Genomic DNA, 285,312 nt, shown 5'->3' on the forward strand with positions numbered 1-285,312 from the left:
TAAGATAGATCATTGGAATCCTCAGTTAAAACCCTCCAATGAATTCCTGTTTCATGAAAGCCAACCTTATACTGGCTTATAAGTTCTTGCGTCCACTTCCAGCCCTCCATCTCCGAACTTATCTCTTCACTTTCCCACTTGGTGGGAAATCCCTGGGTGCCAATCCCTGGCTTCCCTGCATGTCCTCAAACAAAGCAAAAGCACCTGCCTCAGGGCCTTTGCACTTGCTATGCCCTTTGTTTTGAATCTCTTTCCTCTCCATATTTACCTAGCTCACCCTTTCACTTCCTTCGCTTCTCTTCACAGTCTTCTTTGTCAGAGAGGGCTTCCCTGACCACTCTACAAAAGAGCAACCCTCTTGCCCTGTGCTCCCTATTTTCCTTACACCACTTTACTTTTCTCCTTGGTCCTTGTTACCATTCCATATGCTCTGTATTTACTTGTTTGTTTTGGCTCTCTCCACAAGACTAAATTCAAAAAGGTCAGGGTCTTTGTTTTGTTCCCTGTTGTATCCCCAGTGCATACATTGGTGTCTGGCATAATAAATACTTGATGAATGAATGAGTGGACCAATATTAAAGTGGAGGAGATGAGACCATAAAAAATGACTAGCAGAGGCCGCTCACAGGCCTTGGCCAGTGCTAGCTAGTTTGGTGCTAGATTTGACTTGATTTAGAAAAGAAGAGAAACAGATTTCTTGTACTTTAGGGGCTATGGAACAATTTGTCTTTGTTGCAGGTGTGAGTGGCTGAGCCCCAAGTGAAGCCTGCAGGTACTGTCCCAGTATGCGGTAGTGCTCAATGCACGCACAGTGCCGCATTTCAGGGAAGATAAAGCAATGGAGAAACACCATCTAGACGTTCTCTTATGGTTATTAATAGCAATTTTAGACACCAGAGCAAGAAAGAGTGTCAGAGTTGGAGAGACCCTTAGGTCACACAGCAAATTAGCAGCAGGGTTGGGATTATAACACAGGCCTTCTAATTCCCAGGCCAGTTCTTTCCACCAAAGCTCAAATGAGCCACTTTGCTTCTCTAATTTTATGCCATTCCATTGGGTTAGATCTCTGGATTCCCGAACTACTGTTCTTCTTCACAGCAAATTCCAAAGCAGAACAGCCAGATAACAATCTCTGCAGAATGGACTGTAATCACTAAGTTTTACTCTATATTATTTATGCTTACGTTGATAATTATAATGGGAGACGATGAAGACAGGAACCCAATTATGCTTGCTTGTGTGTTTAATCACACAACTTGTGACATTGTCACCTAAGTTTGGATCATTTCAGCACTGATTATTTGATTTGTTAATTAGAACCTTAGCATTCCAGAGCCGGGGGACCTTAGAGATAACTAGTTCATAGTGCTTTTAAGTCATTTTTTAAAGCTACAGCTGACCTGGAAGCCAAACACTTAAAAAAAAGAAAAAATGAACACCGTGGGCTCTGAATCATTGCTGAGGAATCCCTTTCAGGTCTTCAAAGTATAACTGGAAAATGATTGATGTAGTTCCACTTTCTCATTGTAGAGATGGAAAATCAAGCCAGTCAAGAAGCAGACTTCACATCAGGATTTTACTCTATCTAATTTTTCTGTTTAAGCTCCTCCACCAAAGGGTGAGCAGAAGAACATTCCAACCCCTTTTCTCTCCTACCTGATTAGCAGCAGTTTCAATTCAAAGGTTTAATGCAAAAGGTGCAGGAATGCTTGACTCAAATGAAGGGTTTGGATAACCGTGGCTGAAGACAATCACTAGTTTCCAGACCTTCCCTCCTCACCTTCACGTTCTCTTTCAAAAGTTTTCATATATATTTACTTTATTTTTTTAATTTAATTGTTTTGGCCACGCCAAGCGGCTTGTGAGATCTTAGTTCCCCGACCAGGGACTGAGCCCATGCCCTCGGCAGTGAAAGCATGGAGTCTTCACCACTAGACTGCCAGGGAATTCCCTATATTTGTTTTAAATAAGGCCAGGATATGAAGATCTGGAATTAAAACAAGAAACTTAACCTAATCAACTGTGCTGTTTGGAGGATGGTCTGCACGGCCATTAGTACAGGGGACATCAGAGAAACCAAGTGGGGCCTGAGCCTGAACTCAGGGGCCAGGTCTAGCTGAGTAGGGACGGTGCAACTGGCTCTGAATGTGATGGCGCCAGCCACTCAGACAGCTCAAGTACTTCATGAGCATCAGTTAAACTTCTGATTCTAATTTGGGCTTCCAAATACGTGGGTCATTTAAATTCTCATTGTAAGTAAGTGTGAAGTGGCATTTTGGTTTTGACACCAGCCTCCCAGGAGGTGACACTGGGAGGACATTCCCAAGAGACCACTCCCTTCTATGTGTGTATTTACTGAGGATTGGGAGGTGTTCTTTGAAATAAATTTCAGAGAAGATTTACAATTAGTTCCAACAAGATATGGGCAAGCCCAGAACCCAGAAGTCACTGCCTAAAAGGCTAAGAGTCAAGGCTAAAAGTATTCTGGTCTATGAATCTAGCTAGTTATTACTTCTCGGGGCTTAGGTGCATGTTGGGGACAACTGGATGTTAACAACATAACACAGAGATAGTAATAGGTGTGTTTTATTTACAACAGGGTTTCAAAGTTTGCTGGTAAAGGACATAGCATTTTTATCCTGCTTGCAGTGACATGGACCCAGGTCAGGGGGTTGGTAACCAGCATACTGGTTGGTAACCAGCTTACTCACTCAGATCCAGTGAGTAATCCTTGGATTTGCGCAGAGTTCAAGTCAGGGAGTTCCTAGTAGTGTGTATATACTTGGGGGTGGGGGAAATCAGTCAGTCTTGATGGAGAGTTTCAAACAAACCCGATGACCACAGGGAGAGGATATGGTAGCTGAGAAAGAGGAGATTCACAAGCCATTATTAAAGATGGAGGGCAAAGAAACTACTTTTTTTAGAAGCAGGGGTAGGGAAAAGATGGAAGGAAAGAGCATGCTTTTTTTCCATATGGTAATTTAGGCCTAAGGAGCTGAGCTGGCTTTACACCCCATGAAACCAATGTCTTAGGAAACACTGGTATCTGCCAGAAAGCTACTTTGTAGTTCTTCTTCATGCCTCACCACACACTGGGGTTAGGAGGTATGGATCCTTAAGATCCTGTCTGGCGGACTTCTCTGGTGGCGCAGTGGTTAAGAATCCGCCTGCCAATGCAGGGGACACGGGTTCGAGCCCTGGCCCGGGAAGATCCCACATGCCGTGGAGCAACTAAGCCCGTGAGCCACAACTACTGAGCCCGCGTGCCAAAACTACTGAAGCCCATGCGCCTAGAGCCCGTGCTGCACAACAAGAGAAGCCACCGCAATGAGAAGCCCGTGCACCGCAATGAAGAGTAGCCCCCGCTCGCCACAACTAGAGAAAGTCCGCGCGCAGCAATGAAGACCCAATGCAGCCAAAAAATAGATTAAAAAAAAAAAAATCCTGTTTGGCGTAGCAGAGAGGCACCGTTCTAGAGCCCAACGAAGACAAGGTGAGAGTAAGAGGGGAAATATAGGGCCAAGCTTTAGAAAGGACTCTAGTTTTGTGTGTGTGTGTGTGTGTGTGTGTATTTTGTGTATTTTGCACCCCTTTTAAGCAAGGGTATTTGGGATGGAAGCTACAGTGGAAAGAAAGAGACTTTAGTTCTGTTTTGTGAATGATTTGTTATCAAATAAGTCCCAGCCCGTTTGTTTGGTTGGTTATTAATTATTTTCTCCCCAACATGTTTCAAAGAAACTAAGGCAGTGTAGCTGTGCCTGTGGAGAGCAACCTGGGACAGGCAGGAAAAGTGGGGATAAGGCCTCTCACTACAGAAGACTCTTTCAAGGGCTCGTTCCTCCTTCGGAACCAGCCTGTTCAAACAGCCAGGAGAGTTGGGCTATTCTTCAACATCATACTTTTCCTAAAATACCTTGGGGAGCCAACAAAGTCCTTTCCTTTCTTGCTGTTCTATTTATTTATTTTATTTAAAAAAATTTATTTATTTTTAAATTTATTTTTGGTTGCGTTGGGTCTTTGTTGCGGCGCGTGGGCTTATTGTGGTAGCTTCTCTTTGTTGCGGAGCACGGGCTCTAGAGTGCAGGCTCAGTAGTTGTGGCATGTGGGCTCAGTAGTTGTGGCACATGGGCTCAGCAGTTGTGGCTTGCAGGCTCTAGAGCGCAGGCTCAGTAGTTGTGGTGCATGGGCTTAGTTGCTCTGCAGCATGTGGGATCTTCCCGGACCGGGGATTGAACCCGTGTCCCCTGCACTGGCAGGCGGATTCTTAACCACTGCACCACCAGGGAAATCCTCCTTGCTGTTTTAAAAGAGAGAAGAAGGGGACTTGATTGTGTGCCTGGATGAGAGTTGCTGGAAGGAGTTCTGTCTTCTCAGATATGAGAGCTCAGAACTTAAATGACCTGCCAGGAAGCTGTTTTGACCTGAAACTAAGGCCTACTATTAGTCATGCTAGAGACCCAGTGAATGGAACAGCTAAAACAAACAACAAACAAACTCCCAACCTCTCCAAAAACCTTTGGGAAGGTGGGAACTGGAGAACGCCAGAAGGAAGACAGGGAATAGCTGCTATACGGGAAACTAATTTTCCCGATAGGCGTTTTGTTAAAAACAAAAAAAATAAAACAAAGAAAAGAAAGAAAGGACTGCCAAGCCTGACTCTTTTTCATCCTTCCAAATTCATCCTTTCTTCAAAAGCTTCAGCTTCACAGTTCTCTGACTGCAGATTCTAACCAAGGTGGGCAGAGCAAAGCTTGTACTCCAAGGGAATGAAACTGGCAACCAGGGCTGCGAGTCACCAGAGGCAAGCGTTGGCAGAGAAGCATGTCAGGGTCCAGTGACAGGCTAAGTTCTGGGCTTGCACAGGTAAGCTCTCCATGTAGCCGTGGCAGACCCCTTCTCAACGTTGACAACCACTGACATTACCCAAAAGTGGATACACATTGAGCACAGCACAGTCTCAAGTGGGCATGGGTTTTTATTCTCAGTGCACAACAGTTTGGTTTCTGCTCGTCAGCAACAGCTTTATTGGTTCCAAAAAAATTATCCTTTTTTTCCCCTTCTTTTAAAACTCCCCTTCTATTCTTCCTTTCTCAATGGAACAACATATTTGAATTTCAGATTTGCCAGTTTATAGCATTTTTTTCCTAAGAACCCTATAAATACATGCAAAACATTGTACAGAGAGCTTAAATAATATCAAAATGCAAATACAGATTGGGTGCACGGTTTAGCTGAACTGCAGATTACGGCAACACACACTGGGGTACACGTTGCTTTGATATCACCATTTGTTTGTTTATGTCATGCAGATCACAATAGTCAATCTTTTGTTTTGTTTTTTTTCCTTTTATACAAAAATACCAGTGCCTGTTATACTAGTTACTGAAGAAAAAAAAAAAAAAAAAAGAAGAAACTCAAAATTCCTATCTGCTGATTTGAAAAGAACACCACAGATAGATTTGTTGGCACATATATATGGCATATTCACATATGGCATATATACATATGGGGAGAAACATGAACGAAAGGCCAATTCAGCCATGGGGAGCTCACTTCCCTCCATCTCTCCTAATCAGGAGGAAAGGGGACAGCAGGCCCAACAGCAGGGCTGGGAAGGCAAAGGACAGCACTGAGCTAAATGGAAGGGTGTCTGGTCTTTTCTGAGGAAGAGCCTGAAATGGCTTAAGAAGAGCAGACATTTATAAGTGCCCCACCCCCACCACAGTAGTGGGGTGGTCCTCAGATACGGAGAGTGAGGAAGAGTGAGGAAGTACGCACTTCGTGATGGCATCATGGGCTGCTTCAATCACTAGGCAGGGAAAGGAGGAAAGAAAGGAAGTGACGTGTTCAGAGGTTTCAGGGCACATGTGAGCTTGCCACACCCCTCTGGTTTTTGGCAGTAAGGTCATCACTCAGATTTAAGTGTGCAGACTCCCCCCTCTGAAGCTCAACGGGAAGAAGGAACGCAAACTCTAAGGAACTCACAAGTGCTGGCGGGATTTCTCGGTGGTCTCTCTACAACCTTTAGAGTTGGAGAGTCATTTCAGAGGGCAGAGGGCACCTGTGGGAAGGATCTAGTCAAGACTGTCACCCAGGCTAGAACCAGCCTTTATTTTTCCACTTAGAGCTCTACCTCCCAACTAATACATTACGTGAAACTTTTCTAGGGCAGGGAAGGAAGTCTCTAATCAAATCCTTGCACAAAAAGTCGCTAATGGAAAACTCCAGGGGAAACAGGAGGTGAAAAGAACCATAAAAAATGCAAACCCCAAATCAGAGAGAGTATCCTTGCAGCCCAGTGTCTTGGGTACCACTCTGCCAGCTGTTCTTCAAGAAATATAAATCTATCTGAGGTCCCTGATCCTGATCACGAGTTCCTGGTACCCATTTCCATGGGGGTGCACACTCATTTCCTGCTGGCTGTCCCTTCTTCCTGGATGCCTTCCTTCCCATCCGTAATCCACTGCCCATTCTTCTAGGTTTATCAAGAGAGGAATCTAGGAAAATATTTCCCCCTTTTCCCCATCAGACCCTTTTCAAATCCAAAGCACCGTTTTTGGGGAAAGCTTTATTAACTTATGCCATATTTATTCACTGCCAGTTGGATCACTGAAACTGAACAGGAAAAAAAAATTTATATAAAAAATATATGCACATAAACACTTAAACTTAATTCCACATCAACAAATTCATATTAAAAACATTCTAGAACCCAACAAATTTTTTTCCCCTAAGTATAAAGATGGCTGTTTGGAGAAAGGAAGTTTGGTGCACTGGTTTTAAAACCAATTGCAAATATACTATAAGTCACCTGCCATGTCTAACAGCTGGTTATGTGCTCCCTTCCACAGGGTTACATGACAGCACTTTATTTTAAATCCTTTAAACAAAATACATATGGCTGACTCAAAAAATATCAGTTTCTCATCTAAAGAAAACTATATTTTTTTGCATAATATGTCTGTATTTTCTCTCCTACTATGGAAACTAGAATACACACAAAATCCCCATTGACTTTAAACAAGTAGACACAAGCCCTCACAAGTAACCTGTCAGGCACCATGAGAGTCTTTTTGGAGCAGGAATGATAAAATAGCCTCCAAAGTTTGTTTTAAAAACTGATCTGAGGTAATAAAAAGACTCGACAGAACTAAATCTTCCACTGTACTTAATAAATATATATGTGAACACCTAACGCCTTGGGTGAGCTATTTTTTTCCCCATTAGTATTGAAGACAGAGAAAAGATCACTGAAACATGTAACCTTTACAAAACCAAAATCAGATCGGTAGCTGATGTAGTAATAGGGATGTGCAGGGGATACTGTTTCTTTATTCTTCCTTCCTAGGGCAGCTCAGGTGAAAGGGTGAGGGAGGAGGGATCCAGAAGAAAAGGCCAGAGAGGAGAGGTTCGGGTCACCTGACTCCCAAATGGAAATTTGGCAGTTCCTAACAGCCTCAAGCCCCTTCTCCCTACTCCCATCACTCTAGAAAGAGGGGGTAGGCTTCATTTACCCAGTGGGAGATGGGAATTGGCAGACATGAGCTGACCCCTACACGGAAGAGCTTACAGCAGCATGGTAGGGATAGAAATGGAGATCCTGCAAACGCGGCTCCACCCTGTTGCATTAAGGAACACTTAACAAATCTCCTAGCCAAGTCCCTGGCTCCTGAGAGACCAGTGGGAAGGGGACGCTTTGGGCAGTGTTCAGGGAGAGAAGGCACAGGGCTTAACAGTGCAGCATTGAGCACATTCTGGAGGGGGCTTGAGTGGGGTGTGCAAGAGGGAGGGTGGAAGGAGGCGAGCTTTTCAGGGTGGGTCTTTTGCTCCTTTAAGTCGGCAAAGCGTCACTGAAGCCTCCCACTTTGGATACATGTTTTCAAAATCAGAATATTTGAGAAAGGCTGGGGCCTTTTCAGAGACTGATGTTAGCGGACATGGCAAAGAGTAGAATTAGAAAACTAAAGGGCATGTCAAAGCTGGTCCCCAGCCATCTAAGCTCAAGGTTTCTGGTTTCTGAGAGGAAGGTTTGCTCAGATGCTGCTGGAATGGCACTTTGGTCTCTCCCAAGGCTGCTCAGTACTCACTCTCCCAACAATCAGGTCCTGCCCTGGAAGAGCCTTGGTGGATGGCTTTGAAAGCAGTAGTGGTCATCCTGAGGAGGACTCCACAGAGTTGACTTTGATGGTCTGTTTTCCAAGTCCAGTTAGGAGGCAAGGTCATTTTTAATTCATTCCTTTGCCACCACTTTAGGAACAGGAGAAAGCTCAGGCTTCAGGTAAAAACTACAAACCGCATATATGCAAGCTTCACGTCAATGCTGATCTCCCTGGCACTTAGAAACCACACACACCTGACAAGATGGCAGTTTAGAAGTAGATAACCTGGTAACAACAGGAATATATTTTTACCAGCTCTCAATTGCTTCCAAAGGACCCTGTTAGCAAAGAAACTTATCTGCCTCTAGAACTAAATCAAGGGCTCCACTGGGGCCAGAAGGGAGAATGGTCAAAGTCAACTTAACTCATCCATGTCCTTTCCATTTTCTAATCATCACAACTTAAAAAAAAAAAAATAGTGAAGCTAAGGAAGACAATGGTCACAAAAGACCAAGAGACCATGGGGAGGCTTGACTGGAAGGGCAGAAAGAGGTAAAGGGCTTTAGGTATAAGTTTTCAAAATGGAAAAATTGTTTTAAAACAATCACTCTATAGGCTGATTCTATACCTTCCATTCTTACCTCAACACATTTCATTTGAGGATATTTGTCACTCTGAACTTTTAACTGAGCTTGTAAACAGCACAGACTCATAGGGTAAAAATCCAGAAATGAGGAGATGGATGACACAGGTATGAATACTGGTGAGAATTTGGGTTGGGGTAAATGCCAAAAGGATTCTTGTCATTTCTTTAAAAATGACAACTGATACAGGCAAGGAGTAGATCTACCATTCATTACTTGCCTGGGGTCTAACTAGGTCCTGCTACAAACCCCAACTCAGGTTTCAGCTGAAGTCCTCGTAGGTCTGTGCTCTTGCCTCTTCATGGCCAGGTGGGGGTTCACACATACTTGGGAGCAGCTGACATGACAGTGAAAAGTCCCATCATCCCCTTAGTGACGGGGTAGATGAAAAGGGAAATAAGGAAGGCAGGAATGGGAGTCAGAGAATGAAGTTCAAACTGATGTCTCCAGGCTGTGTAGAGGGCTGTCTGAGTGGCAGGCAACAATTTGCACTTGGCAGCAATCCACTGCATTGTTGTTTTTGTTGGCTTGTGGAGTGACCTCACCATCCAACGGAAGCATCCTAGTCCCAGGCTTAGAGACCTTTTCAAAATTTTCCTCTTCTTGCTCATCCAGGAGTGGTGTTCGTGGCCCCTCCTCATCTATGGCAAATTCAGGGTGGGTCATGAAGTTGTGGATGGAGTTTTGGTTCTTGGGTTTCTGAATGCTTTCGTGGAGGGAACTATGGAATGCTTTGACCACTTTGATCTACACCAGGGGAAGGAAAAGGAGGATGAGAAAATACGGAGGCAAGAATTGGTTAGTAGAACAAGGAACTGGGGGGTTTGAGGACAGAAACAAAACCCAAGCTACAAAACACTATTGCTCAACAACCAAAACCAAACATATGAGAGGAGATCATGAAACACTAGAAACATCACGTGGCTCAAATTTCAAGCATTGAGGTGGGGTGGGGAGAGTGAGTAATGGCAAACAACTGGAATATTTCAAAAGCTGCATAAAAAAAAAGAAGAAAACCCAAAGCAAAGTTAGCATTCCCAAACAATCCACTCTTAAAATGAAACAGGAAACAAAAAGATTCATTAGTTCTTTTGGATGGAGGGCAAGGACGTTGGAACTAGGTGCAAATTAATAGCCGAACTTAAAAGATAATTCAGACATGTGGATTTTTGTGTTGAAGCCAAACATTTTGTGAATGTGGAATGGAAAATTACACACTGAAGTTTAGTTATCTGTTTAAAACCCTCAAAGAGCCAAACACATATCAATTCACACACAATACACTTTGGGTGATAAGTGACCATGAATACCATTCAGCAAGGCAGACAAACCAATCTTCATTTGTGTCAGCAGCATGCAAGAAATGAAAACTCTTATACTCTCCAATTTAATAATTGCTCTTTCAGTCAGGAAACATGCATATATTTATATTACACAGCCTCCACCATGTCCTCTTCCCCCAAAGAAAGTAGAACTCCATTCCTTCAGTCCCTCCCCTGGAAAAGGTGAATGAATACAGGCATCAAAAGATGCCTCCCCGTGACGCTGACAAAAGGCCCGCTCTCTCAGCTCAGATGAGGCTGGACACGCATGGCCATGTCTCTGACACACAGCAGCTGTGTCCAGTCATGCAGCTTTCTCCAGCTGTTTGTAAATTATGAAGAGGAATGTGATCTTATGTGGAGAAGGGAAAGGATGGGACCAGGACAGAAAACACCCCATCCAGGAGGCAGTGCTACAGACAAGAGGCTTTTCTGATGGGGTGGACCAAGAGGATGGGGGAAAGGAAACAATTTGCAGTTTGACTGGGCAAAGGGAAATGCACTGCCCTATAAGTGTCAAAGTCTTTGTTCTACTGCGCAACAAAGGAAGGGATTCAGTTTAGAGAAGAGGAAAAATCGACAATAATTGATCCCTGGGCCTAGCCTTCACCTTATCCACAGGGAGGGAGCAGCTCCTTTGGCAGCTGCTTTTCTGAACTGGGGGCCTCGCTGAGGGATGCTTTGCAACTTGGGTTGGTAGAATTGGAGGAGGGGAGAAGGTTGGATCCTGAGAGTTTGGAGAGAGAGGCCAGTGGAAAAGAAAGTGGTCCTAGGACAGTTTTAGTTGTTGGGAGGTGGCTGATCCTAGTCTTGTCCCAAAGTTCTTTCCTCAGAAAAGAAATGGAAGTAATGCAGGAAAAATTGTTGAGGTGGGGAGGGGGATAAGGAGAAATGATGAGGGTTGGGGTAGGGCACATCTTTTGTTACTCTGCTCTTTAAGCAAAGGATATGTTCCTGGAAAAGAGGCAAGAATATGGAGACATCAGAGCACCCAAAGAGGCAGGCAAATAAACTGGTTGGATTGCTTGTCTCAGTGTTTCCTATCACTATACAGAACCTTCAAAAGTAATGCACAAAGAAGGTTCATTAAAGTTGTGTCTCCGCCGGCTAAGGTTTTCCTTACCTTGCCTCACTCCACAACAGACTGGCAGACTCACCCAGGATGGAGGGTGCTCAGAGCTCAGAAGGCAAAGGACTCTGTCACTCAATGTAATCCACTCAACGCTTCAGCCAAGAAGAATCAAGGAACCTGGGCACACGTTCACCATGCTGCACAGAAAGTTAGGACCTACATTTCCATCTTTAGGTGAGATCAGATGGAATATAGGTTCCATCTGGCTTTCAGGAAATCCCAAGTTTTAATGGATCTATGTCAAACATCTTAGAGCAAGGCAACTTGGATTAAGTGAGCCCAAACCCAGTGCCTTCTCCCCTGGCCCTAGTCAAGAAATGGGCTCAAAGCCATACCACCCCCTGTAGGAGTGATAATATAGCCCATACTTTTCACTCACTCTTCAGATCTCAACATTTCTAACAAGTGCTACAGGAGAACAGGTACCTTTATACCATGAGTTGATCATCTTCACTATCAGTGATTTCCAAACTTCCTGCTTCTATTTTTTTTTTTTTGAAGCAATTGAATACAGGTACCTTTATACCATGAGTTGATCATCTTCAATATCAGTGATTTCCAAACTTCCTGCTTCTATTTTTTTTTTGAAGCAATTGAATACTTTGTTAAAATAATTATATGTGAAGCCCTATCTAGAAAACAGATTTTTAAAAATAGGAGTTGGAATGGGGGTCTGGAGCCCTGTTTGCTGGCTTTTCCTCTCACCTGTTGGGGTGATCAATCACTGTTACAGGTAAACAATAAGGGAGATAAGAGTGAATTGGGGATGGGTAGATGGAAAAGATAGGGACAATTTCTCTTTTGGGGGAGCAAGGAACAGTCATCCAGCTAGATAACAGGACTTCTGGAATCTAAAGGGAAAGCAGCCACCTGTAAGGGAAGCTCAAGGGAAGAGGAGTCAGAGAGCTAGGAAGCACCATCTTGTGGCCTGGCAGGTGGAGAGAAGGGTGGGGCTGCGCCAGAATGCTCCTCAACTCCAACACTGGCCTCAGAGACTATATAGTACGTGCCGATGAACAATCACACAGCTGCATCATCACCAATCCACCCCAAGTGGTGGCATCTTCCTTTCTTGATGCATGGTGCCTCGTGCATGAGCAGTGTATGGGGAATAAGACACAGATAGTGAGGCGGGTGCTGTGAAAGCTTCAGGTCCTCTCCACTCGGTCAATCAACCCTTCCTTCCCCAGTCATCATCTCTCAAAGTCTCTGGGAAATGTCTCTTCTGTGGCCCCTATCCTACAGGTGAAAGTGGATGACTGAAGGACAACCCTTTCTCATGGCTCAGAAGCCCAAACCAGGCTGGACCTTAGGTTAGGTATGAGCACTAAAGACCACTCTCTGGAGCTCAATGAATGGGCAGATGAAGACTCCATTTCCTCATCTGGTATTCTGTAGGTTTCTGCTCCTTTGTCAGAAACCAGGGGAAGAGAAGGGATTAGGACCTTCTTACAGAGAGAAATCTTAGAGATTTATCTACTTGAAGGTTAGATAAATAAATGAATTCATTTGGAACTCTGGAATGGGAAATGGGTTTTAAAATGCATGACTATAACTTCTAGGCCCTCCAATAGGAAGGTACAGCTGGAGAAAGAGCAGGTGCGGCCTGACTCTCCTGAGTTTCTAGTCTTTGAGGGTTTGCACCATATCCTCCACCAGCAACTCTACTACATGAGCCCAGTGGGCTCTGTCTTTTCCTTAGTCTCCTTCTACCTTCAAGTTACCAGGGCAGCTGACACTACCCTTCCTAACAGAGAGGCATGATTTAAGAAAGAACAGTAACTAGTTAGAAGGACATGACAAAACTAGAAGAAAAAAGGAAATGAGAGGAATATGGAAGGACTAGAATGAGAGGCTCTTGCATATTTGTAGGGTAAGACTTACTTAGTTCTTTGACTGCCTTTGAGCCTAAAGAATATGCATCTATAGAAATCTCCTCTCCCCCTGCCCCTCATATCTTACACGAGAACACTTAGAGTTGGCTAGAAAGAAAACAGATAAGCTAAGTCTGATCAGCCTACACACTCACAATCAAGTGAAACACAGATTGTTCTTTCTTTATCCCCCATCCCAGGGTTACGGTGGTGGTGATTGGGAGTGGGGGAGGAAGAAACAGACTAAACACTCAGATATTTGAAGCCCACAATATACTTAACACAGAGAGACTCCTTCCCACCAAATACCTTAATAGCATTATCAGCAAAGAGCCTTCCATTTCCTCTCTGTGTCCCACTTGGGGAAGGTAAAAAGATCAGGAATAGGAAGGCATAAGCATTAGCAAGAATCCAATAATCTACCAATAATCCACCAGATCTTAGGTTGAGCCTTCACAGCTTTCCGGTTGATAGGCTGGCTGAGAAAGGGGTTCCTAAAACTTTACATGCAAAATAAGATGTGAAGTGCTGGCTATAAGTAAAACAAACTAGAGGAAAGGAGAAGGAAAAAAAAAAAAAAGTTTGCTCTTCAGAAATTCCTAAAAGAAAACAAAAGACTTCCTGAGTCTTCATTTGGCTTAACCTTACACCTAACCTTGGGAGATAGAGTTGAGACTTAAAGGAGCAGAAGGAGAGAAGAGGAACAACAACATATTCAAACAAAGCAACAAACAAACAAAGTAAAGTAAAACAAACAAACAAAACTCAAGGAAGGACCAGGCAATGCAGAGGAACAATCAGAAAACAGGATTACTGTCTTTAAAATGGTTACGGTTTAATAGCTTTTCAACATTAAAAAAAAATAATAAAATTAAATAAAATGGCACACAGCCCGGTTCTGGAGTGGAATTTTTGCCCCGCTTTTCTTCCCTTAAGTCAAAGATCAAAGGGAAAAACCAAAAGGAAAAGATAACCACAGCTGGTTAAAGTGAATGCCACGTGCTCTCTTGTGGTCATTTTAGCAAATCATGCATCATAATAGACCATCACTCACTGCCCAGAGTAGGAGATGAAACAGCAGCAGCAACAGAAGTGGTGGGGGGAGATTTGACTGGTGCAACTGTTACATAGGATGAGCTAGGAACATGTTTTACATCAAGGTGTTGACCCATGGTCTGGCGCTTTAGGACTCCCTTAAAAGAGGCTCCCGTCTGGAATGTGTTAATTACGTCGATCTGCAAAGAATCAGAAAGTGAGACAGCTTTGCTCCACAGTCAGAAACAAGCGAAGAAAGAGGAAGGGAGGGTCCAAGAGGGTTAGGGAGGGGGATGGAAAGAGCTGGGAAAAGGGGACAGGAGACGGAGAGCAAGAGAGAGAGTCCCTTACACACAAAACAATGGTGAAGAGAAGGGGGAAAAACATTAATTGCACATCACACTTCATTTAAGGAACAATTTGCCATGGAGTCTAAATACCCAGCCAGAATCCAGTCTTCTCTTCCCTTTTAGCCTATGATGGACATTTTAGGTGTGCTGGTATCCAAAAGTATCTAAAAATTTAAATGGACTTTCCCAGTCATGATTCCTGACAGAGTGACAGCTTATTCATTGCTCTGACCTGTACTGTCTTCTTTTTTTTGACCTGTACTCTTAAAAAAATAAGGCATGCAATTTAAGATAGTAGGCAAAGTGTATATATTACTGAATTTTGAGGCTCAGGAACCTCTAAACCAATTAAATTGACTACCTATTTTTGCAGATTTTCCAGGAAAACAACTCATGTGTTTAAACAGAGGCATGTAGTAGTCCATACACAGGTGCCATGGTGGAAAGGCTCCTGGACCATGAGTTGCTGGGCTCACCCTCTTCTGGGTTCTTCTCTGAGACTCCCTGTCCTTGGGCAGAAGTGGACAAGGCCCCTGAAAGTGGAGCTCAGGAACCCAGTGGCCAGGCTCTGTGGAGAGAATGCCACTAGCAGCATTCGCGCACTGGAGACCCTGAGAGGCTGGCACAAGTGCAGACGAGAACTCAGCAGTTAGACGGGGTGGGGGGAGGAAGAGTTGGTTGGCGGTGGTGGCAGTGGTCAGCAGCTGCAAGTCCAGCCCCATACAAGTTGTCTCTGGTTTTCAGTGTCCTACTCCTCAGAGACAGAGGCAATGAATGCCATTTGTTTTCCGACAGCGGTCTTGATCTAGGGCCTCAGTCAAACCTACCATCCTCATCCCTGACCTCTGCCTGACCAAGGGCCAGTTGACCAGGGATGTAGGAAAGGTGCTGATTTCACTCATCTAACTTTACTTCCCCAGGTGAGAAGGTGGGAAAGCAGGTACCTTGTGAGTCAGATAGTTGTTCTTACTTATAAAGCTTCCTGAGAAGCCATGAAATGTTTAGGGCTAGTTTCTGGACTCAGACCAAGTATGAGCTAAAATACCACTCTTCATCACATGATACAGTTTTCAGTTCCAGGGGACCGAGGAGCCTGATGCTATAAGAGGAAAAGGTCTGCAGGTGGGGAGGGTTCAGCCACACGGAAGAAGGGGCTGGAGAGTCACCTTCTTCAGTGCTTATTAGGGTCACAAGGTCCCAACCTCCACAATGAAACTGGAACCTAGATTTACCTTCCCAAGATTCTAGACCTCAAGTTTCCCAACCTTCTGCTTTCTAGTGCTTTTAGCTCTCCCAAAGCTAAAGGGACCAGGATGGGACAATAGCCTGGCAACACTTCCCACCCATAAGGGTTGCAAGAATGACAACAAGGAACAACAATCGGATGGCAGGGAATTTCGTTAGAACCCTTTTGAGGTGAAGAGTTGATGCCAGGAGAGAGCTTTAGGATCCAGGATGCAGGTTAGCACCGTCATCTGCTTATGGAGTCAGGTGGGATGGCATAGATATGCTCATCATGGCATCTTTAACAGGTTGCCTTTGCTGCCTAAGTTTAGGCTTTAACGTCATTCTGGTCCAACCGCCTTTTGCTCCAACAGAGAAAGGTAGTATACCTAAAGCTATGTAGACAGCGAAACCAGAGAGGTATACAGTCGAGGGAATGGAAATTGGTAGTGGAGGGGAAGGAAGATCCATGAATCTCAGCCCCGGGAGAGAAGATTGGGAAGGAGCCAGGAGACACTGGAACGAGGGCATTCTGGCTAGGAAAAAAATTACATAGTAGAAGAGGAGGCAGATGATCCTGAAGGGAAGAAAAGCAGACAGGTTATTCTGAAAAGAGCAGACCTACAGGGAAGCACCGAGGCCTTAGAGACATGAGCCAAAGATGCCAAGTTCTCTGGGCACGTGAGGCCCTTGCTCGTGATGGACTTGGCAGCCTGGAGGGTGGAGTGTGTGTGGAAACTCTGGACATGCTGAGGTAGTGTTTGCAGGTCCCATGTGATTTCCCTCTCTGGGAGGGGGAACTCAAGAGAGGGGAAAGGAGCCCCAGTGCTTCCCGCCCTAGCCCTGCTTTCCCATTTCCATCTGTTGTCTTGTCTATAGGAGACAAATTCCCAGCTGCTACAGTAGTCCTCCCTTATCCATGGGGGATATGTTCCAAGACCCGCAGTGGATGCTTGAAACTGCAGATAGTGCTGAACCCTGTATATACTTTGTTTTTGTCCTAGAGTAATGGGTGGGTAGTGTATACAGCGAGGATGTGATAGGCAATGGGATGACTTATGTCCAGGGCAGGACAGAGTGGGGGGCGTGAGATTTCATCAGCTACTCAGAACGGCATGCAATTTAAAACTTAAGAGTTATTTATTTCTGGAATTTTTCATTTAATATTTTCAGACTGTGGTTTACCACGGGTAACTAAAACCAAGGAAAGCAAAGCCACGGATAAGCGGGGTACTACTGTATTTAGCTTAGACTATTCATTTCACCTCTTCCCTAGGAAGTGGTGGGCTCCACTAGGGAACTTTTGAAACCACCTGCAAGGCTAATTTTAGAGAGTGAAATTTACTTCTGGGATCTCTAGCCAATCAGCAAAGAGTGATAGGCCTGTTCTCTGGTGAACACCTTTGAGAACTTGGAGATTTACAATTCCTTGAGATGGGAAATCTCAGGACTAACACAATAGAGGTATGTGGGGTAAGAACAGGGAAAGTGATAGGATTATCAATGTCTAGACCAGCCCATTTACCCAGGAGAAGGTAGTTACAGTTGCTGCGCAGGAAGTGGGGAAAAAAAGTTACTGTAGGGCTATAGGAGGGGACTTAATAGCAGCAGGAGCAGCTTCTATCCCATTTTAGAAATTGCAGGAAGGGAAAAGGTTTGAAGAAATTATAGCTTCTTCCTTTCTGGGAAGCAAGTCTGAATCCTGTAAAAGATACTCAGGCACTTAGAGACTATTGTTTATATACACTTAGCCATCAGATTCCCCATCATGGCCTTAAATTTTGAGTGGGGAAGACATAAGAGAGCGAGTTTCTTTTACAAAGATCAATCCAGATAACACCTACATTCCCCTAATAGCAGCTTGAGGATATACAGTAAATGTCTGCTGGGGATGCTGGCATAGAGATATTGTCTAAATCCTTCCCTCTGCAGGGTCAGGAAAGACTCTGAACATTTCCCACCCTGAGGTTAGGCCTAGTGCTTACAAGAGACCTTATGCAGGAAGATGGCCCACCCGACAGAGGGTGGGAAGTGGGCTTCAGACGAACCCAAAGCTAGAGGATGATGCTAGCACTTAGTGTCCCGTGTTTTCGGCCCCCCATGATCACTCTCCTCTCAGAGGAGCCCATACCACTGCCTCTGCCTGTCTGTCCTGAAGCAAGGGAGCTCGGGCCGCCCACCAGTGAGAGGGCCTTAGGAAGGGGAGAGACGTTGGCCAGCAAGAACTGCTGCCCTCCCAACACCTCTCAAGAAAGATGGTGGAGATTCCTTCTCCCAGGGCGAGGATAGGCCACTATCACAGTACCTGAGTCTGGATACGGTTCAGGCCCCGGAACCAGAGGATCTGGCCTCGGCGCAGCTCCATCTCTGCATGGTCAATCTCGTCCAGCCCCTCAGCATCCTTGGTGATCTCCTCTTTGGTGGTGCCATGCCCAGCCTCCTTTAGGAACTTCAGGGATTGGGTAGGTATTGTGGAGATGACCTGAGAACAGGTGCAGCAAAAGGGTAGACACCAGAATCACGGCGAGAAGAGCTGTCACTCAACTTTATGGGTCAGGCCCTTGGGTAGGTCACTCTTTGCCCTATCAACCTTCCCACTGGGAAAGCAGTGGGAACAGTGCCAACCCATTCAGGCAAGCGTTTGCCAAGTGCCTACCAGCTGTCAGGCCCTCAGGAAGATTTTCTGTATTTGTGGATGTACAAAGGAGAACTTATATTCTAGTATTTGACCAGCCATCTGCCTTGTTATATACTTCATTCTCTTCCTCCTGTCTCAGTTCTTTCTTTGCATTTTGCCATCTGTCTCTTAAAGGAAGTAGAACCATAATGCATGATACACAGTAGGAAGAGACAGAGACAAGGACCTAGGAGAAAACAAGTCTGGAGACAGGATGGTCAAAATGTATGTGTATGGGCAAGGGGAAAAGAAGGGTGTTTCAGGGGAATGACCCTCTTCTTAGTTACCACATGCTAAGTAATTCCTCTTTTATAAAACTATAGTGAGAGGATACTAAAAGTTTTCTTGGGCTTGGGGTGAGGAACTGGGTGGGATAGCCCATAGAAGAAGGGACATATGAGTATTATCAGAAGACATGGAGCAGTAGGTTGGGACTTGCAATTCAAAATAAATCACTCTATAAGCTGTCAGTCAGTTCTCCTTTACAAATAAGACAAGGGCTCAGCTGGGAAAGGGGGACTGTGTGAGCAGTCCAACATGGAGTCAAGTGTTTGAAATAGAAAGAATGTCCACGTTCTGCTTTTAGATGTTAGAAGGAGCTGTTGTGATACAGAAGGAAGGCTGTTGTTACCTGGCATCAAGGCCACATGGCCACATGTGAGACTAGACCCAGGTGAGAGTTTCAAACAGTACGTGAAATAATCAAGCTCCACCCAAGTGTAGAAGTGCTCTAGGGACCCACTGGTAAATAAACTTCAGCAAACAGAGCAGGGTGGAAGGACCTGTTAGGAACGGGGATAGGGATTAATCAGGGAGGCATCTAGGAGCTATGAAAGAAACAACTAGCAGGTCTATGGGGGAAAGCCTGCAGCTCTAGGGAGGGATCTTTGGGGCCAGTTAGAGCAAAGCCTCCATTACCCAGGTGGCTAGGCACCAATCAGTAGAGACCTGGGGTCTGCAAGCAGAGGTAAAGGCCAGGCCAGAGCTGAGGATGAGAGGGACTCGCAAAGTGGTATTAGGGAAGGAATGAAACTCTTACCAAACCTGATTATATTATTATAATATTAATAGCTAACATTTATTGAGTACTTACAGGGTACTAGACATTGTTCTAAGTCATTTCTGTATTGAAACTGATTTGCTGATTAACAATGATTCACAATGATCCTGTTATCCGGAGTTGAGGAAACTGAGGCAGAGTTGCTAATAAACTTGCTCACTGTGATGCAGCTTGTAAGAAGAAGAACCGGGATTCAAACCTAGATAGTCGGTTCCAAAGTCCGTGCTTTGAACCATACGCTATACTGCTTCTCTAGAGACCTTGTGAGTCTGGATTTATCTTAGATGACAGTCAGGCACCCATCCTGGATAAGGCGATGGTGAGAAACAGAAGAGGCAAGGGAGCCCTACATTATGACAGCACAGCAGCTCACGGCCAGACTGCGGCTTCATTGAAGACATATGCTTTGCAAACTCTTCTACTTCTAAGACCCTTAATTTTTTTTTAGCAAAATTCCATTGAAAATTTCCACTTCCATCTCAGAGAAGCTAAGGGATTTGTCTGTCTCCAGGCATGATTAGAGAAGAGATCAGAAGCCTCTGAAGTGGTGGGCACTGATCATTCTGCTTTGGGATCCTACAAGATGGAAAGAACTTGCAAACCTGGTGGTAGAGAGAAGAGGGAAGAAGAATATGAAGGCGAGGAGCTGGGCGTCTCCACAGTTGCTCGTTCCATCTCATCTAGGGGAGGGGCGGTCTGCCGGCCATGTGACTGCACGGGGAGGGTGTGCCCGTACTCACCTGGCCCCACAGCAATTCTCCTATACCGATGAAGAGACACCAGAACCACTGGGACAGGGTGAGGTTCGTACAGCTGAAGGGTTTCCCCCCAAATTCCACAATGATAATCTAGAACAGAGAAAGAGGCAGCCCATCATTGGGAGGTAACAGGTAGCCAGCCCTCCAGTCAAGGCCATCAAAGCCACGTCAGCCCCCTCCCCCAGGATCCCTGTGGTGTAAACCCTGATCTGCTTGTTGGGAAAGGAGAGAGAAGATATCCAGGTGGGGAGAAGGGAAGACAGACACAGTCTTTATAGAGCACTCTGATGGGGAGACAGATACAGCTACTATGAACATTATTAATGCAAAGGCTGGGGGATCAAGGGGAGCTGGAGGCTTCTTGTGACTAAAGCCAGTAGGTGACAAAGAGAAGGCACAGTGATAGAGAAGAGGAATTTAGGAGCGGGCAAATAAGAGTGAGGCAGGAGCTCTTTTGTTACAGGGCAGGCTCATAATCTCTTGTATTGGCAGATGTCTTAGTGTACCTCTGACTGGGGCAAGAAGGAAGGGGCTCAATCCTTTCACCACCAGGGCAGCCATGCCCTTGACCCCACTTCCCACAGAAGGAGCCTACGTCAGGCTTATCTGTCAACTACATATGGCAACATTCCATGTCTTCTCCTTTTCTCTGAATTGCGTACCATTATCTACCATGAGCCCTTTCAGAACAAAGGGGCAAGGAGGGACAGGGAGAGATCCCATATAGCACTTGCATGCACATTTCAAGTATGCTGGCAGGAGGCATGGAAAGGGGTTAGAAGACAGTGATCTTCCTCCTGGTCACTATGTGAAATTGCTGTGTTTTAGAAAGATAAGGAAAGGATTCCACAAATTTTATTTTATTCACTACCAACATGCTGCCTTGCACTGGAGCACTTGACACAGCAGGATCCAATTCTAGAGCAATGAGCAAACAGAAGCATTTGGGAACCCCAAAGTGTTCAACCCACAGCCTGAGTCCCCATCACTCCCTCACTCCTTTCCCCAGGCGCTCAGGGAATCCTGGCCCCCAGCTTCTGGCCTTTATCCTCCCAGACCTCCTATCCCAACTCCAGCTAGAATCCCACCTGGCTGACGAATGTGCCCAAGACCACAGAGCAGAAGATGAGGTTGCGGAAGATGCCCGAAAAGACATTCCTCTCTCCATGGATCTTGCGGGAGTTGATTTCATTGAAGAGCTGCATCAGCACGAAGGTGTTGAAAATAATGGTGTAGTGCTGGCTGGGTGGTGAATGCAGAGGTGCTCTCCTCCCACTATCAATGTCAAAGAATTTCTCACCTAGTTGGGAGAAGGGATGCATTGGAGGATAAGTATGCTCTCAAGGAGGGTTCAGGTTGAGTCAGAACACTTGCGTATGACCTCACTGGTTGCTTATGACTGGTGTCCATTCTAACTGGTCAGTATCCGAACCACAACAGTCATCAAATATTTTCAGTGTTAGCCCTGGTCTCAACATTTCTTTTTTTTTTTTAATAAACTTATTTTATTTATTTATTTATTTTTGGCTGCGTTGGGTCTTTGTTGTTGTGCGTGGGCCTTCTCTAGTTGTGTTGAGCTGAGGCTACGCTTCGTTGTGGTCCGTGGGCTTCTCATTATGGTGGCTTCTCTTGCTGCGGAGCACACGCTCTAGGCACGCGGGCTTCAGTAGTTGTGGCGCATGGGCTTAGTTGCTCTGCGGCATGTGGGATCTTCCCAGACCAGGGCTCGAACCCGTGTCCCCTGCATTGGCAGGCGGATTCTTAACCACTGTGCCACCAGGGAAGCACCCCCCCTTTTTTTAAATTTTTTTGGCTGTGCCATGTGGCATGTGGGATCCTAGTTCCCCGACCAGGGATCGAACCTGTGCCCCCTGTATTAGAAGGTGGATTCTTACCCACTGGACCACCAGGGAAGTCCCTCAACATTTCTGACCCTCTCTCACAGTTTGCTTCATCACTATTTGCCTTCTCGTAGTGCTGCATTGCGGTAGCACTATGTGCACGAGAGTCTGGAAGACATAGGTCTGAATCTTCGTGCCACTATTTACTCAATATGTGACTTAAGCTTCAGCTTTATGATCTAAAACAAAGGTAACATAAAGCCACCCTTTGGAGATTCTTAAAAGGAGTAATAAAATGGCACAATGCACCACGTAGCGGGAACAGAGGATGCACTCAGTAAGCGAAGCTGCTATCATTCCTGTCTTGTGCTCAGCTTGCTCCTTGCTACTTTCTTTCCTTGGGCTGCTGTCTGCCCCCATCTCCCTCTAGCACTCCAAACGCCGCCGCCCACCCCCCCCTTGGCTCACCGGCAAAGACAAGGAAAAAGATGACAGTGAGCTGATAGACGGCGTGACCCAAGATGTTCTTCATCATAGTGCGTGAGATCAGAGGCTTATTTCGGCCATAGGGGCGACGCTTCAACAGAGAGTCTGTAGGAGGCTCTGTGGCCAGGGCCAATGAGGCAAAAGTGTCCATGATGAGATTAACCCACAACATCTGCACGGCTTTCAGTGGGGAATCCTGGTGGGAAGAAGAACCACTCCTTTTAGCTTTCCTTGGAGACCACCCCCCACCTCACTCATCAGCCTCATCTTTGCCCTTGAAATGGCCTACCTCCTGCTATCCACCATTTATTAGCTGAGTGACATTGAGAAACTTATTTAACCTCTTTGAGCCTTGGGTTCTTCACCTGTAAAATGGGGATAATACCTACTTTGCAAGGTTGTTTTTGAAGAACAGAGAAACTACATATAAGTGCTCATCACACTGGCTAACATGTAAGTGCTACATTAATGGTAGATAAATTATCATCATCCCACATGAGCAGATGGAGACCTAGTAGAGCTAATTCCTGCCCCAACACCCCTTCGGAAACTCTGGTCCTTACTCCTCAGTCGACATACTGTACCCCGCACCCCCTGTTCCTTAGCCCCAGCCTCATCCCTCCCATCTCAGCTCACCCCACATTCCCTTCACCTGGGTGATACAGGCTCCAGTGAAGGCCACAATCACAGCGACCACGTTGACAGTGAGCTGGAACTGCAGGAACTTGGAGATGCTATCGTAGACGTTTCGTCCCCACATCACTGCCTTCACGATGCTGGTGAAGTTGTCATCTGTTAGGATGATGTCAGAGGCCTCCTTTGCCACATCCGTGCCTGCAATACCCTGAGGTAAGAAGGGAAAGGAAAACAGTGAGGAACTGGACAAAATTCATGTACATTCTGAACTCATATCTTGACCTCCAAGAAGCTTCAGAACTCAGCATAAACACTAGAGGGCACACTAGCCACACAAATCCTACAGACTAAACCACCATATTTTGAGCGGTCTTCTCTCCCAAAGAAAATAAAGGGAAAATGTGTCACTGTCACTCTGTGGGAAAGGGGACTGGGCCATGATGCCACCACCTTACTCCTGAACTCAGACTGGAAATTACAGTTATCTCTGATATTCCTTTCTCCCATCCCTCCTACTTCCCCATCTTAGAAAATAATTAGAAGATAGGGAAAAAGTCCTATCTGTTCTACCTCTAAATTTTAAAATTTCTTTTGCCACTGCCAATATCTAATTTAAATCCTTATCTCCCCCGCACCTTGAAGTTACTCTACATTTTTTCCCAGGAGGAGTAGTCTGGCAGTACAGTTCAGATGTCCTGTCCTTATTCAAAATCCTGTCACTGGGGAACCACTAAAGGTTTCTAAATAGACAGATCAGTGGTTGAAAGCAGTGTTTTAGAAACAATAAACTTTCTAGTCTGGTAGTCAAAGCCCTCAACAAGTGAACTCTGGTTCATTTTCCAACCTGCTATATCTTTCTGCTCAAAACCTACTGCTTTATTCACAATTCCCTGAATCTCTCATTCACTTCTAGAGTCCAGTCTTCTACTTACACCCTTTTCTCCAAGCCTGGAACATCCTCTTTCCCCATCTATTTAAATCCTATCTGTCCTTAAGGTTCCATTAAATTAATTAAGCCCTGCTTGCTTGGCAAAGCTGTCCCTAACATCCCCAGCCTATTCTTCTATTCCATGTCTTACCACCCCTATAACCTACAGAGGGGCTTGTTTGTCAATCTAACCTGCACTAGTAGATTATTTGTACTGTTTACCTGGTAGTATTATTTTCCTATCCAGATTGCAACAAATGAATATCTGTCAGATAGACTATACAATTCAATTTCCCCATCAAAAAGTTCTCTAACACATCCACACAATGCTGTACCATGCACTGTAAAGAGAAAGGACGGAAAGAAAGAAAGAAAAAAAGAAAGAAAGAAAGAGTATCTTTATATATGTACTACTGCAGAATAATCTCTGTTAGGTTGTTAAATGAAAAGAAGCAAGGTGGAAAAAAGAGTATATGGTGTGTATATAGATAAATATAGATAAGTATCACTTATCTAAGAGAGTGGGATATAAATAAACTACACATTTGATTGTATTTTAAAGGAGCAAACAGAAAGATAAACCAAAAATCAAAGAAGTAAGTTATCTGTGGGATTAAGAAGGAGGCAACAGGGTAGAGGTGATAGGGATAGAAGCTAGACTTCTATGAATAGACCTTGTTGTTATATTTTACTTTAGAATTATGTAACTACTTTATACAAGTATAAAACAAAATTAAGTTTAAAAGAAGCAATCTCAAAATTGGAAGAAAAAAAAAAACCCATGATATAAATGAACTGGTATATAACCAGTTGGTAGCACAACCATACCAAGGGAAAAGTTCCAAATGACTTTTTGAAAAACACAGTAACTTGATGTTAGGATACAGTAGGATATACCTACAGGATAAAAAGAACTACAAGAAAAATCTTTAACTGTTTTTAGTAGAGTAATTGTATTATTATTGCTACTTTGAGACTATTACATATATTTTAGGATAAAGCAAATAATAATTATGTTAATGCCGTTAGGAATCAAACTTTTCAGCTTAAGAGATAAATATAAAATCAGGGAAGTAAAATAGGAAGTTAGAGTTCTAGAATTCTAAATTTGAATTGGAAATGCCAATATGAATTCATGAAGTATTTATCTTTAAAACAAAGAAACACAAAAACAAAAAGAGACATAAAAGACATATTTCCTAGCTTTGTCCACTGAAAAGTTCTAGAAACAATAATTTACTCAGAAGTAAGGAACATTCTGACATTCAGATTGTGTTCTCTAAATATCATTTCTCACTGAAATGAAGCAGAACTCCTTTGAGAAGTGGATGATTCTAGATCTAGGACAAGAAATATGCATGATGAATCTGGAACATCTTATCATACAAGAGACCAAGAAAGCTATTAAAGACAGACAGCTGAGGTTGTACCCAAAGTACTTAGCAGTGTTGAAGAGGCTAATGATGGGTCAGTGTAAACATCAAAATAATAATAAGGGCAATGGATCAAAACATATCACATATACTTAAAACCATGAGCTCATAATGATATTTTAAAAAAATAGACAATTAACTTTTAGTAGAGTAGTTTAGTAAATTTAAAAAAGTGAACAATTCATTGGTCACCTTTGGAGGATCCTAAAAAGTCAACTCATTATTTTGAAAACTGGTAAATAAAGGGAAAAAAATCAAGCATTTAACCTGTCTTTCATGTAGGAACTGAACCACACGGTAACCAAATAGTCGACGAGGGCAAATTTCTTTTTACAGAAGTATTCAAGTTAATAAATAAAGAAAATCAGAAAATTGTCATTTTGCAGCCCCTAATGAAAGATGGGATGTAGAATCTGATTGCTCATAGAACTAAGTACTAGTTTATAGGAAATACAAGGGCTAAAAGAACAGGTTAAAGGACACTATAGGGATACAATCAACAAAATCCCTGCCATGGTATATTCTATGTAGAAAAACAACCTTATTCCTTCAAAACTAAGTAGCTAGAGAAAAAGATGGAAAGGGATTGTGCAGAAAAGAGTTAACATAGCAGGCCTGAGACTGCTTTCTTGAGAAAGTCCTGTTTTCAAGGTTGGCCCTCGGCTAGCACCTGGAAACTTGGCCCTCAGTCAACAATTGACTGAAAATTAATTAGTGATTCACTGTGCCTAGACTGTGCCCAAACATATGGTTTCCACTGAAAACCTGCTTCCTTCTGGAAGTCTGGAATCTTAGCACGTGCTAGGCAGAAGGTGCCTATACGGCCAACCCCAATAAAAACCTACGACACCAAGTCTCTGGTGGGTTTCTCTGGGCAGAAACATCACATGTATTGCTGCATTTTCATTGCTGGGGGAAGAAGGAGCTCTCTGTGACCCCTCACGGGAAGAAGAGATCGTAAGGGACCTTGTGTGTGGATTCCAGACTCTACCTGTGACTTTCTGCCTTACTAGATTCTTACTGTACCAATGGACTAAATCTTAACCATGAGGACAACTATATGCTGAGTCCCCTGAGTCCTTCCAGTGAATGCACAAATGTAAATGGTGGTCTTGGGGACCCCTAGCACATAGATCCTATAGGGTCAGTGGCTGCCGAACTTTAGGATGTGTCAGAATCACCCAGAGGGACTGTTCAAACATGGACTGCTGGGCCCCAACTCCAAGCTTTCTGATTCAGTAGATCTGGGGTGAGGCCTGAGAATCTGCATTTCTATAGGTTTCCAGGTAGAGTTGGAAGGAAGAGCACACTTCAGGAAATACTGTTATAGATTAATAGATTCAAGAGATATATCAACCAATTGCAATGTATGGATCTTGTTTGCATTCTGATTTAGACAAATAATCTATAAAAACAACATTTATGAAGCATTTGGGGAAATGTGAACACTGACTAGGTATCTGATGATAGTAAGGAATCAATCTTGTTGTGAGACAATGGTACTATGATTCATTTAGATATATTTTATTGATACATATTTATTTTTCAGAGACACATACTGGATGAAATGACATAATATCTTGGATATGCTTCAGAGTAATTCAGGTGGAGATGGGGAAATGTGTATGTGTGGGCCAAGATTGGCCAAGTGTTGATATTTGACGCTGGGTGACAGATACATGAGGATTCAATAAACTATTCTATTTTTGTATATTCTTGAAATTTCCTAGAGTAAAAACTTTTTAAATTTATCTTTTGGTTAAAGAGAGCACCCTAAAGACAGATTTCTTCTTGAATCTTCTTCCGCTGCTTAAAAATCACCAACAGTTCAATGTGTATGGGAAGCTTACAATCATAAGTTACTTGAGTGTGAGAATGTACTTTGCAATCCGGGGACTTCTAAATGTTCCTGAGCATTAGAATCAATAAGTGTGCCTGTTCAGAAAATCCAAACACTTCCGGGACCCAGCTCAGATGCTACTGAATCAAGATAGCCGACTGTGGAACCTTGGAATATATGATTTTAAATGAACTTTCCAAGTGACTCTGATGCTCCGGGCCTCACAAGTGAAAAGCAGAGTGACGAACAGTGCTAACTATAGAGAGCACATTTTCCATATAGAATGTGAACTTTCTAGTGTGCCTAGGCAGACAATATCATCATGTTCATGGGCAAGTTTCAGTTGGTCTTGCTTTGCTGGGTAATGATACCTCATGATTTCCCTGCCTTTATACTTGATGGGTCCCTCATTATACATATTATTATTGGCCAGGTAGGTAGGCGAGATGGAGTTAGAGAAAGAGCACAAAGGGGGCTGTGAAGGTACAGGAAGCATCAGGTTACCAGAAGCCTGTCCTGGCTTCCCACTGGAGGAGGCAGCTTGCAGCAGAGAGAGACACTACGCTGAGCTGCTTACCATGGCAAAACCAACATCTGCTTTCTTCAGAGCCGGCCCATCATTTGTGCCATCCCCAGTGACAGCCACCACCTGCCGCTGTTCCCCAACAGTGCTGTCGATGATGCCTGGGAAAGACAGACACACTACAGTGAGTTCCACATGTGCCATCTGAGGCCATTTCCCCATGAAAGGCAGTTTTTTGGTCTTCCTCTCCGGTCCCTGCCGCCACCTCCTTTTCTACGCTCTTTCCTTCTTTTTTTCCCTATGCTACAGGTTCTATAGTGTCACCCGATGGCAGTAAATTGTTTCACGGGTAGCACTCTAAGCTAAGAAAGTCTGACCTTGTCGAATATCCTGTCCAGTGCCCCAAGGCAGCTATTATGTGGTGGAAAAAGCACTGGATGATTTGAAGGCAGAGACCCAGGGATTGAATGGTAACACTTCGACTTACCAGTTGGGCAATTTGGATAGGTTACTTGTTGTCTCAGCCTCAAACTTCCTTATTTGCAAAATGGGACTAGCTTAACCTGTATTGCTTAATTCACAGTACTATCAACAAACAAGATAGGATAATGTTTAAAAACAACTTTATTATATTATATACCTTATACTCACCAGGGCCTCAGATGTTTGCTAAACTGTCCCATGAGCGGGGAAGCTCTCCCAGGACCCCCCTACTCAGGACGGGAGAGTTGCTTTGGTTGATGGCTCTTATCTGTGCTCATCCCGGCCTGCCTTCCTCTATCCTAGGCACCTACTCAGGAACCAACCTCACCTTTCACCAGTGTGTGCTTGTCAGTGGGGGAAGATCGCGCCAGCACCCGGAGCTTAGGCCAGATCTTGTCCAGCTTTTCTTGCTCTACCTGCCAACACCAGACCACACCTGGGTCAGTCAAGCTCAGAACAGCCATCTGGGAAAATCTTACTTCTTTACCCATGCTGAGCTTCTGGGAGAGCTGGTACTCCATGGCCCCCGGGGGAGTGTTATCCTGGCCTCCAGTGGAGGTGAAGCAGCCAACTCAGGCTCCAGGGCGGATTCATGGATGGTGACCATTCAGGCCCTGCTTGTCTTCTTTTTCCTACCAATTCCCTACCTGGGAGCCAATTCCGTATTTTTTAGACCCTTGACAGAGGTGGGCCAGGGTTAGCTGTTGGCTCAGGTGGCTAAAGTAGTGCTTCTGAGGTCTTAGGTTCAATTTCTACATTGACTAGGAAGCTTTGGCCTGCTCCACACCCAGACCATGTCCTCTTACCAACCTGTGCCACTGTCAGTCACAAGGCAGTGACATAGGAGGGGTGAGGTAGAAGGAAATCAGTACAAAATCATCCCACAGTTGAAAAAAATGGAAAGACATGAAAAGTTAGTGACACTGTCTCAAAAGATAGCTTGTGAATGAAGATAGAAGAAAAAAATCCAATTTTACTGTCTGAACAGCTTTGGTAAAAGGGACCTCTCACTATGAATAGATTTTAGTTTAAAAACCACCCACTTTCTCCCACCTGTCCCAGATGCCTTACACATGAACCAGCCCTCCGCTAATAAAAGAGGCCCTGATTCCTCCCACCCAAGACCCACCTCGCCCTTCTCGTTTCGGATGAGTCGATTGAATTCTTTGCCTTCTAAGCACAGAAAGTCATCCCCAGGTGTCACAATGCCACATTTGGTGGCGATGGCCCGGGCTGTGTTGATGTTGTCACCTGTCACCATTCTGACAGTAATGCCAGCTCGTTTGCATTTGGCAATAGCTTCCGGTACCTGTGGAGAATGAGGCAAGAGGAATGGAGGAGGTGGGGGTGGTGAGGCCTGGTAAGCTGCTCCTGTTCAGTTGTCCCTTCATTGTGGACAGGGGAGAGGCACCCTGAAAGCAGAACCATGGGGCATGGGCTAAGTCTGGTCATTTTTATATTGCTTGGTGCCACCTCGCTTCTGTCCTATCCATGATACTCACATTTGAATTTGCCTTATTGTACCATGAGTTGAAGGGGAAATTTGCTTCAGGAGCCAGGTGTAAAAGCTTACTCTCCCACTTACAATCTAGATTTCTTAGCAGGGCACGCCTGGCCTTTTGAGATTTTGCTACTGCCTTCCTTTCCAGCAGAAGTTTTAACCACCTTCCACCCCCCTGGCACATACTCCAACAATATCAATTCTTTTAAGTTTCCCAAATGCATGACACACTGTCATGCCTCTGGGTCTTGATGGTTGATAGTCCATTGGTCTGAAGTCCTTAGAAGCGAGACTCTTTCAATGCCCTAGAATTGAGAGTAACGCGCAGCTATTCTAGGGGTGCTCGACAAGAATGTGTTGCTTGAAAGAAGGTGGCTAGAGACAAAGTTGCTGTTCCAGTTAATTCCATCTCCTGACGATTCTTGAGTACCAAACAATAAGCCCAGTAAAACCTATGCTTCTTACCCGTCAGACAGCATGAACCGCAGGAATGCCACTTTCTATTAGTTCAGTACTCTACAGCAGTTCTGTGAAGCAGGAAGCACAGAAACATCTATCCCAGCAAATGAGAAACAGTTAGGTAACTTGCCTAAGTTTCCTAAGTTACAACTAGAAATGGAGCTAGTACCCCAGTTCCTGCGACTCCTGGGTGGCCTCGCATTAGGTCACACTGGGCTGGCGCATGGACCGGGGCCACTGGAAGACTTCCATTCATGTTTCCTAGCCCTTTTTTCAAGTCAAAGCCTCACCTCTGGGCGCACAGGATCCTCAATGCCCACCACTGCGATACAGGTCAGTTCAGTGAGGATTTCGCTCTCGTTGTCCCATGGGGGCTCTCCGTCATTGAAATCCCGGTAAGCTATGCAGATAGTCCGGAGTCCCTCACTGGCCATGGGCTCGATGACGGTGTGGACCATCTCATCTCGGTCCTTATTCTTGAATGGCACTGCTTCCCCTTTCTTGTCCAGGATTCGATTACACCTGGCAGGGCACACAGTCAGAAAGCAGCATCCCCCCCATGTGCTTGCATAGTCATTCACAGACATTCTGGCCACTCTGCATTACTCCTAAAGACACTGTTCTGTGGCCATAAATCTCCACTCATAACCCAAAGCTGAGCCCCTTTTTCCAAGGTGGGGTGGCCAGTAGGTGGGTAATGTCTAGGTGGGCAGAGCATTTGATTCTCCCGTGTTGTCTGCTCCTACTCATACGTGAATACAATATCAAGGCTCATTTGTGGATCGCCTGCTCTTTTGAGCTTCGCAAAGGTGGAGACACTTCCTCAGTCCTCAGTATCTAGAGTGCTCAGTGCAGAGGGTGTTCTCAACAAGAACGTGTCACTCGAAAGGGGGTGGCGAAAGCCAAGCTGGGGCACTGGTTTTTAGCTACTGGCCCTATATCCACGTAGGTGATCCACGTAGGTCACCTTTTAATGACCTATGGATCATCTAGCCACTTTGATTATGCAACTTCCTGTGATCAGAATTGAGAATAAAAAGGAAAAGGGAACACAGAACTAACATTTCTAGTATCAATACTTGCTATGTGCAAGGCATTTTACATACATTGAATCATTTAATCAGAGTAACCCTGTGAGATGGGTGGGTGTTATTATCTCTTTTCAGAATAGGAAATGGAAGTTTGGATTGCCTAGGTCTGAACCGTGGCTGTGCCACTAAGAGCTGTATCACTTCCAGCAAGTTACTGAACTTCCCAGCACCTCTGAATTCTCATCCGTAAAACAGGGATAATGACAGCATCTACCTCGCTGAGCTGTGAAGAGTAAGTACCGTATCCAAAGTACTTAACAGCAAGGCTTGGCCTGAACCAAGCTCAGATGTTAGTCATGATGTCACTGCCTGGAAGGAGGGTTTGCTCATCATCCAGGTGGATTCAGCGTGAGGCCTGGCACCCTGACCTCCCTGAGGGTAGGATCCTGAAGGGAGGAAGAAGCGGGGGAGGGGCGCTCACTTGCGCAAGATGATCTCAGAAGCACCCTTGCTGTACATGCGGTAGCCACTGCGGGGCTTCTCGATGACGGTGCTCATGGACTTGCGCACCGAGTTGAAGGTGTACACCTTGTAGAGCTTCTCCTCGGGCACCTCACTGCGCACGGCGTGGTAATCCTGCTTCAGGTCTGTGACGAAGCCCAGCAGGGCGCACTCGGTCTTGTTGCCCACCTGCCGCGGCAGGCCGCCCTCCTTCTCTGGAGGCTGAGAGGAAAAACACACGTGGGAGTGTTGGATGAGGTGCCGAAGCTGGGGAGAGAACCTAGGAAGGGAAGGACTCCGCTCGAGGCTTTCACACATGTACCCAGGGCCCGTGGGGGTGCTGACCGTGGTCCCTGAGCAACCCAGGGCTTGGGGATTTTTTAGTTGCCCTGGGGGTGGTGCTGGTGTCTCACCCTGTGTGGGTCTTATTCTAACACTCTCTCTTAGTTTCTAGAAACTGAGTCATTTACTCCTGACCAGCATGAGGTCTCTTTTTATTTATTTATTTATTATTTTTTTAAAAGATTTTTTGATGTGGACCATTTTAAAAGTCTTTATTGAATTTGTTACAATATTGATTCTGTTTTTTGTTTTGGTTTTTGGGCCCCGAGGCATGTGGGAGGGATCTTAGCTCCCCAACCAGGGATCGAACACACACCCCCTTCATTGGAAGGCAAAGTCTTGACCAGTGGACCGCCAGAGAAGTCCCAAGATCTTTTTAGAGATACTGCCTTTACCTGGTGATTGGAGGTCATTTCGTAGCTATAGATTCCTACCTGCCTCCCCCTTTCCCTCCCATCTCCCAATCTACTCCCACGGATTATTTCCTAGTTTCACCCCAAACATGTTCACTGGGGAGTGGGAAATGGGATGTGGGATGGCAATTCAGGCAGAATAAAGAAGAATAAATTAATGGTTCCCTCCACCTACCCATTTTAAGTGTCCTGGCAAAGGAAACGCTTACCAGAACCTTGGAGGTGTAGGCACTGTTGATAGAAATACCATTGACAATAAGGTCCAGGACCTTGGGCACGAGGACATCAGGGCTTGGGATTTGATGGTAATGGGTTTCTCCGATATAAGCCTGCACCACAGTCATGCGGTTCATGGTCAACGTGCCTGTCTTATCAGAGCAGATGGCTGTGGCATTGCCCATTGTTTCACAAGCATCCAAGTGCCGTACCAGGTTATTGTCTTTCATCATTTTCTACAAAGGAGAAGAGAAAAGACTTCCCAAATACAGGTCAAAGGCCATTTCCTAGCCAGCATCTCTCCACATTTCATTCTCTGGTCCCACACAAAAATGCAGGATACGATTTTTGTAAATACTCTTAAGATTCTACTGGGTTACTTAAACATTGATGCAACTGATCCAGACGGTCCTTCCAAAGTGCCAGTGGCTTCTGCTCCTGAAGGCATCACCCAGAGTTTATGAAGACAGAGTGGCCCATCCTTTCACCAGAGGCTACACGGTACCCTCCCCTCCGGTCTCTGTTGTGAAAGAAGACACAGTTTCATTCCAGTCTCACCTTCACAGAGTAAGCCAGTGAAATGGTGACTGCCAGTGGCAGCCCCTCTGGCACAGCCACCACCAGCACAGTGATGCCAATGATGAAGAACTTGACAAAGTACTGGACGTAGATGGGAGTACACTCAGCCAGCCATGGTCTGCGCTGTATCACAAAGTTGTCGATCACAAAGTACAGAATCAGGATGAGAACTGTGATTGCAGACATGATCAGACCTGTCCAGGAAACAAGTCAAATGAACCCAGGCTTCAGGGTATTCCTAGGGCCCTAGCCAGAGATGGATTGGCATAAATTGTAGCCTTTGCTATCCATTTTTAAAATGACTATCTAAGTCATACCCAAAGCCCCTATCCATTCTCTGGTGCTTGTACATTACAGTGTAGGGGAAAGAGGTGGCTTTGCATTCTAAAGACATGGGTGCTATTCTCAGCACTGCACCAACTTGACTCGTGGCTTCGGACTGGTCTTGACCCTCTCTGGGCCTATTTCCTCATTCATAAATAAGAGGATTGGTCTAGTTTTCTAAAATAGTATTCTATGATTCTATCTCAGACCTACTCTCTTCCTACAAATCATAATGTAGTGACTACAGGTGCCTATTTCCTAGTAGTTTATCAATTTTAACTTCTTCCCTAGTAGCCTGAGAATGTCAGGCAATTCACAACTTGTTCACAGTGTTGCCCCTATGGTGTTAGCACATCACCTACATAACTATCCCTTAGAGCGGTGCGTCCCAACCTTTCTCCTGACATGGCATAGACAGAAGATGACAATAATAACAACTACTAATATAGTGCTTACTATGAGTCAGGCAAGCACTTCACAGGTATTAACTCATTTAATCCTCACAACAATCCTGTGAGATGTTACTATTATCATCCCCTTTTATGTGTCTCTCTAAGGCACAGAGAGGTTTTGGTATGGCACACTGGAGGGGGACCAACCATCCTGGTTTGCCTGAGACTGAGCAGTTTCCTGGGCTGCGGGACTTTCAGTGCTAAAACTGCGAAAGTCTCAAGCAAACTGGGATAGTTGGTCATCCTACATATCCTACAATGGAAGAATCTGCTCAAGATCAGAAAACAACTGGTCTAGGGGCTCCAACTGCCTTGGGTGCTGCCTGGCTACTCTGAGGGCTGAGGGGATCAGTATTTGGGCATCTGTATCTACCTGTGGCACAATATCTGGGAAAAGTTCCACTTCAAATCATAGTTTGATTTGTGTCTTTGCTTTTCCTGAGGGCCCAGTGATTCAGAGGAATCAGAACAAGGCTAGAGGTGATTGTATCACTGAAAGCATATTCTTTTGTACTTTGCTTCATCAGGGTCAGGCCTAAGAGGTGAGGCAAGTAAGGCACCTAGGCTGCAAAATTTAAGGAGGCATTCACTCTCAGGGTGGTGCAAGGCACCTCACTCGTTTCCCCCTGGTCCTTGGTCTAGATAATATGTGAAATGAATAAACAGAGGAGACCAGTGGCTAGCCCTCAGGTAGCTTGTACTCCCTAAAGAATAAGGTGGGGATTAGGAGCACAACAGTAGGATCTGTTTAATGTTTCAAACCCGTGTGCCAGGCTCAGCAATTTGATTCCACACTTGCAATTTATCTCATCTGTGTATTGTTTTTTCAAAAATTAATTAATTAATTTATTTTTGGCTGTGTTAGGTCTTTTGTTGCTGCACGTGGGCTTTCTCTAGTTGCGGCGAGTGGGGGCTACTCTTTGTTGCGGTGCGCGGGCTTCTCATTGCGGTGGCTTCTCTTGTGGAGCACGGGCTCTAGGCGCGCGGGCTTCAGTAGTTGTGGCACAAGGGCTCTAGAGCGCAGGCTCAGTAGTCGTGGCGCACGGGCTTAGTTGCTCCGCGGCATGTGGGATCTTCCTGGACCAGGGCTTGAACCTGTTTCCCCTGCATTTGCAGGCGGATTCTTAACCACTGAGCCACCAGGGAAGTCCCTCATCTGTGTATTGTTTATATGCAAGAGACTTCATGGTGGTCAAAATTAGCTAGGTACTAGAACTGGATGAATAGGCCAGACTAACGCTCTATAAAACTCTCTGTGGTGCTTAAAATGTTCTCTATTTGCACTGTCCAATATGGCAGCCACTAGCCACATGTGGTTATTGACCAACTGAAATAGGTTAATGTGACTGAGGAGCTGAATGTTTAACTATATCTAATTCTCACTAATTTCATTAATTTTCATTAATTTCAATGGAAACAGCCACACATGGTTAGTGGCTGCAGTAGTGGACAGCATAGGTTCTTGCTATTCAATGTGCGCTTAGCGGCACTGGCGTCACCTGGGGGATTGTTAGAAACGCAGACTCTCAGGCCCCACACAGAAATGTACTGGACTAGACTCTGACTGTAGTAAACAGAGAGGTGAGGTCAGCAAATAAACCGTGGGAAAAGACTGTAGTTTAAGGGATATGTACGCTGAAGGAGCAATCTTCCTTTGTTCCCTCCTCCAAATCCCCCGCCCCACCCCACCACTGAAAGAAGGCAGGAGAGAGGAGAGTGCAGAGGCAAGCTATGGAGAAGCTGCTTCCTCTCACGATGCACAGGAGTGCCTTTACTGACCTCTGCTCTGCAAAGCACCTCTTTAATCACTGTCTTCCTTTTCCCTCCAGTCCTTATTCTGAACTGATTGCTCTATGCCTGGCCATTCCTATGTAAGGCGTTTATAAGCCAATACACAAGCAGGTGAGTAGCTATTAAAGTCTTCCTTCTTGCTAATGTAAATCTCCCATTTGTTTGCGCCTTTAACCCTAACACACAGGAAAACATCTCTCTCTGCAAAAGCTAAACAGTCGCAGAGAGAGACACAGCTACCTGGACTGCACTAGCCACTTGGAATTTTTAGCTTCTTTCTGCCAGACCTGGTTGGTGTAGAAAGAAGGCAATCAAAGTAGCCAGGATCCAGAATAGCACTGATAAACAAACCAAGAAGGCTCCACCCTACTCACCAGCTTTTCCAATCTGAACAGCCAAGCGCGTCAGCTTGCCCTGCAGCACCGACTTCTCCTTTTTGGGCAGCTTGGCTGCCTTTTTCTCCTTTTCCTCATTGTCGATCCCCTCCTGGCTGTTGAGTGGCTGGATTTCCAAGGCCACTCCATCCTGAGTCTTTGCTAGGGTGTACACACAAATAGGACAGGTAAGCAGGCAAGGTAGTAGCACTGAGTAGCAGGCAAGTGGAAACTAACAAATCCTTCTGTCTTATTCCTGGAATATACTTTGGACCCCTGACATCAGATCTGACCACCCTCACCCCATGCCAGACAGGGAACTTGACTTTGACCCTCTATTAGGGCTTTCGGAATGATATCTTAACAACTGGAGGTGAAATCTGGTGCTTTTAGGGTATGGATTTCCACTTCAGTGGCAGCTTCCTGGCACTACCTCAGAGCCCCAAGCCATGTTTATTCCAGCAAGAGGATTAGTCATGCCACTAAGTGCTATTACCAACAACCATCCTTCCTGGAATTCAGTGCTTAATATAGTGAATCTTTACTGCAGAAAGGGGCTGAAGGGGAAGGCTGGTAGATATTCCTAGAGCATAAGGGTCCTAGTCAGCTCTTTGAAAGGTTCATCTCTCTCTCACTATATCTATAGCTATATCTATATATATATAGACCGTCAAGGAAGAAACACAGACCCCAGACACAGGGTATTTTCCAGTTCCCTCTCGTATTAGTTGAACGATAAGGGAAGGAAATCTCTTTTCTCCCCTGTCTGATGAAGGTAGGGAGGTACAGAGTGGGACCTAGGGGAAAAGGGAAGAAGCTGGTGCGAGGGACTCCCTGGAATAAGAGAAAGCCAGGATAAAGACAGACATATAAATCCACTTTGCTTTAAAAAGAAGAGTTAAAGAAATCTAAAATTAAAGAATTATTTTTGTGGAGCCCTGGTTCTCCGACATGATGCCTTTATTTCTAAAAACTACTATGATGTGGGTTACAAAAGGAAAAAAATCTCTAGGAGCCGTCTCAAGAGAGCAGTTCTTGCTGGTTCCTGGCACCCCTCCAGTTTCACCCCTGCAGAGCTCGACCCCTTTGGTTAGATGCCCTTCCTGAGATACTGTCTCTGCTGTCAGACTCACAAACAAGACAGAGACAGGATGTAAACACAGCCACCAAAAAAGCAACACACATCAGATTAGGAGGAAGAAAACAGACTGTGGAGAGAACAAAGAAAGAGGTGGGGAGCGAGGTTATGGAGAAAGGGCTCTCTCCAGCCCCGAGAAGACTAGCTGAGAAGGAATCCAGATCAGAAGAGGACACCGATGAGGAAGCCAACAAGAGGAGGGTGCAGGGACTGCCCATCCCAACTCCTTCCACCATAAGGACCCTGAAGTCTTCCAACCCAGAAACTGATGACCGTTGTTGTTTACATCTGGCCTAGGGCAGTGAAGCAAAGAGTTCAGCACCCTGGGAAGAGCAGATCAATCTCACAGGCTCTCCAAGATTGACATGAGGTTCCTTGAGCCAACAGCAGAGGATGCTGTTGTCCCATCTTAGATTGGGTTTGAGAGCTTGAGACCACCCCCAGATCTCTGCACCTTCCTCAGGATAAGGCATCTGGGCCACAGCAGCAGATAACAAATTTATGGAGAGGAAAAGGGAGGAGGCAGATGGCCTGGGAAGGCCTGGTTTGAGTGTGGGCAGGTAGAGATGGCAAATGAGTGGGTGGAAAGGTTACCTTTGTTGCGATTTTCAGGGGCTCCTTGTTTTTTACCTGTTTGAACAAGAAAGAAAAAAATGGGGTGGAGACCCAAAGTGACTATTAAGAGATCAGATATCCAATGTTTCGGTCCTGCTCAGAGCCCAAAAGGGCAACAGCAAAGGGGATGAGTTGCAGGAAAGGGAATGTAAAGGAAGCTCACATCTGTTTGCCTCCATCTTCATTAGGGGCTCTCATGACTCCTTGGGGTATGGCCCAGGCCGCTCATGCAGGTGAGTGCACACCCACTTCTGAGCTGCTTTCTTCCGGAGCACAGTTGCTGGAGGGAGGGTGCTCCCAGCCTGAGTCACACCACTTGGAGAAATGGGGTGGGGGTTAGGAAGCGAGAGGTTTGACCTGTTTCTGCCTGGTGGCAAAGGCCCTGCAAGGTGCCTCCATGTCAGTTTACCAGCGCCAAGCAAGCGGCCTCCTTATTCACTTGCAGGCAGCTGCAGAAACGGATAGTCTAGTTCCTGAGTGAATGTGTTTTGTCTCCTTCTCATTAACTGCCCTTCCCTAAACAGCCCAAGATGGTCCTCCAGCCAACAGGTAGAAATCCTTCTCTCCTCCAAGGGAAGAAGGAATGCTTAGGGAAAGGTGTAGATATGGTTTGGTATCTTTTTTTGCCTTCTGTTTTTCCTTCTTTCAGAAACAAGTGAATGGCAAAGACAGGGCTAACTTCGGGGTAGACATTCCCTCTCTGTTCCCACTCTCCTGGCTGTGTCTCTCTTCCACTGACAGCCCATAGTTTCAGCAGGAATGCAGTTTCTTCTCCTGGACAGTTTTCCCTTAGCCTTGATGATTCATATAATCCCCCATGTCTGAGGCAAAAAGGGGCAAGGGTTGGAGGACTACACAGAGGGGAGTTGAGCACCTTGCCAGCTCATTTGGGGCAGGCTTTCTACCTCATCCCTTTACAATCCACCAATAGACACAGGAATCAATGCAACCTGACTGGGGAGCCTAGAGTCAGGATCTGGTTTTCCTTAGAGCACCGTGGGGAGCCAGGGATGATACCCTTAGCTCAACAAGGGGTTTGGATATCTGCACTCATCATCCTGCAGATTCTTCCAACCAGGTACTGCATCCAGATCTGCTCCCTTTCCTAGTTTGTCCATGGGGGTGGGAGGGAAAAGACTCTCATCCCGAAAGCCCTTTACCTTTCTTCTTCTTCTCTTCCTCTTCCCCCTCACTGGCCCCCAAGAGGGTAAAGATGATTCCAGTCTGAGAGTTGATACCCACAGCAGTCACTACCATTCGGCCAGAACCTTCCATGACATGGGTCCCTAAATGAGAAAGAAGACAAGAGATGTGTTGTTTTTTTATACCTGGCCATTCTTTGGTGTGAAACATAAACCTGGAAAAAAGCAATCCCTCTTTCTTCCTCTCCCATGGATAGTGATATACTCAGCAGATAGTAGGAAAAGATCAAGAACAAGCAAACTGGGGGGTAAGGAAAACAATGTGTCTAACTGCTTTAGGGTAAGGCTCCTTTCCCACCACCCATCCCCAGCCAGCAGAGCCCTTCCAAGGTCCCTATAGCACCTGCTTCATAGGCAACCTCTTTTAGGTTGCTTGATATCCTTGTATCCAACCCACTAATATGCTACTGCCTCAGTTGAACCTTGGGGCAGGGCCAGAAGGGAGAGCAAGGTCTGGATATGGTCTCTGTGGCTGACTGTCTGGGGGGGAGGTAGAATAGGAACTGGTGTAGCCAGAGGCCATACCTGAGAGCAACATGGGGTCTCTTTCCACGGACTTTTTGACATGGTCCGATTCCCCAGTCAGAGAGCTCTCGTCAATCTTGAGATCATTGCCCTGGATCAGGATTCCGTCTGCAGGCAGCAGGTCACCTAGTACACAGAGGTGAAGGGGCAACAGGGAAAGAGCGTAGGTAAGGACCATCCAACCCCATCTCAGGGCTGCTCCCATGGGCCCTGCCTATAGGGCAAAGGCCCAGGGAGAATCTGGAGAGCCTTTGAAAGACAACTTCAGCTCTGACAACCTGGGATAAGACTCCATTCCGGGTATTATAAATTCAAACAGTTACTGATCCCCAAACACCTTCCCGTGGACTGAATATTATATACTTTTAATCTAAGACACACAGGGTACAGTCTAACAGTCTTTGGGAGTTTCAGTTACTGCTTTCTGTGAATTTCTCTCCCATAACCTCCTTAAACTCTAACCTAGAAGCTAACACAATTTGGGGTCTTATCTTTTTGGGTCCTCAGCAATTCCAAGCAGCCCCCTTATGCCAAAGGACCTAGCCTTCAAATAGGGAGGGTGGCACAGGTACAAGAAACACAGAGTTCTCACCGTATTTGATTTGGGCAATGTCACCCACCACGATCTCAGCCACAGGGAGCTGAATGATGTGACCATTTCGGATAACGGAGAACTTCTGTTCCTTTTCAATGCGGTTCTGCAGCCCCCGGAATTGCTTCTCTTTGCTCCAATCATTGAAGGCAGTCACTAGCACCACGATGATCACTGAGAATAAGATGGCTGCCCCCTCAATCCAGCCGGCTTCTGCCTCCCCTTCATCTTCTGGGCTAGTTACGGCTAGACCACACTCTAGCCCAGGGAAAGTAGAGAAAAGAAGGGTCACCTAGGGGCTTTTGTTGACATTAAAAATGGGGGTTGTGCTTCTGCAACCCCCCAGGATAGAAAATCAGGGAAAGAGAATAACAGCTATTCTCTTGGGTAGAATAGGTCTCCTCTGAGGATACTGGAGGACAGCAGGATTGGGCGTCATCTCACCACCAATATAACTATTTATGTTTACCCAAAAGAAGCAAATGACTAAATAGCATGAAACATGTCAATACAAATTACAGGCAAGTCACATATAAAGAACTTGTGACCGCCAACATGGTAGCTCCCACTACTACTTCCTAAGATGCTCACACAACTGGGGGAACTCTGAGATGCAGGGCTTTGTTGGTTGAGTGAGCATAGAGGATTTAAGACATTCTGAATAAGGATTTGATGGGAAAAGGGGGAAAAGACCCTGGAATCAGGATAGGTTGGAAGAATAGCTTACTAGCTACTTGTTAGTTTCCTTTGGAGAACCCACTCTGGATAATGGGGGGGACATTTTTAAGCTATAATCTGTCAACGTGAATAATAAGTGCTTTTCGGTGGTGCTGGAAAGAACCCAGATCAGAGTCATGCTGGTCTGTTCAAGATACTCACGTTCATTTTCTTCCCCAGGGGGGCGATAGAAGGACAGGACCAGGGAGATGATGGCTGCGATCTCCAGGATGATGAGTGTGACATCTTGAAGGGCTTCCCACACTAATTCTAAAAAGGTCTTGGGCTTTTTGGGGGGAATCAAGTTTTGTCCAAATACTTGTTTACGTTTCTCCAGATCTGCAGGGTTTCCAGATAGGCCTGAAAAAGACATAAGAGTGGAGCAAATGAGTGAGAAAAAAGGGGTAGGAATGAATGGCAGAAGAAGGCAGTTAAAAGATCCCTTTAAAAAAGATCCCTTGCTTCCCGATCTGCCCAAGTATGAGATCCAGTTAGGGTGACTGGTCTCTGTGGCTGACAGACTTTTTGCTCAGACTCAGGGGGTGTGAAACTTTCAGTCTAAAAATGGGGGCAAACCAAGACAAGTTGGTCACAAGTTGGTTACCTCCTCTTGGTCTCCAGGGTAAGCTAACCTAGACCTAAAACTTCATCTCTTCCTCATGGAGTTTGCTCGAGGCTCCAGCTCTAAGAGCACAAACATTAAAATGTTTCCTGAGACTCACACAGAACTTTCCTCTCACATTAACATGTAAATGCTGGTCATGATTTAAAAACAGAGCTGGGACTTCCCTGGTGGCGCAGTGGTTAAGAATCCACCTGCCAATGCAGGGGACATGCGTTTGATCCCTGGTCTGGGAAGATTCCACATGCCGTGGAGCAATTAAGCCCGTGTGCCACAACTACTGAGCCTGTGTTCTAGAGCCTGTGAGCCACAAATACTGAGCCCACGCGCCCTAGAGCCTGCACACCGCAACTACTGAGCCCACGCACCACAACTACTGAAGCCCGCGCGCCTAGAGCCCATGCTCTGCAACAAGAGAAGCCACCGCAATGAGAAGCCCATGCACCGCAACGAAGAGTAGCCCCTGCTTGTCGCAACTAGAGAAAGCCCGTGCACAGCAATGAAGACCCAACACAGTCAAAAATTAAAAAATAAAATAAAATAAAATGTTAAAAAAAATAAAAAAATAAAAACAGAGCTGGCTTCCACCCACTGGCTCATACACAAAAGCCAGAAAGAATAAGCTATCTGCCCAAGGTCATGCTAGGAGGCTAGGAGACAGAGCCCAACCAGTTGTCCTGTCCAAGTTTCAGTGGTTTCAGGAGATCAACAGAGTAGAGGCTTCGAGACTTCAACTTTGGGCATCCCTGTTTTGCACACAGCCATCCTCTTCTGTCACACACAGAGGCATACATGCATAGACACACACACATCGCTAAGAGGTACTACTGTTCTGCTAAGTACTATGTACTTAGAGATGTACTAGGTGCTAAGAGAAGTACTACTTAGACAAAGTACTAGGAGAAGCACTATTATTCAGGTTGAATAAAAAGAGAACAATGAAGGTGAAGCCACTGAGTTAGTACTCAGTCCTTGATTATCAGCATGCTCCCCACTAACACACGTGTGCTTACATACCTGTGTGAGTGTGCACACATAGTCCAGGCATGTTGCCAGAGAGAAGAAGAGTGAGGCAGAATTATTCCCAGTGTCTTCCTTATATTTAGGCCCTTCTCCTGGGCCCCAGGGGTGTTATACTTTAAGGGAAGAGGAGACAGCCTCTAACTTTAATTAATGGCAGGTGACATTTATCAAGTTGTTTACACAACTTGATTAGCAAATTAGCCCTGGTTTTGGCACTGGACATTGTTGGCTATACTGTGGGTTCCCCACAGGCAGGGTGAGGCAACCTTTGTCTTGAAAAAAGATCAGCAGCTGAGGAGGGTTAGAATCAAAGGATGGGGACACTTAACACAGCTTCACACAGAGGTGCAAGAAAAGCAGATGACCAGAAGCTGCAAGGAGAAAATGGGGATACTGATGCCAGAGGACTTCTTCACACTTTGGTCAATGTGAAGGGCTACTCCACTGGTGGGGAATGGGGGCTTAGCAGGAGGGCAGACATCTATTCTCCATCTCCACTGAATAGGATGCAAGAGTGTCACTTTAAATGTCAAGGAGAGAGATTTGGGTTAGAACTAAGGAAGACAGAGCAAGATTTTGAAAATGGGAAAATAGGTACCCAAGGGAGTATTGTTTGCAGGGTCCATTTCTCCACCCTAAAAACAAAAACCATCAGGAGAGTTACTTGAAATCTACCTGGGGACCCTGCCTGGAGGTAAAGTGGGGGTGTGCACTGGCCCCCACGATTGTGGAGTGGGGACTGCAGACCACTTCCTCTTGCCAGCGCTCGGGAGAGGGAAACAGGGGAAGTGGCACCTGATGCTCTTATCCAGGGCCTCCTGCCTCCTTGGACCCAAAAGCACCACCTTGGCTGGAAATCTGAGAGGCACAGCAGAGCTCTGCAGGGGAGCAGGTTTGGCCAAAGCACTAGAAGCAAGCTGGGCTGCTTGCCAGAGAATCCCTGCCTCCACCACTCTGAGGAGTCAGTTCTCAGCAGCAAAGAAAATCCAGGGCCTGGGAAAGGAGTGTTTCTGGGCAGGGCATCTTGATCCCCAGGCAGGCAGAGGCAGAGGTGCCAGGGGACAGGGCCTTGCTGCTTCTCTCTCTCAGGGACCTGAGATAGCAAGTCTGTGCCAACTTGGAACTGCTGTGCTGGACGGCTAGGCTTGCTGGAGGGAAATAGGAGTTCTGCTAATTTGTTAATCTACCTAGGATGTTTCTCAAGAAAGCAGGATTCACAATGTAAAGGAAGGAGATGTTATTCCCTCCTTAACAAAGGTGAATAGATGACTATGAGGGCAAATCAAGACATCAGATATTAGAGGTTATCATCAAGGGACATCCCAATAAGTCTAATGAAGGCCAAAATGACATCAACAACAACAAGAACAGTCTAGCTAAAAGCACCCCATCTGAGGTAGCCCTGCCTCTCCTTGCTCTCATATTAATGCCTTGTAATCACCCTTGACTCCTCTCTCTCTCTCTCATCCACTATATCCATTTAGTCAGGGAATCTGTCAGCTCTACCTTCAAAATATATCCAAGGTCCCCTCACTTCTCATTTTCCACAGCTCCCATCCTGGTCTAAGCCACGGTTATCCCTCGCCTGGACCACTGCGACTGTCTAACTGGCTTTCTGTTCCACCCTTGCCTTTCTGTTCTCAGTCTCTTCCACCCTTGCCTTTCTGTTCTCAGTCTCTTCTCTTTCCAGAATGATCTCTTACAGCCCAACCCATGACACTCATCTACCCAGAATCCTCTGGTGCCTTTTACTTGGAATGAAACTGGGTACAGAAGACCTTACGATGGCCTATAAGCCCCCTTTATGAGCCCCCAGCCCCCCACCCCTTAACTCCTACCATTTTCCCCTTGTTCATTGAGATGCCGTCAAGTTAGCCTTCCTGCCATTCTCTGCATGCACTAGACACGTTTCTATTTCAGGGCCCCTGCACACGTTTCCTTTCTCAGATTCCTCTTCACTAGGTAGGGCTCATCCTTTCACCTTCTTCAGGTCTTTGCACAAATGCCACCTTCCTCATGAGGCCCACCCTGACCACCGTATTTAACACAGACTTTTCTGCCCCTAGCACGTTTGATCCCCTTATCCTGCTTAACTGTTTCCCTCTACAGGTCTTCTCTCAGAACAGATTATATATTTATCCTACATTTGTCTATCCCCCTCCACAAGGGCAGGATTTTTGCCTTTGTTCCTTAGGTCTAGAACAGTGCTTGACACATAGTATGCACACAAATTTATTGACTGAACTGCATGAATGAGTAATAAATAAGATTGTGAACATTTAAGCGATCACAATTGTGCCAGATGCTTCACCAGGCACATTTGTGTCTTCTCACTGAAACACTGCAAAGCCCTATGTAGTAGCTGCTATTAACCCCACCTCACACATAAGCAAACTATGGCCTGGAGAGGTTTTGTAACTACTCAAGTAAGTACGCGGCAGTCTATACCGCTCTACAGGAAGCAGCTGGATGCCAACCTACACACAGTGGGGCTGGGGTGTGGAGGCAGCTGCACTCAGCTGAGGTTTCATTCTGGTGTGACTAACTTGTCCTGGTTTGTCTAGGGCTTTCCAGGTTTTAGCACTGGAGCTCCTGCCTCCTGGGATGGCCCCTCAGCCCCCGGCAAACAGGGATGGTTGGTCACCCACCCTCCTTTATTTACCTCGGGGCAGGCCCACATGCTGCTTTTCTCTACACCTCTAGGCAAATCAGTCCTGTTCCCACTCTTTATTTACAACCGGGGTGAATTAGTCCCATCTTTTCCTGTCCTCAGGGATGGTGACACCAGGTCTGTCAGACTCTAACCTATGAATTTTGTATTCAATAAAAGGTTCATTATTGGCCTTTTTTGGACCCAAGCAAATGAAACAAGACAGGTTATGGAAAACAAAAAAGGTCAGGCCTTGCTCTTACCTAGATGCCCTCAAAGTCACACATTTACTTCCCTTTTGCCATTTTCTCTCATCTCTCTGCTCCACCTTAAGTCACCCTACGCTCTTACAATAGCTACCTTAAGAAGTCAAGTGGCTGCCCAAGTTCCCAGCATGCCGTGTGGCAGGGAGGGGCAGTTTGGGGCTGTCAGCGTAGTAGCCTTGGGAATCCTCTCTGACATGTGGCATGGCACAGGAAAGCCATGTGGGACCGGGAGCTCGGCCAATCCCCAGTTTTGGGCTTTCCATTCCCATTCTTCCTGCCCCCAAGAGGCTCTCAGGCCTTGATCTCAGCAGCTGTGATTTCACATAAATACTTGTCCAGCCCAGGAGGGGGTTTTAGTCCCTTATCTCCACAGTTGCTTCTAAAATATACCGCTTCCTGAAGAGGGGAAGGAAGACTTGGCAGGGAGAAAATGCTGGAAACACTGGAAAAGGGTTTCCCCTAAAAATACATCAAGAAAATGAGAAGAAACCTTGTCCCCAAGAACATAAGAGAGAAAATCCACCCAAATCGGGAGTACATCTGGCCCCAAGAGCCAGACTTAACACATGAGCTAGGAGAGGTGACAAGAATGTCAGTCTGTGAAGTCATCGCCCCCACCCCACGCTGGGGAATTACACAGCCCTGCCCAGGCTGGCGGGAGACGGAATAAGCAGCAGTGGAAAATCTGTGTCTGCTATGAGCCTGTGCGGGGACCCAGGGCTTGGGAAGAGAAGCGGCAGCCCAGCCCTCAGTGGCCTGGCTCCAGCAGGGAAGGACCAGGGCCAGCTTCCCTAGGAGGCCGAGGACTGTCGGCAGAGGCACCCCTTATCAGAGCCAGCTCAGGCCCAGAAAGGGTGGGGCTAGGTTAGACATCATGAGGGACTTCCCAGCTGTCTGAGTTATGTTACCTTGCCAATGGGACAGCAGAATCTTCTCCTACAAAAATAGTATAAGGGAGAGGTTTCTCTGGGTTGATTTGAAGGCAATCCTATTTGGTATATAAGAACAGACATCAGAATACCTTCAAGTCCTACCTTAAAAACCCTGGATTAGGGGGCAAAAGGGAAGAGTAGCCTAAAATCAACATAAGGACTGACAGCTCCTGCTGCTAACCCATTGCCACTCCTCCGAGGATTCAGAGCAGTTTCCCTGCTTCTGCATCTCTAGCTTAACACACCCACAGCTTGGAGATGTGCTCTGTACCTGCTGGCCTTCCAGCCCCCAGAGAGAAGGCAGTCTCCCTAAGGTCACAACGAGAGGATGATGGACTTAGAGAAGAATGCCCCTTTCTCACTCTCAATCCTAAAGCCCTGCCCTAGGTGGACAGCTTCCTCAGGGAATGTCTCCCCTTATCTGGCCCTCTGCTGTATGCCTTTTTTGAACACTCTAACTCCGGCATAGAGAAGAGACAGCTCCCCGGAGTGCCCTCCTCACCCTCTGCTCGGCCGCCCTCTCCCACGCTGCATGCACACACTCCCCTCTGGTGTCACACCCCCCAGTACTTACACCTCAGAGCTAAATAAAAAGAGCGAAAGCTCCACTTCCAAGGGTGGATGCAACATCTGCCTCAGCCAAGGAGGGAATGCTATCTTTCTTCCCTCCCTTAGCTGACGGTTCAGTGCAAGGCAATGACAAGAAGGTTTAAAGCAAAACAAAACTCGCAAGAGTTTCTGCTGAGTTGCCAAAGGAATGTGGCACAAAAGGTTCTAGGCCTGGTGGAAGGGGAGAAAGCAGGGAGGGCTCTCAGGTTCAGGAGATGTAACTATTCTCCCTGCCTCCAGACTTCTCTACCCCCTGCTTGGTAGCATTATGCCAGCTAAGCCAGAAGCCCAACTCTGGGCAAGGAGGAGCTGGATAGAAAAGAATTCACAGAGCCTGGGGTTGGCCTGGGAAAGAGCAGGCCCACAGCTGTCACGCACGGTTGGCTTAATTCAGCCCTAGGCATATAACTCAAACCAGACAGGGAACTCCCAGGATGCAACGTGGAATTCCCTGCAGGGGGAGGAGGGACTGAGGGAGGGCGCTTTTTCTCTCCTGTCTTTCTCAATCATCTACCATCCCACTGTTGATGCTGCTTCCCCCAGGTTTTGTGAAAACCTTTCCCACCCCTCTGCCAAGTACTAAATATTTCACAGCTACTCACATCACAGTGTAGCTGCTCTCTGGCTGTTTGAGCTGGTCTGCCCATCTCTACCCCTTCTCCTCCCTCTAAGATATTCTTTTGGCATGAGTCTCTGTCATACCTTAAACTTAATATGTCTGCCCAAAGTGTGATGGGCAGAGAGGACCACAGATTGTTATTCTCAGCAGTCATGCCCACATGAATTGTTTTTAGAATAATTTATTTGGCATCTTCCAGGTGACGGCTATGGGGCAGAGGGCATGAGGAAAGAGAGGTAGCTTGGCTATGCTTCTAAGTTGAAATTGATGGACTCCTAAAAGTGAATTTTCTAAAACAGACTATAAGCCCTACAGATAGGGAGGAAAATCTCAGAGAAGCCAGTTGCCCATCTTCTTCTCATATCCGTTCCATCCCATATCCACTTGCCCATTTCTTTACATCCCCTGCAACATCAACATTCTCTAAAGCAGTGGTCTCTAAATGGGGGGCGTGCATTCATCTGTTAGAGCGTGGGAAAGGTACTGGAACTTTTTGTATTACTTCATCCATTTCTATTTCTTGTAGATCCCATTATGTAAATAATATTACTGTTAGAAGTACTGTAGGTGAACATTTATTGGGGCTACGTGTGCAATTTTCTTTCAGATTGACAATGCTACTAGAAATTTCAATCTCCCACACTGAGGAAGAGCCCAATCCCAGTATGTCCCAGCTTATGGGAAAATGGATAGTTCTTGGTAGAACATGCCACTGACCTCAAAAGGCATGGCAACAGGAACACAGCTAAACCCCAGAGACCTTAAGATGGCAGGAGATATTAACCTAAATTCTGCAGTTAATGAACCAAAATCAAAGTTTGGGCTGTCTTAAAATAAATTTTTTCCCCCTCCTGCTGTTTACTCCCCAAAGAATCTCAGCTCCCAAAACCTAGTAGGTGCTCAGTAATTAGGCAAGGCACAGATGCTTGCATCTTATGCCAGGAACATTTAGTAAGTGGTAGCAATTACCACAGAGCATGGCCAGGCCAGAGCTTCCCTAGGCAATCACATGATGGAGGAGTCCTATCTCTGACTCCTAGGCCCCCTTTTCCTTCCCTACAATCCCCTCAGCTTAGGTCCCTGTACTATGTGCTCCCATAGTACCATCATAGCACTATGACAATATTTCTGAAATTGCCTTAATTTTTGTGTATCCTCTTATTGCCTGTAAGCTCTATGGAAGGAAGAACTGTCCCTGTCGTGTTCACCATTGTGTCCCCAGCACCTGCTGGACATTAAATATTTGTTTAATGTGGTTGAAAAGAAATTAGAAACCCTCTGTATCCCACTGTCACACCCTCAACTCTGCAGAGGAGAAAAGGAATAGCAGGGTACAGAGGGAACATGAAACAGAAATTCCCACCAACATTCTTGTAGATCCAAATTCAACATAAATAGTCTTTAGCTTTCTGAAACAAGCCCACAGGTAATGATTCATTGTTTAGTCAAGGCTCCCCTTCTCTGCCCTTTCTCATCTGGGCCCAGACCTCCCCCCTAACTGCTGGCCTAGCTCCTCCTCAGAAAACATCATTCTTCCTCCTAAAAAGGGTAGCACAGCTGAGGACCAATGTGGAAAAATTCTATGGGGAAGAAGAATTCATACAACTTTCTATCTAGACCAAAGAATCTCTCAACTAGGATTCTCTCTTCTTCCTACACACAAAGGGAGACTGAGACTAAGGAAAATACCTCTCCTTTCTTCCCCTTAAGCCATGGGTAATTCTCATTCCAGATTCACAAAGGTTTCTCTTGCTCTTGGAAGCCAGGAGATAGCATGCAAAACTGATCAGAAGATAAAAGGCTATCTTCTAGCGGGTATCATCCAAAATGCTCAGCTCTTTGGGGATTGGAGAGATTGGTTGGGGTTGGGATGTAATGGGGAAAGAAGAGGCAATAGAAAGAGGGGGAATAAAGAAATTGGAATGAGGAAAGAAGCAAGCAAACTAAAAAGATTCCACTGGCGCAAAATGCTCAGGTTTTCCCTACTGATAAACCTCAGGCAACACAACAACCACTTATCCGAACTAGAGCCTCACCTCTGCCTCTCTGCTTCTCTTTAACCTGGCCATGAAGGCTGAACTCTTTAGTGGCTTAGATGAAAGCATGTGTCGTCTTTCACGTCTCCCCCACCCTTTTTTGTTTCCCCAACTTTCCTTCCCTTTTTTGCTCACACTCAGCCTTGTGTCTAGTCGTTGCTGAATGCCATGGAGGCTGAGCACCTCCACGTCGTCTCGAATGTAACCAACTCTTGGCCACTGGGGCATCTCCTCTTGTTCCAATTAGCCATTGTACTCAAGGAACACAAGCCAACATTAAATTCACATTAGCATTGGGTCATGGTTAGACATTTTATCAGGCATTGGAATACAAAACAAATTGTAAAATTATCTGTGATTCTGAGATTCTCCGTGTTGCTGCTCTAGCCAAAGGGGCAGCAGAACATTAATGGACTGTGAATCAGAAAACATGAATTATTCCATTGAGTTGTACCCTGTGGTAAGACTTTAGGCAAGTCATTTAAACCTTTTGTCTGTTATGAGCAAGAGAGAGAGAGAGAGACAGAATAAAAAAAACATGTGAGTGTTTGAAATGTTATAAACTCCAAGTTCCATAAGACCCCTTAGTAGCTATGGTTTAAAACAATCTACCAATCTATACTAAAGATACTATCAGTCCAACAGAAAATTAAGGGGAAGAGTCATATTCTAGGAACCAATCCCCCCTATCTTACTTCACCTTGGTTTCCAATCAGCAGAATTCTAACACCGGGAAAATTTCTTTATTCTTATTATTAGCCTGCAGGGGCCTCCCACAGCTATGCTAGGCTGTCAGGCACCTCAGTGGTCTTCTGTGAACAGGCAGTTTTTTTATGGCACCTGGATATTGATGCTCTTTTCTCAGCCTGTCCAACCAAACTGCTCAGCACCATCCCTGTCTGGGGAGAGACTTCTGTGTCATAGCTCTTCTGTGTCTCCTTTGCCTATCCCTTTACCCTTCTCACATATGAGGGGGTCATTGTTGGCACTGGGGGCTAAAAATTACTCGCAGAAAAGTTATTTTCTGACACCCTGCCTCAGCAGCTCCAGGACCAGCCCTATGGGTAAGTCGTAATATTGAAATAAATCAGGATACATATTTGTGATCTAAGGAAGCAGGAGAATGGCAATGGACAACTGTGACAATGGTAGGGGTACTGGGATACAGGCATGGCCAGGGTCTGTAGCAACAGAGGCACCTGACATCAGAAGGGTGACTTTCAACTACAGGTCTGAAACCAGGACTGGGAAAGAATCTAAGCATTTGATATCTGATGTTGAGATTAAAGTACAATATATATGCTGGCCTTTGGGAATGGAAGCTCTCTGGGAATCAGGAAGTTAACAATAACAGCTATGAGAAAGGGTTTGGAAAATCGGGAGGAAAGTCTGGACCCTGTTCTTAGGAGTTTCTTAGGTTCCAGCTTATTTGGACTTCTGAGTTTCACTTTGTGAGAGAAACAACTGACCCAAGGGATAAGAACAGAAGAGGAAGGGGAAAAGAAAGATCCTGCTTAAATTCTGATGAATGTTTCGAAAGTATTGCAGTATCTCAGTTAAACATAATAGAATACCCTCTCTTTAAGGTCAATGCTACTGTGAAAGTGGCAGAATAAAGAAATCTAGCTGACAAGAAGTAGGCATTATCCAAAGGGCAGTCATTAGATACTAAACAGAAGGCCTTTGCTAAGCCACATGAAAGCAACTAAGCACTGCCATCTTAAACAGCTTTTTGACATCAACAGGTGAATGGAGAAAATGGACAGTGGTTGCAAGTAGACTGCAGCAGCCTCTCCAGATGTAATAACACATTGCACTCCACAGGCACTCATATTCTGGCAAATATCTTCAGACACATGGACTCCATTTTAATGTGAGACGACTAATTTATTGAACACCCATTATAAGTGTAAGCATTGTACATAACATTACGTTATTTAATTCCAATAACTCTACAGGCTAGATACTAACATCATTTTCAAAGAAGAAAATGATGTTTACTTAGGCAGGCTGAGCAAACTGCTCAATGCTATTCAGCTAGTAAATGGTAGAGCTAATATTTGAACTTAGAGCCTATGAGATAAGAAACTGAATTCTAGAAGTACAGAGAACGTGTAGGGCAGCTCTCTTTGATTGCAAAAAATAAAATAAAATAAAATAAAATAAGACATGGGCAATGTACAGATATCTAGATAAAAATCTCTTCCTTTTTTTAATCCTAGAGAGTCTGGACTCCAAGTCACTAACTTATAACATTGGCTAGGGGTCAAAACTTCTTAGAATTGGCAAGAAGTATGATGTGGCCTCCAAGGAAGGGTCAGAAATGGTATACCTCAAGAGGCTGAAGGCATCTAAAGGACAAGATCTTTGCTCTATCTCAAGCTACTCAACCGTGGCCTGCCCGACTGATAGGACCAAGCAAGGACCTGTAACAGATGCTGAAACCAGGCAAAGGAGAAAATAAGATTCCTCTGGTACTCTCTCCATTTCAATGAGGCTAAATTACCATGGCTCACTGGGCAACTGGGCTGAGCCAGGTAAGCATGAAGCAGGATTTTTCATTCTCTTTTAAGAATAGATTAAGAACAACTATACTAAAAGTGCATAGGACAGGGTTGAAAAAGTCATCAATAATTCCCTGAAAGAAAACAGAGTGAGTAATCCAAAGATATGGTGGGTACAACTCTCTACGTTATGACTTACCATCCTGTTTGTAACTGTGTACCATAGAGAAGTGCTACGTTAGGTAGATGGACTCACCCACTTTTCTTCATATTACACTGTAAGATCAGTGTGGGGAAGAATTATATCTTCAACCCTTCGCAATCAAAGACTGATACAGAATAAGGGACTTGATCGCTGATAAAAGCATCTCTAACATAAACATTTATAAAATAGAGATCTTCTGCCTTCTGTACATTGATACAGAAAAAGGAGGAAAGAATGATCTTCAGAAAATACCACAGTCACTCAACATCATCTCTGGGAAAGAAATGACATTTCTCTCCATAGCCGCACCTCCTTTCAGCTCTTCAGATACTATACTTTACCCACCAGACACAGATATACCAGCAAGGTCTCCAGAAATGTTCCTTCTCTATAAGTTGGGAAAATAATATATTTTAACACTAGCCACCTTCCTCCAATTCCCCACCCCTGGTATGGCCTTTACCTTCCACAGGGTTGGTTTTCAGTCTACTGCAGAGATTCATTACTCCTCCATAGTGGACATTGATCTGGTTTATTGCATCATTTGAACGCAGCTCCATGAGCTTCCTCAGGTCCATTACTGTGCAGCCAAATTCCCCTTCATGGCTCTCAATTATCGAGTTGGCTGGCAAGGCGTGTTCTGTTGGGTTCGTCATTTTGCCTGCTGTTACCAAGCCCCTCAACCAGAGAAAATGTGAAATTTCCCTTCCACTGATCAGGGTCTCTTGCCTCTCTGCCTCACTTCTTCTTACTTTTTGCTTCACTGGGAGCCCAGATGGGAAATAGATCGACTATATCTTGTGCAATAAGCTTCAGAGTAGCAACCCGTAGCCCAGATCCTTTTCTGAGTATGAAGCTTGGCAGTGGGAGGAGGAAGAGGATGGGGGAACTGAGTGGAACCGGACCACGTGTCACGATGATTGGTGTCCCCAGGTGGTGATGGAAGTGGTTGTCCAGGGTAGGTAGGTTCCTAGCTTAGACCAACTTGCCCAGATGGAGGTGTAAACAGGATGTGCATGTTACCATGGAGGCAACCTTAGCAACAACCAGCGACTGCAGTGGTAGAGAGGCGGCAGGAGGAGGAGGAAGAGGAGGGTTCCCTGGATACCGATGACAACGGGATCTCTGGAATAAAGATTCAAAGATAGACAAAAAGAAACAATTAGAGCAGCATGGAGATCCAGCATCTGCAAGGGCAAGAGGTACTCATTCTAGCACAGGGTTTAGGTGACAGTTGATATCTGAGCTGAACTGATAGCTGAGGCCTGAGCTGAGGCCCCTTCCTCCCTGGGAGGCCCCAGCAGCCTGTAGACTCCAACAATTTCAGATACACCACAGTCTTCATACCTCACCTCTTCCAAACCAAGCAACACAAATCCTACAACTTCAGAAACTTGGAAATAAAAGGTTATGACCTCTAATTGTTCTAATGCACTCCCTGTCTATTTGAGGGACCTGCTACAGAATCTTTTAGTCTGACCTTACTTCTAAGAGGTGAGAAGAGGTCAGAAAAGGAGTCCAGACCAGAGTGATCTGGAGGGTGGCCTGCCAGTCTGCCACCCTCCCCCATACCCTGCACCCTCCCCTACTCCTAATACACACATTTACAAACCAGGAGGACAACCTGGTAGAAGATGACCAATCCTCTGCAGCCCCTCAGAATACTCAGCCTGATGCTGTATAGAAATTCTTCAGGATGCCGCAGTTGTCCATAGATCAGGAGCTAAGCCCCCCACTGCTCCAAAAAGCTTTTGGGGGGAAAGGATGAGTAAAATGCTGTCAGTAGGCGATACAGGGTGGAACTTTTTTACATAAAGGGGACAGAAGGACCTCTGAGGAGGAAAGATAGTGAGTTTGAAGCCTATGAGTGTTAAAGTTCCTCTGGGGTGGCAGGAATACGACAGCTACTGATTCAGATAGAGCCTAGGGCCACAACAGGGTGAGTAGGGGAGCAAAGTTAGTCTGCGTGTGAGTGACACCGGAGGGTCTCAAACCAGCATTTCTCCCCAGGAAGGCATGTGTTACCTCTTACACGTGCTCACTAGGGAGAGAGGGTCAGGAGTATGTACAGGTGAGAACAGGGAGGATGAAGGTGAAAAGGCTTATCCTGAGCTCCGTTCTCAGCGTCAGAAAGGGGCTGCTGTGTGGCATGCAGGAGGACTGCCACACATTGGCTATTTAAATGTGAAGGGGCTCTTCCTGAACACAGCACCCAAACACTGGGGGCCCAGTCCCTCTCTAATAAATGGATGACATCCTTGCTTCTAGAAGGTGAACAAAGGAGCACAAGGACCATCAGATAAGGACTTGACTCTTTTATCAATTAATTTTCCAAAAATCACATGTGGCCAAAGTTCCTGCTAATTATAATCAGTCCTGTTCCTGGCAGGTTCCACTGGGATGGAGGTGGTTAAACCCCTCCCTCTCCCAGTCTGCCCTCTGCCTCCTCCTTCTACTATAAATTTTTAGAGCTACTCTGACTTACAAAGGGTTATGCAAGCAGGGTTTTGTTTTGTTGTTGTTGCTATTGTTTTTTAAACATCATATTCCCTTTCTTTTTAGATGTCATCAGAGAATCCTGGGGAACAAGGAGGTCTGGAGAGAACCTGAGGCAGAGTGTCAAACTCCCTTCAATCATACTGGCATAGGGATAAACAGTACCACAGACTTTTCTCTCCAATTCACCTTCTTCTCCAAGTCTGGAAGCAGTGGGAAGGGCTATAGCAGCAAGAAGCCCAGCTGACCCTTAAGTTGAACTCCTTAGCCTTTCAAGAGGATGTTGAGGACAGTGCTGATTGAGAGCTTAACTGGAAATCAGAAGATTTTACTTTTTTTTAACTCTCTACCCACTGCCATGTTTGTTCTATGAAGGCAGAGATTTTTCATGTGTCTTGTTCACTGCTTTCTCCCCAGTGCCTAGATGACCACCTGCATGGAGCAGGCATTCAGCTAATTTTTTTGGTTGAAAAACCAGTAGTAGATTCAGAACCAGATTCACCATCTTCCCAGGTACCCCTCAGACAAGTCACTTGGCCTTCTTAGTGCTCAGTTTTCTTAGGGCTCAGCTCCTCCCATCTTTATCTGGGGGAAGAATCAGCCCTACCTTTTCACACCATCCTAAGAAAGTGATAAAGGAAAGGGATTATAAATAGAAATAGTGCTTTGAAATCTTAGATGAAAGATGACCAGTGTCCAGTATAGGACACTCAAGTGATGCGAAAAAGCTTGATTTGATCTTAATGAACTTTTTAAATCTAGCCCTTAAAGCAGAAGAGCAATAATTTCCACGTGCCCCTCCATCTTTCCTTGCCAGGGGGAACTCCCACACCCCCAAAAGAATGGAAAATTCCAAGGCAGCTTCATTAGCAGTAACCATTAGCTAGGTTAGAACCATTAGCTATAACCACTAGGCAATGTGGCCTGGGATCTCTAGAGAAGTAGGGGCAGTCTGAAGAGATCAAAGAGGAGAGATTCTTCCACTCACGTAGACAACCAATGAGAAAAGGTCACTTAAGATTAGAACACATGGGACAAGTAGAAAGGAATGAGGTTTGTCTGCTTCAGGTTGCTCTAGAGACACATATGTAGGTCAAGCACTAAGCTGCTGGCACAAAGTCACAGGGACAGTGCCCATTTGGGACCCTTTCTTAAGTTGGGCTCTCCGTGAAAGTTATTCCGGAATTCAGAGGCATAGCTGGTGCCAATACTTCTCTCTGAGCTCTTAGAATAAGAGCTCTCTGCAACTGCTGAGCTTGCCTAGCCCCTAACCTTATTAGGCAACTGGCAAAGAATAGTATGTAAATGCTCACACAGGCTCAGGCTCAGATGCAATGCTCAGATGCCTAGGAGGTACCACCTCTTGTCAGGTCAGGATTAGTCATTCGGCTCAGTGCCTCCTGGGTTAGGTATGTTCTCACTCCCCGTTTCTAGCATTTTGCCAGCTTAATGATGATGGGATGGAAGAGCAAACTCTCATCCCTTCCTGCAGGGGCAAGAAATCATACTAGTTATATGATCATTAAATCACTTTAATTTTTTTCCTCCTAAAGTTCTGTAACATCTTTTCTACAACTTGCAGTGACATGTAAAAGGATTGTCACATCAATTTTAGGTAGGACAGCTGTGACTCCCACATTACAGATGAAGACACTGAGGTCCAAAGACATAAAAAGTGATTTGTTCTTTGGCAAGTCAGTGGCCTTGACTGCCTGGTCCTCTTTTTGTTATACCTTACTCCTTCCCTCAAGTCTGGACCTCCCCATTTTCTGACAAATATAAGTCCTTTAAAAAGTAGGCAGCTTTGGGGTACAGAGAATACACATAACACATAGAGGAAATGCTGACTCTTACACTTGCTCTTTCTCTTTCAGAATCAACTACATCACATCACAGGCAATGAGGGTGAAAGAGACCCCCTCCTGTTCCTACACATACATGAGAAGCAGACCACCCTATATTTCCTGATGACTCAATGTGCAGCTGAGCTCCCTAGCAAGTTCTAAACTGAGGCGCTGCCAGAGACAAAAACCTCATGCCTTAAGTCACCAAACCATAAACAACAGTCAGACACTGTTTCCTCCAATTTTGTTAAGAAATCCCTTACTCTTAACTGTCCTGGGGTGCATCCCCAGGCTATGAGGAAAAAAGGTAACTCCCTATGTAGGGAGTAGGGTATTCTGAGAATCTGAAAGGAACCCACCCCCTGAATCTCCCCTGCCAAAGGCTCCTAATGAATCTGGCATGATGCATGGGAAATGAAGTATGAATGGAAAGAGGAGAAAGGAAACAGGAGGGGCCAGGGGCCTAGGGCTTCAGGCTGGTGCAGCACTGCAGCCAGACCTGCCTGGAATAATAAGTAGCTATGCTCAACTCTGGCTTCTGGGCTGCAGGCAGGGGCTGTTCAGTGGAGCGGACTCTCATGCCCTGCCCCCTTCACTGGGCTGGGAGCCTCTGCTCAGAAGTGAGTTGGTAGCACTTGGAGATGCTGTGGTTGGAGCATCAGTGCCAAGAAGGGAAGACCTTGTGCGGGTGGGGAGGGGGGTGGCACAGGAGTAGGCTGGTCCCACCTTAGAATGCACCAAACTGAAATATGAAACCTGTTTCAAGCCCACACTTCCCCGAGAGAAATCATATATGTAAACACACACACATGCGCACACACGTGTGTACTGTATAGACAGCAGCCTAGCATAGCAGCTGATATGTAGTGGCTGGTCCATAAATAGTAGTTATTTATCATTATTCTACATATTGCTTCACTGAATCTTCACTAACAGCCCTATAAGGAGGGCACCCCATTTTATAGCAGGGAAATAGAGATTCAGAGAACCAGGATTTGTGTCCTAGTCTGAATCCAAAGCTACCCTGCATCAAGTACAAGGACAATCCTGTAAGAAAAATGGAAACAAAGCTACAGATTTACTTTCTAAAGCTTGATCAGAAGGCCCATATAAACCTATCTATCTGTCCCTGACCCACAACCCCTGAAGCCTCTACAACACATCAGGGCAGGCGTAGGGGCAGAGCTACAGCTTGTGAGGGGCTGACACTCCCCACTCCATCCCCACCCCCACACATACGTATCCCCCCAGCCAGGATGCCCTTAGCTCTGGATTGGCATGATTCCAAGTATATCCAGTTCCCACCTAGAGACTGAAGGAGTGGGGCTGAGGGCTCCCTCCACTCCTCATCTCACACCCAGGGCCTGGCAGCCTGTAGGGACTGGGGAGAGGCACAGAGAGCCCCGGCTCTAGATTCTCTCCCTCCTTTCTCCAGCAGGGGCAGTTCCTCAGCCATTACCTACAGTGTCTTAAGCTTCACTCCTTTTCTCGGCACTGTCATACCTCTCAGAGGGGCTTTCAAGAAAGCTGGCAAGCACCTGAACATGGCAGGCTGCCCAGCATGAAACATCCCTGGTTGGCCCTTCTCTCTGAAGGTCTAAATTCTACACGAAGGCTGCTCTGCTCCCTCCTCATTACAGGCCCCTTATTCCCATAACCCAGAGTCTAGCCCACCTGTGCTAGTTCCCACCACTTGGGTGTAGCAGCCATCCTCATCGTGGTCCCAGGTTCTCTTTCCCTCCCCATGCCCGCCCTGCCCTAATTGCTCCCCTAATGCCTGCTGACTTGCAGAGCAGACCTGCGCACATACCCTCCTTCAGTCTACTGAGGCCCTTTGGAGGCATATGGGAAGAAGGTCAGAGGCAGAGGATGTTGGCTAAAGTTCAGGTAGTGGGCGGCACCACCTGTCATCCTCAGCAATAGCCATGCCGGTGCCAGGAAGCCAAGTGAGAGCTGAGGCACCAAAACCATGCCTCTGTACTGACTACAGCATGGCACACTGTAGCCTGTGGTTCTGCTCCTGGTCTTGGAACTCGATGCTAATTCTCAGTCAGCCCCTAGGATTTGGGTTCTGGTGGGTACTCCCTTCCTAAAGAGAAAATATCACTTGCTGGTTAGGAGGTGGTATACATGAGGCTCCCTCCCTTACCCTCCCCCTCCCCAAGTCTGCTACCCTGAGAGTGTCTTCTTCAACTCAGCAGCAGAAATGCAGTGCTAGAATCAAAGCATCTATCTGGAGAAAATGTCTTGTCCTCAACCCCTGGGTCTCAGGGATCCAGAATTTCCCCTCCTCCTTGGAGCCACCTCGTACTTGACCGAACTAAGTCTATGCATACCCTGGATCCAGTCATCAAGTGGGTACATCTCCCAAAGAAATTCTCACACAGGTTCAGAAAGGGGCATGTGTAAGGATGTTCACTGGGACATTATTTGTGGTGACAGAGCATTGAAGGCAACCTGGAATCCCCTCTCCCAGTGATGGACAGGTAAAATATGTGAGCTAGATAAGAGGGGATATTATGCCACAGTTAGAAAGACAGATCAGATATACACACAACAATATTGCTATCTTAAAAACAGTGCTTAGTGGGGGTAAAAAAGGTGCTTTAACAAAAGTTAAAAACACATGCATCTAAAGCAAAACTATACTCTTTAAGGGATGTATTTAAACAAAAAGATACATATTAACACATTAGAATGCTGCTCCTAGGCAAGGAAGGGAAAAGACATGGGATACAGGGAAACAGTGAGCACAGGAAGGGCCTTGCATGGACCAACAATAATACTGGGCCATGAATCCATAGTATGATTGACTCAATAGTCTGTACCTGAGGTCTAAAAAAAATAAAACATACTATGATGCTGAAGCCTGGAGGGGCTGTACTGTCTAAGATATGCTATGACAATGAGGACAAAACTTATCAGTTCTGGCCAGATGCCTTCAGAGGGCAGGGAGAAGGTCAGGCGCATAGATAGCACAGCCTTCTCTAAACAGTGATACCAAGAATTGACCCAAGGCTGATGACAGTCTCTTCCTGATCATCTGGCCTGTTGATCCGGCCCCTCTCAGAGACTCCAGGAACCATCAAGATGAAGACAGGAAGCTTCACAGCATGGGGTGGGAAACGGAAGCTGGCATGTGCCTAGTGGGGCATTGTCACCCCCTTGCATTCATCCTAATAATAGCATCAATAGATCAAGATGAAAACGGGCAGTCCCTTGAGCCTAGAGCCATAGGGAATATACCCTCTTTTCCAAATATTATGAGTCATACTGGCCCGGGTCACCTCCGTGGCTTCCTGTGACTCAGGGGTGTTGAGGGAATGTTCACAGCAAGCCAGAGCTCAAAAAAATGTAGAGGATGGAAGAGCAACCTCCCACTCCTTCAGCTGATTAAGGAGGACAAGAGCTGACTTCAGCTGGGAGCAGCAGCGCCATCCAGAAGATCTGTTGTCTAATGAAGGGAGTGCTGGCCAGACTGTGGGAAATGCTCAGGATATGGGTTAGAAGGGTACCTGCCTCTAACACTAAGGTGCAGCTGCTCGAAACTGGGACGGTTAGAGGCAGACCCTTGGGCAGCAGCATTCAAATATCCAGTACACACACTCTCCTGGGCAACACAGATTGCCTTTCTTGGGGCTACGGCGGTTTTTCCACATTTTCGTCCCAAGGGAAGCAAGGGGCTTTTTAGCAGCTGGATTGGATCCTGTGTTATTTTTAGAAACAAATTTCAGCAGAATCACGCCATGCTCGTGGAGGCGGGGGGGAGGGCCAATCTCCCTTGACTACTGGAGTCAGTCAGGATCTCGCTGCTCCCGGGCCGCAGGCTCTGGGGAGGCCTCGGGGTGAGAGGGAAGTTGCCTGGCCTCAGACTGAGGAGGCCACATGGCATCTACCAAAAGAGACTGCCGGGGCAGCTGTCCCAGGGGCTCAGCAGGAGAGGAAGCAAAATAACATTCCTGTGGGACCCAGACACTAGCCAGAGTACCACCCCCTGGACACCGTGCCTGCCGGCATCCCATCGCCTCCCCTGCTCCATGGCAGTCTTGCCGGTACAGCGTACAGACAGCCAGCCCCCGCCACTGCCTCTTCCAGCCTCTCTCAGCCCAGCTGCTTCCCGGGATTCCCAGGCGAATGGACAAGGGCTCCATGCTGAGAAGATGGAGTTCACCAGGAAAGAGAGCCGGGAGCATTCCCGAATAGCTGTCGCCTCATCCCCCAGCTTCACTCTTCCTTCTTCACACAGGAGGCGCTAAGTCAGCTGTGGTCTTTAGAAAGTGGGCAGACCATACTCTCTTGCACTTCTGTTGTGCCTTGGAGCAGTGATCCTGAAACTTGAGTGAGCCTCAGGACTCCCAGGAGGGTTCCCAGAGTTGCTGGTTCAGGAAGTCTGGGGTGGGGCTTGGGAATGTGCATTTATAACAAGCTCCCTAACAAGGGGATGCTGATGCTGGTCTGGGTACCACACTTGAGAACGATGCAGTTTCCAACGTCGTGAGAATCTCCAGCCAACACCAGGCTAAAGCACTTTGAGAGCCTCGATTGGGGGCCCAGTCCCGACACTGTCCTCAGATCCAGCCTGACAGGGGACGCACAGGAGGCTCTCGTCACATCTCGCCCTCCTTTAGTCCTTCCAGAATGTTGATCTCTGCTTCCATTCATCTTGGGGCAGCCCCCTTTCCCAGAGAGACCCATGATCCTCCCAAGGAAAGCTCCTCTCCTGTGAGTCCTTGAGAAAATTAGACTTGAGAGGACCTCCCTGAACAGGCTGCAACTGAAGCCCAGATTTATACAGAAAGTTAAAACAAGATACCTGGTGAGAGTCAGAGGAAAACCCAGATCCCTTTCGGGTTCTGGTGCAGCTACGCACCCTCTGCACTCCTGTTTCCTACTCGGCAGGAGATGAGAGACGGTGTGGAACCCAGGGGTGGGGAAAAACGGACACAAAAGAGACCCACCACTCACTTCAGGCTCCCCAAATATTACTGCCCCCCAGCACATCTGAACCCCATGCTGATTTTTTTCTTTTTTTTTTGAATTTATTTATTTTTGGCTGGGTTGGGTCTCCGTTGCTGCACGCGGGCTTTCTCTAGTTCTGGTGAGCGGGGGCTACTCTTTGTTGCAGTGCGCAGGCTTCTCATTGTTGTGGCTTCTCTTGTTGCGGAGCACGGGCTCCAGGTGCGCGGGCTTCAGTAGTTGCGGCATGAAGGCTCAGTAGTTGTGGCATGAAGGCTCAGTAGTTGTGGCTTGTGGGCTCTAGAGTGCAGGCTCAGGAGTTGTGGTGCACGGGCCCAGCTGCTCTGTGGCATGTGGGATCTTCCCGGACCAGGGCTCAAACCTGTGTCCCCTGCATTGGCAGGAGGACTCTTAACCACTGTGCCACCAGGGAAGCCCCCCATGCTGCTTTTGCTCTGTCAGTTCCCACGGCCCCCGCAGAAGGGCTGGCCTGTGGCCCCTGCAACACCTCTCGGGGGGTGCCTGCCTGCTGTGCTGAGGCCAAGGCAGCTGCTGTTTTCCAGTTGGGGCGACAGGCTGCTATAAACACTCGCTGAGGTTGCTATGGCAAAGTGAGTCTGCAGCCTGGCTATGGTGCAGCTATTTATGTGCCTGTAATGGCAGAGTGGTCTGTTTTGTATTATTTTACTTTTAAAGTTTTCCTTTCCCAACCCCCTAAAACAGCTTAAAAAAAAAAAAAAAAAAAAGTCAGCACAACTTTCTCAGGAACAAAAAGAGTATGGCCAGACTATAGAGCATGCGGTTTGAGCCAGCAAGGGGAACACCGAAGTGAGTAGAGTAAGTAAGCTCCTTTAAAGAAGGGGATGTATGGCTTCTTGCCCCTACATGCCTCTGCCTCAGCTCATCAAGGAGAAAGGCCCAAACTCAGGGTTTTCTCACCTCTGCACCACTCACACTGAGAAGAGACAAAGGCGCTTTGTCCTCTTCCTTCCTGTCAAAGGCTGGCTCCAGCCAGCAGCATTCCTCGCAGCCCCTTACTCCCCATCAGGCCCCACTGGCTGCCTGTATCATCAGGATGAAGATACGGAGACCTCCACAAGGGGTCGTGGGAAGAGAGCCTCAAAGCAAGCCCCACCCCCTACAACCTGGGTGCAGTGCCACCCAGCATGGAGCCTGGTCACTCCTGGCTGGAGGGCTGCAGGAAATGACCTCTGAGGTACCTCTGAAGGGACACATGTTTCCGCCACTTGTACAGAGAACTTTCATCCAATTCTTACACCTCAGGGAGCTCTGGGGTGAAGGGATACCCCTGCACAACAAGATTCAAGGTTCTAGTCAGGGTGGTGAGGACCTCTCACCAGCACCAAGGAGTCAGATGCTGAAGGATGACCAAAAGCGAGGTTGATTTATCCTTGGACACATATGTCTCCAGGGCACTAGGCACTTGGGAAAAGATTTTGGTAGAAATAGCGAGTACCTCCTACCTCCAGCTACTGGATGGGGCACTATAGCCTCCTACCTTCTCCACTTGCCCAGTCAAACTTAGAGTAACAAATGAGAACAAAGAAATGGGCCATCAGGCATAGGCAGCTCAAGAGGGGCAAGAGAGTGGAAGATTACCATGTGGTAATCTCACACACACACATATACACACCCACACACATACACAACTGAGCTGAAAGTGTGTGCTGACTGATAAATATGCCAGCCACTAAATGATATCTAAGGAATAGAGAGACACCTTCCAGAAACAGCTGCTTGGAATACAAAAGATGCTGCAGAATTTTTACCATTCTTCTTTCTCCACCTTATTCCAGTTCCTTTTGGATTGTTATACACTTAGTAGGAGAAAAAACCCCACTGCTGATGGGCATATTAATCAGATTAAAAAATAAAGTTAGGGCAGTGTTAAGAAGAGCAAATCTCACAGACTGTTCAATTCTGTCTATCTCAGATTATAACTGAATGTCTTGCAGATACCACTATGGCTCAGAAAGGCTATCAATGAGAACAGCCCCCAAGGGGAAGAGAGAGGAAGAAGGGGGAAGCTGCTGCTGATTCCACAAGGGAAGCACCCTCTGCTGCCCCAGGAAAGGTCAAAGTCCTAACTGACAGCCGGGTGAGCTGATATCTTGCTGGGAAAATCAGAACTTGGGACACAAATCAGTCTTGGCAGCACCTTGAGGTCAAAAGAGCAGAGCAGGCATGGTTTCTAGGCTTGTCAAACCAACTGTCATCAGCATCCCGTTGTTCCTGTAGGGTAGGAAGGGAGCAGGGAGGAGGTAAGGAAAGGGCCCAATATGGGGCACCGTCCTGGATTGTCGGGAGTAGGCTGATAGCATCATAGACACCAGTGTTTCTGTTCCTAAGTCTCAGGGTATTTACTCAGGCTGAGTGGCCATTACTTGGGAATACATAAAAGACAAAGAAACAGACATGTCTCCGAACCCCCAAGGTAGAGTAAGCTTCCAAAAATCATGGTTAGAAAGAGCATCTATTCAAAAGGGCTCAGATCCACAGTGATGGACACAGGGCCCACTGTTGAAAGAAACAACGGGCAGGCAGAGAGGTGACTCAGCCCCAGCTGGTGGCTGTTTATGGAAATCTCACGGGAGAGAAAGAGGAAGGTACTGTGTATTCTTCTGAGCGAGCAGAAAGGTTGTATCACCTCTCTCTCCCAGTGTCTGTCCCAGTGTCCAACCTAACATGTGGAGTTCATGAATGAACCACCCTTCTCTGCTCCAGTATGCTTTTGTTTCTAAGGGAAGGAGAAAGATGGAAGGGCCCAGAAGGGGACCCAATCTGCACAGAGAATCAGTTGTCTGTAAGTCCCAAGAAACACCCCCCCAGCACGGGCCCCATCTCCCCCTCTTGCCTCTGGGGCTATATCGTGTTGGTGTATTGGAGGCACATCACCCTTGTTCTCCAAGACACAGTAACGGGGCTTTTCTGGTGCAGACAGAAGGGAAACCAGCCATCACTGTAGGAATCATCCGCTCTCTAGGCAGAAGCAAAGGTAAACTATAAAGAATTCAAGTTCTCCTAACACCCATTTGATTCTAAACTCCCACACAGAGCATTTTGAACATCACTGCCATACCTCCAAGGAAAAACCTGGGAGAACTATGATGATGGTGGTTGGGGGGAGGTCTGTAGGAAGTGGCAAAAAAGGATGTTTTCTGGATTATTTTTGAAGCACTGAGCTACCAGAAATCATGGGAAAAATACCCAGTACCAATCTCTTTCCACCTCCTCATTTTTCTCTCTATACCTCATTTCTAAGCCTCTCACTTTGTTTTTTCACATCTCTGTATATCCCTTTCCCCATCTCTCCCTCTCTTCTTGCCTCCTTCCTTCTCTCTCTCTCTTCCTCTCACCTCCTCTATCTATCTATCTATCTATCTATCTATCTATCTATCTATCTATCTATCTATCTATCTCATTCTCAAAATCTCTCTCATTCTCTCTTTTCCACATCTCCGGGGACAACCTAATTGGACAGAATTCCATTCTCCTTACCTGGGTAATTTCTGAAACCAATCAGCCCTGTCAAGTCCACATTGGCTCAAATAGTGAAAGAGTATGGAAGTGCTGAGAGGCAAGCCGGGCACTCATGGGGCTGCCACAACTAGCGCCAACACAGGGCCGATCTGTGTCATGGGTCATGGATGATGGGCCCAAAGGCACACAGGATGAACTCTATGAACCAATCTGCATTCTCCCAAATCTACCTGGAGCTTGCCTGGATAAGTCAAATATGTAGTATCTAACCATGCTTGAAGCAGAGGCAAACACTGAAGACTCAGAAGTGAGAAGCCCTAACAGAGATGGGGGGAGAGGAAGGATATGAGACTATTCTTATGGATTAAAAAGTAAAGTCAGGATTTAGTATGCTCAGCCAAGTTCCCAATCCAGTATAAATAGGAAGTGGCCTGATGGAGGAAGAGGCTGGGAGATCAGACAGATGTAAAATACAACTTGTGCTACAACTGGACTCTGGCTCCTTTCAGTACTCCCACAGAAGGTGAAAATTCAGAACTGAACATGATAAACTAGTCTTACCCAACCACAAGCTGCAAGGTGGCTCCACTATTCCACCTGAATTCCACTCTGAACCTATAAAACTGAGGCTGGGAATAGACAGATGGAGGCAAACGTTCAGCTCCCTGGTGACATGGCTACCTTCTCCTAGCTCTCCCCACCACCGTGCAAGGATTCAAGGATTTGCAGAGGGGACCAGAGGAGGAGCAGCAGAAGGCATCCTAACCCAGCAGAGCCAGAACTCTGTAGGCATCTCACACTATTTACCTAACATTTGCTTCTGCAAAGGTTTGTGGGAGCTCCAGTCTCACATGCCCTGGCCAGCTGTTCCAAATCAGTTAAGACCTCTATCTCCAGAGAAAATCCTTTTCAGCATGAGAGGAGGGGTCAGTGCCCTCCCTTCAAGGCTTCAGCCACTAAACCCTCCCATGGCAAGCCTCCAAGTCCAAAGAGAAGCCAAGGACAGGCCAGCCCACTCTCTCCCCTCCCACCTCCAGTGGCCAACTCAAGAAAGAGGACTCCTTCGTGGGGGAAGTCCCTCGGCAGTGAGGCTATGGAAACTTTGCCGTCTAAGGCTGTGGAATTCTTCTACCGGGCTCCTGCAGTTAATCATCACAGCTCCCTGGATTCCCTACTTGGGGCTTTAAAAGGTAGCACCAGAGCAAGAAGTACAAACATGTCAAGAAGAAAAAGAAAAAAAAGTTGGTATAAGCTAAAAGATAAGCACCTCCAACAGAGTTTTCTAAGCAACCGAGTAATTGTGAGAAGGGAAAGGAGAAAAGAGCGTAAGAAAAATAAGTGTGGACCAGACGCTCCAGAATACGCTTCAGGATTCCCAGCTAATGCTGCCTATATTCATACTCTGGATCTCACAGGGAACGTTTCTCCCATTCCTAACCAACTTGTAAAAGGATTATATAGGGGTTGGTTTGTTTGAAACTTTCTTCCTTTAGCAGAACTGAAAATTCAGAGGCTCCTGTCCCACTTTGGAAAAACGTGTTAGAGACCTCGCAGCTGTGAGTACAAGGCTTTGGAGCATTAACTTCCAAGGTGGTAGAAGTGGCCTCTTAGGCCAAGTTGCCATGGTTTCCAAGAGAACAAACAGAATATGGCCCTAAAGAGGGGTAGGAGGGTAAACTGCCTTTTTCTTCCAATGGGAGTAGTTTCAAGAGCCAAGACAGGAGGGGGATATCGTAAAATGAAGAGAAGTTTACAGAAGGTTACAGGGGACAGAAAATGGACTTGATAGTCCCCATTCTTCCTGGGGAGGCTAGGGTGAAGGCCCCATTTTTAGGATGATAAGGCACTATGTAGGGGGTGAAATAAACCTAGGAATTACATAGGAAGATGAGCAACTTCTCTTCTATATCAAATGCCCAGCCAACCTAACCTAGGAGGCAAGGAGAACAGAGGCTGAAACTGAGTTGCTTTGGGAGAGGCAAGGACCTCCAAAGCCTCTAAGTTTTGCCTGCAAGAGGACAGGTGAGACAACTGTCCCCAGAAGTGATGCGTAGAGGTGCTGTTCCCCAGAACTGAGGCCCACCCCACTGGCCGCTCCCTACACCAGCATCAGCGTACTGCCTCTCCAGGCCCCCTGGTCAGGACTCTTTACTCTCGTTCCAAAAGGAGCCAGATGGGGCAAAGTGGTGTCAAGTGCCAAAATGCTACCATGTCTTTCCAGCAGGAGCTGGCAGGTGAATGGGGCCACCTGGCCTAGGAATTCCCTTTCATGCTCATGGGCAGCTCTCTGCATTGTACAAGAACCCCCTGGATGCCTCCTCTAGAGCTGCTGCCAGCTTGACTCACACTGGAGAGATGGAAAGGAGACAGACCTGCTCAGCACTCCACTACACCCAGAAGCAGTGATTGCAGCACCTCTGTAGGTTAAGTACCATGTATGCCCCGCTACCTTCTCAAAGCAGAGTGGGGCCAGGGGTTGACTGGCCACAAGCTAGGAGACAGGCCAGACCTAATCACAACTTCATTATTAGTAACTGCACTCAAGAGTAAGTTCCTCGGCTTTTCAGGGAGCAGATCCTCTGCACTTCCTACCAGCTACAGCAAACACCTCACAGAATCCCAGAATCATAGCCTGGCAGGGAACTTTGGGGAAAGCCTAATACAAATCCCCTCATTTTACACTGAAGCCTCTATGAGTCAAACACTGTGCTGGGCACTAGGACAAAAAGACTATACAATCTAGATGGAGGACTTCCCTAGTGGCCCAGTGGTTAAGACTCTGTGCTCCCAATGCAGGGGGCCTGGGTTCAGGGAACTAGATCCTGCATGCTGCAACTAAGAGCCCACATGCCACAACTAAAACATCCCGCATGCTGCAACGAAGATCCCACGTGCTGCAACTAAGACCCTGCCGCAGCCAAATAAGTAAATATTAAAAAAAAAAAAAAAAAAAAATCTAGGGGCTTCCCTGGTGGCGCAGAGGTTAAGAATCCGCCTGCCAATGCCAGGGACACAGGTTTGAGCCCTGGTCGAGGAAGATCCCACGTGCCTCGGAGCAAGAAAGCCCGTGTGCAACAACTACTGAGCCTGTGCTCTAGAGCCCGCGAGCCACAACTACTGAGCCCACGCGCCTAGAGCCCGTGCTCCGCAACAAGAGAAGCCACTGCAATGAGAAGCCCGCGCACTGCAACGAAGAGTAGCCCCCGCTCGCTGCAACTAGAGAAAGCCCGCGCGCAGCAATGAAGACCCAACGCAGCCAAAAATAAAATAAATTTTTAAAATAATTAATTAATTAACTTAAAAAAATCTAGATGGGAAAGCGGGGGGCAGATGATGCAAAGAAATCTGTCTTAGGTGTCAAATGAAGGGCGGAAATACCTCACTTACCCATTCACCTGTGTGTATCCAACACCTCCAGGGTCTGCTCTGCAGGCCAGCTTGCAGCCATCACGTGACTGCCAGGGAGCGCTCACTCACAGCACCCTCACCCCCCAACTCTGGGCTCAGCCCACACCCTGAGCAAAGCAGAGGTTTCTTACAGCTTTCCAGAGCTGCTACATACAGGTGTGCAGAGTGTGCCCTGAATATGATGAGCCATGGTAAGGAGGGGGTTGGGAGATGAGACATGCTAAGTTTTGCCAGGTAGGCTATGCACCCATGTGCTGCGTTCATCTGAAGGGAGCATCTTGCTAACATCTTTATAAAGGTGTCTTACGGGCTGGCAGTTGCGCTTAACCGTCAACCTGGCACATTGCCTTGGGTCAGTAGACCCTAAGAAATATCTAAAGAAGAAAATCAGAAGTGAATCCAGTGTGACCAGAGGATACACCAGAAGCAGCCAGTCCCGTGGGCCCAGGCCCTGATGGAGCTCTGCCTGGGGGCCAGATCTGCCCACTGTTGGCCAGGCTCTTGCCCCTCACAGCTCACAGGCTTTCCCTTAACAGTTCTTCCCAAGTAGCACTAGGCTTGCCTTCCCCTCAGCACACTCTCCTCCAAATCCATTCTGCCTAGGCCTTAATTTCCTCATCTGAAAAAAGGAGATAATGAGAGTAACTGGTCTCATATGAAGTTGAGAGGGTTATTACTTCTTTTGTATCCAAAGGCCCATTGCCTTTGGATGAAGATCAGTTGCATTAAGAAGCTTTTGCAGAATGGAGGCAACCAAGGCTGCCCCTTTGTCAGAGGCTCACAGTGCCTCTGGCCACCTTGTTCCTATACCTCCCAGTACTGGGTCTGGATCCTGGCTCTGTGTGCCAGGAAGACATTGATACTCTCCATTCATGGACTTCTCCATAATCTCCAACTTTTGCAGCTTTATCTTGGGAATCTGTCTGCCTGAGGTTTTCTGTTAAGTGGTGTCAGGAAAACTGAGGAGAAAGGCAGAAAAGTTCATGAGAGTCAAAGAAGATTGTGGTAAGAACTCACATCCGGGTACTGCCTTGTAGTTTCAAAGCACTTTGATGTGTGATCTGAAAGCAGTCTTTTAAGATAAACAGGACTGATGATATTATTCCTTCTACAGACTTTATAACACATGGTCTTAGAGGTGACATGACTCAGTTAAGGCCACGCAACCACAGGAAGAGCCTAGAAGCTAAGACATACTACATGCTACAAGTTCCTATAAAGAAAGTGGAGAGAAACAGGAATAAGAGATAAGAGAGCAGCCTATATAAAACAGTCAGATGATTTTAGGCCCAACCCAGGATGTTGGGAGATTCCTGTCCTGATGAGCTCAGAGGATTAGTATAGGTTCTCCCACTTCCCCTGAGAAGTAACTGTGAGACATGCTGAGGGTATGTGTGATGACAGTGTGTGTCATCATCTTAGCCACGGACACCTTGAGGGTACAGATTGTGGTCCACATAAAGGCTATGCAGCTCTGGTGCATTGAGGGGGTGTGAAAGGGAGAGAAGCAGAGAAGGGAGAACAAAAAAGGGTGGAGGAAGATTCAGAGAAAGGAAGAGAGCCCTTCCCTTAAGGGAACTCCCAGATACAGAAGTCTAAATAAAGAAGACAGGACACGTCTCTATTAATAAACCCTATGATTATAGTATAGTACACACAGAAATACTGACGTGCCAAGCAGGAGACCAGAAATGACAGAGATTGATGAGAAGAAATATAAAAAACAAAAACATACGAACAAAAACTTAAAAATATAAACAGGAAAACCAAAGTTGCTCTAGAGTCTCTAGACCCTTTGCCTACAGCACTGAAAACAGAGCATCCCTGGGGCAGCAGTAGGCTCTGGACCCAAGAATGCAGGCAAAGGCAAGCTTGTAGCCCCAGATAATCCCTTCTCTCCTTTGCCACTAGCACTTCTGGGTTCAGGTGACGTCAGCACATTATGTACCTGTTGGGAAGAGACCTCTGGAAAGGTGAAACCCCAGAAGAGGCTTCAGAGCAGAGTTTACAAACAGCACACTTGGCTGCACCCTCTCCCACCATCTGGGACAGTGACACCCCTCCGTGTTCTGCTGCAAGAGGCTGTTCTCTCCATATTATTGCAAATTATGATATGCCCAAAGAAATTCGATTAAAGAAAAGAGAGCAGGGACTTCCCTGGTGGCGTAGTGGTTAAGAATCCGCCTGCCAATGCAGGGGACACGGGTTCGAGCCCTGCTCCGGGAAGATCCCACATGGCGCGGAGCAACTAAGCCCGCGTGCCACAACTACTGAAGCCCGCATACTTAGAGCCAGTGCTCCGCAACAAGAGAAGCCACCACAATGAGAAGCCTGCGCACTGAAACGAAGAGTAGCCCCTGCTCACCGCAACTAGAGAAAGCCTGCGTGCAGCAACGAAGACCCAACGCAGCCAAAAATAAATATAGGCATAGGCATCTGCTTAGAACAGGTACAGCTAAGGCCTTCCTGACCCATGATGGAAATACAGGGTATCCAGTCTTTCTAAGGACCTCATATACGATCTCATTTGATCCAACAAACTAAGTGGATACTACCACCCTTATTTTACAGAGAAGAAAACTGGTTAAATACCTTGTCTAGGGCCACACAGTAAAGCAGAGCCAGAATCCAAACCCGAGTTTGGCAAAGGCCATACTTTTCCCACATTATTGCCTTGAAGGTGCTTTCCAGACATGAGGGTTCTTTTTCTCAGGGACCAGTCACCTTTTAAGGTATAGTGCAGTGATCAAGAGCACAGGCTCTGTGGGCAGGTGGGCCCAAACCCCAGATCACCATCACTACCTGTTTGACCTTGGGAAAGTTAGTTAATGTCTCTGTTTTTCCATTTTGGCACTGATAAAATGGGGATGATAATAGTAACCCCACTTAAAATATTTCAAAAGATTTTGAGATAACTGAATAATCCATGTAAAGGCACACAGTGCTGCCACACAGTAAGCACTCAAATATAATTATTGTGGTTATTATTTAACACTATCAATCAGCCCATTTCAACTGTTGGGTCTGGAGTCACTAGAGACCTGCTCACCTTCAGAAGGTGAGTGGAGAAGCACTGCAGTATTTCCCTTGCTTCTGCTTAAGGAAGAAATGAACACCTTAAGGTCATCCAGACTAATCTCTTTTCCAGTGTTAGAAACCATTCTCTTCTTACTGCTCCCTAAAGCTCTTACTCTCTCTTATATTAAACTGGGATCTAATTTGTGATCTCCACCATCAAAGTGATTGGCATGCAGTCTCACAATCTTACAACCACCTTTTTTAATAGCTTTTTTTTTTTTATCCCCTTTCAACAGTTGCAGAAGTTGAGGCCCAAAGTCCTATAGTTAACTAAGGTCCTATAGTGGTCAAGCCCGGCCATGAACCCAGGTCTGCCTGAATCCAAAGCTCCTGCTCTCAGCTATTATGTGGATACTTCTGCATCAAAGAAGAGAGGGAAAGTCTACTACATGGAAGAGGGGAAAGTAGGTGTGGTTGAATTCCAAATACCTGGATTGGAATCCAAGCTCTGTGACTTTGCACAAGTTCCCTACCAATAGCATCTATCATTTAGTGAGCACTAAGCATTTAATGAGCATTGTCATGTGTCAATCACTGTTTGACTTATTTTCACAGATAAGAAAATTGAGGGGCATTTATGCTGAAAACCACAAAGCTCCTAAGTAGAAGAGCCGCCGAGTTTCATTCTCATGCTGCCTGATGCTTTTCTTTTTATCGTGTTTCTCAGAGACTCAGTTTGTTCATTTTTAGATAGGGATCAATATTCACTCCCATTTAATTCATTTTTCAATAAATGAGTGCTTACTAAGTTCCAGATCTTGTTTTAAGCACAGACATATAGTAATAATAGAAACTGACATTTTAATGCCTACTTTGTGCCTGGTACTCTTTTGTATATTACCTGAAATTATGAAGATTAATGATTCACAATGACTAACATGACATCTACTCAATAAATGGTAACAGTTATTATTTTCTTCCATAGCATAGCCTTAACCTTTTTAAACTGTAACATTTCCTATTGTCTTCATTCTTTTCTTTCTTTCCATTTTCTTCCCCTCCACTAGTTTGGAAGTTATATTATTCCTAGTTTTTTAGTGTTAGCCTAGAAATCTTAAAATCCTAGAATGTATATTTAACTTAAAAACTTCTGATAATCAATATCTTTAACCTCTTCCCAAACAATACTCGGACCTTAGAACACTTAAACTCTACTTATCTTCCAATTTATATGCTATTGTTACTGGCAATTTTAATTACAGCTTCACTTTATTGCTATAAATTAGACACTGTTACCTTTATTTTCTTTGTGAGTAATATTTAGATTTAGCACCATGTTTATAATTTTCTTTGCTTATCATTCTTCCTTGTACCTTCCTTGTGGGTAATTTTTCTTCTTCTTGAACTATTTCCCTTAGAAGTTGCTTTTGTGGAAGGCCTATTGGTAGAAACCTGGTTTTGTTTGTCTACAAAGGGCCTTATTTTGCCCTCATTCTTGGAAGATTTTCACTGATGACAGAATATTGTGTTAGCAGTTTTTTGCTTCAGAACTTTGAAGATATTATTCCACTATCTTCTCGCTTTTACTGTTGAGGTTGAAAAATCTGTTGTCAGTCTAATTGTCATTCCCTTGAAGATAATTTATCTTTTGGGTTACTTTAAAATTATCTCTGGTGTTTTGTAGTTTCATTATTGTGTGTCTAATGGTGAATTTTATTTATCCCTCTTGGGATTCATTAGGCCTCACAAATATAATGATTATACTTCATCAATTCTTGACCACTGCTGCTTTAAACATTGTCATACTCTTATTTTCTCTATTATCTCATTATGGAGCATTAATTAAGTGTATATTGGGATCTTTTTTACTCTATTCCTGGGGTGGGGAAACTATACAACCTGGGCCAAATCTGGCTTGCTGCCTGTTTTTGTAAATAAAGCTTCATTGGCACACAGCCACATCCATTCATTTATATATTGTCTGTGACTGATTTCATGTTACAACAGCAGAGTTGAGTAGTTATGACAGAGACCATATGGGCCACAAAGCCTAAAATATTTACTATGTGGCCAATCTCTGATCTATTTTCTATGCCTCTATACCTCTTCCACATTTTCCATCTTCATCTCTTCCATCTTCCATTGTCTATAGTTACTCAGAAATATCTTATAACTTGTTAATTTTATCTTTAGCTGCAAAATACTACTTTAAGCTATTCATTGAAATTTTAACTTCTTTTGTTGTATTTTTTTCATTTTTAGAAGTTCTCTCTGGATATCTGCCTGGTCAATTGAGTTTCCTGTCCCTGCATCATTCTTTCAATACCCTCCTATTTCTTTTAACATATTAAATATATTTTAAAATTTTCTATATCCAATAACTCCAATGTCTGCAATTTTTGTGGGTCTGATCTGTGAAGTGTTATTTCTGCTGTTCAACTTCATTGGTAATCAGAGCAATGCCAATCAAGACCACTAAGAGACACTATTTACACCATTCAGTTGGCAAAAATTTGAAAGTCTGACGATACCAGGCACTTGAGAGGACATGGACCAACAGCATCTCTTACACTTTACTGGTAGAGGCAGAACCACTACAAACATATTGGGAACAATCTGTCATTATCTTATAAAGCTGAATATTCACATACTAAGACCTACCAGTTCCCTTCTGAGACTGATACCTAGGAGTGACTTGCAGAGAAAAACATGAACAGGAAAGTTTGTGGTAGCACTTTTCATTATGGTGAAAAAGCATGATAGCTTTGCTAATGGAATATTACATAACAGTGAAAACGAATGAACTGCAGCTACACTCAACAGGGATGAATCTTAGTATTATAATATTGAATGAAAATAAGCAAGCCCCAGAAGACTGTACACAGTATATATTTTTAATAAAGAATATGAAGATTAAATAATATATTTGTTTAGGCATACGTATGTTTATCCAAAGAATGGTAAACACAAAATTCTGGATAGTGGTTGGGATGGGTGATGAGGTAGGGGGATAGCATAGAAAGGGCTTACAGGTGGATGCAAAATATGGGAGTGATCTCATTTTTGGATTGGGTGGTGAGTTCAGGCGTCTTTAACAGGTTATTAAAATACATTAATAACCTATATAAATAAGTAGCAAAAGAGAGACATGCATAAACCAGTGAAGAAAATGTATCATGAACCATCCATTTTTGTGCACCAGAGAAATAAAAGGAAGAAAAAGAGCTAGAGATCAGAGAGAGAAGAAAGAAAAATGTTTCCAGTATTTCCGCCAGCAACATTTTTTAATCTGCGTGATCAAAGTCATGGATCTACCAAAAGTTAAGTTAGCAAGACTCTTTTAGATAAGACTTTCTGTTGTCGATTTCACGGTCTAAAGTTGCCATTTAACAACACAGTCAATATACTGCATTTGACCATGTTAGCTAGTAACATATCAACCAATTTAGAAATTCTGATTTTGGGCGTGGGGGCGGAGGGGGGGGGGCGCGGGCGCGGTGTCGGGTAGAGGTGGGAGTAAAGGGAAGCAGGGCAGAGGGCTGATTTGCATTATTCCTCTAGAGACCAGAGAGCCAGAAGGCGGGAGGGGCACAGAAGGAAGGTGGGAGGGAGAAGTCGGCAGTGACCTGATCCCCCGCTTTGGGCGGGGAGAGGTGGAAGAGAGGCATTTCATTTCACAATGGAGGGAGACAGCAACTGGGGGCAGAGGCCTAAGCGCCAGTCTCCTCTTGGATCCAAAGTAAAATAGCTCGGGGAGAACCCCCACCCCTTCCCGCCGAGACTTCCTGGGTCCTCTTGCTGCCACCAACCCCACCCAGACAGGGAGCTCTATGCAGGCTCTGGGCGCGGGAGGCCAGCGATGAGCTCCCGAGCCTCCGCCAGCACGAAATCCCCGGCCCAGCCTCCACACGCTGCCGCGCCGGCCTCTGTACGGTAGGCGGGCGGAGCCCCAGGGTAGCAGCTGGGCCGCCGCAGCTGCCCGGGCCTCCCCTTCCGCTCGCTGGGCCGGTCTAGCCCTCGCCCTCGCCCTGGCCCGGGGCGGCCGGGTTCCGACGTGTCGCAGCTCGGCTCCCAACGCGCCCGGGCCCGGCCCCGGCAGCAGCTGGGGCAGCAAATGCCTCGGCCCTTTCCAAGTCTGGCTCTGCACCAAAGCCCGGGAGAAGGCGGGCGCCTCCACCCCTCCGCCCGGGATTGCTCAGAGGAGGCAGTGACTCATCGCGCCGTCAGGCCGGGCAGCCCCCGGTCCTCCCCCAGGATTCTTGTCCTCCCCGTGCCACACCCCGGGGAGGAATCGCCACCCTTCAGCCTCGGGAACCCTTCCAGGTCTCACCCCGCCCTTCACCTAGCCTCCCTAAACACTCGAGAGCTCAACCCCGCGGTTTCAATGGCTCAGCCGGCTGCTCAGCAGTTTCCTCCAGAGAGCCCTGTCCCGGCGCTGCTGTGACCGCTGGGCGCAGGGCCGAGCTCCCCACTCTGCCCAGCACGCGCGCTTCACGAATGTTGATTTTCAGCGGCTGCATGATGTCAGAGGGCAGGGACAAATACTGGGGTGATTCTAGATGTTAGCATCCCAGTGGAAGGGAAGGCTGTGTTAAATCTGAGCGCCTGTGACACAGGACACTATGGTGTGTATGCAGAGTGCGTGATCTCCAGTGCTCACTCCTCCGCGCTGGGATGAGGGAGAGGTCAAACTGGAGGGCACCGCACTCATGTGGGGAACCTGGGCCCTAGAGTAGAGTGTGACCTGGTCAGGGTACAAGTGGGGACTGTGTGGATTCCCTGCACTCAATTTTTCTCGTCTGTAAAATTGAGGGAGTTGAGTGATAGCCCCTTCCAGTTCTGATATAATAGGATTCTAGGATTTGTAGTCTTAAACACTGGTTCATCTTGACATCCTCAGGAACACCTCTGAGCTCTAACAGTGTACTTTCACACATATATAGTGCTTTTAACTTTTCAGAACACTTCTATTTAGATTCTACACTCTCCCCCTAGATTATCTATTAACAATTCTCATGGTTAGAAACAAATGACAAATGAAGAAACTGAGGTTCAGAGGTTAAGGGGTTTGCTCAAGGTCACGTTGTTAGCTAGTGGCATGGTCGAGTGGAACTCCATTAAGGGGCTCTTTTTAGTGCCTCTAGAGTTCCAGCTTTTTTACCTACTTTGAGCAAACCATTCACACTTGCTGGGTCTCACCCTCCATCTACAGCACGGAGAGAACCCACCCTACCTAAGAAAGAGGGCTCAAATTTTAGATGAGCTGGAGAAAAGGCCTTCCAAACCTCAGAGGAGTCACGTGAGTGAGGAGGGGCTTCCCCACTCAAGAATCTTCGTTGTACAAAGTACTTTTACATCCATTGTCTCATATGATTCTTGTAATGATCCTGTAAGGTATTCAGAATTATATTATCTGACACTTTAAGGAGAATGAAAAGGCTGAAGCTTAGCAGTTGGGTGACACCTGCAATGATAACACCCAGTCTGTTATTTTCCTGTGTTATGGCAGGAGGTTCTGGAGTAACTAGTATAATAACAAAGATTCCTCTATTTCATAATGGAAACCAAAGCATCTCCCTCCATCTTCCTCATCTATCTCCCTAAGATGGCCTAGGAAGGAGGAAGGTACAGGGATGAAACCTCCCTAGGAAGGAGGAAAGTGCAAAGGTGAAACCTCCCTGTAGGCCAGGGGACAAAATGGTGGAAGGCTTCCCCAGAGTCACGTAGGGAGGTGGCACCAGCTCGTGGATGAACCCAAGACTTCGTGTCCCAGCCCTTGAGCCTGCACTGAACAAGTGCCAACATTCTTCGGATAAGTCTATATCCATCATGGTGGTCACCAAGACTCTTTGTCACTCTCAAATGTATAATTGCTGGTTTGTGCAACCTCTAAGAGGCTGACATCTTAGGCTTTCATTCCAAAGCATCCTAACTGTTGAGGGGTGTTGAGCTGCCTACCAAAAGCACAGGGACTTTCTGTCTCCATCATATGCACTCGACCTTGTCTTTGTCCCCAGCCCTACGTTTGCTAATTTTGGTGGTGGTGACGGCCTCTTGCTCTTCCTAACTCCTTTCTCTCTGCCCCTCCCTGATCTAGTCCTCGATGATTATTTAAAAGACAAAAACAAAAAAACCATTTCTTTTCTTTAAAAATACAGCCCAAGATGGGACTTCCCTGGTGGCACAGTGGTTAATAATCTGCCTGCCAATTCAGGGGACACAGGTTGGATCCCTGGTCCAGGAAGCTCCCACATGCCGTGGAGCAACTAAGCTCTTGCGCCATAACTACTGAGTCTGTGCTCTAGAGCCCTTGAGCCACAACTACTGAGCCCTCGTGCCACAACTACTGAAGCCTGCACACCCTAGAGCCCACGTGCCGCAACTACTGAGCCCGCGTGCCTAGAGCCCGTGCTCCGCAACAAGAGAAGCCACCACAATGAGAAGCCCGCGCACCGCAACTAGAGAAAGCCCGTGCACAGCAATGAAGACCCAACACAGCCAAAAATAAATAAAAATTTTTTAAATAATTGAAAAAATAATAAAAAATATATACAGCCCAAGATAAAGTATACTCAGCCTCTTTCACACATACGCATTTAAGAGAAAGAAGGCAGGAAAGCCATGTGGTTCTTTCCAACCAGGGGCTAGTGTGAGAGCAGGAGGAGCCAGCCTCTCTGCCGTTAATGAGTAATTCCTCTCACAGGTTTATACGGGGCTTGATTTAGGGTGTTCCACATCTTCTTCCAGAGAGCCCGGCCCTTAACGGAGCCTGTGTAAAAGGCACTTTACATTTTTAACTCTCACTTCAAACACAAGTTGGCCTGGACCCTCATGTGGGATCCAGACACACAAAGGGAAAGAATTTTCAAAGGCAATTCAAGAATTCCAAGCTTTCTCCCCTCTCTGATCTCTTCATCCCAGGTTCAGACCCCTGTGCCCCACCCAGGTTGGCTCCAGACTGTCAACTTTCAAGGCAAAGGGTGCAGGCAACAGTATCTTTATTTCCCTTCCCAAATCACATCAACCTTTTGCCTCAGGTTGCCTGCTATTATTTGATTCCATGGACCATATTTTTAACTGACTTGTGGCCAGTTTCTTAGGATGTAGGAAAATGCTCATGACTTAGTATTGGGTAAGAAAAAATTTGAATCAGAAACTTGATATTCAATGTAGTCCCAATTTTGTTTTAAAAATGTTTAGAGTCACCTACATATATAAAAGAATAAAAGAGAATACACGAAAATGTTAACAATTATCTCTGGACTTATGGAAGTCTTACTTATCCCTTAAGAAAAGCATGCAAACCAGAAAGTACGAAAAACAGATTCTGTGAGTGGGTATGCAGGGGATGTTCTGCCTGCTTAGGGTAAGAGAGAGGCAGAGTTGCCTAGGGCTTAGACAGGATAACTAAGGAACTGAGTGAGAAACAGCCCTGACTTACACTGGGGCACAAGTTAGCTTCCAGTTAGACAAGGGACTTTGGGATTGGCCAGCCCTGGGGAGCTCTGAAGTGCAGCTGTTTACAGCAACAGGTGCATGAGATAAGCTGAGTAAGTTAACAGGAGAACGTGCACTTCACCAATCTGAATACAGCTGGAATCCTGGGTTGCCTCATGTTGTATTTATTCCAATGGTCTGATCTGTTTGTGCCCAAAACACTAGTGGAGGTTGGACAACAGAAAGAAGTGAAAAGGGAATTACCACCATTGCCACGGTTCTAAGATGGAGCCCCAGCCCTCCTCCCCACCTTGTAGTGGCCATGTAAAGTTATACAGAGGCAGCCCCAGGGAGCCTCACAATCTCCCAGCAGGGGTCCGAGGAAAAGGAAACAGGTGAAGTGGGGACAGCTTCCTCAGACAGGCTTAACAATTCTTGGAGGCCAACTCCCTAAGCAAAGTCTCCTGGGGCACTGGCTACTGTTTCTTTTCACAACCCAGTCACCAACCTCCCAGGAAGATCCCCCAGTCTCTGCCACCAAGCCCAGCTGAGCTGTTACCCCCTCCTAGGTGCCCTTGCCTCCACCCTTAGAAGTTTTGCTTTCCCCATTCTAGGTTTGCAAATTCAAATGCCTACACAGACCAGGCAGGCACAGAAATGAGTGAAGCAGGCTGAGCGTTAGGCAGTAGGCAGCAGGGAGAGGAGGAGTTCGTGGCAAACTAGAAAGCATACGCGTGTCTGAATGGGGCGGCAGGTACTCAGTTCCTGCTAACTGTTGCCATGGAAAAAAGGTAGGATTTTTGTCAGACTTCCACTTTTGGAGAAGAGGCAAGAAATTTGGATTTCTATGGGAAATCTTATTTTTAAAATTTGCTAACCAGCTCTAAGTAATCTGCAGGGTTGTTTGGGTATGAGGAGAATTGGGAGTTAAAACATCCCTGCAGTATACTTAGGCCAGACTATTCATTTTGCACCTGAACAAACAGCAGCCCCGATCTATCCCCAAAGTGACAGAGCAACTTAAAGGGTTCAAATTCCACATCTCGCAACTTCTAATCTAGAACTCGTTCCTCTAGACCACCCTGCTCGTCATTAGGAGTCCTTCGCAATTATTCAGCATGAGATGATGAAGTGTTGAACAGGGATGGTGACCCTGGGAAATAAAAAGGTAAACTCTGCTGTGATCTTGACTCTAGTTTACAGAAAAATTTCTATTTGTTTATTCAGTCATTCATCCATCCAGCGTTTACTGATGATCATTCCTTGAACCAAGAACTGTGCTAAACACTGGCTAAACAGAGCTAACGAAGGCACCACTCCCCCCTTCAAGCAGCTCACAGGCTGTGCGTGGGCTAGGCTGATGCTGTAGCCAGAGCCGAAAAAGTTGACACGTCCCGGCAACCACACTGCCATAGGCCTGCTCACACGAACTTGGTTAATACTCACATGCTCACTTCTTCTGAAAGCATCTCCTGTCACTGGATGCCATCCCTGAGAGACTGGGAGGGGGCTGGAGAATCTCCTCCACTCCAAGAGAGCCTGGAGCACTTAAGTAATCCACAGGAAGCAGGAGCAAGAACCCAGCCTCTCACTGCCAAGCCCCTTCCAGCTCAGGGAGGGCAAGTTCTGGTTCATGCATTACCTTGGCCAAGCTGCCACTTCATACCAGCTAAAGTTTGTGTGGGTGCGTAGTGGGCAGAGAGGAGGAGATCCCAGACTGGGACTCTCCGGCCTGTTTAATTTTTAAAATTTATTTATTTATTCATTTATCTTTTGCTGCATTGGGTCTTTGTTGCTGTGCGCGGGCTTTCTCTAGTTGCAGTGAGCGGGGGATACTCTTTGTTGCGGTGCGTGGGCTTCTCATGGCGGTGGCTTCTCTTGTTGTGGAGCACGGGATGTAGGCTCACGGGCTTCAGTAGTTGTGGCTCACGGGCTTTAAAGCGCAGGCTCAGTAGCTGTGGCGCACGGGCTTAGTTGCTCTGTGGCATGTGGGATCTTCCCGGACCAGGGCTCGAACCCGTGTCCCCTGCCTTGGCCGGTGGATTCTTAACCACTGCGCCACCAGGGAAGTCTCCTGGCCTGTTTATTAAGTAGGCTGCTTGGCAGCTGGCAGATGATCTGCATGATAGCAATGGCATCCTTGGGCCACAGCTTCTACAACCAAGTAGAGCACTGTCACCCAGTCTGGCTCCCTGCATCAACAATAGATTTCCCGGCATGGCTCTTACAGTATCTACCTCCCGGGGGAGGAATGCAAGGCAGGCGCAAACAAGGTGAGGTGACTGTAGCTCTCCACCTGCCACTCTGCCTTATTTTGCCAGAACTCTTGCTGTGCAAGGATCAAGCACAATCTTGGAACTGGCACTGAGAGGGTAACCTGCCATGTGGAAATGATGGGAGTCCCCAGTCAGCCCCTAAAGTCCTTTGGTGGAGAGTTGCAGGAAGCTGGGGCCTTCTGGGCCTTTCAGTTACCTGGAGACAATGGGCTATGACCCTTTTATAAAGGTAGTCAGCCCAAAAGTTAGCAGGGAGCAGGTGGGCAGGCTTGTGGGATCCATGGAGAAGGGAGAACTGGAGGGATGGAAGAGGAAAAACTGAAATTCAACAAGGACCTACTATGGGCCAAGACCTCAGAACATGTAGCACTATTTATTAATATGTTATCCGCTTTTTTCAGAGAAAGTTGAGTCCAGTCACATGGAAAAACTTGTCCGTGGTCACAAGGATGGCAAGGCAGACTTGAACCCAGTTCCGTTTGACTCTCCCAAATCTGGGATTGGGAAGGTTGTCTGGGTGATTGAAGACAGAGAGCATTGCTATAGAGAAGGGCATGGGAAGAGATTCAGGATTTAGTAAACTCTGGACCCTGGGGCTGAAAACCCAATGGAAATTAGCATTATTTTCTCTAGGGAGAGAGGAGCTTGGCAACCTATTTCCTGTTCCAGTAAGTGAATTTTCCAGTGTTTGGGAAATCTCCTTTCACCTGCTCCCTTCACAGGGCTAAGTGTCTTAGGTCAGATGTACAGGACAGGAGACACAGATGGATATAGGGCCATACTTTCCTTTAGACTCCTCCATGTTGAGGGACTGTTCCTAATGTCTCCCATCAAAGTAGAGTTGAGCAGGGATCAGAGGCACACCCAGAGGGTTACCCCAGTTATTTCAGTGGCCCATCCTCCAACAGTTAGAATATTACCCTTTTCCCTCTGACCATGGGAAGCCCAGGAGTACATAAGATACTAAAACAAAATCCACTCAACGATTTTTTTAATTGAGCACTTACTATATGCCACATACTATTTTAGGTGGGATACATAAGTGAACAAAAAGAATAAGACCTTTGCCCTCATGGAACATACATTACAGCAGGATCAACATAAAATATCTTTTTTTTGGTGAGTCTTGGTTAATAGAAAGGGTCTTAGTGTCAGACAGCCCTGGGTCAAATATCAGCCTAGCCCTAACTTAGCTTGCTGAGTGTTAGCTTTCTTATCTATAAAATGAAACAATGACACATTGTAGGGATGTTGTAAGGATAAAAGATAACGTACATAAAATGCCTGGCATATAGCAGAGTTCAAAAATGGTATTCTTATTTTTCCAGGCCCACCTGAACATGCAGATTCTGGGACAACTCACATGCTCTCTTCTTTAGGGGCTGCATGCAGGGCATCATCTCCACGATGTCCTTAGTGACAGTCCGGTGTGGTAAAGAGCATACTTGGGTTTGCATCTACCTAAGGTCAAGGATTTCCCCTCTAGAAACATCTGCTCCCACCCATAGCCCCTGTTGAAGGGATAGGCCTGGGTGGTCATGATTTGATTAGTCCACACTCTCCTCAAGCAGGCCACGGATAATTAGCAGGGGTGGACATTGGACCTGAGCTGGAAATCAGCATCTCTTGACATTTGGATGGAGAAACTGAGTTAATTTACTTTGGAGAGTTAGGCAGGAAGGTCATATTGGAGAAACTGAGTTAATTTACTTTGGAGAGCTAAGCAGGAAGGTCATATCAATTTGGAGATTGAACCTGTTGCTTGGTGAACCACAATGGGTGCTGCGCATGTGGACCAGGAGGCAGAGAAGAGAGTGCTAGCACTTCCAGAGAAAAGACGCGGTCCACCAGGCGCTGCACTGCCTGATGCTAATCCTGTGATATTTCTCTGTAACCTCCTAAAGCCCCCTTTTACTTGTGCTTCTTTGGGTTGGTTCTGTTCTGCAACCAGATGATGTCTAAGACAAATCCAGTACCTGTCTCAGACGGTGGTTATTGTGACATAATTTGAAATCAGCATATTTAGCCGACATTCAATAAATGCTGTCGAATCTCTCCCTATTCTTGTCAACCACTCAGTCATTCAGCAATGGAAAGAGGAAATTCAGAAATGGGCTACACTTGGGTTGCACCTCAGCCTGTGTTTTATGAACATCTTTACTAATCTGTAAAATGAAGATAATACTAGTATTACTTTACTTTCTGCTAAGAATATTAAATGATGGGACTTCCCTGGTGGCACAGTGGTTAAGAATCCACCTGCCAATGCAGGGGGCACGGGTTCGAGCCCTGGTCCAGGAAGCTCCCACATGCCATGGAGCAACTAAGCGCCTGAGCCACAACTACAGAGCCTGTACTCTAGAGCCCATGAGCCACACTACTGAGCCCACGTGCCACAACTACTGAAGCCCACGTGCTTAGAGCCCATGCTCCGCAACAAAGAGTAGCCACCACAATGAGAAGCCCGCATGCCGCAACTAGAGAAAGCCCGTGCACAGCAACGAAGACCCAATGCAGCCAAAATAAATAAATAAATAAATTAAAAAAAAGAATATTAAATGAGGTAATCCAAATTTAATACCTAGCACATAATTAATGGATGTTAGCTCAGACTATTACTTCTACTGTTGTTATTATTTAAGATGCAACAAGTGTTGTTTTAGATCTTGATCTAGGCAAGGAGAGAAGACACGGTAAGAGCAGAATCTGGAGTGGACAGTGAGAGATCAGAGAAGGATGTGCTGGCAAGTGGCGTCAAACGACTGGGCAGTAGAGGCGACCGAAATGCGAACTGGAAAATGAGAAGGGGGGCACTGGAATAATAAGCCTTACATACATCCAGCACTTCAGCGTTTACCCAATGCTGTCATCTACCGTATCTCATTTGTCCATCACAACACTCTACAGGGTAGATAAGGAAAGGTGATATTATATACACGTTATAGATGGGAAAACTGAGGTTCAATAAAGATGTGTATAACATGTATCAACTGAATCTAAATCCACTCTTTTATCCTTCAATATCACACTGCCAAGTAGGGTGGAAGGGCTGAAATGAGAAGTAAGGATTGGAGGAGAAACTGGAGGGTTTCTCTTGAAGTTCATTTTTTCATTCCGAGGTTCCATTCAGATGGAACTCTGCATATCCCTGCAACAGAATGTCTCTGCCCCATCAGATTCTGAGGACATAAGCAGGGGATTACAAAGTCAGATGACACTGGGATGCCAGCCCAAGGACTGGGTATACCAGGCTGGACCAACACCCAGCTCCAGCACCAGGCCCTGGCCCAGAAGGCAAAGGACAAGGGCAAGTCCTTCATCATCAGGCCACAGTCTCATTGGTAACACAGGGGTGCCTCTCCCAGCTCAATCCTTCATGGAATCTAGGCCTTATCTTCCTGAATTCGGGGGTTAAAGGTATTCTCCAAGAACACAAATGCAAGTTCTCTGGAACACTGCTACAATCAGAGCTTGCTGTGGGCGCCCAGGCTCAGGATGCTTGCCCTTGAGCTGAAAGTAGGTGATTTTTAGTCCTTCCCTGACTTCTGGACGCCACTTCTCTCCAAATACTAACGTAGCACCTGGCACACAGTTTGTGCTTACTTTGTGTTTGTTGAATGAACAAATAAATAAATAAACAAGCAAATGAATGACAGATTGGCTCTGGCAATAAAATCGATCTGTGCTGTCCCATTACAGTGGCTCAACCCTGCTGATTCTTAGCCCCAAAATCAGAGCTCCCAGCCAACCTGGGTTAGTCAGCTCCCAAGGAAGAAGTGAAGGTCAGAGCGCTTCCCCTCCACACTCCTTCCGAGAGGCCACATCCTGAGAAAAGGGCTGGGCTGGGGACACCCAGGCAGAAGGAGGTCCTTTTCCAGGACTTGTGCTTCCCCTCTCCATTATCCTGCCTCTCTCAGCTCAAGGCCCAGCTGCCTGGAAGGGGCTGTGGAAGAAAACCAGGTCCATCAGGAGCTACACAGTGATAAGGGTGGTGCCAAAAGTGCTTCTCCTTTGCATATTCTCTAGTCCTAATGACCTTAATTGTTAATAATAGCAGCAACAATAGCAATCACAGCACAGCACTTTTATGGTTTCTAGCATCTTTCTTCCAAAAAGCTTCTAGCACATGACTTCATTGTGTCACACGTCATCCTAAGAGGGGCTGGAATAATTCTCCCAGTTACACGGGTAGAGAAATTGGGTACCAACACGGTTTGGTATTGATCTGGCTCACGCAGTGATGCACTGAGGGGCTCAGGGGCCCAGTCACAGACTTGGAGTGGGGAGAACTGGGCTTGGCCTCCAACTAGTCTGGTGTCCTTGGGCAAGTCTCTAGTTTTCAGTTTTCTCACTTGGGATAAAGGGAAATTGGACCATCTCTCCAACTCTATCCATCTCAAATGCCTGGCTCAATAAAATGAGCTACCCCCCCCACCCAAAGCCTGGTGACTGACCTCCCCTGTACCAAGGTCAGAAAGTCCCTGGAAGTTTGGATGCCAGCTCTGCCTATCCTAGCATCCTAATAGATGTCCTGTGAGTGCTCCCCACAAAGAAGGTTGTAGTACAGACAGTGGGGAGAAAACATCAAAAAATCATCCTAATGGTCCATGAGCACCAGGCGAGCAGGCAGGCAGCAGGCTGCTGCTGAGGCCAGATGCCATCCTGCTTGAGACCCAGGTGCTGGCTCAGACAGAGGGCTGGAGGCATTTCAGCAGGAGGGAGCAGACAGCCTCCCTCACCTGCCAGAGCATCTGACTCTCCACGATGCTGAGTGTCCTCAGCCAGATGCAGCAGTACCACCCTTCCTCCCAATCTACCCCCACCCCCATCGTCTCCTTCATCAAAGCTATTTTCTCTCCTCATTCAAATCCTGTTTGGCAATCACCTCCCCCAAGAATAATTTTCAGGTGAGCCCTGCCAAATTCTGGTCCCCACATTCCCACTAATACCCCTTCAGCTCCTATATCACTGTGCCAGATGAGGCTTCCAGTGTGTGTCCCCGCTGTTGTCTGCCACTAGAGGGGCAAATATTAGATGGATATTTCCTATTTCTTCCTTTCTTAGTTTCCTCCATTCTCAATCCCCAAGATATGAAGCAGGGCATTCAGGGCACAGGAATAGTGGACTATAGATGGACAGCACTCTCCTCTCTACCCATGGGCAGCTGCCCTGGCCAGTTACCAGAAATGCTAATGCTGAAATCTCAACCAGAGTCTGAACAAGGGGTCGGCCAATGTGTCTACCTCCAGGGCCGAAAGTCTGGATTGAGAGGTAGGATAGGCCGGCCTAGCAACTGGTGGCTTTACCCAAATTTCTCCAAACTCGATCCATTGTTCAGATGAAAATCTCATCTCTCCATCCCACGGCACTGATTGTAGTTCCTGATTTCCAATATCTAATAATATTAATATTATGTTGAATCACATTAAATTGCCTTTTATAGGTTAAAAGCGGTTACAAACTGGCAATTTCATATGGTTGGACCTAATAACTCTTTGGGGGGATCATGTTCCTTAGGAGATAGTAAACTACCTGAAGGCTTGGATTTCTGTATCTCTAGCTAACCTTTCTTTCTCTAGCTTAGGACGTAGCAGAATCATGGCCTTAGAAGGTGTTGAGTAGGTACTCAATTGAACTTACAGACAGGTGGAGATGGGGACTCTAAGAACCTGTTCTAGTCCCAAAACTTGAGGGTGTGGTTGTCCACAGGGCAGATCTTTTTAGGTCTCCTTATGTCTGGTCATCCTGGGAAGAAGGATGGAACTTAGCTACAGGCTGTTACATTGTGCTAGACTATGATAAAGAGCTTGGTTTGGGTGTTGAGAGTTTTGCCTCTTTGTAGAAAAAGAGAATCTTGAATCAGAAATGCCTGTTTGGGACTTCCCTGGTGGTGCGGTGGTTAAGAATCCACCTGCCAATGCAGGAGACACGGGTTTGAGCCCTGGTCCGGGAAGATCCCACATGCCTCGGAGCAACTAAGCCTGTGTGCCACAACTACTGAGCCTGCGCTCTAGAGCCCTCGAGCCACAACTACTGAAGCCCACGTGCCTGGAGCCCGTGCTCCACAACAAGAGAAGCCACGGCGATGAGAAGCCCGCGCACCACAACGAAGAGTAGCCCCTGCTCACCACAACGAGAGAAAGCACGCACGCAGCAACAAAGACCTAACACAGCCAAAAACATAAAAAATAAGAAATAAATTAATTAAAAAAAAAAATGAAATGCCTGTTTGTCCAAGCTTGGTTTCAATTTATAGTGGGGGAGACGAAGGCCCAGAGACATCACCTGCCTCTGTCAAGGTCACACAGTAGTCAAAAGCCCAGATCACCAGTTTTCTTTTTATTTTAAATAAATAAATTTATTTTATTTATTCATTGGCTGCGTTGGGTTTTCATTGCTGCGTGCGGGCTTTCTCTAGTAGCGGGGGCTACTCTTCGTTGCGGTGCAGGGGCTTCTCATTGCGGTGGCTTCTCTTGTTGTGGAGCATGGGCTCTAGGCGTCTGGGCTTCAGTAGTTGTGGCACGTGGGCTCAGTAGTTGTGGCTTGTGGGCTCTAGAGCGCAGGCTCAGTAGTTGTGGCGCGCGGGCTTAGTTGCTCCGTGTCATGTGGGATCTTCCCGGACCAGGGCTCGAACCTATGTTCCCTGCATTGGCAGGCGGATTCTTAACCACCGCGCCACCAGGGAAGTCCCACGATCACCAGTTTTCTGACTCTCAGTCCCATGTTCTTCTGGCAGGCCTGGCAGCGCATGAGAACAAACTCCTCCCTGTCTGCCCCCTTTCAACTTCCTGGCTTCTGCTCTTTCAGCCTCCCTAAGCAAGACAGAAGGTGAATTGACTAAAGGATCAAGAGCCCTCTCCTACATGAAAAAAACCCTGAGTCACACAGGGCCTTAGTCCCAGGGTTTTCAGGGAGAAAAGAGAGGGGGAGTGAGAGATACGCCTCCTGGAAACCTGATATCTCTCCAGAGCTAGGACCAGGCTGAAAAGGCAGTGGTGAACAGCACAGTAATTTGGGTCAGTGACAGTGCAGCCGCTATGCAGGCTCCAGCAAGGGAGGATCTAGGAGCCCTTGCTTAGCCCACACATGAAGGCTCAGGGCAGGCACAGCTGGCTTCTCTCAGAAGCACCTCAGTATAGAATTCAGAAGGGATGTGAAAGGTTGGTCAGAAACAACTTCTGGACTGTTGGTGGATTCCTCCTCTTACAACTGGGGACTCTCCTCAAAAGGCAGGTGGGTGATTCTGGAAGCCCTCAGTCCGAAGACTTCCTCAGCTGGCCCATGGCATTGTGGGGAAGTGCCTGCTTCCCTCAAAAGGCAGGTGGGTGATTCTGGAAGCCCTCAGTCCGAAGACTTCCTCAGCTGGCCCATGGCATTGTGGGGAAGTGCCTGCTTCCCTCAAAAGGCAGGTGGGTGATTCTGGAAGCCCTCAGTCCGAAGACTTCCTCAGCTGGCCCATGGCATTGTGGGGAAGTGCCTGCTTCCACCCGTTGCTCCTGGCCCGCCCAGCTGCCCAGCCCATTGTGCCCCAGCTGCTCCCACCCAGAAAGAAAAGCCTGATGTTGACAGCAGTGAGAGTGAAAACAAAGACTCCCTGGGGAGGGTGGCGAGTGGGGGCTAGAGAGCTGAGAAAAGATGCCCCGTTTGGTCCGTTGGTCCAGAGTCAGGGCGATGAGTGACGGCAGTCTAGGAATCTGGGAGTCCTTCCTAGCATGTACTTCTCTCCATACCTTGGTATTAGGAAACATTTCAAATTTGAAACGTTGAAAAAAATAGTACAATAAACAACTCCAGACCCTTCACTTAGATTCACCAGTTGTTAGCATCTTGTATGCCCTGTCTTGAGGTATATATATACATTTTTTGCTGAACCATTTGAAAACCACTTGCAGACACTGTGCCCTTGAATACTTTTTCATAAAGATATTCTCCTATAAAACCATTGTCATGACCACTAGCACACCTTTAAAGATTAACAAAAATTATATGTCATCTAATATCTACATTAAAAATTCCCCAGTTGTCCCAGAATGTCTTTTATGGTCTTTTTTTTTTTGACCCAAGATCCAATTAAGGTTTCTGCATTGCATTTGGCTATAATATCTCTTTAGTTTCTTTAAATCTAGACTGGTTTCCGCCTCCCCACCCTTCTCCCCAAACACATAATTTTAATGTTTTTTTTTAACGAATTCACTTTTTTGAGGTCTCAGTTGTCATGTAGGATGGCTCTCATTCTACCCCAGCAGATGCTTTTTTTGCTTTTTTTTTGTTTTTTGATAACATCCAGAGATGCCTGTTTTATTTCTTACTAGGTGATTGCGTTTCAGGCTGATGACATCAAATAAGTCTAATTACCAACTAATTTTGTACCTCTGAACACCTATGAGATTAGCTAAAACACTACCCAAAAAAAAAAAAAAAAAAAAGTGACCATACTAAGTGCTTGTAAGGATGTAGAGCAAATGGAATTCTCATACAGTGTTGGTTCAAAATGGTACAGCCACTTTAGAAAAGTTTGGCAGTTTCTTATAAATTATAACCCTAAAGAAGTGAATGATGTTTCCACAAAAACCTGAAGTCAAAGTTTATAGCGAATTTATTCACAATCTCCAAAAATTTGGACACAACCCAAATGTCCTTCAACTAGTGAATGGATAAACAAACTGAAACAATGGACCACTACTCAGTAATAAAAAGGAACATACTCCTGAGACACACAAGAACATGGGAAGATCTGAACTGTGTCATGCTGAGTGCAAGTCAGACACAAAAGACCACATCCTGTGCAATTCCATCGATAGGACGTTGAGGAAAGGCAAACACCGTGGTTCAGTATCTCATGGCGGTGGTGATTATATGATGATCACTTTTGTCCAAACTCATAGAACTGGACACCAAAACGTGTGACTTTTACCACACAGGAATGGTTAAAAAGTGAATAAATTTGTTAGAAGGGTATTTAAAGAAAAATATTGTAAGACTATTACAAATATGTCTTAAAGAATGTGCACACATCTTTTTGTATTTGTGAATGTGCATTTTCTGGATAAATTTCTAGAAATAGGATTGCTGGGTAAATGCATATGTTGTTTTGTTAGATGTTGCTAACTTGCTCTCCATAGGGGCCGTACTAATTTGTACTCCTGACATGGATTTTGCAACCTAGGTGGAAGATCATAGCAAGATGCTAGGAAGTGTTCTGAGCTGAGAGTTACCCTGAACTTACCTGAGAGTCCTTAACCTCCCCACCAATAAACACACTACCCCAAGCTCCCTCTGCCCTAGCGATCCGGCAAGAAGGTAAAAGCAAAGGAATCTCACTGATTTCATTGCAGTCTATCTCCCTAAGTTATCCCAAAGATTTCTCTACTTAACTTGGGAAAACAGAGCAGAGAGAAATGATGAGGCTGAAGGCTGTAGCCAGAGAAGAACTAGAGTGAGGAGAGTCCAAACAGAGGGAGGGACCCTCGCCCCTTGACACCTATGTTCTCACCTCCCTTTTCTCTCCTTTGGCCTCTCTGCTACCCCCTCTCCCAACACAAATTGCCTCCAAAAGCTCCTCCCCTGACTGGGAGTCCTTGCCTCTGGTTCTAACTAGGTCCTGCCTGGTTTCCCTCCTCAGCCCGCCTTTATGTGGGCTGAACACAGAGGACTGGCTTAAGGTGGAGGCAGAAGTCCCCGTCATTTCTGTTTTAACACGTGCAGAGGAAATAAGTCAGTGGAACAAGAATGGCTCATACAAGGGAAAGAGGAAAGAGGAGACAAAGAGAGATGCTGGGAGAGGAAGCAGAGTACAAAACATTCCACACAAGCCCTTTGGACTCCAGCCCCAGGGCCAGCTTTATTCCTCTGACCCATTCTACAGAAGGGGGAAATGAGTGGGGAAAGGATGTCATCCCAGTTGACTCTGCCCAGGTGTTCTCCTTCCTTGTGACCCAGAGACCTTGCCTTTCTCATCCCTCCCTCCTTCTCACCTCTACCCACCAAATACCAATCAGAGATGACAGAAGTCAATGCATGCATGTCTGAGGAGCAAGGAACTGGCTGGGAAGAGAGCCCTGTCTCAGGGTAGGCTGGGGGGAAGAGGTCAGAGGGTGGGAAGAATTACTCCGGGAAGGCAGCGAGGCCTAGGGTAGGGCATTCCTCTTCAAAGTCAAACCAAATACCTGGGTCAACCTAAGCCAAACATGATTCTTAAGGTCCTGGGACCAAGAATGAACAACCTCCTTTCCTCCCTCCAAGGCTTTGGTGGATTTGGAATGCCCTAGATGGGCAGGCCTTATCCCTCTCTCTGGGTGCTGGGTCCAAGGCCAGGAGAATAGAAAAAAAGAGAAAAGGGGCCATGGGGGTTGCTGAGAGAAGCTAAATTCTTGAATAAGAGGCAGTTTCCTGTGTAATATTTGAATTGCTGGGTCAGTGCTGGGCTGAGTGGTCCAGGATCCCTCTTCTTTTCAAGAGGCTGCAGTCAGAGTGGGAAAGAGTAAGGCTCCCCCTTACCCTTGCTCAGGGACCTCTGCCCCTCCCCCACACCACCTGACTTCTGGCGCTCACACCTCAGGCAAACTGCGCCAGTTCTGCGCCTAACTGCGCCCTCCCATTTTGACTTTCTTTTGACACCAAAAGCCGTAGAAATCCCACAAATCTGACTCAGCACTCCCTCCCACCATTACTGCGGGAGCAGGCTTTCCACCGTGCAGGGGGTAAACCGAAGACGACAGGGCAAGCTAGGAGTCAGCCCGGATGAGGTTGATCCTCAGATCTGCTGATTCCCAGACTCCCCCAAAATGCCACCTCCTTCTTCCGACATTGACCAAGCGCCTAGGTGCTAGGAATCCCAGAGGTAAAAACGAGCTGTGTTCCTTCGAGTTGACCTTGAACCTAGCCAGGGACACGGAGATGGTAACTGGGAGTGGAAGGAACCCAGGCTCAGCGCGGCCCCAGAGGCTGGAAACCTCCGCTCCAGCTCCGAGCGCCCGGTGCAAGGAGTACTCAGATTCCCGCAGAGCCCGAGGGTGGAGCGGCGCTGCAGGAGTGGCTGCGACCGGGCGTGGCCGCAGAGCCGCCGAGGGGAGAGGGCCGAGAGTGTGAAGCAGCACCGACCCCGCCCCGCGGCCCCGGCGGGAAGGGAGGGGGCTGTGGGGAGTTCCCCCCCGCCGCCCCACCCACCCACGACTCAAGGCCACGGGACAGGCGCCTCGGTGCGCGCGCTGCTTCTCAAGGAGAAGTCCTCCCGAGCCTACCAGAATCTACCCCTAGTCAGAGCACTGAAAACGGGAAGGTCGGCTGCAGGAACGGTGGGATTATGGGCCCCCAGAATGGGAGGGCGCAAGCAGGGGGGTGGCGGGCGGTGTGATTTCGGGGTTGTACCTCTGCAAGATGGTGGCAGGGACGACGGGGCTCCCGGGCAGAAGCAAAGAAATGGGTTCTCCTCCCTGGCTTTCTACAGAACCGAGGCATGGGTCCTGCCACGGGTCCCCTGCCCACTGGGTAAGGCCTCATTCCTTTCTCCAGCAGAATCTAGGGAGAGAGGAGCTGTCTGTCCTTGGGTGCAGGCGGACCGGTCATCCAAAACCTCAGGATGAAAACTGGTTCCTGTTGCTTCCCGGCCCCCATTTCTGCTATCCTCCAATTCTTTTGCTTCCTTCTTTCCAGTTTCTAACCTCTTGCCTTTACCACTCTTCCAGCCAAACTAGCTGGGGCAGGGGGCAGGTGCTTCTTTTCCACGCACACCCCCTCTCCCCAGCTTCGGTACAGGACCCACCTCATAGAGCACCCTTTACCCGCTCCCAGAATCAGCTTCCCAGGCCACCACCCCTAGCCAATCAGCGAGGGAACCCAGCTCCACAACCCTTCCTGGCCTCCTCCTTCTCTTAAACCTTCCCCCACCCAGCTCCTCCTAACCCCTTAGGTCCCTCTCCGTGGCCTGTCGCAGCCTAGGGTGACCCAGGTCTCTTCCCTTCCCTTCCTTCCTCGTAAAGAGGGCCTGGAGCTGAGGGAGAAGAAGTGGCGGGGGGTAGGGTGGGGGGTTCCAAATAGGAAGGACCAGAAGGGGCAGCTCTGGGGAGAGGCTCAAGGAGGGAGAAGAGGATCTTGAGACTGCCTGCCAGACACCCCACCCAGAGGAGGAGGTAGCCTGGTAGAGTGGGATTTTACTTCCCCTCCCCCAGCGGTGCCAGTTGAGTGCCCGCCTATTTCTTCAGCTGAGCTTCCTCCCTAGCAGGCTGGCTGGCACCGACTGCAAGTTATTGTAAGTCCGGCAGGAATGCCCACGAGGGTACTGTCTCTGGCCAGCAGAGTGCCCACTCTCTCCCAGGATGTGGTTAGCCACTCTCGCATCCCCCACACCCAGCAAGAGAAGAGTGGTGGATCCTTCAGTGAGATAGAAGCGTGTGCGAGGCTGGACTCGTCTGGAAAGGATGCCAGCCTGCCTCTTCCACACCAAGAGCAAGCCAAGTGTTTCAGTGAGTATGTTTGTGGATGAAAGCAGGAGGGACAATCCCAGCCTTAATTTATAGCTCTTCAGCAAGACAGCGCAGTGGCCCAGGATGCTCAGGGACCCTCCCAAGGATGCCTGTGACCAACCCCCAACCACTCACCAGCCCCACAGTCACCAGCCTTGAAATTGCAAACTTTCAACTTCACCTCTTCTCCCCTTTGGGAACAGCTATATATGGGGCGGTGCCCTCAGAGACACTCATACAGTTGGTTCTTGACTCTCCGCACACACTCAAACAACAACCAAACAACAACGGTACGAGGGAACTCCCAGCTTTTTCCACGACTAATTATAGACGTGAAAGTCTGAGGATGTTTTGCAAGCGGTAGAGAGAAATTGCGAGGTTTCTCTACAAAGCCAAGGAAATTTAATTTGTACATTCCCCTTCCCTACCCCCAACTTCTCCTAGCTCCTACCTCCAGCCATTCCCCCAGTGAGCCCCTCTCTCAGTCCCCACTGGTGTCCCTCCTTCCTGTTGAAGATTTCATACTCATTTTTTTTTTTTTCCGTTTATCTTTGGTGCTTTCAAGAAAGGGAACAGACCCGGAAAATATTTTTGCAACAGTTTTCCATTCTGCGTCTCATTCCCAAGCCAGGGGGGAGGGGGAGGGCAGGAACGAATGGGGGAAAACAAATGCTTTTTCCAAAAGCTCAATTTGGGTATGAAGAATACAGTCCCTCCACTTCCCTACCCCCACAGCCCAGGAATGACAAAAACCAGGGGGGAAAAAAGGAGAAATCACTTGTTTGATTATATGGTTTCTAAGAGCTGAATCTAGGAAGGAAATACAGTATTTGACAAATCTGTGCACACACACACACACACACACACACACACACACACACATACATATACACACCCTAAACCCAGTCGCAAGAAATATGCTAGTCAGAGGAAATTCAGGGAGTTTTAGAAGCCATTCAGGGAGTTTTAGAGCCATTGAGAGGAAAGAAAGAAACTAAGTTTACAAATCAAGATTCAATTCATTTTCTGCAAGCCTACCTCTCTTTCTAGCAAAGATCCAGGCTTCTCCACGCGGGAATCTCCCTCTGGCTTTCCATGCACAGGGGTAGGGTGGGGGTGACCACCCACCGGTCCAATGTGGCAACCACGCCGGAGATGCTGGCTGGTCTCTTCGGCCTTTCCAGCCACGACCAGGGAGTGGGCTGGGTCTCCTCCCCCGGCCCTCCCAAAGGGAAGGACCTCTCAGGTTTCTGGAAGGAAAGGGTGCAGGGGAGCTGGGCGGGTGTCTCTGGTCTTACTCTCCTCGGAGGGATGGCTCCCCAGGAAGTTCGTGCCCCCTTTCAACCCCCAGCTTTAGACGGTTTCAACAGCAGAGCTTTCTTGAGAAAATGCTTGTCATGGCAACAGCTCCAGCCAACTCCGGCAGACTCTGGCTCACCAGCCCGGCCGGAGCGGGAGGAGAAAGGGGCGGAGCGAGAAACGGAACGGGGGTGGGACTTGGCGAGAAGCCAGACCATTACTCCACTGTTAAGGTGGCTCGATTGCGAGCTGCGGCTGCTTCCTGGTTTGTTTTAAGGCGGAATGGGGAAAGAAGGGGAGGAATCCTCTTTCCTGTGGAGTTTCCTCCCCGCCCTTTCTCTCCCTTGTTGAAAGCAAAGTAGGGTGTGGGTGGAGCGGGAGTGGATGTGGGTGGCGGTATTCAACTGTTGCTGGGTGGAGGGAAAAAAGGAAGCTTCTGCAGGCGGTTGGCTTCCTGCAGCTCCTCTCAACCTCTTACTCACTTAGACCCAGGACCCAGAAACCCAAGGTGTCTGCGAAAACTTGGACCGTCCCCTGCCACCCTCCTGCCCCTGTCTGAGTAGGGGGCCCACTGGAGAAGGCGAAGGCATTGCTTTGGATGCACACACCTGTACACTGCTTTGCTTATACACACACATTAGTACACAGTCCTCACCCAGATTTCATACACACACTCCCAGGTCACATTTTGCTCCCTCTTGCCTCTGTACCCACATCCGTGCATGATAATAGCTGCCTACTTTTTTTTTTTAATTTAATATTTATTTATTTGGCTGCTTCAGGTCTTAGTTAAGGCACGTGGGATCTTCGTTGGGGCAGGTGGGCTTCTCTAGTTGTGGCGCGCAGGCCCCAGAGCGCGTGGGCTCAGGAGTTGTGGTGCACGGGCTTAGTTGCTCTGCGGCATGTGGAATCTTAGTTCCCCACAGTTCCCCTGACCAGGGATCAAACCCGCATACCCTTCATTGGAAGGCGGATTCTTAACCACTGGACCACCAGGGAAGTCCCAATAGCTGCCTACTTTTGAGTTCAACTATGTGTGGGCTATGGCGCCAAAAGCTTTGTATATATGGTTTCTAATGATCATGGCAATCTTGAAGGGTCTTATTATCTTCATTTCAGAGTTGAGGAGATTGAGGATCAGTGACTCGCCCAAGATTACACACCTGGTAAATAACAGAGCAAGGATGCAAGGCCAAGTCAGACTGTCTCCAAAGCCTGTGTACTCTCCTGCACTTGTATCATGTTCCAGCACACATTTCCATTTTAGTTTGCACACACTCAGACATCCATGCACACTTATACATAGACTATAAACTGTTAATCACACCCAGCAGCCTCACACCCACCAGCATTGTGCAACAGTGCCACTCCTAGATTTTGCCTGAAAAATTCTGGCTTTCAGGTGCAAACATGCACCATCAACTGGTTCTCGCTGCATGTCTTCATTGACTGATATATCCCCACACCTACCTCAGCAGGCGCATACACACACACACACACACACACACACACCCCTTCATATGCTAATGGAAGGCAGGTTAACACACACCTCAGAGTGTTGTAAACTATGAGTTTACAAACTAGAGTTGTAAACTATGCTGAGAGGTGACTGGCCACAACTTCAGGGTTTGGGAAGAGACCTCTTTGATCCTCCCATGCTAACTCAACACCTCACACCACACCTGTCCTCCTTTGCCATCCGATCTCCCTACCCTGGGATGAAGAACCATGTGCACATGGAGAAACAGAGTTGTGAATTAGACACAACTGGTTTCCCTCTGCCTATTAACACCCTTCCCCGTGTCCTAACATTGGGGTCCTTTCTTTCCTCTCTTTATTTTTCTATTCTAATATTTCTCAATCACTCATCTATGTCCTATTTCTGAGCCAGGGAAAGTTAAAGAGACAAAAGTAAAGAAACTTTTTAGAGTGGTTGGGCTGGGCTCGGAACTCAGAGTTTCCTAATGTGGTGCTAGAGATTGCCTACTGCCATCTATTTTGGGAGCTGAATCCAAAATAAGCCCCTGCCTATCCTTGTGCCTCTCCTTTCCAGCCCAGCCCAGCAGATGGAAGGTTCCAGGGGTGTGGAGGGGAGTTTAGGGTCACCCTCTTTGAAAGCCATCATGGATTGTTTTCCAAGCAGTCCTTTCTTCCTAGCGATTGAAAGTCTCCTCCTCTTTGGCATTTAGAGGACACCAAAGGTGAGGTGTGCTCTCATTCACTCCCCGCCTCTCTCCCAACTCCTCTGGTCCATCCCACTCCACTCCCCAGGGCATTTCAGTGGAAGAACTGATGGCAGGGATAGAGATGGTACCTTGTTAGAGTTTGGAAGCATGTCAGTTTCAGGAGCCCAGATCAATTGTTGGGGAAGACAGGGGAATGAAAGGAGAGGACTCAGCAGAACAGAGCTTCAGATTTAATGGCTTGTCAGGCTCCCTGCCGGATTGCAACAACTTGACATTTTAGTCCTCAGTGAGTGTCAGTTGCATCTTTATCATGAGAAAGGCAGTCTCTGAAATGGTGCTTTAAATGTATTAAAGTGTATTTTAAGCTTGTCTGCAGTGGCTGTGCCTGGAGGCCTTGCCTAACTGTTCCGTAAACTTGTCTTGGAGGAGTAACAGTTTAGGCCAGATATGTGGGCCCATTAAAGGAAGAGTCTGCTTTGGCCGCCTGGCATGTGGGGGCCGGGATATGATGCCTGGTTAGTATTTGAAAGGCTAGATCCTCTCCTCAAACTCCTTGGGTTCCAGGGAGGCAGGCTGTGCAGGGCAGGTGCTGCCAAAAGGGGCTCTGAAGTCTGTCCTACCTCTGGCTGGCTGGGGTCCCTGGACCAGTGTCAGGTAGATCTGCCCAGTGTCTCCTTCACCGGTGGGGGGTTGCGGGATGAGGGAAGAACCCCCCCACCCCATCCCGACTCCAGCCCCCTTGTAGACAGGAGGGAGAATGTGGGAATGGGGTGGCTGCCACCTACCTGATCTCCAGCCCCTGAAGCCTGTGTTTTCTGGAAACCCAGAAGCCTTGGTGCCTTGTTTCTTTTAGCAGTGGGCTTGAAATCTAGAATGGATAAAGATCAATAAAGATAAATCTACACATAAAAGTAACCGCCAAGTGTGGGAGAGTAGATTTGTGCCCCTTCCCCCACCATGGCAAGAGGGGGGTTACTGTCTCTAGCATCGAAAGTTCCTGGTTGGGCTGCTGTGTATGGCTGGCTGACTAGCCTCTGACTAGACCCTTTTCCTTCTTATCCCTGCCATGCCCTTGACTTTGCATGTTCTCTACTTCTTGAGCTCTAGCCCCGCTCTCCTCATCCAGGTGTCATGGCCTCCCCAGAGCAGGTCAGTCTAGTGGGCTTCCATCACTGTGGACCCTGTCCTCAAGCTGACTCTTACTTGAAGAAAATGCAGTCAGCCTTGTCTCTCCCTTAGCTGTTTAACAGAGTGTGTTCCTCTGGCCTCTTGAGAGTCCCACTTTGAGTTCCCCAAATCACCTGTGTCATTTCTCGCCAGCTTTCTTGAATGCAGACTATACCTCTCCTTACTGTGAATATCTACTGTTTTATCTGTCTAGACCAGCAAATATCCTCCCCACACCCAGACCCAGGTCTTCTTTAAGGTGGCCTTTCTCCTCATTGTTAATATGGGAACTGTCATTTTATTAGAGGCCCCATCTCTACCTGACCCAAACTGAGCCAATTATATTCTTTCCTGAGATTTTTGAGTTTAAGGCCAAAAAGAAAATGAGGCTTGATTCTCTCCAGCAGTGGACACTCTGAGGAGTGAAGCTCTGGAAGTATGAGGGACTATATTCCCTGCCACATGAAAGAAGCCTGCCATTGGAAAGAATAAAGCTTACCTGCAGAGAGAGACAGAGAAGAAAGCTAAAGAGGAAGTTCTGGAAGCATTTGAATCAACTCTACCTCATATCCTACTGTACCCTTGCTGTTCCTACCAATGAGTTAGTTACATGACTCATTGTGAATGTATAATCTAGACGAAACTGGGTTTTTTGGTCACTTGTACTAAGTATTATAGAAATGTAATATAGAAACCTTTTAAGCTGGTACCTACTACTTAGATACACTCATTTCAGTGAATTTTATTCATTCATTTTATTCATTACTGAATATCTACTATTCAATTCAGTACACATATATTGAATGTCTACTGTTTTAACATCTATTGGGCCCAGATGAGGCATACAGAGATAATAAAGCTTATAGTTTAGTGGAGGAAAAAGAGATATTCATAGCATAAATAACCACAATAGAAGGTGTTTAGTTATTTTAAACATATTTATTGGGTGCTTACCATGTGCTAGACAGTATATGTTGAAATATGAAGTATGAAAATACTTCTCTGGAAATTCCAGGGAGTGATTACTTCTGACAAAAACATTAGAAGGCTCTAGAAAAGAGATGGTATTTGGAGGTACCTGGAAAATCTTGAAGAGTAAGCTTTAGCCTGTTTTTTGGCGTTGGTGGGGGGGGGTCGGGTTGGGGTGGAGCTGTGAGCGAAGGTCCAGAGGCAGAAAGTGTAGAGAGTGGAGGCTGGGAGATGGGCTGGGAATGGACTGCCCAGAGCCCTGAGTGGCTACTTCAGGTCTATGTTTAGCAAGCTGGCTGTGGCAGCATCGTGTCTGGTAGCTTGGAAACCTAGGTGGCAGGCAGGGATAATCCCCGCCCAGTGCAATGTTGGGCAATTTTGTATAATGTAGTTATATTTAACATAGTCCATATTTTCTAGAAGTTTCTGATCAGTTGTGGAGACACATAAAACAGATCACAAAACAAAGTGTGTGATTAAGTCAAACTTGGATCCAGGTGAAAAATCCAGTGAAGGTCTAGTGAAGGGAAAGCTAAAGATGGGCTGGAGCCTTTGGGGAAGGCTTTTTAGAGTTGGTGGGACTCCAGCTGGACTTTGAAATTCTTCCTAGTGTCTCTCCTCCCACTACCCTGCAGAACAATTCTGGTGATGGCTGAAGGCAGGATAGACAGAGGCATTTATCCAAGCAACATCTGCCTCCATGCCCTTTGTTTGTCCTTATACATAACCCAGGACAAGACTACTGATGGGGGAGGAAACTGGAAGACAGAACTTAGGAAATTAATTTGGCCGCAGGCTGGTCTCAACGGTTGGGGGAGAAGAGTACCTGCTAGCAACTGGGGGTCAGAGTGCTAGGCAGAGAGATCAAGACAGAATTCCACAGAATTAGCCTGGGCCAAGATGACAGGAGATAAAAGAAGGTTGCAACTAGATGAGAACACAGATAGCCAAGACAAGCTCATCTGCACTCAGACAGCTAACTCTCAAGTCTGTGGTGAGGTTTGTTCCAGGAACCAGATAGGGAGGACTCTATCCTGGAAGGCAGTAGTGATTTCAATTGGGAGGGCCCAAGGACGATAAAAGGATGGATAGCTCTGGCTGTTAGTATGAAAGAGAAGCAAATCACAGCAGCTGTCTCAGCAGCAGTAGCAGCAGCAAGCCAGGGCTATTTTTCCACTGCAGGAACCTTGCTGGGCCCTCCACAGGAGGCCTGGCTTCCAGCTCACCCCCTTGCTGAGTGTGGGTGGTCGTCTACCCTAGACAAGCAACAATTTCATTTTTTTCCACTTTCTGGGATTCCTTTGGAGAGGACTGGATGGGACAATCTTTACTGAGATCGTTAGAAAGCATGTCTGAGCTGCAAGGGCATGATGCAGAATTAAATCAAAGGATGCTTTCTCTGCTGGCTGGGAAGGGCTGGTCTCAGGATCATCTCACCACAGAGGCCTTTGGGGCTCAACTTTTATTTGTTGGGTTTTTGGTGTTTTGTTTTATGGCTGGTTTCATGCTCTCATTCTGGCAATAATGAGGCTTTGTGGAGGTGCCGAGAGTTCCATCTTGCTCTGTGATCTCAGGCAGAAGAGGGTTTAGAGTGGGGAGGCAGTTGAGAGGGCAGTGGGAGCATGTTTGAATAGGAAAAACCTGTGTGTTGGGCCATAGGCTCCTGGAGGGAAGGGATTGTCTCTTCCTTATCTTTGCCTCCTTGGTGACTTAGCACATCTGGGACATCTGGGGCATCCTGTTAAATGAAGGAGTGCAGAATCTGACGTGGGAAAGCGTGGACCAGCAGAGGTGAGGGCCAGAAGCGCTTTTTGGATCCAGGGCCTTTGATGATATGTAGAATCAGTTTGATTTACTTGGGAGCATATTTTGCTGTTCCAATTTCATTCTGGTTCAGTTGTTTTGGAAGCTGCAGTGGCTTGGTTTTAATTTCATTTTGAACTCATTAACTAGGTTTTTTTGTTTTTTTTAAACTCAAGTTTGGTTCATAATCTGTTTTTCTAACAAAATATTTGTCTTTCATTTGTTTCAGTCTACATCAAATTAGTGACAGTTAAAAATAGTTTTTGGTTAATGGTTGTGCTCAATAGAGCTGAGGAAGTGAGCGTGGAAAGAAGGGAACAAGTGATGACTTTTAAATTTAATTTTTTAAAATAAATTTGTTTATTTATTTATTTATTTATGGCTGCGCTGGGTCTTTGTTGCTGCGCGCAGGCTTTCTCTAGTTGCGGTGAGTGGGGGCTACTCTTCGTTGCGGTGCGCGGGCTTCTCATTGCGGTGGCTTCTCTTGTTGCGGAGCACGGGCTCTAGGCACATGGGCTTCAGTAGTTGTGACACGCGGGCTCAGTAGTTGTGACGCATGGGCTTAGTTGCTCCGAGGCATGTGGGATCTTCCCCAACCAGGGCTCGAACCCGTGTCCCCTTCATTGGCAGGTGGATTCTTAACCACTGTGCCACCAGGGAAGTCCCTAATTTTTAAACTTAGAGTGTCAGCAATGCCTTAAGTGCTCATTAAGTTTCAAATGAAGAGCAAAGAAAAACCAATTGGGAGGATTCTTTCTGGTCCCCCTGCCAGACAGGAAGAATTTACAATCTGTCCCATCTCACATGTCCTCTGTTCCAGAGCCTTTAATAGCTCTTCCGTGTTTGCACAGTACTTGCAGTTTACAAAGCCCTTTTTCTGCATAGAATAATTGGATCTTTGCAGTAGTCCTATATGGTAGGGAGAATAGGGTGTGAGCTCTTATTCTCATTTTCCAGTTGGGGAACCGAGGCTCAGACAGGATTGCATGAGATCACACAATTCATGTGGCAGGACCGTAATGAGGTCCTCTGCCTGCTGACCTAGGCTCTTGTCCCCTACCTTGAGTTGACAGGCTTTCTCACCCTGCACACCTCGGGCCAGTTCTTCAGGCTTCAGGCTTTCTAGGCTTGGGTGGTACCAGGGAGACCTGGGGAGAGCAGCCCTGGCTGGGAAAGGCTGCAGCAAAGGGGAGGCAGCAGTAGTTCTGCCTCCATCCCAGGAAATGAATTCTAGCCCCACTGGTTTGTTCTCAAGCTGACACTGGATCCTGGATTCCAGAAATCCTCCTTCCTTCATGTTTTCACCTGGGATAGACCACAGGAGGTGGACCCTCACAGAAACCCAGGGTGGAATTTGCTCTGCAGAGGAGGCTCAGGCTTTTTACTCCGGGATCTAGGGCCCTTCAGTCTCTCCCCTTATTTAGGCAGCTCCTTAGGCCCTATCTTCATGACCCCTTCCAAACACAGAGTGAACTGAAGTGTTCCCACTGGGGCCTGGGCAAATGCTTAGGTTGGACACTTACCTTTCAGTCATTCATCCAACTAATATTTATGTGCCAGACAATGGGCAAGCCACCTCACTTGCCTTATCTCCTTTCACTCTGGTGGTCCTAAGACGTAGGTGGCATTATGCTCATTTCATGGGAAGTGAAGCTCAGAGAGAGCTGCTAACCAGTAAGTCACAGAGGTGGGACCAGCTCTAGACATTCTGACCAAGCCTGCTGTGCCCTCACCCTTCTGTGCTACTTAAAAGAAACAATGGACATATGAGTACAGTGTCCAGACCAACCCAGAGTGGCCAGGGCAGGGAGGAAAGAGAGGTTTTAAATGTCTGGCTAGTCTGCTTGTCCATCTCTGTTTGTTTTTTTTTTTAATATTTATTTATTTATTTTCTTTATTTTATTTTTTTTGGCTGCGTCGGGTCTTCGTTGCAGTGCGCGGGCTTCTCTCTAGTTGTGGCGTGCGGGTTTTCTCTCTCGTTGAGGTGTGCGAGCTCAAGTAGCTGTGGCTCGCAGGCTCAGTTGCCCCGCGGCATGTGGGATCTTAGTTCCCCGACCAGGGATCCAACCCGCGTCCCCTGCATGGGAAGGCGGACTCTTAACCACTGGACCACCAGGGAAGTCCCTCCATCTCAGTTTAACAGCCTCCAGAAAGCAGGGACTGAGGATGGTGAACATTTCTGTGAAAAGGACACCTACTCCCTGTATTTGACCTGGGCGTGGGGAGGGTTGGGGAGAGGGAGAGTAGGCAGATGGAGGGCAGCCCCAGGTGAAGGGAGGGTCCTGAGGGCTGGGGTGGTGTCCCTCCCCAAAGACTGTCTGCCCCGCTCTGCCCCGGAGCCCTTGGGGTCTCAGCCTGACCTCTGGAGGAGCCACGCCCTGTGCTCCTGGGAAGTCGCTTAGTCCACACCCCTGCCTCCAAACAGACCCTTGTAAGGCTCACCAGGTAGAGCGCCCTCTTCCTCAAAATCCCCCTGAGAAGGAAACTCTGCTGCCTCCTTGGGTTATTACACATTCCTCTTTTATCTATTAGAAATAAGTAAATTCTTCGGAAGGTCTAATCTGAATCCTTCTTATTCAGATTCTGACAGGCACACACCAGAAACAGAAAGAGGATGATAACTGAGATAGGGGGCATTTTAAGACTTGCGAGTCTCCCCAGCACTCCATGCCACGCTGACATTTGGGGTCTGCAGTTCTGCCTTAGAGGCACCCTCATCTGCTGGAGCTGAAAGTGAGGGTGCCGGAGAGAGTGCGTCCACCAGAGCCAAGGACAGGCGCATAGGGGCTGCTTCAGCTGGTGGCTCTAGGCTGGCTTCATTTATCTGCTTAGTTTCTTCTGGGATTTGGTGGTTGGGGGTGGAGAGAAAGTGTGTAGGCAGGAAAAGCTATTTTTCTTTGCATTGTGTGGAGGGGTGTGGCTTACCTGACCGATTGGAGTGGCCACAGACAATGTTCTATTTTTGGTTCCCTGAGTGGCCTTTTGCAAAGTGCTCAACTTCTGCAGGCCTCTGTGGGCTCCCCACACCTGCGGCATGGAAGCATGGGAGTGGGATGCATGGATGCCTTGCCTATGGTGGTGTGAAACCTGGCTAATTAGTCTGAGGGAAAGACCAATGGCAGCACTCTGAGGCAAGATCCTTGGGATAAGTTAGAAATAAAGAGCCAAATTCTGAAACTTCTTATCAGAGGAGCCTCCAGAGGTCATCTGGTTCTTCCCTTCCACATTCCAGGCCGGATGGTCCTTATCACCATCCCATCTAGCTGATTCTTCGTGAAGAGAAAATGATTCCACACCCTTCCCCAGTGGGCCACCACGCCCAATCTCTGTGAGGACCAGGCCTCCATTCCTGCACCTTCCATTGAACATGGAGGCTGCAGCAAGCCCTGTGGTGCTTTCCAACGGGACCACCTGCTTCTAGGACCTTAGGGCATCATTCACCATAAGAGTCCATGGTGCCCAAGTTGTCATCACCCTGGAATCACAGGCATTGGGCTGTAACTTCTGCTTGGTAATTACCCCAGTGCCTTCAGCGTGATATCATCTCCATGAGATAATCAGCCTGACAGTAACCAATTGTTAGGCTTCTTGTGTGATAAAGGCTGAGAAATAGTTCTCAAAGTAACTGTTGCTCAGATCTGCTTGCTCAGCAGTCTCTTAAGACTCAGCTCAAGTGTCACCTCCTCTGAGATGCCTTCCCTGAGTTCTCTCTCCCAAACCCAGGTTAGGTGCCCCTCGGGGCTTCCAAAGTGTGCAGAGGTGACCTCTGTTGAGGCACTTACTGTGTACTATGATGATGGTCTATTGCTGTGTCTCCTTCCCACTAGACTCCAGGCTCCCTGAGGGCAAAGCATCTTATTCATTTTGTATTTCCAGCAGCTGGCATGGTGCCTGGCACAACAGGTGCCCAGTAGTTTATTACAGCAAAAAATGAATCAACACTGAATGAATACTTGAATGAATATAAACTTTGGTTGGTGCTGGAGGGTTTGGAGTTAGTCACAAGAGCATCCTAACTAACAGATTCCAGAGGCAGGCAGGCCGAGAAGTCTGCCACCTGGAGGTCTTTAAGAAGGAGCAACATGCCATCTGCCTGGTCTGGGCTAATTTTGGTTTTGCCAGGCCTAGGAACAGGGATATAGGTCTCTGACGTCCTTGCAAGCCACAGATATTAAGTGAGGAGGTGAAGAGTAGGGTCAATGGTTCTCCCTTTGAGAACTCACCCTCTTCTCCCTCATCTGTTTCTGAGGCTGCCTGTGGCAGAACAATGTTGAAATGCTCAAAAACCTTTGAAATGGGAGGTCTTGGGTGGGGTCTATACCCACCATTGATCAGACACTTCTGAATTTCCAAGGTGATAAAGGTTTTAGTTAGGCTACTGTATTTGAGTTTATGAAAACTCATTATCCTCATTTTATTGAAGGGGAAAGTGAAGGTCAGAGAGGTTCAGTAACTTATCCAAGGTCACACAGTTGGTATGTAGCAGTACTAGTTTTCAAACCTAGTTTCCTTACTCCAAAGCCCATATTTTCTCTTCCAAAGCCTGGGGCCCATGGCTCCTGGACTTCTGATTTTCCTCCATCCCTATCCCTCTGCCTTTACTTGCCCTCTCTTAACATTTAGTCAGAAGTTTAGAGTTCACAAAATAGTTTATTACTGGGTCTGGCATCTTGGTGTATAAACTCAACCCCAATGAGGTAACTGATGCAGTCTCTGCCCTCTAGGACGGGTTGGCAGGGGCTCCCTTACACACCAGCTATCACAGCCGCATTTCCAGTTCCCTTTCCTGGATTCCCATTCCTTCCATCCCAGTCCACGGCCAGGGATATTTCTCTTACCTTCTCCTGTCACACAGGAAGCAAAACCTCCTCTGTCTGGGCTCTGAATTATCTCGGCTTTCATCACAGCTCTCTCAATCTGAAGTCATTGCATCCCCTGAATTACGAAAACCAGAATTTTACAAGTGGTTTCTGCCTCTACTGGACACCCAGGAGAGATGAAATTTTTGCTAAACATTCTTCATTTTTCTTGAACTCACAGTTTTTTAAAAATACCTTGGAGGTATTCAAGTCAGATGCACTGACCTCTGTTTTAAGACTGAAGAAACAAAGGTCGATAAGACTGACTCTGGCTCTTGAGGGGCCAGGAGTTTGTCAGAAGTTCCTCATAGCATCCATTTGTTTAAATGCTTCGCCTAACCCTGAAACATACTTTAGTAGTTAAATTGGATGTCTTCATATTAAGGAAACTTGACCCACTGATTAAAGATAGGGTCAGTAGTGGTCATTTGTATGTTTGTCTGCTTCTGGTAACAGCACTTTGATTTTTCTTTGAAAAATCACTGCTTCCTCATGCTAAAATCTTGCAGTTTGGGAACAGTTGACCCCACTCCTGACTCCATACCTGGCAATGAGACTCAATTCTGGGACTTTGGTCGAAATTCCTTCAGGTAGAATCGAAGCTAGTAGGATTAACACCTGGAGTTGTGGGGCCATCTTGTCAATGCTTCCAGGAGAGTGGAGCCAATGTAGAAAGTCCAGCTGCAAATGGGAAAGAAACCAGTCCTGACCATGTCATGAGATCTCTGTACGCAGGCAGGCCTGATATACTCATGGATTTTGCTCAGGCCAGGTATAGTTGGGTTCTTTTCATTGCAATGGAAAAAATCCGGACTAATATTGGACCTGAGGCCCATATTCATTAAAAAAAAAAAAAAAAAAAAGTTGCCTTTTCCCACTAGCCTCAGGGAACAGGAGTGAATTCTTCTTCCTCCTACATCTCCTGCTATACACTGACCTTTTCTTACTTCCTTTCCCCTTCCAGGCTGTCCCTGGAGTTTGGTTTAACCTGACTTCATCAGGATAAGCATGTTAGAGTGTACAGATAACGGAGGAAGGGGCAAGCCTCCAGACATTACTGTCCTGATGGGGCAGGTGAGGCCATGGAGGGACTCAGAAGCAAAGTCCTCAGTTTGGGGTGGCCCCAGCTGCACTGACTTCCAGGAACAGCCCTAAGGATGGTAGGTCACTAAGACTGGGTGAGGGAGTAGCAGTCTGTCAATGGGCAATTGTACAGCCTCTTGAGATGTTGTCCACCCTGCACCTTCTGACCCCTGATACTGAAATAACTGTATTGTTTGCCTCAAAACTCCACAAAACCTGGAGGTCTTGCTTCTATCCTTTTCTATCCAAGACCCCACCATTCAGGGAATCATCTGGGGGTGGTTTTACCCACAAGAGCAAAGGGACCTGAAATTTTGCAGGTATGCATTATCACATCTAAAGGTCACATTTTGGACAGGTCACCCTATTAGGGGATTTCTCTACATACGAGATATTGTTTTAATGCATTAGACTAACAGGACTCTTTGGTGTATTGAAGACAGATTTGTCAGTCACTCCTTTTGTTTGTTCCTTCCCTCTGTTTTCCCTGGTTCCTGTACCTATCTTGGCTTCTGGCCATATCCAGTTTTTGAATTACCGTTGAGAGAAGCAGGACTTGTATTCATTATCTCCACAATATTCTTCCCCTCTGGCCTGTGCTGAGATGAAAGGAAGAATATCCTAGCTAGAAATGCCTGAGGGAGGGAAGCTGAAGAATGTTCCAACCTAGGACTAATGAGTCAGCCACACCCACCAGGCTCCTGTGTCCCCGCTGGGAGCCCTTTCCAATCAGACAGGGAACCAGTGCCTTTCTGTCTTCAGCTTGACTGTGGCCCAGTCCACAGGTGCCTCCCCAAGCCTGGATGCTACCTTGGCTGGGGTCCTTCTGTATTTCAACTGCTCTCCCAGTGGCCACCACCCTCGTGGACTCCAAATAATTGGCTGCCCCCTGCATTACCTGCTGCTGTGCCCTATCAGGCTGATTAGATACCCAGCACCATCTACTTTCACATTAGCACAGAGACACTTGTTCTTTTGGACTCTAGTCCTAGCCTGCCTGAGTTTTTCTCCAGCCCTAGTCTGTGTAGCAGCATCTGCATTGCTGTCTCAATCTGGTTCCATCTGGTCGTTTCCTCTCCTACAAGGTCCCAGTCACTTTGAACTAGATCAGTATCACAGAAAGCAGTAAGGTGAAGGAGCAAAAGGCTCTGCGCCCCCTCTGCAGGGCAGGTGCCTTTGTTCTGGCTGTGGTGGTGGGAGGTGGTGGAAGGTTCATTCATGCTCACTTGTCCCATCCTTGACTGACCAGCAGCACAGAACAGCCTGGGTGGCCTGGACTCTGAGAACCATCTATAGCCTGGACCCTAAGCCCTGATCTCGTTAGCCTAATGCTCTAACTAAGCTCAGCTCCTTCGCTCATTCAAAATAGCTTTAGCATCAAGTATGTGACTAGTTTTGTTGTAGCTGCAGGAAGAGTTATGAAAAGGCTATGGTGTATCTGGCTGTAAAAACTTACACCCATGAAAATTACCCAACAGCATAATAAAATGAGATGTGAATGACACAAGAATGTCCCAGAATGGTCTGTGATTTGTTGTTGCTTGAATCAGAAGGGAAGTGCTGTGGGTGTTCCGAGGATGGCAAGATGCCTGGCACTGGGATTGTCAGGGAAAGTCTGTCTGGATTGATGCAGGTCTTGAAGTTTTGAAGGATCTGGACCAAGTGGGTCTGACCTTCCAGGGAGTGGCTGGAACTCAGGGAGGCCCAAACTTCGGGGAGGCATCCCTCTGAAGAATATCAGAGTTGAGGTCCGTCTAATTGAAGCCAAGTATTCTTGTCAGGGGCAGTGGAAGACGAGGAGAGAATGTGACCCTTCTTTCTCTAACTTTGGGGAAAATTAAGAACTCAGCTGTCAAAATAAGTAACATTTATTGCTAAAGGCTTTTGCACAGATTAATTCATTTAATCCCTAAAACAATGCTGTGCAATTGGCATTTAGGTTATCCCGGGTTTTTGAAGATAAGGAAGCTGAGACGCAGAGAATTTAAGGCCCCAAAGCTCTGTCAATATCTGAACCTGTGTGTCCTCAAAATACTTGCTTTTCTTACCATGTCATGCTGCCTACCCCACCCCACCCCTGGCCCTCCTTCCTGTGGGTCCTGGTGACTCATACTCCTTCTTGGCAGACGTGGTTTTTGATAACTCAGTAAATGAAGTCATCTTGATGTTGCTGCGCCCACTGGCCCCATGTCCGCGGGCTCCTCAGTGCTCTTGGCTGCTGGAGCAGGAACTCTGCAGCTAATATTGCCTGTTTTTTTTTTGTTTTGTTCATTTGTTTTGGTTTTTGGTTTTAGTTTCTTCTTTGAAAGAACATGGACCAGGTTCCCCAAGGGCTGAGCCAAGGCCATTTAAGTGATGTGCTCAGTTACCTAAAAAAGCCTTTCTTCTACATCAAGCACAGGAGTTCTCATCTCAGGTGAGTTTCTTGCCTTTCCGGAGCTCCCCATGCTCACAGTACTTGGAACAGACTTTATCTTCCCTTTTCGTTTGAAGCCTTAAGCCTGATGTGCCAGAAGCCTGCTCATTATCCCAAAGCCCTTTACCTTCTTCTCAGTGCCCCTCTCCTGGCCCTTGTAAACATGGTGTATTGGTTGTGTCCCAGAATTCCCAGGGTGCGGGTGCAGTTAGGTGCACTCTGCGTCTCGTGGAGGGGTGTGGAGGGAAGTAATAGCGAGGAAAGCAGAAGGGGGCTAATGCATACAGAGTGACTTCTATGGGCTAGGCACAGTACCTTATATATATTTTAAAGTTGAATCACAGTAGTAGAATATCAGTACTATTGGCCTCATTTGGCAGTTGAGAAAACTGACACTCAGAGAGTTTGCAGTAACCTTCCCGTCAAGGGCAGAGCCAGGATTCTCTTGGTTCTGAAGTTGTTTTTCCCTCGATGTCAGACCTCATCCGGCTTGAACTTTATCCTTTAGGCAATGGGGATCATGGTGCCAAGCAGGAAACCAAGAGGCTACAGGAGTATTTTAGGAAGATTAATTTGACAGCAGTGAGTGGGATGGATGGGAGAAAAGCGAGGCCAAATCTGTGAGGACCAGTTAGGAGGTTACTGCCACAATGTCACCTTGAGACACCTCCAGGAGGACAGCAGAAGTGGAAAGGACATTGAGAAGGAGAGGTCAGTAGCTCTCCACAGCAGAGAGGACCCAGATATGATGAGGAAACCCTTGCTTCTTTCTGACCATTTAGGGTCTCACTGGCTTTGGTGGCCTGTGCCAGGGGAGAGACCCAGTTGTCATTTCTGCTCAGGTCAGTTCATCCAGGAGCAGAGGCACATGTGTGGTGAGAAGGCACCTTGCTGTGCTCCTTGGCAGGGCTGGGCCAGTTTGGCTGCTGTTCCTGGGCAAGGCCTAGACCTTTGAAAGATCTGTTTATCCAGCCCAGGAGACTGCATCTGTGTGCTCAATAAACTGTAATTGACAGTGGTGAGCTCAGAAGTGTCTCTGAAATAGACTGAGTAACACTGTTTATGAGCAACTCACCTCCTCAGCTAGGGACGCAAATGGGTCTAATGACTCCTCCTTTCCTGTTGGGGAAACCGAGGCTCAGAGGTTATGCCACTTTCCCAGGGTCGCCAGGAGAGCCAGAGGGCAGAGTTCCAATTCAGATGTATTGACCTGGAGTTCTGCTGCTTTCCCAGCTCCTCTCTCTGTGGTGTCCGACAAACAGGGGAAATTAATGATAAGCGTTCACACGAGTACGGCAGTTTACAGTTTACAAACCTGCTTCCCATTCATTATCTCATTTGATCCTCACAGCAACTGCGTATTATTATACTCATTTTTACAGAGGAAGAAACTGAGGCTCAAAGAATTGAAGGCTATGGTCATTCCACTGTGAGTGACAGAGCTGGAATTCAAAATGAGGTTTTCTGACTTGAAGTCCACAGCTCTGTCCCAGAGCCATGAGAATGAGGAAACAAATGAAAACCAGGGCAGCAAAGAGGAGAAATGGAAGAGTCAGGGAGGCAGTGAACACAGCTTAGATGGTGCTGGAGGCCTTCAGGTTCAACATAATAAAAGCTTCTGGGCAGCAAAGATTATTCACTATAGGTGTGAGCTACCTGGGGAAATCAGTCTATCTGCTGAAGAAATGACCTCTAAAAAGTCTCCCGCTTCCTACACGCAGATCTCGTGAAGAGAAAGAAGCCAGAGAAAGAGGAAAAATGGACGTCAGCTTTTGTCTGTTAGGTGTCCAGTAAATTAGGTTAAGTGGATGAATGGATGGATGAGACTTAGGGAAACTGCACATCCTCTCAGGCAATGCACCGCATGGTCCTTCTTACAAGTCCTGAACAACTCTCCCGGCTCCCCAGTCCTTTAACCCATCCACAAGATCTCACGTTATAAACGACAACGACGTTCCCAGCCAAGGAGGAAGAAATAGGTGTGGCACTGAGAGAGAAGCTGGGAAGTAACTTGCTCTGTCGCAGAAAGGTGGAGGAATAGATGAAATGGAATCCCCCCCGCCCCACGCCTCTTCTCATTTGCTGAAGCCCTGCTCTGAACTGAGTCAGGATTTCTTCCCACCCGGCCTCCCGTGGGGTGGTCAGTATGGCATTTGTGGTTGGGCTTAGAAAGGTAAAGGCCCAAGGAGCCAAGAATTCTGCTGGCTCAGGCTTTCTTTCCTCTTGTTCTTTGCCCACCTGTCAGAGAAACTCTGCAGTGGGGCCCCTCTCAAGCCAGGGAGGGGAAAGGCCAAAGGGCTGGAGATGTTCCATATAGGGCTGTGCCTTTGCTTACTGCTCAGGTTCAACCACCACTTACCAGTTGAACCAATAACTCTGTCCTGAAGGCTGCATTGTGGTTTCATCATAGAAAACTCATGGGCCTGTGTATCCCGACCCTGGGTTCCAGTTCTAGCTGTCACTGAGTATGCCCAGTATATAACACGATATCTGTAGGTAGTAGGTGCTCACTAAATATCTGATGGAGTGAGTGAATGCATGAAATAATTAGCTGTGACCTTGGGCAGATTACTTCTCCCTCTGGATCTTGATTTCCACATCTGTAAAAGGGGCATTATAATGCTGGCCCTACCTCTCACTCAAAGCCATCCCCCAAACCTCAGGAGGAAATGAATGGATGGATGTTTATGCACAGTAAGGTCTGGGCACACACCAGTAGTTGACATTTGAGCCACTTCCCCTCAGGTCACATTACTGCTTGCTCTGTGGTTAGGATGGGCCCTATCCTTAGGCTCCTGAAAGTCCTAACCCATGGCAGAGTCTTAAATTTTTTTTTAAATTACTTAATTTATTTATTTTTGGCTGCACTGGGTCTTCGTTGCTGCACGCGGGCTTTCTCTAGTTGCGGAGGGCGGGGGCTACTCTTCGTTGCGGTGCATGGGCTTCTCATTGCGGTGGCTTCTCTTGTTGCGGAGCACGGGCTCTAGGCGTCTGGGCTTCAGTAGTTGTGGCACGCAGGCTCAGTAGTTGTGGCTCGTGGGCTCTAGAGCGCAGGCTCAGTAGTTGTGGCGCACGGGCTTAGTTGCTCTGGGGCATGTGGGATCTTCCCGGACCAGGGCTCGAACCTGTGTCTCCTGCATTGGCAGGCGGACTGGCAGAGTCCTAATTTGCCTGGTCACCTGGGCACCTGGTCGCTGCTCTCCAAATTAACCTGCAGTTTCTTTCTCTCCTGAAGAGCTTACCCACCTCTGGGGAGAACGCTTCAACGTACTTGGAGGCCTCCTCCCTGCCCTCACTCAGCCCAGGACTTGGTGCTGGTAAGGAAAGGAAACAGCTCACTTATAAACTCATTCCAGCTGAGCCTCTTATGGAAACACTGACAGACCCTTCAAGACTAGACGCCAGCTCCTGAGGCGCCTTTGTAAAACCCCCACCTCTGAGCTAAATATAGTCACAGGAGGCAAGGTGGTGCTGGTTTGGGAGGTGGGGAGGGACTAAGGAGAGGGGGGAATGAAGCCTGGAGGAGAATGGGAGGAGGGAAGAAAGGAGGGAGAAAGAAGAGGCAGCAGGGGTCAGAGGGAGAGAGAGAGAGAAGGGGAGAGGCAGAAAAGAAATGGAAGAAATGGGGAGAAAGTACGAAGAGATGCAGAAAAGAGTTGCAGGGAAAGAGATGAGAAAGAGAGCTGGAGAGATAGAGATCAGTCAGTTGCTGGGAATGACAGTAAGTCTCAGCAGTCCCGACTGTGGTGAAGCGTGCTAGCTTGGTGGAGGGAGCGCAGGGGGAACAACAGAGGTCGCCTGGGATAGGGATAGGTTGGGATGGCCCGGGTCTGGGGTCTGGCCACCTGCTGAAAGCCCTTGCTAATTGATTATCTGCTGCACTGATGACTAGCACAGAGACAGTGTGCTTCTCCAGACCCCTGCCTGCCTCCCCACATCTTCATTAGGAGCCAGACCTGACATTACCTTAACCCCAAGGCAGTACTTAACGGGCCTAGGGTCCCAGCCAGTCTGCCTTTGGCCTTGGGTGGGGGTAGGGTGGTAATGATGGTGGTGGTGTGCCCTTCAGGATGGCCTGTCCCGAATGAGGGTAGGATTAAGATATAGTATAGTGAAAGAGTGCAGCCTCAGAAATCTTCCATGGCTTCAAACCCCTCCCTGTGGAGGCCATGGACGTAACAGGCAGGTGGAAGCAATGACCTGGCAGCACTGATGTGGAAATGAGTCGGGGCAGACCAGCTGAGCTGAAGCCAACTGTGAGCTGGCTGAACTGGTGGGTTGTGGAGAGCCCAATGTGGGGGAGTTCTGTGGGGAGAGAAAGGGGTGCTGAGGCACATGGGAGAAGAAGGAACTGGAAGACTGTCAGAGGGGTTTGGAGAATCCACTGCATTCTGGTCTAAAACCTAAAACCACGTGAACATCATACGCAACTAGGTTTGCTTTCACAGCAAGTGCTCTGGCCCCTTGGGGTGTGCGGTAGGCTCTGACCATGGCCGCTGGCTCTGTGGGGTGGAAGGTGAGTGTGGGGATCTGGAGGGAGGGTGGGTGTGTCGGCTGCTCTGAGGCTGCTCTGGAATCAGTTTGGGGCGGTGGTGAAGGGTGGGCATATCCAAAGCCTCAGGGACGCAGGACACTGGCGCTTTTCTCTTCCTCATCCCATTCCCTTTTCTCACAGATTCTGGGAGGGAGAACCGGGCAGGGAAAGAGGGGAAAGTGGCTTGTTCTCTCACTGGTGTGTGAGCACAGGAGGAGATAGATAAATTAGCCTTGTCACCCTTTCCCCAGGCTCCACAAGAGCAGAACGGTTCCTGTCCCCCGAGGGAAGATCAGCCATTATTTATGAGCTCCTCTGAAGGGGGCACTGCGGGAATATCCATCTTTGCTCCCCTCCCCCTAGCCTGGGAAGGGGGAGGGGAGGAGCTGGTGGTGCCTGCAGGCTCCTGCTTTCTTTTTTTTTCCTTTTTTATAATTATTTATTTTTGGCTGCATTGGGTCTTTGTTGCTGTGCGCAGGCTTTCTCTAGTTGCGGAGAGCTTCGTTGTGGTGCGCGGGCTTCTCATTGCGGTGGCTTCTCGTTGAGGAGCATGGGCTCTAGAGCACAGGCTCAGTAGTTGTGGCACATGGGCTCAGTAGTTGTGGCACATGGGCTCAGTAGTTGTGGCACGTGGGATCTTCTGGGAGCAGGGCTCGAACCTGTGTCCCCCTGCATTGGCAGGTGGATTCTTAACCACTGCGCCACCAGAGGAGCCCCAGGCTCCTGCTTTCTTAAAGACACAGGAGACCCTTGCTGGAGAGACTGGGTCCGGCCCACACTGGAACCTGGGGCATCTTCCAGTTAAAATAGAGAGGTGCAACTGAGACCTACTGCAGGAGAAGCCGCTGATGGCACAGGATAAGAGACACCCGTGTGAGTGATGCAGGGAGCATGGGGGTTTTCTACACCTGGTATCCTCAGGAGCAGCTTCCCTGGGTACTGCTAGCTTTGGCCCCAAACACAGCCAGCAGGATAGACAGAAGTTCAGTGGACTGACTGGCATGAACCAAAGATTAAAGGCTGGGAATCTGGGGAATGGGTAGAGGCCTAGGTACAATCGGAGGATGGAAATGAAATTTTTCCAATCCTAAGTTTGGGGGTCAGGAAACACCACATGATAGCCTGGCCTTTCTCCTTGTTGGTAAGGGTCCAAGACCCCCAAAAAAGGAGCCCAGGCAGAAAAGGGAGAGAATGAGGGGCTAAGGGAAAGGAAGAACGCAGTGGTTAGAGGAGCTGGAATGGGAAAGGAAGGGAGGAGAGAGAATAAAGCAATGGCTGAATGGCAGGAACTTAGGTGGGCCGGGGATTTACAGCAGGGTGAGGAGAAGCAAAGACGTGAGGTTGGAGAACCTGGAGACAGGCTAAGGGAAGAGGCAGAGGGTGAGAGTGACAGAGGTACTGCAAGGCAGGCAGAGGGACAGACAGAAAGTCAGGAACGCTGGGGAAAAGGAAAGGAGGAGGCAGGTGCGGAGGAGAGAGATGGGGGGTGTGGAGAAAGAGGGCTGTGAGCTCTGAGGAGTGGGCCGTCTCAGGCCCCAGGGAAGAAGAAAGGTGGGAGGGCAGGGGAGGGAGGGCAGTGAGCCAGCAAAGGAGAGATTGCTGCTTTTTTCCGTCTCTTTCATTTCAATCGCTATCAATAATACATTCCCAAGGAGCCGCCTTTGACAGCAATTAAAAAAGCATTTATGCTTCCAGAGAGAAATCGAAATGATTTCCTCCCACCTCCCTACGCTCTCTGGGCAACGGTCCCTAGCGATGATCTTCCTGGTGGTGTGCGATCCAAACCTGGGACACACTAGGGAAGGGATGGACAGGGGCCAGGGAGGATCCTCCACCCCCTTCCCAGGGGTGGAATATCTGAATGCTTTACACCGAGCTCTGGGTGTGGGGGTGGCGTGGGAGATGGAGTGGGGCGCAGAAGCGGGGATTTTAAATATGGCACCTTTGGAAAACCTTTCCTGATTACCAAACCTCAGAGAGCGGCACAGGGAGGCTGGTGGCCTCTTCAGCCTGACGGCTGGAGGTGACACCTGTCTTTGCTAAATTACCAAGAATCCAGTAAGCTGCACCGTGAGGAGTAATTTCCAGAGCTGGTTTCAGTTCAGTAGACTTTTACCAAGCTTCTACTGTGTGCCAGGACCTCTGACAGGTGGTGAGGGTGTTTCAGAAAGAGTAAGAGGGTCTTGGTCCTCTAGGAACTTATTATCTGATGGGCAAGAGACATATTGAACTACACAAAGAACTGTGGTACCAGGCAGATGGTGCCAGGAGGCACTGGGAGCACCACAGTTTGATACAGGAGGGGGATAGAGAAGGCGAAAAGGACAAGTCGATGGGAGAAGCTCTTTCCCCGGACCGGGAATGGGGCGGGAGGGGGGCAGGGATGATCATTGCTCCATCGCCTCCTTACCCCCGTGAGCCAGGCTTTGTGCCTGGCACTTTATATACATTACCTTTTACTTGACCCCTCATAGCTACCCTACAAGGAAGCAAATATTTTAACAGACTAGGGAACCAAGGATTAGTGAGGTCATATAGCTTGCTGGAGGTCACCCAGCTGGTTAGTGACAGAGCCAGGCTGAAAGATAGCAGTCTATTCCTCACCATTCTGTTCTGCTTCCCATTGGGAATGTTTAATTCCAGAGCCTGCCACTCAGCAATTTCATGTCTAGGAATTTATCCTACAGATGTCCTTGCACATGAGCACAATGACCTTGTATACAGAGTTGCTCACTGTAACATCCTTTTTCATAGCAAAGGGTTGGAAACGACCTAGTGTCCATCATAGGGGACTGGTTAAATGGATTTGTAGACAATGGAACACCCTGCAATCATCAAGAGAAGTGGAGAGGTACTTCCCTGGTGGCGCAGTGGTTAAGAATCCACCTGCCAATGCAGGGAACACGGGTTCTATCCCTGTTCTAGGAAGATCCCACATGCCGCAGAGCAACTAAGCCCATGTGCCACTACTGAAGCCCGCGTGCCTAGAGTCCGTGCTCCGCAACAAGAGAAGCCACTGCAGTGAGAAACCCGCACACTGCAATGAAGACCCAATGCAACCAAAAATAAATAAATAAAATTGATTCTTAATAAAAAAAAAAAAAAGAGAAGTGGAGAACACTTTATGTATGGATATGGAATAATTACAGGAACACATTGTTTAGTAAAAAAAAATATACAAGCACAGAGCAATGTGTTTAATATACGATCATTTGTTTTAAAAGGGTGGGGGAAAGAATATTTATACATTACTTCTTTTGCACAGTGTATCCATGGAAGGAGATACAGAAAACAGGTAACAGTAGTTGCTTCTGGGAAGAGTAACTACATGTTTGGGGATCAAGAGTGGAGGAAGACTTTTCATGGTATGTTCTTTTGTAACATATGAGTTTTGGGCTTTTTCAATATATGACCTATTACAAATAAAGAAATAGAATTAAAAACAAATGTCCTGGCCTAGGCGAGGTGCAGTCTTAATGAGCAGGGAAGTGGAGATGACAGTTTATGGAAGCAGTGGAGAGGCTGTTGATATTGGCTTTAGAAAAACCTGGATTTGGATCTGCACACTGACACAGCTCCAGGTCTTCACACAAGTTACTTCACCTCATTGAATCCCAGTTGACACATGTAACTAGGGACTCTCCCTCCTCGTGGGGAAGATGGGTGACGGTGTAGGCAGGCACTTAGAGTGCCTCTCTGTGCTGAATGCTCAGCAAGTGGCAGCTGTGACCACCATGGGCCCTGGAAAAAACAAAGAGAAGGAGAACCTGGGTGCTGTTCATGTCTGGTCGAGACTAAGAACGCCTCGCTGCTTCTCGGCGCCTCCCTGGTTCAGAGCATCCCCGAGCATCCGTGTGCTGCTGGAAAACCTGGCGTCCTCTGAGTTGCTGGGGCAGGAGGAAGTATGGAGTTCATCACGCTGGCCGTGCTGGCTCAGTAGCAGCGCCCTCTGGCCTGGGCAGAGCTGGCCTCCACCGGGAACTGCTGGGCCCCACCAAAAGTCTCCGTCTGGCCAGAAACCCTGAGGGCAACCCCAGCCTTGTTCCAACTTGAAGGCTATGTCTGTCTTCTTTTTTGCAGGGAACTTTCAGTTGTCTTCAAAGACTTTCTCTCCAGCCCAAAGGTGATGACTTTCTGGAGGCTGCACTTTGTGTGACCCCACATCAGGTGGGGAGAGAGGCAGAGGGCTGTCAGGTGACCTGGCAGACTGGAGTCAGAAGATAGCTGTCCAAACTGTAAGCTCCAGGTCCTTCACTCCATCTCCCTAAGCCTCAGTTTCCTCATCTGTAGAATGGAGATGCACCTGTGATGATCAAATATACAGTAAAAGCACTGTGTTAGCAGGAAATCTGCCTGAAGCACACTTTCTTTTTCTTAGGATGGTTGTGTTACAGACAGTTGTGGAGACTGAAATGGGCCTCAAGTCAAGTCAAACCAAAACAGGATCAGCCAGGGGTTTCAAAGGAACATGATGAGGCTGTGCTAGTTCTGCTCCTGCTGCTTGGGAGGGACCTATGGGTGGGCAGGTGAGCATTGGGTAGGGAAGAGAGGCTGAGTGGGCTAGCTGCAGAGACTTTTCTGGGGTTTTTCTCCACTCACTCAACAACCAGGAATGGGTATCCCTTTATTGGTTCTATTGGGAGATTCTAAGAAAAGATAAGACATGGGTGGCCCCATCCTTGAGAAACCCTCAGGCAAATGTGGGGGCAGAGATCATTCAGTCATTCAACAAACACTTATGGAGCCACTTGTGAAAATGGTTGTGAAAGATGCACAGGATGGATCAGCCATGGTCCCTGCTTTCTAGAAGCTTATAGTGTGGCAGGGAAGATCATTCATGGCACATAAGGCTGTATTTTCATAAGAGGAATTACCACTGTGCCAACTAATTTTGTGAGAACTGAACGAACATGGGGCATGAGTGCTCAAGGCCAGGGAGGCTCGACTAAGAAAGGCTTCCTGAGGAGGCTGGAGCTAGGCTAGTGGGACCAGAACCAAGAGGCCACACTGAGGGGAGGCGGGGTGTCCCTTCAGGAGAGTGATGTGTGACGAGCTAAGAGGGCTGCTGGTAGGTGGACTGGGGCCCTGGGGCAGTATGGGCCCCTCTCCAAAACTCCTGTCAGCCATGCAGCTGTATTGCTGCCTTGCTCTGTAGGGGGGAATAAACTGCTTATTATTTTCCCCTCAGCCTCACCCAGGCATCTCACCATGCTAAACACCAGAGTGAAAAGGAGCTGTAAATGTCTAGCAGGGGCACACATCAGATCTGGCCACTGGAGTGGCAGGGCCTGGTTGGCTCCTGGCTCATGCTGACCTCAGTCTAGCCAGAGGCACCAGGCACCTGGGTCACCTGCTTTGTGTCTGAGTTAAAACCCGCCCATGTTGGGGATGGCGACTCTGCCTCTGTCTGCTGGGTCTCTCTGTCCAGCTGGCCTGGTGGATTCACATAAATATTGATTGTCTGCTCAGCCATCTGGGAAGGGAGAGAGAGAGAGAGAGAGAGCGCGAAGCCGGGCAGTGGGGAGAGCCCTATCAGGCAGCCTTGGATGAATAGAGTGCTCATGCTGAAGGCTGACCGAGGCCCTCTTTGGCTTTCTCCCCGTAGGAGAGGCAGGAATCCTAGGGTGGAGAACACCCTGGAGGTTGGTACGCACCAAATTCAGAAGAGTGCTAACCTCGGAGCACTCATGATGAGAAGCATGTCAGCAGAGAGAACAAGGGGGTCTATGGTGCTATTGGTGGTGGTTTATTTATTAAGCTAAGAAAGGCTACACACGTGTTCCTGATCTTGTTCTTGGTATCTTTCTCTGTGTCTGAATAGTTCATAATACATTTTGTTTAGTGACCTTGAGAGTTCACTGACTCCTTCCTCAAGCCTCTAGGCAAGACTTCAGCAATCTACTGGAAATTGGTGATGTTCTAGCCTAAGTTTAAAGCTTTGAAGAAGGAATTCCCAAGACCCCAACACAACCCAGGCCGCGTCCTGCTACCTGCTCCTCCTCCAGCTTGGTCAGGGGATGTTGTTCCTTCTCTGGGCTCTGGGCAGCAGCCCTATAGCATTCCTTAAGTCCCCCAGTCAGACTGTAAACTCTGTGGGGGCAGAGACCCCTCCTGTGATGGTGCTGGGCACACAGCAGGCACTTAATTAGTGCTTGTTGAAACGCTGGGAAAAAATCAGCCCAGGTGAGAGTGCTTTCATAGCTGGGGAAGCGTGACACAAAGATCACAAGCTTTGGAGTCAGACTTGGATTTGAACCTGAGCCCTGACACATATCAGCTGTGTGACAGGGGGTGTCACTTCACCTCTCTACTCTGGGGTTCCCTGATCTGTAAAAAGGCAATAATGATAGTGCCTACCTCATGGGGCATTACACGGTTAAACGATCTAATGTACAGAATGCAGCTGGTCCATAATAGGTGCTCAAATCCTAAAATCCCCAGCCCCCATCTTGAGCAGTTCAATTCCCGAGAACCTTCTTGAAGCTCCTGATGGAGATGTTCTTATAGCTTTGTCCTTGTCTTAGTCTGTTTCTGTGCCGTCTCGTTTCTGATTCTGTCATAGCTCTTTTTTTTTTTTTGTCAGTTTTTCTTTCTCCCCTTTCTGTTTCTCTCCTTATTACCTTTCCCCCCAACCCACTTTCTTAATTATCTTCCTCTCCACCCCTTCCCTTCCTCCTTCTTTCCCTCCTCCTTTTTCCTGATTCCTACCCTCCAGGCCCTCTGTGTGACTGTACTTCTCACCTTGCTGGCTCTGTTTCACATTCCTCTATTCAAGGCATAGGATGAGTCTCCTTAGGGCATTCAAGGAAATGAGCGAGAGGAAACCAGACAAGGAGCTGCTCTCCACGGAGGCCATGTTTGATAATCAGTCATTTCTGGGAAAAGCTCTTAACTCTTGGAACCCAAATGGCTCCTATCCCATGGTTATTGCTCCTACTTCCCAAGGGCCCCAGTCTCCATCAGAGTTCTCTGCAAACCAACAGCAAGGCCTTGAAAATCGTGTCGTCCAGGCAATGGACTCCTTCTCTGAGTCCAATCCCAGGTCAGGATTCTGCAGGACCCTGGAGGGAGGGGACGTTGTTTGGAGGATCAGGAAGCTCTCATCTAATGGGCGAGTCAGCACTCTCATGAGTCAGACCTGACACAAGCTCAGAAAACAAGCAATAAATAGAAAGCAATTTTCTTCCTGAGCGCTGAAGAGCCGTGCCATTTAGAGCAAAACAGATTTAATCAGAGAAGACTTCTTGGAGGAGGTGAGTATGGGGCAGGGACTGAAAAGAGGTACTGGGGGGGCGGACACCAAGATAGAGGATAATGGCCCAGGTCCTCTCAGAGGGCAGGTGAGGGTACCCAGGTTGTGTTGTGTTCAGGAACTGTGCATTTAGTTTCACAGGTTGGAGCCAAGAACCATCATAATGAAGTTAGATTGGTAGGGAAGGGACAGCGGGAAGACAGGTCTCCCCAGAGCAACTGGGTCAAATCCAAGGATGTCAGGCTGTCAGTCTCTGGGACATGCAGATGCTTGGGCTGCTGGTACCACTCCCCTCCTGGAAAAAATGCAAATGGTGCAGTTACTCCCCTAACCCTGAGCCCCCTAGACTGCTTTTTGGGAAAAGCCCACCCTGCAGGAGGGAGGGGCAAGGTGAGGTGGGGTAGAAGGTGAGTGATTTCATTTGACTTTCTAGTATGTGGGGGTGGGGGGGAGGGTATATCAGGATCTTAAAGTATGCACCTCTGCTTTTATGAGTCTATGTGTGAACTAAGATCCCACATGCCGCCAGCATGGCCAAAAAGAAAACAAAAGTTAAAAATTAAATTGTACCTGAAAAAGACATGTTTTTGTAAATCTGTGTAAATGGGAGCATATGTGTATGTATATACATGAGACCCAGGGCCATACCCCGACTGTTTTTATTAACAAACCCTTTTGGTCCTACTGAGGTGTCTCTCTTTTGTGGCCTGAGGGCCCATCTAGCTCTCCTGCTGATCAGGGGATGGGATCTGGGACCTTGGATTTGGCTGAGCCCAGTTGCATTGTTCTGCACTGTGATGCTGCAAATTGGCTGCGGAGAGACCCAGGCCCAGATGGAATCAAATGGGGAGAAACTCTGCTTTCCTCTCTGATGAGGCTGGTAACAGCCCGGCCTGCAGGGAGGAGGGGCAGAAGGATGGGTAGTTGTTTAGGAACTGATTCACCAAAGCTCACCCAACATGTATTTTAATGAGGTTCTTTTTTGCTGGGTTCTGTGGGGAGAGTTGTGACAGAGCAAGGGATTCCTTACATCCAAAGTTTCCCTGGCTTTCTCCTGAAATTCTCCTTTTCCAGGGAAGCTCAGCAGCTAGAACTGGAATCACCAGGTTGGCACCTTCCCACCTTCTTGCCATTCTTCTCTCCTTGTCCCTCCTCCCTCCTACTGCAGCAGCCCAGGCTGGGCTGGGCAGAACAGAGTGGGCCCTCAGCCCCTTGAAGCACTTTGGAATGGGAGCGGTTGGGCCAGCCTGCAGCAAGCTGGGCTAGCACACACCAGCATCCAGGTCTTCCCCTCTGACTGTCAGAGAAGCCTTGGTTGCCTCAGATGAGAATAATCTGGGCAAGCTTCTGGCCCTTTGCCCTCAGGTAGCCCTTGGTTCTCTGCAGGTAGCCGTCTCAGAAAGCAGGGATCAGAGATCTGAGGCTGTTGTCATGAATTTTTCATCTGTTCCCTTGGGAGGGGGGACTGTGGCCCAGGGGAATGCTATCTGTGGGCTCTTATCAGTAAAACCAGACAGGGCTGGCGGTCGGTGCCCAGGAGCAGTGTGGGCCAGGTGAACGGGGCTGTGTACTCACATCTACCCCCATCCTCTGCATCTGTCTCTATCACTGTCCTATACATTCTCCCTGGAAGAAGAAGACATGTTACCACATTTTACTTGCTGTTTCTGGGTCTTTGTGTCGTTATTGTTTTGAGAATGTGCCCTTCTCTGTACTTGTCCACCCTCTCAGACTGGAAATTTCCAGGGCAGAGGCCATATGTCCCCAGCATGGAGCCCCTTAAGGGCTCCTTACCTTTTCCCTATAGCCTGCCTTCTGGGCATGTAGGGAGCCCAGTGGGGTGGGGTGGGGATGGGGGTTGAGCATGGTTTTGACTGATTGGGAAACTTGCCTCCTGCTGGGAGTCCTGGGCTGGCAGGAAGGTGGTGGAAGCCTGGAGCAAATTCATCAGCTTCTTCTTCCAAAAACCTCCAAAGAAACCTCCAAAGCACTTTATGAAGATCTATATGTCCTCCTACGACGTCTGGGAAACCAGAGGACAAAATCACTACTTTTCTCTATCAATCAGAGTAGGGAACCCCTGAGAAACCTAGCATTTTAGCCAGACAAACACATCTGGGAGTAACAAAGTCAGAGTTCAAATGCAGAGCCCTTCTGTCTCCAGTCCTCAGCTTGGCCCCCCTACCCCTATCTGGTGGGATTTTAGTAAGTTGGAAAATTAGCTCATTGGCCTCAGTAAGAGCTATTGAAACAGCTCACCAACCCTCGGTGGTTTTATGCAGTCAGTCCACTCACTTGCTCCTGATAATGGATCATTCTGTCTGGCTGTACAGTGAGACTGGTCAGATGAGGGGCTGCATGCATACAGAAAAGAACCACTGGTCTGACTGAAAGCAAGTTTCCAAACACCATAAAGGGAGACGAAGAAATAGAATAAAAGAAGAGGGGAGTGAGGCTTAGCGGCAGGCAAGGAATGCTGTGGAAGGACCTGTCTGCAAGGCTGACCTGGGGGCTGCAAGGGGAAGGCAGCTGAGCCTAAGGATGGACAGATCACTTCCTGCTGAGACCAAGAGCCAGATAATAAAGCAAGCTGGCCAGAGCAGCAGGCTGACAGAGGAGGGCCCGGCTCGGAGGGATGGATGGGGCCAATCCAAGGCAGAAACTAAGACTTGGCTGAAGAGGGCAAGGAGGGCTGGTAGGGAAGGGACCAAGTTGTCCTTGGTCACCTGTCTCCAGCTTCTAAGAGTGACACCCCTCAAGCTTTTAAGAGTATGGCTGAGAAGGGGAGACGTAAATTGGTACTGAAGAGGATGGGGAGGTGTGGCAGGGAAGAGACAGAGGCAGGCAGGAAACCACTGGAAGCCTGGAGGGTGCAGGAGAGTGTGGGAGAGGTTTGCACCCACATCTTCTGGGTACCCAGCCCAGGCCTGACAATAGCCAAGACTGCCATGGGCAGGGGGTGGGGGAGGTCTGCTTTCTTCTTCTCACCGTGTGTCTGCCTGCCCCAGGAGGAAGAATGGAAAAAGATGCATTTACCAATTGCTTCCAAATGTTAACACCTCTCACATAAGCACACCCCACCCCATACCCTTGTCACCCTGCTTCCGCAAACAAACATTGGCTTCACTTTGTCTTACTTTCCCGGGACTGGGGGCAACAGTTGCGTGCACAGAGAAGAACTTGGTAAGTGCTCAGAATTCCTTTGGGAGGTTGGTGTGTTTTGTGATCTGGAGCTATTGTTATATCACATTAGAGTTTAAGCTTGCTCCTGTTGGTATCTTTAAAATCAATGGCAATACATAAAGGTTTTATCCAAATCAAGGCATATATCTGCAGGTGCTAAGAATTCATGTGGGAGAGATCCATTAGCAGTGCATGAACAGCAGAAAAGGGGCAGAGAGGAGGCCAGGGCCTGAGATCAGAGGCTAGGACCCAGCATGGACACAGAGGTCCTTGGCATTTTGTCTGACACAGGCCAAGTGGGGGCCTTGGAACTGCAGCCAGAGGAAAGCAAGCATTAGGGAGGCTGGGCATGGTTGCCTGTTCATCCATATCTCAGCCACATTCTGGGCAGATGAGACACTCGCGTTTCTTGAGGACGTCCGAAGGAGTGAGATAATCTGAATGGAAAGCCTAAATGGGGGTGAGAGAATTCCAAGGGCTAGTGCTCCCTCTTTCCCAACAGAAGGTGGGCTGTGTAGCTCTCTGATCTGAAGCCAGAAGGGTGGGGCAAAGCTCCTACAATTTGAGTTTTTATGAATCTTATTACTATCAGTGATGTTGTAAATGATTAATAAGGCATTTGAAATGGAGGCTTGTCCAGTGGAGATGAGGAAGGAAGGAAGGAAGAAAGGGAGGGAGGGAAGGAAGGAGGAAGATTAGTATTTACTGAGCGCTGACATATCAGGCGCTCTGCTTGGAGCTTTCACACACCTTATCTCTGTAGTTTAACCTAGGCAGCTGCAGTCTAAGGGTAACTCCTTGCCTCCCACAGCTTCTCCCTGTTTACCTTTCCTCCATCTGGGCCTTTGGAACTCAGGTCCACATTCCCTCTGAGTTTCTGGCCCGAGGGGCTGTCTTGGAGTTGTTGCATCAAGGAAACAGTTTACAGGGCCTCCTGGCTGTCACTGACTCAAGACTCCAAGCCAGGAATGGAGCAGACAGTCAGCTGGAGACTTGTGGAACAGGCTTGGAGGGGGAGGAGAGGGAGGAGGAGGGAGGGAAGAGGGCTCTCAACACTACTCTTCATCTTCCCCAATCAGCACAGTAACCCTTGCCCTTGACAGGCGCTCTGGGAAGGATACTGGACTGGAGTCACAGCCTATGTCCATCCTCTCCTCTCCTGCTGCTGATTGGGAGGCTGGGGCTTACTCCTCACTCACTTTTCCTCTCAAGGCTTCAATTCCTCCTTGGTGGGAGCTCAGGAGCTATTTCTCAAGGCCAGGCACAATTCTGACCTCCCAGAATCGAACTTGCAGTAGAATGTAAGCTCCATGAGGCACGGACTTTGCCTGTTTTGTGCACAGTTGTGCCGGAACAGTGCCTGGTGCATAGTAGACCGTCAAAAAATATTTGTTGAATGAGTCTCCTATCCTTTCTTCCCTCAGAGAGACATCCTTTCCTAGGAAGCCCACATCTCTCTGCCCTTGTACTTGCTCCTGGCAGCAATGTGGGCAGCACAGGGAGAGATGCAGGTTCTGGCTGTTCTCACACAGCTTCCTTGGGGTCCTGGCTTCCCAGCAGGCTCAGTAACCTGCTGTGGAAATACCAGCCTGTCCCTTCCTCTGGTGGAGCAAAGCACAGTGGAGGCCAGGGTTCTTCTTGGCAAACTCCAGACACGACCGCTCGAGGCTTTGCCACTGCAGAGTAAATGACTACGAACAGGTGTTTCCTCTCAACCCCACAAACTCTTCAGAGATGGCTGGGCTGGGGTGGAGGGAACCTCTCCCAGAGGCTCGGTTTACCAGGTGTGGAGAGAACACTGTTTCCTCACCCTCCCGGCCCAGGTCATGTTTGTGAAGCACCTTGAGCACCGTGGACAGGAAGAGTCCTCCAGAGGTCATTCCTCTGCCGCAGGCACCCTGGGTGCCTCCCGACTGGCAAACTGGTCAGAAAGGGAGATCAGTGTCCTCTGGGTCATTCAGTCTTCCTGCTTCCCTTGCAAAGAATTCCCGTCCCTACATAACCCCTTTCCAGCCAGCTTAGGACCTGAGCAGGGTTACAAGTCCATCCCACTGTGGAGGGGCGAGCACATCCTTGGGCTCCAGGTGGCCACAGGCTCTTCATTCAGTGGGTGTGCCTGCAGTCTGTGCCCTAGGCTTCAATGCCAATAGTCTGTGGGGCCCAGTGCCAGCACCATGGCAGAGGCTGGAACCTGGGCAGCCTCTTGCCGACGGCAGGCTGGACTCTCCCCGACAGATATAGAGTGAGCCCTCCTGTAGGTGGGAAGAAAACATGGCTGCCGTTCTACATGGTCTCCTGGAATCGCTGCCTGAGAAGGAAAATGGGGGTAGATTTGCTTCTCCCTACCTGCTACCCATGTCATACCAGAACTCAGGGAACTAATTCTGGGTCTTGCAGTCTCCCTGTTCATTGTTAGCCTCCTCCTCCCATGGTCTCCCGGGTCACCCAGCTCATCCAGCTCAGAGGAACTCTAGGTGGGGAGGCTCTCCTTAGAGGCTGGGAGAGGTGGCTGGGTGCTTCCACCACACTAGCCATCTGGTCTCTGGAGCGACCCCCCAAGGGCGCCGCAAGTTGGAAGCTGCTCTCTGCCTGTTTGGAATCTTTGCTTGGGTTCCAGAAGGACAATGGTGTCATTTTCATAAGCTTTGGCGCATTGCTGCACACTCCCTGCTCCTTCTAGGGGGCTCCCTCTCCTTCCTCCTCCTTGTACCTCACTTCTTGGTTATTAGCAGGGCCTGGGAGGGCATCCTGCCAAGAGACGGCCAAAAGGCAGAGCAGGCAGCCGTGGCAGTGGCCGTGCCAGCAAAAGGACGGGCGATTAAAACAAAATGATTCATCTTGGGAATGAGTGCAATTCGCTTTCCACTTACAGGAACTGGGGCTGGGCTCCAAACAGCCTCTGTGGACTCTGAGGGGAGATGGGAGTCTAGGCCACTGGCTGTTAAGTAATGAACTCCACGGAGTGCTCCCTGATGACTCTGTGGAGGGGGGATCTGGCTGGGAGCGTGGGTGGGTGAGCCAGAGAATGGGCAGGGGAGGCCAGAGGCTGTACAGCTCAGTCAGGACACAGGGGAGAGTGGGGGCAGTGCTTCTGCAGGTGCCCTGGAGGATCCAGAGCAGTCCTGGGCACCATCATTGTTGGAGACCTCCAAAAACAGTCAGGCTGGGGCCACCTCACCCTTTGCTTTGTCACCAGTGCCTCAGGAATCCACAGGCTATTTAAAGAGCATTTGCTGAGTGTGCCAGGCATTAAAGAGCTGGAGATTAATAAGGCGTGGATCTTGTCCTCAAGGCATTTATAGTCCAGGGGCGGGCAGTCAGCAGGTCAACAGAGGAGTGCAAAGGATAAAAGCACTGTGATGGAGACAAATAGAGGACATCATGGGACCCAAAGTGTGGCGATGCCAATCCTATCTGGTGGGGGTGGGGGAAGTGAGGAAAGGCACCTAGGTGACTCGAGCTGTATCCTGAAGATGACTAAGTGTTCTTCATGTAGATTGGGGCGGGGGTGGGGTGGGGCAGCATGATGGAGTGAGGAATTAATTTAGCTAGAGAGATGAGCCTGAGGAAAGGACATGTGAAAAAGCCTGTTTAAAAAATGCGGACTTCCATGGTGGTGCAGTGGTTAAGAATCCGCCTGCCAATGCAGGGGACATGGGTTTGAGCCCTGGTCCGGGAAGATCCCACATGCTGTGGAGCAGCTAAGCCCGTGCGCCACAACTCCTGAGCCTGCGCTCTAGAGCCCGCGAGCCACAACTCTTGAGCCCACGTGCCACAACTACTGAAGCCCACGTGCCTAGAGCTCCTGCTCTGCAACAAGAGAAGCCACCGCGATGAGAAGCCCGCGCAGTGCAACGAAAAGTAGCCCCCACTCGAGGCAACTAGAGAAAGCCTGTGCGCAGCAACAAAGACCCAACGCAACCAAAAATAAATTAAAAAAAAAAAAAGAATAGTTAAAAAAAAAAATGCTGGAATTTGAATGGCCTGACCCAGCTGCCGTTGGGGAGGGGATGCAAGTGGAGATGGACCTAGGGTTCAAGAGGGCCTGGGAACACCATGCTGTGGAGCCTGCCCTGATCCCAGCCACTGAAAAGTTTAAATCAGGGATGTAATGAGGTCAAGTTTGCATTTTTAGGCAACTTTCAGCCACCTTGGGTTTTTTAAATCATGTCTCATCCAAGCCCACTATATTCTAAAAAAGAATCTGAAACATGTATGTCAAACTGTTAGCATTTATTTAAAAAGGGCAGTGGGTATGTGAGTATATGTTATTTTATTCTCTGTATTTTGAGTTTTCAAATTTCAAAATTAATAATGAATTTTTGTGCATCCATATGATAGAATACTGTGCAGTATTGAAGAATGAAAGTGAAATACGTATTCTGTCACGACAAAATGCTTGTAATATGTTTTTTTTTAAAGAATTTTTTTAAATTAATTAATTTATTTTTGGCTGTGTTGGGTCTTCATTGCTGTGCATGGGCTTTTCTCTAGTTGCAGAGATCGGGGGTTACTCTTCGTTGCGGTGCGCGGGCTTCTCATTGTGGTGGCTTCTCTTGTTGAGGAGCACGAGCTCAAGGTGCGTGGGCTTCAGTAGTTGTGGCTTGTGGGCTCTAAGGTGCAGGCTTAGTAGTTGTGGCGCAGGGGCTTAGTTGCTCCGCGGCATGTGGGATCTTCCCGGACCAGGGCTCGAACCTGTGTCCCCTGCATTGGCAGGAGGATTCTTAACCACTGCGCCACCAGGGAAGTCCCTACTTGTGATATGTTTTTAAGTTGCTAAACAGGATGTATATAGTATGATTCTATTTTTGTAACAATAATAACAACAAGTAAATAAATAAAATGGATCTGGAAGGAAACTATTGAACTATTAACAATGGTGAAGTTACGTTTGAGGGGTGGAATTTGGATACAGACAGAGAGAAGGCAGAATTTTCTTTTTCTATTTTATGCCTTTTAGAGTTATTTGATCTTTAAAATGAACCTGTATTATTTCAAACGAAAGCCTCCTTTTTTAATTGCTAACTCTTTATTTTGATGCAATTTCAAATCCAGAGACAAGTTGCAAGAATAGTAAAGGCATTCAACTATACTTCAATTTAAAAAAAAAAGAATAGTAGAGGAACTCATGCTTTTTACCCAGGCTCATCACTGGCTTCCATCTTGCCCCACACAACACACATTTGTGAAAAGATTACCTCCATTTTGCAAACTCCAGTGGCCACTTTACAGTCTTTCCCTTCTAGACCTCTCTCCTGCTTCTGACCCTGCTGTCCTCATAGCTTCCTGAAAGGCCTGCTGTCCCTCGGCCTAAATCTCCTCTGCTCCTCCTCCTACTTCTCCAACTCTCCTTTTGTGTTCTCCTTCTCAGGGCCCTCCTTTCCAGCACCCGTTAAACATTGGGGTTTCTCAGAGTTCCAGCCTGGGCCCACGACTTGGCTGTGTGTATTTTCTCTTTGGGAGAGCTCATCCACTTTCATTTACTAAAACTACTGTCTCTACGCTGATGAAGCCCACATCATATCTGCAGCCACCAGCTCTCCCTTTAGTTTCAGATGCCCATATTCAAATGCCTGGGAGACACATATGCCCTCAGATGGTCTACAAACATTCTGAACTCAACAGTCTCAAACGCATCATCATCTCCTCTCCCTCCTGCTAACTGTTCTCTTCTGTGTGTCCTTCATCTCAGGTAATAGCACCATCATCTTTCACTTTGACAACTGTAATCAACTCCTAATTGGTCTCCCAGACTACAGTCTTCTGCCAGATAATCCCCCTCTGTCAAAGTGACAATCCTTAGATGCAAATCTTATTGTGTCTTGCCCTGTCAATGGCTCTCATCCCCTGCAGGTCCAAGAACCTTAGGCTGGCACATGTGGCTCCTCCCAGCCTCTCCAGCGTATCTCGCGCCCCTGCCCGCCCCATCCCCATCAGCCCATGCCTCCATGTGTCTGATGAAGTTGTTTTCCTGGCAGGGACCACCTCTCACCTTTCTTTCCTTGGTTAACCCATCCTTCAACACTGAGCTCAATGGGCATCTCCTATAGGTTAGGAGGAGTGTCCCTTTAATGTGTAATTGCATTCTTTTTCTTTCTTGTATCTATCCATCTACCAAACAATTTTAAAAATCTTGGTTTTTGTGTTTGTCTCCCTCACTGCTCTGTAAACCCTGGAAGGTAAGGGGTTTGCGTACCTTTATATACAATTATATACCTTTATATCCTTAGTGCCTTAGCACAGTGCCTGGCACATGGTAGACACTAATAAATGTTTGCTCAACTGAGGTGGGCATTCGCTCTGGCCTTCTCCACATCTCTCCCCCCTCCTCCTGGCTGCAGTACTCTTGACCACATGTCTCCTCTTTCTCTGTCCCAGCCCTTGACTCCAGCCCCTGCTCCACCGTCCGCCTCTGTCCCTATCCTCGGGCTTTGCTCCTACGTGCTCCTTCTCCTGCTGCTTTCCTCCCTCACGTTCTCTTCTGCTTCTTCCCTTCTATTTTCAGCAGCTCTTGCTACCCTCTCATATCTTTCCAGATGCTTCTCTCCCACTATTCTCCCCTGTGGGGGCCACTCAGGGCAGTTCCAGCCCACTCCTGGCCCAGGGGTCTGGTGTAGGACTTTATATAATTACTTCACAATGGGGCTTAATGATTGTGAAGCATTTTCATCTCAACCCACACAATTCCAGATTTACAGCAACCAAGACTTTATGCTTACAATTGAACTCACACCCCACTAGGCCCCTAACTGGAGTGTCTTACGGAAAATGTATCTTCACAGCCCTTTAGGGAAGAGGGTAACTTGCTAACAGGCTTTTCTCTCTAATACCTGTAAGCGTAAGAACCTAACTTTGCTCTTTAGTTCTCCTTGGCACCCCATCTCTGTAAGGATCCCATTCATCACATGCATCCAGGCATTTACCGTGTTATAAGCTGATCTGCTACCATGTGAGGGGTCTCGGGGGTACACATTCATTCCGTCATTCACTTGTAAACTTACTGAGCTCCCACTAATGCCACCCACTGGATACAGACAAGGGGTCATGGATGAGTATGCCCTGCTCAAAGATCCAAAGGAACTCATGGTCTGGAGTGGAAGACAAATATGCAAAAATTTTTAATAAAATAAGAAGGGTGTGGTGGAGGTACCAGGTGCTATGGGAACATGGAAGGAGCACCTGAGCATGCCTGGGATGGAGGAAGGTTTTAGAGAAATGACATTTGAGGAATGAACGGGAATTGATGAGGCAGACAAGGAGACAGTGAAGCGGACATTTGTCATGTGTTTGATTGCCCAGTGTCTGAGCGCCCTTCTTATTTCAGAGGGATTCCCTATCGCATGAGTCTCGGTGCAGGCAGGATTCCACCTTCTACTCCACATGGTGGGTAGGGGCGGGGGGAGCATGGTGGTGCAGATTTTTTCTCTCCCTGCTTCCCCCACAGCATGGGTGTGGGCAGAGTAAGGGTAGAGGGAGGGTGAGCCCTGGAACCTGAGCTCAGCCAATCTGATGCCCCCACAGGGTCTTTGGGACTTTGACAGGAAGGGCAGGAACAATTGGGAATCATCACAGCAAAGATATCTAGCCTGGGGGGTGTCAGTTGAGGGTGGATGGGAAGGGGGCAGAACTAGCAGCAGTGTCTAATCAGATGCCCTTGTCACTGACCTGAGTGTTCTCTGCCATCTAGCCTCCCTTTGTTCCTGCTTGTGGTGGGAGCTGCCGCTCCAGCCTGCCCATCAACTCTTGAGCCACCAGAATTTCTCTTTCCAGAATACTCCTTATCTGCTTAATTTTTGATAGTTGGTTTCTGTCGTTTGCAGCCAAGTTTCCTGTCTGGTCTAGGCTGGCAAGAGTCTTGAGGAAGCTAAGAAGAGCAGAGTGCAGTGTCTGGGGAAAGGTGGGCAGGGTGATATAGCTGGAGGACAGGAGAATGTAGAGAAAAAGGGTTTACAAGACTGGGAGGAGGGGCAGAGGCTCATGATGAAGGGTCTTGTCAACCAGGCTAAGACATTTGCCTTTTTCCTCATAGGAGATGAGCAGCCATCGAAGAGTTTAAGTGAGGAGGGTCATGGTGAGACTTGGACTTTAGGAAGATCACAGGAGATCAGTACAGGTATCGATTGGAGCAGGGCCACTGCTGCCCCTGGGGGAGATTTAGCAAAAAGGTGCCTCTTCCAGGCAGCCTCTATCCTGTGGGTTGTATTGCTTGGCTAGCAGAATGTGACTGGATTTCAACTCCAGTTCGCTCGCTCTGTTGTGCAGAGCACAGGTGGTACAACAGTTCTCAATAGCCTGGAATTTAGGACACAACACTATCCCTGACCGTACAGTATCACCTCTACTTTGCTTTCTTCTGACACAAAGCTCCTTCTATTCTCACCAGAGAGACTGCCTCTCTGTCCCTGATTTCTGAGGAAACGAAGCTAATTTTTTAAAAAAAATTTCTTTTGGAGTATAGTTGATTTACAATGTTGTGTTACTTTCTGCTGTACAGCAAAATGAATCAGTTATACATAAACATATATCCACTCTTTTTTAGATTCTTTTCCCATATAGATCATTACAGAGTACTGAGTAGAGTTCCTTGTGCTATATAATAGGTCCTTATTAGTTATCTATTTTATGTATAGTAGTGTGTATATGTCAATCCCAATTTCCCAATTTATCACTCCCCCGCCCCCGCTAACCACAAGATTGTTTTCTACATCTGTGACTCTATTTCTATTTTGTAAATAAGTTCATTTGTACCATTTTTTTAGATTGCACATATAAGCAATAACATGGTATTTGTCTTTCTCTTTCTCTGTCTGACTTACTTCACTCAGTATGACAACCTCTAAGTCCATCCATGTTGCTGCAAATGCCATTATTTTGTTCTTTTTTATGGCTGAGTAATATTCCATTGTACATATGTTCCCTGGTCGTCTAGATGCTTAGGATTCAGTGCTTTCACTGCTGTGGCCCAGGTTCAGTTTCTGGTTGGGGAACAGAGATCCCACAAGACATGTGGCATGGCCAAAATAAAAAAATTAAAAAACAAACAACCAAAACCCCCCCCAAAACTAAGCCACTTTCTTCGCTGGTTCTCAAGACACAACCCTTCATTTCAAGTAGAAATTGGCTTTATAGTCAGGGCCTCTACCCCACGTGGTTGTGGTTCTCTAATTCCTACACCCAGAAATCTTCCACTGGGTTTTTCCTTAGGCATCTTCTCTTCAGTCTATTCAAGTCCTCCAGGAAAAACAGTGGCCAGGTCACTTGGCTGATCAGTGGGAAGGTCAGCTGCACTGGTGAATGCCAGTGTATGGAAGGAAGGGTTGGCCCCCTGCCCTCAGCCATCATGCACTGAGAGGGCCTGTTTCATGCAAAGACTCTGAACCATGGACTCTGGACTCTTCCTGCCACCAGAATCTCAGAGGTCATTTGGCCTAAGCTGCCACTCATAGTAGTCTTGTCAGTGGGCACCCAGCCTCTGCTTCCATACCTCCTGTGATGAAAAACTCAGTACTCATTGTAGCAGCTTGTGTCTTGGCTGGACAGCTCAAATCACTGGAAAGGCCCTTGTTTGATGGTGACCTTGGTCTGAGTTCTGGGATTTAGGAGCTGTAGAAAGATGCTAAACATGGTCCACTTTACAACCAGTTGCCTTTCACCATGCTTTTTTAGCCCATCTCCCCACCTCATGGTATCTCAGTTCACTTTTGGAACATCTGGAGAGGCTGAGGTCCGTGTCCCCTGTCACAGAGGGTGATGTATTTGGGTGACCTTCTCAAGGTCAGACTCCACTCTGACTCCCACTGTGGAGCTTCTGGGTCATTACTGCACATTCCTTTCTCTGCTTGGTGCCTCTTCCTGTTCCTAAGGACTCATCCCCTCAGGTAGTCTGACTTGTTAGCTCTCTCTGGACTGACCAGCCTGAGGTGGCAGGGTGCTACTCGAGTGGGTGGGCTGCCTGGGGCACCCAGACCTCGCCAACTCCGCAGGGCTCAGAGGAGAGGAGGATGGAGGTAATTGGGGCATGCAGCTCCACCGGGAGGCTGGCAGGGCAGATTTTTTTCCTGTTTGGTTTTCATTCTCTCTCCTCCTATTAGGTTCGGCTGGGCGATTGAAACTGCTGGTGTGTGTGTGGGCAGCACAAGCCTGTGTGTTTGTGTGCTTGCACGTGTGCGTGTGCGTGCGTGCGCGCGTGCGTGTGCACAGCTGTGTGGGAGGACATCCGTGCGGGAGGCTTCAAGAGGGAGCGGCCTCTCCTTGCCGACCAACTCAGGCTCTGACAGCGCTCCCACTGAATTGGCCTTAGAAAGTTTCCTGGGTTTGACAGGAACAGAACAGAAGCTGCAGATAGGCTGTGCAGTTTCCTTGACAACCCCAAAACATGGATGGGAGAGGGAATGGTGGGAACCAGAGAGAAGGGAGTGATTTGGCTCCACCACCAGCTTCAGCCCCTGTCTTTCCCCCTCACAATAGCTTAGGATAAAATGTTGACCTGGGGCTTCCCTGGTGGCGCAGTGGTTGAGAGTCTGCCTGCTAATGCAGGGGACACGGGTTGGAGCCCTGGTCTGGGAAGATCCCACATGCCACGGAGCAACTAGGCCCGTGAGCCACAACTACTGAGCCTGCGCGTCTGGAGCCTGTGCTCTGCAACAAGAGAGGCCACGATAGTGAGAGGCCCGCACACTGCGATGAAGAGTGGCCCCCGCTTGCCGCAACTAGAGAAAGCCCTAGCACAGAAACGAAGACCCAACATAGCAATCAATCAATCAATCAATCAATAAATCTTAAAAAAAAAAAAAATGTTGACCTGGTCCCAACGTTCTCCTGGGAAACGGGGAGGGAGGACAGACAGCAGTGAGGGAACAGAGGTGCCCCTCAGATAAGGGAAGAGCCGGGCTCCAGAATCAATTTCTGGAGGAATCTGGCACCCTCGGTTCTCCTTTCTTACAAAGGTGACTTCTCTCCCTCTACCATTCACGTCCCTCACTTTCTTATCCTGGCAGCTTTGAGGACCCCTCCCCTTCCAAACTAACCCAAGAAAGACCAGAACCCTGGACTCTCTCTACCTGAGAGGAGCGGGAGGGGCAGCGAGGGGCGGGTGTCTCTTCTGATCCCACCTGCTGAACTCTGGGACCGCTCCACTCCTAGAAAGCAGGAGGCGGAAAACTGAGACTGTTCACTAGGAACAAAAGTCATTTCTTAGTAGTTAGTAAAGCTGCCTCCTCTACTGCAAGGTCCCCTCCCAAGTGAATGTGCTCATAGCATCTCCCCAGAACCAACTCCCGGGAAGACCTGTGCCTGGCAATTCTTGACAGCCCTCTGGTCTTTCCCAGCATGGAGGCCTCTGGATCAAATTAGCCCTGTCCTTGATCCCTGGCCCCTTGTCTTGGGCACTAGAGTTCCTTTACTTGAGAATTATGGAGGCTCTGTAGGCATTTTTGCATAAAATTTTAAAACCAAGCAACCCTGATGCTGCACTAGTCCTGCAATTAAACCTTAGTGCTGGTTGCCCAGCCCGGCCTCGGTGCAGAGCAGACACCAGGCTTTGGGCTCCTTTGGGCACTCAGAGAAGCCCTGCCTTGTTGAGGTGTCAAATGTATTTAGCGAGCAGGTAGAAGGCAGGAGGAGACACTCACAGTCTCCCCTGATGGGTTGGTCTGGGGCTTGAATGGAGGAAGGGGTGCTGGGCAGGGAGTGACAAGGCCAGGGTTCCAGTCTGGCCCAGGCTCCAACCAGCTGACTGGTTGGAGGAAGACAGCCACACTTCTGGTGGCCACAGTCCCGAGCCAAACATTGCAACACAGTCTGACACACATGTGGGGGTGGGCAGGTCAATGAAGCAGAAGATTTGCAATGAAACAGACGGTTGCTATGACCGTGATCCCTTTCTGAGTCTGGCCTTTCTGTCTCTCTCCATACCTGCTGGGCCCATAACTCCCAGGATGTGTTTGTCAAGATCTGCCTGGCTTTCTGCCTTCATGGAGTCCAGGGTTCCAGGGCATGTTCCCTCTGCCTCCTCCCTATCTGCTGCCCCTTCCTCTCAGCTCCCTCACCCTCAGCAAGGCGTCATGGCCCAGGCCCCCCATCTCCCGCCCCAGCCCAAGCCCAGGCAAAGAGAAGCCAGTGCCCACCTTCTCCTCCTGGCTCCCAGGAGAGCAGCAGAGCTGGAAGCCCACCCAGGAGAACAGAGAAGACTGAGTCTTGAGAGTTGCCAACCCCCATGGCTCTAGGAGGGCAAGACAGCTTTGAGACTGTGATAATTTTAGGACACTCCAGTAGGTGGCTGAGAACTGCTTCCGAGGAGGGCAGTGTCTAACAGGAATGAGCACAGTATGGGGAGGGAGGGAGAATGACTCAGGAGATCAGGCTCCTTCCTAAGTAGTAGTGTAACCACGTGGGTTGCCAGTAGAGAGGCCTCAGTGTTGGGCCCTTTGTCCACTCTGGAATGTTCTTCCCAAACATCATATATGCACATACACCCCATTAAAAGGGAAGAATCTTTCTCAGGTACCTTTATGGGAGGAACTGTGGACAATGGATAAAAGAGTGTCTTCTTTTGGGGGTTCTCTGAGGTCCCTACTTTGAGTGCTGGGATCTTGGTTTCCACCGGCTTTGACCTCCCTTAACCTTATACCTATGGGTCCGCTGCTTCCCCCAGGCCAAAGAGACCCCTGTGACTGGCAGCCCCGGCTGAGACTGAGACGAGAGCTGCTGGAGGTCAGGCAGGTGAGAGATCCATGATGGACAGTCACTATTTGGCCTCACCTCCCATCCTGAGCCTCTGAGAAATCTGTATGGGGGAGGACTGAGCAAACTGAAGCCAGAAGCTGTGAGCAGATGTGGTGGTACAGAGAGGAGGTGGCAATCCTCAGGCTTGGCCTGAAGCCCACACTGAGTGGTGCAGAGGGCAGTTCAAGGTGGGGTTCATATGTGCCTGGAGTGGCTATGAGGGAGCAGGAATTGGGGGGACTATGTAATAGAATCTCTAACTTCTGAAGATGCTCTACTGAGAGATGCTGCAGACACTAAAGTGTAGGCCATTAAACTAGGTGATACTCCAGGGTACTTTGGGGCCCTTGGGGCACCTCTGGAACCCTTCTGCCCAATTCCCTTGTATTAGTTTCCTGGGGCTGATGAAACAATTTACCACAAACGTGGAGTTTAAAATAACAGAAATTTATTCTTTCACAGTTCTGGAGGACAAAAGTCAGAAATCAAGCTGTCCGCAGGGTTGGTTCCTTCTGGAGGCTCTGAGGGAGCCTCCATTCCATGCCTCTCTCCTGGCTTCTGGTTGTTGCTGGCAATCTTGGGCTTGTAGATGCATCACTCTAATCTCTGCCTCCATCTTCACATGGTGTTCTCTGTAAGTCTTCTCCTCATTTTATAAGGATATCTGATGTAGAGCCTACCCTGAACCCAGGATGGCTTCATCTTGAGATTCTTAACTAATTATACCTGCAAAGATCTTATTTCCAAATAAAGTCACAGTCTGAGGTTTCCGAGTGGTCATGAATGTTGGGGAGACACTCCTCAACCCAAAACATCCCCTAATTGCACCCTTACACCACAGCTCAGGAGGAGCTGAGAAGACCTCCAAAGGTTTGTTCACCACCTGCTTGTTGGGGTGTCGCAGGTCAAGGTGGTCAGAGGACACTGGGACCTGAAACTGAGACCCACCTTCCCCGCCTCCTTGTTACCCTGAGCCTCCCAGAAAGTTGCAAAGAAAAAGCTATTGAACCCCACCCCATGCATCTTGGGCAGGAATGTTCCTCCTCCATCCAAAAGAAAGACAAATGTCCAGAATGTTTCCTTGGAAAATAAAACTGTACCTTGAACTGCTTCTTGTTTGAACTGCTTCTTGTTAACTAGACAAGTGCCTTTCTCAAGCCTCCCTTAATCCACCTTGCAGCAGCTCAGCCATGTTTCCTCTTGGTCTGTCCATGAGGTTGGAGTAGAGCAACTTCCTCCTGATCTACCACTCTGCTAATGCTGAGGAAACATTTATCATCATGTCTCCCTGTCTCGGTGGCGGATATTTTCACCTGGAGAGGATACAGCAGAGGCATTCAGATGAAACAACCCACCTAAACGCACAGATTTTGAATTTTCTCTAGGAGCCATCTCGGCTGACTGTTATTTTTGCACCCCTCCCTTTGTCCCTCCCACCCCAGGATTGGTAACAAGCTGAACCATGACTGTCTACTTGCCTCAAAGCAATTAGCCACCCCCACCCAGCACCACTCCACACAATTTCTCTCTAGTGAAAGAGAAAGCCAGGAAGGCAAGTGTGAGGTAGCATGGCTGTCAGTCACCCTGATGCCCTAGAATCAGCAATCATTACTATGATAAATTTCTTTGGAGTTCCCATCACGAATAGTGCCTCAGAAGGGAGAAATCATATTTAGACACGAGGCCCTGCTGAGTTCATCTCCTTTCGGCATTTTAAGGAGAAAAAGGGCCAGCGCTGCAGTGTTAGGCTTTCTTCTACAGCACATGAGGGCGGCAAAGGGTCAGGGGAAGGGGATACTGTAGTCTGAGGATTGAGCAGCTCTCACTGCAGTCTTTTTAATCCTATAAACCCTAGAGCGTTTGGGAGTCTGGTGATAAGAGCAGATCCTGCTCAGGCAGAGCCCAGGGATGGGTGAAAACAGAAGAGACTGGAGCAGGGCCTGGGGAAAAGGAAGAGAGTGGGGCCAAGTGTTGCACCATAGATTAGTGTGTAGGCTGGGATGAGGACCCAGACCCCAGCTGCTGTGTGTCCCTTCCAGAACCATGAATTTCACCTACAGATAAACAAAGGATCTACCATTGTTTTGTGCTTTATACATTATCTGATTTAATCCTTACAACCCCACTGTGAGGTAAGTGTAGTTATGTATATTTTACTGATTGGAGAAATGAAGCTCAGAGAGGTTAAGTAATTTGCTCAAGGTCACACAGTAAGTGGCGGGAGTCTGGATTTGAACTCAGGTTTGTCTCACCTCAAGAGTCAGTAAGTACTCGCAAGCACCTTGCAGTCCAGCCTCTTTTTCTCCTTAAGGGCCAAGCTGAGGAACTCTGGAGCTGTGAGGTGGAAAGAGGGGAGACTGTACAGGTGGCGCACAGGAGCCACTGCAATAGGGCAGTGGGTAGGTTTGCTGATACAGAAGAGGAGGCGTCCAGTGACTGATCCTGGGTACCCATGGGAGAGAAGTCTGGCTAAGTCACTGGAATCAGAAACTGGCAGATACTAGAAATGTAGGTTTTGTCAAGGAAATATGAGGTGGTGATTGACTGGGTCAGGATCTATCTCCTTCATGGAACTCTCTGCCCAAGCTTCTCCTCAAGCAAGACTTCTTACTTCTCTTAAATGACTTTATTTTTACCCCTCGGAAGCACAGAGTTAATCACGTCCCTTAAGTCACTGGCCTGTTCTAAGCCTGTGTTTTATGCTATTTTATTATTTTCTACCCTCACTCCTGTTAACTCCTTTACCATAGACACTCACTTCAGTGTATTAAATACATATCTCTCCAGTCTGCCTTTCATATGCTGATAGAGATATATGTGTATTCTTGAAAAAAGATTCATGATATTATTGTGTGTGTGTGTCCTTAATTTGCATCATTGGTTTTGTGCTCTAAATCTCACTGTTTCTTCGTTCACTCAATGGTAATGACTTAAGATCTATGCATGTTGTCATGAGTACTTTTTACAGCATAATAGTCCATCACATGCAAATACCATGGTTACTATCCAGCTCCTAGGCACTAGCAACAGTGCTGCAATGAGAATCTCTACACATCTCTTTATCAGCCCGGGGCAGTGTTTTTCCCACAGTGGGAATGGGAACGCTAGGCCATAGGGCAAATAGATGCACCCCAGTCACCTCAACCTCTCCTTGCACGAACTCCCTGTAACTCACATTCATCATTATGTTCTGCTTTTTAATTGCTGGTTGTATCTTCACTTGTATATGTCTTGTCTCTCCTGCTAGATCATCTCTTGAGGTCAGAGACCATGTTTCACTCATTTTCGTATTCTTAACAGTTCCTAATATACATCTTATACATAATTGGTGCTTAATAAAACATTTTTTAATAGACTGAATGAATATCCCCTTTCCCACTGGGGTGTTACTTTCTTTTTTATTATTATTATTTTATTTAATTAATTTATTTATTTTGGGTGTGTTGGGTCTTCGTTGCTGCGCTCGGGCTTTTCTCTAGTTGCGGTGAGTGGGGGCTACTCTTCATTGCAGTGCGTGGGCTTCTCATTGTGGTGGCTTCTCTTGTTGCAGAGCACGGGCTTTAGGTGCGTGGGCTTCAGTAGTTGTGGCACGCGGACTCAGTAGTTGTGGCTTGCAGGCTCTAGAGTGCGGGCTCAGTAGTTGTGGCACATGGGCTTAGTTGCTCCGTGGCATGTGGGATCTTCCCAGCCCAGGGCTCGAACCCATGTCCCCTGCATTGGCAGGTGGATTCTTAACCACTGCGCCACCAGGGAAGCCTGGGATGTTACTTTCTTGAGAGCAAGATTGACTGTGTTTCATTCATCTCAACCAAGTTCAGAATCTGACCCTTTGTAAACTGTTTGTCTTAGATCTGATGCATGACATTTCAGACGTGGAAAAATAGCACTGTTAAGAAAGAATTGGGTTGGGAATTAGGAGACTTGAGTGCCATGTGACTAGTTTTATGACTGTGGACAGGGTACATTTTCTCCTCTGAGCCTCGGTTTCCCTACACATTGGGAGGGGTTTAGTGGCTTCTTTCTCCCAGCCTTGGATGAGGAAAATGATGAGCTGTGTTGATGATAAGTGTTACCTGTCCATCTCCCCTTCGAAATACTGCTGGAGGAGAAGGGGAGCGAGGGGAAGCCGGGGCCGGCACACACCTGTCCCCTTTGGCCCCTCCTCTGTCCCCCATCGCCCCATGCAGTTTTGATTTACCCATTTCTAGAATATTTGTCACTGAAGACATAGGGTCTCTGAGAGGGATTAGGGCTCCCTTGGGAAGATCTAGACTATGAATGAACAGAGAAAGAGAAGAGAACGGCTGAAGGAAGACTAAAGGCCTGCAGTAGTAGTTGGGGCAACAACCAGAATTCAAGGGAGGCATCACTCATGGCAACCAGACTGGAACACAGAAGAAATAGGGCAAAAGTGTAGCCCATAGTCACCTCTGAAATGTGGGCACCAGGGCTGATCCAGGGGATCCTTCCACGGTCCTATCGGAGATACCTGTTTAAGGTCTAAGGGAGGAAAACAAAGTGGATTCAGGCTACACTGAGAAAATTCAATGGGACACCAGGGCCTAGTGTAGGACTGAATGGGTTCCCAATTAGGATGCAAGAAAATCACTACTGTGAGGTGTTTTGAAAGTAAAACCTACTCTCACAGAAAAGGTCAGCAGCTCTGGGAAAGTGGGAGCGGGGGGAGGGATGGGAGGAGAGTATACCTACCAGTACTGGGGTCTATGGTAACCTTTTTGGGCTCAGCACTGAGAGATGGTGGGATCTCCATGGTGACAGGCTAGTTAGTACTATGGGTGATAGGGTTAAAGATAGACCTGCTCAGGGCTCCAGGAGACCAAGGAGGAAGACCCCAGCCCCCTTAGAGTTTAGGCCTGGCACTGGCATAGCATCACTTCTGCAACACAGAAGTACAATACAGGCAACACAGTCACAGGCCAGCCCGGATGCAATTGGAGTAGCAATAGATCCACTTCTTCCTGGGTGGAATGCCAATAAACTCTTGGTCATTTTTATTCTCCCACACATGCCTCCCACTCAGCCCTTTCCCCTCCTACTTCCCTATTACCTGCTCCTAACCTGTTGCCTCCTGCATTCCTCTCACCTGCCTTAAGCACAGACCCTTTCCTCTGGCCTCTGTCTCTAAGCCCTCTGTTCCTGCACAGTCATTACCACCCTCCAGGGCCACCCCCTTTTCCCTGCCCCCTCTATCTCAGCCCCTCTATTAGCTCCTTTCACAGGCCCATCTGGACCCTCTTCTGTTGTGAACTTCATTTTGGGTAATCCTTCCCCTTCCTCTTCCCACATGAAATTGAACTTTTCCTCAGACAGAACCAGATCTTTACTGGCAATTTTCTTTTTTTCTTTTTTTTTGGATTTCTATTTATTTATTAACATCTTTATTGGAGTATAATTGTTTTACAATGGTGTGTTAGTTTCTGCTTTACAACTAAGTGAATCAGCTATACATATACATATATCCCCATATCTCCTCCCTCTTGCGTCTCCCTCCCACCCTCCCTATCTTACCCCTCTAGGTGGTCACAAAGCACCGAGCTGATCTCCCTGTGCTATGCAGCTGCTTCCTAATGGCAATTTTCAATGACAGCTGCTGCTTCTCTCATGAAGAGGGCTCAGCTCTCTTGCTTCCTATCGTGACTTCAGACTCTGCACAAAACAGTACATAATGGAAATGAAATTATTTCATTAAAGTCTCTCAATCCAAGTGGAGGATGAAGATAGAGATACAATTAATCAGTCAAAAACCTTTATTGACTGGAATGCCCAGTCCAGTGGGGAACCAACCACTTAATAGATAATCAGTTTACAGTGTATGACCAGTGGGTATGAACAAAGTGGTAGTGAGCTCCTTGAGGTCAGGGACCAAGTCTCATTTATTTGTGCCTTGGATCCCAGCTCAATGCCCACCAAATGTAAATGCATGAGTGAATACATGAGTTAATGAATGAATCGTTGCATGCTTCTGGATATAAAATTACCTCTAGAAAGCCAATTTCTCTTGGATTAACTGGCATTCACATGAGTCATGTAGAAGTCTCTGGAGGGCATTCAGGATCAAGAATTAAGACTCTTCTTTTAAAAATCTTTGCCATCTGGCTCTCTGCTTATCCTGGCTTCTCCCCATCTGGACTGATGATGCTCATAACTCCAGGACTTTCCAAATGACCTCAGTATCTGACTCACAGTTCTCTTGCACACCATGCACACTCTGTTCTCAATCTCAGCAATTCAATATCTGTGTTTAGTTGTTTCTTCTCTAGCCTCCCGATCTAATGATTCTTGACCTTGGCCCATTTTTTTGTGTAGGTTGCTAGCTCAGCTTTCCAGCCTTCCTTTCAAGATTACTTTTTACACCTTGTATTATCAACCTAGGTGGCCATGTCCCCTAACACAGTTGTCCATGTTGAATGGGCACCATCCCCATGAACCAACATGCCACCCATAATTCACAGGCAAGCTTAAACACTGCCTTCTTCACAGGACTTGTGCTGATTCACCCAACCAGCTGTGATCTCCTCTTTCCTGAAAATTGCAGAGAATCTTAGTTGTCCTTCTCTTATGGAATTTGTCATAGTCTGCTGTCTTAGTCCATTCAGGTTGCCACAACAAAAATTCCATAGTGTGGATGGCTTAAACAACTAAATTTACTTCTCACAGGTCTGGAGGATGGGAAGTCCAAAATTATGGCATTGGCAGATTTTGTGTCTGGTGAGAGCCTGCTTCGTGGTTCACAGGTGGAGCTTTCTAGCTGTAAGCCTCACACAGCAGAAGGGGGGCAAGGGAGCTTTCTAGGGTCTCTTCTAAGAGGGTACTAATCCCATTCATGAGGGTCCCACCCTCAAGACCTAATCACCTCTCAAAGATCCCACCTCCTAACATCATCATATTGGGGGTTAGGATTTCAACATATAAATTTTGGGGGACACAAGAATTCAGTCCATAACATCTGCCTTCTAGTATTGTTATGTGTGTCTTTGCCTCACCTTCTATAATTTGATGTAAGTTTTCATGGAGAGGAGGCTGTGCCTCACCCATCTTCTTGTCACACCCCTTCATAACAGCACCTAGCACAGAACAGTGGACAGATGTTATTTTGTCTTCACAGCATCCCATCTTTTAAGGGATCCTCCTTCTATGTCTATATGATCAAAGTGGGGCTGTAAATTATGGTGTCCCACAAAGTTGGGCAGAAAATACAGGCTGGCCAATGAAAATACTCCATTCCCAGCCTTAGAGATGACACGCAACCTAAGCAGAACCAAAGAGTCTGCCTTGAGATTTGCTACATGCATACACTGAGAAAGGTCTTTCTTCTTCTAAGACCAGAAGCTATGGGGAAGAGGTAGATTGGCCTTGCTGTGGCCATCTCTCTAGACAACATGGAGGAAGCTACAGGAGAGAATGAGGCCTACCTCAAAGGGAGCAGACACAGAAACAATAATAGCTGGCATGTTCAGAGCTGACTTTACACCAGACACTATTCCAAACACATTGTGTGGATGATCTCATTTACTCCTCACAAGGACTATGAGGCAGATACTATTATTATAGCCATTTTACAGATGAGGAAACAAGGGTACTAAGAAGTTAAGCAACTTGTTTTCAGTCACCAGCTAGATAGGTGGTGGAGCCAGGATTTGAATCCAGCCTGTGGGACCCCAAAACTATCATGCTATGCTGTTACATATGAACCAAGGTGAACATAAGTGGGAGATAGATGGATTTATTCATTTATGAACAAGTGCAAGGGAGAACTGACAACATCATTTGTGCCTGGAGCCAGCTGACTCATGTGCTTTTTAGTTAAATAAGCCAGTGCATTCTCTTTTTGCTTAAAATAGTTTGTGTATCAGTCACTTGCAACCTCCTGGGTTCATGGAAGAACATGTCTTAGGGATAGAGCACTACTTCCAGGCCTGCATCCTGGCACTACCCCTCAACCCTTGGATGAATTACTTGACCTCTCAGGGCCCTGGAGGTAAATGCCCCAGACTCTCAGGGCTGAGGGGACTGTGCTTGGAGATGAGATTACATGTAAATACACTTAACATAACATTCTGCTAACACAATTGAAGTACTCAATAATTGCTAGATCTCTTCTCCTCTCCTTTCCCTTATGAGGAGTACCTGTCCAATAAGCATTTGTTGAATTGAATTAAATCCTCAAGAGGCTGCAGGATGTAGCCTGAGCTTGAATGCAGCTGGAGTTACAGAGTCTCTAATCAGGGGAAGCTCCTCAGCTTGAGAGGGCACCTAACAACCCTATTTGGCCATTAGAAAGAAGAAGAAGGATGTTGAGCATCTTGTCATGTGTTTGCTGGCCATTTGTATGTCTAACAAACACATGAAAAGATGCTCAGCATCACTAATTATTAGAGAAATGAAATCAAAACTACAATGAGGTATCACCTCACACTGGTCAGAATGGCCATCATCCAAAAATCTACAAACAACAAATGCTGCAGAGGGTGTGGGATGGATTGGGAGACTGGGATTGACATACATACACTACTATGTATAAAATAGATAACCAATGAGAACTGACTGTATAGCACAGGGAACTCTACTCAGTGCTCTGTTGTGACCTAAATGGGAAGGAAATCCAAAAAAGAGGGGATATATGTATACGTATAGCTGATTCACTTTTCTGTACAGCAGCAACTAACACAACATTGTAAAGTAACTATAATAAAAAAAAAAAAAGAAAGAAAGAGGAGGAGGGAGAGAGCGGGAGGAGGAGGAGGGATTCTGCCCTTCTTTGGTCTCCATCTCACTGAAAGTCTTAGACTCTCTGCTTCCAGATCACTCCAGCCTAGAGAGCAATGGCTGTCTGCAGTAACTTCAGAGATGCTCTGGCCCCTCCATGTCCTCTTTTGTAAGATAAGGTGGGGGTCCTTTGAGAAAGAGAACCAAGCGTGGCTTTCTTAACATAGAGAAGACATTTTTTTGCCTAAGCCATTTTGTAATCTAAGCCTGGCCACAATGCTTGCCTTTGAACAGGTCTTAGTAATTAATGATCTTAAGGGAAGTGAGGAAATGTAGGAACAAAGGAAAAGCAGTTAAGAAACAATAGTTCAGATAAGCAGCAAGGTCTTACCGTATGCCACAGGGAACTATATTTCATATCTTGTAATAATGAAAAGGAATATGAAAATGAATATATACATATATATAACTGAATCACTTTGCTGTATACCAGAAACTAACACAACATTGTGAATCAACTATACTTCAATTAAAAAAAAAAGAAAAGAAAAGAAAAATCAGAGTACATAAGCAGATCATCTGATTTAAAAACAGTAAAGAAAAAAAAAAAAAAAAAAGGAAAGAAACAATAGTTCAGCAATAAAACAGAGTCCTAGTTCCTCCTCAAGAAAAACACCTAACAATCAGATACGTATCTTTGAGTTCTGCAGGAACTGAGGCCCCCACCCAGGTGGAGGAAGGAACGATGATGTTGACCCTCCTGACTTCAGTCAACTAAAGCTTGGACTCTGTCAACCTTTGCCCCACTTCTATGCTGAATTCTCCTCTGCTGAAGCCCCTCCATGAATATGCAAGTACTCTTAGCTTAAAACTTCCCCACTTTTGCTGTTTGGGGAGACACTACTTTGGGAAGGATCCCCAGTGTTCCCCTTACTTGCTGCAAGTAATAAATCCTTCCTTCTCCCAATCTTTGGCTTGGTTGTATCTTTTGGCTCAACACCCACCAAGAGGCAAACCCAGTTTTTAGGTAACACTTTCCCTCCTCCTCACAGTTTCTCTCCTATCCAGATACTACTGATTAATTAACCTTCTAGTTCTTTCTCAGACCTGCTCTCTCTTCTTTACCCCAACTGACAGTGCCCTTCATCTCCTTTCTGGATGTTTGCCTCAACCTCCTCACAGCCTCCCTCCCTCCAGCCTGCCAGCCCCGTGGTGCAACCAGGAACACCCATGTTCAAGGTGACCAAACCACTCTTCACCTTAAGACCGCCATTGCCTACAGGATAACGGGCAAACCCTTAGCAGTCACGCAAGGCCCTCCTCAGCCTGGTCCCTACCCACATCTCTAGGCCCATCTCCTACCTTGCTATTTTATGCCTCCGTGCCATCCTCACACTGTTCCCGCTTCTGGAAGACCCTGCGCCACCCACCTCCTGCAGCCCCTTCCCCCAGTTCTTACTCATCCTTTAAGACTCTGCTCAGTTGTTTGGGTTTTTTTTTCTCCTGGAAACCTTCCATAAACTCCCAGCCCACTCCCTGGGCCAAGTGCCTCTCCTCCATGTTCCCACAGCACTGGTACATAATTCTGTCTTCTCACATATCTTTTTACACTGATAAGATCACTTTCTCCATCTCTCCTGAGAACTTTGTGGCCAAGAGCGAGGTCTTACTCAAGTTTGTAACCCTTGCACCCAACACAGTGCCTGGCTCCCAGTCGGCCCCCACATGCAGACACTGTGAAAGCTGATGCAAAGGGACTAAAAAGGAGAAAGAGGAGCCATTACATGTCTTGCAGATGAAAATCCTGGTTTCCGGGCTTCCCTGGTGGCACAGTGGTTAAGAATCCACCTGCCAGTGCAGGGGACACAGGTTTGAGCCCTGGTCTGGGAAGATCCCACGTGCCGCGGAGCAACTAAGTCCGTGCGCCACAACTACTGAGCCAGCGTACCTAGAGCCCGTGCTCCATAAAAAGAGAAGCCACCACAATGAGAAGCCCACGCACTGCAACGAAGAGTAGCCCCGGCTCACTGCAACTATAGTCCGCGCGCAACAATGAAGACCCAATGCAGCCAAAAATAAAATAAAAATAAAATAAATTAAAGAAAAAGAAAAGAAAATCCTGGTTTCCTTTTTTCCCCTCTGGTTGATTCCTTAATTGCAGGACTGGGGCCGGTGGTTAATACAACACTTAGGGTTTAATTGTTGGGGGGAAGAGGGAGTGGTTTACTCACTTTCTAAACTGAGGAAGGGGTACTCTATCCACTAGTGGTGGAAAAGGAAAAAAGAATTTTCTCTGGGATCCTGTGTGGTTGTAGCATTGTTTGTGTAATTGTGTGATTCTCCATATAGTTTTGCATGCATGATACATGAATAGGTAACCTTTGGCTACCTTAAAATAGCCCCCATCTCAGTTTTAAAAAGGATAAAGTTATTTCATTACATCTAAATATAGGCAAAGAGTTTGTACTGACGCATAACTTAAGCAAATGCATGCAAATCCCTTGCAGGCTGGTGGGACCTGATAATGCCATCACCGTAGTTACATCTCAGGCCCCCAGTGTTCCTCCTCCCTTCTGCTGCTGACCTTGAACAACCATGTAACCTCTCGGAGTCTTAGGGTTCTCCTTGACCTAGTGGGCTAGTGATTCCTGTCAGCCTGCCTCACAGAGCCCTTGGGAGAATTGGATGGAAAAATGGGCAGTGAGAGGGCTGTGCACAAGGAGATGAAACCCTGAGGAGGAGGAACTGCGTGGGGTGGTGGGCAGGCCACCGTGGGAAGTCCTGCTGGGCCAGCTGCCCGCTGCTCTGCTGGGACTTCTGGGGTTTCATTCCTCTATAATTCTCATTTTTCCCCCTCTCAAAACTGTTTTCCATCAAATAGAAATGTGTTCTCTCTGCCTTTCTCCCCGAGCCGTGCCTGGCCTCTCAGAGCTAGGCTGCATCTTTTGGCACCCACTAATTAGAACCAAGAAGGCAGGAGGCAGACTAGCCGTGCGGCCACCCCTCGCGATCCCCCTTTCCCCCAGCTCGCCCTGATTCCCGCCTTTCTCCCTGGATGGAAAATTTGGCCTCAGACTGTCCTTGTGACTGGAAAAAGCAGGGTCAGCTCATCAAAGCAGAACAGGGGTTGTTAGTTAGCTTTCTTCTTTCGGGAGGTTATTAAGAAGGCATCGCTTGGGAAGGGGGGTCACCCGGGCCCAGCTGGCTCCAGCCAGAAAGGTGGCGGCGTGCTTCATCAGGGAGAAGGCCTGCCAGGGGCAGGGAGGGCGTTATCAGCTGGTGGTGAGGTATTGAGAGGGGGTGGCTATGGAAGGGAAATGTGTGTGATGAAGTGGTCGTTGTCCCAGGCCAGGAGGGAAGGCCAAAGGGGAGTGACTTATTCTACGTCAGGCCAGATTTCTCTCGAAAGATGCTGGGGCCAAGCCCAATGCTCCCTCTTTCTGTCTTTCCTGCTTCCCTGGGAAGAGGAAGGAAGTGTGTGTGACGATGAGGAGGAGGGCTCTGTACCTCTGAGGGGACATTTGGGGCCAGCTGCTGGGTTTTCCAGTTTTCATGTCTCAGTAACTGCAGGAGACTGTCTCTTTCTAAGGGACAGTTGCGATATTACCTTAGGAACATCTGGGTGGCCATCTTGTATTCCTGGATTCTCCAGCAGTACAGTGGGGCTGGGGTATAGCCTGGAAGGGAACACCTAGGGTGGGAATAGAAAGAAGGAGACGTACATGGTGATCATTTTGAAATGTATAGAAATATTGACTTACTATGTTGTGTACCAGCAACTAACATAGTGTTGTAGGTCAATTATACTTCAAAAACAAAGAGGCAAACAAACAAACTTATCAAAAGAGATCAGATTTGTGGTTACCAGAGGCAGGGGTTGCGGGTGGGAGTGGGGAGAGGGGAATTGGTTGAAGGCAGTCAAAAGGTACAAACTCCCAGTTATAAGATAAATTCAGGGAATTCCCTACTGGTCCAGTGGTTAGGACTCCGCGCTTCTACTGCCGGGGCCCAGGTTCCATCCCTGGTTGGGGAACTAAGATCCCACAAGCTGTGTGGCCCGGCCAAAAGAAAAAAGATAAATACATACTAGGGATGTACAACATGATAGATATGATGAACACTGCTGTATGTTACATATGAAAGGTGTTAAGGAGTAAATCCTAAGGGTTCTCATCACAAGGAAAATATTTTTTTCTACTTCTTTAATCTTGTATCTATTTGAGATGACAGATGTTCACTAAACTTATTGTGATGATCATTTGATGATGCATGTAAGTCAAGTTACTATGCTGCACACTTTAAACTTATACAGTGCTGTATGTCAATTATATCTCTATAGAACTGGAAGAAAAAGAAAAAAATGAAATAAAAAAAAAGAAAGAGGTCTGGACAGGAGTCACCTGAATTGGGGGACAACAGAGGGTGGGGTGTGCGGGAAAGGAGGCATATGTCTGTCGAAGCTCAGTGGTCAAAGACTGAGGCAAGAAGAGCATGGTCAGAGGGGGAGGGGATATTACAACCTCCACCAACCCCCAGCACAGTGTTCTGTCCCTGTTGAACTGCCGTAAGCTCTCCCACATTTCTATTTTACCTTTACAGATCTGAGACTTTTCAGGAACTAATTCTGGGAAGTTCTGACTCTGTGTGCAAGGCAACAGCAGAAACAACAGCATATCAAGGCGTGATTACGGTCCCTAAAAATGTATCCATCCCTTCTTTGAGTAATTAAACTCAGAGTTTCAGTGAGGCACCTGGCTCCTCAGCTCAAGACCCCATTTCCCAGCTTCCCTTGCTCCTAGCTGTGGCTTTAGGATGAAGTTTTAGCCGATGGAATGTAAGTGGAAGGGATGGGTGCCACTTCTGGGTAGTAACCTAAAGGGAAAGACATACACTCCACTTCCCTTTTCCCCCTTCTCTCTGACCAGATGTGGATGTGATGGCAGGAGCTGGAACAATTATCTTAGATCTTGAGATGGAAGCCACATGTTGAGGATAGCAGAGTGACAAAGTAGGATGAGTCTGTCCTGGGCTGCTTATCCTAGGACTCTCTCTTGGTGAAGCCACTCTTATCATGGCCTTTGTCACAGCAGCTGAACTTGTATCATACCTATATAAATAACACAGCCAACAGTTACTGAGAGCTTTCTATGTATCCATCACTGTACTGGGGGTTTTACATGTAGCATTTAATTTAATCTCCTCCTAAGCCAAAGAGTTGGTGAGCAGCATGCTGTCCTGACTCTCAACACCCCAGACATATCTCTTCTCCCCTCCCTATCCTATCCAGGCAAGGTCAGGTTGTTGGGGTATCTGCCTCACAGCCCTCATTGTCTCTGCCACATACCAGGCAATGGATCATGCACATATGAAGGACCCACATCTATGAATAAACTCAGACTAAGACATAGCCCCTCCCCCCCAATTTAACGATCATTCACGTGGAGTAGGAGTGGCGATCCCTTCTTGATGGCTGTGGTTACGTGCAGTAGTCTGTATACCGGTCCTACCCCCACCCTTCCTTCCCACTCAGGAACGCCTATTGCAATGCAAGGTAGTTGGAGTGACATTATTGAGGATGAGTCTTGAATTTGTTCTAATTTATTTTTTAAAAGGTGGATTCCTCCAAAAGTATTTTGAGCACTATTAGTAACAAATCTTTCTTCACCCTCGCATATGACTGTGGTGGGTCAGTTGTCATGACACTGCTGTGGGGAACCACCAGCCTGAGGGACTGCTTCAGTGATTGGTCATGTCTGCAGCTGGTCAGCTTTCCCTCGCACGGTCTGCAGCGCCATAGGGCAAGGACAATGGGGTGCTAGCTCTTCAGTGTGGACAGAACACACAGATGTCATCAAAAAGAACATCTGCTGGTTTTGCACCCCCTGAGTATTCCTTCTGCCTTCTGCTCACAGCGTCTTGCTTTCCCTTCAGGGAGCACCTACTGCCTATTCCATGTGATCAACGTCTGCTCTTTTCAAAGTTTAGGCACGTGACCCAAACCTGACTAGAGTCTCTCTCTCTCTCTCTCACCCAATGTTGTGTCCCAGGTAACAAGATGTATAACAGTTGGGACTGAATTGTCTTGACTCATGAATTCTCACTACTCTGGATACTGAGTATTAATTTACATAATTAATTAATTAGAGCAAATTCAAGATTATCCTTAAATGCAGTCACTCTCTCTTGCATTTCAATATATCTTCTTGAAGAGGAGAGAGAAGACTTACACTAGAGTTAACAGGTAGGAAAGCTGCATAATGGGCAGGACCCCCAGTCCTGTCCTTCCCAGGCATTGTTGCCCAAATCCCCCTCTCATTCTGGGAGCTTCCCTGTAATCTGAGCAACCACACAGCACAATTTTAGGAGGAACCATTCACATGTCACCTCTGGTGTTGTGCAAAGAGGTGGCATTGCCCCATAGCCTTCCAGTACATTCCTCGTTGTTGTTTAAGATAACCCAAGTCAGTTCTTGAGGATTACAACCAAAGAAGCTAAGCTGGAATCTTTAGCCATTCTCCCGCAGCCCACTGCTATTCAACCATCCAGCAACTAGACTTGCTTCCCTTTTCCTTGAAGTGCTCTAGGAATAGGATTATCAGATTTGAAATATAAATAAGTAAACAAAAATACAGGATACCCAGTTAAGTTTGATTTCAGATAGACATAATTTTTTAGTATAAGTATGTCTCATGCAATTTTTGGGCACCCTGTGTTGTATCTGGCAACCCTACCCAGGGAAGAAAATGATGTCTCATCTTTTGGGGTTGCTCTAAAGGCACTCACCCACATTTACCCTTTTCTCCTGCCCCTTACCACAATATGTAAAGTGCATCTTTAGGAGTGGCCATATAATTTACCAGATGGTTGGTTTAAGGGTAGGCACCTGATACAAAATGGACCAGGGTGCCTTCCCAGAATTTTTCAGACAGGAAGTAAGAAACAATTAAGTACTCTCAGGTGTAAGAGTTTGGAAAACACTAAGCTCAGGGACTAATGGCAGCCTCGATTTCTTACACATGAACAGGACTGGTCTTTATTGAGAGAATAAGTTGGATGTGCAGGCAGAAGCAGAGTGGAGAGAGGCAGACAATTCTGACAGTGTTCAAATCGCAGGTTCCAGCTGTTCTTGAGACCTCCCTGCCTTGGCCATGTTTTGATTTTTAATCTTTCTTAGATTCTATGAACTATTCAGTTCTTTTTTGCCCAAGAGGTGAAAGCAAATTAATACAAGTTGCAAACCTTATTTCATTGTATTGGAGTAAAGTTCTTAAGTTTCCATCTTCCCAAGATGTGAGTGGGAGCCGTATCTTACTCATCCTGGCCACCGCAGCACCTAACCCAGCACCTGGCATAGACTAGGAGCTAGATTATATTTTAAGTAAATTAATAAATGACTCCGTGGGCTTGGAGGTCAGCAGCATAATGTACATTTGACGAACTTCATTTCTTGAAAGATACTCACACCAGGAATTTTCTCAGCAGCTCACTGAAAAGCCCTGAAACTTAGAGCATCTGCCACCCACAGCTGGCCTGTTTGGGAAGCAATACTATGTTGGGTCATGTGTTTTTATAGAGGGTGGAGAGTAATGAGCCTTTATGATAAGGATCGTGTTACTGAAACAACCTTGTTTCAAAAGCTAACCTCCTTGCATTTTGCAGTGGTTTCAATTCCTTTCTAGACAGATGAGAATGGAATAGGAGCAAGTCCTGTTAGGCCCTCCTAAGGAGGCCCTGGGAAGATGGCCCTGGCACTCCTGGTCCAGACCTAGCACAATTCCTGACAGCAGGAAGTGTAGGGAAAGGTTCAGGTGTAAGCGAATAAGGTAGGGGTCCCCGGAGAAAGAGAACCAAGCCTGGCTTTCTTGACATAAGAGAAGCCATTTTGGGATCTAAGCCTGTCCACAATTCTTGCCCTTGAACAGGTCTCAGTAATAATGATCTTAAGGGCACAAAAGAACAAACGACTGTTATCAGGAAAGAGAAGTAACAACAGCAAAGATAATAAATCAGTTGTAAAGACCCCCAGTTCTGTTTCAATGTTAAAAATTAGCCTGAAGCATTTTCTTGAGCTGTTTTGCAGAATTTAAACCCACCTCGAGTGCTCAACCACCAGGTCTACTGGAACCTAAAAGATGATGTCATTGACTTTTCTGACCCTGGTGACTTCAATCAGCTAAAGCTTGGACACTTGTAGACTTTTGCCCCAATTCTATACTGAATTCTTCTGTTCAAGCCCCTTCATGAATATGTATACACCACTCAAGCCCCATCATGAATATGCACGTACTCTTAGTTGAAAATTTCCCCCATTTTGCCGTTGGGGAGACAGTGCTTTGGGAAAGATCCTGGTGTTCTCCTTACTTGTTGCAAATAATAAGTCCTTCCTTCTCCTGATCTTTGGCTTGGTTGTATCTTTCAGCTTGACACCAACCAAGAGGTGAACCCAGTTTTTGGGTAACATCTGCAAGGCATGCCCAGGTGGTGCCATCAGGAGCAGTGGTATGTAACCCTCAGCCCTCCGACATCCTAATTGTTACAGAATGTCCTGCCTGGGCTCTGGCCCTTCAAGCCCCATTACCCTGGCTCAGGCCCCACAAAAGCCTGAAATTTTGTTGCCAGAGGTTCAAAGGTCTCAGGTTACAACAGAGGCAGGGCACCTGGAAGCACAGCCCCCACATCCCCTAACAAGACTTTCAGGAAAGAGGAGTCGGCTTTCAGCTCCAGTGCCAAGCTGTCTAGAAAGGGGGACCAGCGAGTGTCTTGCCCTCCCTAGAGAGCAGTAGCCCCTGTCTCCCAAGCTGTGCAGGGAGACAATTCTTTCTCTCGGCCAGTGGAAGAATGAACTCTGTTGCCCTCTGCACTTGAGGAATTCCATCATCCTTAAATTATTTGTGTCAACCGTTTGAATCGAAAGAGAATTTTAGAGCTGGGAGAATTTGCTTATATTGTTGCAATTTATAATGCTCGTTTTGTCACAGCAGTTTGCCTATACAAAAGGATGACCTAACATTCACTTATGGAGAGAGAAAACACAAAAAGCAAACTAAGGCTTTGCAACATCAAAGTGAATATTATTTTTGACAAAATATACAGAGATGTGGAAAAAAGGCTGATTAGAAGGTTTTGTTAATAATGGGCTTGTTGGCTGATCCCTGAGGCCCCCTTCAGCTCTAAAGTTATAATTCCTTATCCACAGTCTTTGTTTCTTCTGTGCTCATCACATTTGCATGCTGATTTTTGTATCAATGGTGAGGAAAGACTCCAGTGAAAATGTCAGCACACTGCGCTGACAGAACAGTTGTGATTTGTGGAGGTGTCCTCCCAACTATCTTATCTCTGTTAAGTATATTCTTGCTGGGAATTTCCAGGAGAGAACCTGATCATTTACTGACCTATTGACCTACCTACCTACCTATTGATGTCTCTTCTTTATCATCAACTACTATTGTTATTATGCTAAGTGTTTCGGATATATCATCTCATTAAAAATTCTCACTTAAAATTCTTTTCAATCTTATTAAGAGATACTATCTTCTCATTTGACAGATGAAGAAGTTGAGTCCTAGTGAGATTAACTTGACTGATGTCACACAGCTGGTAAATGACCAAGCCAACGTTGGGACCCAAACCTTCCTGACTTCAGAATCTTAATGTTTGTGTAATTGGCTCCCTTCCCTGATCCACTTCCTTAAATTGTATGTTACCTTCTTCCTTGTCCCTTAATACATTTCAGGGTCTTTATATTCTCCAGTGCAGAGGGTCTTAATCTGGGTTTGCAGAAGAGTTTCAGGGAATCTGGGTTTTCAGAAGAGCTTCAGGGAATCAGTGAAGCCTTTGAAAGACACGCACATTTTATGTGTAGATACTCACGTATGTGTTTCTGGGAAGAGATACCATTGCTTTTATTGCATTCTTGAATGGTTATGAGACCCTGAGTGTTGGTGTGAGTTGGCTCATTCCAATGAACTCTAGTGTCAAGTTCTAGGACAGAGGTTCCCAAATATTAGTGAGCATCAGTCTCACCCAGGGAGCTTGTTAAAATGCAGATGCCCTGTCCCACTCCAGGTGATGTTGAAACTTGGTCTCTGTGCACTGGTGCCAAATCAATCTCGGAGACAGAGTTTTGGGTGCCCAGGAGCCCCACAGGGTCCTGCTCAATTTCATAGGGAGTCTGATTTGGTAGATCTGGGACCAGACCAGGAATCTCCTTTTTTTTTTTTTTTTTTTAAATGGAAATTATTTATTTATTTATTTTTGGCTGTGTTGGGTCTTCGTTTCTGTGCGAGGGCTTTCTCTAGTTGCAGCAAGTGGGGGCCACTCTTCATCGCGGTGCGCAGGCCTCTCACTATCATGGCCTGTCTTGTTGCGGAGCACAGGCTCCAGACGCGCAGGCTCAGTAATTGTGGCTCACGGGCCTAGTTGCTCCGCGGCATGTGGGATCTTCCCAGACCAGGGCTCGAACCTGTGTCCCCTGCATTGGCAGGCAGACTCGCAACCACTGCGCCACCAGGGAAGCCCTCCTTTTTTTTAAAATTTAATTATTATTTTATATTGGAGTATAGTTGATTTATAATGTTGTTGTTAGAGGAATCTACATTTTAACAAGCACCTCAGTTGATTGTGATGCCAGATATCTGGGATACACACCTCACTGGGAGAATAGATTATTTTATTTGATGAGTTACTCTGCAGTTCCCACTCATTTCCCGGTGACCTTAGATCCTATAGTTACCCTTGTGACATTATTGTAGCAACCCCTTTGAAAAGAATCCAGGCATTTTCCACTCCTCCCACAAAAAATGCTTGAACCTGTCCGTTAATGTCAGGGTTGTGCTCCATAGAAAGAGGAGATCCAGAGGATAAAGACAAATCAAAAGGAATTTCAACAAATTCTCCCAAATGGAAATACTCAAATTGTTGGATATTCCAGTACTGATGCCATCAGCCAGTGATTCCTGATTCTTCATACAGGAGCCTTTGCCCTGGTGAGTTCACTGGGACCCAGGAGGGGGCCTTACCTTGTATGTTCCTAAATCTTCACGGCAGACTGGTGGGTTAGTTTGCCCTGCCCAGGCCTTTTGTCTAACCCCTTTTGTCTCCTTTCATCGCCAACAGGAAGCTAGTGGTGTATGAAACTCCATAACCCTTTTCGTTGCATTTTGCACCAGGCATGGCTAGAGTGGCCACCCAAATCACACTGGGTCAATTAAATTGTCTCAGGATTTTGAAATGGGGGGAGGGGGCTCAGAAACCCTAAACTTTCTGGAAGTGGGAAGTTATGTGAATTTTGGTTGAGGCAGCTATGTTCATTTTAATAAGCAAATGGAACAGAAAAGGTCTATTGGGGAGAAGGAGGAAAGTTTCCAGTTCCCATTCGTTCTGAGTTCCAGTTGTGTTTCCTGTTTTTGGTTTTATGAGACATCTCCATGGTCTTTCAATATGAGACATCTCCATGGTCTTTTTTTTGCTAAAGCAAGTTTGAGTGAATTTTACTTCTTCCAATCAAATGATTCTTTACTAGCATGCTTTCCAAAACATTTCCATTGCAGACAGAAAATACTAGTACTTGCATAGCACAGTCTTGGACCACTTGTGGCACCACATCTGGCGAGCTCTGCTTTACTAAGACGTAAAATAGTATAAAGAAGAGGATTTGTAATCAGTAGACTGACAGAGAAAATATCGAATGGGCTGTGGAGTTGAGATGGGATATGGGTTTGTGCTGAAGCGGAATGGTGTGTGAAGATCTCTTCCTTTCAGGACAAGTGACCAGTGGCCTTTAGTACCCTCAGCCTCTCAGAACCTAGACATGGTCTAGCTCACCGAGATCAAGGTTTTGGGGAACTGTACAGCTGTAAAACATGAGACTAACTGTGCTGGTTCTTTCCTGAAACCTTGCATGGAGTATGGCAAGAAAGGGAGAAACTCCAGCCTAAGTTACCCAGTTGAAAGCACATAGGGCAATTATGTAGTTAATGTCTTTGTGGGATACCCTTTTTGAGCTGATGGGGACCTTATCAAGAAATTATTAATTCATCTTGCCAAATTATAACAGTTGAATTATCTGCCATCCCCTTTTTGTGACTCAAGTTAATGCCTTGATTAAAAAAGAAAGAGGTCCTGATAAGTGGAAATATGCATAACTGAGAAGTGGGTAAACTGGGCCCCTCCAGAGAGCTTTCCACTCCATACCCTGTAAATCAAAGTCATGTTGCATTCCACTGTAAAATGCATTCTTTGACCAGGCCAAGTGTATAGTGAGTTCTGGGTGTCAAGCTTGAGAGCAAACATGAGAAAGGAGATCTGGTCCATTTTTCCCCTCTGAGGAAGAGTAAGTAAGAAACAAATATAGAGCTGGGTGTAGCCTAGGTTGTTGCTAAGCAACAGAGCCCCTGCAGAAATGGTCACCCCAGAACACTTGCAGTGCTGTTTCTAAACAACCCATCAGGCCAAGCATTGAGGAAGCAGTCTGACCCAACAAATTTCTGTCACTGGCTTGGAACCAATAGAATTCCTTAGAAGAGACAGACAGCCCACTGGGTTTCTATGGAAAGAACACACTTCTGTGCTTGATTCAAACAAATAGTCAGGGAGTCTTACTCTGTCCAGTTTCCAGGCACCAGGCAGAAGTGAACTCCCACACTCTTGAAGCAGAGCACCAATATATTTTACAATGGGAAATACAGTGCCACACATTAATGCTTATCTGAGGGGAAATGTGCAATAGCCAAGATATAGTTAATGAGAATAATGACAGAGAATCTCAAAATATACCACAAAGCTTCAGTAATTAAAACAATATGTATTAACATAGGAATAAATAAATCAGTGCAATAGAATAAATAATCCAAACACTCTATATAATTGGGAAGTTAGTAAATGATCACAGTGGCATTTCAGATCATTGGGGATAAAATGTTGTGATTTTTAGTTATTAATTTGGAAGTAAAATAAAATTAGAATTACAACTGACACTGTATCCAAAGATAAGATTCCAGGTGAATTAAAGATCTAAATATAAGGAAAAATAACCACCAAATTATAAAAAATAGTACAAGAAAATAACATTGAACAGGGAAAGTTTTTTTTTTAAAGTAAGCCATAAATACCAGAAGCCATAAAAGAAAATATTGTCAGATTTGACAGTATGAAAATTTCTTTTTGAAAAAAGACATCATAAATAAGATCAAAAGACAAACAGCAGAGGGGATTTCCCTGGTGGTCCAGTGGTTAAGAATCTGCCTGCCAATGCAGGGGATATTGGTTCGATCCCTGGTGGGGGAAGATCCCATGTGCTGCGGGGCAAATAAGCCCATGCGCCACAACTACTGAGCTTGCGCTCTAGAGCCTGCAAGCTGCAACTACTGAGTCCACGTGCCACAACTACTGAAGTCCGCGTGCCTAGAGCCCCTGCTCTGCAACAAGAGAGGCCACCACAATGAGAAGCCCGCACACCGCAACGAAGAGTAACCCCTGATCGCCGCAACTAGAGAAAAGCCCATGCACAGCAATGAAAACCCAACACAGCCAAAAAAAAATTAATTAATTTAAAAAAATTCTTTAAAAAAAACCACATATCACAAGCATTTTGTCGTGAAGAGTAGCCCCTGCTGGCCACAACTAGAGAAAGCCCACGTGCAGCAACGAAGACCCAGTGCAGCCAAAAAACCAAAAAAACCAAAAAAAAACCAAAAAAAAGACAGGCAGCAGAGAGGAAGAAAATATTTGCAACATACAGAGCAGAGAATAGGTTACTATCCATTATATATAAAAAGTTTCTACAAGTTAATAAAAACAATCGAATTATTTGAAAAGATAATTTATAAAAGAATACGAACAACTTAGAAACTCATCTCACCAGCAAACTAAAATAAGGCTGATTTGCTATTTTCTACCCATCACATTGGCTAAAGTTCAAAAGCAAAATAATATATAATTCATGCTTTTGGGAAATGAGCAATCACATACATCCTTGGTAGGATTAGAAATCTAAATTCATACCAAGTTTTGGAAGGCGATGTGTAATATCTATTCAATTTTAATTCAATTTCTAGGAATTCATCCTATAGAAATACTTATCCATGTACAATCATAAGTAATATATGGGTAAAAGATGTTTTATTTAGCAGTTGACAAGAATAAAAAACCAAGACAAAACTAGTTCATTCCCTATTTCTGTTACATAGTCTTTCTTTGAACAGGGTACAATTGATTATTAAGCTTACCCTCAACAAATTACAATTTTATCTTTCTGAAATTACACCCAATTTACTTTGATTGGAGGGCATTTCTAAACTCTTCAGTCACACTTTCCACACAACACCTCATTCACTGTGTATGAGTTTTGCTATTTTAACTCTCAGAAGGCAATCTTATTTTCTAGCACCCACGTATGAGCAATTAGAAGACTGGTAAAATGCCACATGAATTCAATATATTATTAATTTTCCTTTCCCACTTTTGAGTCAAGTGGGCTGTTTCTCTTATGGGCTCATCATCACGTTGCTGAGGCAGAGGAATCTTTGGTGGAAGGTATGGTGGTAGGGGATGCAGAGGAGAAGGGAACCAAAACATAATAAATTGTTAGTAAGTGCCTGGCACCATAAAAAGCACTGGGTCACACCTTGAATGATTTTACTCTGCAGGAGACATTTGGCCATATCTGGGGATATTTTTGGTTGTCACAACTAGGAGGTTCTTACTGGCATCTAGTGGGCAGAGGCCGAGGATGCTGCTAAACAACCTAAAATGCACAGGACAAGCCCCCACAACAAAGGATTATCCAGTCCAAAATGTCAATCGATACTATTGATATAAGGCAATATAAAGCATCTTACATAGATATCTCATTAATATTCCCAACAACCCTATGAAGTTGGAACAGTAGAAAGTCTCTTAGTAGACTCACACTAAATCAACTCACTAAACCAATTAACTGGCATTCTCCCTTTCCTCCATAAAACACAATGAACGAAGACCAGGGCACACAAAGTGCTCAAGGCTGACCACTGACAAGAATGCTTGTGCACTTCTGCTTCATCAATACAGCTGTGCTTACCAAGTTGCTTTTGTTACTGGACCTTCTAATTTTCTTATTATCGTAATTATGTAATTTAATAACATATCACATGAATCAGAATTTTTCAATCTTGACGCTGACATAAATCAATGATATCATTACAGGAGTGCAAATATAAAAGGAGGGACTTCCCTGGTGGCACAGTGGTTAAGAATCTGCCTGCCAATGCAGGGGACATGGGTTCGAGCCCTGATCTGGGAAGATCCCACATGCCGTGGAGCAACTAAGCCTGTGTGCCACAACTACTGAGCCTGCGCTCTAGAGCCCGCGAGCCACAACTACTGAGCCTGTGTGCCAAAACTACTGAAGCCTTTGTGCCTAGAGCCTGTGCTCCACAACAAGAGAAGCCACCACAATGAGAAGCCCACACACTGCAATGAAGAGTAGCCCCTGCTCGCTGCAACTAGAGAAAGCCTGCACGCAGCAATGAAGACCCAATGCAGCCATAAATTAATTAATTTAAAAAAACCAAATATAGAAGGAATTGTTTCTATGATAACTGACACGGCAGAGACTGGCTAGACCTCACTAACCTAACTCCTGGACATACAACTGGACCACATTTCCCAGACCCCTTTGCCTTGGATGGGACCATACTTCTACTTCTCACCAGTGGAGTGTGAAGAGAGGCGGTATGCATCTCTTCTAGGCTGAGGTAGTTAAAGGGTAGGTATGCCTTCATTATCCTCTTTCCTTCTCTTTCCCCTGCTTGTCACCTGATCCACCCAAAACAGTAACTTCAGAAACCACGTATTGAATACTCCATGGCCAAAACTGAAGGACCTTGCACCCGTGAATGACGTTTGGAGGAGAGTCACTCACCAACTAGGAGCAACGCTTTTGGCCTTTATGTGAATAAGAAAAAAAATTCTATTGTTCTTGAACCATTATACATTTTGGGGCTTGTTGTTAGAGCAAGTTGTGTTTCCTTAATTACTTAAGTGGGTTAAAGACTCTGGAAATACAGGCATGCCTTGGAGATACTGAAGATTCAGCTCCAGACCACCGCAATAAAGTGAGTCACACGAATGTCTTTGGTTTCCCAGTGCATATAAAAGTTATGTTTACATTATACTGTAGTCTATTAAGTGTGCAATAGCATTATGTCTAAAAACACTGTATATGCCTTAATTTAAAAATACTTTATTGTGGGAGGGAGGGAGACGCAAGAGGGAAGAGATATGGGGATATATGTATATGTATAGCTGATTCACTTTGTTATAAAGCAGAAACTAACACACCATTGTAAAGCAATTATACTCCAATAAAGATGTTTAAAAAAATTCCCAGAAATTTAAAGTTGAGCCAAAAATAATGAAAAAAGAAAAAAACTTTATTGACCCCCTCTTGTGAGAGCACCAGAATCACAACTAACTAACTACTGAACAGTCATCGGCAGGAAGACATTGGAACTCACCAAAAAAGATACCCCACATCGAAAGACAAAGGAGAAGCCACAATGAGATGGTAGAAGGGATGCAATCACAATAAAACCAAATCCCATAACTGCTGGGTGGGTGACTCACAAACTGGAGAGCACTTATACCACAGAAGTCCACCCACTGGAGTGAAGGTTCTGAGCCCCATGTCAGGCTTCCCAACCTGGGGGTCCGGCAATGGGAGGAGGAATTTCTAGAGAATCAGAATTTGAAGACTAGCAGGATTTGATTGCAGGACTTCGACAGGACTGGGGAAAACAGAGACTCCACTCTTGGAAGACACACACAAAGTAGTGTGTGCACTGGGACCCAGGGGAAAGAGCAGTGACCCCATAGGACACTCAGCCAGACCTACCTGCTAGTATTGGAGGGTCTCCTGCCAAGGTGGGGGGTGGCTGTGGCTCACTGTGGGGACAAGGACACTGGCAGCAGAAGTTCTGGGAAGTAATCCTTCGTGTGAGTCCTCCCAGAGTCCACCATTAGTCCCACCAAAGAGCCAGGTAGGCTCTAGTGCTGGGTCACCTCAGGCCAAACAACCAACAGGGAGGGAACCCAGCATCACCCATCAGCATACAAGCAGATTCAAGTTTTACTGAGCTCTGCCCACCTGAGCAACACCCAGCTCTACTCACCACCCGTCCCTCCCATCAGGAAGCTTGCACAAGCCTCTTAGATAGCCTCATCCACGAGAGGGCAGACAGCAGAAGCAAGAAGAACCACAATTCTTCAGCCTGTGGAAGGAAAACCACATTCACAGAAAGATAGACAAAATGAAAAGGCAGAGGACTTTGTACAAGATGAAGGAAGAAGATAAAACCCCAGAAAAACAACTAAATGAAGTAGAGAGAGGAACCTTCCAGAAAAATAATTCAGAATACTGATAGTGAAGATGCTCCGGGACCTCGGAAAAAGAATGGAGGCAAAGAGCGAGAAGATGCAAGAAATGTTTAACAAAGACCTAGAAGAATTAAAGAACAAACACCTAGAAGAATTAAAGAACAAACAAACAGAGACGAACAATACAATAACTGAAATGAAAAATACACTAGAAGGAATCAATAGAAGAGTAACTGAGGCAGAAGAACGGATAAGTGACCTGGAAGACAGAATGGTGGAATTCACTGCTGTGGAACAGAATAAAGAAAAAAGAATGAAAAGAAATGAAGACAGCCTAAGAGACCTCTGGGACAACATTAAATGCATCAACATTCACATTATAGGGGTCCCAGAAGGAGAAGGAGAGAGAAAGGACCCGAGAAAATATTTGAAGATATTATAGTCAAAAACTTCCCTAACATGGGAAAGGAAATAGTCACCCAAGTCCAGGAAGTTCAGAGAGTCCCAGGGAGGATAAACCCAAGGGGAAACATGCCAAGACACATAGTAATCAAATTGACAAAAATTAAAGACAAAGAAAAATTGTTGAAAGCAACAAGGGAAACATGACAAATAACATACAAGGGAACTCCCATAAGGTTAACAGCTGATTTCTCAGCAGAAGCTCTACAAGCCAGAAGGGAGTGGCATGATATACTTAAAGTGATGAAAGAGAAGAAGCTACAACCAAGATTACTCTACCCGGCAAGGATCTCATTCAGATTCGACGGAGAAATCAAAAGCTTTACAGACAAGCAAAAGCTAAGAGAATTCAGCACCACCAAACCAGCTCTACAACAAATGCTAAAGGAACTTCTCTAAGTGGGAAACACAAGAGAAGAAAAGGACCTACAAAAACAAACCCATAACAATTAAGAAAATGGTAATAGGAACATACATATCGATAATTACCTTAAACGTGCATGGATTAAATGTTCCAACCAAAAGACACAGGCTCGCTGAATGGGTACAAAAACAAGATCCATATATATGCTGTCTACAAGAGACCCACTTCAGACCTAGGGACACATGTAGACTAAAAGTGAGGGGATGGAAAAAGATATTCCATGCAAATTGAAATCAAAAGAAAGCTGGAGTAGCAATACTCATATCAGATAAAATAGACTTTAAAATAAAGATTGTTACAAGAGACAAAGAAGGACACTACATAATGATCAAGGGATCAATCCAAGAGGAAGATATAACAATTATAAATATATATGCACCCAACATAGGAGCACCTCAATACATAAGGCAACTGCTAACAGCTATAAAAGAGGAAATCAGCAGTAACACAATAATAGTGGGGGAGTTTAACACCTCACTTACACCAATGGACAGATCATCCAGACAGAAAATTAATAAGGAAACACAAGCTTTAAGTGACACAGTAGACCAGAGAGATTTAATTGATATTTATAGGACATTCCATCCAAAAACAGCAGATTACACTTTCTTCTCAAGTGCACACGGAACAATCTCCAGGATAGATCACATTCTGGGTCACAAATCAAGCCTCGGTAAATTTAAGAAAATTGAAATCATATCAAGCATCTTGTCTGACCACAACGCTATGAGATCAGAAATCAATCACAGGGAAAAAATCGTAAAAAACACAAACACATGGAGGCTAAACAATACGTTACTAAATAACCAAGAGATCACTGAAAAAATCAAAGAGGAAATCAAAAAATACCTAGAGATAAATTACAATGAAATCATGATGACCCAAAACCTGTGGGATGCAGCAAAAGCAGTTCTAAGAGGGTAGTTTATAGCAATACGATCCTACCTCAAGAAACAAGAAAAATTTCAAATAAACAATCTAACCTTACACCTAAAGGAAGTAGAGAAAGAAGAACAAACTAAACCCAAAGTTAGTAGAAGAAAAGAAATCATACAGATCAGAGCAGAAATAAATGAAATAGTAACAAAGAAAACAATAGCAAAGATCAATAACACTAAAAGCTCATTCTTTGAGAAGATAAACAAAATTGATAACCCTTTAGCCAAACTCATCAAGAAAAAGAGGGAGAGGACTCAAATCAATAAAATTAGAAATGAAAAAGGAGAAGTTACAACAGACACCGCAGAAATACAGAGCATCCTAAGAGACTATTACAAGCAACTCTATGCCGATAAAATGGACAACCTGGAAGAAATGGACAAATGCTGAGAAAGGTATAACCTTCCAAGACTGAACCAGGAAGAAATAGAAAATATGAACAGACAAATCACAAGTAATGAAATTGAAACTATGATTAAAAATCTTCTAACAAACAAAAGTCCAGGACCAGATGGCTTCACAGGTGAATTCTATCAAACATTTAGAGAAGAGCTAACACCCATCCTTCTCAAACTCTTCCAAAATATTGCAGAGGAAGGAACACTCCCAAACTCATGCTATGAAGCCACCACCATCACCCTGATACCAAAACCAGACAAAGATACTACAAAAAAAGAAAATTACAAATCACTGATGAATATAGATGCAAAAATCCTCAACAAAATACTAGCAAACAGAATCCAACAGCACATTAAAAGGATCATACACCATGATCAAGTGGGATTTATCCCAGGGATGCAAGGGTTCTTCAATATATGCAAATCAATCAATGGGATACACCATATTAACAAACTGAAGAATAAAAACCATATGATCATCTCAATAGATGCAGAAAAAGCTTTTGACAAAATTCAACACCCATTTATGATAAAAACTCTCCAGAAGGTGGGCATAGAGGGAACCTACTTCAACATAATAAAGGCCATATATGACAAACGCACAGCAAACATCATTCTCAATGGTGAAAAACTGAAAGCATTTCCTCTAAGATCAGGAACAAGACAAGGATGTCCACTCTTGCCACTATTATTCAACAGAGTTTTGGAAGTCCTAACCACGGCAATCAGAGAAGAAAAAGAAATAAAGGGAATGCAAATTGGAAAAGAAGCAGTAAAACTGTCACTGTTTGCAGATGACATGATTCTATACATAGAGAATCCTAAAGATGCCACCAGAAAACTACTAGAGCTAATCAATGAATTTGGTAAAGTTGCAGGATACAAAATCAATGCACAGAAATCTCTTGCATTCCTATACACTGACAACAAAAGATCAGAAAGAGAAATTAAGGAAACAATCCCATTCACCATTGCAACAAAAAGAGTAAAATACCTAGGAATAAACCTACCTAAGGAGGTAAAAGACCTGTACTCAGAAAACTATAAGACACTGATGAAAGTAATCAAAGATGACACAAACAGATGGAGAGATATACCACGTTCTTGGATTGGAAGAATCAATATTGTGAAAATGACTATACTACCCAAAGCAATCTACAGATTCAATGCAATCCCTATCAAATTACCAGTGGCATTTTTTACAGAACTAGAACCAAAAATCTTAAAATTTGTATGGAGACGCAAAAGACTCCGAATAGCCAAAGCAGTCTTGAGGGAAAAAAACGGAGCTGGAGGAATCAGACTCCCTGACTTCAGACTATACTACAGTGCTACAGTAATCAAGACAATATGGTACTGGCACAAAAACAGAAATATAGATCAGTGGAACAGGATAGAAAGCCCAGAGATAAACCCATGCACCTATGGTCAACTAATCTATGACAAAGGAGGCAAGGATATACAATGGAGAAAAGATCTTCTCTTCAATAAGTGGTGCTGGGAAAACTGGACAGCTATATGTAAAAGAATGAAATTAGAATACTCCCTAACACCATACACAAAAATAAACTCAAAATGGATTAGAGACCTAAATATAAGACTGGACACTATAAAACTCTTAGAGGAAAACATAGGAAGAACACTCTTTGACATAAATCACAGCAGGATCTTTTTTGATCCACCTCCTAGAGTAATGGAAATAAAAACAAAAATAAACAAATGGGACCTAATGAAACTTCAAAGCTTTTGCACAGCAAAGGAAACCATAAACAAGACGAAAAGACAACCTTCAGAATGGGAGAAAATATTTGCAAATGAATCAACGGACAAAGGATTAATCTCCAAAATATATAAACAGCTCATTCAGCTCAATATTAAAGAAACAAATACCGCAATCCAAAAATGGGCAGAAGACCTAAATAGACATTTCTCCAAAGAAGACATACAGACGGCCACGAAGCACATGAAAAGCTGCTCAACATCACTAATTATTAGAGAAATGCAAATCAAAACTACAATGAGGTATCACCTCACTCCTGTTAGAATGGGCATCATCAGAAAATCTACAAACAACAAATGCTGGCGAGGGTGTGAAGAAAAGGGAACCCTCTTGCACTGTTGGTGGGAATGTAAATTGATACAGCCACTATGGAGAACAATATGGAGGTTCCTTAAAAAACTAAAAATAGAATTACCATATGACCCAGCAATCCCACTACTGGGCATATACCCAGAGAAAACCGTAATTCAAAAAGACACATGCACCCGAATGTTCATTGCAGCACTATTTACAATAGCCAGGTCATGGAAGCAACCTAAATGCCCATCAACAGACAAATGGATAAAGAAGTTGTGGTACATATATACAATGGACTATTATTCAGCCATAAAAAGGAACGAAATTGAGTCATTTGTTGAGAAGTGGATGGATCTAGAGACTGTCATACAGAGTGAAATAAGTCAGAAAGAGAAAAACAAATATTGTATATTAACGCATGTATGTGGAACCTAGAAAAATGGTTCAGATGAGCCGGTCTGCAAGGCAGAAGTTGAGACACAGATGTAGAGAATGGACATATGGACACCAAGGGGGGAAAACTGCGGTGGGGTGGGGATGGTGGTGTGCTGAATTGGGTGATTGGGATTGACATGTATACACTGATGTGTATAAAATTGATGCCTAATAAGAACCTGCAGTATAAAAAAACAAACAAACAAAACAACTAATACTAAACTTTCATTGGGTTATTTGTATGGAAATATGTTAATATAAATGTTTCAGACATTACATGAAATTTCTAAAAATCTTATATTTGTATTTGTATGGAAATATGTATGGAAATATGTTAATATAAATGTTTCAGACATTAACAAAAAAAGATCACTGATCACAGATCACTATAACAAATATAATAATAATAGTAAAATATGATATATTGTGAGAATTAGTAAAATGTGACACAGAGACACAAAGTGAGTAAATGCTGTTGGAAAAAATGGTGCTGGCAGACTTGCTTGACGTGGGGTTGCCACAAACTTTCAATTTGTAAAAAACTGCAATAAAGCGAAGCACAATAAAACAAGGTATGCCTGTACTTCTAAAAGCGAGTCCCTCAAAATTTGCCATTATATTAGGTGTAGGGCAGAAAATGGTATAATATTGGGAATGAAATCATAAACATCTAAAGTACATTTTATAGTCATATTTCTTTTTAAGTCTTTTAAGCTCTTACACCATTTTGAAGAAATCATTAACTACGCATTACTAGCATGGTTCATGCAAGAAAGTCATCTTGGAATCCAACCAGCAAACCCAGAGGCCTGGCCTTACATCAAAAGATTGACCTATACACGTACTTCTAGCTATTTTAAGTTGAAATGTTTAAAGTAAATATGTACTGTTTTTTAATGATTTCTTGCTTTAACTGAGTTTTTGAGATAACCTACTTTCCACTAGTCCCAATCAATCCCACTGAATGAGAGGGCTTCCAGTGTTCAACCATTTTACAAATGAGAAAACTGAGGTTCAGGAGGTAAGGTGACTTCACAAATCTCCAAAGCAAGTGGCAGAGCTAGAATCCACCTCCAGACTCCCAAACTCTCCACTGTTACTCCATGTGGTGGCTCTCCTTCCTCTTGGGAGCTCTGACACTGCTGAGCCAGACACAGGCCACCGTCTCTGTATCTGATGGAGAAGCCAGTGTGGCTTTCAGAGGCTTATTACAAACAATGAGTTGCAAATGCTCCCATGGAAGTTGATCATTTGGCAAATGCTTTAGTTTACGGAGGTATTTAACTGCATGAAGAATAGAGCCAAGCCGCACAGCCCTGGCTGCATGTCAGTCCTGCCCAGAGCCCTTAGCAGAGGCTCCCCCTCAGTGCAGCTGGTGTCCCGTGCCTGCAGGGCTGTGGCTGCCAGACCTTGGGAGATGCTCTTGAGTCTCAGGCTCCCTCTCACTGACACAGAACTTTCTGTACAGTTTACAAACAGATTTCTGACATATTACTTTTTTTTTTGGCACGGCTTGCAGGATCTCAGTTCAGTTCCCAGACCAGGGATTGAACCCAGGGCCATGGCAGTGAAAGCCCAGAATCCTAACCACTAGGCCATCACGGAACTCCGCCTGACATGTTATCTTGGTTGAGCTTCTCAACCATCTTTAAGGTCAGTGGGACAGATTTTACCTCATTTTGCAGAAAATTGAGCTGAGAGAGGTTAAGTAATTTCCCTAAGTCCCATGGCTACTATGTGTCAGGGATAGAGCTGAGCTATAAACCCAGGTGTGTGCTTTCAGCTCCGTGTTCCTTCTGCCACACCACATGACCTTCTCCTGCTGCCCTGCCAAATCCCATCACCCCAAAGCCTGGTGCCTCTTTAGTGGAACAGCTTGGTGTCCCAGTGAGAGAACACCTTTGAAGGCGAGCAGCCTCAGTTTGAGTCAGGGCTCTGACTCTTATCAGCCTGAGCTGCAGTTTTCTCATCTTTTGCATGGGAAAGAATCACCATACCAGCTCACACAGGAGTGGTGAGGATCGTGCGTGCATTTGGTGAAAGCCACCATCACAGTGTCTGGCTCACAGTAGGGCATCAGTCCCCACCATTGTCTGTACCTGAGTGTTGATGTCTGCTCTGCACCGGTGCCTCTCGTTCCACCCTCACAATGGGCTATGTGTAGGGCCTTCCAGCCTGGCTGGGAATTTCCCAAGAGCAGGGACCATGTCCCCTTTATGAAAAATACTTTGAAGTGGCTCCTGCCCTTGAGCAGGAGACCTGAATTCTAGTCTTGTGTCACTTTCTTCCTCTGATCCTCAATTTTCCCATTTGTAAACTGAAGGGGTTTGACTAGATGATCTCTAAGGTCCTTCTGAATGATGATATTCCATGGTTTCCCTCACCCAGACTGGACCCTGAAGACGGAGGGACTGTGGCCACTTTTGCCCTGGATACTTCCTACCCCTAGCCCAGTGCCTGGGAGAGGGCTCCGCACATTCACAAATGTTTAGGTGCACAGCGTTGTGTGCTGAGTATGATGCTGCCATCTCTGGGGAGACACACAAGGAAGAGAAAGCAGTCCTATCCCCCAGGACTCCTACCCACCAAGAGTTCCACCCTCTGGTCTCATTGAGGAGACAGCAACAGCCACATGAAAACACCAAGGGTACTTAGTTCAGGCCCTGGGAGTCTCTCCCTTGGAGGAATCCAAACAACCCCCTAACAGACTTCCTCACTTCTAGTATCTCCCCTTGCTAATTCATCCCCATGCAGCTGCCAGATACACAAAGGCCAGATCTGATCAGATCACTTACTGGCTTTGAAGCCTTCAATGCTCCTTCTCTCTTTCTGGTGAAAATCTGAACTCATTAGCATGGCACCAAACCCTTTGCTGTCCGATCCCAGCCTGCCCCGAGGGCTCCAGTCATCATCACTACTCATTGGCACCCAGACGCTGATCATTTGGGACTTCCTACTCTCATTCCCATCCCTAGCCCCAGTCTTCCAGCCTGCTTGAAAGCCTCTGCAACCCCCATGATTTGCTTGACCTGTTTAGGTACAATCCAATCACATTTCATTTACTTATTTCATCCCAACATTTCAGCCTGAAGTGCCCTTATCACCAGGAATTCCAGAATCTTCCTTTCCTCTCTCATTCCCCGCTATTCCACTGTACACAATTGCCTAGCAACCTGGGCGCTACTCAGTCCAAAGAGATTAGAGTGTGAGAAAAGTCAATGTATAAGAAAGATCAGAGTCATGCAAGATAAACCAGGACGGGTTGCCTGGAAACAGAGAACTTTCAGCAGGATTTAGAGTGTACGAGAACTTCGGCAGGTAGATGTGTTGGCAATGGGGAAGGGAGGACCCCTGAAGTATGGGATCAGTAGCTAAGGGGTGGAAAAAAGCAGCGCCTCTGGCTCAGAATGCAGTGACTTCACTTGATAAATTCCAGTCTGGTAAGGCTTTCAGAAAGTGGGTGAGCTCATTCAATGCTGATATTGTTCCAAATTGGTATAGTCCTTGAGAGCCATAAAATATGTTCATGTCTTTGACAAGTAACCCTGCCCATGAAAATTTATGCTTTAAGGAAATAATTCAATGGAACACCAAATGCTCTTTGAACAATAGTGTTCATAGAGGCATTCTACATAGTAGAGAACATTTGGAAGCAATCAATAGTTCAACAATAGGAGCTGGTTAAATAAAATATGAAACGTCTAGATAATGAAGTGTTAGGAGATACTAAAACTGATAATTAAAGTTTGTACTCTTCAATTCTGAATTAACAATTCAGCAAATATGGATGGAGGGTGCTGTATTAGTTTGTTAGGGCTGCTGTAACAAAGTACCACAGACTGGGTTGCTTAAACACCAGAAATTTATTTTCCCACAGTTCTGGAGGCTGGAAGTCTGAGATCAAGGTGTCAGCAGGGTTGGTTTCTTCTGAGGCCTCTCTCCTTGGCTTGTAGATGTGTCTTCTCCCTTTGTCTGCACATGGTCTTCCCTCTGTGTGTGCCTGTGTCCTAATTTCCTCTTATAAGGACACCAGTCCTATTGGATTAGGCCCACTCTAATGATTTCTTTTTAACTTAATTAATTACCTCTTTAAATATCCTATCTCCATATACAGTCACATTCTGAGGTATAGTGAATTAAGACTTCAACGTATGAATACTGGGGGGACATGATGGCTTTTTCTGTATCTGAGACTGCACCGTGGGTTTGGGGGACTGATATGAAAAAGACACAGTCACTGGTTGCCAAACATCTATAGACAAGAAAAAGTCTGGCTTTGATGGAAGGATAGAACTCTGACAAGGCCAGGGGGTGGGGTGGGCAGGGAACAATTAGGGCAAAGGCCCGGAAGCAAAGCACAGATCGCACTTGACCTCTGTGAAGTGATTGTTGGGTGTTGTACACACAGGGTTCAAAGGCTATAATTCCAAAGTGATTTTATTTTTTCTCCTACTTCCCTTTAAAATTTATTCAGCTGGGAAATTTCCTCCTCTGCTCCTGAACAAAAACTCATACAGTCTTATGACTTCCTGGTCACTCTTAGGTAATAAGCCTTTTGGGTCATGTTAAGTTGTTATACTCTGTCCCAGTTTAGAAATTAATAATTTAAATAATCAAATTGATTAAATCAAAGCTTCCATCTTAAGTTACAGCCCCTTGTCTGGCTGGGCCACTTGCTGCGGATGGGCTATCTGGGGCAGGGAGCTGGGTGATGTTAACATTTTCCCTCTATTCATCTTCCTTCTCTCTGCCTCTGTTTCTGGCCCCTTCTGGATTGGGGTTGAGGGAGGGAGAAGAAGATAGACTATTCCTATACGCATATTATCTCCATGGCTAGAACAGGATCCTCTTGGCTGGGGAAGATTTTTGCCAGGTGTGGACTGGTCAGCCAAGAGCAGGGAGAATAGGAGCCAAGATCTCTCGGCTGCCAAAGGGGTGATGCAGCCCAGTTTGTGGTTTCTCAAATATTACTTCAATCAACTCCGATCATTAATGATCTTATGACTGCAGCTGGCTCTTTTGAGAACCTCTCAGGCCAAGAAACAAAGTCAACTCCAAAGGAAACTGCAATGCAAATTGAGCTTCTGGGACCATATTTAACTTTACATTCTCCATGGAAGTGGTAGGAGAGATCAGAGGCAGTGAACCTCATGGAAGAGAAGCAAGGTCAGAGCTTGTCTGGGGTCTCACAGTGGAGAGGCGCTGTGTCCTGGATCTGCAGACCTCTGGCCCCAGAGGTGTTGCATTACTTGCTTGAATGAGGCAGTATGATGTTAAAAACATAGGCTTTGGGGTCACACAGCTGATTCTATCTCTATATTAATTAGCTCTGTGGCCTTGAATAAGTCACTTAGCTTCTCAGTTTTATCTAGTTTTCAGAGTTGTCATGAGGAGTACAACATATAAAATATACAAAAGCATCCAGTACCTGGTATATGAAAGGTCATAAATTAATTTTATTTGTTTCCCCTCCCCTCATTAATGCTGAAATGCAGACGTTTCCTGAGTCAATGAAAGACTACAGTCATGAGATGTGGTTGGGCTGATTCCCCAGGATGTGGGACCTTGTTGAGAGTTTCCAGGACCTGAGGGTAACCCAGGTAACAACATGGGGAAGGATATAGTTAGAGCTGTCCAGGCAGCAAGGATACTCGGACAATCTGTTTCCCTTCCTGAATCTCGAGCTACTCCTAGTGCCCTGATCTCACCCAGCCCCAGGCCCAGAAGGCTCACTCTCTAGGCAAATGGATTCCTAATAGCCATTGGCCGAGACTTCAGGGTTGTGGTCCTCATGGCCTCACTAGGAGAGGTCCACTTCCTGCCTTTCTCCATTGGCCACCAGCCAAGTGGCCAGCTTCCCATCAGGCTGTGGCTGTTCCTCCTGTGGGCCCAGCTTGGTAGGGACACAGTCTCCACTCTTCCTGTTTCCACGAGCAAGGGCTTCTCTGGGGTATCACTCCTGGTTTCTCTCATTCCCCCGAGGATCAAGGGATCAACTTACTCGATTAATGATTTTGAGGAAGGAACTGAATATAAGTAGGGAGTCCTCCTGGATTCTGTCTTGAGATCTGCGCTCTGAACTGTTCTGTCTACTCTGTGTGAGCTTAGAGAGCATGACCTGTATCTTCAGAACAGGCTTACTGCAGGGTGGGGAGTGGGGTGTGGTGGGGGGATGGAGAGTGGGTCAAAGTATAATTTTAAAAAACGTTAAAAAACATTACTTCTATACAAATATGGAAGAATATATGTCAAAGCTCTGTTTAAGTCATTAATAAGAAAATGTTAAAGCTGGGTCTTAAAAGCATTTGATGAAGAAATTTATATAGTTAGAAAAGGAATGCTGAAATAAGTTAGATGCAAAATATACTCCCATGCAATAAAATGATAGCCTTTGCAGTTATCGTCTCTATCAAACAGATATAGCTTGGGTCTCTATCAGACAAAAATCTACATATTAACATGTAATATTAATGAATGTTAACAAATCTGGGCCCTAATACATAGTCAATAAAAGTCAAGCAAAGACTAATTTCTCCTGGAGAATTAAATAAATCTTGGTGGGGCTGTTAGACAGTGATCCAGTATAATACTGAGACAACAAGTAGTCATGTTTTTGCATTATTTCCAAGATTTTGATAATTCTGGGTAATTCATTTTTTTGTTGTTGTTTGTTTGTTTTTATTTTTGGCTGCGTTAGGCCTTCATTGCTGCGCGTGGGCTTCCTCTAGTTGCAGCCAGCCGGGGCTACTCTTCGTTGCGGTGCATGGGCTTCTCATTGCAGTGGTTTCTCTTGTTGCAGAGCATGGGCTCTAGATGCGTGGACTTCAGTAGTTGTGACTCGTGGGCTCTAGAGCTCAAGCTCAGTAGTTGTGGCACATGGGCTGAGTTGCTCCGTGGCATGTGGGATCTTCCCAGACCAGGGCTTGAACCCGTGTCCCCTGCATTGGCAGGTGGATTCTTAACCACTGCGCCACCAGGGAAGTCCTGGGTAATTCTTAATAAGGGATAAATTCAGTACTGGGGAGGGGATATTAGCAAGCACAGCACATCTGAATATTTTGTTAAAATATTTTTTTTTACTATCTCCATCTTTGTGATTACTGGGTCTATCTCTCCTTTGCTTTTTTTGTTTTTGTTTTTTAATATTTATTTATTTATTTGGTCTGTGCCGGGTCTTAGTTGTGGCACTTGGGATCTTTGTTGTGGTGTGCAGGATCTTTACTTTACTTGTGGCATGTGGGATCTAGTTCCCTGACCAGGGATCGAACCACCAGGGAAGTCCCCTCTCCTTTGTTTTTGTTTTTGTTTTGTTTTTTCACTTGGGGAGAGAAAAGAGGGGTGTTATTTATTGAGGCTCCCAAACTCCAGTGGGCATCCTCTCCCTTTGGTGAATCCCATCTCTGCCCTAGGAGCTGCTCCAGGCTAACTCTGGTTGGGTGATGGCCCAGATCTCTTTGTTCCTTCCAACTGTCAGGCTAGGAGTCACCATCAATTCAGCTCTCATACTGTGAAAGCACAGGAGGAAACAGACTTATTCATTTTTCTGCTATGAATTTGCCAAGATGTCAGTTTAATAAATAAAATAAATATCTCTTGTCAGTGTTTTCTCCCATTATGAATATGTATGAGCTCTTAGAACTTTGGGAAGAGGCAGGCTTCTGAGGATAACTCCTGGATTTAGGGCCCCCTAGACAGAGAATTGCAGAGGGCCTGTGTGCCCTATTCTTTAACACCCCCCCCCCACCTTTCCACCCTTATACTGGGCCTCTGAATATGTTTAGGAGGAAATGAGATTGGGTGAATAGCCATATCAAGAAACACTCAGTGAATGCCTATTATTTGACAATCACAAAGATAGGACCAAGATGTATAGACTAAAATGACCAAAATGTATAGTCTCAGTCCTTCACAAGTCCATGGTCTTCTAGGAGAAAAATGTATAGACAAACAAATTACAAATGTAATGTGGTAAACATGGTAATGGAAGCATGTGTGTGGTGTAGGCTTTTGCTAGGGTAGAGAAAAAATACAGACTGTGCAAGAAGACACACCTAGGTTCCAATTTCTGCTCCACCATTTAGTTGAATGTCTTGGACAACTTATTTATAAAATGAGGTCAGTGCCCTCATTACTGGTTTTGTGAGTTTGGGAAAGAATATATTTAAATCACTAAATGTAGTAAGTAGCACCTAGTTGGCACTCAATAAATTATAACTATTAATAAGGGGCATTTAAAAAATTCTTTCTTTCTTTCTTTCCTTCTTTCTTTCTTCCTTCCTTTCTTTTTCTTTCTTTCTTTCTTTCTTTCTTTCTCTCTTTCTCTCTTTCTTTCTTTCTTTCTTTCTTTCTTTCTTTCTTTCTTTCTTTCTTTCTTTCTTTCTTTCTTTCTTTCTTTCTTTCTTTCTTCTTAGCTACAAAAAATAACTCATGATAGAATTGCCCTTTGTAATGTATAAGGCACTTTCATTTTTTTAAAAGATCAATCTCAATTACTTTTTTAAAAGATTTTTCTTAATTTTATTTTTTAATTTTTATTATTATTATTTTTATTTTTACTTTTGGCTGTGTTCAGTCTTCATTGCTGCACGTGGGCTTTCTCTAGTTGTGGCAAGAGGGGGCTACCCTTCGTTGTGGTTCACTAGCTTCTCATTCAGTGGCTTCTCTTGTTCCATATGTGATGGAGGGGCTCAGTGGCAGAAGACCGCTGGGAGCTTTCAGAGAAGTTCTGAGAAAGGTCGAATAGTTGGACATTGGCTGGATCTGCTGCTGGACTAAGAGAGGAGGAAAGCTGGGGAAGATGGCCTAGAGGTTGTCCAGCTCGAAAGCTCCCTGAGGCATGTGCAGAAACACTCTCAGGCAGCAAGACTAGGAAAGTGCTGCATTGTGGGGAGTGGCCTGAGTCCTGGCCCCAGCACTGCCACTAATCTATGCTACTCATTCATACAACTTCCTGTGCCGCAATGTCTTCACTTGTAAAATGGGGACAAATAATTCCAGCCCTAACCATTTCATAGTATTCTGAACAAGGAACAAGAACCAACTGCAGTTAACAGATATAAAAGAACACTGAAAATTGTAACAAATTCTGAAGGACTAGGAGAGAATTTTGTGTGTTTTTGTTTTTAATTAATTAATTAATTTTTAAGACACTAACCCACTAGTGTGGCAATATGTCATTTATTGTGGACTTGGAGTTCTCTGATCCTGGGTGCTCCAGGTGTATGTCCCCATCTAGACTGCATGGTGGCAGAGAAGACTGAAAATCATACTTTTCCATTTTTCTCCCACCCCTGTCCCACCCCCTCATTCCCCCATCCCCCACCTCCAGCTGCTCAGCAGGGCAGCTGTGCCGCGGCATCTGCTGAGTGGCTGACTAGTTGATAGCTTGGCTGCAAGTATGTCGTAATATCCAGTTTTTCTGTGGATTCATAGTCACTGCCTCTTTTTTGGGGGGCCTGGGGTGGGGGTTGGGTACAGGTGAGCAGCCAGTTTCCATGACAGCGAAAGTTAGAACAGAATGGTACATGCTTCATTTGCAACAACATGGATTTAGGCTAGACTTTAGATAGATTAGGTTAGTTGGAAAGCCCAAGGAAAGAAAAGGGAGAGACTGTGTGAAGTTTTGAGAATTCTCTTCTAAGATTTCTTTTTTTTGATCTTTTTTTTCGGAAGCATTTTACAGTAGATCACAGATATTATAATTTTTTATCCTTAGTTATTTCAGTTTGCATCTCTAAAAATTTAGGGCATTTTTGATGATGAAGGTGGGGTGTGTGTGTGTGTGTGTGCAAGTGCAGGCAGCTCATTTTGAGAGGATTTGGACACCGCTCTACCCAGAGTCAGGAGAATGAACCATATATATTCTCCTCACATCCCTCCTGGATTTCAGTGGCTGCCATCTCATTCTCAGCCTGGGTTTCCCCAAGCTCTCAGGGAGGGGAGGCACCTGGAGCTGGAGACGGGAGCAGACAGGGAAAGCTGACTCAAGGGAAATTCCCCTGTTTCTCTGTCTCCCATCACAGCCTTTCCGTGAGGCATTAAGTATCCATTGCCAGTGACTCCATAATAATCTCTCACTGAGAAACCTGAACAAAAACGAGTGCTGAGTGTGGTACCCAAATTGCAAATCAATGAATTCTGAATTACATATTGATTTCCCCCATTTTCTTTCAGGGAAGATTCTTTAGAGTAATTGCCTTGCTGGTTTTGTTTTTTTACCTTTAAATAATCATTCTGATCTTTAAACACTTTAGGGCTGAAAGACTAATAATCCTGTAAGGCAGAGCCCCATCTTCCCCACTCCCAGCCCACCCTCCTCCTGACCCTCCTCCCTCCCCCTCTGGTAGCTTTCCTCTCCAGAAATGGAATGTCAGGAAGTGGGAGATGTGGCTCATTAGGAAAGACTGTGCACATCAGCCCACAAGGCTGTGCTGGGCAAAGGGCAGCTGCCCCCACCCCCAGGGGCCCTGGCATGGACGCCTAGTCCCAGAAGGAAGAGCAAGGCATCATCCCTGCAATGTTTAAGATGTAATATATAAACTCTAAAATCCTTTAGGATAACTGACAATATATATCAAAAACATAAATATGTTTAAACTATTTTTTCCCTAGTAATTCTCTATTTTGACAATCAAACCCAAGGTAATAATCCTAAATACACATGCACAAAAGCTTGTTGCAAGAGCAAGGCATCATCCCCAAGGCCAAATAAGAGATGCAAACTAAGCCTCAAGGGGGCTTAACTTCAGTGAGATCCCCCTAGACTGCTCTCTTCACACTCCTTCAGAAGTCTTTCTTGATCTGCCCCTCCTAAATCTCAGGGTTCTCATCCTCGGATGTGGACCTGCCAGAGCCAGAGGAAAATATTTAGGAAGTCCTGAGCCTTAAAAAGACTATGGTGCTTTCTCAACTGCCCCGACATCCTGATATAGCAGAAAATGAAACATGAATTAAGGCAAGAAACTCCCAAAGAGTTCTGACTTTCCCATAATGCTGACTAGAATGTCAAACATGAAGTCACTCGAATTGTTTTTCCTGTGTCTGCTTTACTGGGTGTCCCGTAAGCGTTGGAGCACTGGGTATGGTGAGAGGGCCAGCTTGTTTCTGAGCAGAGTCTGGAATCCCTGCACCGTTGCCTGGTGGCCTGCGATCCTGGGGGCTTCCCCAGCCTCCCTGGAGAAGCTGTCAGTCCCAGGCTCTAGGCAACAGGGAGAGCTCCCCCACCTCCAGATCCACTTTCTCTCCCCGTGTGTGCCAGCAGCTTCCTGGGCCTCCAGCACTTCCAGTCAGCCACTGGCTCTGGCCGCAGAAAAAGAAAACAGTCAGGTCTCTATTCCTAGAGGAGCAGTCTGGAGGCGAGGCTGTTCCAGGACGAGCATGTTAGCAGAGAAATTTAATTACTGCCTCTCACCAGGCCGAAGGTTCTGTTTCCACAGTGCTTCCCTCTCGAGCGCTCCAGTGTTGGTTACGAGCAGGTCTGTGACTACCAAGGTGCAGGTGTGGAGAATGGGAAGATGGTGCCAGCCCAGGGGATTTCAAAGTTCCCCCAGGAGGAGAATCCAGACTTTGTGCTTCCTCCTGCCCTGTTTCATTCACCTTTGCTGGAAATTCCTCAGACTTCAGAATGGGCCAAATCTGGGTTTGAATGGCAGAGAATGCATTCATTCACTAAACTCTTATTGAGTACCAGGACTCAGGTAAAGGAGTATGGAGATAAAATAACACAGCCTGTGATCTTAGACACCTGGCTAGGGAGACAGACACATATGCAATTACAATATAGCGTGGTAAGTGCTGTGATAGGTTTATCCACTGACATTCGTAAGAGGGACACCAAACCCCATGTGGGGTCAGGTGGGGTGGAGGTACTGGGGGTCAGGGCTGATTCTGAGCTGATTCTTATGAATGGGTTAGACAAACAGAAAAGGTTGGGGAATGTGGATGGGTGTTCCAAGGTTCCAAGAAGAGGAAATGGCGTGGAGTGAAAAAAGGGAGATTTTCGGGAGCTATGCATTGTCTGGAATGGGATGCCTGGTGCTGAGAGATGATGGGACATGCAGGTAAGCCTGGGGGGTGGGTCACACGGTAAGACCAGGCATCCAGGTTCTGTGATCTTAGGAAGGTAATGAATAAATGAGCACTATATAAAGCACTATACAGATTGCCAACAAACACATGAAAAGCTGCTCAACATCACTAATCATTAGAGAAATGCAAATCAAAACTACAATGAGGTATCACCTCACACCAGTCAGAATGGCCATCATCAAAAAATCTACAAACAACAAATGCTGGAGAGGGTGTGGAGAAAAAGGAACCCTCTTGCACTGTTGGTGGGAATGTAAATTGATACAGCCACTATGGAGAACAGTATGGAGGTTCCTTAAAAAACTAAAAATAGAACTACCATACAACCCAGCAATCCCACTACTGGGCATATACCCTGAGAAAACCATAATTCAAAAAGAGTCATGTACCACAATGTTCATTGTAGCTCTATTTACAATAATCAGGACATGGAAGCAACCTAAGTTGTCCATCGACAGATGAATGGATAAAGAAGATGTGGCACATATATACAATGGAATATTACTCAGCCATAAAAAGAAACGAAATGGAGTTGTTTGTAGTGAGGTGGATGGACCTAGAGTCTGTCATACAGAGTGAAGTCAGTCAGAAAGAGAAAAACAAATACCGTATGCTAACACATATATATGGAATCTAAAAAAAAAAAAAAAAAATGGTTCTGAAGAACCTAGGGGCAGGACAGGAATAAAGACGTAGACATAGAGAATGGACTTGAGGACACGGGGAGTGGGAAGGGGAAGCTGGGACAAAGTGAGAGAGTGGCATGGACATATATACACTACCAAATGTAAAATTGATAGCTGGTGGGAAGCAGCCACATAGCACAGGGAGATCAGCTCAGTGCTTTGTGACCACCTAGAGGGGTGGGATAGGGAGGGTGGGAGGGAGATGCAAGAGGGAGGAGATATGGGGATATATGTATATGTATGGCTGATTCACTTTGTTATAAAGCAGAAACTAACATACCATTGTAAAGCAATTATACTCAAATAAAGACGTTAAAAAAAAACACTATATAACGTGCTTAACACAGTGTCTAGTATGTGGTTAGCCATCTATACATTTTAGTTGCTATTATTACTGATGAGTTGTATGACCTTGCAACGGTTATTTTAACAGCTAACTCTCATCTTTAGTTTTCACTTCTGTAAAAAGGAATTTAAAAATTCTATTCAATTGTGAGCAGATCGAGGGACTGTCTTCTTGACTTGGACCCCCAGGTGCTACAGCAGTGCCCGGTATACAGACGCTGGTTTCTCTTCCTGATGATGGTTTCTCTTCCTTCCCTTGCTTTTCCTTCTGCCAGCCCCACTTAGGGCCTAAACACTTGAAAACGGTGGCAGCTATTCGTTTTCCTTTCAGTTCAGCGTACATTTTGCTTTATACTCACCTTCCAAAAATAGATCTGATTCTAAGTTCATCCATCTTTCCGCTAAACTCCAGTTGCCATGACATATTTTTAGTCTAACAATGACGTATAGGTTTTGCCTAACAAATTAGCAATGCATTTTTAAAAAATCCAGTGGAGGTAGGAATACAGAGAAATGGGCACATTTTTATGTTGCTGGTGTAATGTTTAAGATGTAATACAGTAACTCTAAAATCCTTTAGGATAAGCTGACAATATATAACAAAAACAAAAATATGTTTAAGCTATTTTTTTCCTCAGTAATTCTCGATTTTGACAATCAAACCCAAGGTAATAATCCTAAATATACACACACAAAAGCTAGTTGCACAAATATTCAATATACTTGTTGCTGCATTATTGTTAGGGAAAGACTGGAAACAATCTGTATGATCAATCCTAAGGGAATGGTTAACTAAATTATGACAGAGCCATCTACCCAAACTTGTGCAATTATGAGGGCCCTGTAGCAGTAAAATTCACGGAGGCTGAAATTAGAATGGCGGTTACTAGGAGCTGTGCGGGGGAGGGAATAGGGAGTTATTGTTGAATGGGTATGGAGTTTTAGTTTGGGAAGATGAAAAGAATCTGGAGATGAATAGTGTTGATGATTGTGCAACAATGTGAATGTCCTCAGTGCTATTGAACTATACACTTAAAATGGTTAAACAGTCAATTTTATGTTATGTATACCTTACACAATAAAAAAAATGTGCATTGAAGAAAACTAAAAAGACATTAAAAATTCTCTTTCCTAAAACCCAATTCATTTAAGTAGAACTTGCTTGGAGTTTGGAATATGAAATAGTGAATGAGAACAAGGAGAAAACTTGTTCATTCATTTGTTCTTCCGTATCATGAAACACACACCTATGCACCAGGCACTGTGCTCCGAACAGGGCGCACAGTGGGACAAACATGACAGACCTGGATGCTGACCTATTTTCTCCTCAATAATGATCAGAACTAGGGGAATTGCAGTTCTAGGGGAACCAGTTAAACTATCGGAGATAATATGAACTGTGAGGTCTCATGTGCCCTGATTTTGCATGTTGGGGCTGGAGAGGTGGCTAGGTCCCAGGTGGACAAGGTGGGCACGGACATTCCAACAAACCCCTCTGTATTGTCCCATCTCCAAGAAAACTCTGCCTCTGGAAGATGGCCGCTTCCAGCTCACTTAGCTTTAGGTTTTGAGTGCAGGTGAGATACATGAATGTAACTGTAGAGGGTTTCTGGGCTGGTGTCATGGTCCCACAGCCATGAGGAGGGCATGGCAGTGTTCATGACTTAGCCAGAGCTGGGGAGAAGGGATGAGGCAGTGCTTTCCCACAGGCCTCGCTCCTGTTCACCAATGCTGCTAGAAAGCGTTTTAGAACATGCCCAGATGCTGGGATGGGGTTAGATACAATAAAAGCAGGGGGCAAGTAGTGCTAATACCATAATTGGGAGGGACTGGGGGTAGCTTAATGCTCCAGACAGCCAATGAGTCTGGTGCCTACTATGTGTCAGGCACAGGGGTTACAGAGGCCACATAGAAAAAGGGTTCAGGGCACAGAGAGTAAAGCTGGGCCATCTAGTTCAAGTCCTGGATCTGCCACTTCAGGCTTAGTCACCCTGGGCAAATTATTTAACCAACTCTGTGACTCAGTTTCCTCATCTGCACAGTGAGGACAATAAGAACATCTACTCTGTGGGTTGTTATGAGGATTAAATGAGTTTACATTTGCAAAATGCTTAAACTAATGTGTGGTGCATGGTAAGCACTATGCAAGTTTCTATTAAATGAGATTCAATAAATTATCAGCCCCGTGGAGCTCATGGAGCAAGAAATTCTTGAAGCCTGAACAGACTCACACCTATTAGCAGTCCTGGCCTCCAAGTGAGGAGTTCTCCACGTCCTCTCTTTCCCTCCCCTCCCCGCTGAGATTCACTTTGCCTCCTCCCATCCAGGCAGGGAGATTTCTCCAGATCAGTGAATAAAGTGGGTGTTGGGGGCTGCAGCGCCCCCAGAGGCTGGGAACAGGGTGAAGCCAGGCTGCCTGCTTGGGCTGGCATCCCTTGCCCCTCCTGACTGGCTCCTGGCGAGGGCACGCCAACAGCAGGAGGACGCAGAGGGGGATGGAGTCAGATTAATGTAATCGCTGTATTACCAGCCCCACTCACTCCCTCACTCTTTCCCTTAATGGTGATTGTTATACTTTTTAGAGGCGCAGCTGCCAATGGTTATTGATTCTCCCTGCTGAAACATTTTAATCAGGGATTTGCAGCTATTGTTAGTAATACAAGCTTCTGTGGATCCCAGGACAGAGGCAGAGCTGGGCATTGGGACCTTTTCAGTCAGGCAGGCAGGGTCCCCAGGGTTCCAGAGTCATACAGAGCACTTAACCCAGAAACATCCTGACTCAGTCTGGTGGCGGGGAAGTGGGGGATGGAAAGAGGGATGGGGCCACCCTGGGCTTCCAGTCATAGATGCTGGTAGGCAGTTCTTTCCAGCTGGGGCCTGGCTGTGCCTGGCTCTGCTGGATATGCCACCAGCCCCCTCCCCTAATCAGAGTGCTCTCTCTTCCCTGCCTCCCTTCATGGCCATGCAGCTTCCTCACCCACACTCCTCCCAGATGGTGTGGGGGGTGAACTGAAGAGTGTCTGGGTGTCTGCAGAGCCAGTAAGAAGCAGTGATGGGGGTGAGGTCGGTGTGGCCACGACACCCTGACCATTTCCCAGGGTTAGGGGTGAGGGTGAGAGTGAATGAGCGTTTGTTGTACTCCCACTATGTGTCAGTCATAGCATTAGGAGCTTTGCCCATGGTATTCCCTTTAAAGCTCACATCAGCCTTTCCAATGGCACATTGTTAAAACCATTTTATAGAGGAAACTAAGCTCGGAGAATCAGAGTGATTTGCCAAAGGTCACTCAGCTAGGAAAGGGCAGAGCTGGGATTAGACTCAGGTCTTGTACTTTGTAGGTGAGGAAAACTCCGCTTCAGAGATAGGTGGTGGCAGAATCTTCTAGATCTTTGATGATGTCAGTCCTGCACAGCCCGACCCTGTCCTGTCCAGGCACTGAGGATGCTCAGTGAGCTTCAGGCTCATCATACACTTGAGCCCAGGAGAGTGAAACCTGTCCCATGTGAGAGCCACCTGCCTAGGCTCGGAGGTTGGGCAACAGCCCTGAGTGGCCGGGAAGAGCCCCCATGGCCCCTGCCCTGGGCTTCAGCTCCGGCTCCTGGTGTGCACCCGAGCTCTCCTCCCCCATTGGTGTGCTGAGGGGAAGGCCATTCTGGTTGGCTGAAGCCTCTGTCCATTACTGCCCTGAGAGCCCTCATGGTCCCAGGGTCCTGCTGCAGGCTGGCACCTGGCACTCTCTCACTACCCAGGATGCCATCCTCTCTCCTGGCTGAATTTGTGCAAACAATTACCCTGCTCTGTGAAGCTCTTGTAGCAAGTGCAGCGGGGGAGAGTGGCCAATAAAAGTCAAGTGAAAATCCAATAAATCAAAAAATATTAAACATTATGAAAATGGATTTCCTACACCCACAAACAATGGATGTCTAACGTGAACATTTTTCAGTTCTACTGAAAATATTAAGCAGGTTAGGTGTTAGCAGTTAAAAATGATTGCAGGCCTTTGTGGTTGACACTGGTGAAATCTGGGTTCGTCTGGTGGCCCACCCACTGGCCTGCTTGTGTCAGAGGGGCCAGGAGGACAGTGTCCTAGAAACACGGCTGCTGAGTGTCTGTACTAGAAACGTCACAGAAATCCTATAGCGGGGATTTGTCCCTCCACAGAGTTGTGCTCTAGTGATCTTTTGACACCCAGGCTCCTCTACTTTCAGAGAGGACAGGATGGGGGAGGCAACATAAATGCCTCCAGGGGCACTCCCTCCACCCCGACCCAGGAGGGGGTCCCTTTCCTCCTCAGGGAGCAGGAGAGCTCCAGCTCTCCTCTCTGTTTCCCTGGCTTCCCTTTCCCTTCCCCTTTCCCTGTGTCCTCTGAGTTGCCTCAGGGCCTAGTGCAAGGCTGGTTATGCTGTCATCTCTGGGGTCACACTGGGAGAGCTGCAGGTGGGGCTCCAGTGCTTTCAGCAGGATGGCCCACATCCCTGTTACTGCGGCTCCCTCTCCAGCAGGGGCGGCCCCGGCCACAGCCAGCCTTCCCAGCCCCAGCCCCCAAGCCTGGGTCTCTTTTGGCATTGGAGCCAGCCCTATTTATTTATTTATTTTTGGCTGCGTTGGGTCTTCGTTGCTGCGCGCAGGCTTTCTCTAGTTGCGGCAAATGGGGGGCTACTCTTCATTGCGGTGCGCGGGCTTCTCATTGTGGTGGCTTCTCTTGTTGCAGAGCACGGGCTCTAGGTGTGCGGGTTTCAGTAGTTGCAGCACACGGGCTCAGTAGTTGCAGCACACGGGCCCTAGAGGGCAGGTTCAGTAGTTGTGACGCAGGGGCTCAGTTGGCCGTGGCATGTTGGATCTTCCTGGACCAGGGCTCAAACCCGTGTCCCCTGCATTGGCAGGCGGATTCTTAACCACTGCGCCACCAGGGAAGTCCCTTTTTTTTTTTTTTTAAATTGGTTGAGCTGTTTTCTCTGCCACTCCCACCACCCCCATCTTTCAGAGAACCACATGGCGCTCTGGGCCCAGCTCCCTACCCAAGGGGCCTCTGGTGCTGATTGTCCCCAGCCCCCAGCCCCCAACCTGTGTGCTGCTCAGGGCCCCTGCCATTCAGGCCCAACCACCACCAGCCCCACTAGCTCACCAAGCTTCACCGTGCTCTTGCCCACTGACCTCCATCACTCCCTTCTTGAACCCCCAGATGCAGCCACCCAGCCGCCCAACATGCTCTTGGTGAGGAAGTATTCCTCCCTAGGAGGGTGCAGCTTGGGCAAGTGGAGGAGTAAGGCTGGAACCCCGCTGATTAGCTGTCTGTCATGTAGCAAACACATCACCCTTCTGAGCCTTAGATTTTTCTTATCTGTAAAATGGAGATACAGCTGATTGAAGGTATGGATCAAATTAGATAGTGGGTATATAGTGCCTAACCCAACATCTGGCACACAGGGGGAGCTCATCGGTCTTAGTTCCCCATTTCCCTTTCCTTTTTTTAGCTTATTTGTGCCCTTCTAGCATCTGATTGGGGTGGGGATGTGATAGGCCTGGGAGTCAGTCAGCACCTGGGAGGCCAATGCTGGCTAGAGCTGCCGTCACCTTGGCCTCACCTATGCCACCTGAAGCTTCAGGCCTCTGTTCCTGCTTCCCACTTCCAAGATGTGATATATCTGGATCCACATAGCCTCAGTGGCTCCTAATGCACCCTGGGACTTGGAGAATGAGTCACAGAAGTCGATAGCATGGAAATGAGAGAAGCTCATTTGAGCTATGATCTCAGTATGATAATGAGCATCATGAAACTTGGAAATGAGTCAGAGAGGCAGGCTGCTCTGATCCTTGCCCTTACCAATTGGGATTCCAATACAAAGGGTCTCTATAACCCCTCCCACCACTCCCCTCCCCCCACCGACATGCTGCTCCTAGGCTGTTTCTGTGGCATCAGAGGGAAGTTGGAGGTCTCCTGGGAAGGTAACTTTTCAAGAAAGGGGAGTCTGAGACCCACCCTCCAAGAATTGTCCTGCAGTCTCTCAGAGGCCCCAAAATAGCCCCATGCCTTGGTCACCATGACTGCTTGATGAGCCCCAAAGGGAGTTCAAAGAGGGAGGATTTAGGGCACGTCATACTTCTCTTAAAGCACAATAACAATCACTTCTGTTTGTCAAGCTCTATGTGCCAAATAATGGTAAGCACTATGTGTGTGTACATTACTTAACTTAAGCCTCATAACAACCCCGAGAGGGAGTGGTATTCCCATTTCACAGATGCAAAAAGTGAAACACAAGAAAAATAACTTACCTTGTAGTAGAACTAAGTTTCAAACCCAGATTCATCTCTAAGTTAACCAAACTGGGCCTTGTTCTGGGGCAGCGGTCTAAGGCATCTTTTCTCCCTATTTCCCACTGGTGAGGAGAGCAGGGGCAAAGTATGCATTAGAGGGGCTCCAGCAGGAAAGAGGTGGCATATACACCGCGGCAGGGTTGTGGGACACCAGCAAGGGAAGGTGAAACACCCTGAAGGAATGGGGGAGGGCCTTCCCTGGGACCTGGAGAGAGCTGCAGCGGCAGGAGGAGGCTGCTGGACAGAGAGCTGAGGGCCGGGGAGTAAACGAGGGGACGAGGACGGCACAGTCTCCTCCTGCGCCAGGTCTCCAACAGCTGATCCCACTGGAGGCTGGAGGTCTAGGGGGCCTGGCTGGTGCAGGCTTAGAAATCAGTCTTCCAGATACAGGGCTCAGAGCAGGGCAGAGGAGGGTGGAGAGTGTGGGAGCTGGGGCGGAGGGGCGAATGGAGGCTATGCAATGCAAGGTGCCTCTGGAACTTTCTGAGAAACTGGCACTGCCTTGATGCTCCAGGAGCCCGATAAGGGTCGGACTGGGAAGCACGGAGTCCTAATTTGCCTGCGTTCAGGGCAGCAGCTTCTACCTGATATCCTGGGTGTGAGAGCCAGGGGGGAAGGCTCTCGTTCCTCCCCTCAGGGACACAGGGGATTTGAACAGGGGCCTACCTGGAGATGGGGAGGGAGCCAAGTAGAGATGGGCAGGAGTCAGGGAGAAGATGGCCCCCCTGAAGGAAGGGGTGGAAGAGAGGGACTGCCGAAGGCCAGCTACCCAGGGGGGCCCCTTCATGCATCTTACCTTCAGAAACATACTTTCGCTGCCAGCAGCCTCTTATTCTTTCCATAAATACGTACTGTGCTGTGTGTAAGGCCTGTCCCTGCCACGCACAAGTTGTACTAAACAGCTGCCTCTGCGGGAGTGAGGAGGGGCATGGCAGGTCACACACTGCCTCCCCGATTCAGGCTTCCAGCTGACTTCAGCCCACGGCACCCTCCTCCCTTGAGCTTCCATGTCTTACACTGTTAGCATTACTGCCTCAGCTATGGCCTCCAGAGTAAACTCTCCAGCACAGGCTCATGTTTGACTTGTCAGCATAACCCTATACCTAGGAGTAAGGGAAGCACAAAGCATGGAGCACTCAGGTTAGAGAAGCTCTGTTACCCTACTGCTCTGTGCTCACCTCTAGAAAAGAGAGTTCAATTGCCCAACCAATAATGCAGTCATTTTTTGTCTGTTGGGCAGGTGAGACTAATAATGCCAGCTGCCCCAGCCCCAGGCCCCCTCCCCCTGTGCCCAGCTTCCTTTCACTTTAGCTGCTTGCAAGGGTGGCTCCCACGAGTTTCTGTTTCTTTGATTCCCCCCTTATCCAGCAGCTGCTGGGGAGTGAGAGGACAGTGGTAACCTGCTGGCATCCCTATCGTCCTGTGCGTACATGGGAGGGATGCAGTACATTCCAGAGGCCTGGACAAATGGAATGCAAAGGCTGGAGAAGAGTAGGCTGAGGCCTTACTCATCACATCTATGGGCTGCGGAGCCTGCCAGTCAGCTTAAATGGCATGCTCAGTTCCCGGAGGGATTGGCTGCCATTCTACTGTAACTTGGACCCTGGGATGGAATCCTGATTGGATTGAATCCAAGGAGATGTGTCTTTCCCTCTGCTAGCTGCTGGCCCCAGCATCTCCTATGCCTGTAGGAGTGAGGTTGAATGGGAGCTTGAAACTCTACCAGGAGAATCTGGGGCTGGGCCCATTTCTGGGGCACTGGGGCACTGGAACAGGGACCAGGACTTGGCTGCCAGGTGAGCTACTCCTGAGTACACCCAAGAGCTTTCCAAACCCATGACCTTGAAGGGAATAGATGAGCCTTTGGAACCTTGATCTTTCACCTTCCCCTCTCAGCTGTCCCTCTGTGTCATTTGTGTCATAGAACTTAGGACCTGGTTCGAGAGGCAGACAGGTGAATGGAGATGGCTGAGAGAAGGACCTAGCTCCCCGCCACTCCCATCCAGCCCCTGAGTGCCTCTCCTGTTTCTCAGTTGCTCTGCCATAATATTTCTCTCCCTGCTCAGCCCCACTGGTCTCAGCTGCCCCGAGCAGCTCTCTTGCCTCCTCATCCATCATCCTGGCTGTGGGGCACCAGAGTACATCTCACAGAGAAACCTTTCTGCCCTAGGCCTCCGAGGAGAAGGGCTCAGCTGTCAGAGAAGAGAGAGGTTTCCAAAGGGGTCAGAGCACCGGGCCCTCCAGGATTGACTGGCTATGAATTACAGACTTCATGTCCCAGTCGGTCCTGGTGCTGCAGAGCCAGTTGGGGTGTCCGTGCCTTCCTTCTGGAGTCAGCCTCTTCTCTTGGGCATCACTTTAGCATGCATTCATTGACTTTAGGTTCATTCCTGATTGATATTACTTGTTGGTTGCTTTTTTTCTTTTTTTTTTGGCTGCCTTGGGTCTTCGTTGCTGCACGCAGACTTTCTCTAGTTGTGGCGAGCAGGGGCTACTCTTCGTTGCAGTGCGTGGGCTTCTCATTGCGGTGGCTTCTCTTGTTGCGGAGCATGGGCTCTAGGCACGCGGGCTTCAGTAGTTGTGGTGCACAGGATCAGTAGTTGTGGCGCACAGGCTTAGTTGCTCCATGGCATGTGGGATCTTCCCGGACCAGGGCTCGAACCCGTGTCCCCTGCATTGGCAGGCAGATTCTTAACCGCTGCACCACCAGGGAAGTCCCTTGTTGGCTGCTTTTTTAATGGATGGAGATTTTGTGCACGTGCTCCCGCAATAGACTGGGGGCTCTCTGAGCATGAGGGCTGTGCTTCTCCCATACGCTACATAGCCCGTAGAAGGGTGGACTGCCAGTTGGTGCTCAATACCAGCAGTCACTGTGATTGATAATGGGGTGGCAGAATGAAGAGTGGTTGTCTCCAGGAAGACCCCAGAGGTGAGGGGAGAGGCAGCAGTGAGCCCAGACTGCTCACACAGGGGTCACCAGGGCCAACGTCACTTCCTCACTGAACAGGGTGTTAACTGTTAGTGATACTCTGCTCTGAGTGAAGCCTGACCCGACTACCTCCCACTTTACCCTCCACCCCTTTTCTTCCCTTCTGGGTTGCCAGTCTCTCCTGCTGCTCTCACCTCTCTGGCTTCTCTTTTGCCTGCACACCCACCCGGCCTGCGGCTCCTCCCATTGGGCAGTGCTCTCTGCCCCCTGGCTGCCTTTCTCACAGCTCATGTGCTTAGTAATCCATCTCATACCCCCTCCTGGATTCAGTTGCCCCTGTGCTGGAGAGTCCCACTCCCCAAAACTATTGCAGGCTCTTCCTTTAATGGCTCCTGGGACTTTTCCTGTCCCACCACTGTTCTCAACTCAGAACTCACTTCATTTTATTTTATTTTATTTTTTTATTTTATTCTATTCTATTCTATTTGGTTGTGCTGGGTCTTAGTTTTGGCAGGCGGCCTCCTTAGTTGTAGCATGTAGCCTCCTTAGTTGTGGCACCTAGGCTCCTTAGTTGTGGCAGGTGAATTCTTGGTTGCGGCATGCGAACTCTTGGTTGCGGCATGCATGTGGGATCAAGTTCCCATGCCCAGGGATGCAGCTCGGGCCCCCTGCACTGGGAGCCCAGAGTCTTATCTACTGCGTCACCAGGGAAGTCCCAGAACTCACTTCTGATTCTCATGGCATTGGCTTCCTAACCAGTCTCCCTCCCCCAGACTCCAGGCTTGTCCCCCTCAAAACTGCCTTTCACAGAACTTCTGAGATACCAGCCTGACCCTTCTGATCCCCCACGTGCCACCCGGCAGGGGTTCCTTTCATAAGCCTCTCCTGCCCCTGCTCCCTCTGCTCACAACGCCTGCTCCAGAATCACCCTGCTCAGCACCACTGCGTGCCCTGGGTACAGGCCTGTAGCGCATCACCCCCCAGCCCCCCGCCAGCCCTTGATCCCATGATCCCACTTGGCCTCAGGCTTCCTGCTCTGGCATCCCTATCTTCTCCTTCAGCACACCTTCCGCCTTCCATGGTCTCTGCCCCCCCCTTGGTGCTGTGTGCCACCACTGCTGCCACGGTTCCTGCTTTATACTTTAATGGTTTATTCATGTATCCATGCACCACCACCCCCAGTATCTCATATCCACAGCACCTGGAGTCCCTAGCACATAAAAGCAATGACTCTAAATTGCTGAATGAGTGAAATGACCTGAATGAAGGAATGCTTAGGAGTGGATGGGTCCTGTGGGCAAAGGCTCACAGGTGAGGATTAAGAGAATGGCGGACCCAAGAGGCAGGTCAGAGGAGCAGCCTTTGAGGAAAATGAGAAAACAGTGCCAGATTCAGCCATGGGGGTGGGGGTGAGGGAGTGTGGGGGACGGACAGATGGAGGCTTTGAATATACAAACCACCCTTTACCTAGCTGCTCCTGTCAGCACCTTTACAAAGTGAGGAAAATAAACCTGTTTTCCTTATGACAAAGCCTGATTTGGTGATAAACCCTCTCAGTTTCCCAGGAGGTGGCAATGGCTCTGAGGGGTGGGGAGGAAGCAGGAGAAGGTAAAGGAAGGGGGTGGGGGAGAGACAGAGAGAGAGAGAGAGAAAGGAGGAAAGAGGCAGGAGGCAGGGGAGGAGGGGAGAGGAGGAGAGGAAGAGCTCTGGGTACGTGTGCTGGTTACTAAGGTGGTAGAAAGCGCTGCAGGTTCTGCAGGAAGGACTTGCTGTGCTGAAGAAAGCAGGCAGCCTGCTAAAGCAGCTATGCCCAGGTTCCTGCAGCCAAGCTAGAAGGAAGGAGCCAGGAAGGAGAGGGCTGACCAGGGTCTGGAGACTCTGCTTGGCCCTGAAGCAGCAGGGTGAGGAGGAGAGAGGGCCTGAACTCTTGGCTCTGCCAGGGTCACAGGTCACCCCAGACCCTCTCCAGAAGGTGAAGAGGCTCTTCCGCTCCCCAGGGGGTATCTCACCCACTGAGGTCATAGCCATCTTCCTTGAGGAGTTGTTTACATGGTCTACCTTGCTGGGGGCTGCACCCAACCCAGTCCTGGCATCGAAAGACAGACGCTGATGAAAACTTCCAGGAGTCCCCGTCCCTGAGGGAGGTCATTTCCTTGGAGAAGGCTGGGCCTGAGCAGCGTGTGGCGGTCAGGGAGCAGGTGTGCCCCTAAAACTGTCCTCTCTTGGCACTAAGGGCAGCAGGACAGCCTGCTGCAGGGGTGAGACAACCTTCTCTGGAGGTCAGGAGGATCTAAGCCCCATCTTCTCAAGACTCTGTTAAGGAAACGAAAGGACATGCGGCATCTTGGAGTCCCAGACTGCTTGCACCTTGGAGATCATCTAAGTCAGTCCTCTCATGGCCAGAGGAAGGGAACAGAGAAGTGACTTGACTGAGGCTACACAGCAGGCGAGTGTCCCAGCAGGAGCCCTTTTCACCTGTGTTCCAATCTCAACAGTGCACTGAGCACTGGGCCTCTCCTGAGGCCCACTTCAAGTCTCTAGACTTGTCCAAAAGGAGCTGACATCAGACTCTAAAAGCTTTGGGACATAGTGAAGCTCTTAACACAAGGTTTTCTTGAGAGGATAACCAAGGGGAAATTACACTGTGTGAAAGCCAACCAGACTTGCTTAAAATACTCTGTTCCCCTCTATTCCAAGTGCCACAGCTCCTGGGAGCTGCTCATGCCCCCTTCGCTCTTTAAGCTCCAGCCCAGCAAGATTTCCTGCTCTCAGCCCTCCCCTAGCTCCCGGTGTCTCTCTCCTTGCTCCACTTCTGTTGCCCATTTCCAGCCATGACCCTCCCCAGGCTTGGTAGCCAAGCAACAGATCCTTCCTCCCTAAAAGGTTATACTGGCTCTGGTCAATGTCATCGCCAGTGAATCACGCTTCCTTCCCCTCCTTCCTTGTGTTTTTAGCATCACTAACAGAGAGACAAGCAGGTAAGGGTGTTTGAGTTCCTCGGAAAAGGACCCATCGCATTTCCAGTAAAATCCTGCGAGACCTTCATGTCCAGGGCCTGCTGCTTCCCCTACCTCACACCCAGCTCTGGCTGCTTGCATGGGTCTCCTCTCTCCTCTTTAAATGTGCTTGTTTCTGCTCAGGGCCTTTGCTTCTTCTCTCCCTTCTGCCTGGAGAGCATTCCCCTCATATTTGGAATGGCTGCTGCCTTCTTGTCATGAAAGTCCAAGCTCAACCATCACCACCTCCAAGAGGCTTTCCTTAATTACCCTTTCTAATGTTGTGGGTGCTATCACCAGTCTCTCTGTCACATCACCTTCATTTTACTGCATGTGTCTGAATTATATTGTTGCTCTGGTTGTTTGTTTATTCCATTACTGCCTGACTCCCCCACTGAGAACAGGGACCTTGTCTGTCTATTTATTATAATGTCCCTGATGCTTGGTACTTAATAAAGACTTGTTCAAAGAATCAATGAAGGACACTGGAGATGGTTACGGTTGAGGGAGGGCCTAGTTCTATGTGAATCTCTTGGTTGATGGGCCCTTGCAGACTCAGATGTTCCTTCTCCAGCCTGCTCAGAAAACTGAGGCTCAGGATCCATGTGAGTCAAGAATTAGGGGATCCCCATCATTCTCTGTGATGGAGGAGCTGTGGCCGCCTGCTCTGTTCGGGTGGGTGTGTCTCCCTTCTCCGGTGTTGATGTCTCTGCCATGTTTATTGCTGCTTCTTCGCTGGCTGTCATGGAGGTTACTTGGAAAACACCATTCCCCCACCCACCAGATCTCAGCCTGGGTGTGGGGTGGTAGGAACTTGCTTGGTGATGGCTACAAACAAACAAACAAACAAACACTTTCCCCTTCCCATTCCTCTTCCAGTATTCCAGGCAGGAACTGAGAGAGCAATTCCTGGGCTCTGAGGAAAAATAGAGGTAGTACATTCGGCGCTGTACCACTTGTCCCCTAAGCTGCCATGTGCAAGAATGGCAGGGGCAGAGAGGCAGGGCATGGGTCAGGCCAGACCACCTCTCTAGTATGTTCTGTCCCCATCAGGAAGAGACTGTGGCATGAGGGGCTCCTTGAGGAGCTGAAACCTGGTCTGGAACACACTGCTCTCAGAATGTTGTGATTCTGTTTACCAACACACGGGAAGGAACCTATTGTATTCAGGGTGAAAGAAGCGGGAAGAAATCGGTGAATAGAAGATCAGGAGCCAAGAAGCTGGGCTCAGAGACAATGGGTAGGAAGGGAGGGGGTGTGGGAAGGGAGATCTAGACTGGAAAGGCTTGAAGGAGAAATCCAGGTGTGCAGGTGCCACCATTGGGGTAGGGAGGGGGCAGAAAAGGAGCTATTTAAGGTCAGATTTCTGCAGAAGTCTGCCTCCCACCCCATGCCGTCTGTGGTGCTCCAAGGACAATGGTGCTTCAAGGACAAAGGGCGACCCTGCCTGAAAAAGCGTCAGCATCACACCCCCTACCGGACTCTTAATCACCCTCCCCACCATGTTGTGATGGTTACGAAATTCCTGAGCCCACCTGGGCGACGCCCACCTGCGCAATGGGACCTGTCCCAAATAAGGAAAGGCATATACCCTCTCCCACTCCCACCCTATAGAAGGAAGGTATATGTGCCTCGACAGATTAGTAAACGAAATTTTCACCTCGGACCATTCCTTTGTTTTCTGGCTATAAAAACTGATCAATAGCACATGTTCGGGGCTCGACTCTCCCAGACTACTAGGAAGTCGGCCTGCTGTTCTGGCAGCCACCTTCCCTCTAATAAATTCTATCTTCTTTATGTTCTGCCTTATGTCTGGCAGTTCTTTTCCAGCCTGCGTTCGGACCACGACACCATGGAGTTGGCCGCATGGTGTTTATTGGGTGTGTTCCATATGCAAGGCACCTATGGGAAGCATGAGGTGACCCATGATTTACCAGGAATGTCAGACACCCAGCACCAATCCAAGAGGGTTAGAGGGTTTTACAGTCAGGCCAAGTTTGAGTTTCCATTCAAACTTGCCTCTTACTTGCTGCATAACTTGGACAAGGAACTCCTTGACCTTGGACAAGGAACTTAACCTCTCGGTGTTCTTCTATAAAATTGGGACACTGCTCACTTCGTCAAGCTACTATGGGGATTAAATGTAACCATGCGTGCAATGCAAAGGGCTCGCCAAGGCCAGGCAACGGTGTCCTGCAAATGGTGGCTGGGTAGCTTTCTGCAGCTTGGACCTCTGGCTCTTACTTAAAACCAGGGGAGGTTTTACCTGCACTAGGTAAAGACCTTCCTGGACACAGGGGCTTGGACTGAAGGTCTGTGAGCAATCTCAAGGCCTTTGGAATACTGAGTTTCTTCCCATCTTTCGCTACCTCCCATAATCTCTGTAGGGATGATGTTCTGATCTGCTGACTTTAAAATGGACCCTATTTTCAGACTGACTTGTTCAAAGGAGTACCAGCATCTGCCTGGGCAAGGTGACTTTAACCCGACTGTATAGATTACCTGGAAGACTCGAATCCCTAAAGACTACATTTTTTTTTTTCTCCTCTGCAGGGTGCTTTAGCTTGAAACATCTGTGTAACTGCTTAACACCTTCCTACTTTGCAGAGCGTTCTGGGCATGGGGCCTGTGGGCATCTCTCTAGCCTGGCATTTTTCATGCATGGCTAGGGTCCCACCTCTCCTCTGCCCATGCCAATCCCCACCTCCCCCAGCACTTTCCCCAAGGTCACAGTCTCACTTGCATCACTTGTCCCCAAGGTTCAAACCTGCCATCATGTCTGTCTCCCAGAACATGGCTCCATGGGGATTTCTTAGGTCCCCAAGAGAGGTGCTGCTCTTCTTGCAGGCACTGGGCTCCAGGACCCTGTCCTCCGATGCAGGGTCCCCTCTGGGGGAGGGAAACACCTCTCCTGAGACTGCGTTTCGGTTACCCTCTGGTGAGTGGTTATCCTTATGTGGGTGAACATTGATCATGGGCAACATGTGATTCAAGAGCTGTTGCCTCTTGTGTCAAGAGGGGTCAGGATGGATGTCCCTGTCCCAGGTTCCTGGGGCTAAGTGGGAGGAGAGCTTGGATTGTTTCCTCTTCTGCAGGACCAGAGAGGGGCTCAGGAAGGCTTGCAGCTAAGCCAGTTTTTGGGTCAAAGTGCAGTTGATCTGGGATCAGAAACCTTGAGTTGGGGGCTAGACATATTCTGGGTGGTGTGTATTTTCTGTCCTTATTCCCCATTGTTTTCCTTTGTTCTCCTTTACCATTAGGTGTCTCTGTCTACGTTGGCCTGTGCTACTGGGAATAGTGGGGGAGGGTTTGGTCTTTGTTCTTAGACGAGAAAAGTAATGGGGGTGGGGAAAGACACCACGCCCACCAGGCTTCTTTATGCTTTGAGCCACAGAAATAGGCTGAGGGGCCCCAAGTGGAAGGCAGGCAGAGTGTGGTGCTGGCATGACTTTTGCCGCGTGTCGCACAGCAAGTCAGGGCCTCAGATGGTCAGACTCAGGGCTCTGGACTCTCATTCCAGTTGCTCGCTCCCTGAACCATGGTTCCTTTGCAGTTGGCTGCAGCACAGAACACTTTGCGTTTCCTCCTTTGTGTGAACTGTGTGTTAGATACACACCGGAAACAAGGATTCAGGGCAATGGGGCTGGGACCAGCAGGGCCAGGAAAAGGCTAAGAACTGTTTGCTCCGGTGCCTGGGGCACAGCAGGAGGTATGGGAAGGGAACCAGATTGCAGAGGGTAGGAAAGAAGAGCGCAGATGTAGCGCGCTCTGCATGCACGTACTGGAAAGTGTGCACATGCATGTCCCGGCCACAGGTTTGGCCACGCCTGGGAGGGATGAACAGGCTCGTCTGAAGATAAGAAGGAGGTCTGAGTTTGGGGGGTTGTGCAGTGAGACAGGAAGGAGGTGGTCCCCTGGCTGCTTTGTCACTCTTGAAGGAGAAGGGAGACATGGGAGCTGTGGGGAAAGAAGCCAGCATCCCCCCTCCTTATGGAGACCCTCCTTTAAGCTGCCGGCAACCACAGGAGGGAGGTCTGTGAGACGGTGAGATGTTGGCTGCTGGGGGATGTGAAGCTCGTCCAGCTGAGAGAGATGACCTTGAAAGAGAGGACAGGCCAAATTGAGTTGGTGTCTAGTGTGGGGGAGAGGGGAGGGGCAGGCAGGAGGAAGGAGAAAGCTGAGAGATCCAGACGGTGGAGGGGGCAGGGCAGAGCCTCGTGCACCTCCTGTCTGTCTGCCTCCCTCCTTCTGGCCGGAAGCAAGAAGGACACAGATGGGGGCGTGTGGGTGCTGGGCTGTCCATGCGCCTGCTGGGGTGGGGGCAGAGATGGGGGGCAGTGTGTCCTTGAGTGCTGGGGTTTTCCTGCGCTGAGATTCACAGAAGCTGCCTTCTCCTCATTACCTCCTGTGCACCATCAGGATGCAGGCCCACAGCCCTGTGGGTGGCACGCATTTTGCCAGTCTGAGAGATGCTCTCCCTGTTCCTTGCTTTTCAAAGAGCTCTTGGGGAGTGGGGAGGGGGATACTAATCCATTGCTCCAGCAGCTGGTGATGGGATTTCCATTTCTCCTGCAGGAATTCCCAAGAAATGATGGTTGTCTCCCCCCATCTCCCTTGTGCTTCTATATGTTAAGTCAACTTTCTCTTGAACAAATCACTTAGCCTCCCATTTTCTATCTGTAGAGATAATAATACCGTCTGCAGAGTTATTGGGACCATAAATTCAATCCCATATATCAAAGAGATCTGTAAAGTGAAAATTTACAGCATAAGCATAAGAGATTATTATTCAGGGAGGAAATTAAAGGGAAAAGGAAGAAGCAAGGCAAGGTCAGGGTGAGGAAACACTCCCTGGCTCCTGAATGGATTTAGCTCCAGCCCCTCCAGCAGCCCCTCCCTCCCTCCATTCTCTACCAGCCTCTTCCTGCCCTGGGCCTGGCTGTGGAGCTGAGGATGGGCAGGTGGACGGGCAGTCATGCAAACTTACCCTGGCCTCTTTGCCTCCTCCCACAACAGTCACAGGACTGGTCAGGGCGCTTGCCTGGAGCTAGAACCATCCTGAGGCCATGGGGTGCAACGGTGGGGGGTGCTCCCGTTTGCTCAGGGCTGGCAGGAGGGCCACCAGGGAGCCACCCAAGAGCTAGGGTCCTCACCAAGGTTGCCAAGGTGGAGCACAGGTGCTGAGTGCCGGTAAGGACCTGGATGAGTGAGGCTAGAAAAGACTGGCTCTTTGAAGAGGTGGATTTAAATCCCACCTAGCACTGCCCGCTGCATCAGCAGTGAGGCCCCTTCCCCACCTGACTGGACCCCCGCAGCCCACTCTTCTCTGCTCTCCCTTTTTTCCTCAGGTCTAGTTCACACCCGTCTTTACCATTCCACCGGACAGGAGACCCTCAGTCTGGATAAAGAGGTGCTCTCTCTTTCCCCTGCCAAGTGTCCGACCCTAACTTCTTTAGGTCCCTGAGAAGAGCCCCAGCTCCTTCAGTCAAGATGTAAGAGCTGCTGGGAGCCACTTGGATTTCTCTTCCCGCCCCACTCCCTGCATCATGGGAGGGGCCAAGGGACAGATGCACTATTTATAATTTCTTCAGGGAGGCGGCCAACAAGGGCGTTCTTTCTATTCCTTGGGTTTCCCTAGCCAAAAATGGGGCATTAGTTAGGAGACAGCTGCAAAGGCAGCAGACCCTTGGGGAAATCCTACCCAGCGCAGCAGCCATGGCCTCAGGAAAGGAACCTGCCTACTTTGACTGGTCTTGAAAGTAGTGCCTACATTTGAAGTGTGCTGTGACAGCGGGACTCCATAACCTATGCTTAGAGGGACCTGGGTTTGAATCCTGGCTCTGCCACTTATTAGCTGTGTGAATTTGGGTACCTCCCTTTCATAAACTTGTTTCCTCATCCACAATGTGGAGATAAACATCTCTACTATCTAGAGTGGTGGTTGGGATTAAGTGAGTTGATGTGCATAAAAACTTCTAATACAGTGTCTGGCAAATTCCAGGAGTCCAGAAATTGTGAGTCCCCTTCTCCCACAATAGAACAGGGGTCAGATGACTTTCTGTACTTAGCACATATTAACCTTGGGGCATATGGGTATGATGTGGCTTCTAGCACACGGGAGCCCCAGTTCTGGAAAATTTCTTCTGTTTTTTTCATTGGATTATTTCAAATCAGGGTTTCTTGCACTTGCGGATCTTGAGGTTTCCAACTGTTGCATGCCTCGGCCTGGTCATAATCAAATAAAGTGGGATATGGAAGAGGATGGGACTGGGGAATGAGAGAGATCGTGTATGTGAGAGAGATAGAAAGAGCAAGAGAGAGACAGAGACAGAGAGAGAGAGACAGAGAGAGAGAGAGGGAGCTTGTTGGGTCCTGGAATCCTTGGGTTCTTGGGGAGAGGGAGGGTGGACACAGCAGCAACTGCACCAGGCCCCTCTCACCGCCTTTGAGACTTCCCACTCCTAGTTTGCAGCCTGTGTGTGGAGTCTTCTCTAGTTCTCAAATTCTTCATCTGAAGAATGTGAATAATGATCCCTGACTGGTCTGCTTACAGGACTGTCCTGAGCATCCACAGTACTTGGAGAGGTCTAGACAGAGGTGGGGGAGGCAGATGAATGGGTTCCCTTCCAGGTGGGCCCCAAGACACACCTGTCCATCCAGACTTGGGGACCACCGGGGGCCTTGAGTGGTTGCCTTGGCTAACTCCTATTCCTTCAGCTTTCAACTTAGACATTGATTCTTCAAGGTCTCCTGGACCCTTAAACTGTGTCCCCCTCCTGTAAGTTCTCATAGCGTTTTGTATATTCCTTTTACAGTATTTATCATGAGTTGAATAGTGTGGTTATTTGTGTGATTATTTGTTTCACACATGTCTTCCACACTCAACTTTAAGCTCCATGAAGAAAAGGAGTATGTCTATTGCATACCATCTGCACATAGCAGGTAGGTGCTCAATAAAATCCTTGCTGAATGAATACATGAATTGCCTGCCTCGCCCTTCTTCTATGCCCTAGTCAACACCTGATGCCAAGCACCCATCTATTACACCCCTCCTTGCCCAACATGTCCTTATAAGAAGGAGAAAGATGACATCTCTCCTCCCATTATAATTCAAGGGGCAAGTTGGCTAGATCATAGTTGCCCTTCTTCCCATTCGCCCAGTACAGCAGGCCCAGCCCAGGATCCAAGAAGGTTGCAGGTGGGTAACTGCTATATTTATTTATTTATCTTTGCACAAGGCTGCCCTCTGGTGGTTAAACATCAAGAGAGCATGGCTAGGAACCAGCTGGCTGAGCCATCCGTGCTCAGAAGCTGGTCACTGAGCCAGGAATAGGTAAGCGCTACAAGGAGGCATCCAGATGAAGATTCATGTCAGTTCTCCATCCTTATGAATGGCTCCCTCCAAATATAACAGGAAGCTCTGGCATAGGAAAAGTAAGAAAATTTTAAAAGCCCCACAGAAACCCCACCCTACCCCCCTGGAAGTAGGGGGAAGGGTACTTTAAACAGCTGTTCTTTTTCCTCAGTGGTGTGCTGGCAAATGCTTAACAACAGGCTTTCTCTCTTTCTCAAAAAAATCCTAATGTGTAGTGTTTACCGATGTGCATGGTATAAATACTCCCAACATGGCCAATTTCAAACTACCAATGTGATGTCACTGAAAGCAGAGTTGGGAAGAGATGGGCAGTAGTAGCATGTCATTATATAGTATTTCCACCACACAAGTACCGTGGACGTAAATAAGTTCAAGAACATGGTTAACAATAAAACATAGTAAAATAATTGGGAAGTGATGAGTTTGAATAGTTATTACATTTGTTTTCAACATAATATACTTAATTGTGAGTTTATATAATTTAGTTTTTGATAATGGCTGTGTTTAACAACGGGCTTGCAAAATTCTGGAAGATTTTAATAATCAGTTCTTGCAAGCCTAGTAGTAAGAGCTGGCTCCAGCCCGCCACTGCTTCTCCCCACGTCCTCCTTCTCTTTCTGTTCCTCCTCTTCCTCTTACATGATTTTCTTGGCATTCTGTATGGGTAGGAGGGATGGGGGATATGGGAAAGAGTTTTGCTGCAGACGTTGCTATTCTCTGAGCCAGGAGCCATAAGGTGTTAAGGAAAGAGGATGGAGAAATACAAATCTGGCTCCTGGAAGACATTTCCGTGTGTGTGTTGGGGGAGGGGTGTGTGTGGATTTTTGCAATCGGATCTTGAGGGTGATTAATGCCTGGATGAAAGACCACTGACAGGGATCGGGCCCTATGGCCCAGGAGGCCCGTGCCCTCGGTGGTCCTCCAAGGGCTCTTACTAGGGAGCAGTGGAAGGTGAGCTAGGTGAAGCGGCCCGTGGGGAGCCGAGGCAGGCAGAAGTAGGCACTGGGGAAGAGGCTCAGGTTGATGGGATTGCCGTCCAGGCGGATGTCTTCCAGCTGCCTCCGGGTGTGTCTGTGCTCCTCAGCATCACAGAAGGTGTCCCTCTGCATGGTCTCTATCATGTTATTCTGGAAAGAACACACTGACAAGCCTCCTCCGCCTGGAGATTCTGCCCTCAGGCAGCACTGAAGGCAGGCTCAGTCCGCTCTCCCTACCAGCTCGCCTCCCCTTTACAACTGGAGAAACCGAGGCACAGAAAGCCAACACCCCATACAAGGAAAGAGGAGAGGAGACCCATTGAGGACGGACGGAGAGAGAGGGGAGATTGAGAGGGATGAAGGGAAGACGGGAGACAGAGGGTAAGGGAAGGGGGAGAGGAACAAGCAACTGGGTGAGATGGGGAAAGGACATGGAGGGGAAGTGTTTCAAAGAGCAGCAAGGGGAAGAAATCAAACTGAGTCTGTGCACAGTGGTCTGAACAAGACCTACCAATCCTTGTCTCCAGTGAGCTCTCAGTGATGTAGACCCACTGCTGCCTAAGGGGGCGGGCTCCCTGCAATCTGACCTCCACTTTCTGTGCTGTTCAATGCTCTTGTTCTTGGGGAGGCCGCTCACCTGCAGGTGTAGTGAGCGAAGGCTCAGGGGCAGGGACCTGGGGATGGAGTCCAGCAGGTTATCGGCCAGGTAGAGGAACTGCAGCTTCTCCAGCGCCTGGGGAGGAGGCAAATGGTGTGGGAGGCTGGTGGGTGCTGTGGGGCCCTGGCAGTGATGGGTGCCTGATGTGACTCCATTCGCTCACTCAGGGTCTCCTGGGCCTCAGCCAGGTGCCAGGTTCCGCGCTGGGTGCTGTGGGGGAGGCCCATTTCTTCCCACTGGATGCAGAAGGAAAAGTTGCTGCCACTGAGGCACCAGCAGCTGGGGGAGTGTGAAGGCACTCGGCAGTGTCAGTGGGGACTCTGGGAAGAGCAGGCAAGGGGCAGAGGTGGGTGGGAGGCAGGACGCAGGACATTTCGGCCCAGCCTCAGCGTCTCTGCTATCAGAGGGGACTTTCCCAAATGAAAAGTCTCCAGATGCTAAATCTGGAGCAGCTATGGAGAGCATGGTCGGGAAATACTCGGACTAGCGTAATGAGAGCCACAGGCACAATGGAAGCAAATTGCATATGTGAGTGTGACAGAGCTGGGGTGTCAATCTCATCCACACCCCTCTTCATTTCCTCACTGGAACTGTCCCCAGGACTCTTCCTGGCCCTGCTGAGTGGGCAGCCCAGGGGGCCATATTTGTGCCATGTGTTTAGCCCTTCCCATCAAAACTGGCCAGCCAGTGACCAGATTTTCTCTCTTGAGAATTTGCTCCTAGAAAGACAGTGATTAGTCAGTCAGTGATGGGTTTTGGAAATAAAAGAATACGTAGAGTGAGAACTGGAGCCAGTACCACTGCAAGTCCAGTCACATGTAAGTCAAAGTTTTAGGGGAGCAGAAACTGAGTGTGTGAGGATGTTGGTGCAGAGGGAGGTGATTGGGCAGTTGCACAGAAAGAAGCCAAGAGACCAGGTGCCCCACAGAGGGAGAGGGGGAGCTGCTGATGGTTTAGATGAGGGAAATGGGATTTGATTTTCACGCCCCAGAACAGGGTTGGAGCAGAGATACCCCGTGAGGGTCAGGGGTGTGTGTGTGTGTTTGTGTGTGTGTGTGTGTGTGTGTGTGTGTGTGTGTGGTCGTAGGCATGGGTGGCAGGTGGTAGATGGGGGACTTAAGGCCCTGGCTCACCCTGAAGGCTTCAGGCTGTATCCCTGAGCTCCGGAGCTGGTTCAGGCGGATGTCCAGGACCTCAATGCCAGTGGGCAGCACAGGTAGCGCTGCCAGCTTGTTCTCAGGGAGGATCAGATCCTGCAGAGCAGGCAGCAGGAGGAGGGCATCGTCATCGATGGAGGAGATGAAATTGCTAGAGAGGTCAATCCTCTTCAGTTTTGCTAAGAGGTGCAGGGCAGAACACAGAGAGATGAGGGACGTACCATCTTCCCTTGCTCCTGCTGGAGCTGCCTGTGACCTGCTCCCTGCCTCTCAGGATAGGGGATGCTAGCCAGCTCTCCACCTGCACCAGGTCCAAACCAGAAGGAATAACTTTATAAACCTGGAAAAGCCCTCAGATTCTGTAATACCTTTCCCTGGAGTTCTGTCCTATGTGGATTGGCTTGGAAGAAGCTTTTTGAGGGTAAGACCCAACAGGCTCAGGAATCCCTGGATCCATCCCACTTCTACCTGTTAGTTTACACAAAAGAACAATGAGGCCCAGGAAGGCTGTCAGTAATTAGTGGAAGAATCTGGATTAGAGACAAGAGTTAACATGGTCTTGTCCAGAGGCCAGGACGGCAGAGAGCTACAGTTGCTGGGACAGCCTGAAAACGTAGGCTTGATCATACTTTCTCCTCCCCTGCTTCCCATAGCTTCGGGGAGAACATACAAGAACAGGTCACTTCTGCCATCTAAAAATCTTCAAGGAAAGGCATTAAAGAGACTGGGGCTATTTCCGTTTGATAGCTGGAGAGACTGAAAGCCAACAGGGAAAGGCACTTGGTCTGGTGACTGTTCAATGTGGCTGGGTGGCGAGGGAAAGAACCCTGGGGGTTCCCTCTGCCCACCCACTCTTTTCTGTTGCCAGGACATTACATACTCAGCCCTTTGAAGTCTCCAGCCCGAATATGGCTGATGCGGTTGAAGCGGGCGTACAGGTAAGCGGTTGTCTGGGGAAGAGGAGGGATGTCCTCTAGGTCAGCATCGTCACAGTACACAGAGGAACCAAGGCACACGCAGATCAGACAGGTTGGCAGGCCTGGCCCAGGTAGAAGACAGAACAAAGGGAGACCCCCCTCCTCAGTCAGACTCCCTTCAGCCTCTGGGACCAATAGCTCCGGCCCCAGGGAGTGTCTGAGCCGTGGTTGTCTGTGTCTTCTTGGGTTGCTGCCCAGACCGACTGTCACAATGTACCCAGGAGTGCTGTTGGCCGCTGCCAGCCTGGCACTCAGCCCTTGACCTAAGAGAAGCAGATCCACCCTCAGTTACTACCCATTACAATCCAAGCCCATTAGTGCCTTCATCAGACCCTGGTCCTGTGTAGGTTTTTCTGGACCTATGTGGGTGTTTCTAGGACATCTATGAGTCTCTTTTCCATAGGGCTCCTCTCTAGTCCTAAAAGGTGCAATGAAGATGAAATAAAGCCGGAATTCAGTGGAATGGCCAGTGGCTGCTGGCTCTGCCATCTGCCTTGTGGGCGAGGAGTTAGACATGTTCTGTGTGGCTCCAAAAACCATAATAGAGCCAAGGTGGAGTGTACACTGTCTGCCCAGGATTCATTTCCCCTTCTTATGGTATCAGCATCTCAGTTTTCTATTGGAAAACATCCCTCCCCTGTTCTCAGTTCATGACCAGTGGTCATGAGACTTAGGCCAGGCCATTGAGCTCAGACTGGCTTTACAAAGTTGGGAAGGTTTTACTGAATACTGCAGGAGGTTTCCATCCCTTGTTATTAGAAAGGACAGAGATTACTGGAGATCACGGCTAGTCCAACTCAAGGGGGAACTCTGTTGGTAGTGACACAGACCCAAGATTAAGAGATAGCTCTTCTTCACCAGCCGTGACCAGACTGTGTACTTATCCCCAGGCCTTGAATGGCAAGTCCAGCTGAGGCCCTTTATGGTCTCTTTAAGCCTGGGAGGTCATGGATTCCTGACAGAAGTGTTTTCTCTACAGATGCCCCATTACCCTACACCCACCCAAGGCAAACATCTCAAGAGGAGAACAGGAACCGAGAGCAAGCAAGTCAGGAATTAACTGCATCCTCCTCTGCCTCAGTTCTGATCCCCAGCAGAGTGCCAACCCCCTACCGGCGGATATGCCAGCATCCCAGAGTCTCCAGGAGGGCCTCAAGGAGGGGGGAAAGCTGCTAACGAGGGAATTCAAGCTGAAAAGCAGTATGACTGCTTCATTTGCCCCCATGCCAAATGACAGCCACAAAGTTATTTATTCTTCTCTACAGGCCTTTAATTGTCTCTAATCTAATTACCACTCAACCTGCTCCCCCAGCGATGCTATTAATTAAGGTAGGTGGCTTTTCTAGGCACAGCGGAGTTCTTGCATTTCTTTGCTTCCTATCCAGTTTGTGCACTCAGGCAGAAGCATTAGGAACAGCCAGCCTCTCCCTTTGTTTTGTTTTTTTTTCTCCCCTGCAGCTGTTTCCCCTTCTCTCCCTGATCCTCCACTCCCTAGCTCTGACTACACTCCTCTTTGGCACCCCTGGTGCTGGGTCATGGCTGCCCACCCATGACCTGTGGCTATTGAGACCTGTGCCTGTGAACTTACCGTGGCTGGTCGGGGAAACCAGCAGGCCCAGCGTCCTAGGCCTGGCCATTGTGGGGTTTGAAGGGGGTGTCCTTGGAGCCTTTGTGCTCTGAGTGAAACTTGTCCTGGTTGGAGAAGCCAGGCTGGTCCCTTTAACCTGGAGACACAGTATACAGTAAGCCAGCTTTGAGGGACTGAGAGGGACTTCACTTTGGATTCTGGGAACTTCAGCAACCAATTTCAAGCTTGCAAAGAGTCACTGTGGAGAACGAGGGGGGGATGGCAGAAAGAGTGAGGAAGGAAAGGACCTTCTGAGTATCTGGTCCCTCATCATGACATGGATGAGGAAACTGAGGTCCAGATAGGGGAGGGACTGAGCTCAAGGGGACAGCTGGTGGCTAAGCTGGTGGCAGAGCTAGAACCACATCTCCAGACCCCCCAGGCTGGGCTTTTCCCTTGCCCGCACAGACCAAGGTCAGACAGCAGATGAGTGTAGACTTCAGATCAGTCCCTGCAAAGGCCAGAAAGGGCTGAGAGATGAACTTCAGAACTGAAGATAGTCTAAGAAAAGACAGGTTGTAGCATTCCTTTCTTCAAGGGAGAATGTGAGGACATTGCTGTTGTCCCAGTGAGATACACCTTATGGTCTTGAAGGCAGAGGGAAGGAGGGATGTATGACTTCTAAGGGAAGTCCCACAAAATTTGCTACAAACAGACAAAGAACTTGAAGTTTTGTGTCCTCTTTCTTAGTATTATCTAAATGACAAGTTCCTGTGGAGGGACAAGAATTTCCACCTCCTAGAGAAAGTTGGAGGCTTGAGATACCTGCATTATGGAACAGATAGAGAGGGACCAGGCCTCAGGCTCCCAGTTTCTTGCAGGGAATGCAATGGGTCTGCTGCATGCCCCTCACCTTGGGGAGCTGGTCCCTGTAGTCTGTGAGTTCATCATAGTGGCTCAGGTCAATGACCTGATCGTAGTTGTCCAGGCTCAGGACATAGTCCCCCAGATGCAGAACTGCATAAGAATCGCCTTCCCCTCGTGGCTGGTCTCCTTCCCTCTCCCTCTCCGTCTTTGGGAGAGATGCTGTCCCTGCTTCCTGCAGCATCAGGGCCAGCAGGCTGAGTAAGGCCAGGAGCTTCATGGAAGTCCTGGCAGGTGGCGGATGGGATGAGAATGGGGCCGAATCACTTAGGTATCCAGTCCTGGGGGAACAGCTCACAAACCCACCCTACTTCCCACCCCCACACTTGCAGATTCTTAAGCCATTTGTCACACACTTAGTGCCTTCATTCATGTTCAGGCTCCTTCAAGGCTGGGGCTACATCTAGGGGGATATCTCCTGCCAGCCCCCCTCACTGCTCGCCAGTTCAGTCTCTTCACATGCTCATGCACACACTGATATTCACTCACGCAGGAATGTGCAGGCACCTGGCAAAGGCTCATTTACTTATCTCAACACAGACACACTCATGCATGTCCCCTTGTCTACATACCTCCCTACTAACTAGGCACACGCTCGTGAATTTACACAGATGTTCTCTCTTATACAACCACCCACTCAGAGTACAACCATTAGCCACTAAACTAGATTTAGAGAAACTTCACCATTAAGGAATCCTGTGGTTTTTAAAAGATCATTCATTCATTCATGCCTTTGCTTGACAAACATTTATGAGATATCTTAATAGTCCCAGGCACTGTATTTGTCTCTGGGGGCACAGAAATAAATAAGGCATGCCTAGTTCCAGGAATGACTAGTCCATTTAGAGAACATAGGCTTAAAAATTGATTACGGTGTAAAAAAGCATGTTAGTTTTAAAATCTATTTATAAATGCAGCTTTTTAGAAACAAATGATTATGGAAACAGAAGAGCTCTTTGTGTTTGGTTGTACACACCCGGAAAATTCCTTAGGTTTCTGTGTACAGGTGAATTCAAATGTTCATACAAGTTCATCCACATATGCACAGATAGGTCAAGGAATGTGTGCAGTGTGGGTGTGAGGTACCCAGTGTATTTCTGATAATGCAGCTCTCCCCAAAGCCGGCTACACAAGTCTCTAGTAGACTCTCCCTCTTTTTTTCTTCATTTTTAAAAATTGAAGTATAGTTGATTTACAATGTTGTGCCAATCTCTGCTGTACAGCAAAGTGACTCAATTATAAAAAATATGGGGCTCCCCTGGTGGCACAGTGGTTAAGAATCCGCCTGCCAATGCAGGGGACACGGGTTTGAGCCCTGGTCCCGGAAGATCCCACATGCCGCGGAGCAACTAGGCCCGTACGCCACAACTACTGAGCCAGCGTGCTGCAACTACTGAAGCCCGTGCACCTAGAGCCCATGCTCCGCAACAAGAGAAGCCACTGCAATGAGAAGCCCGCACACCGCAACGAAGAGCAGCCCCTGCTCACCGCAACTAGAGAAAGCCCGCGCACAGCGACAAAGACTCAATGCAGCAAAAAAAAGAAAAAAATGGAAAGCTTCACAAATTTGCGTGTAACCCTTGTGCACGGGCCATGGTAATCTTCTTTGTAGCGTTCCAATTTTAGTATGTGTGCTGCCAAAGCAAGCACGCTCCCTTTCTTAATTTTAGCTGGGCAAGGGGGTAAGCCCCCATCCTAGCAAGAGGTGTCTCTTCATCTTACCTCCCATACGTTACTCCAAACCAAATTATATAATCAAAAAAATCTTAAAGCAAAAGCCCTAAGACAGTTTACTGCCTCCCTCCAACCTCAATCCCCTGTCTCAACCCAGACACCCCACCCCACTGCACCCCTGTGCCCTCCTCCCCACAAGCACTCTCCCTCATTTGCATACCAATGGGCCTAACACCTCAAAGCCTTGAACCTTACCCCTGTAGACTCTTTTGGTTCCAAATGGAGGCTCACAGCTTCCAGAGAGGTGGGGAGTCTGATGGAGAAGTCATGACCCACGGAGGGGTCTGGGTAGACAGTCGCCTGGGGAGGGCAGGGGAGCCAGCCAAGGCAGGCGTGTAGCCAATCAGACTTCTCTTTTCCCTGATGTACAGCTGTTTCTTCTCCTCCTTCCTCAGCAGGTCCCTCATCCCACTCCTTTGCTTGGTTGGAAAGAATTTTTTTCTCTCTCCCTCCACCTCTTCTACTCTCAGCCCCCTATACGTACCCCTCCCCACCTCCCATCATCTTTTCCTCTCTTTCTCTGTCTGCTACGTCTCTCTTTTTCTGGCCCACCGTCTTTGAGGGGGCAGGTGGTTCCCACCTCCTGAGGGTAGATCAACCCCTCAGATTCTGTACTCTCCAAGAAGAGAAGGCAGCAGTGGGGGTATGTGGAGGGATAGAGCTTGGCTTTCCAGCTTTTTTCTCCAGCCAGAGAGTGATAAGGCTTTGGTTTCATAGATAGAATCCAAAGATTAAAAGAGGCTCAGCTGAGGTACTCCGACCAGCACCACTACCCACCACCTGGACCTCTAATCCAGGACCATAACTGAACAAAGATCACCACAGGGAGAGAGATTCAAAGAGAAGGTGAATGGGGGATGGAGCAGGATTTGATAGCCAGCTTCAAGCTCTCTGACGATGATGGGGAGGAAGATATAGGAAATTCTCCAAATCTATAAGATTGGGCCCTAGAAAAAAACTTCCTGATCATAAACACCAGGAGGCATTGTGTGGGGTCCTCAGGGGGCTGAGGAGAATCCCCCCCACTCCATGGTCCCCTAACAAAGATGTATGTGTCAGGAGAGACTCTCCTTTCCCTGGTGCCTTAGGTTGCTGCAGGGCAAGTCCTTGCTGAAGGCACGGGTAAGGGGCTAAGACATCGTCCCCAGGAGTCTGCCAGCCTGCATACGTGTTTGTCCAGGTTCTTAGGTGACGCCCCTTCTCCCTACTTCCTCCCACTAACCAGAGACCGAATCCCAGCTGCATGGTTCTCCTTGGGATCGTTTAATCCAAAACTTTCATAGTGCATGTGGGGAAACCGAGGCCCAGCAAGGTGAGGTGACTTGCCCAAGGTCACACAGAGCCAGGGCCAGGTCCTAGATTTCCTGATTCTCAGGCCAGAGAGTTCGCCTTTATTCATATGACCCTCCCCTTCTTTGCCTCACCCCTGAGGTCCTGAGGCCATGTGTCTCCGTGCCCTCAGAAGAGATGGCCTTGGCAGAACTCATCTCTGCCCTGGCACAACAGGTGAAGGGGCAGAGCTAACAGCCTGGCTCCAGGGGCAGTGCTCCTGGGCACCAGCTGGTGTGGAGAGGGCTTCCCCAGCCCAAGAACCTTGTCCAGAGCAACACTTGTTCCTGTGCCCCAGACAGCCCCCGACGTGTGGAGAGACACGCAGGGCTCTGCTGGTGGAGGGAGGGAGCCCCTGGAGCCAGGAAGGTGCCCAGGAAACAGAATGCATATGTGGCGGGCTGTCCTCCTCTACTTTCTCTCTACAGCCTAGGCTCCGCAGCCAGAAACCCGCGCCCCCGCCCCGCCCCCCAGTCAGCCTGGGCGTCACCCCTCCCCACCCCACACCATTTATTCCCTGCGAAGAATGCAGATGTGACGGTTCATTCATTCCCCCCTGCAGTCTGCTCCCACTCTCCTTCCCCGCTTTCTCGGTGACGCACACCCGCCAGCCCTCCTGCTCTCTGGGCTCTATCGCTGTGGCCCCTACAATCGGTATTCTCCCACGCACTCGGCCAGCTTGGCCAGATTTGCGGTCACGCCACGCATGCGCTGGCTCCACCCCCCCCCACGCCCCCCCTCCGCCCCCGCCCCCGGCCCCCAGTGGAGCAGCTTCTGGTTTAGGCTGCACGTCTTAGACCCTCTTCCAGCTTCTGCTCTCGTTTTCACAAATACACCGGCACACACTCTGGTTACCATGGATTTCAGGGAGGGTCCATGGGATGTGTGCGTGTGTGTGACCTACGTGGGAACCGTCTAACGAGATCATGCTGTTGCTCCAGGCAGCTCAGCTCCCAGAGAGCCCGCAAAAGGTGGCGGGAGGTGCAGGAGCTGGTCTAATCCGAATCTCATTAGGAGAAGCAGGAGGCATGATGATGGAACGGAGGTGGCAGGCCCTGGGGACAGAAGTCTGACCAGCTGACCCTGTTGCTTCCCTGTTCGTGGGCAGAGAGAGAGGCAGGGGTGGAAGTTTCAGGAGCCCTCCTGCTTTTTGGACAGCAAGGGTATATTCCCTGCTGAGGGCTTGTAGCTACATAACTCCATGACTGGAACTCATTTCTCTTCCTCTCTCAGGCACACACACACACACACCTCATACAGGGTAGACTCCATGTCTCCCAATCTTTTTCTCATGCTGCTTCCCTTCTTTCCTGTTTATGTGCTTTTTCCTCCTTCTCCCACCTGGCAAAATCTGATTCAAACCTTAAGATCCAGCTCAAATGATAGGAGCCATTCTGGTTTCTCCCAGGCAGAAGTAGAGGCCCTCTCCACTATGCTTTCTGTACCTAACATTATTGCAAACACTTAAGACATGCAATTACTAATTCATGGATTTTTTCCTGTATGAATTCCTCAGTGGCATGGGGTATATATTACTTATCCTTGAATTCTTAGCTGGGAACCTTGCACATGGTTGATATATGCTGAAAACTTGCTGAATTGAACTGAAGCAGGAATTTAGGGGGCAGGGTGGGAGGGGTGGGACAGCATCTGGCAGTTTTCATTGGAAAGAAGATGGTGTAGTCCGGGAGGATCACAGGGTTGGTTCTGGAACAAACCTTCCACCTGAAGAGAGATTCCAGGGTACCCTGTTTTTGCCCTTCTGTGAACATCTGCATAGCATGTAGACCATTCCAGATGAGGTGGCTGGCCCTTTGCTCACTGCCCTTGATACACCTCTGCCACTGTTTTGTGTATCTTACACTACCTGTCCTCAACTAGTCTGTTATCTTTTCCTGGTCAGGAGTGGTGTCTGTTTTCTGTCTTTCAGTACAGAGCATTTGGGAGACCTCAACAATTTGGTATCTGTGGGTTAAAAAGAACTTGGAGATTTGGGCTTCAAATGTAGCTGTCAAATTTCTTGTCTGACTTTAGGGATTATTTTTGTAACAATTGTGAGTTTGGGGGAAATTCACCAGAAAAACTTTTGGAATAATTTTCCTAGAGCTTCTTAAGGATAGGATCCTTTCTCCACCAGTCTTCTCAGAGCAAGGAAGGTGGGAGGCAGGGGGAGAGGGGTGGCAAAGTGACTTTAAGGTACTATTCTCATCTGTTTACATTGTCAATTTCAAGCAGGATATTTTTCATATCACTTTATTTTCTCTGCTGTGAAGCATGCTGGAATGTCCAAGTTGTTGCACAAAGTTAATATGGTCTTCAAGAAAGAATAGATATATGTACAGAGTACACATACATACACACCTACTTACACACCTGTATGTGCATATGTCAGCAGCACTGAGAGAATTAACTTGTATATGGAGGAGGGGGCTTCCTTAAACCCGAGGGAAAACAGCACATTGTATGTGGGAGGGTGGTGCTGTAAAGCCAATTTAATTTCCTCTGGCTTACAGATTCAGGGAGCAATGGAGGAAGCAGAAATATTCTAGATGTGGCAATAGGATGATGGTGATTTTGTTGCTGCTGAAACAAAACACTTCAGGTTGGCAGGAGCTGGGGAATGACCCCTCCTCCCCGGGGAGCCCCAGGAGCTATGCTCCCCTGAGGGCCTCATCAGAGGGGCTGAGGGCGCAAGGTGGGAATAAGGTGCAGAAGGGGCTTATCCAGGCCATAGCACCAGGTTGCCACAGCCACAATGATATCTTGACTCTAAGCAGGAGCCTTGGAGAAACCAGCTGCAGCCTCGAAGAAACCAGCTGCAGCCTCGAGGAATGAAGCAGTTGTATGCGAGCATGGGGGAAGGAGGCTGTAATGAAATGGGCCCATTTTCTGTAAATTAGCAAAAGGGAAAAATAAGAGTATAATGGGAATTTCTTGAAGTTAGGGACCTAGCTTAATCCAATTTCTTAAACATCGCTGTAACTTTTTTCAGCCTAACTTGGGAGTGGGCGCTGTATCCTGCTCATTTCTACGACATATGCCCCCACCCCCACCAACATACACTCAGAGGCTGTAGAGGGCAGCATCCCCTAGAGGGAGTTAAGGGGAAGATGAGGTTGAGTCAGCCCTGTGGAACCCAGGCTTCCCTTAGAGGCCTGTCACACTGCTCACCTGGGCCAGACAGGGTGGGGTGGGAACTCTGGGGGAAGGACAGTCCATACAGGGAATAAATTATTGCAAGGGAAAGGGATAATATTTAGGACTTGTCCTGCATTAGAACATGGTCTAAAGGATGGAGCTGCATACAGGAACATGAGCGCCAGAGGGTCCTTGGAGGGGTATCTTATCCACCTCCTTGGTGTACCACATGAAAGCTGAGAGCAGAGGGGACCCATAAGGTAAGAGAGCAGATCGGAACAAACTGTATCCTCAACTGGTTTCCTGAAGGTTCCCACTTGTGTTCACTCATGATGGGAATCAGATCCCCCACCTTGGGGCCTCTGTACCTTTGTGCCCTTTAGACCCCAGAGGAGAGAGAGGCCATGCACATCGCCCATGGCTCTCCAAGTTGGAACCTGAGGCCAACTCCTTGATCTTGGAAAATCACACCAGAGAGATGAGCAGGAACGTGGGAGCCAGCTGTGGCAAGCACCAGCCACCAGGTGTCACTGCTGTGTCTGTCTTAGAAGGGGAGGCCAATCTGCGCAAGTGGAAGAGGCTTCTGGGAGATTTCCAGGTGCTCCACCCCCTCTTGAGCAGTTTCTCAGGAACTGCTTCCCGGGAGTGGAAAGAATTGGGCCATCCTCACTGATAGAGAACAGATGGCGGGGCGGGGTTGGTGGCTGTGTACACTCCACTGTGGTGCTGTGTTCCGCAGGGCATCAGGCCTCTTATCCAGAGTGGCCAAGGGGGCAGCAGGATCCATCTGCACCCACACGGGCCCATCCTGGGTCTCTGACTCCCACCCCTCTCCCACCAGCTGATTCCTAGTTTTTTGAGCCATTCTTCTCCTGGATTGTTCCTCCCTGCTCTTACTCTTGGAACAGAGAGGACCAGACAGGAGGCTGTGTTCTGAGAAGGAGGGCCTCATCTCATCCCTATGAAGAGACGGCCGGATGCAGGCCCTTGTGTGAATCTCTGACCCTCTGCCCTCCCTCAGCCATTCCCTTGCACTTCCTTTCCAGAGAACACGGGCTGGCACAGAGCTGGTGTGCTGTCTGGTGCCAGTGAATGGGGTGGTGGAGTAGCAGTTTTGGAAGATGGGATCCTCAGCCAGGGAGACACGGGTTTCTTAGCCTCTTTGGGCCAGAGCTGCCCACCATGGAGGAGTTTCCAGCAGGACTTCCCAAACCTCACCTCTAGGCTGCCCCTGACCATCTTCTGCTTGCTTTGGCCAGGACAAGATCCAGATGTCGGTTCATAGCCCAGACTTACCCAGGATTGATGAGGGGGGGAGGAGAGAGAAGAGAATATGAAGTCTTTAGACACACCGCTGTGCTTCTGGGTCCAGAAGTTTGGATGTGCAGTGGATGTCTTTGAGCTGGGTGGACCAAATCAAGCCTTTGGAAGTCTTGCTCTAGAAGCTGCAGGGGCAGCAGAGTACGTGGCTTGTCCTTGCATCAGGAGGGTGGGATAAGAAAGGCAAAGCTGAGAGCAAGAAAAGGAGACAGAGAAAACAAATGGTGGGCACAGGCACCTGGGCCACTGTATTCAAGTGTGGCCAGAGGAGCTCCAGGGGCAGGGTAAGGCCTAGATGACCACAGATTGCAGCAGGCGGAAGCACATCATGAGGTCCAGTGGGATGGGCGGCTTCAGGTAGTTTCCATCCAGCCGCAGGTAGCGGAGGTGTGGCACATTCTCCAGATCCGAGGAGAAGTCGTGGAAGGCAACTAGATTGTTGGGGCAAATCTGGGTCCCATTGATTTCTATGGAGAAAAAGGGGAGAAGTCAGCAGGAGAGATGGGCAGGGGGTCAGGCCTGACGGGGCTGGAGGCAAAGACAAAGAGGAAGAAGAGGGTAGACAGGGACAAGGACTCTAGAGTTTTCCTCTCTGGAACTGGCTGACCAGTTCTTGGGAACGTGTGACCATGAATGAGTCGACCCTAACCTCCAGGCTCCGTTTACCCATTTGTGAAACAAATTAAGTTGGAATTGATCAACAATTGTTATGGAAAATTTACTCAGAAGAGTCATAGAGGAAGTAAACTTTCAGCTGAACCTTCAAAGATAGGATTACAGCAGGTAGAGACCTGGGGATGGTGTTCTGATGCTGTGACCTATTTGAATGATATTGTGGAGGCCAAAAAGCTCATGACAGAGTTTGGGACCAGTAAATAGTACAATGTGATATACTAGGAAGACTAAACTGGAGAGGTAAGTTGTGGCCACCAGTTATGGTAGGCTTTCAAATATTTCACTAAGGATGGGGTCTTTGATTTCCAGTCTGAGGAATGGCACTGAGCAGGACTGTTGCTATGAGGCGGATGGTGGGATATATGAACCATAGTGTCCTGGAGTGTTAAACCTGGAAGGGTCCTATGATCAGGTTTATACTATAGAAAGATGAATCTGGCTACAGTGTGGAGAAACAATAGGGGGAAGCAAGATCTGAAGCCAGCAGGTGGATGGATTACTCTGGAGGTTTTCCTGTGAACAGGATGTGAGGCATGATGATGAGCAGGAGATGGTTACATTAGCTGAAATAAGGATGACAGGAAGAGGAAAGGGGGCCTGGGAAGGGCATGGGGCCCTAGGACACGATGAATCTGTTGATTCTGAAGTTGATTACCGATTCTGGGGAAAGTAAGCTGGAAAGGTAAGTTATGGCCAAATTGTGGTAGGCTTTCAAATGGAAAATGAGTTTCCATTTTCTCCTTCACCTCTTATTAGATGACATGAGGTATGTCATCTTCTAAATGGAGCTTTTTATTCTCCCTAAGCCTTGCCTGTTTTATCTTCTGTGTGTTGTTGTTGTGGTTGCTCTTCATCTCCTTCTTCCTCTTCCTCGTCTTCCCTCTCTCCCCTTTCTTCTCTCTTCAACATTGGAGTAGCAGAAAGAGCCCTGACATAGATGGATTTTCTTCCTATGACCTTTGTGACTTTGGACTTTACCACCCTGATGCTTAGTCCTCAAATCTGAAATGGTGAGAGTGGGTGTGATCTTTCTGTCTTCAACCTCAGAAGGCTGGATAATATACTCCCCTACCCACCCCACCACTGCAGCCTGTTCTTCCACAATGTGGTAGAAACTTGTCAGCCATGTATTAATCAAGGTATTCTTTCTGTCTAGATTTGTGGCCTATCCAGCCTCCTGGGGGTAATGTGTTCCATTAGTTTGCTACCTGCAGGGTAAAATTAGACAGTAGTTTTCCCTTTTCCTGAATTTGTTTCTTACAAGATTTTAAGAAGCCTTCCCCTACCTTTGTGTAATTATCTCAGATGAGTGAATAAGCCTGTTCTCCCACCTGCTTGTTTCACTATTATAGAAATTCAAAAATCCTCCTCTCATCCTTTGGCTTGAAAACTAAGGATTACTAATATTATTTTAGGAGTGCTTCTCTTTCCTCGTGGTGTCTTTTATCTGCGCAGCTGCTGCGTTCCTTGTGTGAATGTAGCCTGATTTTGTCCACGGACCAGATAATATTCTCTCTTTTGTTTTCAAACTGTTCTGCTGATGCTCTACTCAGACCGGACATTTTTGATTGAAGTAAAACTGTGTCTTCGAGCCTCTTTTCTGGCCTGCGATTTTTTTATCCCAATCCCGGGACCCTGTAAATGTAGCTTAGGCAAATTCTGCCTTAAGTGTACTATCTTATATGACTAAATCTTCCAGCCTTCCAGATAGATTCAGAAAGCACCTGCATACGGACATGTTATTCTGGCTGCACATTTTTACCGGTTGTATACTCTGAGTATATAGTTGCCTCTCTGTGTATGCTTTTTACAGACTCTTTAAAACCTAGGCTTAGGCTTGGGAAGAAGCCTCTTTCCTCACAGCTGCCAGTTTCTGCAGTGGACAGGCCCAGGACATTTCAGAGTCAACATTTAAATGTCACCATTCTGCTTTTAGGAGAATGTCCAGGGCTATATTCCATGTCTACCTTACCTATAGATCTGGAGGGCAAAAGAGCTGGGGCTGATGGGAAGGGGTGGAGGGAGAAAAGCTATTACCCTCCAAGCATGGTATTCTCACTTTATCCATATTAAACTATTAAATCTTCATGTCAACTTTGTGCCATTCTCATTTTACAAATGAGGAAACTTCCCAGAGAGGTCAGATATCCTTTTAAGGTCACATAGATAGTAAGTGGAAAGACCAAGGTTTGAAGACCAGGGCCACATTGGGTGCTTTTTGCACCCACCCCGCCATGAGGCTCATGAGAAAGTGTTGAGGCAGAAGAGACTCCAGCTTCCCTCCCAGTGGCTGCACCCCAGCCCTGCCCCCACTCACTCTCGATGCTGTTGTTGTTCAGGTACAGGTGCTCCAGCTTGTTGTTGATGGCGGGCACGTTGCTGATCTTGTTGTGCGACAGGTGGAGCACGAGTAGGTTGGAGATGTTAAAGGAGTTCTTGGGGAGGCCCCTGTCTGAGAGCTTGTTGTAGTTGAGGCGAATGAAGGCCAGGTTGGGGAAGCCCTTGAAGTATCCACTGGGGATGGTCTCAATTTTGTTGCTGTCCAGGTAGAGCTGGTGAATGGCCACGGGGATCTTGGGTGGCATCTTTCTCAAGATGTTGTGGGCCAGGTTGAGCTGCATGAGGCTTTTAAGGCCCTGGAAGGTGTCGGGCTTGAAGACGCCGTCGCTTAGCCTGTTGTGTTGGAGATCCAGGAGCAGCAGTTTCTCCAGCTTGCTGAAGACGCCGGGTGGGATTCTGGAGATATGGTTCTGGCTTAGCCTCAGCTGCTCCAAGTTCTGGGGCAGAGCCGAGGGCACCTCTTCAAGGTGGTTCTTTTCCATGTAGAGGAACACCAGGCTGGGTAGTTTCTCTAGCACTTTCTGGTCCACCTTGCGAATTCGGTTGTTGTCCAGATTGATCCACCTCAGGCCCGTGGCATTCTTGAAGGACTCCACTGGGAGCTCAGTTATGAAGTTGTTCTGGAGATAGAGGTAATGGATGCGGGATGGGATGAGAGGGACCTTTCGAAGATTGCGGCTGTCACAGTAGAGGGCAGATGGGAAATCAGGGGGGCAATAGCACTCCCGGGGACAGTCAGGAAAGATAGATGGAGGGCCTGGTGGGAGGGGAGGAGGCAGGTCTGTAGGCTCCGATGGCTCATCGGGCTGAGGAAAGCTGGGTGTGGGCCTGAGTCTGGGTCTGGGCTGGGGTCTTGGTCTGGGTCTTGGTCGTCTTGTTGGCTGGCCTTGGGCCTCTGAGGCCAAGATGAGGAGAAGTGGGAGGAGCCAGCAGAGGGATGACCTCATGATCCAGGTGACGCCCCTGTGGGGAGGAATACAGGAAGTCATCAGCCTGCTGGGCCTCAGTAATGAGAGGACATGTCTTTGCAGCTAGAGTTGGTCAGGATGGGCTCCAGGGGCAGCTGTGGGAGGGACCTGTGGAAGCATCTCCTTGTTTGCCTGTATCCAGCAGGTGAGAAAGTAACAAGGGCTGGCGGGTCTGGATCCCTCTCCCAGAGCCCTAGCCGCTGAATGTGTTAAGCTTGCTCTGGAGAGTGTGAGCCATCTTGGCAGAAAGCACATTGGGCTGTGAATCAGGAGTCCCGGGGTTTCCTGGAGAAGACCCTTAACCTCTCTAGCCCGCGGTCTCCCCATTTGCATCATGAGAAAATCATCCCTCCACTTATACTCCCCTTATAGGAGGGATGTTAGAATATGTGAGCCATAGAGTCCTGGGGTGTTACATCTGCCGGGTCCTTACGGATCCCATAACTCGGTGGTTTTCAAACCGTGCCCCCATTTCTGTGGAGTCCTCCTGAGAGAGGGAGGCCAAGGGGATGGCCCTGGGGTACCCCCAACCCACCCCTGTGCCAACCTGAGCAGCTCTGTGTTTTTTTAATCTGTTATGTATATTGAGGTTTAGCCAAAGCATTCATTTGAAAAAAAGTTGCATTGCTAAAAATGTTTTGAAATCCACCAATCAAGTCCAGACTTGACTATTTATAAAAATTGAGTACTGGAGGAAAGAAGTAGCTTGTGAAGGCCAGGAAGCTATGTAACAGCAGACCCAGGACAAAACCCCAGGTCTCCATGGGCTCACAGAGCTCTTGGGAAGGAAGTGCTGCAGATACCCTTGTGTCTGCCCCTGATCGCCCCTCACCCGCAGTGCTCAGCTCAGAGAATGCTGGTCTTTGCCAGCAGGATACACACCAAGAATTTCTCCCCAGATGTGGAGGCTCCTGGGGAAGTAAACAAGGAAGGAACTGAAAGCTATGGGGGATACAGGAAACTAGTGAATATAACAAAAAGGAAGCAGACTCATAGGTATATAGAACAAACTAGTGATTATTAGTGGGGAGAGAGAAGCAGGAAGGGGCAATACAGGGGTAGGGGATTAAAAGCTATAAACTATTATGTATAAAATAAACTAGGATATATTGTACAACACGCAGAATATAGCTAATATTTTATAATAACTATAAATGGAGTATAACCTTTAAAAACTGTGCATCACTGTATTGTACACCTGTAACTTATATAATATTGTACATCAACTATACTTCAATTAAAAAAAAAGCTGTGGGGGTCATTTCTTCTGACCTGGTATTGCTGCTTTCCATATCCATTGGAGTTGGTGGGATTGAGGTGGGATATAAAGAAGAACTTCCTGCCTCAGAGACATAGTGGAATAGGTTGCTAAAGGATGTTTTCGGGTTGCCCTTCCCCTTGGTCCTGATGACACCTCAGACAGGCCCATGTAGTTTGAGTTGAATTAAGCTGGGGAAATTGCAGTAGACCCAAGTCTGCAGATGGAAATTGGCTTCTCCCATAGACTTGCTCCCCTGGCCTGGCTGGGTTACCTGTACTTTCCCCTCCCAGGGCCATCATCCCTGTGACAGCCCCTCTGGTCTCCCTCCAGGGCCTCTGTTTCCACGTTGCTTCCAATGGCCCTCCTTGCTGCTGCTTCACAGTTGTGGTGGTCTGTCCCTCTCCTTCCTGGGGTCTGGGGCACATTGGAGATGCAGGTTTCTTGGGGTGCCCTGTGAGAGAGTGGGCTGGAGTGTATCCCCAGCTGCATCTGGACCCTGTGAAGCCTCTGTTCCAGGCTTCCCCTCTCTTTCCTTGGAGCCCACATCTTTCCTTGTGTGACCCAGTGCCGGCTCCCTGCTGGCTTTGCTCAAAGGAAGACGATAGAAGCCCCTCACCAGCTACTTAGTCCTGAGTCCGATGCTCGGGAGGAGCTGAATGCGACAAGAAACAGGAAAGAGGGCAGAGCTCACCCTGGAGGCGCAGAGGGCGTCTCCCCACACCTTTCACACATACCCCCTGGACACCCAGCCTGCACACTCTCACACACACACCACTCCTCTCCCCGTACCACACACATAAGCAAACGCACGCTCCCCTGTCGTCTGTGTGCATGAGTGAGTCCTCATAGAGGATACTGAGTATGGGAAGGAAGGAGAGGAAGAAGGAAGGAAGACAGATGAGGAAGGAGGAGGGAGGAGACTGCCCTGCAGCTTCTGTTGCTTCTTCACCTCCCTCTAAGGTGGTCTCTTCCCAGGCAGACCTCTCCAAGGGGTCCCGGAGTACCATGTCCCCTGGGCCTCCCATCACAAAGGACCTTGCAGTTAGATTCTTGGCTTTATCTCCAGTTGAGTATGTAACAGTCTTGGGGATACACCAAAAGGACTGAGAAGAAAAGACATTCATTGTAAAACTAAACTTGAGTCTTGTTGCCGGACCCCGCACCACTTGTAACTGGTGAACCATGAATTAATATGTTACAAGTCCTGTAATTTTCTTGAAAATAGCACAACCATGTTGCACATAGATTTTAAACATGTGGTTAAAACATTAGTGTACTAAAATCAAACATTTTTAAGAGCCCCAATTTTTGTGACCTTGAATTTTTTTGCTTTGGCGTTTTTTATTTCCTGATCGCCCAGAAGCCTGACAATAAGCAAGAGCTCTCTCGTGGTGTGAGAAGCCCTGCCCTGGGGAGGCTTCCCAGGCTGGCTGGGCCCTCTTTCCCTTCATTGCCTTCGTCACCAAGAGCATCTACCTGGTGCTGGGCCCTGAGGGAAGCAAGTAAAGCTCGTCCAGAGTGGAAGCCTGCTCTGTGAGGCCCTGTGACTCAGGCAGCTGGCCCTCACTCAGGGGTGTTTCTTGGTGGCTCAGGGCCTGGGCAGCACTTGGCATCATTGTCAGGGGTGACAGGATCACAGGTTAGTCACAGCTCCACCTGGCAGGCCTGCCTCCCACTCCTTCCCCACCTCCTATGCCAGACCTTTTGGGAACTTCTCTTATCTTCCCATGGGTCCTCTGACCCTTCTACACTCTAGACGTCTGGGGCTGGCCAAGCTCCTCTCAGAGCTGAGAGGCGGTTCCCAAGGAGAAGCTCCTGGGGCTGTTCCGTGGAGAAACTGGATCTGTTCAATTCCCCTTCTCTTAGCCCTGTGGCTGAACCATTCTCTGTGTGTGTGTGTGGGGGTGTGTGTGTGTGTGTGTGTGTGTGTGTGTGTGTTCGCATGGGCACGCACTTCCTTCTTTAGGAAATAGTGCTCATTTCTAAGGCTTTTCTCATCAGGCAGTGCCCCGTCCTGCTGGAGCCTGGGCAGCCCCCAGAGTCTAAGTCTCCAAACCAGAATCTGTGACAGACTGGAGGTCCTTGGACTCTAAGGGGAGCCATAGTCTTCCTCACAAAGCCCAGAGTCACACCTTCTTATGCTCCTGTCTTCCAGAACCTTCTGTCCAGTCATAACAGTGCCTTAGGCTGGGTCGTAAGTGTGTGTGAGTTTTAAATTTCGTATGCCTTTGCAAGCACACCTCCCAGCTTTCTGCTGGGCTGTGCTCACTGCTTGCTCTGTGAACGCATGTGGACCACCTATAACCACTGACCTCCTGCAGCCTATTCACCAGCATCCGTTCTCAAAAAGCTGCTCGTTTGTGGGGGGAAAGCAATTGCTTTGACTGACCCAAAATTCACTCCCTCATGTAAGAACATTTTCTTTTTTTCTTTTTAATAAATTTATTTATTTATCTTTTGGCTGCGTTGGGTCCTCGTTGCTGCGCGCGGCTTTCTCTAGTTGTGGCGAGCGGGGGCTGCTCTTTGGTGTGGTGCGCGGGCTTCTCATTGCGGTGGCTTCTCTTGTTGTGGAACACGGGCTCTAGGCACGCGAGCTTCAGTAGTTGTGGTGCACGGGCTCAGTAGTTGTGGCTCGCAGGCTCAGTAGTTGTGGCTCACGGGCTTAGTTGCTCCGCGGCATGTGGGATCTTCCCGGACCAGGGCTCGAACCCGTGTCCCCTGCATTGGCAGGTGGATTCTTAACCACTGTGCCACCAGGGAAGCCCTAAGAACATTTTCTAAGAGAGTTTTAAATTCAAATTTCAGTTCCAAGTATTAGAGATTTGGGCTTGAATCCTGGCTCTGACCCTCTTCCTCAGGCCCCAGGCTCCTCAACTGTGTGAGGATCAAATGAGATCACACACATTGAGGTGTGTTGTAGAGCATAAAATCTCTACAGATGGCAGTGGTTTCGTTTATTCATTTATTTGTTTATAAAAGAGCATATTCTCTAGAGAGACTCTGACCTATTTTTTTTTTTTTTTTTTAGGCTGTGCTGTGTGGCATGCGGGATCTTAGTTCCCCAACCAGGGATCGAGCCCATGCCCTCTGCACTGGGAGCACAGAGTCTCAACCTCTGGACCACCAGGGAAGTCTGAGAGACTCTGATTTTTAAAGTGAGATAGCCCTGTCCCTGCTTAGCTCATAAATTCATTCATTTAAGGTTCAAACTCCCAGGACCCTTGCAATGTTTAGCCTCAGGACTGGGGGCGGGGGGGGGGGGGCGGGGTTGAGGTCCACATGGGTTTGCCAAGTCATTAGGGCAAGTTTACGGGTAATTGGCTTTGTATGGAGAGAGTCTAGGATTGGGGCTGGGCTGGGAGTGAGGTTGGGTGTGTCTCCCCCTGTTAAAGAAGGATGACTCCACACTACTTCCTGGTGTTCTTCTTTCTTGTCAGATTTCCCATCTAGCTTGTCACCCCTGAGCCTCCATGGCTTAACACAGCCAGTGACCCTACCATGGAGGATGGGGCTGCCCCTGGACACACCCATGGACATTGGGATGACCCTCTTTCTTTGTTCCCTTCCTTCTGTCCTAAACTCAGACTTCTGAAAGTCATCCTGTTCCCTTTATCTCTTCCTGAAGCCCAGAAAAGAGAGTTGGAAGCTAGGTGAATCAGGTGGTCTCTGATCAGCTATTAGCAGAGGAGTGAGGCAGGCCCAGCCAGGCTGCCTGAGACTCTTCCAAGGCCTCCAAGTAGGGCTTGTGGGGTCCTGAGGTAAGGAAAAGGTTAACATGGAGGCATGATAAATTCAGCACATCACTGATGCACTGTCCATTTCCTGGGGAGTGAAATCAGAGTAAGGGTGAGCCTGATTGCGGGCAGAGGCAGGGAGCGCATCACGGTGCATATTAGACAGGGGACGTGGGGTCACAACCCGTCTACCTCGACCTAGTGACGTGACCCTGTTCTTGCCTCAGTTTCCTTATCCGTAAAATGGAGATAACGAAATCTTCCCTATCCCTATCTTCCTCATCCAGTTGTTTTCAGAAGTAAGTGTGATAAGCAACTTTAAAATGTGTTGCAGATCAGAAAGTGCTAAAAATCAATATAACACTATTATGGAGAGACAATCTGTCTCCCCAGTGTCTACCACCAGGCAAAGTGTAAACACAATGTTTTTTTTGGCCTCAGGCCACTAGTCCAGAAGAGCAAGTTTTCCATTCCAAGGGCCTGGGGAAGAAACAAGGGTGAGAATGGCTCTAGTCCTCTGACAGCCTGTCACCTCACCATATCCTTCTCTCTGCCTCCATCCCCTAACATCTCCAAGCCCTGAAAAAAGCATACAAGAATCTGTCTGATGCACTGGGTGCTTGTAGATGTGGGTCTCAACCCTGCAACTCTTCAGCTGTTTAGCTGGGTACTCTTGAGAAATCTCTTACCTCTACTAAGCTTCAGTTTCCTCATCTGTAAAATGGGCATACTAACACCTTCTTATCAGATCATTTTGAAGGTTAAGTGAGGAAATGTGTGAAAAGTGAGTGCTCAGTGAATGTTAAGCTATTATTGACATTATTTCAAAGTGATGGGGTCTCTTTCCCTTCAGCTTGGCCAGAGGACAGCCCTGCCCTCCACCGAAAGGCTGATCCTTGCAGGTGGGCACATGGATTTTCCCCAGCTCTCCTACACAGAGAAATTTCCTCCTCTTTGGGGCCTGTGAGACCACACTTGGGTCTCAGAACCAACAAATTAGAGAGAACACAGATGCCCCCGGCCATTCAGGGAACGTTTACTCTGTCCCTCCAATTCAGTAACCCCCACCCCTAGCCTTTCTGAAGCAGGTGAGGGGATGCTGACCAGGGACAGTGCACTCTCCTGTCCTCAGCAGGCTGTGGAGTCCCACTGTGACCCATGACTTCCCATCCCAACCTGTTGCACCTTTCTGCCCCTTCCAGCTTCTCCCACAGGCCCAATAAATAGGGCTGCCGCCCCCTCCCCCAGGAAGGCGAAGGAGGAGTGTTCAGCCCATCCTCTGTGTGAGCCCATCAGAACAGACAGCTGTTGGACAGGGGAGCGGGGGGGATCTAGAAGGGATGGAGAGGAGCCCCACGCATGCCCCTGGGGGCCCAGGGCAGGCAGGTTAGCAGGTAAGAGGAAACATAAACTCTTTGGAGCTATCTTGGGGGAGCTTTCTTTTTGGAATGTTCCCCCATGACATACCTGTCAGTGCTTACAAGGAGAAGGGAGGGTGAAAGCTCACAGGAGGTCTTCCCTGTTCCCTCAGGTGCTTGCTTCTACTCCGCAAAAGAGGGTGGCCCACTTGGGACGCTCTGGAGCTCCTCCACCAGACGGTCCTGGTCCAGGAAGCCACACAGCCCTCCTGCGCAGCTAACTGCCAGAATCCTGGGCTCATCAATTCCACACAGGTCTCCTTCAGGCCCCTGGTTCAGGTTCTCAAGCCCTAGATGACCCTCAAGTCCTAAGACAACAATAGATTCCTGGGTCTTGATCCAGTGGGTCTGGAGCAAGGGGTCCAGACATCTATATTTTTAGTAAGCACCCTTCTCCCCCTCCCCTGCACTCAGAGGATTTGGAAGATCAACCATATTTGGAGACCCTGCTCTAGCCCATGCCCTGCCTGCTTTGGGACAGCACTCTGTGTCGTCGAAGAGGAATGAGTCGGGGAGATGGAGAGGGACCATCCTATTCGGAAACAAGCCCCATTCAGTTGGCCACTTCAGTTTTCCCCTCCCTGACTGATTGAGGAACTACTGTCTTTTTTCCTCTCCTACAGGGACCCCTTACCAATGTGGGATAATTTTGAAGTGGCTTTAAAGAGAAATCTTATCTAGCTGCCTGAAGAAAAAAGAAATGAATTGCCCCCAGAGCTGGGAATTAGTACCTCCAAAGTCAGAGCTACTGGGAAGACACCGTGCAGGTTGGAAACCTGCTTTTCTCTCTCCCGCTCAATTAAGTTCTAAAGAACGAAGAAATCCTTCCAGCTCCTGCTGTTGTTCAGCCCCTTCCTACTCCGCCTGGACTCAGGACACATGATTTCTTTTGGCTCTGCCATCTCAGTGGGGAAACACACTTTCTCTTTTCTCTTACAGTTGGGGAGGCGTGTGAGAGGGCGGGAGACAAGATGCAGTGTGTGTGCGTGTGCCTGTGTGTGTCCCTGCCAGTGTCTCATCCTTATGTGCTCTAGCCCTGCATGTCAAATGCAGAAGAGTGGAGGTGAATGGACAGGATGCCTTCATATTGTGTGTGTATTCGTGGGTGTGCATGTGGAGTGAGAGTGCAGCCTCTGTGTGACACGTGTGTGTGCCTGTGACAGTGTGTGACAAAACGTGAAAGGTGCAGAGAAATGGGTTCTAGAGTAGGGTTTCTATGAGAACTTGATCTGTAGAAATACTGTGTGCAGCATAACTCTGTGCTACAACAAACGTCTGTATCAAGAAAGTTTAGCTTTTGCAACAAGCAAATACATGGGTACAGAATGATGCAGAGGAGGAAGAGGGTGGAGAAGAAATGAGGAAGACTAATTTGAGCTCCCTTGAAAGGAGAAAAATTTGGTGGAAGGAAGGAAAGAAGGATGGAAGGAAGGAAGGAAGGAAGGAAGGAGAGGATACAGACTAGGTCAATAAACTAGCTTGGATGGAGCAGGAAGAAACTGGCTGGAGGCAGGAGCCTTCCTCCCCATCTCCAGACTGGACTTACCTGCACCACCTGCCTCTCCTCTCAGCTCTGGGTTTAGTCGGCAAGGCTCCCTCCGTTTCCCCCCGCCCTTTGGTGGAGCTGTGGCAGCAGAGAGCCAGCTAGAAGTTCTGATCTCCCAGTGGTGTGTGTCTGCTTGTGTTTGCCTGGCTTTTCTTCCACCGGATCCTATTGGGGTGGGGAGGTTAGGTTGGGGGAGGGCCGGGCAAATTGTAAGGAGGGAGGGGAGGAGTGAGGAAGGGAGGGGAGGGAGGGAGGGGAGAAGGAAGGGAGGAGAGAAGAGAGGGAGGGAGCTTGGGAAAGGAGGAATGACAACAATAAAGTCTTTATTTAGCAGCCAAAACTCCCAAAGACTTCATCCACACACCATGCCCACTAACGGACCCGTTTTTTAATAACATTTCCTTCTGCTGCTGCTGCTTCTGGGAGGGAGACTGTTTGACCCATGTTTGGAAAACAGGCCAAATTAACAGAGGAAAAGGAACGAAAAGCGCCAGACTCTTTCATTCCTTCTCCTAACAATTGCCTTGCTTCTAATGCCCCTCACTCCCCTGCTGTTACATTCCCAAATGTGAGGGGTGTGGGATGTGTCCTCTGAACAGTGACAATCCTTCCCTGGGTCACCTTGTCTAGGAGGTTGCTAAGGGAATGGAGTCTTGCTGTGTGTGAGTTAGCACAAGAGACAGCCTTGGTTTGGCTGCCAGGATGCTCTGAGGACCAGAGAGGGAAAAGTCTGGCCTGGGATCACACAGCAAAGGGAAGGCAGAATAAAGATTTTATGTAAGACCTAAAGTGGTAAGGTCTGACAGTGGTCGGTGTGAACAACGTCAGTGTCTTCTTTCAGCTTCTCCATGTATATCACACTCAGGAGAAAGTTGAAGGCTGTATCGTCATCACACAAAGTACATGAGGAAACCCAAATGTCCCCTGTCCATGTCATCCCAGAAGACCCATTCAAGTAAGACCATTACCTCTAACAATTCTCCTCAGTTAAAAAACTGCAACACACTTGTAGCTAAGTGTTAAGTAGCAGCCCATCAAAACTTCCTGCCACCTCAGCTGACTACTTAGAAAATTTGATGATGTTTACTTTTTCTATCATCAGGTCCCTGGAGAGCTGCTTCATTGGAAGCATTTTGCGATTCACTGGCTTCATATAGCCGGACCCTTAGCCTCCTCCATAAAGAGGTGTCTCCTCCAGAAAGAGCTTCCCTTCCTGGAGTCTCGGGGGCACCAATTGGTGTAGCTTCAACCCAAGGGAGGTATTTATCTCTTTTTGGTGCGTCAAGGACAATATGAGGTGAAGGCTGGGAAAAGTGGTGGGAAGTCAAGATACTTGGGTTGCTGCTGCAATTGCCCACTCCTAGGATGGAGTGAGGGGGCGGAATGTGGGGACAGAAAAGTGCAGGGAAGGCAAGGCAGTGGGGAGGTGGCTCTCCAATGTGGTGGATTACAGCTACATTTCCAGAGAGTCAGGACCTGCTCACACTTCCCACCCAGGTTGAAATCCCATCTCGGGGGCTCACTGCGTATTTGATCTGCACAGTAACTGCTGCTTGATTACAAGCAGTGAGTGCTTAACGCAAGAGAAGAAAGGGCACGATTGTCTATGATCCTTTCCACAGGGAGGCAGCTCAGGCTCCCCACCTCCCCACTGCCCTGTCTGGAGACTCTGCCAGGAAGGAGAGGTGTGGCCCTGAGCAGTTTGGGCTCAACTGCCCCGTGGTCATCAGGCCCACAGGGGCTGGATCTGGGTCAGACCCTCACCCCTCACAAACTGAGGCTCACAGCCTCGGGTGGCTGGGGGTCCGGGCAAATGCGCAAGAGGGAGGAGCTGTGGGAGTCCTGTGGTAGCGCACCCCTCAGCCAGCCTGGGGGGTCTGGGTCGCCTGGGGTGAGTGGCTCCTGGTGGGTGAGGCAGCATCCTGCCCGTCGTGGTATAACCCGCAGCACCCACCTGAGGCTTGGCACAGCCTGGGTGCTCAGTAGGAGTCTGTTTCATCACATTTAAGAGGGTTGAACAAGGACATTCTCTGTCGATCTCTTTTTTAAAAATGTTATTATTGTAAAAATATGAAAAGCTAATACCTTCTCTTGATTCAAAATCCAAAAGGTACAAAAGATTGCACCAGGGAAAAGTCTTCTCCCCCTGCCTGTTTCCCCGTAACCCAGTTTCCTTCAGGACACAATCAGCATACCAGTTTCTTGCGTGCTACCAGATTTAACTTAATGCACATACAAGCAGTAGGTTCAAGCAACTATGCACTTTTATTTTTACTCAGTAGGATATCTTGATGATCACTCCATATTGGTGCAAAAGGCTCTCTCTCACTCTCTGCCCCATATCTGTCTGAGCAGCCCCGCCTGATGGACATTTGGGCTTGTTGCCACCTCCTGACCCATTTTTAAGGTAAGCAGTGCTGGGCTTGGAGTCTCACGAACTTGGGTCCAGTTCTGGCTCTGCCTCCTTTCCATGCTAACCAGGTGGCCTTGGGCTACTCATTTGCCCCTCCTGAGCCTCAGTTTTCCCATCTGTGTGTGGCAGGTATCAATTGCAGTCTACTGAATAAGCAGTTAAATTATTTTATAATTTAAACTTGCTTCTATAATTTAACTTAGTTTCTGAATCTGAGCACTCTTGTCACTGGGACAGTGGAAAACTCCACCTCAGTCCTGGGTGTCCCTCCCCTCGGGGTTGTCCAGCTGCTGAGGCAGTTAACGTTTCACCTCCAGGGCTGCAGGACATGCCCTTCATCCTGGGGGGCCCCTCTGGCCTAGAAGCCCTCTGACACTTTCTAAGGCTGTGTACCGAGGCCAGAAACCTTCTGCAAAGCTGTCATTTCCTTTCTGGAGACATGCTGGCTCCTGGCACTCTGCCAGGGGCTCTGGTCCCCCAGACCCCACATTCTCCCCTGGTCTGGCCCCAACCAGGGACCATTTCTTCTCGGGGAAGAAGCTTCCTTATCCTCTTTACTTCTGGCCAAGACACTGCATGTATACTCAGAAACCCCCAAGGGCTCTGGTTGTCAACCAAAGGGAGGGGCAAAGACAGGGAGGGGAGAAATGAACCGTGTCTGCAGCCACACAGGGAGTGCAGTTGTACTGGAGGACCCTGAAGTCCCTTCCTGCTCATTGTTCATGATCCTGTCTAGAGGTTGCCAATTTGTGGGCCAGCTGATCAGTCCTGCTACACCATCAGCTGGCATGACCAGACAACACTGGTCAGGGGGCTGTTCAGTCAGCATTGCTTCCAGAGTTCCTCAGGTCCTCGAGAAGCCAGGCTCAGGGGAGTGGTAATGGCATTTTGCCTTCCAAGGTGAGGTCCTCCAAGGTTCTGGGATGCCTCTTCCACCCTCCAATTACATCATCCTGGAACTCCAGTCTAACTTAATATTTAGGTTGTAAAAATTGCCTTTTGCAAGTCACAACACCTAGATCTAATATCCAAGTTCCAGATATAATTCTGATAAGTCACCGATGGCATCCTGCTCCATGCAATGGAATATTGGGTAATGACACTGCCTTACATAGGCACAGTCACACTGCCTCCATGTGATGATGACACGTGGGCATATGTAGTTAATTATGCCCCATGTTGCAAAGTTCAGGAGGGCAGGAGCAACTCAGGCCAACCTGGGACCACCACACATGACCTTGGGCGTCCTCACATCCACATGTGCACCAAGCATCATCTTTAACCTGAATAAAAGTTATAGTAATAGCTAAAGCTCATTGAAGTTTACCATACCTCAAGCCTTCTTCTCAGCCCTCTACATGAACAACACTTCAATCCTAGTACAACTCCATGATGTGGTACTGCTGAAACACCCATCGGACAGGTGAGGGAGGGAGGCACAGATAGTTCATGTGCCCAAGGTCACACGTCTGGTAATGGTAGAGATAAGATTGGAATCCAGGTTGTTCTGCTTCCAATGTTCTTGTTCATGTATATATCTATGCTGTTGTGATGAATAAAATGCAAGTTCTTTAAAATGATCCAGAGATCATTTTAGAAATCCATGTAGCTGGTGTCCTTAGGTATTTTCTATTAATGCAAGTTTAACTATCATCACATTTTTTTTTTTATGTTGAAAAGAAATCCTCACCCTCAAAACTGTTGAGAACCACTGATCCAGGCCTCAGTTTCTCATCCCTAAAATACGGAGTTACTCTCAACTCCTCTCCTTCTCCCCCACCAACCGTATGGACTCCTCAAGTTCTGTCAGTTCTATTTCCTTAATGGCTTTGGCACCTTCCCCCCTCACCTGCCATGGTACTACACCACTACTGGGGCTCCCGAACGAGTGTCCCTGCCTCACCCCTCCCTCTGCCCTCCACCTTCCACCTGGATCTTCCTAAGGCGTGGATCTGACCAGGTCACCTTTCAGTGACTCCCTGTCCCCATAACCATGGTTCTTAGCCTATGGTGCAGGTCAGATTCACCAGAGAGCTCTTAAAAATGTCTGAGCCCACCCCCACCCCCCGCCCACTCCACCACTTAGAGATGCTGATTCAAATAGATGTGTTTTTTTTTTTTTTTTTTTTTGGCTGTGTTGGGTCTTCGTTTCTGTGCGAGGGCTTTCTCTAGTTGTGGCAAGCGGGGGCCACTCTTCATCACGGTGCGTGGGCCTCTCACTATCGTGGCCTCTCTTGTTGCGGAGCACAGGCTCCAGACGTGCAGGCTCAGTAGTTGTGGCTCATGGGCCTAGTTGCTCCGCGGCATGTGGGATCTTCCCAGACCAGGGATTGAACCCGTGTCCCCTGCATTGGCAGGCGGATTCTTAACCACTGCGCCACCAGGGAAGCCCTAGATCTGTATTTTTTTTTTTTTTATATTTTATTTATTTATTTATTTATGGCTGCGTTGGGTCTTCGTTTCTGTGCGAGGGCTTTCTCTAGTTGAGGCAAGTGGGGGCCACTCTTCATCGCGGTGCGCGGGCCTCTCACCGTCGCGGCCTCTCTTGTGGAGCACAGGCTCCAGACGTGCAGGCTCAGCAATTGTGGCTCACGGGCCTCGTTGCTCTGCGGCATGTGGGATCTTCCCAGACCAGGGCTCGAACCCGTGTCCCCTGCATTGGCAGGCGGACTCTCAACCACTGCGCCACCAGGGAAGCCCCTAGATCTGTATTTTTAAAGGCTGCCACCGTGGGATCCACACCTTTGGCTGAGCTCTGACTCCTCCTTACTTCTTCAGCCCCATTCTCAAACTCTAGACCCTAACCATGTGACTGTCTCACAACCAGAATCCTCCAGGCTATTTCACATCTCCACATCTTTGCTCTCTGACCCTTCTGTCTGCCAGCTGTTGCATCCTCTAGGATGATCTCCTGACAGCACTTTCCTCTCCAACCCCATGGGTAGCCACAAGCACTCTGTCCATGTGTTCCAGCGGCCCCCTAGTGTGTGTCCAGCCCAAGACCTGTGCCACTTCCCTGCCCTCCTCTGTTCTCCTCTCTGCCTGCTCTACAAACTCCCCAGTGGCCTGTGTCAAATCTGATTCTTACTTGGAGCCCTGGGACCTGGCACAGTTCTGACACACAGTAGGTGTCAGTACCCTGCACCCTGGCCTCAGTGTAATCTGGCAGCCAGTCCAGAAGCACTAAAATACTTTCTCCTCCTTTGTGTTTGCCCAAGCCATTGCAAAATCCTCCTGTGTGTGTTTTTCTGCAGGCTTCTCAATTTCTAATCTATTTTCCATGACCCACAAGTGTGTTATTTCCCAAAACACAAACTTGATCATGCGATCCCCTTGCTTAAAATTCTATAGTGAGTCTCAGGTTTTTACAGAACAAAATTCAAATGCCTTAACATGACACGAGGCCCTGCAGTCTGACCTGGCTTTCCTGCCATTTTCATTTCCTTCTATAATTCCTACAGAACTTGAGAGCCAGATTCATGAGGTCATGTATCCCAGGTTTTCATGTCTCTAAGCTTTTGCCCAATCTAGGTTCAGATGTCCTTCTTTCCTTATTCGTCATTTGGAGAACTCCTATTCACCCTGCAGGACCCAAATCAAATATTATCTCCTGTATGAAGCTCTCCCTGATTTCCACAGGCAGAGTGAGCTTGCTCTTGTCCGTGCTCCCCTGGGCCACAGCTCTCTTACTGCACTTACCTCACCGTGCAGTTACTGCTTGTACCTCCTTTGTATGATCGGAGGGTCTCCAAGGCAGAAACCCAGCTCCTGGCAAAGGACCTGGCAGAGGACTAATAATGGTCAGAATAGCTAACATTTCCAAGAGTTTACTATGTGCCATGCATGTACTTTACAGTGCATTAGCTCATTTAATCCTCATAACAACCACAGGACTAGGTACTATTATTATTATCCCCATTTTACAGAGTATTATACAGTCTCTAAGTGTCAAAGTCAGGATTTGAACCCAGGCAGCCTGGCTCCAGGGTCCATGCTACACTATACTGATAATGCTTGCTGAGCGAATGGTAATCCACAGTGAGTTATGTGTGTGTGGGAGTGTGGGGGGCGGTGTTAGTTAATAAAACATGATATGACTCGACTCCTACCCACACTACTCCCGGTGTCAGGCTGCGTTGGAACCCTGGTCTCCCGAGACCTGGTCTGTGGCTTTTACTGAGATAACAGAGCTGTTATCTCTTTTCCAGCAGCTGACACAATGCTCGCCCACTCCTCTCATTATCCCCATGAGCATCAGCCTCCTTTCTTTTTATTTTTCTTGTGTTTTGCTCTGCTTGCCCAGTCTGGAAAAATGACTGGTTGGCCTGCAGCTCAGGGAACGGTGCCCCATCTCCCTCTTGCCTCCTGGCCCCCCTCCACCTACCTCCCGTGCACACCCCTGGCCTCACTCAGAGCCAGATCACAGGGCTCAGGGGCTGAGCCACGTGGCTGCCCACCCTTAGCTCCCTCCTGATTCCGGCGCCACCAGAGGGAAAGGATCCAGACAGAGGCAAAGACGGAAGCCAGTGTTCTCAGCTCCAGTTTTCTCCTTTCTCAGCCTGCAGTGTTCTGAAGTGCTACTGTAGGACGTCACAGCACTGTGTGTATGCGCTCCCACCCACTGTCTGAGGCTTCTGTTGCCTCCAGGGGGTCTCCCTCTGCAGGCTGAAGCAGAGGGAGAGAGAGAACGCCCTTTGGTAGCTGTCTGTGGGCCCCAGCTTGCTTCTCCAGAGTGGAGCCACCATCCTGCCCTGGAAATTGTGTCAAAGCACCCTTCCAGAAGGGAGGGCGGCCCACCCGAGCAGATCCCTGGAACCTCTCTGTTCCTACATTCACCCTGCCTTCTGTTCACCCTTGCGTGCCTGTGGTTTGTTCTTGGATCTCCTTTGTCTTTTCTTCACATGGTGTGGTTCTGCCCCTGACAGAGGCTGCGTCTCCCCATCAGACTGGCATTGGCATTTCCCAAGAGCAGTGTGAGAAGGGATTCTCCCAGCTGATGGTGTGGGGAAGAGGAGCCATGATTGGCTTCATCCTTCTTCTCCCTCCCCAGTCAGTGCCCAGGGAGGGTAGCAGGGGAACTTAGGGCTTATTTGAAGTGTTCCATGGACTCTCAGTCTAAAATGGGCAATACACACATAGACAGGACAATCGGGGCAACAAGACCCATAACGACTGTCTGAACCCAAAGATTCACAGTAAAGGATAAATACTTTTTATGGCCGTAGCTCATGAAACAGCATCATGGAAGAATCCCGAGCTTTGTTATGAAGTGTCCTTGCCAAGAGACACTGTGTTTCCTTTGTAGTGTTTACACTGGTCTTGGCGGCCATAGACAGAGGATTTAGCCAAGGGAGCTCTGGGCCGAGGGCTGCAATCTGGGAAGAAATTTACTGGGCACAAATGATGCCCCTTCGATCCAGTCACCTCTTGGCAGTGAGCTGATGGGGCCGCTCCAGCCAGGTCTTAGAAGACCACCGTAGATGCTCTTTCTTGGGAGGCATTCTGGGGGTGGCACTAGGGGCTGTGCAGCAAGACCCCAGAGACTCTGAACCACGGCCTCTGGATGCCCCTCCCCCCATGTGGCCCTGGAAGCTGCCCCTCGCTGCTTTTGGAGACTGAAGACCTGCTGTCCCATCCCATAAGGCTGTTCTGAGGACAGAGCAGGGCATTCAGGCTGGAAACAGTGATGTTAATGGTGGAGCATCCCATCTTGGCCTACCCCAGGTGTGGGGAATTTTCAGGCCCAGCTGAGCCAAGCCACAGAATGAAGGCAAAAAGGCAAAACATGTTTTGGAAGGTGGCTGGCAGCCCCGAATGTCTGCTCCATGGGCCAGGGCTCAATGAGAGGCTCTGGCGTTAGCAAAGTGGTGTGGTGAGTTGGGAGGAGGCAGTCTGGGATAGTGGTGGCTCTGCTTTCACTAGATACCCCCAGAAATGAAGGCTTTCCACCCCACCTTGCCTTCATACCCCCAGTCTTCATTAGCCTAGCACTTTAAGCTTAAATGACCTTGTGAGGAAGTTCTTCCTTCAGTCTACCTTGCCTCTCTCATGCTGGAATTCAGGTTCCTTTTTTATATTCAGATCCTTATTGGAGGACAGAGAAGCCCCCTCCCGCCTTAAGCAGAACTTGGATTTGAAGAGAGCCTTGGGTTCTGGAGACACGTGCTGGGTAAACGGTGGCATTGTCATTAGGGCTATTGTATCATGAACATTACTCATCTGTCTGCTCCTTCTGAATGCAGTAGCTCTCTGGACAGGCAACCACCCTCCTTCCCATTTGTTCTGGGGAGAGGGAGAAAGAGGGGAGATGGGGAGGTGTGGGGAGGAGGGGGCAGAAGGAGAAAGGCAAGGACGGGCTCAGAGGGGAGCCAGCTATGTTCTTCTTATAACGTGGCTCTGCCCTTAGACTACATGTTCTCCCAGAAAGAGGCTGTGTCACCCCATCAGACTGGCATTTATGAACCTGATTTATGATGGTCACCACCCCTGGAGGTACAAGGGTGTGATATGGGTCATTTGGTCCGTGAGGTTGTCACACTGATTCTTGTTGTCAGGAGACCCTGCTCCTCCCTCGCACTCTTCTCTCCCCCTCCTTTCTCCTCTGGCCCTCCCTCCCCTTCACTCATCCCTCCATTTCCTCTCCTTTTCCTCGTCTTCAGGCTGCTCACTTTATTCTCCCATCCTGCTCCCAGCTTCTTCCTCTCTCCCCCAGCCTTGGGCTCCTCTTGTGGCTGAGCTCAGGGAGGGGATATGAAATTCATTAGCCGTCACATTGCCGTGGGATTAAATCATCCTGGCCGCTCCGCTCCAGCAGCACTCTCCTCTGCACCAGGCCCTCACTGAGCCCCAGGCGCCTCCGAGCCCTGCAGCTCTGCCAGGACTCTCCCAACCCTTCCGTGCAGCTCCAGGCTGCCTCGACTCCATCCGGTCCCTGTGACCCAGAGCTGGGTCCCTTCCCTCCACCCAAGCCCCTGGTGGGTTGGGGCGGAGGTGGCTCCAGGCCACTCCCTTTTCAGCCTCCCTCTTGCAAGCTTCACCCTCACCCTCCTGGCCCCGCTCCTGGCTTCTAGGCCCAGCGTTGGGCCCTTTCTCCTGCTCCTTCCACCCCAGCCCATCTCTGGTGCACCTGCTGCCTTCCTATCAGTGCTCATGTGCCTGTCATCTTCCTCCACTGCCTTGTCCCTCTCTCCTCATTTCAGGCCCCTTGCCTGATACCTTCTGCTCTCACAAAGATCTCAAAACTGCCCTCAAAGAATTATGTAAGTTATTCCAGCTTCCCCTTGAGATGAAATGCTCTATGAAGTCTTACAGTGTATCACAGCACCCTGCCCAGGCCTGGCATTCATCCCACAAATGCTTAGTGAGCACCGACTATGTGGTTGGCACTATATTAGGCTCTGAGAACACAGCTGTGAACAAAACAGACACGGTCCCTGCCCTCCTGGAGAGCTCAGTCTAGCAGGAGATACAGAAAATAACCTCAAAAAAATCACATTGTGTAACCCAAATATATATAATTTTTATTTGTCAATCATACCTCAGTAGAGCTGGAAAAAAAATAAACAAATGCATAAATAAATCTAAGTATATCACAAATGGTGGTTGTACTATGAAGGGGGGAAAAAGATACAGAGTAGACCCCTTATACATATTTATGTAATGCATGAATGATGCATTAACTCCAATTTTATTTTTCCCCTTTTCTTGGCCCTACTTGCTTCCAAGATTGAAGGCTGATCTGGTCTATACCACCTAAAAATATCCTTAATTATATCTTACCCTAAATTAATCTTTCATTTTTTCCCCTTGTTTTAGTCTTGTCATATTAATAATAATAATAATTTTCACACATTAAATGGCTACTATGTGCCAGGCAATATGTTAAGAACCTTAATGTATTGCCTCATTGTCATTTTTATCCCCACTTTAAATACAAAAAAACTGAGACTCAGATTAAATAACCTGTCAAAAGCCACACAGCTACCAGCCATAGAAGATCTGTGTCTTACAATTCTTCATTGCCCCATGGGCAGGGGTACCCAAGATCCCACAAAAGCAGTTGGATAGCCAAGCTGGTGGGGAAGAATGGACCTGGAAGCATAACTCTGCCTCCAGGCCCCTGCTGAATCCAGCAAGAGTGGGGTTGACACCCTTCCTGCCCCTTGGAGGGCTCCAGGCCTGGTGCTCTCACACACCGCTCTGTACCTGTTAGGAATGGAAATCAGCCACCACCCTGCAAGAGCTGGTTGTTCAGCCTTTACTAGCACGCCTTTTAAATTTATTTATTTATTTATTTATTTTTGGCTGTGTTGGGTCTTCGTTTCTGTGCGAGGGCTTTCTCTAGTTGTGGCAAGCAGGGGCCACTCTTCATCGCGGTGCTCGGGCCTCTCACTATCGCGGCCTCTCTTGTTGCGGAGCACAGGCTCCAGACGCGCAGGCTCAGTAGTTGTGGCTCACAGGCCTAGCCGCTCCGCGGCATGTGGGATCTTCCCAGACCTGGGCACAAACCCGTGTCCCCTGCATTGGCAGGCGGATTCCTAACCACTGCGCCACCAGGGAAGCCCCACACTAGCCTTTTAAAAGCTCTTTCTGCTTCATTCCTTGCTTCCCTTCAACCTATCCTCAACACTGCAGCAAGAATGACCCTGTCACTCCAATGGCTTCCAGTCTCACTCCAAGTGAGACCCAAAGCCCTAGGTACTTCGGCTTTCTCCTCCTCACTCCTCTTACCTCTTACCTCTCTCACCTCTAATACTACTATTCACCCCTCTCCCGGCCACTCTTGCTCCCTTCCTGTTTCTCAACCACTCCGGTACTCTCCTTAGGCCTCAGGGCCTTTGTACGTGTTATTCCCTCTTTCTGCCTGTTCTCCCTGCAGATATCTACATAACTCCCTCGCCTCTCAACTTCAAGTCTTTATCACATTTCACCTTCTCAGTGGCTGTCTCTGGCCACCCTGCCTGAAACTGAAATACCTGCACAAAACTTCGTAAGTCCCTTTTCTGCCTTCTTCTTCTCCTTAGCAGTTGTTATTAACACATCCTAAATTTCACAAATTTATCTTTATCATATGTCTCCCAATTAGAATATAACTCCATGAGTTTGGTGTTTTTTCTGTTTTTCTTGAGATACATCCTGTATCCCTAAAACTAAGTCTGACATACAGGCATTCAGTAAATAATTCCTCACTCACTGGTTTGTGTTGACTTACATGTGTATGACCTACCCGGGGCATTTGAACATTTTAATTCAATTAAGGAGGATGGGGCTTATCCCAGCCTTATTGGCACCTTAAAGGCAGTGTGCTGGCCCAAGTCTGCAAATTGGCAGCCTGAGTCAAGTCCAGCCCAAGAATGTGTTTTGTTTAGCCCACTAGACTTTTTTAAAAATAATTAATTTATTTATTTGTTTTTGGCCACGTTGGGTCTTTGTTGCTGCTCGCAGGCTTTCTCTAGTTGTGGCGAGTGGGGGCTACTCTTTGTTGTGGGCTTCTCACTGCGGTGGCTTCTTCTCTTGTTGTGGAGCACGGGCTCTAGAGCGCAGGCTCAGTAGTTGTGGCGTACGGACTTCGTTGCTCCTCAGCATGTGGGATCTTCCCAGACCAGGGCTCGAACCCACGTCCCCTTCATTGGCAGGCGGATTCTTAACCACTGCGCCACCAGAGAAGCCTGCTAGACAGTTTAAACTAAATAAAATTAGTTGCCAACATTAAAAAATGGGAAATTTCACATTTTAAAAATGCAGATTTCCAGCTTCTCCGGAAAAATCCAAAGATCCTGTAATCCTGAGGCTGCATTCCCACCAGGCAACGATCAGAAGGCACTGAGCAGAGCCTGCTCTCCAGTCTCTACCCCACTGCCCACCAGCATTACCCGCTCACATACGTGTCTGGATCCTGCCTGGTCTCCTGACTTAGGTTTGTGTCTGTTCAACGGTGAGGTTAGTAGCAAGACCCCTAAATTGGAGACAGGAGCTCTGAGTTTCAGTTCTTCACTTGTAACTGGAGATAATAACAATATCTACCTGAGAGGACGGTTATGAGACTTAGTGAGGCAACACCTGTGTTGAAGGGACTGGGTGAGCTGCAAAGCCCAGGACAGCCTGAAGGGATCAGCATTCACGCTGCAGCTCGTGTGTCTCTGTCCAGGTCTCTCCTGTCTGCGGATCCCACCCAAATCTTCTGTGCAACATCATTCTGCCTTTCAGATAGCATCTGGCTCCCATGCAGAGCAAGCTCCTCAACCCACTCTCTGTCCTCTCTGCCTGTCTATGGACACCTACCCAGCCACCTTCGTGGCACATCAGCTCTACCAAGCTGCCTCAGGGGCAGAGTCCTGTGTTCTAGGACATCCCCCTCGGACAGGCTCCACTGCACTGGGCCCTGGGCAGCTGTGTCAGCAAAGCCTGGCAGGATGACACCACGAGATAATCTATAGGATCCTGTGTAGGTTGGGTCCTGGGAGAGCCAAATGAGGGCCGTGGCTCCTGCCTGCTCACAGCACACACCAGCACTGTCAACTGAGCCCAGAGTGGTTCGTGAATGTCTCTCTGCCCAAGATCAGAAAAGTAGGAGTGTGGCGGGCGAGGGGGACACCATTCCCCCAGCCCACAGTGGGTTTGGGGTAAGAAAGCCAACTGTTATTGCGAAGCTTCAAGAATGTGTGGGAAGGCCACAGGAATGCCAGGGGAGGGGAAGTTGGAGGGACAGTAGGGATGCCAGAGTCCAGGGCTTTTTTATGCCATGTCTGTGGAGCTCAGAATCCTGGCTTTGAGAAACCATGTGCTCATGTATTAGCTGTGTTGTCGGAGGCAAGTCACATAACTTCTCTGAGACTGGTCTCCTCTTCTGTGAAGAGGAGAGATCTTTACCTACTTTCTAGTGTTGTGAGAATCGCAAGAGGTCATGTGAGAATCACATCAATTTAATTAATGAGAGGATCCCGTTATGAGCTCCTGCTTGTGTGGCAGACACTGTCCTAAGTACTTTACACTAACTCATCCACTCCTCACACCAGCCCTATGACTAGGTGCTATTTTTATACCCATTTTAGGGATGAGGAAACTGAGGAACAGCAAGGTTAAGGAACTTGCCTGTGAATTTACAGCTAATAAGGTGCAGAGCTGGAATTTGAACCCAAGGGGTCTAAGTCTAGAATTCAGGACCATTTTAAACTCTTGTTGTGTTACATCTCTAAAAAACTGTGCTGGCACAACTCTAAAATCTACGTTAAAATGTAAGGGCAAATTGTTCACTCAAATAACTGGATGTTATTTTACTGGGAGGGTTTTAATTTTTTCAGACTTGTTGGTAAGCGGAATAGTCAGGCTGTTTACTCTTGAGCTCCCAGTGGGGTGCTAGCTCCTATGGGAGGTCTGTGATGTCTGAGGGGCTCATGGCTCCCTGGGGAAGCTGGGACTAGCAGCCTGGGAAGAGAGAAGTGTTATGAGGGAAAGTCCTGGGGTTGAGTTGGGTGTGGATGCCTGAGAGAGGACACAGTGTGCAATTTCTGGGAAGGCTTCTGGAGGGTTAGTGTTAAGATGGTCCCTGAAGAGCAGGACCTTGAAAAACGGGAAGAGAACAGGGTTGGGTCACCCCGGTGCCATGGTTGTGGTGTGACTGAGGGCCTGCCCACCACCTTTCCGCATTGTTTTCTGAATCCTACTTGCGCTTTCTGGCTGGGAGTGGTCCTCCCATTACTTCCGTGGTAAGGAGCAGGATTCTGTGATCTCAGAGGCCTTATTCAGCTTGCAGGTGGCTGTGAATGGACACAGAGGCCTGCTTCCTATGTAGGCAAGGGCTTTATAATAATTTCATGATTTAAACTATACTGATCACTTTGCTCCCAAGAGAGCAAATGGCAGCTAGAGACTGGGCCTTGGGGCTAACGGCCATGAGAAGGAAGAGGCAGGAGGCAGGAATGCTGCCCTCCCTCCCCTGGTGGCCCTCTTAGTCTGCCCTGTGCCAAGCCCCTCATGTTTGGGAAGAGGCAGGCTCAGCCTGGGCTGTGTTGGGGCTTCTTGGGTGAGTTTCTGGCAGCCCTGGTCTGGTTCTGCCACCACCTGAGTAGTTCTCTTTTCCAGAAAATCATCACATCTCTTCCCGGATTCTCTCTTTCTCCCCTCCTTGGACATGATCAGAGCAGAGTGAGACATTTCTTGCCCCTGTAAAAAATCATGTTTATGAACTAAATCATACTCAGATTTATCTAAACCAATCAGCTTTCTAGAAAGTATGATTCACTTGTCCGCTCATTCACAAATATTCACAAATATTTCTTCATCTCTAAAGGGGATCAATGATGTAACTCATGAGAAAATTGTAGGTGCTGAATGGCAGTATATGGAAATCCCTAGAATGGTACCTGGCACCCAGTAGGCCAGTGTTGAGATTGGCTCATTCTACTGTGCACTGTCACTGTTCTAAGTGCCACGGGGATTGGGGATGTGACTGAGACAAGATCCCTGCTCTCAAGGAGTTCATAGTCTGGTGCATCCAAGTAATATGGACCCAAAAAAGGCCTTACAACTGTGGTTTAGCATGCAGCGTGTGCCTCAGAGTCCCCTGGGGGCCTCTCTCCTTCACAGTTTTGATTCACTGGGGAGGAAGTAAGGCTGGAGCATCTGCATTTTATTAAAAGATGAGCAGGGGATTCTGAGGCACACGCAGGGTGCAAGAGGCTGTCCTACAGTATGATGGATGCCATATGGAGGTGGGGCACTAGGGAAGGGCTGATCAGCTCTGCCTGGGTCAGGCAAGGGAGGCTTCCCAGAGGAGGTACTGCCTGAAAGTTGCAGAAAAAGAGGGTGGGAACACCCTTCAGTAGAAGAACCAGCATACATTAAACTGATGGCATTTTCCAGGAACTCCAAGAGTCAGTCACTGCCCGTGAGCATAGGTTCAGGAGATGTGGGGCTTGGGGGTCAAAGCGGGACTGCCAAGAGATGAAGTCAGAGAAACAGACGGGGGCTTGACTCTCTAGTTCAGGGGTCACAGTCAGGTTCTGAAAAACCTGCCATCTCTTTCTGCAGGGAGAAAACACATGTACACACAAAATCTTGCATAAAATTTCAAGAGGTTCATATAAACGCCCTTTCCACCCCCCCCCCCCATCCATCCACTGACATACATGGACCGAAAACCACTGTCAAATGTGACACCTCAGAATATGGAACACAAAGGAGCCTCAGGTTTATGGAAGAAATTAAGGAGTCCACTTTTGGAGAACTTGAATTTGAGTTGTTTCAAATTTGACCTCCAAGTGGAAGGTGGGTGCTTAGGCAGATGGGTGGTTAGGTGTGGGGTTTAGTGAGAAGTGTAGGCTGGACACAGAGACTGGGTCATCTGCAGATAGGTGGTAGCTGAAGTCATGGGAGTGGCTGGGATGACCCTGGGGCGGTGTGGGGGGAGAGAAAAGCAGGGGGGCTTGGGTGTGACTCTTATACACATGACACTTACCTTTATTTCTCTAAGAACGTACTAGGTAAACCAAGCCCCAATTATAAGCTATTCACATACTAGGAAATGCTAGTACAGGATGCTATACTTGGGGAGAAGGGACAAGTAGAGAACAAAATGAGTGGGGTGTGAGATATGTAGTTGTCACTACTCCAAGTTCAGGCATGAGCTGCTTGGGAGATCATTTTGGAAACAGTCCTTGAAGCAGATAGGATTCCACAATTCTCTGGATGAGGGGCGAGCTGCCCTGCTAGGCTTGGGGAAACAGGGAGCACATGCACTGTCCTTTGGGAGTGGGAGGTGCTCAGGGACACTCCCCAGTTCTTTGGAAGGGTTTCTGAGCAATGTCTTCTTCCAATCCAGGCGGCACAAGGGGGGACTCTGGACACCTCCACTTGGCCATGATGCATTCCACCTGCACAAGAAAGCGAGGCCGACCTCAGGGTCCTCCCACCCTCTCCCATCTTTAATGTATCTATATGGAAAGCCCTCCCAAAGGATGCAATTTAAAACAAACTTAGCTACAGATTTAACACTGAGTCTCCTTTTAAAGAATGAAATTACTCAAACTGGGGACCGTCATAGGAAATACTGGACATATGGTCAACATATTAAAGTGCTGTGAGTCTTTATGCTGAGCAGGAAAACTTTCAGAACTATTAACATGCTTCCCCCTGCCCCCACCCCTTGTTTCCATCTCCTCTTTGCCCTTCCTCTCCAAAGCTAAGGCTTTCTCAGTTCATTACCTCGGGCAGTGTTGTATCAGCAGAGCAAAAATCACCCTCTGCACAGTTTTGTCCCCTTGACTAGAATATAGATTAGATACAAGACTTGGGAGAGAAATATAAGAAATATATTAATAATATTATATATTTTTATGTAAGAAATATAAGACTCTCCTCACCCTGCTCAGAGGGACAGCTCCTAAAATTCAGATGTACAGGGTTGGGGGAGGGGGACAAGAGAGCACAGACATTGATGAGTTTTGGAAAAGCTGACCCTGCACACATTTCTTCACTCAATGACCCCAGAGAGGGGAAAATACCAGGGAGATAAGAGGAATCCAAGAACAGGGGAGTATGGGGCTTCCCTGGTGGCGCAGTGGTTGAGAATCTGCCTGCTAATTCAGGGGACACGGGTTCGAGCCCTGGTCTGGGAAGATCCCACATGCCGCGGAGCAACTGGACCCGTGCGCCACAACTACTGAGCCTGCGCGTCTGGAGCCTGTGCTCTGCAACAAGAGAGGCCGCGATAGTGAGAGGCCCGCACACCGCGATGAAGAGTGGCCCCCGCTTGCCGCAACTAGAGAAAGCCCTCACACAGCAACGAAGACCCAACACAGCCAAAAATATAAATAAATAAATAAATAATTAAAAAAAAGAAAAAGAAAAGGAGTGGTGGATACGAGGTTTGGGAAAAGATTCTTTAAAAAAAAAAAAAAGAACAGGGGGTGTGGGCCTCATCGACTGGGACAGCTCCAGGCAGCAACAAGTGTGTAGAGAAATGCTACACCTAGGCAGGTAAACCGCCTAGGCAGGTAAAGGCCTTATAGAAGCTCCTGTTTGTTCCAGCACATGGTTGGAGCTCCAGAATCATTGGAGAGTAGCAGAGAATAAAGGAGAGAGCCATCAGCCTGAAGGGACCATGGGGCAGAACAAAGGACATCTACTCACTATCTGAGGGTCCCATCCACTAAGACCAGGTAGGGTGGCTGAGGTCCCAGAGGAGGTTTCTTCTGCAAACAGGCCATGTTGAGAATCAGACCAGGCACATTAGACACCACCCTGGGGAAGGGGAGTGGTTCTTGAAGATTCTGCCAACCCAACTGAATAAAAAGTCAAAACAGAAATGAAAGAAAATGAGTCACACTTCTAGTACACATGAGTTTGTGAATAATGATTCATAAAATTTAAATCATATTTATGTGAAGATTACACAAATTACATTTAAAAAACTGGAGCTTTCTGAGAAAATATAAGACAGGTGGTCACTGTACTACAAATCTAAATCTCTAGTACCTTTTAGAAGAAGAAGAAAAAATTATTCCAACTCCACTCCCTTAAAAAAAAAAAAAAGGGAGAAAGAGGATCACTGTAACGTTAGCAGTAATTTTCCAAACATTTCACCAAAAAAACAAACAAAAAAAACCAAACAAAACTCCTGAATCTAGTCATTCATTCATCTCAGGCAAATATGGAAGAACTAGAAGTATTAGCCACGAAGAGTGAAGTTACCAGAACAGGGCTGAGGATGGAAAATATTTTGCAATTTCATAGCTGTCGCCACCTTGGGTGGTGTAATGGGTCATGAACACAGTGTGCCTTGGTGGCTGCTGCTCAGGGGAGCCCAGAGGAGGCTCCAGACACAGGCTCCGTTGACCTTTATGTGTTTAACGCCCTAGCAGCCTTGACGTCTGGAACAGCTGCCTCACCCGCTCCTCTGAAGGGCGGCCCGGCGAGTCCCGTACCCACCGCTCCCCCAGCACTTTGTGAGGTGGAGCCATGGAACCTCCTGCCTTCAGTGGCTTCCCACTGGGATGAGCTGCCACCATGGACTTGGAAAATGTTCTTGCTAAGGAAGAGGGGGCCCTCTGACTGCCTGCTCACTGTCTTGACCTCTCGGAAGGAAGAACAGGACTTAGGCTGGCTGCAGGAGGAGGGATTTACATTAAACATCGGGGAGCATTTCCACATCATCTGGACCAAAAAATACTGGCTCATGTCCCAAGGGAAACTGGGGATTTACCTATTTATCGGGAGTCAGGTCAGAGTGCCTGCAAGCAGGGGGTGACTCAGTTAATGCTATCATTCAGTTCTGCATTTTTTCAAGTGTCTTCCACTTTCAAATACACCCACAGATACGGACATGGGCATATATTTTTATTCTCCCAGTTCTCTAAATGGTGCTCAGTCCTCCGCAGCCAGCTCTCTCTAAGCCTTCCCTTGAGGAATTTTCTCCTACCCTGTGGAGTATGAGACTGAGGCTGGAAGTCTTGTCACTAGAACAGAGAAATGAACAGAACAGAGAGGATGACAGCCTACCCCAAGCCCCAGGGTCTCTCATCAAATTCAGGTATATTTCTGAACTCATTAGCCCACCCCTCTGACCTTACCCACAGTGGAAATGGAGAACAGAAATGCCTTGGGTCGAGGTCCTTCGTGCCTATCTCCCCATCTCCCCAGATTCTTGTCTTCTAGATAAAGAACCAGGGAAGAAGTCAGTTGTGTAATGACTTATTCAGAGCTAACCATGCAATGAGTGTCTAAATAACAATTGCTACAGCACTTATTATATGCCCTTGATGTGGTCTGTCTTATTTAATTCCTCAAATAGCCCTATGAGGTAAGGGCAATAATTCACTCCATTCTTCAGAAAAGAAAGCCAAGGCTTACAGAGGTTAAGTAACTCACCTGCATAGCTGTTAAGAGGCAAGCTGGGATTTAAACCCAGGTCTATCTGACTCCAGAGCCCACAGCCTTAACTCCTAGACTCTGCTGTTTCCTAGAGAGAATGCAGAGTGATGCATAACATATATATATGGGAAATAGCTAGACTAGTGCATTAAAAGAGGGGAGGTGGAAAACCTATTTTTAAATTATAGATAGCATCTTTTGGGAAAGGTTGAAAATTTCATTGTTGAAAATGTTGATGCTGTTCCTACATTTGGCAAATATAGACATGGAGGTCCTGGCTGTAAAGAGCTTGTAGAAAAGGGAAGTTGGAGTAAATGAGTTGGAAGGTTTGGAATGCACCAACACTTCCTCTATGTAAAGGCAGGAGCTTGTTCCCTTCTCCCTTGTCCCAGTCCAGCTCCAATTCTAGGCTCTCTAACTCCCAGACCTTCTGTTGAACAATACTCCCCACCCTGTCCAACCCCAGCAAACTCTAGGCCTAACCCACTGGCTTCCAGGGAAATGGCAGGCTGGGGCAGAGCCTGGAATGACAGCTCCAAGGGAAGCAGTCAGTGCTGCCCTGTCTCCAGAAGCCAATGGAAAGAGTGATATATACAGAGTAGGAGAGGCAAGCTGTTACTCGGGTGGAAAGCTGGACTCTCTGTCCAGTTAATCAGTGGGCACTTGTCCAAAGGTTTGATTCTGGGACCCCCCCTGCAGAGTCTGAAGGGACTGGGGGAGAGGGTGTCCATAGACATTTTGTTAAAAATTGAGCCAGGTAACCAGCTGCCTAGGAGATAGGTCTGCCTTAAAACAGGGGCTGGCCACTAGGCTCCTAAAGCGTGTTTTGAGAGACCTGAGAGGAGGCAAGTTTTCTTGTTACAAGCCTTGAAAGTTCCAGAACATCACTTCTGCCACATTCTATTGGTCAAGCAAGCCACTAAGGCCAACCCAGGTCTCAAAAGGAGGAGTAGTCAAGGTTTGTGGCCTTCTTTAATCTACCATGCATTCTCATTTGCCAGAAGAGTGAGGCTCACAGTGTGGCACCTGACTGCTTCTAGGGCATATACTTGTTAGACACTGTATTAGTTTCCCAGTGCTGCTGTAACAAATTACTGTAAGCATAGTGGCTTAAAACAACCAATTTATTCCCTTATATTTCTGGAGGCCAGAAGGCTGAAATGTGTCTTATAGGTGAAAATCAAGGTTTCAACAGAATGGTGTTTCTTCTGGGGGCTCTAAGAGAGAATTTTGTCCTTGCCTTTTGCAGCTTCTAGAGGCTGCCTGCATTCCTTGGCTGTGGCCCCATCCTCCACAGCGGCAACACACACTCAACCTCTGCTGTCATCACACCTTCTCCCTGACTTTGACCATCTTGCCTCCCTCTCATAAGCACCTTTGTGATTAAATTGGGCCCACCCAGATAATGAAAGATGATCTCTCCATCTCAAGATCATTAACTTAATCCCATCTGCAAGGTCCCATTTTCCATGTAAGGTAACATATTCACAGGCTCTGAGAATTAGGATGTGGACATTGGGGGGCCATTATTCTGTCTACAACAAATACTGAGCCTGACCTAGAACACAGGCTCCCAGCTCATGAGGTGCTTCCTGTGATAGTAGGAGAGGGCTATGTCAGTTACTTATTGCCTCAAAAATGCAGCATAACTGACCAACCCCCAAACTGAGGCCTTCAAACTGGAAGTGTTCATTTAGCCCACAAGCCTGAGGGGTGTTGAGTGGTTCTCATCTTCCCTGGTCCTGCTCACATATTTGTAGGTCAGCCCTCCTTGGCTGGGACAGCTGAGACAAATCGGTTCCTTTCTGCATGTCTCGTATCCTCTGTGGGCTAGCTCAGACTTATTTTCACGGCAAGGGCAGAAGTGCAAGAGTACCAGGAGAAACATGCAAGTGCCTTATAAAGCTTCTGCTGGACTCACGTCTGCTGACAACCTGTTGGTCAAGGCCAGCCATATGGTTGGGGCCAGGGTCAAGGTAGGGAGGGCACCAAAGATTTCACGGCAAAGGATGTGGATACAGACAGCAGTGAAGAATTTGGACTCTGAATTAATTTCCCTCCCCAGTGACATGGTTGTTTCAGTTCCAAGTGCCAGTCAATACAAAGTCCACCCGTGAGCACTTGTGTTGGGCTCACAAGGGCCAGAGACGTGGTTGCACTCTATTCTCCCAATGCGGCTACATCTGTATATTTATCCCATCCCACGAGCTCTCCTTACCAGGTGACTGGAACCCAGTGAGAGGCAGGTTTTATGTTCCCTCCCCCCTTGAATCAGCAGGGTCTTGAGATTGCCCTGAACAACAGAGCACAGCAGAAGTGATGCCGCGTGACTTCTAAAGATTAGGTCACAAAAAGCTTCAGCTTCTGCCTGGTTCACTCTGTCTCAAGATGTTTGCCTTTGGAACCCATAGCCATGGGTAGTAGCCATGTTGTAAGGAAACCCAGGCCACATGAAGAGGTCCCCTTGAAGAGGAACCAAGGCCTTCCCCCAACAGCCAGCACCAACTGGCCAGCCATGTGAATAGGCAACCTTGGAAGTGGATCCTCCAGACCCAGTCACACCTTTAGGAACTGCAGCCTTGGCTGACATTTTGACCACAACCTCATGAGAGCTGAGTCAGAACTACCCAGCCAAGCCACTCTCAGATTCCTGATCCGTAGAAACAATGAAAGGTAATAAATGATTGTTGTTGTTTTAAGTCACTAATATTTGAGATGATTTGTTATGCAGCATTAGCTAACCACTACACACCTGTTCATGAGGCTTAGGACAGAATGAGAATAAACATGGTCTGAGACCTTAAGGAACCTACAGTCTCCAGGTGACCAAGCAGACACTAATGGAATCAACAATGTATATTGTTGTATATATAATATCTTAGTCCATTTGGACTGCTATAACAGAGCACTATAGACTGGGTGGCTCATAAACAAGAATTTATTTCTCATCTTTGTGGAGACTGGGAAGTCCAACATCAAGTTACCAGCAGATCTGGTATCTGATAAAAGCTCACTTCCTGACTCACACACAGCTGTCTTCTCACTGTGTCCTCACATGGCAGAAGGGGCAAGGGAGCCCTCTGGGGTCTCTTTTATAGAGACACTAATCTATTCATGAAGGCTCTACCCTTGTGACTTAATCACCTCCCAAATGCCCCGCCTCTAAATACCATCACATTGGCAATTAGGATTTCAACATATGACTTGGGGCGGGGGGCACAAACTTTCAGTCTATAGCAATATACAAAGTATTTAATGCAGTCAGGATATATTAGGGTTGCCAAGAGAAAATGTGGGTCAGAGATATGGTGACCATATTTTTCCAACTCAGAACTGGGACAATTGACTAATGGTAACCCATTGTAGCTTAGAATTGGAACAGAATATTTAGATCAGGGCTGACCAGAATAGTCAGGTTGGTATGGTCCCTTTGTCCAGCAATTGTCCTGCCCAGTTGGGGCTTGGTGTGGTCTGTAAGGGCTATCTGTAGTGACAGCTACTGTGATGGGGCAAAAGTGATGACTGCATGAATAGTTCCAGCCTTCACCCTTTCCCCTGCCCGGGAGAGAGGGCTTTACCCAGTCATCTTCTTCCCCTCCCCTCTCTCCGGGGGTGGTCTGTGTGTTTGGGGCTTTTATGTTACAGAATCAGGAGGAAAGTGGAGATAAGACGAAGAGCTGGAAAAGGAGTCTGGAGGTAGGAATTTTGGAAAGGAGAGCTACAGGATTAGATTTGGTATATAGAGAAATAAATGGGAGAGGGGAAACAGGATTTTGAGAAGTATTGTTTTGAAAATACTACAAATAACTTGAGTTATTTTGAAAAATTTTTTGGTTGCCAGACTGAGTTTATTGATGGCAACCGCTTTGAGCATGGACCACGTGGGTGACAACTCTCTGGGGGCTGCGCTGTGATTTCACAGCAGAGCAGGAATGGGGTGTGGTGAGTGTTTCTATGTGTAGGAGACGGTTGGGTCAGTGACTGTGAGAGGAAGAGGCTCGAAGCCAAAGAAATGTTCATCTGTTCCAGGCTTAGAAGTCTGTGTGACTTATGGCCTGGAGAATTTAGGCTGCCCCAGGCCCAACCGTGTCCAGATATGTGAAAGGAGCTCAAAGACTCTCGGGGCTTTTAGAGACCTGTCTGTTTGTGGTGTCACTGACTACTCTGGCTGTAGCCCCTGGAGCAACTCTGGGAGAAGAGGGGGAAGGAGGGGCTTGGCCAGAGCTTGACTGTCTATCTCTCAAAACAGAGGGAGCTGGGCTGGGGGGAGAAGCAGGAGCTTTGCTGGCCCCCGAGTTAGGAACTCAGAAGTAAAGATAGGGAAAAATTGTCCTGAGAATAAGGGTGTGTGTGTAAAGAGCTGCCTCAATTTCCTGGAATTTCTCAAAGGATTGTGAGTTCCCCAAGGGGAAGGGTTGGTTCTTAGTCGTGTTTGTTCCTCAGACTTAACACCATGCCCGACAGGTTATAACTGCTCCATAAATAACGTTAGAGGGAGGAAGGGAAGGAAGGAAGGTTGGTTGATTCTGTGACCTCCCTTCAAAATTAATTGGCTACCTAATTAAGACATGACATTGTTCTCACTGAAATCTAATTTCTCCTGGAGGCAGAGTTGTTGTAGAAGACGCCGATGTCAGTCCTAATTTTCCAGAGTTCTGGAGTTCCTTTCGTCTGCTCTGATCCTGCCACACCTCCTCTCACAGCGAAGACAGAGTGATGGGGAAGCCACCTGCAGTCTGATAGACCTGCATTCAATCCCCCCTCCACCACTTCAGCCATGGAGCCACAAGCAAGTTACTGAAGTTCCTTACAAAAGTTTCAGTCTGCTGTAAAAGAGGTCAGGACCTGGCTGAAATAAGGGTTAAATGATATGTGTCTACAATGCCCTGACACAACCCCTAGCACATGGGTCTCAGGACACTCAGCTTTTCCTTTCTCTGGTGGATAAACTCAGTCCTGTTCACTGACTGATCTGACCGTTCCTTGTACTTTATCTCTTCAAGCTGCCCTCTTGCACTTTCTTCCTTGTCTCTGACCTTGCTTCCTCCTGACGTCTTCCAGTCTTGGTCACTGCTCCCTGACCCTGTTTCCCTGCAGCATTTCTCTCGCTAGCCCTGCTTGGTCTCTTTGGTAGGACTGTGGCGGTGTCCCTCCAGGAGGCTCATGCCCTGGGAGGTGAGGGGCCAGCACAGAGTCATAGAAATAGGACTGTCCACTCCATGGCTCTGGAAGGTTAATGCCCTTCTCTTTCCAGCAGCTGCACACAGTCTGTTATTAGGGGGAAAATGAAATTAAAATTAAAAACCGGATGCTCCTACATTCCACAGCATTCCAGGGCTCTGTCTCAGCCCCAGGAGAAGCCCATCCTCCTCCAGCCTTCCGCCTCACCTCAGTCGCCATCCCCTCTGACTCTGCCCTCCATCCTCTGCCCAGATGGAGGTGGCAAGCTGCAGGCTGACCTTGGTTTCTTGTCGGCATGATCACTCTCATCTTCCCCACCCCTGAAGGTGGGAGGCTTACACAGGGTGCCCCAGCCCTGCTGTGGGCATTTGGACTGACCTCCAAGGAGCTTGTTTTTAACTTAAGATTGCATTGGGATAGGCCCACCAGCAGGTGGTGGGTCTGTGCCTGATTCGAAGGAAGACAATACTGGAGTGGGGTCAGCCTATCCTGACAATGAGTTTGCCACACTGTCAGGAAAAACCCCAGAGAGTCCAGGTGAGTGGTCAGAGGTCAGAGTGGAGAAAGCTCAGGGGCCATGCCCAAGGCTCACCCCCATGCAAGGTCTTCTGAGGCCTCTGCATCAGTGATACACAAACCCTCAGGAGGGAATGAGATCGGGGCCTGCTTTCTGTCCAGCATGGGGCACCAGTGCACCGTGAGGAGGGCCTGGGAGGAGCTGCCAGCGTGGCTCTGTGCAGGGTGAGGAGCCAGTGGCCTGGGGAGGAGCTGCAAGCCCTTGCCACATTCCAGAGCGCAGAGGACCAAGAGCCCCCAGCTTGGCCCAAGGCATCTGGGCTGGCATCCAGCCCAGGCGTTTCCTCCTTTCTCTGTTCTCTTTCTGCATCCTGGGGCTAAAGGTTCAGCTGGAGCTTCCATCTCTTTTCTCTGCAGAGGAGCTGTGCTGGAATTGGGGAGGATAGGGGAAGGGTGGGTGTCAGCCAGGGGAACTTTCCACTTTGCTTAAAGCTGTTGGAAAGCCAGATATCTCTAAAATGCGGGCTGAGCATCTCAAGTGCCCAGCACTGTGCCAACCACCTCCAGAATACAGAGATGAGGAGGCCTGGTCTCTGCCCCGAGTTGCTGTCTGTCTAGGAGGAAGGGGACTTCTCATGGAAGGGTCCTGGACAGCCTCATTGGCGGGGCACCTAGAGGAGATCAAAAGAGGAGATATCACCGAGGTTTCCAAAACATTGTGCTCCACAGACTGCACAAGGATGGGAACCATATCTGCTTGTTCATGGCCAGTGCCTAGCACAGTGCCTGGCCCACTGGGGGACCTTAATGCACATTTGTTGAATGAATGAATAAATGAAATGAGGTAGTCCAAGAAGGCTTCCTGGAGGAAAGAGGATCTGAACAGGGCCTTGGAGGATGGGCAAGATTTAACCAGGCCAAGCTTAAAGGGAGTTTATCCTAGGCACCTGGGAGCCTTGTAAAGGAAGGCAGGAAAGGGAAATGGCCGCAGAAGGGCTGTTCTGGACAAGAGCAGGAGGGACAGCTTCCCTGTTACTCTCAGGATAAAGTGCAGACCCCCAGCATCACTTCTGAGCCCCTTTGCAGCTGGCTTTGCCTTCTGCTTCAGTACTATCTCTACCCTCCAGCCAATGCAAGTATTTACTTGCAATCCTTGGAACGAGACTCTTGCTTTCTCTCCTCCAGGCCTGTAAACATTCTCATCCCCTCTGGCAGGAAAGCCCTCCACCTCTACCTCTGCATCAGTGGTCTCGTCCTCCCAAGGTCTTCCCTTCCACAGTCAGGTTGTTCAGCCTTTGCCGACCAGGGTTCTTGGCCTCCTTAATCAATAGAAATTGATCAGAGGCCAGACAAGAAATTCAGGCAAGGCTTTATTGGGGCCCCTCCTGCAGCAGGGGTAACGAGAACAAACAACAGGTTTCCTTGATTGCTCGCTGACTCGCTCACTGGGGTGGGGGCGGGGCAAGCTGTTTCTAATATGCGGTGAGGGTAGGGGTGTGTCCAGGGGTCAGACCTGAGGGGTGGCTTAAGTGGTTTGCCCTCCCCTTAGGTGGTGTTGTGTGCAGGGGTCACGCGCAATACCCTGCTTTTTCTCCCAACCCCCTGATTTTGCTCCCGGCTCTTTGGAAGTGGCAGTTGGGCTTTTTGGTCTCTTTATATCTCGTTGTCCAGAATTTGCCCCAGTTGTGCATGCACACATTTATTTTTAGTCCCTTATAGTTTCTTTGTGTTCTGTTGCTCGAGGAGACGTGTGTTCAGGTACAAGCACTGCAGCAAAGGGTCCTGGGTCCCAGCCTGTCTCAAGCCCTCCTGAGTGTGGCCACACCGCTCCATGCTTGCCCCATGCCCACATTTATCACCATCCACTGGTCATGAACAAGTTGTCCCAGGTTCCCCCAGAGACTGCCAACCACAGCCAGAGACAATTGACTATGATTTCAACAACGTGGGTGCCAATGTCAGAGGTGGCCAGCATCCAAGAGGCCAAAGGTACAGCTGACAAAATAGAGAAGGTGTGGTCCCAAACACCCTTGACCTTGGCTCACATGCATCTCTGAGTGGAGGAGCCTGGGCTGAAATGGGCATGGCTTACCAAGCTTTTCCATAAAGCGTTAGCGATTTCTGATCACACTTGGCAAATATCCTTTGTGGATGTGGGTTTCCCATTAGCCCGTAAGCTCCTTGGACCTGGAGGTCAAGTCTCATTCTCCTTTGTATCACCAACTAAGCACCATGTCAAGCACATGGTAGGTTTAATACATATTTGTTTATTTATTTGGTTAATTAATTGATCACACCACGTTAGAAAGTGTCATCATAATTTCTAGTCTCTGCCCTCAATCTTGAATGGGCTGCAGGAAGGGGTACCCACCCCTAGTTCACATGCCCAGAATAGAACATAATACCAGAAGTAGGAAAAAGAAGGCTACTGCAGTAAATGGAAGCAGGTTCACAACTAAACATTATGTGCTTAGAGACAGTAAAGGCTTTAGAGAGCACCTAGCCCAAGCTCTCACTTTATAAGACGGGAAACTGAGACTAGGAGATGGAAATTATTTGTCCAAGGTCATAAGACATCTTTTGCACGTCAGATCCAGATATTTGACCTTGGTCTTTGAGGTTCAGCATTCTTTCCACTATAGCAGGCTCTCTTCCTCGACTCCCACTAAGCCTCCTCCTACTGCCTTTTCCCAAGAAGTACCCTGGTGGAAAGATCATGGGCACTTGTGCCAGACTCGAGTTCAAATCCTGATTCTGCTACTTAATTGCCATTTGACCTTGTATAGCATTCAGATTATTCCCTTGTGAAAGAGAGATCTAGCCCCTGCACAGGGGCCAGTGTCTGCATTCCGTGACAGAACGTCAGCAGACAGCCTACACTGTGGCCTTCAATTAATGTCAGTTCTGCCCTCATTCCTCCCAGTTCTTTCTTCTCTCTTCTTTCCCTGGCTCTGAGGAAACTGTAAAGTGTACTTAGAAGGGCTTCTGGAGGTCCCTAGGCCCGTTTCCCTGCATGTATTCAGAGCCCATCCCTCCTTCCAGCTTCTAAGGAAGACGTCTCACTGTGCAACCATGCCAGTGGATAAAGGTGGGTGGGCCCCCCCTCTTGAAATCTAAGATCTAACCCAATGCTTCTTGCTGAAGTTTAGCAGTGAAGCTATCTTCTCTATTTCGCCCTCCAGGAGGATGCTCCTTTTTTTACTTTCTTCCTTCCTTTTTCTACTCTGTGTGTTTATTCTTTCTTCACTGTCCTAATTTAGCTTCCCTTTCTCCTTCCCCAAGGCTTCAGGAGCCACCTCCATCCCTTCTCTCCATCCTCCCCATCCCTGTAATTTGTCTTTAGATGGCGGCTACATAATGTCTCCTGTACACAGCCCCTCCTGGACCCAGACATCTTCCCAGACACGCTGGATACTGCCTCTGGCAGAGAGCTTATCTCTGTCCACCACACCACAGCTCCTGAGGCAGTCAGTCTGGGACAGATGGAAACAGAACAACTGAAGCGAGTCTGCAGGCTGGGCCCTGGAGCTGTCTCACCCAGCTGTCGGCTTGGGGAGAAGTAGGAATCGAGGCTGCCTTCCTGGCTCCTCTGACAAAATGCCAGAGACCCCTCCGCCCAGGGCCTCCGCCCATTCTGCAAGATGGGTGCTACGATCTCTTCTTGTCCCAGGCCCTCTTCTTGGTCTGCACTGACCCTTTGCTAGAAAAATTTCAGGTCAGGCTGAAGCGATCTGCTGGGAAAACAAACTCTGTGCCCAGCAAGCAGGATGGGCCAAAGGGTTTCAGTTTAATCCAAAAGCTCAGAGCATAGACCAAACGTCTAAGTCAGGAGGGGACTTTTGGTTGTTGTTTTAAGGTCAGCCTGTCTTATCTTGTGTTGACTGCCTTCTTACTCCTTTCTGCCTCACTCTCTCCTCTCACCCTCCTGGAGTTGGAGAAGGTCAGGAATGGAGGGCGGGCAGGCAGGGCCAGAAGGGAAATAATTTCCCTGCCTCTCAGTGTCCTTGACCTTCAGTCTCACTAGAAGACCTCATTGATATTCCAGTGCTGGCCAACCTGGGGAATGGCATGACCTTGTATTCAGGGAGCACAGCCCAACTTTATCAAAGCACCTTCATTCCCATTAATCCATTTTAGACTCCTAGCAGCCCTGGATAGGGCATAAGGTGAGAGACAGTCCTCGGAGGTCACAGAGGTCAGCCGTGCCCATGCTTAACTCCCTCCTAGCCCTTGGCATCTTTGACCATCCCCTTAGAGAGCAAGTCTTCTGTGACCCAGAGAACTTCCTGAAGCTTCCACACAGTGGCCTCACACTGAGGTCCTTGAGAACATGGACTCTGGCTCAAAATCTGACTCTGCTGTGAGTGACTGTGGAGCCTTGGGCAAGTTACTTAACCTCTCTGTAGCTCAGTTTCCTTATCTGTAACACATTGGTAATATTGTACCTAACCCATAGGGCTGTTATTTAGACTAATTAATTACTATTTAGAAAGTGCTTAGCACAGTGTCTGACACATAGCAAGTGCCATGTTAGTGTTTGTTCAAGAAATTAGTCCCAGGAAGGACAGGAATAAAGATGCAGACGTAGAGAATGGACTTGAGGACACGGGGAAGGGGAAGGGGAAGCTGGGACTAAGTGAGAGAGTCCATTCTTCCCACTAGTCACACCCTATGTTCCAGCTGAACTGGAATATTCGTGGTGCCCCAAACATGCCTGGCACATTCCCACCCTGCGCCTTTGCTCCTGCTGTTTCCTCTGCCTGGAAGTCTTTCCACACTTCATTCTAGCAGGTTCTACTGATTCTTTAGGGTTCTGGCAGGCACTGCTTGCTGTCCAGCCCGTATCTGTGCTCCCCTTCTGCCTCATTTACAGTACATTGCTTTTGTTTAGAGAAGGGAGATCAATGTGCCCTCCTAAAAATAATGATTTTCCAGGCTTCTTTGTTGCTAGAGGTGATAATGTGACACAGTTCTGGCCAATGAGATATACATTTTTTTTAGCAAAAAAGGAGGAGGCAGAGCTGTCATGTATCTGGCATGTGTCTTTTGCTTTTCACTTTCTTGCTCCCTTGAAAGTCTATGATGTGATTGATGCCTGGGGGTGGAGAAGCCAACTTCCAACCCAAGAAGGCTACATATTAAGGATGCTGGCCCGGAAGACAGAGGGGGCCTGGGTTCTTGATGACATCCTTGAGACCTGCACGGGCCTCCCTCCACACTTTTTGTTACAAGAGAAAAACAAACACCTATTTGTTAAACCTCAGTAATCAGGTTTCTGTCACATGTAGCCAAAGGCTGTCCTAATTGATGAGAAGCCTCATCCCAACAGCTGCTCTCTCCATTTTTAACCATTCTGACTGGTAGGCTCTTCCTTGCCTCTGAGCTCCCCTGGTTTTTGTACCTCTCCCAGGGAAGTTATCTTACTCTCCCTAACATTCTCACTGTGTATTTGTCTCAACAACTTCAATGTGCATGTTTTGAAGGGAAAGGAATACTTCCTCTCCCCGGGAACCCCAACAGTAGCACTGGCCTTAGGAGATCCTTGGTAAAGTTTGTTGAACAGACTTGATTGGTGCTGGCCTCTCTCCTCCAGGATCTACTAGGATTACAGCATCACTGAGGATTATTTTATGATGATCTCATCACAGGCTCTCCACTAACTGCCCATGCCTCCTGAGTGTGCCACTCATCCTCTATCCAGGCCTGGACTCCTCTAGAGCAGTGAGGTGTCAGGGTCAGAGAGGGTGGGGAGGAACAATCCTTATCAGTCCCTTCTAAGGAGCAGGAATAGAGTGGATATATCCTTGCCTCCTGAGTGTCTGCTCCTTCAAGACAAGACATGTCTTATTCAAATTTGTTTCTACCACCTAAAGGATACCTGACACAAAAAAGATGCTCAATAAATATTTATGAGAGGAAGGAAGGCAGGGAGGGAGGGAGGCCTTAAATAAAGTTGTCAGGCAAATGAGTTACGAACCAGCATGCAAGCCCTGCCCTTCCCCAGCCCAACCCAACCTTCCTTTGTGGCACTGATCTTCAAATGTTGCCCTGGCTCTCCCTTCACCCTTCAGGCTCTACTCAGATATCACCTTCTCTCCCACCTCTCTCTGGCCTTCCCACGTCCAAGCAGAATTGACCATTAAGTGCTTCAGCAGCAAATTGGATTCTCCATCACAGCATTTACTCAACTGGATTGAGAGTCTCTGCCCCTCTCTCTTCAGCAGCAGATGGAGCTACTTGAGGGAAAGGATCAGGGCTCAATCCTCAGACTGGCTGAGAGGGTCTCCAGGTCTCTCAGGTCAGAAGGTTGCACAGAAGGGTAATTGAGATGAAGGTTTGGGTGAGACAGCTCCCTCCTGGCATGAGGAGGAAGGTGGGATAAGGTAGAAAAGGATCACCTTTGAGGAGGGCTTGCAGACACGCAGGGCAAATGAGGTACTCGCAGGCCAGCAGGAATGTGCCATTAGGATAGGCTTGTTTTTCATAAGGGAAATAAGATATCTCCTGGAACTGGAAATCAGAACTGAGCCTACGAGCAGAATGGAAAATGTACCTCCAATGGCAGCTAAGGGGCACAGGGCTCCGGCATCATGAGAGAGGGAATTGGACCTCAGCGATCTCCTAGGCGAATCCCTAGATTATGACGAGTCCTCAAAGATAATCATGTGGACCTGAGAAACATTTACAACTTTCCAAAGAACTAAGGGAAATTTTATCCTATGATAAGACTAAAGAGGTTAAATTTTAAAGTTGTTTTTCTTTGCTTTTGGCTGGAATTATATCAACAGAGTATTCTCATGGGAATATGAATAGTTTGATAAATGCAGTTAGGTAGACCGAAAGTCTTTCAAAAAATACAGGGTTCTTCTTCTTTTTGGTAAAGTTGAGAAGCACTGATCTAGCTCAAATCCTTCATTTTATAGGCTGAGGCCCGGAGAGGTCACACAGATAGTTAGTGGCAGGCTGAGGGCTAGGACCAGGGTAACTAATCCCAGCCAACTGCTCTTCCTGCTACACAGCGTGTCTCTCTTGTCTTCCCTACTCCCTTCCAAAGAGAGGCTCCTCTAGGTCTGCTAACCCAGCTCCTTCTGCTCTCCTGTTGTACTTATACAGGAGTCCTGATACCCACATGTTCTATGGCATGGCCCACTGGGCCCCAGCATCTACTGCCATTAGTATTGTGTCCACAGCTGTCAGGGGAGTGCATCCACGAATAAAAGGAGGCATCCCAGAGGCCCCAGGGGTATACATAAACCAGGTTTATGTTTAGTTATCAGTAATAGTAACCCTGACAGATAATGGCTCAACTAAGAAAGTTGTTTTCTTCCTTCCTTCCTTCCTTCCTTCCTCCCTCCCTCCCTTCCTTCTTTCCTTCCTTCCTTCCTCAATGAAACAAAAAGTGTGGAGATAGATAGTACAGGGCAAGTGCAGTTGCTCAAGGAGATCATTAAGGTACCAGGCTCTATCTTCCTGTTCCGTCATCCTTAGTGTGTGAACTTTCTCCTCATGGTTGCAAGATAACTGCTGGATATCCAGGCATCAAAGCCAATGCCCAGCCAAGAAAAAGAGAGGAAATAAAAAAGTGGGAAGGAAAAAGCCCACTGCTAGAGATGCTTTGCCATTTTATTCAGGAAGGGAAAGCCCCCTCTAGGATTTCAGCTACTCCCATTGACTAGAACTCATCCCATGGACACTCCTAGCTGCAAGGGACACCAGAAATTTTAGCTTTGCTCTTTCCAGCCTCTATAACAGAGAAAGGTAATATAGAAAGGGATTGAAATGGGGTAGAGCAAGCTGACATAGATATATACAATCCTCCTTGCATCCTTTCCCGTTCTCTCTTCCAGCCTTCCTGTTACAATGGAAGGCGGCTTGTGAGGCCAGTCTTTCCATTGGTGCTATGGATCCCACGCTCTACCACCTTCACACCTCTATTTTCTGTATCTTCCATCTTTTCTGCTTTCCTGGATCTTATTCATTTTTTTATACATGCTCAAATCATTCCCATGTGACAAAAGTCAAACAACTCCAGGAGTGGTGATTTAGGGGGCTTGATAGAAAAATGTTGGAATGTTGACTTGTGTTGGTCAGTTCCTGCTGACCTTCAGTGAGTTGTTGCAAGAGAGAGACAATCATCACTCATGCTTGTCTACACGACAACAAGAAGGAAATAATTTACAGCTTCATTGAAAGGCCATTTCTGCCCATAGCTAAAGGTCTAGGAGCTCTGAGAGTCAGAGATTCATGTCCCTTGAAGACTGCAAATCTAAATTCCTTTCCCTTCTTGAGTGAGGACAGGACACTTAATCTTTTAGGCTTTGACTTTTCATGTTTAAACTGGGGACAATAATATACCTGCTTCAAAGGATAGTCATGAGGATATAATGAATTAATATACACAGAAATGGTTTGTTATCTTATAAAAGATAAAGAAAAGTGGGAGCTGGAGGGAAGAGAAAAAAACCAACTTTCAGATCTGAGTATCAGTATTAGATGCTCTTGGACTAAAATTTAGCCCCATCCTATGTATTTCCTGCTGTGTGAGCCAAATTTGTTCTTTTTCTCTCCTTAACCTTGTTTGACTTGTATTTCTTTCTGTGTAACCCAAAGCATCTTCTTTAATAAATCCCTTTACTCCCATGGCTTCCAATGATTCTCAGATCCATATCTAGAGCCCAGACCTTACTCTTGTGCTCCAGAGTGATATATCCACCTTCATACATGATATTAATACTTGGATATATGCAAACTCCTCAAACTCAAAATGTCTAAAAGTAGACACTTCATCTTCCCCACATCTGTGTTTTTTCCTCATATTTTCTGATGACATTATAATCCATTGGCTGCCCAAACTGATACCCTGGAAATCAACCTTTTCCTCTTCCCCTCCTTTATTCTCCTCATCCCATCACCAAGTTCTGTAACTTCCACCTTTTAAATATCTCTATCTCCAATGTATCTTATCTGGGGCCCTCTTCTCTTGCCTCTGTGACCTTGCTGTTCTCTTGCTGTTTATTTCCTACTCAACAGTCATTTCTCTTTTCACCTGGCTATGAGAACCCCAATTTTGCTCCAGGCAGCAATGTGTCTAGCTTCAGGTACTGAATTATAATGTACAATCCAGATTTTCAATTTTGCAGTCTTGCTTGCAGTTAGAGGGGCATTGTGATCCAATTCTGACAAATGAGATGTAAAGAGACATCTGTGATGAGCTTCTGGGAAAGTTTTGCTTTTCTGAGAAAAGGAACAGATGGTGGCTAGCACTGTTCCTTCCTCCTTTTCTCTGCCTTCAATAAGATTATTGTGTCTTGAGGTAAGACAATCATCTTGCAACCATGAGGGGACAAGCAAGAGAATAAAAAGCCAACACATGGACAGTTGTGGAGTGGAAGGATAGAACAAGCTTGGGTCTTTAATGATATTATTGAGCTGCCCAACCACCCCTTGGGGATGCCTGATTTCCTGACTTCTTGTTGTTAAACCAAGGTTTAAACTATGTTGGGTATTCTCTTACTTGAAGCTGAAAGCATTTCTAACTAATAAAACCTCCTAATTGGTCTCTCTGTCTTTATTCTCTTTCTCTCCTTTAATGCATTCCAAAGTATTCCATGAATACTTTGAAACTTTGGGTTTATTTATTTATTTATTTTTGGCTGTGTTGGGTCTTCGTTTCTGTGCGAGGGCTTTCTCTAGTTGCGGCAAGTGGAGCCACTCTTCATCGCGGTGCGCGAATGTTGTCTTGATGGGACACCATCAAAAGCATTTAGGCTAGGAAATGTAAAGATCAGAATTATGTTTGTAAAAGATTACTTTGAATACTGGTGAATTCAAAGTATTCAGGGCTTCTCTGGTGGCACAGTGGTAGAGAATCTGCCTGCCAATGCAGGGGACACGGGTTCAAGCCCTGGTCTGGGAAGATCCCACATGCCGCGGAGCAACTAGGCCCGTGAGCCACAATTGCTGAGCCTGCGCGTCTGGAGCCCATAGAACCCTTGAAGTGGGAAGTGGGAAGGGGGTGGGGGAGGAGGCAGAAGGTTAGACTTAGCTTACTGACCTTAGCATGGCAGAGATGACTTCGTCTTCTGCCTAACCTGTCTGGTGATATGGACAGAGAGTTCTGTGTTTCTGTGGCTAGGTGTGTATTTGTATATTTAGGTTCAACTAGAAAAATATAAACTACCCTTGAGAGGACCTTCAAGATGGCAGAGGAGTGAGACGTGGAGATCACCTTCCTCCCCACAAATACATCAGAAATACATCTACAGGTGGAGCAGCTCCTACAGAACACTTACTGAATGCTGGCAGAAGACCTCAGACTTCCCAAAAGGCAAGAAACTCACCACGTACTTGGGTAGGGCAAGAGAAAAAAGAAAAAACAGAGACAAAAGCATAGGGACGGGACCTGCCGCTCTGGGAGGGAGATGTGAAGGAGGAAAAGTTTCCACACACTAGGAAGCTCCTTCACAGGTGGAGACGGTGGGGGGGAGCGTGGAAGGGGGGAAGCTTTGGAGCCACGGAGGAGAGCGCAGCAACAGGGTGCAGAGGGCAAAGTGGAGAGATCCCCACACAGAGGATCGGTGCTGAACAGCACTCACCAGCCTGAGAGGCTTGTCTGCTCACCTGCCGGGGTGGGTGGGGGCTGGGAGCTGAGGCTGGGGCTTCGGAGGTCGAGGTCGGATCCCAGGGAGAGGACTGGGGTTGGCTGCATGAACACAGCCTGAAGGGGGCTAGTGCGCCACAGCTAGCCGGGATGGAGTCTGGGAAAAAGTCTGGAACTGCCGAAGAGGCAAGAGACAATTGTTTTGGGGTGCGTGAGGAGAGGGGATTCAGAGCACCACCTAAACAAGCTCCAGAGATGGACGTGAGCCACGGCTATCAGCGGAGACACCAGAGACGGGCATGGGATGCTAAGGCTGCTGCTGCAACCACCAAGAATCCTGTGTGCGAGCACAGGTCACTCTCCACACCTCCCCTCTCGGGAGCCGCCCGCCACTGCCAGGGTCCCGTGATCCAGGGACAACTTCCCTGGAAGAACACACGGCGCGCCTCAGGCTGTTGCAACATCATGCCGGCCTCTGCCGCTGCAGGCTCACCCTGCAATCCATACCCCTCCCTCCCCCCAGCCTGAGTGAGCCAGAGCTCCTTAATCAGCTGCTACTTTAACCCTATCCTGTCTGAGCAAAGAACAGATGCCCTCAGGCAACCTACACTCAGAGGCGAGGCCAAATCCAAAGCTGAACCCCAGGAGCTGTGTGAACAAAGAAGAAAAAGGGAAATTTCTCCCAGCAGTCTCAGGAGCAGCAGATTAAATCTCCACAATCAACTTGATGTACCTGGCATCTGTGGAATACCTGAATAGACAACGAATGTTCCCAAAATTGAGGCGTTGGACTTTGGGAGCAACTGTAGACTTGGGGTTTGCTTTCTGCATCTAATTTGTTTCTGGTTTTATGTTTATCTTAGTTTACTATTTAGAGTTTATTATCATTGGTAGATTTGTTTATTGATTTGGTTGCTCTCTTTCTTCCTTTTTTTTTATATGTAGATATATATATGTTTTTCCTTTTTCTCTTTCTGTGAGTGTGTATGTGTATGCTTCTTTGTGTGATTTTGTCTGTATAGCTTTGTTTTACCATTTGTCCTAGGGTTCTGTCTGTCCATTTTTTTTTTTTTTTAGTATCGTTTTTAGCGCTTGTTATCATTGGTGGATTTGTTTTTTGTTTGGTTGCTCTCTTCTTTCTTTCTTTCTTCCTTCCTTTCTTTTTTTTTTTTTACTTATTACTTTTCTTGTTTTTAATAAATTTTTTATTTTAATAACTTTCTTTTCTTTCTTTTCTTCATTCTTTCTTATTTTCTCCCTTTTCTTCTGAGCTGTGTGGCTGACAGGGTCTTGGTGCTCTGGCCAGGTGTCAGGCCTGTGCCTCTGAGGTGGGAGAGCCGAGTTCAGGACATTGATCCACTAGAGAGCTCCTGGCTCCATGTAATATCAAATGGCGAAAGCTCTCCCAGAGATCTCAATATCAATGCTAAGACCCAGTTCCACTCACAACCAGCAAACTACAGTGCTGGACACCCTATGCCAAACAACTAGCAAGACAGGAACACAACCCCACCCATTAACAGAGAGGCTGCCTAAAATCATAATAAGGTCACAGACACCCCAAAACACACCGCCGGATGTGGTCCTGCTCACCAGAAAGACAAGATCCAGCTCATCCACCAGAACACAGGCACCAGTCCCCTCCACCAGGAAGCCTACACAACCCACTGAACCAACCCTAGCCGCTGGGGGCAGACATCAAAAACAATGGGAACTACGAACCTGAAGCCTGCAAAAGGGAGACCCCAAACACAGTAAGTTAAGCAAAATGAGAAGACAGAGAAACACAGAGCAGATGAAGGAGCAACGTAAAAGCCCATCAGACCAAACAAATGAAGAGGAAATAGGCAGTCTACCTGAAAAACAACTCAGAGTAATGATAGTAAAGATGACCCAAAATCTTGGAAATAGAATGGAGAAAATACAAGAAACGTTTAACAAAGACCTAGAAGAACTAAAATGCAAACAAACAATGATGAACAACACGATAAATGAAATTAAAAATTCTCTAGAAGGAATCAATCACAGAATAACTGAGGCAGAAGAACAGAAAAGTGACCTGGAAGATAAAATAGTGGAAATAACTACTGCAGACCAGAATAAAGAAAAAAGAATGAAAAGAATTGAGGACAGTCTCAGACACCTCTGGGACAACATTAAACGCACCAACATTCGTATTATAAGGGTCCCAGAAGAAGAAGAGAGGAAAAAAAAAAAAGGGGACTGAGAAAATATTTGAAGAGATTATAGTTGAAAACTTCCCTAATATGGGAAAAGAAATAGTCCAATCAAGTCCAGGAAGTGCAGAGAGTCCCAAGGAGAAACATGCCAAGACACATATTAATCAAACTATCAAAAATTAAATACAAAGAAAAAATATTCAAATCAGCAAGGGAAAAGCAACAAATAACATACAAGGGAATCCCCATAAGGTTAACAGCTGATCTTTCAGCAGAAACTCTGCAAGCCAAAAGTGATGAAAGGGAAAAACCTCCAACCAATATTACTCTACCCAGCAAGGATCTCATTCAGGTTTGATGGAGAAATTAAAAGCTTTACACACAAGCAAAAGCTAAGAGAATTCAGCACCACCAAACCAGCTTTACAACAAATGCTAAAGGAACTTCTCTAGGCAGGAAACACAAGAGAAGGAAAAGACCTACAATAACAAACCCAAAACAATTAAGAAAATGGTAATAGGAACATACATATCGATAACTACCTTAAATGTAAATGGATTAAATGCTCCCACCAAAAGACATAGAGTGGCTGAATGGATACAAAAACAAGATACGTATATATGCTGTCTACAAGAGACCCCCTTCAGACCTAGGGACACATACAGACTGAAAGTAAGGGGATGGAAAAAGATATTCCATGCAAATTGAAATCAAAAGAAAGCTGGAGTTGCAATTCTCATATCAGACAAAATAGACTTTAAAATAAAGACTATGACAAGAGACAAAGAAGGACACTACATAATGATCAAGGGATCAATCCAGGAAGAAGATATAACAATTGCAAATATTTATGCACTGAACATAGGAGCACCTCAATACATAAGGCAAATGCTAACAGCCATAAAAGGGGAAATAGACAGTAACACAATCATAGTAGGGGACTTTAACACCCCACTTTCACCAATGGACAGATCATCCAAAAGGAAAATAAATAAGGAAACACAAGCTTTAAATGACACATTAAACAAGATGGACTTAATTGATATTTATAGGACATTCCATCCCAAAACAACAGAATACACTTTCTTCTCAAGCACTCACGGAACATTCTCCAGGATAGATCATATCTTGGGTCACAAACCAAGCCTTGGTAAATTTAAGAAAATTGAAATCATATCAAGTATCTTTTCTGACGACAATACTATGAGACTACATATCAGTTACAGGAAAAAAATCTGTAAAAAATACAAACACATGGAGGCTAAACAATACACTACTAAATAACCAAGAGATCACTGAAGAAATCAAAGAGGAAATCAGAAAATACCTAGAAACAAATGACAATGAAAACACGACGACCCAAAACCTATGGGATGCAGCAAAAGCAGTTCTAAGAGGGAAGTTTATAGCAGTACAATCCTACCTCAAGAAACAAGAAAAATCTCAAATAAACAACCTAACCTTACACCTAAAGCAATTAGAGAAAGAAGAACAAAAAAACCCCCAAAGTTAGCAGAAGGAAAGAAATCATAGAGATGAGGTCAGAAATAAATGAAAAAGAAATGAAGGAAACAATAGCAAAGATCAATAAAACTAAAAGCTGTTTCTTTGAGAAGATAAACAAAATTTATAAATCATTAACCAGACTCATCAAGAAAAAAATGGAGAAGACTCAAATCAATAGAATTAGAAATGACAAAGAAGAAGTAACAACTGACACTGCAGAAATACAAAGGATCATGAGAGATTATTACAAGCAACTCTATGCCAATAAAATGGACAACCTGGAAGAAATGGACAAATTCTTAGAAAAGCACAACCTTCCAAGACTGAACCAGGAAGGAATAGAAAATATAACAAACCAATCACAAGCACTGAAATTGAGACTGTGATTTAAAATCTTCCACCAAACAAAAGCCCAGGACCAGGTGGCTTCACAGGTGAATTCTATCATACATTTAGAGGAGAGCTAACACCTATCCTTCTCAAACTCTTCCAAAATATAGCAGAGGGAGGAACACTCCCAAACTCATTCTACGAGGCCACCATCACCCTGATACCAAAACCGGACAAAGATGTCACAAAGAAAGAAAACTACAGGCCAATATCACTAATGAACATAGATGTAAAAGTTCTCAACAAAATACTAGCAAACAGAATCCAACAGCACATTAAAAGGATCATAAACCATAATCGAGTGGGGTTTATCCCAGGAATGCAAGGATTCTTCAATATATGCAAATCAATCAATGTGATACACCATATTAACAAATTGAAGGAGAAAATCCATATGATCATCTCAATAGATGCAGAAAAAGCTTTTGACAAAATTCAACACCGATTTATGATTAAAAAACCTCCAGAAAGTAGGCATAGAGGGAACTTACCCCAACATAATAAAGGCCATATATAACAAACCCACAGCCAACATCGTTCTCAATGGTGAAAAACTGAAAGCATTTCCTCTAAGATCAGGAACAAGACAAGGTTGCCCACTCTCACCTCTATTATTCAACATAGTTTTGGAAGTCCTAGCCACGGCAATCAGAGAAGAAAAAGAAATAAAAGGAATCTAAACTGGAAAAGAAGAAGTAAAGCTGTCACTGTTTGCAGATGACATGATACTATACATAGAGAATCCTAAAGATGCTACCAGAAAACTACTAGAGCTAATCAATGAATTTGGTAAAGTAGTAGGATACAAAATTAATGCACAGAAATCTCTTTCATTCCTATACACTAATAATGAAAAATCTGAAAGAGAAATTAAGGAAATACTGCCATTTACCACTGCAACAAAAAGAATAAAATACCTAAGAATAAACCTACCTAAGGAGACAAAAGACCTGTATGCAGAAAACTATAAGACACTGACAAAAGAAATTAAAGATGATACAAGCAGATAGAGAGATAGACCATGTTTTTGGATTGGAAGAATCAACATTGTGAAAATGACTATATTAGCCAAAGCAATCTACAGATTCAATGCAATCCCTATCAAACTACCAATGGCATTTTTCAGAGAACTAGAACAAAAAATTTCACAATTTGTATGGAAACACAAAAGACCCCGAATAGCCAAAGCAATCTTGAGAAAGAAAAACAGAGTTGAAGGAATCAGGCTCCTGGACTTCAGACTATACTACAAAGCTACAGTAATCAAGACAGTATGGTACTGGCAGAAAAACAGAAATATAGATCAATGGAACAGGATAGAAAGCCCAGAGATAAACCCATGCACATATGGTCACCTTATTTTTGATAAAGGAGGCAAGAAAATACAATGGAGAAAAGACAGCCTCTTCAATAAGTGGTGCTGGGAAAACTGGACATCTACATGTAAAAGAATGAAATTAGAACACTCCCTAACACCATACACAGAAATAAACTCAGAATGGATTAAAGACCTCAATGTAAGGCCAGACACTATAAAACTCTTAGAGGGAAACATAGGCAGAACACTCTATGACATAAATCATGACAAGATCCTTTTTGACCCACCTCCTAGAGTAATGGAAATAAAAACAAAAATAAACAAATGAGACATAATGAAACTTAAAAGCTTCTGCATAGCAAAGGAAAACATAAACAAGATGAAAAGACAACCCTCAAAATGGGAGATAATATTTGCAAATGAAGCAACTGCCAAAGGATTAATCTCCAAAATTTACAAGCAGCTCACACAGCTCACTATCAAAAAAACAAACAACCCAATCCAAAAATGCAGAAGACCTAAATAGACATTTCTCCAAAGAAGATATACAGATTGCCAACAGACACATGAAAGGATGCTCAACATCACTAATCCTTAGAGAAATGCAAATCTAAACTACAATGAGGTATCACCTCACACGAGTCAGAATGGCCATCATCAAAAAATCTACAAACAATAGATGCTGGAGAGGGTGTGGAGAAAAGGGAACCCTCCTGCACTGTTGGTGGGAATGTAAATTGATGCAGCCACTATGGAGAACATTATGGAAGTCCCTTAAAAATCTAAAAATAGAACTACCATATGACCCAGCAATCCCATTCCTGGGCATATACCCTGAGAAAACCATAATTCAAAAAGAATCATGGGGGCTTCCCTGGTGGCGCAGTGGTTGAGAATCTGCCTGCCAATGCAGGGGACACGGGTTCGAGCCCTGGTCTGGGAAGATCCCACATGCCGCGGAGCAACTAGGCCCGTGAGCCACAACTACTGAGCCTGTGCGTCTGGAGCCTGTGCTCTGCAACAAGAGAGGCCGCGATAGTGAGAGGCCCACGCACCGCGATGAAGAGTGGCCCCCGCTTGCTGCAACTAGAGAAAGCCCTTGCACAGAAACGAAGACCCAACACAGCCAAAAAAAAAAAAAAAGAACTAGTAGCTGTAATTTAAAAAAAAAAAAAAAAAGAATCATGTACCATAATGTTTATTGCAGCTCTATTTACTATAGCCAGGACATGGAAGGAACCTAAGTGTCCATTGACAGATGAATGGATAAAGAAGATGTGGCACATATATACAATGGAATATTACTCAGCCATAAAAGAAACGAAATTGAGTTATTTGTAGTGAAGTGGATGGACCTAGAGACTGTCATACCTTCTGAAGTAAGTCAGAAAGAGAAAACCAAATACCATATGCTAACACACATATATGGAATCTAAAAAATAAAAATAAAAAAATGGTTCCTAAGAACCTAGGGGAAGGACAGGAATAAAGACACAGACATAGAGAATGGACTTGAGGACATGGGGAGGGGGAAGGGTAAGCTGGGATGAAGTGAGAGAGTGGCATGGACATATATACACTACCAAATGTAAAATCGATAGCTAGTGGGAAGCAGCCACATAGCACAGGGAGATCAGCTTGGTACTTTGTGACCACCTAGAGGGGTGGGATAGGGAGGGTGGGAGGGAGACACAAGAGGGAGGAGATATGGGGATATATGTATATGTATAGCTGATTCACTTTGTTATAAAGCAGAAACTAACACACCATTGTAAAGCAATTGTACTCCAATAAAGATGTTAATATATATATATATATATATATATATATATATATATATATATATATATATATTACCCTGATTGAGGAAGATGGGAGAGGCAGATGGCCTTAATCAGCAAGCCACGGGGGCTATTTTCAGAGTTTCCAGTGAGTTGTTGGCTGTCCTAAGGGGGTTCAGGAGCCAAGGTTGGGGACAGAGGTTGGAGACAGCTGAATTGCTCCATGCAAGAAAATGAGAGGAATTTGGATTTTGCCCCTGAGAAGAAGACAACAGAGAAGAGGGGAAAGAAGATTTGCTGAATAAGGTGGAGAGAGTCTGGATCTGGAGTTGTGAGAATGACCAATAGGTTTTTAAAAATAAGAACCGAAATGTCTATTATTTGAATTTTTTGCATTGTTATAATGTAAATTTCTTCATTTCTTCAAATCTTCCTAAGTTTGCCACATCATGGAAGCCTTGAGAGTGTTTCTGCCATGTTCTCTGTCTGCATGGAGGTGATGTGGAACAGAGATTGTCGTGAGGAATGGCCAGGGGACCCTAGCCTATATGATTCATCAAAAGCAGGCATGCCCTCTGGAAATATGCAGAAAACTTGAGATGGGCGTTAGGCTTTGCAACATCCAAGGGGTGATGATGGTTCAAGGCACGTTGGTCTTGATCTTTAGGTTCAGTGTACTCCCTCTGGTCTTGATGAACATGGCTGCCTGTGTTTCAGAAGCAGTATGCGTGTAAGTAAGATGTATGAGCTTTCATCGTATGTACAGTTGATGGCTGCGTTTGCAACTATACTTGAAGGTGTATGTGTTTATGTACTTCTTTTGGGTTTATGCATGGATATGGTTGCATGTTTTGTCTTTGTTGGAAATGCTGCTAAATGTTCATGTGATCATACTTTTCTTCCTCATTGAATCTTCACACAAGGAAACTGAGCCCCCTCCCACTCTGTAAGGTGCAGAGGCCTTCCCAGGATCAAACCGGCTCTCCCTGTCTGAGCCCAGCCAAGTAACGTACACTCCCTGCCCCCATCTTCCCTTTTAGGGCCTCATCCCATTTTCCGGACTTCTTCCTCCAGCCCCAAGCACAGCAAAGGCCCTCAACCAAGCAAGAGTAGGAAAACAAAAAAATCAGGTCACCAGATGTGTTCCATTCCATCCTCTCCCTCCCCACCCGTGCTTACCACAGGCCAATAAATTCTGAGTATATATACAGCAAGCACCTGGCATGCCCCCAAACCCAGCTGTGCCCCTGCCTGGTGACAGACCCAACGGAGGTGGAGACTGAGGGTGTACTCCCAAGCCCACCACACAGCCCACCCATGTCTCTAGCACCAGGGTCCAGTTCATTTGCTCTGTCTAGTCAGCCCAAGCAGACCCTAGAATGAGTTTTCTCATCTGAACAACAGGTGATATATTTGTGCCATCTGTACTGTCAAGTCTTCTTCTCCCTGTGCCTGTCTGGGGACAGGAGGAGACTGAGATCTCCTGGGCAACATCCCTGTCTGGATATGGGAGGGCGAGAGGCCGGAAGCTCTGCCTCGGTTTGTGCACAGGCTCCCTCTAGCTGGCCGCCACCTGGAGCCCAGGATGAGTGTCTGGGTCTCTGCAATGAACCAGGCATCTGAGATTCTCACTGGAGACTGTTTACTTGTCGATTTGAATGGCAGGTTAACAGCCTACAGCAGCTCTCTTTCTGCCAGGGACTTTCAGGAACAATTTCTCCAAAGCCAGCGTGGCCCAGCCTGGGCATGAGCCCTCCCTGTCCCTCCCTCCCTCCCTCCCCACATCAGCCACGTGGACCTGACTCATGCAGGCTCTCTAAACCCCTGCCAAGAGCAGTCAGAGGACTGCCTGGATAAAGTTGGATGGGTTACTTCGGGAGCAGAGAGCAGTCCAGAGTCCCTTTGGAATTCCGTGCGTCTCCATATCTTCCTTCCACTATTGTCCCCCAAGTAGCCTACCACCCAACCAGCTGAGGCAGCGTGTCATCTCGCTGTTCCAGAGAGCGTTCACCCCTCGCCACCTGGTTCATTCCTTCCTCCAATACCGTGCAATATGATCAGGGCTCACTGGGGGAGGGCCTCTGGGCTTTTCATGGGAATATTATACTAATAACTCACACCTAAAGCAAGGCACTCATGTACGATATATTACCACGTTTTACCCCCATGATCGCCCAAAGAAGAAGAAATTGAGGATAAAAAGACCAACTAAAGGCAAACACAGAGAGTTTTTTGGGCAGTGAAACTATTTCTGTATGACAGTGAGTGTACTGGTGGATACATGTCATTACACACTTGTCAAAACCCATAGAATGTACAACACCGACAGTGAACCTGAAAGTAAACTATGGACTTTGGGTGATAATGATGTGTCAGTGTAGGTTCATCAACTCTAACAGATGTCCTGCTCTGGTGTAGGATGTTGATAGTGGGGAAGGCTGTGCCTGGAGGGGGAGGCAGTTGTACATGGGGAACTCTTTGTACTTTCTGCTGAATTTTGCTGTGAACCCAAAATGGCCCTAGAAAAAGAAAATCTGTTATAAATAAATAAAAGATTAAGTGACTTGTTATGATCACAGAAAGTGGTAGACCTTGGATTTGAATGGGGGGCAGCCTGCTCACATAGTCCATGTTCTTTCCCACTGAGATGTCTCTGCCTAGGATAGGATAGGAGAGATTAATGAGCCAGACGGCATGGATACACACTGGAGTTTCTCTGAGTCTTGTCTCCTTGACCCCAGTTTTCCCTGTTTTAGATGTACTGCCTAAGACTCTGAATGTACTTGGAGACTTAGCAGTTAACTCTCTTTGCCAATTGTCACTCCTCCCCCGAGCCTGTCATCTGGGTGCCCCACCCTCCACAGTCCCTAGACCGTAAAAGCCTTGAGCCTTGACTTTTTGACTCTGTATTTTTAGCTCATAGCACAGTGTTTGACATATAGCAGCTGTTACAGCAATGCCCACTGAGAGAATGCATGAATGAATGAATGCATGAACAAAGAAGGAGAGGGACAGAAGAAAACAGGAAAGAAGAGAGAAAGAGAAGAAGATAAAAAAAGGGAAAAAGATGAAGGAATGGTGGGTGGAGAATGGGGTAGGAGGAGAAAAGGCTTGGCTCCCTGACTTGACCTCATCCCCTCTGTCTTCCTTAGGGGCTGGAGAGCCCTCTCCATTGCTTCCTCTTGCCTTCCCTCCCAACAGGAGAAGGGCTTTGGCTGAGCCCTGCCCATACCCCAGGTATTCCTCATAAAATCTTTAACCCTTAGAAGAACTGCCCCATCCCTTTTCCACAAAATGAATGTGTTATTTGGGCAAAAGAGAAAAATTGAAGTGGAAAAAATCTGTTATTTGGAAATTCAGCTGACTGCTCTCATTTGGAATGAAAGCTCCTTCAGTCCCTGGCTGTGCTGCAGGCAGGCAGGCAGGCAGAGCCAACACAGTAACACCGGAAGCCGGGATACTGGGAGGAGACCTGGGGACTTTTCAGAGGAGCTGCCAGAGTGGTATGAACTTGGAGTCCAGGAAGACAGTGATGGGGCTCATCTCTGGGGGCTGAATCCCAATGTCCTTCCTCATCTCCATCATGACAGTGGTCAGTCAGATGGATCAGGCAGAGAACCATCCTGGGGGCAGGAAAAAGACCAGAAGAGGGAAGCCAGGGACTGCATCTGCCTTGTATCCTTAGCACCTCCCTCAGTGTCTGACACATGGAAGGTGCCCAAAACACACCAGCTAGAAAAAAAGAGTAACCCTTGTTCTGAGGGTTGATGGGAGACCCAGGCCCTACCCTTACCCTCAGGTTGCTGACAGCCTAATGGTGGAGAGAAAACAGCTATAAAGAAAACAGACATGAGATCCAAAATTTGAATACCAAGTCAAATAAAAATCATGTAAACCAGGGGCTTGCTTTCAGAGTAGCACAGTGGACTGGCTGGCTTGGAGGCAGGCGAGCTTAACTGAGAGAGTCTTCTCAGAGTCAGTCTTAAGTGGGCCTTTGAAGGAGTAAATGAAAATTATTGGGCTGAATCCAACAGGATGGGTATGAACGTGGAGAGGGAAAATTTGGACTAAAGCAGAGTGCAAGGAGAGCAGGAGGCTGAGCGGGAAGGCTGCGGCCGGGTCTCCATGGCGGCAGAGAGGGTCTCACTGGCCCTGACAGGTGTCTACAGATGTGGTATATGTAAACAGGGCTGGAGTTTACATGGGTTCACTCATCACCTGGGTAGCTGGGGAAATATAAAAGGATGTGTTACAGGCCCCAATGTAATCTCCCAGATTCTTTGTTTTCAGCCATGGTTGTGCTTATAGGGGTGATGGGTAGAGGCCTAGACTTGTAAAAGCCCAGAGACCAAGTCAATTTCCACAAGAAAGGGCACAGAGACCAGTGAAGAAAAACATGGAAACATAGGACAAGAGGTCAGAGGTGTGAGTGAAGATACACCTGTTTTACTTTGTTTAGCAAGAGAGGGAGGTTGGAGCAGTACTGAGAGGAGGTAGATAATAGCATAAAGAGGCTTGTAAAAAAGGTTGGCTAGGTGTGCCGTGTGATCTGCTGCACATGTGCATGGAGGTTTCAGTGAAGACCCATATAGATGTCAAGGTTTCTGGAGCTGGACTAACAGTTCCTTCAAACGTGACCTGGTGAAGTAGACTTTAGAGATAAAGGGAAACAAAAAGGCTCAATTTTATTCATTATGCCTTCCTGGCAGACAATGTTTCTTACCAATTATCCATTCTTTCCTTACTAATAAATCACAATTTGTTGCCCAGACACAACATATTTCCCAGCCTCCCTTGGACCTAGGAGCTCTGACATAGCTCGGACCAATGAGGCATCTGCAGAAGCTGCTGGAGCTTTTGTGAGAAAGGTTGGATTTCCTGATATAGGCCCACCCCTTCCTTTTTTATCATTGTCTTTTTACTTCTTCCTGCCTGGAACATGTGATCAGGAGGCAATCATGAGGATGAAAGTCATAAGCAAAGGATGATGGAGCAGAGAGGCTGAAGGAGCCTGCCTCAGGCAACCTGATTTCCTGCTACGTAAAATCGAAAAGCAGCCTCACTGACATGGGTGTGTTACCAGCCACTAAACGCAGTCCTACCTGACCCAGTGGCCCTCACCAAGGCTTAGGAAATGAGGAATAGCCCCCAAATCACAACAGCAAAAACAAGTCATGGTTTTGGGGCATCTCCCTGTGACTGGTGACTGGGAGGGCAGGACCTCATGCAGCATAGGGGGGCACCCCCAGCAGAGTTGTGAGAGGCGGGACCTGAGAGGCTCAGCAGGTGTTCTGTGGTGGGACTGAAGGCAGAAAGAGGAAGATTTGCAAAGCGCAGCTACTCACCTACTCTTGCCTCACGTGGGGACTCCCTCACCCCTCATCCCCAGGTGGTAACCTACTCCTGTTTTCATTTTTCTCTGGGGTTGGAGGAAAGAGAAAGGAAGGCAGCAGTAGCCAGACTTCCTGGTGGCTCCTGATTGACTTCATTGTGCCCCACTGAAGTGCTAGCTCCCTGCCCATCCCTCCAGACACTGGACAGATGCCCAGTGATTCCAGCCATTTGTCAAATTCAATTTTTTCTAGGAAACTTCAGAGACACATCATACTTGGTCAAGAGACTTGAGTTCTACTCAAGTTATTCAGTATGTTCAGTAACTGGTCATGGACCTTAGCTGGACAAGTCACGTCTACTCTAGACCAGTTTTTCCTTATCTGGAAGAGGAAAGCGTTGCTCTATCTGCAGTTCCCAGAGGCCAGTTTATGAAAACTTCCTGGTCTGTGGAAACATAATAATAATGACTGTTATTTACCAGATGTTTCCTTTGTGCCAAATGCTTTTCAAATACTAACTCGTTTAATCCTGATAACAAATCTGGAAAAGTGTGTAATCACCGTCTCTTAATAGATGATAAAACCAAGGCTCAGAGAAGTTAGTAACTCATCTGAGGTTCTTCAGACCATGAGTAGTATAGCCTGTGTTTGAACTCAGGTATTCTGGCCCCAGAGTTCATGTACTCAATGAGCACACTACAGCTCCTGTGTGTTAAGGAAAAACTAAGGCGGATGATGATAAGCATGTGTGCATTTGGATGCATGCAAGTCCACACACGTATTCTAATATATTTGTGTAACATTGGTGTAAGCTTGACACTGACCTTCTGGGAAAGAACTGGGATATAACCTTTATGTTAAGAGTAAGAATAAAAGTCTTTCATATTTTTATGTTAAAGTGCCTTTTTTTGAAATGATGACAGAAGATGAATATTTTATTTGTTCAATAGGCAAAATAAAAATTGACAACCTGTTATTGTTTAACCTTATTTCCCCCGCAAGTCCTAACAGACCATGAAATTAAAAGTCTGGCAGGCCCTGGGCTACAGGGACTTCAAAGTCCTTTCTGGCTTGAACAGTTTGAGAACTTCAACCGTCAGATAAGGTGATTTAGGCCACATGTTCCAGGAGACATCGTCCCTGATACTGAGCCACTCCACCCTGATGTCCTGGTGAGCTTAGCAGAAGGAAGCAGTCAACAGAGGGGCCTGTTGGTACCACACCTGCTTGAAACTCTGCAAATATGTTGATCCATAAAGAAATTTCCCTTTCATGTCCTGTCCTCGCCCCAGCTTAACTCCAGCCCTCTCTGCACTTGTCTACTTTTTGGGATAAGCACCATAGAAAAACTCTTAAATTACTCATTAACTGGGTAGAGATATTTCATTTGAGATCAGGTCCCAAACATAACCTCCCCCGACCCAGTCTTGAATTCCAGGTGTCAAAGACAACCAACCTCTAATCAGAGTACTAAGAGAGAGGAAGCAAAAGGAAAAATTATGGGTTATCTTGAGGATATCTGTTCAGAGTAATTGTTCTCCACTTAACATGGATTCTGCTGATGCCTGGAGCTGATCAGAAACAGAACAAGCAGTACAGTGGGCAGTCCACTGGTGCTTTCTTTAACACAAAGCTGGCGAACTCTTATTTTGAAGCTAATATAGAACAAGTAATTTGGGAAAAAAGGAATTTGTGTATCCCTATGTTGTTATTATTATTATTTTTTTCCTTACTAAAAGTCTCAGAGACACTTATGAAGGAGGGACATTGCTAATGTCCCAACAGCAGCCAGGGACATTCTTAGGAAAGGCAGTGGAAGCCACAGTGCTGCTTCTGCTGTGAGGCCCACATGCCTAAAACCCAGCAAAGAATTAGCCTTTGTGGGCTGGGCTAAGACCAGACAGACTTAGGGTTAGGATTTGAGGAAAGGGGGGTGCTTTTTTCTTTCTGTCACACAAGCATAGAAACAAAAGAGTCACGAAGGCTACCAATCTGGCAGAAATCTAAGGAATTAGAGGAAAATGAACAAAAATAAACAAAAAGACATCAGTTTTCCAGTTTTTCAAACCAGATGTGACCCTGGAATAGGGTGTAATGAGGAAGAAAAACAGCTGTTGAATATAACATGTGGTGACTCAAATGATATCAATCTTTCATCATCAAAAGGGGCTTTGACAAATTCACCATTCACAGTAAGATTTAAAATAGAGAAAGAGGAAGGAGGAGCTGGGTTACAGCACTAATCTGATTTATTTGCTTCAAAAACTCAGGCTTGTGGCCTGAACTGGTAATGGAATCTAGCCATTAAAAATGATTTGCTCTGGTGATGGGATTTTGAGAAATGAAGTTGACAAAGTGGATTCATCTATTTAGAAAAATGTTTGCAGCTATGGTGGTCCATTAAAACACCAAGAAAAAGACAGAACAAAAGAAACAAATCTTTACCAGAAAGATTCCATATTAAACCCACAATCCTGTAGTTTCAAAGTAGCAGCAAACAACTTGCAAATTAAAATTGGAAATTCGTGTTTCCTGAGCTTTTTGTGGGATGGAGGGCTGGGGAGGGACTGTCTGCTTTTTATGGGTGGGAAGTGATTTCTCACCCTGGCTAGAGGCCCATGGTTTACGTAATCAATTACTCCCTCAACTGTGTCCTTAGCCTTTCCCACTATGGGCTCTTTCCCTTCAGCCTACAAACAGACCACAGGAAGTGTTGTTGTCTGCTCTACATGCTCAGACAATCCCATCTAGACATAACTTTCCGTTGACCTGGGTCCCCTTCCATCTATGGCCCTGACACTCATCTTTTATTCCCAGCCACATTGCTTGAGAGAGAAGTCCACATGCCACCCTGTTAGGATTACTACACAAAATACAGAATGCCCAGTTAAATTTGAATTTCAGATAAACCACGAATAATTGGTTTATTCTACTAATACTAAAAATATTATTCATTGTTTATCTTAAATTCAAATTTCAGATAAATTCAAATTTAACTGGGTATGCTTTATTTTTATTTGCTAAATCTGGCACCCCACTGACCTTGTACCCCCTTCCTCACTTTCCATTTGCTGCTCAGCCCATTGAAATCTGCTTTCTGCCTCCACCTCTCCACTGATCCTGCTCTCCCCAATTTCCCCAGAGATCTCCTAATGATCAAATCTAAAGGAGGTGTTTCCAGGCCTTACAGCAGGCACCTATCTGGAGCATTCAGCAGTCACTCTTGGCATTCCCTCTCTCATGGTGAAACTGTCTTCGCATTTCTTGTTTTCTCCATCTTTTTCTGAAAGCCCTTCTCTGCTTTCTTCATGCACTCCCCTTGCTAAACTTGGTGCTCCCCAGGGTTCTGCCTTTGAGCCTTCATCATTCTCTACACACAGAGCTGTGTCGCTGCTGTATTTCTCTCCCTGCTCAGCCCCACTGGTCTCAGCTGCCCTGAGCAGCTCTTGCCTCCTCGTCCATCATCCTGGCTGTGGGGGACCAGAGTACATCTCACAGAGAAACCTTCCTGCCCTAGGCCTCTGAGGAGAAGGGCTCAGCTGTCAGAGAAGAGAGCGGTTTCCAAAGGGCTTGGAGCACTGGGCCCTCCAGGATTGATCAGCTATGAATTACGGACATCACATCCCAGTCAGTCCTGGTGCTGCAGAGCCAGCAGGGGTGTCCCTGCCTTTCTTCCAGAGTCAACCTCTTCTCTTGGGCATCCCTTTAGCATGCATTCATTTGACTTTAGGTGTCTTCCTGATCTGCTTTTTTACATTTGTTGTTTTTTAATTATTATTATTTCTACACACACACACACACACACACACACACACACACACACACACACCCCATCTGATTGGGAGCTCCCTGGGCCCTCCTCCACCAGACTGTGCCCAGCTGGAGAGCAGGGACTGACAATGCCTCATGGGTAGTGTTTCATACACAGGTATGACCGTGTGACTATTAGGATTGAGAGCTGTGAAGGGCAAGGAAGAGTTTTTTGAGGGAAGAACTAGGAGACTGTGAAGGAAAGGACGTCCTCAACCCACTGCAGTCTGGTGCCTCCAGCCAACAACAACCTGCACAAACTGCTCTCAATGTTGCTAGTCCTTCCAGCTGCCCAGTCCAATAGACGTTTTCCAGTACTTACCAGTTTGGACTTCTCTAATGCATTGGATCCTGTTGTTCACTCTCCTCTGTTACTGTTTGTTTTTTAAAATAATTTATTATATAGACAATGGTAGCAATTCTCAGTCATGCTGTCATGGTACATTCTAGTGGGGGTGGGAGGCGGGGCTGAAACAGATAATTACTTAATCAACAACTTGGAAAGTGGTTATAAATGTTTACAGATGAATAAGGCAGGAAAGATGATACAGTCCCTTTGGTAAGGTGATATGTGAGTAGAGACCCAAATGAAGTGATGGAGTAAGCCATGGGGATAGCTGGGGGAAAAGTGCTCTGGAAAGAGGAAATAGTAGGTGCAGGTGAACAAGGAGGGAATGTGCAAGAGGGTCAGGGTGGTAGAATCAGAGTGAGGGTGGAGGAGTAGGAGATGAAGTCAGAGAATTAGCAAGGATGACTAATCATGAATGGCCTTGTGAGCCATAGCAAAGACTTTGAGCCTACTCTATGTGGAATAAGAAGCTGTTGGAGAATTTGGTGGCAGTTTAGACTACTGTGTACTGGTAGAGGTGGTAATAAATTATTGGACTTGAAGGTGCAGCTGACAGAATTTGCTGATGGATTGCATGTGACTGTGACAGGGGCAAAGACTAGCCCCAATTTTTTTACCTGAATAACTGGTAGGGTGGTGATGCCATTTATGGAGAAGGAGAAGACTACAGGGTACATGGATTTGAGGGGGAAGATCAGTTTAGTTTGGGACTTGTTTAATAATATCTATTGAATATCCAGTGGAGATGTATAATAAGTAGGCAGTTGAAGAGAGGAGTTAAATGCAGGATAAGGGGTGGAAATAGGGATGTAAAGTTGGAAATCATCAATATATAAATGGTATTTAAAGCCATGGACTTGGTGGATCATCTAGGTAGTAAGTATGGGTAAAAAAAGTCAGGAAGATGAGGAGGAGCTAGCAAAAGAGACTGAGAAGGAGCTGCCACTGAGGTAGGAAGAGAGTGATGAGAGTGATTTCCCAAAGACCAAGGGGAAAAAAAGGTTTCAAAAGAGGGCATGATAAGTTATGTCCAAATGAGAGACAACAGAAGATAAGAAATGAGTAACGATCATTGCGTCTGCAGCATGAAGGACACTGGTGACCCTGACAAGAACTGTTTCACTGAAATGGTGAAGCCAAAGCCTGACCAGACAGAATGCAAGAGAGAGGAGATGAGAGAGCAAGTTTAGAGAGCTCTTTCAAGAATTTTAGCTGTAAAAAAGAGAGAAATTGGGCAATAGCTGGAGTAGGAGTGTAGGGAGAGGTTTTTGTTTTGTTTTTTAAATGGGAGATATTATTGCATTTTGAGAAATGTTAAGATTTTCTCAATAATAACATCACATTCATTTACTTATAGTCTGATAGGATCTGAGTGGAAAAGGGGCAGAAATTTCTCACTAACCATAGGCTATCTCCCATGCTGCATACCTTACCTGATCCCCCCCCCATAGAAGGAGCCATCCCCCAGAACATTATCTATTGAGGGGGTCACAGTGGCGGTAATGTTGGATTTATGTACTAATGTATTAGAATTTTGTCACATCTATCTCTGCAAATATGTAAATTTTTTTCTAAGTACTTGGGGTTGTAGACAACCAGGCAAGTAAAGATAGTGAAGATTTCCATTTCTGTCTGTAAAGGAGTAACAGGGACTGGACTTGCCATCCCACCTTAAACAACTTTTTAAAAATTGACAAAATATATGAAATAATGATTTTCAGACTTTGGACAACAGGCAGCATTGTATAATGACTTCTGAGAGAAGGGAAACAAATGAAGTGATCTCTGAATTAAGGATCAAAGTTCAGTTTTGGAAGTCCAAGTTGGCCAGACTTTGAAGGGCAGAGTTGGAGAGGAGAGAGCTACACACAAAGAGAGCTTCAGAGATCTACAGAGGGTTCCCTCAAGTTTTCACCTGAGTACTGATCAGTGCATGCATATGAGGAAATTACCCAAGGCTGGGGGAAGAACCACTTAAAGGAGGAGGCAGAACAATCCCCATTGCTCACACAGCTCAAGAAAGTAGGTTCTTATTCCCACAAGCCAGAGGGGAAGGATCTCCTAAATCATGGGGCATAAAGTAGAGTCCTCATACTGGTATTACCTCAGTAGTGAGGCCAAATTAGACTTAGACTAAAGGCTTAACAAAGCCTGAAAGCAGTTCAAGAAAGAATCAATCTATTTCTATATGACTTAACTGTATCCTAGAACAAACTTCAAAATTATTTAAATACATATATAATTTTAAAAATCCAGCAACCAAGAGTGTAAAATTCACAAAGTCTGGCATCCAAGCAAAACTTACCAGGCATGCAAAGAGACAGGAAAATATAACCTTTAATGAAGAGAAAAGTAAATTTATTGAAACAAACTCAGAAATGACACAGATGATAGAATTAAGTGGACAAGAACATTAAAACATAATGATAAATATACTCTGTGTATTCAAGAATGTAGAGGAATGAGTGTACATGATAAGGAGAGGTATGGAGGACATAACAAAATACCTAATCAAATTCTGTAGGTTGAAAAACATACTAGATGAGATTATAACGTATTATTAGACTCTATACAAGAAAAGACTTAAAAACCGAAAGACATAGCACTAGAAACAATTAAAAATGTAACACCAAGAAAAAGTCTGATAAAAAATAAACAGAGCATCAGTGAACTGAGGGACAACATCAAACTGCATAATATACATGTAATCAGAGACCCAGAAAAGAGGAACAGAAAACATATTTAAAGAAATAATTACTAAAAATTTTCTGAATTTGATCAAAACTGTAAACTTACAGATCCCAATGAACCCTAAGCAGAAGAAACATGAAAAATACATCAAGACATATCATGATCAAATTGCTTAAAACTAGTGATAAAGTCTTAAAGCAAAGAGAGAAGATCACAAGCAGACCAGCAGTATAAGAAATGTTAAAGGAAGTACAAAAGGAAAATGATACTAGGTGAAAATTTGAATATACATAAAAGAATAAAAGAAATTACTGGAAATGGTAAATACTTGCATAAATATAAATTTTAATAATTAAAAAATATACATTTAAAAGATAATTTACTGTTTAGTGTAATAATAATAATTTATTATAGGGTTTATGACATATGTTGAAGTAAAATATATGACAATAGCACAAAAGTTGGGATGGAAGAAATGCAAATATACTTTGTACAGATGTTATATTTTACATGAAGTGGTAAAGATAGACTGTATAAGTTACAGATGAATACTATAAACCCTAAAGCAACAATCGAAAAGAATAATACAAAGGAGTATAGCTAATAAGCTAATAAAGGAGATAAAATAGAATCATAAAAATTATCAACCAAAAAGATGACAGGAAAAAAAAGGATAAAGGAAATCAAGAAGAGACAAATAGAAAACAAATAGCAAGATGATAGATTTAAACCCAACCATGTCAATAATCACATTAAATGCAGTTAGTCTTAACAGTCTAACCAAAAGGCAAATTGTCAGATTGGATTTTTTAAAAAGACAATTATTTTCTAAGATACCCATGTTAAATATATAGGAAAAGACAGATTAAAAGTAAAAGGATGAAAATGATGTATCACGTTACTATTTCAAAAGAAAGCTGTAGTGACTATACTAATATCAGACAAAGTAAGTTTCAGAACAAGAAATATCACCAGGAAAAAGAGAGTCATTTCATAGTGATAAAGGGGTCGATTCCTTAAGAGGAAGCAATAGTCCTAAAATATTTATGTACCTAATATTAGAGCTTCAAAATACATGAAAGAAAACCTAATAGAAACACAAGGAGAAATGGACAAATCCACAATTACAACAGGAGTTTTCAACATTCCCATGTCAATAATTGATAGAACAAGTAGACAAAAAATAGCAAGGATAAAGTAGAGTTGAACAACCCTACAACCAGTTGGACCTAACTGATATTTTGAGAACACTCTGTGATACAGCAGCAGAATACACATTGCTTTCCAGTGCCCATGGAACATTTACTAAGATAGATAACTTGGGCCATAAAGCAAGTCATGAAAAATTTCAAATAATTCAAATCATACAAAATATGTTATCTGGCCAAAAAGGGAATATATTAGATATTAAGAATAGAAAGATACCTGAAAATTTCCCAAGTATTTTTAAACTAAGCAACACTTCTGAAAACATCTCATGTTTCAAACAAATATTCACAAGGGACATTAGAAAATATTTTGATCTGAATGAAAATGAAAATAAGACATATAAAAATATGTGGGGTGTAGCTAAAGCAAGATTTAGAGGAAAATTTATAGCACTAGACACTAATGTTAGAAAGGTATACAGATTTACAATCAATAACCTCAACTTCTACCTGAAGGAATTAGGAAAAAAAGAAAAATTAGACCCAAAGCAGAAGAAAGGAAATAAAGAGCAGAAAATAAATTGAAAACCAAAATATAACAAAGAACAATCAATGGAATCAAAAGCTGAATCCTGGAGAAGACCAATAAAATGGATAAATCTCTAACCAGACTGATCAGAAAAATAACAGAGAAGACATATATTACCAATATCGAGAGTGAGGAAGGGGTAAGCACTATAGATCCTACAGACATTAAAGCATTAATAAGGGAATATTATGAATGACTTTATGGCAGTCAATTTGGTGCCATAATGACTTTATAAGACAGCTTGGTCCTAGTCAATGCAATAAGGAAAGAAAAAGAAGAGGCATACATATCGGAAAGAAGGAAGTGAAAATGTCTGTACTTTCAAGTGACATGATATTCTGTATAGAAAATCCTAGAGAATCTACCAAAAAAAAAAAAAAAAGCCTACAGAACTTTTTAGTGAGTTCAGCAAGGTTGCATGATACAAGGTTGAAATCAAGTGTATTTCTATATATTAGCAACAAAAAAACAGAAATTGAAATTTTAAAATACCATTTATAGGGCTTCCCTGGTGGCGCAGTGGTTGAGAGTCTGCCTGCCAATGCAGGGGAGACAGGTTCGAGCCCTGGTCTGGGAAGATCCCATGTGCCGCGGAGCAGCAGGGCCCGTGAGCCACAATTACTGAGCCTGCGCGTCTGGAGCCTGTGCTCTGCAACAAGAGGGGCAGCGATGGTGAGAGGCCCGCGCACCGCGATGAGGAGTGGCCCCCGCTTGCCGCAACTAGAGAAAGCCCTCACACAGAAACGAAGACCCAACACAGCCATAAATAAATAAATAAACAAATACTTAAAAAAAAAAAAAGTAAGTCTATAAAAAAAAATTTAAAATACCATTTATAATGGCATAAAAATACAATCCAGGGATAAATTTGCCAAAAAATGTACAAGATATTTAAACTCAAAAGTACAAAACATTGCTGAGAGAACTCACAGAGGACCTAAACAAATGGAAAGATACACCAATTCATGAATATTTGGGGTTCTGGGACCCAGTTCCACTGCAGGGGAGGAGGTGCTTTCCATAACAACAACAAACAATTCTCAGACCCCAGTTGTCTACAATTCAACTCAATTCTGACACTATCCACCTGTAGATATCATCAGACTCCACAGATTAAGGGCTTAGTCCCACAAGACTCCCCACCCCCACCCACTTCAGACTCAAGTTGCAGGCCGAGGTTATCACCTGTGCTTCTGACCAACCCACTGTAGATTGGAAGTTCCAATGACCCCCTCCAATTCAATGTGTCAGTCACAAGTCCACATTGTCGTTACTTGTAATCCTGAATGATTGGCTCTACATCAGAGGTTCCCAACACCCCCTCCTTGGGTTCGATTAATTTGCTAGAGCAGCTCACAGAGTCTGTTTGCTACAGGGATATTAATTTACTGGATTGTGTCAATGACTTTATGGGTATACACCTATGTTGAAACTCAACAAAGTGTACATGTTAAAAATGTGCAGTTTTTGTACATGTAACTTAATAAAGTTGTAAAAAACTAAGAAACAAAAGACTTGACAAGCTGATTATAAGATTAATATGGAAAAGCAAAGAGCCAAGTTCAGCCATGACAAAAGGAGGAGAGTCGTGCCCTAATAGATATGAGGACTTGTTTCTAAAAACTACTATAATTAAGACAGTGTAGTATTCATACAGGGAGAGACAAACAGTCCAGTGGAACAGATTAAAGAAACCAGAAACAGACCCACACATGTGGAAACCTGGTAAACAACGAGATGGCATCCTAAATCAACAGGGAAAAGATAGACTTCTAAATAAATGATGCAGAGACAATTAGGCATCCATAAGGAAAAAAAATAAAATTAGATATTTACCTCATAATATTCACAAAAATAAATTTCAAATGAGTAGATACTTAGATGTATCAAGAGCAAAACTTTAGAACTCTA

General features: G+C 47.0%; 4 protein-coding genes across 21 annotated transcripts; 1 reads left to right on the forward strand and 3 right to left on the reverse strand.

Annotated features, from left to right (window-relative positions):
- Positions 1-4,957: 4,957 nt before the first annotated feature.
- On the reverse strand, positions 4,958-95,447 carry ATP2B4 (ATPase plasma membrane Ca2+ transporting 4). 5 transcript variants are annotated; one of them, XM_082432500.1, is made up of 22 exons: positions 95,019-95,446; positions 80,218-80,396; positions 53,047-53,708; positions 41,280-41,477; positions 40,401-40,658; positions 39,809-39,934; positions 39,242-39,367; positions 38,061-38,096; positions 36,329-36,490; positions 33,367-33,581; positions 32,802-33,044; positions 31,818-32,059; positions 30,596-30,827; positions 29,475-29,654; positions 28,674-28,761; positions 27,917-28,023; positions 23,155-23,346; positions 22,485-22,698; positions 21,264-21,475; positions 20,158-20,265; positions 17,986-18,162; positions 4,958-9,490 (listed from the first exon to the last, which is right to left on the reverse strand). In XM_082432500.1, the coding sequence occupies exons 3-22, from the start codon at positions 53,237-53,239 to the stop codon at positions 9,176-9,178; spliced, it is 3,624 nt and encodes a 1,207-aa protein (XP_082288626.1). In that variant the 5' UTR covers positions 53,240-53,708; positions 80,218-80,396; positions 95,019-95,446; the 3' UTR covers positions 4,958-9,175. The 5 variants fall into 5 exon arrangements, with proteins under 5 accessions (XP_082288626.1, XP_082288625.1, XP_082288627.1 ...); XM_082432502.1 differs by lacking the exon at positions 80,218-80,396 and adding an exon at positions 14,126-14,306 and having other exon boundaries at positions 9,314-9,490; XM_082432499.1 differs by lacking the exon at positions 80,218-80,396.
- On the forward strand, positions 88,922-155,587 carry LOC309646415 (uncharacterized protein). 10 transcript variants are annotated; one of them, XR_014255346.1, is made up of 5 exons: positions 92,820-93,980; positions 109,641-109,762; positions 111,484-111,552; positions 112,998-113,079; positions 118,377-120,020. XR_014255346.1 is itself a non-coding variant. In XM_082432772.1 (4 exons), the coding sequence occupies exons 1-4, from the start codon at positions 93,782-93,784 to the stop codon at positions 138,308-138,310; spliced, it is 366 nt and encodes a 121-aa protein (XP_082288898.1). In that variant the 5' UTR covers positions 92,820-93,781; the 3' UTR covers positions 138,311-140,310. The 10 variants fall into 10 exon arrangements, 1 of the variants encoding a protein (XP_082288898.1); XR_014255339.1 differs by lacking the exons at positions 92,820-93,980; positions 109,641-109,762; positions 111,484-111,552; positions 112,998-113,079; positions 118,377-120,020 and adding exons at positions 88,922-92,813; positions 132,761-132,844; positions 137,384-137,451; positions 138,296-140,310; XR_014255343.1 differs by lacking the exons at positions 111,484-111,552; positions 112,998-113,079; positions 118,377-120,020 and adding exons at positions 132,761-132,844; positions 138,296-140,310.
- A 38,051-nt stretch (positions 155,588-193,638) lies between these two features.
- OPTC (opticin) lies at positions 193,639-210,742 on the reverse strand. 5 transcript variants are annotated; one of them, XM_082431604.1, is made up of 7 exons: positions 207,254-210,742; positions 206,362-206,497; positions 204,677-204,835; positions 203,773-203,975; positions 202,619-202,714; positions 201,940-202,131; positions 193,639-201,660 (listed from the first exon to the last, which is right to left on the reverse strand). In XM_082431604.1, exons 1-6 carry the CDS (start codon positions 207,482-207,484, stop codon positions 201,961-201,963), a joined length of 996 nt encoding a protein of 331 aa, XP_082287730.1. In that variant the 5' UTR covers positions 207,485-210,742; the 3' UTR covers positions 193,639-201,660; positions 201,940-201,960. The 5 variants fall into 5 exon arrangements, with proteins under 5 accessions (XP_082287730.1, XP_082287729.1, XP_082287727.1 ...); XM_082431603.1 differs by having other exon boundaries at positions 193,639-202,131; XM_082431601.1 differs by lacking the exon at positions 193,639-201,660 and having other exon boundaries at positions 202,015-202,714; positions 207,254-207,491; positions 209,194-210,742.
- A 1,823-nt stretch (positions 210,743-212,565) lies between these two features.
- PRELP (proline and arginine rich end leucine rich repeat protein) lies at positions 212,566-226,905 on the reverse strand. Its single transcript, XM_082432680.1, has 3 exons — positions 226,728-226,905; positions 217,778-218,763; positions 212,566-215,252 (listed from the first exon to the last, which is right to left on the reverse strand). Exons 2-3 carry the CDS (start codon positions 218,745-218,747, stop codon positions 215,077-215,079), a joined length of 1,146 nt encoding a protein of 381 aa, XP_082288806.1. The 5' UTR covers positions 218,748-218,763; positions 226,728-226,905; the 3' UTR covers positions 212,566-215,076.
- Positions 226,906-285,312: the final 58,407 nt, after the last annotated feature.

Source organism: Balaenoptera physalus (genome assembly GCF_965194825.1).
Source record: "Balaenoptera physalus genome assembly, chromosome: 1".
In the NCBI taxonomy this organism is placed as follows: Eukaryota; Metazoa; Chordata; class Mammalia; order Artiodactyla; family Balaenopteridae; genus Balaenoptera; species Balaenoptera physalus.

Coding starts and splice junctions, on each gene's coding strand:
- PRELP (XM_082432680.1), bottom strand. CDS start 218,747: ATGAGGTCATCCCTCTGCTGGCTCCTCCCACTTCTCCTCATCTTGGCC. Junction 215,253..217,777: donor GAACAACAACAGCATCGAGA/GTGAGTGGGGGC, acceptor TTTTCTCCATAG/AAATCAATGGGACCCAGATT.
- LOC309646415 (XM_082432772.1), top strand. CDS start 93,782: ATGCCCACGAGGGTACTGTCTCTGGCCAGCAGAGTGCCCACTCTCTCC. Junction 93,981..132,760: donor AGAGCAAGCCAAGTGTTTCA/GTGAGTATGTTT, acceptor TTTTCCTCATAG/GAGATGAGCAGCCATCGAAG. Junction 132,845..137,383: donor ATCACAGGAGATCAGTACAG/GTATCGATTGGA, acceptor TGCTTCCCCCAG/GCCAAAGAGACCCCTGTGAC.
- ATP2B4 (XM_082432499.1), bottom strand. CDS start 53,239: ATGACGAACCCAACAGAACACGCCTTGCCAGCCAACTCGATAATTGAG. Junction 33,582..36,328: donor TGTTCAGATTGGAAAAGCTG/GTGAGTAGGGTG, acceptor TTTCCTGGACAG/GTCTGATCATGTCTGCAATC. Junction 28,024..28,673: donor CAAGCACACACTGGTGAAAG/GTGAGGTTGGTT, acceptor TGTCTTTCCCAG/GCATCATCGACAGCACTGTT.
- OPTC (XM_082431601.1), bottom strand. CDS start 207,484: ATGAAGCTCCTGGCCTTACTCAGCCTGCTGGCCCTGATGCTGCAGGAA. Junction 203,976..204,676: donor TGGAGACTTCAAAGGGCTGA/GTATGTAATGTC, acceptor TGCACCTCTTAG/CAAAACTGAAGAGGATTGAC. Junction 202,715..203,772: donor TACAGCCTGAAGCCTTCAGG/GTGAGCCAGGGC, acceptor CCTCCTCCCCAG/GCGCTGGAGAAGCTGCAGTT.